The 242,240-nt window shown below is 44.4% G+C and overlaps 1 protein-coding gene across 3 annotated transcripts; it reads left to right on the top strand.

Annotated features, from left to right (window-relative positions):
* The first annotated feature begins 27,435 nt into the window (after positions 1 to 27,435).
* DOCK8 (dedicator of cytokinesis 8) lies at positions 27,436 to 232,941 on the top strand. Of its 3 annotated transcripts, none has more exons than XM_047699090.1 (48): positions 27,436 to 27,677; positions 74,813 to 74,915; positions 85,364 to 85,539; positions 88,063 to 88,134; positions 104,794 to 104,917; positions 110,267 to 110,479; positions 115,107 to 115,192; positions 119,232 to 119,298; positions 121,642 to 121,791; positions 123,622 to 123,702; positions 124,812 to 124,971; positions 127,120 to 127,256; positions 130,656 to 130,749; positions 131,637 to 131,799; positions 153,089 to 153,206; positions 154,820 to 154,890; positions 155,961 to 156,099; positions 156,694 to 156,795; positions 158,158 to 158,253; positions 158,915 to 159,149; positions 161,660 to 161,824; positions 163,458 to 163,603; positions 166,876 to 166,971; positions 170,049 to 170,144; positions 173,167 to 173,316; positions 175,292 to 175,405; positions 179,951 to 180,106; positions 182,143 to 182,282; positions 187,037 to 187,206; positions 190,845 to 190,990; positions 193,076 to 193,258; positions 193,630 to 193,762; positions 194,737 to 194,824; positions 199,123 to 199,219; positions 200,550 to 200,684; positions 201,709 to 201,861; positions 202,968 to 203,126; positions 203,830 to 203,930; positions 204,917 to 205,109; positions 209,931 to 210,074; positions 211,300 to 211,431; positions 211,898 to 212,032; positions 213,446 to 213,535; positions 216,771 to 217,007; positions 219,377 to 219,520; positions 221,229 to 221,335; positions 230,491 to 230,661; positions 231,141 to 232,941. In XM_047699090.1, exons 1-48 carry the CDS (start codon positions 27,625 to 27,627, stop codon positions 231,199 to 231,201), a joined length of 6,282 nt encoding a protein of 2,093 aa, XP_047555046.1. In that variant the 5' UTR covers positions 27,436 to 27,624; the 3' UTR covers positions 231,202 to 232,941. The 3 variants fall into 3 exon arrangements, with proteins under 3 accessions (XP_047555046.1, XP_047555045.1, XP_047555047.1); XM_047699089.1 differs by having other exon boundaries at positions 27,437 to 27,677; positions 163,458 to 163,627; XM_047699091.1 differs by lacking the exons at positions 27,436 to 27,677; positions 74,813 to 74,915 and adding an exon at positions 76,099 to 76,202 and having other exon boundaries at positions 163,458 to 163,627.
* The last annotated feature ends 9,299 nt before the right edge of the window (positions 232,942 to 242,240 follow it).

Raw genomic sequence — 242,240 nt, 5'->3', positions numbered from 1 at the left:
AGCCTGACCTCAACAGTCCCCGCAGAGAACAGACTCCATCAATCGGACATTTTTTTAGTGTCATTAAAAAACTTTTTTTAATTCATAGGGGGAAGAATGGGAAGCTGTAACACTACTATGTTAATTGTATTTTTTATCCCTGAAGGAATAACCAGCAAATTTTTTTTCTTTCTTATAACTGTATATTTTACATGTATATCCAAATTCTTACAATGTATATGAATTACTCTTATGTATTTCTCTTTCTCATTTATTCAGACTCAGGTAACCTGTGTTCATTTATCGTATTCTTTGGTTCATGATACTCTCATCCTTAATCCATGGAAAGCCCTCCTTTATATTTATATGTTTATAATGAACTCCTTTGACCTCATCCCTAGCCCAGAGACATTACCAATAAGCTATACCTATCTGTGTGGAGCCAGTACCCGTTTCAACCCTCTGCCTCTGCCTCTCTCCTAAGATAGTAACCATTATCCTGAATTGATTTCAGGTGACTGATCATTCACTCCTTTCTTTTTTTATTTTTTAAGATTTTATTTATTTATTTGACAGACAGAGATCACAAGTAGGCAGATAGCCAGGCAGACTGAGAGAGAGAGAGAGAGAGGAGGAGGAAGCAGGCTCCCCGCGGAGCAGAGAGCCCAATGCGGGGCTGGATCCCAGCACTCCGGGATTCCAGCTCCCCCCTCCCCTGCAAGGCAGAGGCTTTAACCCTCTGAGCCACCCAGGCGCCCCCGCTCCTTTTCTTTTTAGTGTTATCAAATATATATGTGAATAGACAACATGTTGTTTACTTTTGCTTGTCTTTGAGCTTCATAAAAAGAGTATCACACAGTATGTAATCTCCTGGGGTTATCTACATTTTCAGCTCCTCTGTTGTATTCTGTTCTGCTATGGGACTGTACAGCAATTTCTTCATTCATTTCCTGTCAATTATTTCCCAGTTTTGCTCTATGGACAGCATTCAGTGATCCTTCAGCACCGTATTACCGTCTGAGCAGAAGCTGTGACAGCCGGGACCACGTTCCCATACACAATTCTCAGACACATTGTTGCAGATTCCCTTACATGGCTCTGACAGAATGTTATATTAGCATCTTTTATCTCACTGAGAGCAACCTGTGCCCAAAAGGCCAGCTCAGTCAAGGTGACTGACAAATATTGCTATAACAGTATATAGCCTTGGTCAGAGCAAAAAGAGTGTTTACACACCGCAGTGGTCAAAAGTTAAAGGCACTCCAAACGTTCATCAACCAATGAAGGAATAAACAAAATGTAGCACATCCATACAATGAAAAATTATCTCAAAACAAACAGGAATGAAGTAGCTGCTGTAACATGACTGGCCCTCAAAAGCATTACAAAGTGAAAGGAGGCATTCACAAAACACCACACGTTGTATGATTCCATTTACGTGAAACACATGTTGTATGGCTCCTTTTACATGAAACACATGTTGTGTGGTTCCTTTTATGTGAAATGTGCACTGTAGGCAAATCCAATAAAATAGAAAGTAGATCAGTTGTCACCAGAGACTGGGCGTTGAGAGGATTGACTGATCACGTGTGCATTTTGGGGGTGATAAAAATATTCTAAAACTGATTGTGGTGATAGTAGTGCAACTGTGTGAAAATACAAAAAACCGGGGCACCTGGGTGGCTCAGTGGGTTGAGCCTCTGCCTTCGGCTCAGGTCATGATCTCAGGGTCCTGGGATCAAGCCCTGCATTGGGCTCTCTGCTCAGCAGGGAGCCTGCTTCCTCCTCTCTCTCTGCCTGCCTCTCTGCCTACTTGTGATCTCTGTCTGTCAAATAAATTAAAAAAAAGAAAAATCTTAAAAAAAAAGAAAATACAAAAAAACCACTGAAATGTATATTTTTTTAAAGATTTATTTATTTATCTGAGAGAAAGAGAGCATGGGGGAGGGGCAGAGGGAGAGAATCTTCAAGCAGACTCCTTGTTGAGTGCAGATGACACCCCCCCCTTTGCCAAGGAGGGCTCAATTTCATGGCCCATGAGATCATGACCTGAACTGAAACCAGGAGTCCGACACGCCAGGTCTTATTTATTTATTTATTTATTTGACAGAGACAGAGAGAGAGAGACAGTAAGACAGTGGGACAGTGAGAGAGGGAACACAAACAGGGGTAGTGGGAGAGGGAGAAGCGGGCTCCCCACCAAACAGAGAGCCTAACATGGGGCTCAATCCCAGGACCCTGAGATCATGGCCCGAGCCGAAGGCAGAAGCTTAACCCACTGAGCCACCCAGGTACCCTCGGAGCTGCTATTTTTTTTTAATTTAATTTTATTTTTTCAGTGTTCCAAGATTCATTGTTTATGCACCACACCCAGTCAGATCTGCTATTTTCAAAAGTGTTAAAGGTTGCGCTGTGTGTTAAAACGTGGGGGTGCCCATGTGCATCTACAGAGAAACACTGCCTTCAAGGTCTTCCCCCAGCCCTTTCAATCCCTGGCCTTCTGAGCAGGTAAGTCTGAACCTATCTGCAGTGATTCCTCAGCTCAGCCACACGTAGGCATGGCTACAAAGATTGCTGCTTCATAAATGTCTGTTGTCTATTTCTGTAAGATTCTTCAGCAATGTATCTATCCATGAATTCTGTGTTTTGCCATTTTCTTTTCTGACGTGTATTAACTTTTTTCCCCAAAATTTAGCATCCGTGTGTCTGAAGAGGAGAGGGTTTTGATATATTCAGATAAATGGCTTGCGATCTTGTCTCTTCCTACTTGTGTGACTGTTTTCACTTCTATCTTAACATAGGACTTACCACTTTTATCCATCCTATTTTGAGGAAGGTTTTGTTGTTGTTGTTTAATCCCAAATGTCATTTAAAATAAGTAAAAAGAATCATAATCATAGGGGCGCCTGGGTGGCTCAGTGGGTTAAAGCCTCTGCCTTCAGCTCAGGTCATGATCCTAGGGTCCTGGGATCGAGCCTTACATCGGGCTCTCTGCTCAGCAGGGAGCCTGCTTCCCCTCCTCTCTCTCTGCCTGCCTCTCTGTCTACTTGTGATCTCTGTCTGTCAAATAAATAAATAAAATCTTTAAAAAAAAAGAATCATAATCACATATTGCAGAATCTATTGCATTTTGTTTTTTTTAAAAGATTTTATTTATTTATTTGACAGAGATCACAAGTAGGCAGAGAGGCAGGCAGAGAGAGAGAGGAGGAAGCAGGCTCCCCACTGAGCAGAGAACACGATGCGGGGCTCGATCCCACGACACCAGGATCATGACCTGAGCCAAAGGCAGAGGCTTTAACCCACTGAGCCACCCAGGCGTCCCTCTATTGCGTTTTCTAAGGTAACTTTAAAATTCCCTCAGTTTTGCCATTTTGTTTAGTTTCAGTAGCTATTGATATTGATTATTGACAACAATAATGATAATGTGTGGACCCCTTGCCATCTGATAGGCCTTGTGTTAAGCACATCAAATGCATTATCTTATTGAACTTGGCAAGATAAATATTATTCATATGCCCATTTTATAGACAGAGAAATTAAGCCTTGAGAAGGTAAATAGCTTGCTCAAGGTCATACAGTTAGCAGATGGCAGCCCTGGGACTCATTCCAGATTTACCTGACAGGATCCCATGCTCTTTTCAACCAGGAATCTTTAAACTTTTCCTGGAGCACCTGGGTGGCTCAGTTGGTTAAGCGACTGCCTTCGGCTCAGGTCACGATCCCGGAACCCTGGGACTGAGTCCCACATCGGGCTCACAGCTCCATGAGGAGTCTGCTTCTCCCTCTGACCCTCTCCCCTGTCATTCTCTCTCTCACTCTCTATCAAATAAATAAATAAAATCTTAAAAAAAAAAACTTTTTCTGTAAAGGGTCAGGTAGTAAATTTTTTATGTTTCAGCCAAATTCAAGGATATTATGTAGGTACCTACAACCTAAGAGAGAACAAATTTCTGCAAATTTTGAAATTTGGATTTGATGTGATTTTCATCTGTCATGAAATATTGTTCTTTTCATTCTTAGCTTGCAGGCAGTAGAGGTGATAAGCCACAGCCCACAAGTTGCAGATCTAAGCTAACATGCTCTGCCTTGTGATGCTGTATTAAATGAAATTTTGCAAAAATAGATCATCTTTGCTATTTTTTTGTTTATTTACTACTATTATTTTTTTTTTCAATAGCATCCGTGCTATTTTAAGCTTAGTTTGTAAATCCTTCACCATTGCAACAACCCCTTGCCCTCCAAGGGTTAGGCACCACAGTTACCACCATATGAATATTCAGAGGAAGGTCTGAAGCTGAGAAGCTTAAGCTATTTCTTTTTTTTTTTTAATGTGATGTTAGTCACCATACAGTCCGTCATTCGTTATTGATGTAGTGTTCCATGATTCATTGTTTGCGTATATCACCCAGCGCTCCATGCAATACATGTCCTCCTTAATACCCATCACCAGGCTCACCCCAGCCCCCCAACCCCCTTCCCTCTGAGGCCCTCAGTTTGTTTCCCATAGTCCGTAGTCTTTCATGGTTTGTCTCCCCTTCTGATTCCCTCCCCTTCATTTCCCCCTTTTTTCTCTAAATGTCCTCCATGCTATTCCTTATGTTCCACATACAAGTGAAACTGTACGATAATTGACTCTCTCTGCCTGACTTATTTCACCCAGCATAATCTCCTCCAGTCCCACCCATGTCAATGCAGAAAGGATGAATACTTTCCGATGGACCCTCAACTCTATGGTCAACTAATCTTTGACAAAGCGGAAAAAATATCCAATGGAAAAAAGACAGTCTCTTCAAGAAATGGTGCTGGGAAAATTGGACAGCTATATACAGAAGAATGAAACTTGACCATTCGCTTACACCATACACAAAGATAAACTCTAAATGAATGAAGGACCTCAAAGGGAAACCGAAATCCATCAGAATCCTAGAGGAGAACATAGGCAGTAACCTCTTCGACATCAGCCACAGCAACTTCTTTCAAGACATGTCTCCAAAGCAAGGGAAACAAAAGCGAAAATGAACTTTTGGGACTTCATCAAGATAGAAAGCTTCTGCAGAGCAAAGGAAACAGCCAACTAAACTATTTCTCCAAGAACACTGATACCTGGTCCTCAAGGGACCCGATTTAGGCTGCACCTGAGTCTTCCTAATGGGAGGAGCCTCCCTGCACTGGAGCCCAGCAGAAAAGCGCTCTGGTTGTCTGGATTCCTGCAGCCCAGCTTCAAGACAACAATCTTGCCCTAAGTCCTTTGGCACAATTCCCTGCCTCCTCCCTTTGCCTCATTTTACTCCTTTGAACACATATGACGAGGGCTGCCAGGGGAGAAAGTAAGGACTGCAGCTATATTCAAATCGGAGGAAAGCTAAAGATAATGCCGGTTTGGTTTTGCTTTTTTTGTTTTAGTTTGTTTTTTCTTTTCTCATTTTGCAACTTCCTACAAAGGAAAGAACATATTAGTGGCCTGCAGTGGCTTCTGGTTTAGAGGAAAGGAAACTGAGGGTTTCAGAATTAACCCAGTTCCTCTTACCTAGCTGTGGTCAGTAAACAAAAAACAAACGCAGCATCTCTTAAACACTTGATATTTATCCATTTATTTGCTGTTTTTCACTAGGAGCCCATGAACTTAATAGGAACATCCCTGAAAGGTGGAAGCCAAAGGCTTTTTGTGACCACTTCCATCAGGATAGAATATCAATATTCAAATATCATATGCCCTCTGTTATGATGTAAAACCACTGTAAGGACATGAAATAATATTCTCCACCCCACTCCCCTGAATGCTGATGGTGGCTGGCAGGTGAAATAGGTACATTTCAGTGTTTTTGGAGAGTGTGACTTTCATTTCAAAGTCTCTAAGTAGTAGTATGCTAATTCCTTGTCTCGGGCTATTAAAGCATTCTGTTAATTAGGCTTAACTGACAGTGCAGTCACTCCTAGATCAGTTTCACCACCCCCCGACACACACACAACGGAAAACACCATTAAAAGTTTGTAAGTTGACCATTTGAGTGGTGCATTGTTGTCTCCAAAATATACGATCAGGCAAGGACTGGACATTGAGCAAAACTAAAAAAAAAAAGTTGTGCAATGATCTTGTTGTAATAGTTTAGGAGACTGTCTAAATAACATCCTCTTCTCTTGTCAGGGAACATTTAAAAGTGACATTTGTGGCTTTAAGTTTTACTTTCTAACTTTTATACTTTTAGAGAGGTGGCAAAATCCACGGGCACCTACACATGATTTCTTCAATGTAAGTAAAAGACACAGAAACAAAAATAAAATGCCTTCATTCTTCCTTCTTCTTCCTAGTCCTTCAAATTCTCTTGAAGAGTGTTTAGTTGCACTTAATTCAAAAATATCGTGTGATCAGGAAAACCAGGTCTTCGCAGTTTCAGGCGAGTGTCTTCTGAGCCCCGTAGCTCTGTCTCTCCGTGAGCACGATGGTTTCACTAGGAGGAAAGATTCATGAATCCTTTTCAGACTGATTTACTTTCCTCTTATGATTTTCCTGTGTCTGTTCTGGTCTGGGGTCCCAGAGTCGACTACTCCAAGTACATGGCAGCCCCTCTCCTCAAGCCACTGAGCCATTTCCATACCCACATCTTGACCACATAGTGGATCAGCATTTTCCAGTGCACTTAATACTTCTACAGTCTACCTGAATTTTAGTGACCCCTCCAAATTTATGTGTAGAATAATCTGAACTTCCCTGAATTAGGTATGTGTATTACCTAATACCCTCCCCATCCCCTGCTTTAATAATAGCAGGATCCAAAATTTTTAAAAGATTTTATTTATTTGACACAGAGAGAGAGCGCGCAAGCAGGGGGAGCAGCAGGCAGAGGGAGAAGCAGGCTCCTTGCTGAGGGGAGAGCCCGTTGCGGGGCTCAATTCCAGGCCCCTGGGATCATGACCTGAGCCGAAGACAGACGCTTTACAAACTGAGCCACCCAGGTGCCCCTCAAATAAAATATTTTAAACCTAAAATTGTGATTCTGCTTTACTTAATATAAAAGACAGGTTATGGGTCACAGTGATATTTCATGCAAAACTTGGCAAGGCAGAATCTTATCCACCCCAGAGTTTTTAGAAGTGAAAGTACTGCGCTGGTTATTATGTTGCTCAGTAAAGCTAATAAAGTGAATGTTTACATTCTGATGACCACAGAAGCCCAATGCAAAAGAGCATTGGTAGGGCAAAGGTCTGAGTATGCACTGTTGCTGTTATGATATATTTATCATACTTGTGCTCTGTTGCTGTTGTATTAATTTTTTCATCAATGTGTACCGGAAAAGAGCAAGTAGCTCTCCAGGTGAGTTGATTGTTAACTTGGAAGTTACTTAATCTCCTGGAATGTAACCTTTAACTTTAAAGCATGTCATTACCTCATCAACATGGTTTTTGAAGGAAATCCCAATTGTTTAATCTATGGGATAGTTAATCTATGGGATATGGGTATTACAGGGAATTCAATGTTTTCAATTAAGCTGCATATGAATTTACCCCACTTGTGATTAATAAAAAAAATCTACCATCATTTTAATGGAGTGTCTCTTATTAATCAGAATGCTCCTTTCACCCTTCTTTGTCCAACTTTTTCTTGGAGGCTATTCAAAATAAAGGTGCTTCTAGCAATTTAATATGTAAATAAAATGTAAAGCCTTACCCGACCATAGTATTCCAACATATGAATGGACCAAATTCATTTAGCCATACCCCTACGGGTGGATAGTTAGGGCATTTCCAACATCTTCCTTTTAGAACAATTGCTTTCAGTACAAATTCTAGGTCAAAAAGCATATGCTAAAAAAAAAAAAGGTATATGCAATTAATATATTTTTTAAAGAGTTTATTTATTTATTTGACAGAGAGAGACCACAAGTAGGCAGAGAGTCAGGGGGAAGCAGGCTCCCCGCCGAGCAGAGAGTGCAAAGCAGGGCTCCATCCCAGGACCCCAGATCATGACCCGAGCCGAAGGCAGCAGCTTAATCCACTGAGCCACCCAGACGCCTCTGCAATTAATATTTTGATCTATATTTAAAATTTATCTTTCATAAAAAGGTTGTTGATATGTATCTTATTTACTTTAAGAACTTTAACTTTTAGGGGCGCCTGGGTGGCTGACTTAGGCTCAGGTCATGATTTCGGGTTTTAAAGATTTTAAAATTTAAAAAAAAATGCTACTTTGACTAATGCAAGAGTCACTAAAAGGATATATTGTTAAACAGAAAAAAAATGCAGAATACTGTGTATAATAGTATGGCTCTCTAGGGAGGGGAAGAATAAGAAGGAAAGAATCGTTAATATAATATTTATTTTTAGTACTTCATTTAAAAACATCTCTGTATTGACTTATTTTCTTACTATTGCTTTCTTAGCATTAGAATTTGGTAGAATTTGGCTGATCACTTCACCATTCATTTCTTATCAATCCACTGCCATTTTCCAAGCTGAAAGGTAAAACTTCATTTTAACTTTTTAATATTTCATTTAAAACTATTTCTAAATAGCTTACAGAAGTTACAGAAATAGGGGTACCTGGGTGGCTCAGTTGGTTAAGCATCTGCCTTCAGCTCAGGTCCTGATCCCTGGGTCCCGGGATTAAGCCCTGCGTCAGGCTCCCTGCTCAGTGCAAGTCTGCTTTTCTCTAGCCCTCTGTCCCTCACCACTTCACGCATGTTCTCTTACGCTATCTCTCTCTCATATAAATAGATAAAGCTTTAAAAAAAGAGTTACAGAAATAACACAGAGATTCTTACATACTCTTCATTCTGCTTCCCCTAATTTTAATATCTCACACAATCATAGTGCAATTATCAAAAGCAGGAGATTAACATGAACACAATACTATTAACCAATCTGCAGACATTTTGCAAATTTTGCTGATTGTCCCACTAACATCCATTTTCTGGGCCAGGATCCAATATAGGATCTTACATTACACTTAGGTACCAAATCTCTTTAATCTATTTATTCTGGGGCATTGTTCAATCTCTTTCATACTTTGAAATAGTACTTGGTCAGTGATTTCGTGGAATGTCCCTCATCTCAGGTTTGTTCTATGCTTACTCAGGATTAAATTCAGGTTATGCATTTTGGAATTCACAAGTTGACGTCATATCTGTGCATCACTTCAGAGGGTGCGTGATGTCCATACATCCCTTTACTGGTGACATTACCTGTGATCACTTGGTTAAAATGGTTTCTGCTAGGTTTCTCCACATTAAGTCACTATTTTCCCCATTATAGAGTGTTTTTTTTAAGATTTTATTTATTTATGAGAGAGAGAGAGAGAGCATGAGAGGGGGAGGGTTAGAGGGAGAAGTAGATTCCTTGCCAAGCAGGGAGCCTGATCTGGGACTCGATTCTACGACCCAGGGATCATGACCTAAGCAGAAGGCAGATGCTTAAGTGACTGAGCCACCCAGGCAGCCTCCCCATTATAGTTAATAAATATCTAAGGAGGAGATAATCTGAGACTATGTAAATATCTTATTTCTTTTCACATTTTAGCCCACTAATTTTATCATCCATTATTCTTTTTTAAAAATTACAGTTGTGGTTCCTGGGTGGCTCTGTTGGTTAAGCATCTGCCTTATGCTCAGGTCATGATCCTGGGGTCCTGGGATCAAGTCCCACATAGGGCTCCCTGCTCAGTGGGGAGTCTGCTTCTCTCTCTCCCTCTGACCCTCCCCCAGCCAGTGATCTCTCTCTTTCTCTCTCCCTGAAATAAATAAATAAACTCTTAAAAAGAAATAAAAGTAAAGTTACAGCTTTATTAAAGTGTAATTGATCTAGCATAAAATTCACCAATTTTAAGTGTACAATTCAAGAGTTTTAATTCATTTACACAGTTGTGCAACAGTGATTACAATCTAATTTTCAAACACTTCCATCATCCCCCAAAACTGTCTGTGGACAATCAGTCTTCTCTCTACCCTGGGTCCCAGGCAAACATTGATCTACTTCCTATCTTTATTTATACAATCCTGTAATTTTTCTCATTTGTTTCCTTGACTTTTCACCCTTGTTCATGTGCACAATAAAAGACATAGACACTTCAGGAATGAGAAGACTTAAATCTAACACATTGTTTGCTATTTGACACAGGACACTGATAAGCCTGGAAGTCAAGAGAAATGTTGAGTCATTCAGACTTTGACCTCAGACTAAAAATGGACTTTGGATAATCTATATATTAGCAGGATCTCAGTGATTCTCTTGCTTTAGATCTTCAGTTAATTTGTAGAAGTTATCTCAATTAAATTCTCTCTCTGAATATGTGAAGTCAAAGGCATAATCTTTGATATTTTATAAGCATTAAGTAATTCCGATTTTATCACATCAGCACGCCTTAGAAAAATGTTCTGGTCCAGAGGTTTTTGTTTCTTTGTTTTGTTTTGCTCTGGCTTGTTAGTTTTATAGGTCCTTGCTCCTTGGTTTGCTGTTTAAAATTACTTTCATCTAGAGCCAACTTCACTAACCCAATGCAATATAATTTCAGAGATATTAGGTCTCTTCTACATCCAGGAGAGGATGAAAAAGCTTCATTGCTTTAACTGGTAGATTATGGGCCAACTCTCTCCCCCAGCTATGTTTTTTTCATAAAGCAATGGTTTAAAAATCAGGACATTTTTCATTTGTAAAAACTTACAGATTTGTCTTCTCTCAAAAAGTCCTTAAATTTTGTGATACATGTTTTTACAACTGGAGCTAAATAGGGACAGCCCACTTGAGGAACAGAGCACGTCTTCTTTGGTTTATTGTGTCCATACCGATACCCCTTCCCATCTTTTTTTTTTTTTAAGATTTTATTTATTTATTTGACAGATCACAAGCAGGCAGAGAGGCAGGCAGAGAGAGAGAGGGAAGCAGGCTCCCTGCTGAGCAGAGAACCCAATGTAGGGCTCGAGCCCAGGACCCTGAGCTCATGACCTAAGCGGAAGGCAGAGGCTTTAACCCACTGAGCCACCCAGGCGCCCCTCCCCATCCCATCTTATCAAGACTGCTTTACCTAGTCAAGCTCCTTGCCCAGCCCCACTGGGCATTTGTGTTTGTGATCCTAAGTTGAAACCTGAGCAATAGTTGGTGTTTTTTTATTCTAATTGAACCATAAACAATAGATAAAGCTTACCAATCTTAAGTGTGCAGATGAATGATTTTTTTTAATATAACCACAGATTTGTACATAGGAAAATGTAACTATCTCTCTCATTTCTCACCTACACATACACCCGGTACCTACCACTCTTTCTGTCTCCCCACACTCCCCATGTGTGTGTTTGTCTTGGTGATATTAATATTTATTTGAACATTATTGGTATTGTGAAAATTATATTTACACTTGAGCCTCATGGTGTCCTGCATTTGTTTCCTACTCAATTTTCATTTTCCCTGAAATTAATGTTTTTCTTGTTTTTGTGTTTCTAGTGTTGCTTACTTACTATTGTGTACTTATCACTAATTCACCTTAAACTCTTACACACTTGTCTGAAATGTCCTTTTCAAACATTCAAATGGGTTAGGTGTTCCTTTAGTTTTACATCCTCAAAAAAAAAAAAATTTCTATTCTGGGGTCTATCACACCTTGATCGTGAACTTCCAAGATGACGGATTTCTGTTATTTAAACCATGTACTCTGTGCTATTTTGTACACCAGCCCTAGCAAACAAATGCATAGTGTTTGGAAATTGCACAATGACGTGTCTTGGAGTGGGTCTAATTTCATTTAGTATCTGGACACTCAGTAGCTCTTCCAATCTGCAAACTCATGTCCTTTCCTTGAATTTTCTGGAATTATTTTGTTGGTGATTTCCTTCCTTTGGTTTTGTCTGTCTCTCTTTATGGAACTCCTCTTAGGCAGCTGTTAAACTTCTTATTGTGGTCCTCTAATTGTCTTTTCTTTTTTTTTTTTCAACTATTTTCCTTCTTTCTTTTTGATTTATTTTCTGGGAGATTTGCTCAACTCGATGATGTGCCCTTTCTCTGAATTTTTTATGCTGTTATCATATATCTTTTTAATTTCCCAAAGCCCCCCTTAATTCCTTGAATAGTCTTTTTAAAATTACATAATATTCTAATTTGTGGGTATAATATCACCTCTGATCCTTCTGTGCATATTAATAATAGTTTTCTGATACCATTATAGTTTTGCTTTCTTCCAAGTTGCTTTTTTTGTTTGTTTGGTGTCTACCTTTTGATAAGAGAGAGAGGAAAAAAAAAAACACCTCTCTAAAGGCCTGATATAAAAGGGAAGGCATTTTAGATTTCTTTCTGAGTTAGTAGGACTGTACATAAACTTGGTTTGAACCAAAAGCCTGGTCTAGGGCACTCCATGGTTACGTGGTAGGTCTGCCTTACAGAGGAGAAGCCTAGGGGAAAACCCATCTTGTTCTTAAGATATCAAGCAGTAATCCCTGTATTCCTTGATGTTAACACTTGTGATTCCTGCCTATAATCTTTTGAGCATTTTACAAAATGTAAAAACGTGTCTAACCCTGTAAAACCTTTCAATCTCATTCACTCTCGTACCACTTTCTTCCCTATGAAGAGCATGTTTCCGGGGCAGATGTCCTAACTTGGTCTCAAAACTTTGTTTCTTGTTAGAGATTCTAAAAGATTGGTTTGTTTTACATCAGCACTTTCATGTTGGTGCTTTTCCTTAAATGTCTGATAATTTGTGGTTATCTACTCGAGTTTAGGAGTGAAGTACTAAAAAAGCTTCTGGGAAATTCTAGTCCCACAGTGTGTGGGGGGGTGGCATTGGGAGTCTCATGAACTGATGGCTTCAGTTTCTGGTACTCTGGCTGGGCATTGAATTGAGACATTCTTTCTAAAAATTTTTTATTTTATTTAAATTCAACTAATTAACATATAGTGCATTATGAGTTTCAGAGATAAAGTTCGGTGATTCATTGTTGCATACAACACCCTGTTCTCATCACATTACATGCCCTCCTTAACGCCCATCACCCAGTTACCCCATCGCCCCTCCCACCTCCCCTCAGCAACCCTCAGTTTGTTTCCTATGGCTAAGAGCCTCTCATGGTTTATATCCCTCTCTGATTTCGTCTTATTTTATTTTTCCCTCTCTTCCCCTAGAAGAAAGAATTGGGGCACTCTTGATGTCAATATCTTTATGTCCTTCCTCTCCACTTGGTCAAATACCCCAGACATTCCAATCTCCAGGTCTGGAATCAGAATGGACGTAAAAGACCTTGGCTTTTATTTAGTTACAAATGTTTCTGTAAGTGTTCACGGAAACCACCTCCCTCCGTTCACTGCATTGAATCCCATCCCCAAATGTGCCAAGCGTTCCCCAGAACGTGATGCTCTCTATTTACCTTATCCAGTCTCTGCCAGGCTGGGAAAGGGCAGTAATCTGGCTCTATGTTAGCTAGGGCATCTAAAGAGACCTCACTGCTTCTTAAACAGACTTACGATACAATCTTCCTGTGTTTAGCCCCACTTGATCCCCATTTCCAGAAGTACTGACATTCCCACAACTTTAGGGAGGTCTGCGATGCAATCAGGCCTTCCCTAGCCTTCTGGAGGCAAGTTTTGGAATCATCTTTTTCAGATCTAATAAATAAGATGGCTTCTAATTTTCTAAAGTTTGTTTTATCTTCCCTCCTAATCTCATCTGCACTGTGGGTTTCTCCCTTAAAATAATAATTCCTTTACTATCATTACACTAGGTTTCAGAAGAAAACCGAAGTAAATGCAAATATCCAATCAATCACCCTACCCAGAAGTCCATTCTGCATTTTCACAAGGGAACTAAAAGCTAGCTCAGGAGTGTTTGAAAACAAACAGATCTGCTTTATAATTCTGCTGCTGGCCATCCCTACCCTCGGCATGTCCGGGAAAGAACTAGGTCCCCCGAACATAAATTATTACTCTGACTGGTTCTTTTATCTGAGCAACTACAAGTTCATTCACTTTTATGGTTCACTTGTCAATTGAAAAGGAAGCTAATTGCTAGTAGCTTTAACTCTAGCCAAAGGCATCTTGTAAAACTCTTTTTATCTTCCTGGATTTGTTTTTATTTTTAAGATTTATTTATTTATTTATGAGAGAGAGAGAGAGAGAGAGAGAGAGAGAATAAGAGAAAGAGCATGAGAAGGAGGAGGGTCAGAGGGAGAAGCAGACTCCCCTCTAACCAGGGAGCCCTACGTGGGACTCCATTCTGGGACTCCAGGATCATGACCTGAGCCGAAGGCAATCACTTACCTAACTGAGCCACCCAGGCGTCCCTGGCTTTGGTCTTTGAATACTCATCCTCCCCCCCATCCCTCACTCCTGATTTTCTTCCAAAATAACAAAGCCTCCGATTTTTGAGCTCTCAGTATGGGCTAGGCACTTTTATATGCATTATCCCACTGAATCTTCACTACAACCCTACAATGTCCACGTTGTTGTCCCCCTTTTACACAGTGGGGAAACTGAGGCTCTGAAAGTTAAAGTTAAAGGATCTGTTTAATCTCGCGCATCTGTCAGGTGGTGAAGCTAGGGTTTGAATCGAAGTTGGCTTAACTCCTGACCCACGTTTACTCTACTAAGCTGTCTTACAGATGATTTCTTTCTGAGCTTTTTGAGTCTTTATTTCTAGGTCCTCAGCTCATTTAATTATGTTCTCCTCTCCTTTTCCAATCCAACTTTTATACTATATGCCCTATGTCGGGTAATGGCATCCGGTTGCTTCAGCCTTTGTGAATGTCTACACCGCTCTCCTGCCTAACCTATATCCGGCCACCCACCTGAGGTATCACTTGCTTGGGGAAAGAGTCCATGGCCATCCTAGGATGCTTTTGGTGCCTTTTCTGTGCTCCTATAACATACGCAGAATCCTACAGCACATATAGAAGCAGTGATTATCCTATCTAGAAACTATCTCTTTACGTATTTATCTCTCAACTACGCTGAACTATAGGTTCCTGAGGACAACAACAATATTAACCAAATTCATGCGACATGTCTCTAGCCTAATGCAATGCCTGGTGCACAGTGGATGCTCCTCAAATATTTTGTTGAATGAATGAATAAACTAATTTATTTATATTTGAATATATTATATATTATAACATATATATGTATATATATATCTCTCAGTTTGAATGAAAAGATTTTTTTATTTCTTTTTTTTTAAAGATTTTATTTATTTATTTGACAGACAGAGCTCATAAGTAGGCAGAGAGGCAGGCAGAGAGAGAGGAGGAAGCAGGCTCCCCACAGAGCCGAGAGCCTGATGCAGGGCTCTATCCCAGGACCCTGGGATCATGACCTGAGTGGAAGGCAGAGGCTTTAACCCACTGAGCCACCCAGGCGCCCCATGAAAAGATTTTCTAATTTGAAATGGTGTTCTATGGGTGCCTAGGTGGCTCAGTTAGTTAAGCATCTGCCTTCAGTTCAGGTCACCATCCCGGGGTCCTGGGTTCGAGCCCCAAATCAGGCTCCCTGCTGAGTGGGGAATATTCTTCTCCGCTCCCTGCCCCCCACTTGCTTCTCTCTCTCTCTCTCTAATAATCTCAAAAAATCTTTAACATAATAAACTAAACTAAAATAAAATGATGTTCTAATGATACTCTAATGTTTGTTAAACAGAATTTCATGAAAACACAAGTCTTTAGTGCTTTTCACTTATTAATAAGAGTGTAGATCCTATTTTAACATCAACATTTTTAAACTGAGGTGTTGCTGTTAGTCTATAAAGTAAACTCAGATAAGTTTTCAAAACACGTATTGAATTTCACTGTGGAAATTTTAAAATGTGAATTGTTACTGAAATAAACTAAAAAGCCATCTTACTCTTGATAAAAATCTATCATGCCCTGAAGCCTTTCATTTTAATTAAAATAACGTCTACTACATAATTACAAAGTACAATGCAAGAAATATTCAGAGAAGTACTTCTGGTCTTCATTTGTTATTATGAATAGCCTGTTGCCGTTTTTCTTGGGGCTATGTGATAAAACTTCTTATCATAATTCCTGAGGAAATAGGAACTCATACTACTTATCAGAATTTATGCAAAATGTTTCCCAGGAGATGTGTTGCTCTTTTTTTCGGCTCAAACATTCTATGATTCTAAATAAGCCAAACTAAAAGAGCAGATTGATGGGATAAAATAAAAAGAATAGGGAGAAATAATAGACTTCTTCCTGAAGGAGCCTAACGTTGAACATAGTTTTTTTAAAATCGTGGGAGTTTAATTGCTCTTCCTGAAACCCAAGGCAGGTCATTAGAGTGACTTGAGAGTCCTTCTGTGAATTCAAGCTGGAATCAGAGAAGGTCAGGGGAGCCCAAGCCAAGTGTCCGCTACCCTTCACGAAGAGAGTTACTAATCAGATAGTAACTGTCCCGGTGTATTCGTACCTTGGGCACACACAAATGAGGTGAATCATCTCCCGCTAAGTGTGGAAATATGGATGACTCTCACAAGCGCCATGTTAACCAGACAGAAAGAAGTGTATCTATTATCACCTTCAAAAGCAGGGGAAAAGGGGCACCTGGGTGCCTCAGAGGGTTAAGCCTCTGTCTTCGGCTCAGGTCATGATCTCAGGGTCCTGGGATCGAACCCCGCTTTGGGCTCTCTGCTCAGCGAGGAGCCTGCTTCCCCCACCCCTGCCTACCTCTCTGCCTACTTGTGATCTCTGTCTGTTAAATAAATAAATAAAATCTTAAAAAAATCAGGGGGAAAATGGACCTATAGTGTTAATAGTCAGGATATTAATTACCCTGGGGAACCCAACAGAGAAAGGGTATCATGGGGACTTCTGGAAGTTGGTAATGTTCTCTGTCTTGATCTCAGTGCTTGTGACATGGGTGTGTTTACTTTGTTAAGTTCATCTAGCTGTACGTTCACTCATCTGATGAGATTGTATACTCATCTCTGTGTATATTTTATATGGCAGAATAATTTTTCACTAAAGTAAAGCATCAACTGTATCATTTTCTAGTAATCTATTCCTGTCTCCAAGAACTTCAAACCTAGGAAAAAGAATGCCCTGAAGTATGGCCTCCCTAAATGTGGCTTAATGGTATGGTAGCGTATCTAACACTACAATGATGTAAAATCAAAATGTAATTTTCACTAGGATAATCAAATACAACAAATATAGATATTTCAAAACTAGTTACACAGGCAGAATTTACCAAGGGAACTGAGAACTATTTCCATGACTCTTCAACCTCACAGGACTTTTGAAGAGATTTTTTTTGGAGAGGATATTCCCAAGGAGAGCTTCCATTTTGGGGAAAGGAGGTGGTAAATGAGGAAGGGCTACCACTTCCTTCCATGGCTTGCTGAACACCATTCCGAGAACTGGAAATGACAATTCTCCTGAGCCGGAAGATGCAAAGAGGTAGCCCGACTCCGGACCACGGATGTTCAAGCAGCCTGGGGCACCACGGTAGAGGCTGTGTTGGGATCAAGCAGGACTGTTCATGAGCATTTTCAGTGGGTCAGGACCACAGGGGTGAGATTCAACTAAGGGTCATTTGGGGTCTTGTCCAGGAGGATCCCTTAGAGAGAATAGGACCCTAGCTGCAGGAAACCGGAAGTAGCTGTAAAAGAATCAGTGAACACTATGAACACAGGTGCATGAGATAAGTGAAATAACCTACCAGAGAGAAATCTCCAGGAAAAGTCTTCCAAAAGACCTAAGAAACCCCAAGTAAGGACTCAGCTTTGCATATCTATTGGGCACAGAAAATTCGAAGCTAGCTCATAGCATTATCAGTTCTAGAGTTCTTTTTTCCCAAAAACTTTTTGGCATAGTTGACATACAATGTTATATTAATTTCAGGTGCACAGCATATGGATTTGGCAATTCTGTACGTTACTCAATCCTCACTGCCATCAGTGTAGTCACCGTCTGTCACCGTGCAACATTATTACCCTATTACTAACTGTGTTCCCTATGCTGTACTTTTCATCTCTGTGACTTAGTCATTTTTTAACTGGAAGTTTGTATCTCTTAATTCCCTTTATCTGTTTCTGCCATCCCCTATCTACCTTTCCTCTGGCTGCCATTGTTTAAGAGTCTACGTCTAAGAGTCTGTTTGTTTCTTTGTTCATTTGTTTTATTTTTTTTACATTCCACATATAAGTGAAATCAGGATATTTTTCTTTCTCTGTCTGACTTAATTCACTTAGCATTGTACATTCTAGGTCTATCCATGCTGTCACAAATGACAAGATCTCATTCTTTTTATGGTTGAGTAATATTCCATTGTACATGCGTCATACATACAGAGAGCTTATATCCTATCTTCTTGATCCATTCATCTCTGGATGGAAACTTGGTTTGCTTCTATATTTTTGTAAATAGTATTTGTAAATAATACTGCAGTAAACAAAAGGATATGTGTATCTTTTCAAGTTATGTTTTCGTTTTCTTTGGGTAAATACACAGTAGTAGAATTACTGGAGCTTTCTTATATCTCACCATTCATTCAACCCCAAGAGGTCAGAAACCGGCTAGCCAGTCGGAGTGGAAGAAGAAAAGAGGAGTGGCGCAAAGTGAAGGGAAGAGCCAGCCATGCATCCTTCCCCTTCTTTGCAGCTGCAGCCAGCTGGGGGAAAATCTGTCACTAAAGATAAGGTGGAGTTTTTTTCTGATCTCAGACCTCAAGCTATATTTGCAGCTAAATTGTACCCTAGAGTAAGAGAAAAGTCATGGGACCTGCCCACATTCGCATATGGGATTGTCAAGGATTGTCCCCACTGAATGCAGTGGGTACCCATAAGAAAAGATGTGTTTTGGTTCCATCAATCAATCATACATTCACGTTATGTGTTACATGGGTTTTACTTAAGTATACTGTTTTTTAAGCGGCTGATTAGTAGAGGCACCTGGGCGGCTCAGATGATAAGCATCTGCCTTCTGCTCGGGTCGTGATCCCAGGACCCTGGGATGGAGCCCCGTGTCGTTAGGCTCCTTATTTGGCTGGGAACCTGATTCTCCCTCTCCCTCTCCCTCTGCCTGCTGCTCCCCCTGTTTGTGCTTTCTCTCCCTCTCTCTTTGCCAAATGAATAAATAAAATTTTTAAAAAAGAAAAAGAAGCTGGTTGCTGAACCATGAGTTAGTCCTAGAAAGAGAATCATTTCAGGATCCTAAATTCCAAATACACCTGCCCATATAAATTTTCTACTTTATCTGTCATTGCTTCCAGCTGTCCCTCTCAATTCTTCATCTAAGCTAAACCTCCGACAGCTAAAAGTTTTTAACCTTATGCTTTTAGGAATAGTTTCATTTTATTTGGAAGCTCTCAATGGTTCTCTAACTATGATATGTAACAGAATCACTTGGAGAACTTGACCGATGTAGAGGGGTCTTTGCTTTCTCCATCCTACTTCATTGAGTCTGGGACTCTGTTTACTATTAGCTCTCTAGGTAGTTCCCACACTCGCAAAGTATGAGAACTTCTGTCTTAAAGACACAGATTGCTCCTGAATGGGACATAGGTTTGGAGACCTGGCAGTCATGTCACCTGGATCTAACATCCATATTCTATGTCTTAGTACCATGTAATTATGCTGTTTTAAGAACTGCAGTGATCATACATCAAATTGTGCCGTGATACTGCCTGCGACTTTGTGCAGGCAGTAGTGTGTAGGGCTCAAGAAACCTGAGTCAAGCAAATCTGTCCAAAGAACCACCACACAGCTTGCTTTTCCCTCTTCTGAAGATGTCCCAGTGCTTGTCATGGTACCTAAATGGTTATGGCAATATGGGATTTGGGAGGGGGGCACAGGGTAGAGTGAAATGACTGGGAGGATATTGGAGAATACTGACATGGGAGAAAAGCATTTCAAAAATTCATATAAACTTTGGTCTGATGCTGACACTCAGTATGGGCCACCAAAATTTCTAAAGATTCTTTAAACCTGTCTGGTTTCAGTCCTTCCCCAAATGGCTCAAGATATTTAGAAAGATCATAGTTATTTAAAGAGAAATACTCCACATTGTTAATATATTAGTTAAAGGGCAAATACAATTAATAAGAAAAATGCTAAGATTTTAATAGACAAGTGGGACAAAACATAAATGGACACATCCCCACAAACCACAACCATGTCCTAAGATAACATGGAAAAATACTCAGCTCATCTAACCAATACGCACCTAATTAAAACACTTCAAAATGTATTTTTAGGCTAGTAAACTGACAAAACTACAGATAAATGCTAGCATAAATGAGGGTAAAATGAAAGTCTTTTATTTTAAACATTGCTTAGAAATTGGCATGAGCCAGCAAAAGTCAAATTTAGGCTTTTCAATTTTATTTTTTATCTTTAACCTTATCTTTAGAAAAACTTTCAAATGTACAGAGCAAGAACCTTTACATAATCTTCAGCTAGGTTGGCCAACTGCTTTATTTGTGTTGTTTATCATCTTATTTTAATGTTATCAATATCATCGTTATCGTCATCATCAAGGGTGAGCATCTGAACATACGTTGCAGACGTTATACCTTTCTGCTGCTTTATCCTAAAAACTCGAGTATGTATCCCCTACGAATAAGGATAGTCTCTTATGCAACCACAGTATAAATATCAAATTTAGAAAATATAACTTTGAAATAATATATTATTATCAAGTATGTAGTCAAGATGCAGATTTCGCCAATTGCCCCAGTGACTTTTTTTCTGATTTTTAAAAAATTTTATTTTTTCAGTGTTCCAAGATTCATTGTTTATGCACCACACCCAGTGCTCCATCCAATACGAGCCCTCCTTAATACCCACCACCAGGCTCACCTAACCCCCCATCCACTTCCCCTCCAAAACCCTCAGTTTGTTTCTCAGAGTCCACAGGCTCTCATGATTTGTCTCCCCCTCCCCCAGTGATATTCTTTAGAGTAATTATTTTTCTTGATCTGAGGTCCAGTCTAGCATCATCCCTTATTGCCTTTACTTGCTCTGTCTCTGCAAACTCTCTCTCTCTCTCTTTTTTTAAGATTTATTTATTTATGGGAGGGGGTGGGGCCAAAGGGAGAGGGAGAGAATCTCAAGCCAACTCCCCACTGAGCCTGGGGCCCAACGTGCTGCTGGACGTGGGGCTCATTCTCACCACCCTGAGATCATGACCCGATGATCAAGAGCCCGATGCTTAACCGACTGTGCCACCCAGGTGCCCCTCTGTAGTCTCTTTTCATCTGAACCCGTTCCTCAGACTTTCCTTGTCTTTCATGACGCTGACATTTTTTAGAGACTGCCCTGTTAGTAGAATGTCCCGTAACTTAAGTTCTTCTACTATCTCCTTGTGATTAGATTTATGCATTTTTTGGCAGGGTCTATAATTTTTGACTCAATAAATTCCAGTTCCGGGAATCTGCAAGGAGAAAATAATAGTAAACATGTAAAAGACAGCTTATATGGCTTTCAAGGAGCACAAATGTTGAATAATAATAAAATCACAGCCCACATGCCCTGGGACGATAGCGCTGTCCAGCAGTATGCTCTGTCCTTCATGGGCATTATCTTACTCAAGTTCTCAACAGTGTGAGTGTGGTAGGTTGTCTTCACTGTCTACACCAACTACCCTCCCCTTTGTCCCTCTTCTGTTTCAGTAGCTCAGGAGAATGAGTCGGAGCTCTTCTAAGCCAACCACGATCACCCACTCCTGTCTCCAGGTATGATTTTTTCTTTAGGGAGAAGAAAATAGACTGATGGGGAAGTGGATCAGTGGGGGTGGCCTAAGGGAAGTCAGTGAGAGAGCTGAGGTCAGAAATGAGGCAATGACTGTACCCCAGTGAGGCACTCCAGTGAGAGGCCGAAGGAACCAGACCAGAGCACCACGCCTGACTTTCTGTCCACCATAAATCTTCCCTCTCTCCCTATCCGATGTGACTCTTGGAATCCTGCCTAAATCCTTCTGTAGAGAACTGTGTAGGTCTTCATTCGTGTCCAGTGCGTGTGTGCAGGGTGCAAAAGATGGGGATGGCAGTGCCAGATCTAGGAGGCCTGATCCTCACCACGCTGGGTCCGTCCTCTACTGGATGGTCCTCACCACGCTCCTCCAGGTAGCAAGAGGCATCAACCCCCAGGAGACGATGACCTAGATACAGAAACAGCAACCACCACCTGGTAGAAGAAAGTCTTAACTCTTCTACAGGATGGTCCTATTCAGGCCTCAACCACCTCCAAAGCTTCCTTTCTCTCCACTTGACTCTGTGCGGGGCAGCTGCCCTTTTACTTTTCATTCTTGGTATGGACCATGGTGGGTCTGAGCTCTCCGCTTTGGCACGCAGTGCTCCTTGTGCCTGTGACGTCCTGAACGCCCTTCTCTGCCCGGCGAATGCTTCCTTGTTGTTTAAGATCCAGTCCCCGTGTCACTGCGTGAGTTAAGTCACTCTTCCTCAGCATCCGTCCCTCTGCCAACACCCTTTCCACTAGAATAAATCACTTCCCCTCTGTGTTTCCGCACTCACCAGGGTTTTGGGAAACAAAACATCCCTGCCTTGTCACAGGAACCCAAGCTGCTTCTTTCCTTTGTAACGCATCGCGTTCCTAGACCCTGAGTTCTGCGGGAGCAAGTATTGTTCATTGTTTTGCCCTTAGTATCCTTTAGCACAAAGCCTGACACATGCATGTCACCACTCAGTAATGTCTGGGGAACAAAGACAAAGCATACAGATGATAATGAAATAGTGAGTTAATGAATTAATGAATTAATCCAAGGTCTTTCTAGTTATAAAATGCTATGGGACGAATATTACTATTGAAATAACATTGCACGTTGGAATATGGGCTAAATCCTAAATTTAAAAAAAATATATAAAAAGTGTACATATAAAAATATATACATTATTCTCATACATGTGTGTTTATCACCATGATCATTAAGGGAAAGTTTCTTATTCTATATTCTTTTCATACTTACAGATTTCTTGTGACAGTATAAGGAATAAAGTGGAGAAAAATAGGGATTCCAATTCTCATGGTTGAGTTATGGCTGGATTTAAATGCCAGCACGCAAATATCTCCGTATCTGTTGTCAATGACAAAACAATAATACAAATATATACTTTCTTGTAATAATCTACCTGCTGGTTTCGTTTCTTCACCCAAGAGAGAAATACAGAGATTTCAGACAAAGGCACAGCTGAAAAACTCAAGAGAATAAGAAAAGAGTCTTACTTTCTTCCGAAAGACACAGGAAACTCGATCACTCCCATCCAAGTTCACTTTAACAAATACTGAGTGTGTGGTCTGTGTTCAATACTGAGTCAAGTGTGCATTCATTTATGCAATGAGTTCTTGTCAAACACTTACTGTGCATCAAGCATTGTTCTAGGCAATAGAGGTAGAGCAGTGGATAAAACAAAATCCTCTGCACTTATGGAATCATATTCTAGAAGCATGAGGGATAATAAACATAAATTAATAAGTCTTAGAGTATGTCAGATAGTGAGAAAGTCCTATAGAGAAAAACAAAATTGGAGACGGAGTTAGAAGTGTTAGAGCTGAGGAGGGGGCATTCGAGTGTTAAACAGATGCTCTCAGAAGGTGACAGATGAACACAATCTTAAATGGCTCGGGGAATAAAGAAGGAGTTGTGCAAATGATCACACTTTGCTTTGCAGTCCTGTGGACCTTAAATTCCACTAGGTTGTGTTCTTTGGCGATAACCTACCCTTTCTAGCTAGTTCAAGGTGCTGTCACATTGAAAGACATACTCCTTCAGGTAGAGGTGGAGGGTATAAACTCCATTCAAACTTTGAAGGATCAGGAGAGACTGGCTAGGACTTCAGGTGAGGAAGGCAGGAAGAATGACACCAGCAAAGAAGGCCCAAGGCCAGAAGATCTTCTTCGCTTCTACAGAGAGGTGAGGTTCAGAATTAGCTACATAGGATGCGTCTATAAAAAAACCAGTTGCAGAGAACACACTTGGTTGTAGCGCTATGGGAAGTCACCAAAGTTAACTAAGCAGGGAAAGAAGATGATGAAACAAGTGTCTTAGCAAAATTCACACAACGGTAGAGTCTGATTCAATCAGAATTAAAAGAAGCGACAGGCAGGGAGGCCATTAAAAACTTTTCTTTGTGCTGTTACCCAGAGGTTGATTGCTGAGAGCTTGGCCCAAGGGGAAGGAGCGAGGACAAGGACACTAAGTAGGAGTGAGCTTTCTGAAGCATAAATACCAGGGCTTGGTGGACGATGAGACCCAAAGGGTAAAGAAGAGGAAGAAGTTAGAGCTGACGCGTTCAGAGTTCAGAGGGAGGCAAGCAGATGGCGTCAGCCTGAGGCAGAGGGCTGGGTCAGCCCAGCGGGGGGTGACTGGCTCTGGGTCACACGGTTTGTGAAAAGCTGGAGCCAGAATGCAGGTTTCCTGCTTTTCCCACCCTAGATGACTCCAAACTTCTCGAACTGGCAAATGGGGAAAGAGGGCCATCACCAGAAATGAGTGATCACAAAGGGACAGCCAGGTTACAAATAACCGGGTAGAGGGGATGGAGAGTGTTAGTTTTAGGATAGTTAAGTGGATGCATTTAGGATTGGAAATGACTCTGTCCCTTACTAGTTTGTAATCTTGGGCAAATCACTTAACCTCTCTGAGCTTCAGTTTTCCTGGTTGCAAAGTAGGCATAATGTTCTCACTTAATGCTTGTAATTAACTAATTAATATTTGTAAGGGCTCACAACAGGCTCTCGTACAAGGTAAGTGTTATTTGTTTGTTAAATAAAATATGCAAGATGCCTAAGAAAGAGGTTGGCTTTCCAGAGAGGTAAGAAGAGGACATAGGGAAAGCGAGAGGAGAATTTGCCATGATGGACATTACATCTGGTATAGAAGTCAAGGGAGGTAGATGCCTGGGTGGCTCAGTTGGTTAAGCATTCAGCTTTGGATTTCAGCTTAGGTCATGATCTCAGGGTCGTGAGATGGAGCCCTGAATCAGCTCTGTGCTGGGTGTGAGTCTGCTTAAGATTCTTTCTCTCCTTCTCCCTCTATGCCTTCCCTGACTTCCCCACCCAGAGCTTGCTCTTTCTCTCTTAAAAAAAAAAAAAAAAAGTCAAGGGAGGAATTTTATGAAGATGAAAACAAAATCGATGACATAGAGATGCAGAGGAAGAGGAAGGCCATGAGAGGTCCTTGGTGTGGAAAGAAGGAGGCTTTCTAGAGTGCATTTTAGACAGAGTGGGCGGCCAAGAGAGACACCCGACTACAGGGAACTAAAGAAATAGTGAGAAGCCAGGGCTTTAGTTGATGATCTGTGATCTGTGAATGTATCCCAGAGCAGATACATTTTAAAAATAGGCATCTAAATTAGTGGAAAACATACTCACAGTGAATTGTTAAAAGGCTATTGAGGAAATTTGGAGTCATTTCTAACCATCCGAGAATGGACAGCATGGAGTGTAATGCTGGCCTAACCTTTCTAATTAGGTATCCAACCCCAAGTTGTATGGAGCCTGAGAGGTGTAAGGTGGGAGAATTTATGGTTCCTTCCCCCTTACCTACCCACCCCCTCCAGAAAAAGTTTTCCTTGATTGCAAATTCTGAAAACTTGAGATACTCTCATTACATTTTATTTCTGTTTATGTGGAAACCAGAATATTTTGGCTGTGTAGGCATGCCTGTGTCACAAACATTTAGAAACTCTGAGAAACCATATGAAAGGCCGACCTGGTACACAGCAGACTCAAGATTCTGGTGTGAAGAATTGCCTACAAATCACCCATTTGCTCCCAGTTCGAGAAGTCACCACAGAATTGTTCTCTCAGCATCCCTAGATCTAAATGTTGGCTTACAGCTCCCAGTGCAGTAAAGAAACTCAGAATTTTTGAAAGCCAGAAACTCCACATTACAAAAAGCTTTCTTTTCTTTGGATCTTTTTTCATAGCCTATATAATCACGTTGGACGGAAGAACTTTGTCTTATGTGCTTAAAGGCATTGATTTAAAAAAAAATTTTTTTTTAAGATTTTATTTATTTGACAGAGAGAAGAGAGAGAGGGAGAGCAAAAGTAGGCAGAGTGTCAGGGAGAGGGAGAAGCAGGCTCTCCACTGAGCAGGGAGCCTGATGCACGGCTCCATCCCAGGACCCTGAGATCAGGACCCGATCCCAAGGCAGATGCTTACTTAACTGACTGAGTCACCCAGGTGCCCCACAGGCGTTGATACTTACAGGGAAATGTCACCTGAGCTGCTCTGAGGAATTATTAATCTAACAGAGCCAGCCAAACCCGGAGAAAAGGAAGGTGATCAAGAAGAGACTCAATTCAGTCCTCAGGTGTTTTACTAATACATTAGGTTGCCAAGGACAACCACACACATACGTGTGACTGTCATATGTGAGCTACCTGTGTAATTTAAACTTTCATTCACGCAAGCCACATTTTAAAGAAGGAAAAACAAACAGGTGAAAATAATTTTAATATTTTGTTTGCCTAATATCAAAACTATTATTTGAACATTCAATTAATGTAAAAAAAATCACTAACAGGATATTTTTGCATTATTTTTTCTACACTTCTTCAAAATCCGACGAGCATTTTACATAGCACACCTGAATTCAGACTAACCATCTGTTCCAATGGTCAGCAGTCACACTGGGCACCAGTGTAGCTCTGAACCAAAAATATCTTGCTTTAGTATTTTTTAAAGGGCAAGTTGCCAAACAGAGGCAGAATTTAGAGAGTGCTCTATTATAGCAAAACTCAGAGCAAACCAGTAACTTGAAATAAACATGTACTTTCCCACTGTGGTGAGCATTGGGACTTTTCTGATTTTTCTTGAGTTGGGTCTGGCCTCTTAGCAGACTTCTCAGTCTGAAAGCGAAATAAACAGGGCCGTAGCATATTCTTGAACCACAGGAAAGAGGCGTGCAGGGTTTTCCCAGAGAAAGGCATTTATCCTTCTGTTGGGAAAAAAAAAGAGAGAGAAAAGAAAAAAAAAAAAGAAAGAAGAAAGAAAAAAAAATTGAAGGGGATGTTAGGGAATGACTTACAATGTTTATTCCTTGGCTGGATTCATTATATTTACATCAAGTGCCCCAGGAAGGTTGCGGGACCCAACTTTTGGAGAAGTTGATTTGTAGGCTGGTTGGCTGGTTGGTTGGTTTTTGTTTTCAAATCTGCCTCTTCCCACCCCCCGCCCCCCAGGCTTGGAGCGGACCCTTCCGAAGGCCCAGCCCCGAGACGCGCCCGGCTGGCTTCCCGAGCCGGCAGCCGGGCCGAGGGCGCGGGGCGGGCGCCCCCCACGTTGCCCCTCGTGCCCACCCGCGCTGGCAGTCCGGCGGCTCCGGGCAGGTGGAGTTTCCGGCCTGGCCCGGGGTCGCGGGGCCCTCCGCCCGCGCTCGCTTCTGCCCGGAGGTCAGGGCCCCGGCCGGAGCGCGCCGTCGGTCGGAGCATCCGGAGGGCAGTTCCGCGGCGTGTCCACACCCTCTCGCCCGCCGCTCGTTGCGTGCGGGGCCGGGCGCCGGGGGGCTGGCCGGGCTCGCGGCCGCCGCTCCGAGGCCGGGCCCTCCCCCGCGGTGACCGCAGCGCCGAAGGTGGAAATGCGGAAGTTTCCAGCGCCGACTGACAGATGAGGCTCGCGTCCCGCTCGGCGTGCGCTGCAGCGGCTCCGCGGCGCGCCGGGCCCCCGCCGTCCGCGCCCCGCGCCCCTAGAGGCCGACCAGCCGCGCGCGGGCCATGGCCACGCTGCCGGGCGCAGAGCGGCGCGCGTTCGCGCTCAAGATCAACAGGTAAGACGCGCCCCGCTGCGCCGCCGCACCGCCCCGGCGGACCGAGCGGGGACCGAGTCCCGGGGACGCCAAGGTGGGGTGCACCTGAGACCCCCGGGGCGCCCCCTGCCCCCCGGCGAGGCGGCCGCGCTGGGGCCGCTGAGCGCGCGACAGTCTCCGCGCGCGACGTCCCCCGCCCGCGCGCCTCCCTGACGATTCCAGCCCTCCCGGGTGTCCCGGCCACCAGCGTCCCTTCCCTGAGCGAGCCCTCGGGGCTACCTCCCTCCCCGACCCCGCCTCGCACAGGTGGCCGCTCCAGGCAGGGTGAAGGGCGCGGGGTGAGCTGTTGCTGGGCTCGCCGCGGACTTCCTTCTCAACTGCGCCGGCCTTGGAGGCCGCTGTGAGACGGGGCAAGTGGAGAAGCGGTTGCAGTGAGAGTTGAGTTTCCAGGCAGCGGCTGGAGGACTTTGGCTGTTCTGAGTCGGGCTCTTCACCCCCCCCCCCCCCCCCAGAAGTTTGGCTCCTGTTGACGTCGCTATTTTTATTCCCTGGTCCAAAGGAGCCGTGAAGTGGAAAAAGTGATTTTAAAAAAATTCTCCACTTAAATAAACAAAAAGGAATGGCCTGTGGCTGGCATTTTTTGCATTTCCAGCGCTCCGGCGACGAGCAGAGGACAGTGAATCCACCTCCGCGTCCGAGGCATAATCCAAGTGGCACCACTCAATGCGAGCACGTTTGCAGCTCCAAGTTCTCGCCGAGGTGCCGCAGCTGCAGTCCCTCCTCTGAGAACTGCTGACAAGTATTGGGGGACCTTTTTGTCTTGCCCTGAGAAATTGAGACTGTCCGGTGAAAAGATAACATGAACCTGGGCCTGAAGGGTCAACTTATTATTGTACGGTGCCCTCGGGGCTCTAGGACGTGTTATTCCTCTTTTAGCTGAACCGGCGAGAGGGTCGTTGGCACAGTACGTGTGTAAGGAGTGCGGGTGGGGAGGTTGCAGCCACGGGGCATTAGACGCCCCCAATAGTCAGGCCGTAAGGACCTCCCCAGGGCCCACTCGGCTTCATTGCTGGTTGATGTCCACTTGCTGGGTAGCTGTGGGCAAAGCATTCTTGGTGCCTAACTATTTCTTCATCTTTAAGATGAATTTAATTATTAATGTGCCTTATGTATTAATGTTAGAGTACTAAAGGTACTAGTTAAGAGGCATGAAGTCCTCAGGAATCTCTGCCTATGGGGATGTTTGTTTGTTTTTGTTTTGGTTTGGTTTTGCATTACGGTTCATGGCTGTTGCAAACCAGGAAGGGCAATGAATTCATTTGGGGAGTATGGGAACCCAAGTGTAGTTAGTAATGGGTGTCTCACTTGCACTGCTACGGCTCCTCTGTCCTGTGAATTTTAGGTCAGGAGGCATGGCTGGGACAGAAAGATGTTGGAGACTGTGGGGTTTGGTAGAGTTGATCTGGGGGGAACAGCCTGCACTAATGCTATAGACACTCGAATGCAGCCATGGGGTTGGACATGGCCTCGGGGTTAAGAATAAAGGTCTCAGCTGGTCTCAGGCCTGCTTGCAGAGTCGCCCCCTGCTACACATGGTGTGACCCCGGGCCTGTTATTTAATGTCCCTAAACTTTGGTTTCTTTATACGTCAAAGGGGATAATCATAGGACCTACTTCTTATGACTGTTGGGAAGGTTGAGTGAAATAATGTCTACGCAGTGTCTGTAGTGCGTGGCTCAGAATACGTGTTAAGTGTCAGCTGTCCCCATTGACATTGCCATCAGCTTCATCACTGTCTCTAACACCGTCATTTTTGAGAGCCAAGGGGAGAAGGGTAGGAGAGGAAGCTGACACTGAAGAGCACTTTGGGCTGGGTCTGCTGTTGCCAGCGACAGGTTGGAGCTGCCGGGGTGGGTGTTCTCCCTCATATGACTTCCACCCCGGTGCTGAGCTCACCAGACACACCCAGTGGAACAGGGTGTGTGATACAATTTGAACAAGAAGAGCCCCATTCAAGTGAAGTAGAGAAGGTTCCCTAATCCTCAGGCAAGGAAAAGGATTCGATATTCCTTGGGGGGTGAGGAGGGTCTGCTTTCCCTTTTGAAGCATTTGTGTATCAGGTGAGCGTTATACGAAGGAGCTTAGCAGAAAGTATTGTGCAAAGGAGTGGATTGGTAAGGACATTCCTAGTATTAGTATCATATAAAAACTCACCCTTTCTTGATCCCTTCCTCTGTCCCAGACACTGTGATGTGCTTCAGGGCTTATACCACTAAATCCTTACAAGAATTCTGGGAGACTCGCATGAAAGCTCATATAAAAGGACCATGAAGCCTGGGGAGGAAGTGTGCAAAAGGCCATGTGATTGGGTCAAGGCCACGCAAGCAACAGTAGTAGAGATTACCGACTCCTCCAGAAACTGTGCTCTTAATTGGGCATATGAGCTATCTGGATGCATGAGCCATGATAATTCCCCATAAAAGCAAGCAGGGAATTACTTTTTTTAAAAAAACTGTCATCTCATTAGCAGCCCTGACAAACTCTTCTGCGCTCTCATTGGTTTTTTAAGCCACCAATGTGACATTTTGCAATTTTGCAGTTGGGAAAGAGAATGTTTTCCCTTGCATGCCTACTCAGTGTTGAAATATGGCCCTCACTACCTTTAGCATGGGTTCCTATTAGAAGTCCTTATTTTTTTACCTTTTGATTCAGCATGAGATGAACTATCCCTTGAAAAATGTTTATTGGGGAGGGGGGTAAAATCAGCATGCTTCCTGTTATGGAAATATTCAAATCTGATATATTAAAATTTTTATCTGTAAAGAGCTCAGTTCTGCCTGCACCAACCTCAGGAAAGAGTGAGCAGACTAACTCGCAGTGGGAAATGAGTGTCCCCCACTGTTCCCAAATTCTGTGGTTTCCTGTAAGCGACATTGCTCAGTTTAGGGGCAGGACCAAAGCAAAATAGGAACCTGGGAACGCCCACCAGTGCCCATCCCCCACGATTGCCATGGCTCTCCCAGGCTCTGATGAAGCCTAAATTCCCGTATTTTGGAAATCCACATGTTGGTAGAGAGTCCCATCCTATAGGTCTTTCTGTTTTGTTTTGAGCACAAAGTAAAATTGTATGATGCAATCGTATGACTCGTTACAGTTAAACATTTCTCTAGAACCCATGTCTCAGGGAGATACAGGGAAAAGATCTGAGCTGGAGAAGTAAAATTTAATTTTGTATAAGTGTCATGTACTCCTCTTCCTTTCTATGTAATTGTGGCTGAATTCCTGTGCCCAGAAGAAAGACTAGGTTGAGTTAAGAAATTCACGGTAATGTTTGCATTTGGGATTTCAAACACCGCTGCCTTAAATGTCATAATACAGTCCTTGTATGAGCAACAAGTCTTATCAACTACCCTTCTTCTTTCCTGGCATTTAGTGCTTCCATAGATTATAAAAATTATTATTAATATTTTGAAATTTCATTAAGTGGAATCTGGTTTTCTTTCACATACAGAAGAGATAATAGAATCTGGCACATATTAAAGTAAAATAAGGACTCTAGGTAAAGAGAGCAGAAGTCAAAGGCAGAAAAAACATAAAGGATCTTCTGGACACTCAGGATTGACAGGAATAAATAATTACAGCTTATACTTATGACATGGCTACTGTATGGCAGTTTAAATCTTGGCACGTTATGATTCATTTACCCCATGAATTATGAATAATTATTACCTCCATTTTACACATGGAGAAACTGAGTTCAGAGAAGTCCTAAAAATTGTCCAAAGTCACAAAATAGCTAATGAAGGGCAGAGCTAGGGTTCAAATGCAGGCAGCCTGGCTTCAAAATCCTCTCCTTTAATCTCTATCCCATGCTGTCATCTCAGTTTTGTTTTAAGATAATAATAAAATAAGTAATGTTTATTCACTGCTCGCTACGTGCCAAGCGTTGTGCTAAGAACTTTATCCATCTACATTGCACTGTTGTGGAAAAGGGACAAAATAATCACTATTATTTTATGGAAGATAAAAACAAGGAACCACGAAAACATTGCATTCAAGAATCCCAATGATTTTGGGCATAAGGACCGGAACAAAATGAAGGTATAGAGATCTCCCTGAGAAGTATATGTATGCTATTTTGTCTGTGAAGATAGCATAGGCGTAGAAATCTATGTTTAAATGCACATCAGCAGGGAAGCAGTGCTGTTCGTTAGTAGTGAGGACAGAGTGGGGTCTTGGTGTTTTCTGGAACTGCTTGATTTGTCAGACATGTTCTAGACCAATGGCCAACACACGAGGCTTTAGGCAATCAAACTCCGGATTTTGGTCTTCACTTTCCGAATTGCTTTCTTCAACGTTCTTGGGACAGCTCCTTGAACTTTGGGCGTCAAGTGCAAATGAAAGAACCTTCTGCCAGGGTGACATGTCCTTCCTTTGGAGTTCTCTTAGTTCTGACAGTTCACATGCATTTGCCGAGCGACAGTTCACTTCTCCATGGAACATAGATGTATAATTGCATCATGTGGTTACCTGGGGAAAGCAAATATAATTGCATCACCTGGGGGGAGAGGTGGAACTCCAGGGACCCGGGTCTCCCATCTCAGCTCCCCAGACAGAGCTAGTGGTGGAATGGGGTCATGTGACGAGCTCCCCATCTTCCCGTCCTCTTGTTTAACAGGGATTGTGAGGAGGCAGGGATGTGATGCTCAGACTTCTTGCCAAAGAAGGCTAAGAAATGGGAGCCCTTAGTTCTTTTCAGTGGCAAATGATCAGGAGCTTGTTATGTTTTGGTCAGTAGGAAAGGGTTAAAGCAACAGATGTACTTTGTCCGTTCCCACAAGTGTCTAGTCTAATTTATTAGCAACCAGCAGCCACGAGTGTTCTCTAGGGTCTAGGGAAATACACACGTTTATACAGTTGTGGCAAGTGTGGTCCTTCTGCTTCTGGAGTTTGCTCTGTAGTGGTACAGTTGGCTGTTTGGACAACTTGGGGACACACAGACTCAAAACAGGCTGAAATTTCTGAAAGTGCATATGAAGGCATCTGTACACCTGCGTTTGGTGAAATCAAACAAACTGATAAAGTTGGCATAGGATATTGTGTCTTATTGTATTCAGATCAGACGCAGGACCAGAAAAGCAGGATTAGTGGTGGCAGAAACAGAGCTTGCCCTGACTTCTGTTCTTTCCATCCATGTTCAACATCAGAAATAGGAAACAAGTAAGCAAAAATGTCGACCACCCATAAATCACAGCTGCTAACCTTTGCATGTATATCCTCCCATTTTTTATAAAAATAAGATCATATTGTGCATCTGCTTTTAGGGCTTTTTTTTTTTTTTAATTTTAAAATACCCTGAACAACTTTCTATGTCAGTCAGTGTAGATCTACGCTATCATTTGCATAAGGCCCTGAAAACTGCCCTGACTGCATAGACAATGATTTATTGGATTCATTTTCTGTTATTGTGCCTCAAGAGAGTTTCTAGTTTTTTCGCAGCAATAGAGGTTGATGGAATGTCTTAAACATACATCTTGATGTGTTAGTGCTACCTTAGAAATTCTGGGAGTGGCCTTGCCTTGTCAAAGGAAAGAAACTTTTTTTAAGCTGTTGATACACATGGACAAATTGTCTCCCAGAAAAGTTACAGTTACTTCTGCTTCCCCTAGCACCCTAGCCCGAAGACTGATCATTTCCTAACATTCACACCCCTGGTGGGTTTTATCATTCTTTTAAATCTTTATTTGCAAGCTTGACCCCTGCCCTTCAATGTCTCTTACTTCTTCCTGTTTAGCTTCTCTGCCAGATCCCTATGTGACCTCTGAAGTCCTGCTTCAGGGATTAAAATGGTCATACATTTCTCCTTCTTTTGCCTGATAGACAACTAAAGATGGTGGTAATCTCCATCTTCCTTGGTTTCTTCCTTTATTCATTGAATGGGTAGGTTAATGATAAAGGTAGATTGTTCTAGCAACTTAACTTTCTTCCTTCTCTTTTAGATTCTAGTTGTCACACTTTCACTCACTTTCTACCATCACAATCTAATCTAATCTACCTGTCCTTTGCATAAACTCTTGCTCTTTGAGGTGAAATGGCAGGTAGGGAATCAAAATCCCTTTCTATCACAAATAAGATCCAGATGACATCATTCACTGTGTTTTCTCTTGGATCCGGGTGTACATAGACTGACCTTCTTCCACACTTTTTTGGGTCCCTCTGGCTCTGGGATTGACTTTATGTTTATACAACATGTTAGTGTCGCTCTGCTCAGAAACCTGGAGAGGCTTCACAAGTGCTCTTATCATTCGAAGGATAAAATTTATTGTTCTTCCTATTGCAAGAGGTCAAAGATAAAAAAGAGGGAACAGGTTACCTAATGGTATTCAGGCTAGACTGGAACTAGATCAAGAAATGCAGAACTGTAATCAACTTCTTTCTTCCATCTGTTGACTTTCTGGTGCATGGATGAGTTGGAAGGCTTTGCAGATCCTAGGCTCATAAGTTTGAGGTCGTACTCATGAATGCACTCCAGCTAATGAGCCTTACTCTGTTCTAAGCAGGTCATGGAAGTCGTGGCCTTGCCTGCAAGGAACAAGGACACTGACCCAAGATTATGGACTGGGAAAGGAGGGAGACTTCCTTTGCCTCCTAGCCTTGCCCTTTGGGGCATTGTGCTTTTAAAGTGGTCATTTTGGCTTCGTGCTACTTATTCTCAGAATCCATCCAGAACATTCTTGGAGGTCCTTTAAGAATTGCTCTCAAAGTTTAGAGCACATTTATTCTAAAAAAAAATAAGCTCAGTGGCATGAAATCTTTTTCCCTTGATGGAGAAACTACTTTTTCCCTTACTTGGAAAGTTTCAAAAATGTAGCAAATTTAGAGAGATTGTAACATGGCAGGTACCCCAGGGCCTGCTGAACAGAATGAACAAATGTGAACTTTTGGTCACTTAAAAAAAAAAAAAAAGATTTTATTTATTTATTTGGCAGAGGGAGAGAGAGAGAGAGAGAGAACACAAGTAGGCAGAGAGGCAGGCAGAGAGGGAGTGGGAAACAGGCTCCCTGCTTAGCAGGGAGTCCGATGTGGGACTCGATCCCAGGACCCTGAGACCATGACTTGAGCCGAAGGCAGAGAGGCTTAACCCCCTGAGCCACCCAGGCGCCCCCACTTTTTTTTTTTTTTAAGTAAGCTCCATTCGGGGCTCTATCTCACGACCCTGAGATCTCGACCTGAGCTGAGTAAGACCAGGTGGCAGGCGCTTAACTGACTGAGCCACCCAGGTGTCCCAACATTTGTGACTTTTGTCTTAGATATCTCTAAATGGAAAAAAAAAAAAAAGGACATTACAGGTAAATCTGAAGGCCCTGTATTCTGCTCCCCCATCCTGTTCTTTCTTTTGCTCCTCCAGAAGCCAGCACTACCACCAAGTTGTACTTTTAGTGTGTGTATGTGTGTGCGCACGCATGGGCACACATCCATAAATGATATATTGTGTGGTTTCTGGCATGAGCCAAAGTCATTAGCATATGATCAGGTCTGTGAAATTAGATAATCTCAGTTTGAGTTAATGGAAAGATATGACTGTAGAATCATGGAGCTGGTTTTTAAAGGCCTCTTCGAGTAACTATGAAAGCAGTTGCCAAGAAGAACTCCGAAGATGAGTTCAGGAGGACCGCTCTATCAGAATAGACTGCACAGCCCTTCTTGGGTGACATTGTAAGAAACAACCAATGAGGGGCACCTGGGTGGCTCAGTGGGTTAAAGCCTCTGCCTTTGGCTCAGGTCATGATCTCAGGGTCCTGGGATCGAGCCCCGCATGGGGCTCTCTGTTCAGAGGGGAGCCTGCTGCCCCCACTCTCTCAGCCTGCTTGTGATCTCTGTCTGTCAAATAAATAAATAAAATCTTTTTTAAAAAAAGAAAAAAGAAACAACCAACAACAGGTATTTAGATGTGTACAGTCTGGTCATGCTTTTTTCAATCACTCCTTACATTATAGTCACATTATTCATTTCCTGGAAAAGCCAGGAAATTAAAAAATAATTTTTTTTCTCCATCTGATGATTTGCATTTGACCTGAGATAAGGAATTGAGTTGATAACATGTTTATTTTTAAATAATATGTCATTTTTTAAAGATCTTATTTTTAAAATTTATTTGAGAGACAGGGAGAGCATGAGCAGGGTTAGGGGCCAAGGGAGAGGGAGAGGGAGAAGCAGACTCCCCGCCGAGCAAAGCAGGAATCTGGACATGGGGCTCAATCCGAGGACCCCGGGATCATGACCTGAGCTGAAGGCAGACCCTTAGCCAACTGAGCCACCCAGGTGCCCCAGTAATATGGTTTTTAAAACATAGAATAAAGAGTCTGCCTCATTGCCTGGACTTTTGATTAGAAAAAGTAGGTAGATTAGCAAAAGAGGGTATGCTGTTTGCTAAGAAGCGTGTGGCTTCTCTGGCATGGGTAGGACCTGTTTGAACAGGGAGATGTGGTCCCCTGGGGCACCAGACCTCCCGTGAGAAAGAACGGCCACAGATAGCAGGTCTGTCCTCCAAATCACCACTTTGTTTTGCTGTGACAGGGCACAGGTCACAGGGCAGCAGTCTGCGCCCAGAAACCCCTTCTGTGGTAGAAGTGTTTGAGCTGTCTGCCTTGGGTTCTTGGTGCTGTCCTTGAGAACTCAAGAGAAGTTGAGCTCTCACCAAGATAATAGCCCCTCCCCCTGGGGTCCCGGGTCCCTGGGGAGGCCAACCAGAGCTGCCTACGGGGTGCTTATCACCGGGCAGGGATGTGCACCAGCATGAACGTCTGCTTTCCCTTCTGCTCACAGAAAACATCAGGCTCAAAGACCACTAAAAAAGTACCTTCTCCGGCGAGTTCACAGACATGTTTTAAGGCAGTGGTGGTCATCTGTTCTCTGCAGGAACAAGATTGTCGCCTCCCTGTTGAGGTCCTCACTGGGTTGCTTGACCTACTAGTATTGCCCTCTTTGTTCCACATCGCTGCCTGCTCTCACGCTATCCCTTTACAGGGCGTTTCCACTTTACCTGTTGTGTGTGTCTCTCTCGCCAATCACTTTGTTCAACTTACAAGAGTTCTTTTTTTTTTTTTTTGATTGTCTTTAACTTTCTCTAGGCAGCATGAGGAGGGAAAAAATAGCAACCAGTATCTGTTCCCCAGAATTCAACAGGAGTGAGCAGCTTGACTTAAGAGAACACAGGAGATGGAGTTCTTGTGGCTGGGTGGGGAGCAGGGCTGGAGTGTTGACAGAACCCTGGGCAGGATGGAGGGAATTCCACCAGCCCTGGAGGGGTTCAGCCAGGCCCAGAGGCATGGGGAAGGGAGGGACAGATGAAACTGGTGTAATGGGAAGATTAATTGGCCAACCAGGGGCAGAATGGGTAGGGTAGAGGGAGCTCAGTGAGATGGATCTGGAGGGAGCTGCAGTCATCCCCATGGTGAGGTGATGAGGTCTGAGATTAGGCTCTGGTCATGAGAAAGGACTGAGAGGGGACTGTGTCCCCAGATACTTCAAAGGAAATCTACTGGACTTGAGAAGCACCTAAATAATTACTCATTAGCTCGTGTCATGAACATTGACTATAGTCTGCTGTGTGCCTGGCAGTATTTTAAGGGTCAAGGATAGGGCCACGAGCAAGACAGACAAGGTTCTTGTTCTACAAGAAGTCATTTTCCAGGGGTGCCTGGGTGGCTCAGTTGGTACAGCGACCGACTCTTGGACTCTTGATTTTGGCCTGGGTTGTGATCTCAGGGTCAAGAGATCAAGCCTTGCATCAGTCCTGCGCTCAGCGTGGAGTCTGCTTGACATTCTCTTTCCCTCTCTTCTGCCCCACCCCCTCTCACACACTTGCTCTCTCTCTGAATAAAATAAATAAACCTTTAATTAAAAAAAATAAAAGAGGTTATTTTCCAGTGGGAAGATCATAAAGTAAAGCAGGAAAGAAATAAGGAAATACAGGTAAAATGAGTGCTATGCAGAGAATGCTCAAGAGCCGTGTGGAGAGTGTGGATGCCTCAAAAGAATGGACGAGGGAGGCCTCCCCGAGTGGGTCAGTGACGGGGACCGGGACTGGGCGGGGGAATCAGCAAGGGCCGTGACTGGAGTAAGAGTAAGTCTGGTGTGCTAGAAGGAAAGAAAGAGCCCGTGTGTCTGGAGTAGAGCAGGTGAAGGGAGAGTGGGAGAGATGAGGAAAAAAGTAGGCAGCAACCAAATCCTTCCAAGTCGTGGGGAGAGTTTAAGTATTACTCCCAGTGCAGTGGGAATGTTTCTGGAATAGAAGCGTGACTCAATTGACTTTTGTTTAAAAGTGCACTCTGGCTTGCCCACAGAGAAGCAAAGGGTAGGGACAAGGAGTCTGGTTCTAGGGGACCGGTGGTGGTGGCAGCTGGGTCTGCAGGGGAGAGGGCTGTCAGGTCAGAGATACAGGTTGGAGATTGAGCAGATGGGTTAGATGTGGTCCAGGAACAGTGGGAGAAAAAGACAAATCACCATGTCTCCGGGGTCAGAGTTCTGGGTGGACAGGGATGCTTTTTTTTTTTTTAAGATTTTATTTTTTATTTATTTGACAGAGATCACAAGGAGGCAGAGAGGCAGGCAGAGAGAGAGGAGGAAGCAGGCTCCCCGCTGAGCAGAGAGCCCAATGCGGGTCTCGATCCCAGGACCCTGGGATCATGACCTGAGCAGAAGGCAGAGGCTTTAACCCAGTGAGCCACGCAAGCGCCCCAGGACGTGGATGCTTTGCACAGAAATTGAAAAGACTGGGTGAGGAGCAGGCTTTCAGGGTGAATCAAGACTTTAGTTGGAGGCATATTACGTCTAAGATGCTTATGAACAATGCAAATGGAATTTTCTACTATGTAGGGAATATAGTAGTAGGAAATTTCCCATTATGCAGGTTTATTTAGAAATCTGAGACTCAGGAGAGCGGTCAGAGTGGGATACTTAAATTTGCAAGTCATTACCATGCTATTTTTCAAATGGAAGAAAAGAAAATATTGCAGTGATCTTGATAGATTTTGATAGCCACAGAGCTGTGTGTATGGTATGAAATCATTCTTATCGAAAAATAAATATATATATATATCTCCCTGTAGAGATAACAGATCAATGCATATGATAAGGAGACCAGAAGGACATATGTGGATGGGTTATCCGTGTTACACCTGGGGAGTTAGTTGTATGACTGATGATTTTTGTTTCCTGGCATGTGAAGCGTGTGTTTGCATGGTATGTATATTTTCCAAATTTTCCTACGAATTTTTGTAACTGGGAAAGGTGAGATTTCTAAAAGAGATAAAACCATGATTTCCATTCGGGGGAAACTGGATAAGGATGGTGGCAATGAGTCATTATGAAAACCTGGAATCTGAGTAAGTTTTGGGTGGCTGACTGGGTACTTCTCTCGTAGAGTTTTTGTTTAAGAGAACATAGGAGGCTGCGCACTGATGTATAGTTAGCCCTCCTGCCCTGCGAGAGGATTTTACTTTTCACCTTACTGAAGGTGATGTGGTCACTTGGAGGTGAAACTTCAGGAGCCCGGCTGGCCTTTGCCATGTCCTCTTTTCCCCGTTCTGCACCATCAGCAGTGTTCCAGATGGGTCCGCAGCCTATGCCCGGGAGTCAGGACAGTCAGGGGAGGCGGTGCTTGCTCTCTGGAGGTCTTTGTATTTATTTATTTATTTTTAAAGATTTTATTTATTTATTTGACAGAGATCACAAGTAGATAGAGAGAGAGAGGGAGGGGGAAGCAGGCTCACCGCTGAGCAGAGAGCCCGATGCGGGGCTCGATCCCAGGACCCTGAGATCATGACCTGAGCCAAAGGCAGAGGCTTTAACCCACTGAGCCACCCAGGTGCCCCTGGAGGTCTTTGTATTTATAAACCATGAAGATTTTTGGACTCTGTTACGACAGCATAACCAAGCCTACTCTGATCGATACAGAGAAGCATAAAATATACAACATATCTTATAGGGTAGCTCGAGATGCAGTCTTGGAGCTTGCATGAGAGGTCAGGATGCCACTTATTAATTAGGAAGTCATCAGTGAAGGTGGGAAGATGTAGTGGGAAAAGGAAAATAATGGGACAGGTTATGAGCCCCTGCCAGTTGGTATGAGAGGGAAAAGCTACAAAAAGAGAGGAAGAAGAATTGGGCTCAGACCTGGCAGACAGTGTAGTGCTAGAAAAGCAAGCTAGTAGGGCAATTCGAAAGGTCAGAGGACAAAGGAAGAGCCATTGGGTTTGCCTTGCTGGTGGTCAGCGTAAAGGTCTGAAACGGCAGTTTTAGTGAAGCTGTGGGGAAGGAAGTCAGATTTCAGAGGGTTGGAGGGGAGTCAGGACAGGGGAAATGGAGGAAGCTGGTAGCTTTAAAAAGTTCGGACGAGGCAGAAGAGAAAGTGGGACATCGGTAACCAGAAGTTTCCAACAGACCTTTGACTTTGGCGCAGATGTCACACGCATGCTAGACAGAGCATGCTCTGAACGGAGAGGGAAAGCGCATGTAGGTTTCATTCCCATAAAATGAGCCTTAACACGTGGATAAAGATAAGATTCGATACTGCCTGATAGATAAAAAAAATTTTGCTTTGTGCCACCGCTGAGACCCTTAACGATAAATACAATATTCTGTTTATCTGTTCTCTTGAGGGGAGATTCTGAAACTGTCTAGACACTGTCAGGTGTTATCTTTCAGAACTGAAAATCCTTTCTATTTTATTATCTTTATGTTTCTGTGCTTGAAGGACAAAAATTATAGGAAGGAGCATCAGGATCAGTTCCATTTTGCTACCTAACAAACCACCTGTTGTGGGTCAAATTGTGTCTCTCCCCAAAGATTCCTGAGCCCTGGTACCTGCGAATGCCATCTTGTTTTGGAAAGAGGGTCTCTGCCGATGTAAGTTAAGGTGAGGTCATACTGTATTAAAGGGGGCCCCACATCTAATTGGTGTCATCCTTATAAAAAGAGCCACAGAGCCATGGATACACACAAAGAGGCCACGTGAAGACCGAGGCAGAGACGGGAGTCACTCCTCCACAAGCCAGGGAATGCGAATCTGCCGACAACCCCCAGAAGACAGGGAGTCAAGGAAGGTTTCTTCCCTTGAGCATCAGAGCTGGAGTATGGTCCTGCTGACACCTTGATTTTGGACTTCCCCTTTCCGGAACAGTGAGGGAATAGATAGCACTGGGTTTGTGGCTATGTGTCATGGCAGCCTGGGAAACTAATACGTTACCCCAAAACTTATTGACTTAAAGCAACAGCAGTTTCTTGTTTCTCATGATTCTGTGGGTTGACATTTCGGGTTGGGCTCAGTGGGGCCATTCTGCTGGTCTTGCTGTGGTCATTGGTGTGGCTGCCATTATCTGATGGCTTGACTGAAATGGAATGTCTGTGATAGCCTCACTCACAAGTTTGGGGCCTTGGTGTTGCTGTCCCACGGTCCTTACCCTCCAGGAGTCCGGCTCGCTATTCCTTCTGGGGTCGAGGGAGCTTTCTAAGAGGAGGAGAGTGGAAGCCACAAGGCTCCTGGAGGCTGAATTTGGAGCTTATGCAACATTCCTCCCACCACATTGGTTGGTTCAAACAAGTTACAAGGCCACCGAGCTTTAACGGGTGGGGAGATAGACCCACTTTCTCAATGGGAGGAGGTGTAATGTGTTTGGCCATTTTAGTCTTTTACAGCACTGAAGAAAGCAAGCAATCATATTCCACTTTAAACTCCATGGATTTCAGCAGAAGGTCTTGTCATTCTCTGCTCACATCACAATACCCATTTTACTGGCTGGGAAACTGAGAACAGATTTAATGGACTCCTTCGAAGTTACCAGTGAGTCATGCTTTGTGAGAGACTTCTCTGGCCTATGGAAGTCAGCTCTGTGTCTGGAAGAGCTAATCACAGTCCTGCCTGGAGGCAGGTGAATGAACATAAATCCCATAATTACATCGATGGAGCCGAGATTGCAGAGCTGTCTGGTGCAGAGGCAAAGCAGCAGTGGGAGGATACTGAAGAGACAAGGAGCTTGGAAATTCCCAAGTGTCACTCCAAGGAGCAGGATTTGAGACTAATGACTAGAAATGGGGTCAGCAAGCTCTTTATTCTCAAGAGTTACCCTATGGGCTTAGAGATTCGGTGGTCCAGTGTGAGTCCTGGCTGGGAAGCATTAAGTTGAGTAGAAGAAGAGAACACACCAAGAAAGGCAGAAAGACCAGCCTGTCAGGATGGTACATGATGTGGGCTGTGTCCATAGGATCACAGCTAGGATTGCTTTTAGCTGCTGCAGGAGCAGACAACCCTACAAAACAGTGGCTTCAACAGATGAGGAGTTTATTTTTCTTACGTAACAAGAACTCCAGTGGTTGGCAATCCAGACTTGGTAGGGGAGCCCAAGATGCCACTGGAGACTTTGTGTCTTTTTGTCCCATCATCCTTAGTGTGTGGCTCTCATGCTTGTAGTTGTAAGGTGGCTCTTAAACTCTATGCACTGGAAAAATATTGAGGACAGGAAGAAGACAGAAGGCCAGAGAGGCATGTTGGCTAACATTGCTCCCCTTTAAGGAACTTTCCCAGAAACTGGAAACTGGACATTTGCTATCTATCACATTTGGTGAGATCCCTCTGTCTACAAGGGAGGTTGGGAAATACATTTTTTAGTGGCCCAGCACATTGCCACCTCCAACAAAACCTGGGTTGAATTAGAAAGAAGGGGATAATGGCTATTGATAGGTAATTAGCGGTCTCAGGCATAGTCCCCCTCCCCTCAAATTGCAGTGGGCATGAATTAGTGACAGGACTTCCATTGTAGCATCGTGCCACCTCCAACCCATTAATACTCATGTCAGATTCAGGCTCATCGAATTCCAAGATCCTAATGAGGAGGGATGATCCAGATCTAATGAGCTAGGCCTCATGAGGAGGGTTTTCTGGGCTTATAGGTCCAGTATGATCAGGGTAAAGGAGCTGTCATAACAAGTAATTCCAAAATCTCAGTGGAATCACCCAACAAACATTTCTTTTATATTTTGGTCACAGACTGACACAGGTTAGGTGGCTCTCCTCTAAGCAGTGGCTCTGAGACCCAGGCAGCTTCGATGTTATAGCTTGGCCATCTTGTAACTTTTAGATTACTCTGGTATCATTCAGCCAATGGCCAAGATGAAGAGACAGTGAAAGACTTTGTAGCTAATCATTAAATATCTCAACTTAAAAGTGGTACACATCTCTTCTGCTCACATTACATGGTGAGAACTACTTATAAGGCCTACTGATAGGCAAGGAGGGCTCGTGAATATGGTTCTTGTCTGGCAGTCACTTGCCAGCAACAGATCCTTCCCTGGGAATGGGGAACTTGAATCTTTGGGGGTCAACTAGCGAACTCTGTCACAGGGCCCCAGTCACAAATGAGGGACCGTTAACCAAATGTCAATGAACATACGGATAGGCCTGGTTTGCTGTGCTGTTGGCAGATAGATGAAGACCATGGGGTCTAAGTCACAGGGATATGGGTGCGGAGACAACCAGAGAAGCAATATCCAAACGTCTATAGCTAAGCACCTGAGATTCCAGATGGAACCACTCAGAATATAAGGCATACCCATCCTTTAAGGCAGGGTGGCTGACAGTAGGAAAAAGAAAAACAATTTAAAATCTCATTGAAATTGAGGACACTAGAAGTACCATGTGAAAGCGAATCTTTTCTAGAAACCCCACAGATTGGTAAGGAGCCAAGTTGCTCAGCACTTTTTTTTTTTTTTTCTGAGAACAAGCATTTAAAAAGCATTTGAGGAAAAACCAGAAGATTAAGATATTTTTAAAAGCTTTTGAGTGATTAAATGAGAATTTTTTATTTGACAGGAAATAAGATGTTATCTAAGAGAAAGAAGCATTCTAAAACATTCACTCCCACTTGAGGGGTAACCTTGTGATGGTCCCTGCTCCCCTCTGTGACAGAATTTTGATGAGAAGCTGAGTCACTTTGCTTTTTGTGATTGGCTTACTTTGGGTTTGAGGAATCCTCTTGTTTTATTTGCCTTTTAATCATTTTAGTAACCTGTGAAATCAGTCTTCTCATTCACGTTATCATTTGTAGTAATAAACAACTCAGAAAGCCCTCACTGCAGGGAGGAGAGAGCATAGACCTTCAAGTCAGAAACTTGGGGAGGCAAACAAATCTGATTCCTGTCCCCCTTCACTGATTCTCAGTGGGAGCATCTTGTGAAAGTTTTTTAATTTCCCTGAGTCTTTTTTTCACCTGTAAAACAGAATAATACCTATGTCATTGGGTCAAATGATATAATCTCTATGAAAATGGTACGTAAGTCAAAGAGCACAACACACATATTAATGACACATTAATAAAAGTGTGAATGAGTGCCGCGTTTCTGTGATTAGTCAACGTGTCCTGTGTGATATACCTGCAACCAGGTCTCCAGCTAGGAAGGTGCTCAGAAAAGAAAACTAAGAGTGAGCACAGACAAAGTGAAAAAAACAGCAAACACAAGGGGTAGAGAAATGTTAAAAACAGCTACCACCACAACATAAAGTCAAGTTTCAACCCATTTACAAAGCCTGTCCCCCAGAACACGCACGCACATGTGCGCATGCACACATGTACACACCACACACACATTGTAGCTCACTCAAATGGAAAGAGATGTAAAGGCCAAGGGGAAATTTGGACCTTAAATTTCCCCATGACCTCACATCTTCTGAAAACCGAAAGAGGTGGTAGACACACACTGTTGCCTTTTCCAAAAAGTAACTTCTGTGGAAAATCAGGGCAGTTCTGAAAGTCTGCAGAGGGAACAGTAGAGCCACTTAGATAAGGCTCATCCTGTGATCGCCAGGGATGTTTTATATGAAAGATGGGGAAGAAATATGGGAAGGCAGAGCCGTTCAGAGAAGATGTGGTTCATCCTGAAGATGACCTAGAAGATGACCTAGAAAAGCTAGAGTTACAGATTGGAGACTGCAGACTTGTTTCCTAGACTTTCCTTAAGTGAAAGATGGCTTCTTATGACTAAAGCTCTATGTGCGAATTATAGAAAAAGCAGGAATGCACATGAAGCAAATATTTTAAAAATATTTTTAAGAAGATTTTATTTATTTATTTGACCGACAGAGATCACAAGTAGGCAGAGAGGCAGGCAGAGAGAGAGGAAGGGAAGCAGACTCCCTGCTGAGCAGAGATCCTGATGTGGGGCTTGATCCCAGGACCCTGGGATCATGACCTGAGCCAAAGGCAGAGGCTTTAACCCACTGAGCCACCCAGTGCTCCATGAAGCAGATATTTTTAAAATATAAATTATTTCTAGGGGTTCCTGGGTGGCTTGGACAGTTAAGTGTCTGACTCTTGATTTTGGTTCAGGTCTTGATCTCAGGGTCATGAGATTCAACCCCTGCATCAGGCTCTGGGCTGAGAATGGAACCTGCTTAAGATTCTCTCTCTCCTTCTGCCCCTTCCTCCTCCCTGCTTGCTCTCTCTTTCTCTCTCTCAAATAAATAAACAAATAAATAAATAATTTCTAGTTCTTTGACCAAAAGTTTGTCACTTTTAATAGCTTGATATATATTTTTTTTCACACAATTACGTGCATATATTCTACAAAATTTGAAGCAGACTTATAGACTATTTTGTAACCTGCTTTTTAATTTAAAAATATATTATGAACTTTTCATGTCACTAAATATTCTTGCATGACATTTCTAAATGAATGCATAACATTTCATTGTGAAGGTAGATTGTTAATTTTTTTTTTCTTCTTGAATGATTCTTCAGGATAAATGCTGGAAATTGAACCACAGACTCAAAGGTTATTCAATGATTTATATAGCTGCCCAGTTGTCTTTCTGGAAGGTTTTGTGTGACATCTGTCTTTAGAAGGAAATTTAATTTAATTTAGGAAATTTTAAAAGATGGCATCCCTGAACTTTGCCTTAATTCTTAGGGGGAAGTACCAAAAGATGGTTAATGTCCAAATAGATACAAACAGGTAAGGTCAATTTTTTATAGATACCTTCAAGTAAAAAAATCAACCTCAAAAGATCGACCTGAAACCATTATTGTGATTGAGTCAATGAACCCAAAGATAAATTTGGTTTGGACAAACACTATTAATTCATGAAGTTTCCTTGTAGCCAGTTTTAAAATGAATGGTTTTCTGGATAATCTCAGTCCTATTTGAGGGTATCAGTATGCTGATATTAGTTACCAACATTTCCAGCTGTATCAAGAATCTATAAACTAGCCCTCTTGAGACAGTTAAATGCATATGTTCTTAAAGAGAATACGATTATATAAACGTATGAGATCACCTAGAAAAAATAGTTTATTATGTACACTTTCTTTTTTATTGCCAGAGTTATATGCTATTTACGTTTAAGTCTGACATTTGGGGGTACCTGGGTGACTCAGTTGGCTAAACATCTTGCCTTTGGCTCAAGTCATGATCATGGGATTGAGCCCCATGTCAGACTTCCTGCTCGTCAGGGAATCTGCTTCTCCTTCTCTTCCCCTCTGCCATCACTCAGTCTCCCTCTTCTCTCTCTCTCAAATAAATAAGTAAAATCTTTAAAGAAAAATCTGACATTTAATTCTCTATTATATCCCCTTACTAATTCATTAATTAACTCAACAACTTATTTATTCATTCCTCCATTTGTTCATGTGACAAATATTTACTTGAGCACGTACTATGTGTCAGGTACTGTTTTACCCTTGGAGGATATAGAAAGATCCTACCCTCATAGAACTTAGGTTCCAGTGAGGGAAATAGATAACAAACATACAGATCAACATATAATATAACATCGAGTGGTGTTAAGTTGCTGTGAAGAAAATCACACAGGGTGAGAGCTTTGGAGACACCAAGTCATTTTTGGAGCGAACACGAATATTTGACTCTCGACTGGGTTCCAGTGCCCATTTTACCGCTTCCTGATCAGCTTTGAGCAAGTCCTTTAGTTTCTCTGGGCCTCAATTTCCTTATCTATTCAAAGACATTCTTGTATTTCCTAGTGTTGTTAGGGAGATTAAATGCGATTATATAGAAATTGCTTATCATGTTGGTGTTTGAGAAATATTATTCCTCTTTCTTCCTGTCTTTTGGGAAAGGGAAAATGATTCGGTATAAATAATTGAATTCTCATGTGAGATGAAGAAACTAGCATATTCTTTATTCCATATTTAAGGAAGGGATAGGTAAAAATTTTTTAAAGTTGTTTTTTTTTTTTTTTTCTGAGCAAAATCAAATACCAGCTTCTTCTCAGGAGAGAAGGGCAGAGTGAGCCTTCGCATAATTAGACAATCTCTAATATCCCTTTCAGTGCTAACAGCATTTCGTCCTCCCCTACTCCATCCACTTGAAAGGGTGAGGGCCAGGCGCCAGACTCTCCTTGAGAAGAAATTTGGACCCCACGCTTATCAAAAATGATAGTAATGTGACTATGACTTTTTTTAAAAAATTCTGTTTGGCTGAGAAGTAGAAAGATCAATTGTATACTGTGTCTTCATTGACAGGGGGAGACTAATATAAACTGGGGAAACTGAGAAACTAGTGGTGTGTTTCATGCAGTGCCAGAAGGAAAGAGAGATACAATGTGGTCACTAATAATTATTTTAAAACATTAATTCTTGGGCCGTCTGGGTGGCTCGGTTGGTTAATAAGCATCTGCCTTAGGCTCAGGTCATGATTGCGGGGTCCTGGGATCGAGTCCCACATCAGGCTCCCTGCCCCTCCCCCTAGCTTATTCTCTCTCTCTCTCTCAAATAAATAAATACATAAAATCTTTAGCCACACTGTCCTTGGGGTGATCCGTGGTGGACGTTCTTAGGACAGCTGACCCGCTCTGGCCTGCCCTGGACCACCTCCTCTGGAAGACTGAGCTGGCCGTGTAGCCTTCTCAGGCCATGTTGGTCATGGTAACCATGACCAACAAGAATATTAATTCACCAGCTGCTCAGCTTAACAGATTCAAGAACAAGGGGAAAGACAGTGCAGAAATGAGGTGGTGCCGAATAGCTCCTTAGCTGAGGAAAGCTAAGAAGGTTGACCAGAGGCTGAAAGGGGGAAGCATAAGCTGATTTCCTGATGATGCTCCCTCAGCGCTGCAGGAAAACCACAATAACTAGGGCACTGTAAATTGGTCTGTTGATGACATTGTCAAAGGCATACATAGCAACAAATTGGAAAGCCAGCTCCAGGCTGCTCAGGTTGCTAGGAAACTGCTTTCTAGGGAAGAACGCCCCCCGCCCCATAGATGCCATAATCCGGGCTGGTTAGATTCCAAAATTTGTGTCCTTCTTGGGCAGAACTGACTGTAGTCCCACTCAGCTTGAATCTGCTCGAGCTCTCACTACCATTGCTTCCGGGACATCAGAACTGACCAAGGCTTCGGTAGGTGGAGGTGCTCTCCCAGCATTCATTCCTCCGTTGGCATCTTCCCATGCCCACATTGTGGAACAAGCTGTGGGGGCTCTAGGAAACACTGCCAGTGACGGTTTGGTTTTTCGAGACTTGGTTATCAAGCACGGTGCAATTGACCCGCTATTGGCTCTCCTTGCAGTTCCTGACATGTCATCTTTAGCCTACGGTTACGTACCTAACCTTACTTGGACACTTTCAAGACTTTGTGGTAACAAGAATCCTGCACCCCCGAGATGCTCTTCAGCTGATTCTTCCTACCTCACTTGGTCTCCCACATCACGATGATCCAGAAATACTAGCAGATCCCTGCTGGGCCATTTCCTACCTTCCTGATGGTCCAAATGAATGGTCTGAAATGGTTGTGAAAACAGGAGTTGTGCCCCAGTTTGGGAAGCTTCTAGGAGCTACTGAATTGCCCATTGTGACTCCTGCCTTAAGAACCATAGGAAATACTATCTGTGGGACAGATGAACACACCCAGGTGCAAATAGATGTGGGAGGGCTTGCTGCCTTTCCCAACCTGCTAACAAACTGTCAAGCCAATATTGAGAAGGAAACTACATGGACAGTGTCAAACACCACAGCTGGCCACGAGGCCCAGACACAGCAAGTTGTGAATCACGGGTTAGTCCCCTTCCTTGTTGGTGTTCTCTCTGAGGCAGATTTTAAGACTCAAAATGAAGCTGTATGGGCTGCTGAGAAACTAGGTGACATGGAGACAATATAATGATGGAAGAATGTGGAGGTTTGGACCAAATGGAAGCTCTGCAAAACCACAAAAATCAGTCAGTGTACAAAGCTTCCTTAACCTTGATTGAGAAGGATTTCTCTGTAGAGGAAGAGGGAGATCGGAAGGTTGTGCCAGAAACTGCCTCTGAAGGCTCTCCGTTCCAAGTTCAGGGTGGCACTCCTGGGACCTTTAACTTTTAGCTTGTACAGCTGAGGCGGAACGTGGTTTGTTGTGTGCTCTGTTTGGTAGGAGTTTGTCTTACGGTTTCTCCGCTAAGAACTCCTTTTCAATGTGGTTTGTTATTGAAGCACCTTTTACAACGAAGATCTACTTGACCGGTTCTAGACTGTACAAACTATACAGAGCTTCTCCTCTCAGTGGGTTTCTTATTCCTATGTTGAATCTTCTCTCTTGCAGTATTCTTAAATAGAGATTAAATTCTACCTTTTTAAAAAAAAATCTTTAAAAAAATCTTAAAAAAACCCAACATTAATTCTTGTACTTATGGACACCTGCTATGTCCTTCCCATGCATGTAATTATATGTATTATTATATATTCATATGCATATAATTATGTCTTCTAGTATTAAATTATGTTGTTATAATTCTATAGTTCTTGTAATAGGCTAACAGGTGAAGGGTGTTCTTCTGATCCCAAGGTGTGGATTTGGAAACAGAGGCTGGCTCAGGTTATGCAGTTGTGAGTGGTAAGGCAGTGGTGGCAACCCAGGTGTAGGAAACCCAGCTAAGGCCAGACCCGTGTGGTTAACCCCTTGCCTCTTGTCATCACCAGCCCTTGCTGCCAGCAGCTGGCTCGCATGCCCACATCAGTTCTCACTGTGGCCCGGCCGTGGAATTTGTTGAGATTGTTTTTTCCGTATGCCATGATATGTTTAGTTTTGCCTCAGATGGGTGAGCGGATTAGCTTTCAAGAGAGATGGACCGTCTCCACTCTAAACACAACTAGACGTGACTTTCCCACATCTGAAAACCCTGTGGTAGAATCCCTTCATCACCGCGCACATACCCTTTTATGGGGTTGGTTTTCTAATCTTCCTATTAGAGTGGTCAACACTGACTCAGTTTTCCTCTGGAATTAGCTATGAATAGAGATGCATTTTCAAACTTAAAAATTCTTTTTTTTTTTTAAGATTTTATTTATTTGTTTGACAGACAGAGATCACAAGCAGGTAGAGAGGCAGGCAGAGAGAGGGGGGAAACAGGCTCCCCGCCAAGCAGAGAGCCCGATGTGGGGCTTGATCCCATGACCCTGAGATCATGACCTGAGCTGAAGGCAGAGGCTTAACCCACTGAACCACCCAGGCGCCCCTCAAACTTAAAAATTCTAACTTCCCCTGCCCCCAAAAGCACTAAAACTAGGACAGATGTCCTAAAAACACTGCCCTGCCTTCAGAGACTTAATCAATTCAGTGATACAACGCACAAAACTTGATTTTCAGAAGGAAAGGAGGAGAATGTTTGGGATGATGGGAGATGACCTCTCTGTATTTTGGTATAACAAGTGGTGAACCACCTCATTTGAGATGTCTCTGCTGGGTTCCACCAACACTGAAGTGTTCTGTACATCCACACTCAGGCTCTACCTTGGGCTTGTGTCCCTGGAGCCCCAGAGGGACTCCTCAGTTGTTTGGTTATTTTTCCCTATACTCTCCTTGGTATGCATCTTTTTTTTTTTAATTTTAATTTTTTAAAGATTTTATTTATTTATGAGAGAGAGAGAGAGAGAAGGGACAAGCAGACCTCATGCTGAGCAGAGCCCAATGCAAGTCTCTGTCTCAGGAACCTGAGATCATGACCTGAGCCGAAATCAAGAGTCAGATTCTTAAGCGACTGAGCCATCTGGGTATGCACTTTTTTTTTTTTTAAAGATTTTAATTTATTTATTTGACAGAGAGTGATCACAAGCAGGCAGAGAGGCAGGCAGAGAGAGAGGAGGAAGCAGGCTCCCTGCTGAGCAGAGAGCCCGATTCGGGGCTCGATCCCAGGACCCTGAGATCATGACCCGAGCCGAAGGCAACGGCTTAACCCACTGAGCCACCCAGGCGCCCCTGGGTATGCATTTTTTAAAGAAACCATTAACATCGCCCTGTTCTTTGGTGTCCAACACTGAACTTTCTATCATCATATGGCCTGGTTCATTTACCAGATTTATTTGGTCAATATCACATTTCTTCCTTTCAAAGAAACACCATTCACCTATGTAAAGAGCTCTCTCTCTCTCTTTTTTTTTATCTGACTCAAATATCAGAGCCCGAAGAAAATCGGGATGTAAGTGAGGTTGCTTTTAGACCCCCTCCACCTTTCAGTTCCCTTCCCTCTTTGGCTCCACCCATTTCCAGAATGTTCTGGGGTTCTCATCCAGCCATGGTCTCCAAGGATTCTATCTGTACCTTTCTTTTCCCCCAACCACCTTCAGAACGGGCAGCCGGCTGATGCGTTCTTCAACATGAATTGGTTTGGGCTGGTATGGACTTGGGGCCTGATTAGCTACCTCAGCCTGGGTGCCAGAGTTGGGTACGGGCACCACATGTGGATTTACCAGAGAAGGATTACACAGAGCAGGGAGGAATGCGATGGCCCATCTTCTCTTTCCCTCTTGAAGCCTGGTTGTCTTTGTAACTGCTCTTTCTGCTGTAATTACCTTTCCTACCTGAGAGCTCCCAAGACAGGGTGAAGGCCCAGGCAAAGGACTATGGGGAAGATGCCCACGATCTTGGGCCGGGGCCAAGAATGGCAAGCCTTCAAGTCCAGAGCTAGCCCTATGGCATGACCTTTTGGGGACAGATCTTCCTTCACCAGAGTGTTCACATCATCCCAAATTTGCCATGGTGAATTATCTCCAACTGTAGGCTCTCTAAAGCAGCACAGAGACAAGCCTCCCCCCAACACGTAGCCTGCCTCTGACCACAGCTTGTCCCTTCCAAAGGTAAATGCAAGAGAAAAGTCAGTGATGTTTTAGATGGTTGTCAACTCCCATTGGACAGCCTCAGTACATTTTCCTTAAAAATGTTTAAAATACAATATCAAACCTTTCTTTTCCATGCCTGGTCAGTGAGAGTGTATCGAGTCTGCCATGTTAATTTTGGCCTTTCAGAGAACATGCTGTTACTTTTAATTATAGCATCGAGACAATTCTTAGCATCCTGAAAACTCCATGAAGTTACCGTTGGCCCAAAGTCCCTCTCCCTTATTTTATTTATTTTTAAATTTTTATTTATTTATTTGACAGATCACAAGTAGGCAGAGAGGCAGGAAGAGAGAGAGAGAGAGAGAAGAGAAGCAGGCTCCCCGCTGAGCAGAGAGCCCGATGCGGGGCTCGATCCCAGGACCCTGAGATCATGACCTGAGCTGAAGGCAGAAGCTTAACCCACTGAGCCACCCAGATGCCCCTCCCACCTGGTTGTGCTTATACAACCACAGGCTGTATAAGCAGGAAGCGCGTCTTGGGACCATCGTAACCTCTCAACAGGATTCCACACTCTAAGGATCTTTTAAGTTGTCCTGTGTCTTGGACAAGCATTTACTGTATCTTGAGGGGCACGTGGAGCTCCAGACGTGAGGGCAAGAGAGGGCTGAGTTGTTTATTATTAAACTGACAGGAAGCAGCCCAGGCTCATTTGCTGCTGCTTTCAGCTGGGCAAAAGAGGATAAATTAATTGCTTTATAGAAACTCCTTTCTGCATTCCTTAGGAAAAAAATTTTCCATGTAAGCTAAATGATCAAACTGAGCAGTTTTGGGCTCAACAACTTTGACATTGTCCCTTGAAAGAATGAAACAAAGCAACTGATTTCCTCGGAGAAAAGGCCAATTATAATAATATAGGTACTCTGCAGAAAATATTCACAGCAGACTCATCGCACGATCCTGTAATACCGTGTAATACTGGGTTTTTCCTTGCTGGGATTTCCCCACACCCCCCTGCCTTTTTTTTTTTTTTTCTTTAATGTTTTAGGCATACGATGTACTCACTGAGCGCACCTAGATGATCCTTTCCCTCTCATTTCCAGAGTTATCCCAGCACCACCATTTGGGAATAAACCATATTTAAAGGACCCAAAGGGGAAGAAAACCAATTTAAAAAAAATCGAGGACAGTTGGCTAAAAGAGTTGGCAGGATGTGTATAAATCCCAGGGAGGGGCTTCACGAAGAAGGAGAAGGTCACTAGTGTCTGATGCAGAGAAAGGTCAAGTTAGAACAGGACAGGAAAGAAATCACTGGTTGCCCAGGGAAAGGTCATCAGTGGCTAGATCAAGGATAGCTTCTGCAGAGGGGCGAGGGTGGGCGCCTCCTCAGGGCAGGGCAAGGGAGCAGAGAGGAAGTGGAGGCTTGGGGGTCAGGGCAAGGGGAGAGAGGAGCTTGACGATGAAGGTTTTCTTTCCAGATGGGACTGAATTGAGCCGGTTTCTAGGAAGAAGCAAGAAGTCATGGAAAGGAGGGTGCTGGCCAAGACAGGATATGATGCTGGTATCAAAACTGAAATAAAAATTTCTGTTCTGGGTGCCTTTTCTGCCTTCCCCATCCCACATCCCGGACAAATATTTGGTGCATGAACAGGTTTTGGACTTCGAAGAGCTCCATTTTATTGTGCTTGGGATTTGTTCCTTGGTGAAACGTAAAGGGACAAAACTGTACATACAAGAAGAAAATGGTATTTGGTGGAAACTCTCCCTTCCCTAATTGCTCTTAAATCATTTACCCGTTGCTCGTATGGGTATTTGAATGACGTTTGGAATATATTCCAAGGCTGCTTACCCCTGGAAGGATTCATGGAAGGACTCAGTTGGAGCTGAGTTCAAAGTCTCAAAAACAAGCCAAAGCCTGTTCCTTTCAGTAGTCAGGATAAAGTTTAATATCCTTCTTCGGAAAGCTTTCACGTGTTAAGTTTGCCACTGCTAAGCTTCTGGAAAGGGAAAATGCCAGAAGTTTAACTCCTATAGCAACTTTCTGGTGCAAGTTACATAACCGTTCTGGATTTGAAAAGCAGAGGTAATAATACCTACTTCTTGGGGTTGTTGTGAGGATTAAATGGGCCAATTAATACAGTCCCTGTCAGACAGTAAGCATGTACTAAGGGTGAGTAATATTGGTTACAGCAGCGGGCTTTTCTAGGTTGTAAGGGTTACAGACACTGTCAGGTTATCTCTGTTCATAGTGGATTATTTAAAGGATACACCACAAGGTAAGGAGAACAGGAGACTACTTACCCAGCACACTGAGTCTGCAAATCTAAGGGCAATTCTTTTTTTTCTCTCTCTCTCTCTCTCTCACTCTCTCTCTCTCCCGCCAGCATTTACAAACTGCAGGTTTCACACGAAAATCCAAATTTCCAGTAGCACTAGGCATATTCTGCAGCTCTGTCTGGAGCTCAACAGTCCCTCACATCTGCACACAGGTCTGGGATCTCAGGTTTGCCAAGATTAGTGCCAATCCCTGCCAAAAGTAGACATGGGCCCGAGGCCTCCATGTAAGGCCATGCAGGTTGCTCACTGTGCAAGGCACCCAGCTATGGGGCCAAATATGGGCTAAGTTCCTATAATCTGCAAAGGGCAGTTATTAAACCCTGACGGATTTGGGACTCAGGGTCTCCTTTTCTTCTTTTCTCTACCTGCTCTGCCTTCCTCATCTGCTCGCCCTGCTGACGTCTTTCCATTTCATGGCTTCCTCTCACTTGTAGCTTCTACTCCTTTACTCCTTCTGTCTACAGCCTCCTGTGTGTTTCCGCACCTGTGCCCACCCCACCATGCTTGACAAGATCAACTAACTGATTTGCCTAAGATTGTACAATTAGTACGTGATGAAGACGGATTTGAACCGAGCTTATCCCTTGTTGGAAAATGATTACTGTGTAAGTTAGCATGAAGACATTGAAGATAATTTCTTACTAGATTTGGTTATTAAAAGAAATTCTCATATAGATTTCCTTGTTAAATGAGGACAGGCTTTATTGTTAACTTTTATGCATAACCCACATGCATTTAAACTGACTTGTTATTTCCTGGTCTAAGGAAAACTCGGAAGGGGGCCAAGTTGATCCCAGGGCATTCAAAGGCGCTAAGTGCTTTGTTCTGTCCTTGGGACAAGGGTTTGATTCAAAGGTGTATTTGTCTGGGACTAGCCGTGAAAACCTGGTATTACCTTCTTTACTCTCTGTCTCTCCTGGCGAAGGACTGGACCTGCATTCTCATCATTGCACTTTGGAAATCATGATCTTCCTCAGCCCCCTAGGCCCCAGTGGGATGGTCTGGGCTTCATTTCCTCAGAGTTCCTGTACGCAGTTAGCGGAAGCAGGGTGACATGAACAGTGACCTGACACCACGGCCAATTTCGTTTCTGAGTTATTCTCTCAAGTGACTGACCATTCAGCCCAGTGAAACACTTCCTTTATGCTTTAGAGGGTTGGGAATTACGAGGATAGGTCAGGGATTCCCAACACCTTTAAATCATAATGCACGGATTTCTGCTTACTTAATGATTGTACTTAATGCAACTTTCTACAGGAGCAAAGACCGCCATGGACTTTCTTGGGCCTTAAGGGAACCGAATTCTCATCTCATCTTTGCTTGTTAGTTTAGGCAGTGGTTCAACCTCACGGAGTGTTTTCTGACTTGTCCCTTCCCCTCCCTGAGTGCTGTGCCCTTCCTTGTCTTGCTCACTTCCCAGGCAGTGAGGCTCTGGGCGGAGAAGGTGGGCCTTCGCAAGGTTCTAAATTTATGCCAAAATAAGATACTAGCAAAGCTGGGGACACGTTCCCCGCCGTCTTGTGGAGAAGACCTTGGGCTTGACCAAAATTGATGTGACGTAAAGAGTTGTGTGTGTCGGCTTTGCACCCCCCGATGTGCGATAGCTTCAGTTCAGAAATCCGTTTTAGGTTTTTCGTTTCTAAAATCTCATTCATGTTAATTACCGTGTATTAATGTCACCTCAGTGGGGTCAGTGCAAAGGCACCTGGTGCAAAGGGATTTGAACACCCTCAGGGATCATAACTCCACACTGAAGCATGAGAAAAGGGGGTGCGGCCAACATTTTGAATTGTGTTCAAATGCAAATTTTTGTAAAACATGGAGTATTCAGGAACTGGAGAAAGTTAAAGCTTTATGTTATTCCCTTGTGGATGGTGAGACGTAAAGCTATTTTCTTGTGTGTTTAATATTACGTTAACTGCATAGGAGTTTAGTTTAATAGGAACCACAAAATCAACAGTAAGATACATTCTTTTTTAAATAAGATTTTATTTGTTTATTTGAGAGAGAGTGAGAGAAAGAGAGAGAGAGCACAAAAGTGGGGAGCAGAGGGAAAGGGAGAAGCAGACTCCCTGATGAGCCAAGAGCCCGATGTGGGGCTCAATCCCAGGACTCTGGGATCACGACCTGAGCTGAAGGCAGACTCTTAACTATCTGGGCCACCCAGGTGCCCCACGTGACGAACGCTTTCGTAAGGGAGGAGCAAAGGAACTTATTTTTATAACTGGGTAGAGATGATATCAAGGATATCATCAGCATCAGGATTTTTATGGCCTGTAGTGGATGGAAAACAAGAACAAGGCTCTTTCTGAGACCAGCGGGAAGGACTATTTACAGAAAAGATAAAGGACATGGTGGCCTCCTGACAAATGTTGGCAGATGAGCGGGTGGGAATGCGCCCATCCAGCCCAGGGAGACCCCTGGGAGAGAACACGGGACTCCTTAGGTCAGAGGCTATGTAGGCCTCAGAACTGGCTTCAGGCCCTCAGGTCTTCTCTGCTTCCCTTCCCTTTTCTGGAAAATGGGGATATTACTTATCCCGTGGGAGAGCTGTGTGAGGACGAGTGTGGCTTTACAGAATGTGTATAATACTCAGAACATATTATAAGGATGTACATTTCAGAAGCCTCGGGGAGGTTTCCTTTGCTCTTAGCTGAATATGTTAGTTGAGGTGGGGTCTGGTCCCATTTTCTTTTTTGAATAATTCTCCCTCATTTTGGCCATCTCCTGCCTCCAGTGAAGGCACCAAAAGGTTCTCTTGCCTCAGATGCCTGCAGTCATGAAACAGCAGGACCCTGAGCTAAAAGCTCCCTGGCTAGTGTAATACTTGGTTCAGAATAAGGAAGCTTCTTACAAAATACAGAAGCCTGGGCATCAGGGCCCATTTGCATATATGCTTCTCTTAAGGGCAGGGGACCTTTGTCTGCTGTTCTCACTGTGGAACCTTGACAAGATGGCTGCTTAATAATTGTTGAAAGAAGAAACCAAGGTCAGACGTCTGGGCTTTGTCTCCCCTTTCCTTCCTAGTCTTCCTAAGAAATTCTCTTCATTCTACAACTTTCCTGATCTGCTCTCCAGAACATTGGCCCTTATGGACCGGTCTTCCTCCTCCCCCACTAAAGAGCTCTTTTTGTTTTCTTTTTCTTTTTTTTCTTTTTTTTGGAAAAACATTTTATTTATTTATTTGACACACAGAGAGAGAGAGAGAGAGAGAGACAGCGAGAGAGGGAACACAAGCAGGGGGAGTGGGAGAGGGAGAAGCCAACTCCCTGCTGAGCAGGGAGCCCGATGTTGGGCTCAATCCCAGGACCCTGGGATCATGGCCTGAGCCAAAGGCAGACGCTTAACGACTGAGCTACCCGGGCACCCCTAAAGAGCTCTTTCCTCAAGTAAGCAATAGTTAGCCATTAGTAGCTTCCTGACTTAGGAACAATGCGGTTTCTCTAGTGTAAGAAGCATGGTTCGCATCCCCCAATCTATAATAAATGTTGAGGGGCACCTGGGTGACTTGCTTAGTCAGGTAAGCATCTTACTCTTGGTTTCACTCAGGTCACAATCTCAGGGTCCTGGGATCAAGCCTCACATTGAGCTCCACACTCAGCGCAGAGTCTGCTTGAAGAGTCTCTCTCCTTCTCCTTCTGCCCCTCCCCCTGTATACCTGCTCGCTCTCTCTCTCTCTCTCTCAAATAAATAAATAAATAAAATCTTTAAAAATAGGTATGATTAAATAAATTTTGAGGGAAGAATGGAGGTAGTTTGGATTTGGGGATTTGGTTATTTTGGGGTGCATTTATTTGTATAAAATGGCATATTTTGGCTAAATCTGAGGAGGAAATATAAACGTTGGTCAATGAATGTCTGTTAGAATCTTGATTTTCAGATTAACTGGGTAGGCAGGGTTCATTAGGCTAAGGGAGGTGGTCAGATGGTGGAGTCCAAAGTCTGTGGGTGGGTGAGTAGAAGGCAAGGGCAGGATGGCAGGTGGAGCTACAGGTTCTTGGCTCACATCAGAGAAGCGGTTCTCAGGCTTGAGAGTACCTCAGACTCACTTGGAGGCCTTGTTAAAACACAGAAGGTTGTGCCCCCACCCCTGAGTTTAGGACTCAGTAGGTCTGGGGTGGGGCCCAAGCATTTGCCTTTCTAACAAATTACCGGGGGATGCTGATGTCGCTGGTCTGGGGACCACACTTTGAGAACAGTTGCAATATAGAAAGAATAGGAAGATACAGGCGATCTTACTGGCCTCTGCTTAGTACGTTTGTCCCCCTCAAGCTGAGGCTGGGTTCGAGAGCAAACAACATTTTTCTCAGTCATCCCAGTAAATTCCACAATTTAAGGAAGGGAAAACCGACAAGAAAGGAGGGGGTTAAAATCGTCCCGTTTCACCTCAGAGTAAAAGGCATTTTTGTACTTCACAGCTATAGTCACCTTGGGGGGTAGAGGCCACAAGTCTCTGGGGGTCTTACTGAAGGCACTTCACTAAGACACAGACAAGCTGCCAGTTCACTGCTTTGGCCATGTATTCGAAAACAAATAGCCTTATTCTACGGTCTTGGATGGAAAAAGAGCGTGTGACCTCTCAGCGGCCAAGGATCTGGCCAAGCCCAGGACCAATGATCTGGATAAATCGCAAGTCAGAATGGAGAAACGAGGTGCTTTGAATTAATGGCACCCAACAGTGTTTGTTGAGTTTAATGGAATTCAGGTGGATCAGGAGGGGGACATAAGGGCTCGAAGTCCGCTGAGAACACAGTTTTATTTAGGAATTCCAGGAGACGAAGGAACAAAATAATAAAAGAGCCCTCAAGAGACTCTTAAGATGTTCAGGCCCATTCCTATGTCTCAGCAGAAGAATTTATGTTATTTAGAAAGCTGACGACATTGTAGCTTAAAAATGTGTGTGTGTGTGTGTGTGTGTGTGTGTGTGTGTACACAGTTTCTGTCACAAAATTAGTGCAGCCACAGCACAAACTATATGGAAAAACAGAAGAGAATAGAAGAAAAGATTATTCTTGTCTCTCTAACATACCTGTGAACAGCATTTCCTGCTAGTGGTTTTCCTTCTCTGTAATTTTAAATTGTGTATTTAGATTTAAAAATATTTTTTTAAAAAAGCTTATATAATCATAGTGTCTAAGAGCCCAGTCTCTGGAGTCGGGTAGTGTTGGTTTCAAATCCTGACTCCAGACATTTCCTGCCCTGAGTTTTGTACTTGTCCAATGGGGGAAGACAAATTCCATTCACAGTGTTGCTGAGGAAATTCGGTGGAAAGGTCCACATCCCGTGGTCAGCGCAGAACCAGGCCTAGAGCAAGCACTCGATCCGTATTGGCATAATTTTCTGTTCTCACTAAGAAGCCATGCCAACGTTCCACAATCCTAATAATTGGGAACATTATCGACATCTAGAAACATGCCTATTTTTATTTCATGAGTCTGGTAAGATTTCATTCCACAAATTCTTCTGTGGTTCAGACTCTGCTTGGAAGAGGTTCTTCTTTGACCAGCTTACTGAGAGCTCTTATTCCTTCAGTTTTCCTCAGAAATTAGACTCGTCAAGGAGCAGTCCAAGCCAAAACATACCAATGACCATTGGGCTTGGAGAGTTTGGTTCATTTGCTCTCTAGCAAGGCTGCGTGACTTTCCTCCAAGACCACAGACTCTGCACCATTGCAGGCATCACTTACAGCCTTGTTGATGGTGGGTTGCTAGGGAGACAGGTGAGAAACCATGGGTGGAGAGAGGAAGATCTCTTACCTCTATTGGACAAACAGCTGTAAACTCAGGCTTAGCCAAATCTACATCTGCAACCTGGACCTATCATTTCTGCCCCAGACCTGCTTATCCTTTTGCCAACTTGACTCCCGCTGGGAGTCCTCTTGGGACCACAAACCCAGAATGTCTAAACCAAATCTTCAGGCTGACAGAAGGTAACCACACTGTCTGAGTTTTATAGTTGCCCTGTAAAGGAAGGGGTTAATTTTTAGATAGCGACTTCCTGCCCGTAAAGGGAAAAAAAGAGCTCGTCATTGAAGATAAGTTTTGTTTATCAGATAAACAGATCTTGACACTACAGGACAGTTATAGGTACAATAAGCAGAATAGCCAGCTGGTTCATGAACTCCTTAAATTTGATGCAAACATGTTGTTCATTCTCTTATACTGCCAAAGTGTTAATTGATAAAATACTATGAAGAACAAGTACGCAAATCCTTTGGCCCAGGAATTCCACTTCTAAAACCTTATTCCACAGCTATATTTATAAATGTGTGAATTAGCAAATGTGCAATTTACTGAACGTTATTTGTGCTGGCAAAAAGTTGGAGACAACATGGGAATGTGAACTGGTGCAGCCACTCTGGAAAAGAGTATGGAAATTCCTCAAAAAACTTAAAAAGTTTTGCCATTTGTGATAACAAGGATAGACCTTGAGGGCATTATACTAAGTGAAATAAGTCTGAGAAGGACAAATACTGTATAATCTCACTTATATGTAGAATCTAAAACAGAACCAAAAAACTGAGCTTGTATATGGGGAGAACAGACTGGTGGTTGCCAGAAGTCCTAGGTGGGGATGGGCAAGATGGGTGAAGGGGGTCAACACGTGCCGACTTCCAGTTATAAAATAGATAAGTCCCAGGGATGTAATGTATAACGTGGTGAGTATAGTTAATGATACTATGTTACAGGGATGCCTGGGTGGCTCAGTCAGTTAAGCCACTGCCTTTGGCTCAGGTCATGATCTCAGGGTCCTGAGATCGAGACCCATGTCAGGCTCCTTGCTCAGCGGGGAGCCTGCTTCTCTCTCTGCCTCTGCCTGCCACTCTGCCTACTTGTGTGTGATCTCTCTCTCTCTGACAAATAAATAAATACAATCTTAAAAAAATACTATGATACATATTTGAAAGTTGCTGAGAGAATAGATCTTAAAAGTTCTTATCACAAAATAATTTGTAACTGTATGGTGACAGGTGTTAAGTAGGCTTATTCTGGTGATCACTTTGCAATATTTACAAATATCATTATGTTTTATACCTGAAACTAATATAATTTTATGTCAGTTATACCTCGATAAAAAAATTGGAAAAAACAAAAATATGTAAAGGAGATTAGTTAAGAAAAGGTGCATCTATATAGTAGAATATGTATACAGCCATTATAAAAAAGGAGCTTTTCTATTAGGTGAAAAGAGCAAAATGCTCATCAGTGAATGGATAAATGGATTGTGGTAAATTCATACAATGTAATACTCCTTCATTAAAAAAAGGAACAACTATTATGTTCCCATTTGTGTACGGTATTGGGGAAAGAATATATATATATGTATTTGCATCTAGACTGCATACATACAGTAATATCCACAAGACACTATTATGTAGATTGTCTATGGGGAAGGAACTTGCATAACTGGAAGACAAAAGTGAGAGGGAGACATTTTATAATGTTCTTTTTTATATTTAAAAGTACAAAAAATATTACGTACTCAAAATAAAAATAGAATAGTTTACAACTATATCTAGATATTACATATAATTTTTCTTTTTTTCCTTTTTGGTTTATAACTAGTTTTTAAAAATTCATTTAATCAGCCTATGTGTATAAACACAAAGGAGAGGTTTAATATTATTCCATCTGCAAAAATTAGCAAATATTTAGAAAGCTAGTATGTTTTTTTTTTACTCTGAGTTTAATTCTACTGTGGTGTGTGACTACCTGTTCTATGTGATTTCTGAACTTTGAAATTTGTTGAGACTTGATTTTTGGTCCAGTATATGGTTACTTCTGAAAATGGCAGAGGAAGAATGTGTACTCTGTCATTAAGTGTAGATTTTCTGTATAAGTGAAATAGATCAAGTTTGTTTATCATCTTCAAATCTTACATATCTCTGATTTTTTGCTTTACATGTTCTATCACTTACCAAAAGAAGTATGCAAAATTCTTTCACTAAAATTATATATTTGATGTTTCTCCTCTTCTGTAGTTCTTGCTTTATATGTTTTGAGCCTTTATTACTTGGCACATACACATTTAAGATTGCTACATCTTTCTGCTGAACTGACTTTTGATCATTCAAAATGTCCTCTTTACCTTTTGTCACACTTGTTGCTTTAAAGTCCTTTTTGCCGGGCGCCTGGGTGGCTCAGTGGGTTGAGCCGCTGCCTTCGGCTCAGGTCGTGATCTCAGGGTCCTGGGATCGAGTCCCGCATCGGGCTCTCTGCTCGGCGGGGAGCCTGCTTCCCTCTCTCTCTCTCTCTCTGCCTGCCTCTCTGCCTACTTGTGATCTCTCTCTGTCAAATAAATAATAAATAAAATCTTAAAAAAAAAGTCATTTTTGCCATATTATTGTAGCTACACCAGATTTCTTTTGGCTATTTTTTGCCTGCCTTTTTTCCACCACTTTGTAAGGAGTTTATCTAGGCATTTACCCAAGACAAATAAAAGATGTCCCTAAAAAGACTTGCCCATGAATGTTAATAACAGCTTTATTTGTAATAGCTAAAAACTGGAGAAAACTCAAATGTCCATTAACAGGTGAACGGATAAACAAATGGTCATATATGCACGCAGTGGAAATAGTCTATAATGAAAGGAAATGAACTATGGAGAGATGCTACAACATAGACAGATCTCAAAATAGTTAGGCTTGCGAAAGAAGCCAGAAAAAAGGAGATCTATTGTAGGATTCTATTTATGTAAAATTCTAAAGAATACAAACTTATCCATAATGATAGAAGACAAATGAGTGGTTACCAGGGGAGCAATGGGTTGGGGGAAGGAGGGAGATCAAGAAGTGGCAGGAGAAAGTTTTGTGATTGCAGTGACGGTTTCATGGGCGTAGTTTGTGTCAAACTTATAAATTATCCACTCTAAATATATGCAGTATATTGCATGTTGGTTATGCTTCCATAAATCTGTTAAAAAAAGAAAAGTATATATGTCTCTTGTAAGTAGCATAAAGTTTTTTATGTAATCTGATGATCTTTGTCTTGTAATTGGTGAATTTACTATAACTACAGTTAATATAATCACTGACATGTTTGAGTTTGTTTTTTTCTCTGCACTCTTTCCTTCCAAAGACTGAGATAACTTATATCTCAAACATGATGCTAAACCATTCTACCGATTTCCCTGGGTCATTCTGAGGAATGAGATCATTATATGTAAAAGTCTCAGTGAGTTATACATCATTATAGTTTTCAGTTTCTTTCTTGGTTTTCAGAAATGAGCAAGATGAATCCTAGATAAAATTCTAAAGCAGATGCCCCTTTTCAACAGAAAGGTTTATATTTTGGCAGATTGCCTAGCCCTTTTTTTTCACCTTTTGAACCCCTTCATTCATCTCTCCCGTGCCTTTTGGCAACACTAATCTGTTGTCTGTATCTATGAGCTTGTTTCTGGTTTTGTTGTAGATTTCATATGTAAGAGATATCATGTAGTATTTCTTTCCCTGTCAGATTTATTTCACTTATCATAATGTCCTCGAGGTCTGTACATGTCTTTGTAAGAGGGAAGATGTCACTCTTTCTTTTTCTTTTTTTTAAATATTTTTTAAATTTATTTGGCGGGGGCAGGCAGAGGGAGAGAAAGAGAGAAAATCCCAAGCAGACTCTGTGCTGAGCACAGAGCCCCATGCGGGGCTCAGTCCACGACCCTGAGACCACAACCTGGGCCAAAATCAAGAGTCAGATGCCCATCTGACTGAGCTACCCAGGGCCCCAAGATTTTATTCTTTTTTATGGCTGAATAATACTCCATTGTGTATGTATATACAATTTATTTATCCATTCATCCATTGATGGACACTTAGGTTATCTCCATGTCTTGGCTTTTATAAAGAATCCTGCAGAGAACACGAGGGTGTCTGTATCTTTTCATGTTAGTGTTTTTGTATTCTTTGGATGAATACCCAGAAGCGGAATTGCTGGATCATATAGTAATTCTATTTTTACTTTTTTTGAGGAAGCTCCATACTGTTTTCCAAGTGGCTACACTAATCTACATTCCAACCTAATAGTTCCTGGGGGTTCCCTCTTCCCACATCCTCACCAACCCTTATTATTTCTTGCCTTTTGATGCTAGCCATTCAGACAGGTGTGAGGTGGTAGCTTCTTGTGCTTCTGATTTGTGTTTCCCTGATGATTAATGATTCTGAACATTTTTTTCATGTGCCTCCTTTGGAAAGGACATCTTCTTTGGAAAAATGTCTATCTTCTGTATATCTTCTTTGGAGAAATGTCATTTCAGGTCTTCTGCCCATTTTTAAATCAGATTGGCTTTTTGCTACTGAGTTGTATGAATTTTTTAATATATTTTTGATATTGGCCTCTTACCAGATACATGATTTGCAAATATTTTCTTCCACTCAGTGGATTGCCTTTTCATTTTCTTGATGGTTTCCTTTGCTGTGCAGAAAGTTCTTACTTTAATGTAGTCCTCTTTATTTGGTTTTGCTTTTGTTCCTTTGCTTTTGGTGTTAGATTTAAAAAATCATTGCCAAGACCTATTTCAAGGAGCTTACTGCCTATATTTTCTTCTGAAAGTTTTATGGTTTCAGGTCTTATGTTCATGTTTTTATTTGAGCTTAAATGTATATTTCTACTGTGTTTTCCCCTATTTTTCAACTTGTCTTTTGTTCCCAGAGAGATTAGAATACATACTTATTAGAATTCTATAATTCTATAAATTCGCAAATAATATAGGAACTTTAGAAGATATGAACTCCATGTACCCTTCCCACCTTTTGTGTTATCACTGACATGGATTTTGGTACTATGTATATCTTGGGTCTTAGTTTTTAAATTTCTTAAGATTTTTAATTTTTTTAAAATATTTTATTTATTTATTTGACAGACAGAGATTACAAGTAGACAGAGAAGCAGGCAGAGAGAGGAAGGGAAGCAGGCTCCTCGCTGAGCAGAGAGCCCAATGCGGGGCTCAATCCCAGGACCCCGGGATCATGACCTGAGCCGAAGGCAGAGGCTTTAACCCACTGAGCCACCCAGGCACCCCAAGATTTTTAATTTTTTAAAGTGATCTCTAGGGACGTCTGGTTGGCTCAGTCAGTTAAGCCTCTGCCTTCGGCTCTGGTTATGATCCCAGGGTCCTGGGACGGAACCCCCCATAGGGCTCCCTGCTCAGTGGGGAGTCTCCTTCTCCCTCTCCTGTTCCTCCTGCTTGTGCACATGCTTGCTCTCTCTCTCTCTCTATCCCTCTCTCTCTGTCAAATACATAAATAAAATCTTAAAAAAATAAAATGATCTCTGCACCCAACACGGGGTTTGAACTTACAACCCTGAGATCAAGAGTTGCAACTGAGCCAGCCATACAAATAGTGTATATTTTGAATCTACATTATGGTCATTACTTTGTACTGTCATTGCTGCTTGGATTTACTCACACATTTATCTTTTTGATGCACTTGATTGCTGTCAACACTTTTGTGCCTCCATCTGAAACACTTTTCTGCTTTCCTTCTGTCTAAAGAGCTCTTTACTCTTTCTTTTAGTCCAGCTATCCTGGTAATAAATTCTCTCAGTTTTTGTTCATCTGGTGAAGTCGTTATTTATCCTTCTTAATGAAGGATATTTTCACCAGGTAGAAAATTCTACAGATGGCATTGCATTCGTTTTGGGGTTTCACTTTTTCCCTTGAGAAGCCAGTGATCAGTCCTACTATTAGGACTATTAGTCCTACGCTTTGAAGGCGATGTGTCTTTTCCCCAGATTTTTTCAAGAACATTTAAAATTTCGCCTTGATTTTTGTCAGTTTTACTGTGAGGTGACTAGGTTTGATTTTCCCTGTATTGATTCTGACGGGAGTTTGTGGTGCGGTATGAATCTGGGTCTTTGGTGCCTCTGTCAACAATATTTCTTTAAATCTCACTTCTGCTCCTGTTTCGTCTCTCCTCCTCTTTTGGGACTTTAATTTACATATGTTAGATCTGTTTCTTTATGTGTCAGGACACTTTTTTGGAGGCATCTTTTTTTTTTCCCCCGCTTTAAACAAGTACAAATATGGGGCACCTGGGTGGCTCAGTCAGTTAAGCGTCTGCCTTCGGCTCAGGTCATGATCTCAGGGTCCTGGGATCGAGACCCTGCTCAGTGGGGTGGTGGGAGGAGATTGGCTTCTCCTCTGCCCCTCCCCCTACTCCTTCTCTCTCTCTCAAATAAATAAATCTTTAAAAAAATTAGTACTTATAGGTGTACTTTTATGTATTTATTTATTTTTAAAAGATTTTATTTATTTGAGAGAGAGAATGAGAGAGAGAGAAAGCACATGAGGGGGTGGAGGGGCAGGCAGAGGGAGAAGCAGACTCCCTGCTGAGCAGGGAGCCTGATGCTGGACTCATCCGGGACTCCAGGATCATGACCTGAGCTGAAGGCAGTAGCTTAACCAACTAAGCCACCCAGGCGCGCTATAGGTGTACTTTTATTTTTATTTTATTTTTTTTTAGATTTTATTTATTTATTTGACAGACGGAGGTCACAGGTAGGCAGAGAGGCAGACAGAGAGAGAGGGTGAAGCAGGCTCCCCACTGAGCAGAGAGCCTGATGTGGGGCTCGATCCCAGGACCCTGAGATCATGACCTGAGCCGAAGGCAGAGGCTTAACCCACTGAGCCACCCAGGCGCCCCTATAGGTGTACTTTTAGGTGGTTATTCTGCCTCACCAGTAGGACATGACTATGTCAGGAGAGTAACTTATGTCATGTTTTTCTGATAATATATACAGGCTGGGAGACAGTAATGCCTTAGGGAGACCCTGAAGACGTTGGCTCACCCTTCTCTAGGCTCCCTGCGGGAACACTCAAACACTTCAGTCATGGAATAAACATTCTTCCTATTCAGAGGAATTTTCCAAGTGAAAGGAATTTGGGACTCCCCGTGAGGAAGAAACATATAAGTCCCACAGCTTGTTAATAAGTGCAAACTTCTCTTTGTAGTCATGTTTCCACCTGTTGAATCATCTTTATAGAAGTTGTACACTGAGGGCATGTCTGTTTATGAGAAGAGACGGAAAGTATGAGCCAATCTGAAACCTGAAATATCTATTACGAAGCCCCAGGCTAACGAACTTCTGAGGAATTTGTTCCAGACTCCAGTGCTCAAAACGTGTGTGTATATGTAAGGATGGAGTTATGTATGTATATGACAATATATATAATAGACATAGAATATATATAATTTGCATCAGCTATTCATTTTGTAGCCTTTTCAATTTAAAGGTGCACTTTAGGGCCACCTGAGTTGGCAGAGCATGCAACTCTTGATCTTGGGGTCGTGAGTTCCAGTCCCATGTTGGGTATAGAGATTACTTAAAAAAAAATTTTTTTTTTAGATATAAAGGTGGGCTTTACTAAGAGTATCTGAGGATGCCTTTCAGAAAAAGCCTTAGATCATTTTTTAAAAAGATTTTATTTATTTGTTTGACAGAGAGAGACAGCGAGAGAGGGAATACAAGCAGGGGGAATGGGGGAGGGAGAAGCAGGCTTCCCGCTGAGCAGGAAGCACCCTGGGATCATGACCTGAGCTGAAGGCAGATACCCAATGACTGAGCCACCCAAGCAGCCCCTTAGATCATTTAAAAAAAAAAAAGATTTTATTTATTTATCTTGGGGATGTGGCAAGGAGCAGAAGGAGAAGGACAAGCAGACCCCAAGCCAAGTGGAGTGTGGATCCCAATTCAGGGCTGGATCCCACGATCCTCAGATTATGACCTGAGCTGAAATCGAGAGTCAGACACCAAACCAACTAACTGATCTACCCAGGCACCCCACCTTCCATCATTTCGATGTGGTCAGCTCCAGGAACTGCTCACTTGTAAGCCCCGCTCTGTGTTTTCAGACTTGACCCATGCCGTGCTCTGTGATCCAAGCTGGCTTATTTACATCATTCAGAGCTACTTTTTCTACATACATTTAAACATCTTTATTGTGGTTGTTACGCTATACTGCCCTAACCTTATAATTCAGGAAGTTTGGGAAATAACATTCTTTCTTTGCTTACTTGGTGCAAACCGTTGCTGGTCCTGAACAATGGTTATTTTGCAGGGTTTAATGATACCATGTGCCTGTGGTCACATACATGTGTGTGCCACCCACAAGTGTCTATAATTAGCATTTATTACTAGCTCCCTACTTTACCCTTGTATTTGTTGAGTGTTTTGTTAGTTACAAAGTCAGTTGTTAGTTACTAAGAGCAAATTACAATTTTGCTTTTCTCCATTTCATCCCTTTCACTATTGTTTAAAACATATCGCATTTGGGAAAACCCTAAGCGCCTTTGAATACTTACTTGGTTTTTTTCTTGAATCAGTTTTAAAATTCTTCCAACCATTGTGGCTGCTGGCCATCCAGCATGTAGTGAAAGAATTTTCTTTTAGGGATGAAAGCCAGCGAGAAGCCATCCGGGACGATGTAGTTTCCTAGCACAGCTGCTGGTGCAGATCATGGTGCTAAGTGTTCCACTTGGAGATTCTGGATCCTCTTTGCCAGTTCCAGCTGGAAAGGTGCCCAGGAGATCCGATAGCCCAGCCCCTTCATTCCACATGTAATGAAACTAAGACTCAGCCTGGTTGAGGAATCCACTTGAACTCCAACAGCTGGCAAATGGCTACATTTATTGTAAACAAATAGGACAGACTGATAGTTAAAATACTTGAAGTAGGAGTATGGAAACCTAATACTTAGATGTCATGAAATGGTAAAAGCAAACAAACAAACAAACTGCTTTTTTCCACCAGGTCTGGTCATACTTTTTTCCCCCCCCAAGTATGCCTCGAAAGTCCTCTTTTTGTTAGGGGGTCAGAAGGAGAGGGAGAAAGTGAGTCTTGGGGCTCTTGAACTCCCATGGACTCAATCTCACAACCCTGAAATCATGATCTGAACCGAAATCAACCTACTAAGCCACTGGGCACCTGGGCTCGACAGTCCTCTTTTTCCAGAAGCTTCCTAAGCGTTCCTAGGCTGAATTAATAACTCCCTGCTCTTTGCTCACAGGGCACGGTCATATTTTTTTATCGTGATACTCATCATGTTGTATTATAATTATTTATTCAGTTATCCGTCTGTCCTCCTCCCTCCCACCCACTGGGCTGAGCCTCCAGGAGCAGCTACAGGATCATCTTGGACTTTAATCCCTAGCACTTGGCAAAGAGCCTGGTACTTTTGTGCTCTCAATGTTTTATGAATGAATGAATGAACTAATACTCTCATAGTCTCGCACTATTAGGGAATCTTTACTGACATAAAATCACCTGAAGTTGCTGGCTAACCATGCAGTTTTCCAGGCCATGCCATAAGAGATGCTGTTTCTGGACGGGGATAGGGTCTAGGAATCTGCATTTTATTAAGCAGCTGATAATTTGAAGCCTATGGTCCATAGAATGCACTTGGCAAGCTCTGCTCCATCATTAGTTCCACTGGCCCTTAGTCCCAACTGTGTGTATCACAATTATCCATCCATCTGAATAAACACAGAGCTTTGCTACACATCCCCCTCTACCATTTTGACTCCTGAGTATGGGTACCAACATTTTTTTTTATAAGATTATTTATTTATTTATTTGACAGAGAGAGATCACAAGTAGGCAGAGAGACAGGCAGAGAGAGAGGAGGAAGCAGGCTCCCTGCTGAGCAGAGAGCCCGATGTGGGGCTCGATCCCAGGACCCTGGGATCATGACCTGAGCCGAAAGCAGAGGCTTTAACCCACTGAGCCACCCAGGTGCCCCGGGTACCAACATTTAAAACAAGTTCCAAATCTCCCTTCCAGTTTAATTTGTATAAATCAAGAAAATAATATTTTAAAGCATTTTGAATTATTAGAAGAAGAGTGTTTTAGCTCATCAAGGAAATATCATCATGATACATATAAATCTGGCATCAGGAAAATTATCTGAGACTTGTTGAATTTGGGCTGAAACTCAAGTACAGAAGAAATAAAACCCACATACCAGGACTACCTGCGTGGACACAAGTCTGGATGACTTCTTGCCTGGGCTGAATTCTCTTAGCTGTGTGGGCAGGCTTTCCCCTTCACTAGGGTCAATGTAGAGATGAGGAGGGTTGATTCTGATGCTGGGAGGCTAGGTGCTCTTCTGAGAATGAAGTTCCATATCTTGGAAATTAACAAAATTTTAAAAAAATTTTGAAATTTACAAAATTTTAAAAATTCCCAAGACTGCACCTGTGCCTGCCTGCCACTTTGTATGTACACACCTTTTTTCAAAATGCCGAACTTAAGCAGCTCTACATCACAGAGAGCTAAATGAGGTGGTTATTAAGCTACCTTTAGATAATTACCGAACGGATTTTTAATCCTTTTGTTGTATTTACACATACACCATTAGTCATTTCTATTCGGTTCCTCATTCTGGTTTTCACTTGTAACTTACTTGGTATGCGCCTTTCCGTGGGTGAACCTAATTCGCAGTTTTTTAAAAGATTTTATTTATTTATTGGACAGACAGAGATCACAAGTAGGCAGAGAGGCAGGCAGAGAGAGGAGGAAGCAGGTTCCCTGCTGAACAGAGAGCCCCATGCGGGGCTCGATCCCAGGACCCTGGGATCATGACCTGGGCCGAAGGCAGAGGCTTTAACCCACTGAGCCACCCAGGTGCCCCCTAATTCGCATTTTTATTTGAGGTGGTAAAAATCGACATTTCACCTATTTGCTGTTATTTACTTCGTGCTCTCCCTTGTGTTAGGTGTTTCGGTTACTTTCAGTTATTTACCGCCATGTGGAATTCTGATATTCATTTCTGCTCAAATTATATGTTTGTTTGAATCCCACGGTGTATACCCTCCAAAGTGAAGTGATTACATTGAAAGGTAACGACAGTTTTAGGGTTCTCGTTGTGTATCACAGTGTTACTTTCCAGAGGCACTGAACCTATATACAACCCTGGGGGCTTCCACCGAGGTGTGGGGCATGCCGATTTTCCCACGGTTTGACCAGCACGTGATTTTTGTCATTCTGGCTTATTTTTGTTGGTTTAGTATGTGCACAGGACCTCTCCAGAGAGATTTAGTTTAGAGATTTAGTAGTTTTAAACATTAGTTTAAACAATTAGTTTAAACAAAACATTAGTTTTGATGTTCTTTAAACGATGGACGTTCTTTTCCGTGTGGGGCAATTCACTATTTTCATTTTAAGGACCAACAATTCCTCTCCATGTTTGACAGTTTTGAAGGGACGGGTTTAATTGCCTTCTGTAGAATTGATCCTGTAGGGATGAGAAATGGGGTCAGGCTCGAGTGTCAGGGAAGAGGATCGGTTGTACGGCTCCGAGTTGGGAACCCGATGTGGAGAAGCGCAATGGAAACGCCCGCGGGTCCTCTTTAAGGAGAATTGAAGAGTGGGAACATTCTGATTTCGTGCTGAATTAAATCCTGGGGTTTTGGCATAGGGTGATAGATTTTGCTTCAAAATGGAAGCAAGAATGTGTCCCTGCTTCCTTTCTTTGACTCTCTGTTACACCACACCTTTCCTGATCCTTTTTAGAAGTTCCCATTTCAGGGGCGCCTGGGTGGCTCAGTGGGTTAAGCCACTGCCTTCAGCTCAGGTCGTGATCCTGGGGTCCTGGGATTGAGTCCCGCATCGGGCTCTCTGCTCAGCGGGGAGCCTGCTTCCCTCTCTTTCTCTCTGCCTGCCTCTCTGCCTACTGGTGCTCTCTGTCAAATAAATAAAAAAATCTTAAAAAAAAAAAAAAAAAAAAGAAAGAAATTCCCTTTTCAAGTAGACCCTGGTCTGGTAGTCTGGTCTACGGCGGGAAGAGCTTCTGAAGGACCAGGAGACAAAATCATGTTATTTGAGAGGTCCTATGGGGAGGCCCTGGGGGCAGTCTCAGGAGCAGTAAGTTCTATCTGTCGAAGGCCCCCAGGTCACAGCAAAGGGCCTTTGCTTGGTTGTCTCGTCCTTCTGTGTGTACGGTCATCTCCCCAAGTAAGCACATAATTGAACACCATGGTGGTTTGGGTTCCTTTGTAGTGCCAAATGCAAGATACAGGGTTGTTCATGCAAGATGGGCCTTTTGATATGGCCAGGGGTCTAATCTGTTGGTTTTTAAAAATTGGTGATGGTTCAGCTTGTAATGAAAATCAGCCTATTGAGTACTTGGAATCAAATTCTGAAGGTTTTCCTCCATTCTTGGCTCTTTCATTCAATTTGGTAATTTTTGCCTTCCCTCTTGTGTCTTTAGGACACTTATACACATCCATATCTATATCTGTATTTTTATCAGCTTTATTGGGAAATAATTCACACACCACTTAGTTTACCCATTTTTCATGCACAATTTGCTAATTCTTAACATATTCACAAAATTATGTTTCTGTCACCACAATCAATTTCATTTATTTATTTTTAAAAAAAATTAAAAGTCTATTTATTTATTTGAGAGTGAGTGAGAGAGAGCACAAAGTTGGTGCGGGGGGAGAAGGAGAGGGACAAGCAGACTCACTGCTGAGCAGGGAGCTTGGTGCAGTGCTCCATCTAAGGACCCTGAGATCATGACCCGGGCTGAAGGCAGACCCTTAACTGACTGAGCTACCCAGGCAGCCCACCACAATCAATTTTAAAACATTTTCATCACTCCAAACCTCGTTCCCATTAGCAGTCACTCCCCATTTGTCTCCAAAGCCCCAGCCCTATGCAACCACTCATCTCTTTCTATCTCTGTAGACTTTCTTGTTCTGGAAATTTCATATAAGGAATCATAAAATGCGTGGTCTTTGGGTTTAGCTTCTTTCACTTGACGTGATGTTTTCAAGGTACATCCATGTTGTCCTATATGGTAATGCTTCTTTCCTTTTTGTTGCTGAATAATATTCCTTTGCATGATAGACAGCATGTTGTTTATCCAAGCAACAGGTGATAGACGTTTGGGTTGTTTCCACTTTTCTATTATGAATAATGCTGCTGTGAGCATTCATGGCTAAATTTTTGTAGGAAATTATGCTCTCATTTCTCTTGGGTGTACTCCTAGGAGTGCAGTTGCTGGGATCTATATGGGAACACTATGTTTAACTTTTTGAGGACCTACCAGACGACTTTCTAAAGCACTCGCATGATTTTATATTCCCACCAATAACTCGCGATGCTCTGATTTCTCTGTACTCTCACCAACACCTGCCATCGCCTGTCTTTTTTTTTCTGAAATAGCCATCCTAGTGATTGTGAAATGGCAGCCCCTGTGGTTTTGGTTTGCGTTTCCCCAGCAGATCATAGAATACTTCTTATCCTCGTGTGTTCTTACACTTAAAAAAATTAAATAAGGACAAGATCTCAGGAAATTCAGGAATACAATGAGAATGAACTGCTTTCACTTCCTGTGGGAGGGGGTCTCACTTCATTGCTTCATTCTGTGGGGTCCCCTCTGCCATGAAGCTGCTCCGGCCATTTTCTTCTATCCTCGTCCCCACTCATCATCTGGAATCCTGGGAAGGAGAGATCATTGTCCTCTGTTGGGTTACGTGCCCACCCCTCTGTTTTGTAGTTATGCCTAGACAAAGTATAAGATGAGAGTGTGGATCCTGGAAGGACATTGAGGTGCTCTCGGATTGGGGGAATGAATGCCCCACATGGAACCAGAACAGGGTTTCTGCCTTTCTGGAAGTAACACGTTGCCACGTTGGAGGGCCAAGCAGACCAAGTCAGAAACCTTATCGTGCAGGGTAATTACCAATTATGCCTTAGCACACAGTGTAATGGAGAAAACATAATAAGCTTTATTTATAATATTCAAATATTATATTTTAAAGTCATCATTTAAAAAATTTATATAGCCCTTGGCTCCTAAACAGCATGTTTTAAACACACGATCTCACCCGATCCTCAGGAAACGTCTGTTCGTCTCTCCTTCTGTTATGTAGTTGTCTCACTGGGGTTTAAATACACTTCAGAGAACTAGCCCAGGAATCCACCCACCAACAAATGAGATCGGATGAGAAAGGTGATGTGAGAAAATGTATTCTGAGCTCCGAACAAACGACTAACACATGAGTGCCTCAAAGACAAGCTGTTTGCAAGCTGGGGTTTCCCTGGTCCACAGCTCGGGCCAGTAGGTGTGAGCAGACAATGGGGAACAACTTTCATGTACCTGGTTTCCAGCTACCAAGGATGTTGGCTGGGGACAACAGTGTTGGGCTATGAATGACTCAAAGGATCACTCTGCTAGGAGCAGTTTGGAAAGAGTGCAGTCCTTGGACTCCTACGTAGCACTCAGGGTACCTGGAGGAAGGTGGGATTGTTCATATCATAGGTCTCTAGAATGTTCTGTCATAGCAGGCAGCCGACCAGAAGGGTTCAACTGCTTAAAATGAGAATGGCCGGATCAGAATGGCAGCATGGGGTTTAAAGGACTCTAGTCTGACACCAGATGTCCTCATGCAGAGACAAGGGCCTGAATGGCTCGGGAAGAAAGATCCAAGCACTCTGGATCTTTCCTCTGGGCTCAAACTCTTCCCCTCCTTCATGCTCCCATCCTTTCAGTATTGGGCAGCAGCCATGATCGGCTGTGGGTGTCCTGGCCTTTGTGAACTTTTCGAGGCTGTATATGGTCAGACAAGAGCTACGCTGTCCACTCATAGGCCGCTGAGGACATGTTAGTTCCGCCAATTGCCCGGCCAACGCCTGGGTTTTATAACACGATACCAAAGATCGTATCTGTAATTGTGATATCTGTGAAAATAGCTTCTTCATTTGGATGTTTGTATTTTACCCAAGGTATTCTTCCGCGGAAATAAGGAAGCAGTTCACTCTCCCTCCGAACCTTGGCCACTACCATCGACAGAGCATCAGTACCTCTGGCTTCCCCTCTCTTCAACTAGTAAGTATGAATATGGGTTTGCTTAGAGAATGGTCACGTGCAGAAAGGCGCAGCGTGTCTTTTGCTTCCTGCTTCTCCTTTGCTCTTCTGCTGCTGCCTTACACCTCCAACTACCAGTTCCTACCTCCATGCCTGCTTCTTGACATCACACGGTTTCCCTCTCTCCTTCCATCTGCGGGAGTGGAGAGTGCGGTGTGGACCTCCAGGGGCCGTGCTTCTGAAGTCTCGGGTTTTAGTGGGCAAACAGGCTGCTTGATTTCCCCCAAATTATGATTCATATTTTGGGGAAGGGCGGAGTGGCCTGGAACCCAACTATCATTTGTAAACAGGCTTGTATTAGGAAAATAAATCCCGAAATCTGGAAAGCCAAGTTAGGAACCTTAATTTTTAAAAATGGTTTTCTTGGACGTATAATTTACACAACAATAAATTCACTCATTTTAGGTGTACGGTTTAATGAATTGGGCCAGTTTCTAGTCATTTAACCCTTACTCAATCAAGATATAGAACAGTCTCTTTACCCCAAGATACCCCTCATGCCCCTTTCCAGTGGGTCTCTTCTTCCAGCCCCCAGCCCAAGGCAATCACTGATCCACCCCTGTCACGATTTTGCCTTATCTGGAACTTCATATAATTGGAATCACAAAACAGACCTTAATTTTTTTTTAAGATTTTTATTTATTTATTTGTCAGAGAGAGAGAGAGAGAGATAGAAGAAGCATGAGGAGCAGCAGGCAGAGGGAGAAGCAGACTCCCTGCTGAGCAAGGAACCGGATGTGGGACTCAATCCCAGGACCCGGGGATCATGACCTGAGCTGCAGGCAGATGCTTAACCAACTGAGCCACCCAGGCGTGTCCAGACTTTCATTTTTGAAACACACTCCCCCTTTTAATTTGAAGGTTGCTTATATTTTTACATTAACACCTACTGTCGAGTGTGTATTATGTGTTACATTATTTGAGGGCTGAATGCCAGACATATGTCAGGTGGGCTGAACCTCACTTAAATGAGATGATTTGTAAAACCAGAAGTTGAGTATTCACTTCCTTTGTGTGAGGCTACAGCCCTCGCTGTGCTCACTTCCTCACACGCAGCACGGCGGCACCTTCTGGCTTCTAGTGGTTATCTTGAGGAGGTTAGGTTTTTTTTTTTTCATTTCTCACTTATTACTTCAAAACCACTTCTGCTCTTCGAAGTTTTGTAACCTTCCACTTGTTTCCGGTAGCTGCCATCTTGCCTCCTGTAACAATTACAAGACACGGCGTGTAACTCTGTGTCTTTTAAAGGTATGTTTGCTGCAGTGATGTGTGGTGATTTCAGTAGGATAATTTGTGTGTTGTATCATGGATGAAATGAGAGTAGCAAAAAGTGGATAGCACCTTTTACTGCAAGAGGTAATGACATTTCTCCAAAAAAATCTATTTATGACTTCGGTGGCTTGCTAACTGTCCTTTTTGTTTGTACTTTTCCTGTTTCAAAATTGCAGATTATAATAAAAGCACATTCAAGGCATGATGTCTGTGCTTTCAGATGGATTAGATAACCTTTAGACTAAAATATTAGCTATGGGGGTTTTTTATTTAATTTGATGCTAATCTATATTTCATTGAAAACCCTCCCCCATTTTTTTTTTAAATTTCTGCCTCACATTGTATTCCAAACTGTGCAGAATTCAGTTAAAAAGTGACCAGATACATGTTTATAGTTCAAACAAGGTAAGGAGGGAGGGTTTGGTACCTCGCTTGTTGGTTAATTAAGACTGTGGCTCTCTGCAGTGGCTGTCTTGAGAAACAGTGTGGACATCATCATAAAGAGGCTTTAAGGAAGTTGAGCTCACAAGCGTTAACCCCTTCTCTGCACACCAGCTTTGACGTTAATGCTGCTGTCTTAAGATTTTTATTTAAAGACAAAGAAAAAAAAAACTTGCTGAATGTCTACAGGTGTTCTTTTGGTAATTTTGCCTCTTTACCTGTAGGTTTTGACGAAAGTGAGTTTTGGTGAATTTCTTTGTTAGCTAGGTCGTCAATTACCATGCGGCTTAACTACCCATTTTCTAACAGAGGCTATCAAAGAAGTCGCAAAAAGTAGCAGCAACGTTTAACTACACAAGACTCATGCTGTTCCTGCCTGTCCTAATTTATTCCTGGTTCTATTTGCAAATAAATAGCCTTTAAAATAGCCATATATTTAAAATATATGGCTCTTTCAGGTGCCTCCTTAGCGCAGTAGGCAGCGTGTCAGTCTCATAAAATATATGGCTCTTAGCATTCCAGGTTAGCTCCTAGATATCTCTGCCCAGATCACAACTCCAATTTCAGCACTGGGTGCTGCCCCGGACCCTTCTTGTTAATCGCACGAGGAAGAGGAGAGGCATGAGGGAGCTAAGGGGACTTATTTTAATTCCCCTTTTTAAAAAAAAAATGCACAACCTGTTGAGGAAATCACCTTAACATTTACCTGCTGTCACTCTGTCATATCACCATGAAGTGGCCTTTCTTTTCCCTGAGTCATCTTCCCGAATGAAGGCTCCTCCAACAGAATTCATCAACCTAATGGTGATTTCCCTTTACCTTAAAAAAAAAAAAATCCAGTTCGTAGAAAGCTAATGGGACATTTCAGCAAGCTTCATTCCTGGCAAGGCAGAGAAGGAGCTTATCATCTAAAGACTCTGAGACTGAACTAGCTTTAAAAAACAATTTTCTTAAATGCAAAGCTATTGGCTGTTCATTGTACGACAATTGGAAAATAAGACCAAGTGCATTTTGACCTTTATTTATTTATTTATTTATTTATTTATTTTTAAAGATTTTATTTATCTGTTTGACAAAGAGAGATCACAAGTAGGCAGAGAGGCAGGCAGAGAGGGGGGAAATAGGCTCCCGCCAAGCAGAGAGCCCGATGCAGGCTTCGATCCCAGGACCCTGAGATCATGACCTAAGCCGAAGGCAGAGGCTTTACCCACTGAGCCACCTAGGTGCCCCACTTACCTTTATATAACTATCCATTTCAACAACCAATGGCTGTTTAATTTTTAGAAGTATTTAATGGTGCCAAGTTATTTAAAACCCGATCAGGGGGAGAGCGGGTGGCGCCTGGGTGGCTCAGTCACTGAAGCATCTGACTCTTGGTTTCTGCTCAGGTTATGGTCTCAGGGTCATGAGATTGAGCCCCACTTGGACTCTGAGCTCAGTGGAGAGTCTGCTTGAAGATTACCTGCCTCTGCCCCTCCCCGGACTCACCCATAGGCACTCTCTCTCTTTCTCAAACAAATAAGATCTTTAAAAAAAAAAAAAAATCAATGATTAATTTGTTGTTTTGCAAGCGGTCCGAACTTGGCCACAAGCCCAGGTGGACCCCGTTTTGCGTGAATATTCCTGCCTTCTATGAATTTGTGTATGTGACTAGAATTTTTGTGTTGCAAAAAGTTTCATTGCATCATGAAGTCGTATCATAAAATTTACTTTTCTTAGTAAATGAAACAAGATGGAATTGGGAGGGAGACAAACTATAAGTGACTCTTAATCTAACAAAACAAACTGAGGGTTGATGGGGGGAGGGGGTTGGGAAAGGGGGGTGGGATTATGGACACTGGGGAGGGTATGTGCTATGGTGAGTGCTGTGAAGTGTGTAGACCTGGCGATTCGCAGACCTGTACCCCTGGGGATAAAAATATATGTTTATAAAAAATAAAATTTAAAAAAAATTTACTTTTCTTTTAGACATAAATCATTAAAAATAACCATGAGGTTTTTTTTCTACAAAAACTCACGAGATGGATCTGGATGAGAAGCATTACTGCCACTGATGAGGTATCTAACCGGGAACAAGTTAACCTCTGTGAAGGCTTCAGCTTTTTTTATTTATGATGTTGGATGAGTGCTCCCTGCCCACCCCAGTCCTGCTCCCTTAGGGCTGATAGAACGGTGTCAGACGTTGTGTAAATATTGTATTGAAGACAGTGTGAGAGATTAACTGGTGGCCAGAGGTGGTTTCAGCTCTGAAAAGCCTTGTGAGGAAAGTTGATCCCGAGGACCTATACTGTCTTTTAGCGTGCTGGGTGTCCCAAAGGAGGTAAAAGCTTGCTGGCCGAGGCGGGGAAGACTTAAAGGAAGGTTCTCAGCCAGAGCTGCCCGTTAGAATCTTCTGGGACCTTTAGAAACACCTGCGGCCAGGCCCACCAGAGAACAATGAAATCATAATTTCTAAGGGCTGGAGCGTAAGTATGGAAAGGGTAAAGTTCCCTGGGATTTTGGCATGTGATCTGGACGGAGGATTCTTTAAAGAACCGACATTGGTGGAAGTGTTCCAAATAGGAGAAAACATAAAGATCGTTTCTTTTGTGGTCCTGGTTACTCTGGATTTCAGAAAATGTGGTAGGTAAAGACCACTTGCTAGCCCTGTGGATATATCCTTATATAAATAGAGATGCTCCTGTTGTAAATGGATCAATCCCATGAGAAAAAGGGTGTGTGTGTGTGTGTGTGGTTTTGTTGGATTTTTTTTTTTTAACTCTAATTATAAATGTCAGCTGTGATGTACGGGATATTTTTATAGTAGATAAAATATTTTTGAGTCTTGGATTCTGGAATATGAGGAAGATTGACCATTTCAAGCTGGCTTTTTAGGCCTCGTGATATGGTGATAGACCTGCCATGGGTCTCTTTGACACCCCTGTCTGAGTCATTTGTGACCAGTGCTGGGGAACATGGCCTTGTGCACAGACTCATCTGTGTGTAGCATTGCCCTCTGGCTTGGGAATCTTCCATTGCCACAGCCATTTGGACAGGTTGGCCAGACCCCCTCTCATGCTAACCATCCACACCAGCAAATGACTCTATAGCTGACGCCTTCTTTAAAATGAAATAGTAAAGGACTAAAGCCATATTCTGATCATTCAAAGTCAAAAGGAGAGTGAACTACAAGAAAAGGTTGGGATCGCTGTCCAAAGGTAGAAAGGAGGATTTGAGACGCTGTACATGGTTAATAACCTTAACCTACATTTTCATAGAGGGAAAAATACTATTTTTAGAAATGAGAATAGAAAAGATTTGAAGTGAAATGGAATGAATCATCTGGAATGTAATGGGTCTTGCTGAAGAAAAGGATATAAAAAGCCACATCCTAAACACTATGGTTACCTGACTTGTTTGTGTATAACATTTATGTAAAAAAAAAAAAAAAGTCTCATACCTTTGAAGGCGTTCATTTCTCTAGTGTGTTTAAGCTTCTGTGCAATAAAACAACCTTTTGCTTTTACTAGCAAGGATGACCTGAATGTTAGATCACTTGATAAATACGGTTCTTTTAAATTTTTCTGATACTGTTGTCCTTTTGTGGATGATCTGTCAAGGAGTCGGGCTGTCCTCAGGTTTCATTGATTTCCCTTGAGGGACATGATGGAAATGAAGATTTCAATACAGTTTTCACGCAGATTCACAATGGAACATAAAATGACAGAGTGACAGCCTGCGTGCAGAGCGGGAATTTCATTACCGTCTTTGAAAAGCAGGGACATCAAAGTATCTTGGTAAAAATAGATTGATGCCCATGATGGCCTATCAGCCGTCTTCCCCTCGGTGGAAGATTGCCATAGGTAGAAGTAGGGAATCATTGTTGGATCTAAGCCGTAAAGTTCCTTGAAATAATGAAGGAGAACTTTACTGTCTTCAGCTCTGTTTACCTACATATAGTAGAGAACTGAGAGGATTGTCTTAAGCCTGGCTTCCTTCCTTCCTTCCTCCCTTCTTCCCCTCCTCCCTTCCAGAAATATGTATTGGGTTTCGCTCTGTGCCAGGCACTGGTCTAGAAGCTGGGGATGTGCTAGTGGCTACAACAGAGAGTCTAGCGTCATGGAACCTATGTTCTAGAATGGGAGACATAGACAAACAAATGAATGCGGACTCTATCAAGGGGTATTCAGTGCTGGAAGAATGAAAGAGGGAAAGACGATAGAGAGTGATACAGAAGAGGAGTTATTTGGGTGTCTGTTGGAAAGGAGACACTTGGGAAGAATTCTGCATGAACTTGAGAAGTGTCTGAAGGAAAAGTTTTCTAGTCAGAAGGAACAGCAAGGGCAAAGTCCCCAAGACAAGAATATGTCTTCTCTTCCAGTGACAGCAAGGAAGTGGAGTATGAGCTGAGCAGAGCAGACAGGAGAGATGAGATCAAAGGGAAAGCAGGGCTGGGTCCTAGGCCTCAGAGACCACAGAAGAACTTCGGCTCTTACTCTGATTAAGAAGGGAAGTCTCTGGAAACATTGAGCCAGAGGCCAGGCATGATCTGACTTTTTATAAAGATGACTTACAGAGTTCCTCTTATAAGGATCACTGTGGTTGCTATGTGGAGAGTAGACTGGGGGTAGGGAGGGTATTAGGAAGTTGTCACAGTAACTATGGAGTAGGGCTGTAGTGAGTGATGCCAGTAGAGAAGGAGAGAAGGTTGGATGCTGAATATATTTCCAGAGGTAAAGTGGATGGGATTTTCTCATGGACAACGTGTAAGGCATAAGAGAAAGAGAGAAACCAACATAGACCCTGAAGTTTTTGCCCCAGGCAGCCGGCAGAATGGAATCACCAATCCCTGAGATGCCAAGACCTGGGAGATAAGGGAAGAAAAGATGGGCAGGAAAATTAAGAATTAGTTTTGAGTTTGTTGTGTTTGACAGTCCTGTTAGGCCACCAGATGGTGATGTCTGGGTGTAGCTGGAAAAGTCAACCTGGATTTCAGGGCAAACATATAAATTTGTAACATTAAAAAGTGATATTTAAAGCCATGGGATGGATGAGCTCCTCTGGGAGTGAATGGAGATTGAGAAGCAGAGACATTTAGGACTGAATCCTGGAGCACTGCATTGTAGGAGGAGAACCTGGAAACAGCGATATCCCAAAGGTAGTGACCGACCATTTCACCTTGTTCAGGACTGAGGGGTTTCATGGTACACGGACTTTCAGAGACTGCATCACCTTCCATCTGAATAAAGTATTGCAAGAAAGAGGGGGTGATTAACTGTGTCCTGTACTGTAGATAAACCAGGGCTGAGCAATGACCATTGAATTTGTTATTTTATTTTATTTTTAAAGATTTTATTATTTATTTGTCAGAGAGCAAGAGAGCACAAGCAGGGGGAACAACAGACAGAAGGAGAAGCAGGCTCCGCATTGAGCAAGGAGCCCGAGGCAGGACTGGATCCCAGGACCCTGGGGCCATGATCTGACCTGAAGGCAAACGCTTAACTGACAGAGCCACCCAGGCATCCACAGATTTGTTATTTTAATCTGGTATCCGTGTGCTCTTTGCACATACACTGTGCTAGGAGCTACACGGATTCATTTTAAACAGATACCGTTCTGGTGCTGTAGGAATTGTCAGTTTCAGAACAAACGGAATCCCATTCATGTCAGGAGAACTAGCTTTGATGTGCATTAGGGGGCAAGGGAAAGTACTTGGGGTCTCCACCTACTTGTCAAGGGCGAGAGTAGTTTGCGTCGCGTTAGGAATGGACAGCTTCCTCCCTTGTCCATTTCGGTGTAGAAAGAGAGGGGGAACTAGTCAAACGCCAGCTTGTCTGTTGTGCTGGAACCATCCTCAATGATCTCTAACACGGTTGATGTTTACAGTGTGCTCTGTCCTGAAATCTGTGCTGACCTCCAGGGTTTAACTCTATGATCAGTCCCGCATATCGATTACACTTGGCGCATGGCCCCGCAATTCGTGCTTGGTAAGGTTACCATGTCCTTATCATGGCTGCCTTCTTCAAAGAGAGCTTTATCTGCAAGAATGTGGCTGACTTCGCCTTCTCATGGCTGACCAGAGATCTGTGCAAAGATGCTGGAGAGGCGCTACCTGATTCTTCTGTATCCCCCGCCCCACTCCCCACCCCCTCAACCCCCAGGGGGTGGGTGCAGCAGATACTCAGCAAATCGTAGCTGAAGGAGGGAGTTATTTGTCCTTGTCACCCTGTCCTGTAGGTAACAAAGGCTGCTCTCAGCCACGTTTGTGTCACCATTCATAGCTTTGGATTTTAGGCTCATGACAAGTAGACTACATTGGCTGCACCGGAATTATCTTCCTTCTGATGATTTCGCACAAATGCCATTTCTCCGTGGAAGCTTCTACTCACCAGTGATGAATGCTAGTGTCACAGTGCTTCTGAGTGTGCTTCAAATATGATTTTTAAGTATATATTTAAAGGGCCTCGGCTTGAGGGATCGATATGCCTCAGCATAAATTTACATTTGTCATTACTTTAAGTAACTAATTAATTATGTCATTACTTTGAGCAGCTGGGCTCGTGAGAAACACAGAGTGGAACTTTTGGTCAGTGTGGTAAATGTAGTGATCACCCTCTTGCAAACACACTTACTCTAGCCCTGTGTTTTAAGTATTTCTGGAAGTACAAATTCCCTAAAATGCCTGCAAAAGAAAACACAGCTATCGTGGTTAAGAACATGAGCCTACCTAGGTTTGAATTCCAGGAAGTCTACCGACTTCCCAGCTGTGGAGCCATGGACAGATGATTAAATCTCTAGCCTTCAGTGTCCTCATCTGTAAAATGGGGTAAGAAGGGTGTGGAACTTACAGGCTTTAGTGAGGATGACGTGACATAATGTATAAAACGACTGAGCCAATTTCTTGGCACATAGTAAGTGCTCGATAGTTTCTGGCTTCATGGGTATCAACTTGGCAATAAGGAGATCGGGTATGCAAAAAATGCCGTTTCCTATTTCCGTTCCTGACTCTGAGTGCTGTGTACTGGGTTGTGGTAAGGGGTGGGAAAATCCAGTTTCTCCTTTGGGGTTGGTTGGTCTTAGGCAGGTCTGCAGAGAGAATGCCTGTCATTTCCTCTGGCAGAGGTCAGTAGCGGCCTTGACCAACTCTGTCCCCCCTGTCTTCCGCAGAGGCTGATCCCCGGCTCCCTCTGCTCCTCTGCTGGTCCCTGGACCTTCATGGTCTTTTCCTTAGCTGGCCTGCAGGTCCCCCAAAAAACTTCCTTGTCCCCTGTCACAGTACATGGGAGCCAGGCTGAGCTAGGGATGTCTCTGCTCTCCTCTACCAACGTATATCCTTTTGCTTCTCTTCCGCTCCAATTGTCCCTGCAGCACAGGACATTACGTAAGCCAGCCACCTTCCAGAATCTCAGAGAAGGAGGAGGGCCCGTGTTCCCCCCAGTTCTTTGCTTTGTCCTCCGTCCCCAGAACATCACTCAGGTCTCCACCACGAGGAGGTAGGAGGAGGAGGTGGGAGGAGGGAGGGCAAGCCGCATCCTCTCTGATGTTGCCCTTTCTCCTCTCCAGCGAGCTGCGCCTTGCTTCTCCTCTCTAACGTGGCGTCCTCACATCGAGTCTGGTGTGTGGTTTCAGGGTGATGAAAGACCGGTTTTGTTAGTATTTCCTTTGGATCTGGCTGTGTTTCCCATCACGCCAGTTCGAGTCAGAGTCTGGAGTGTTTGTTTCATCGGTCCCTGGTTGGGGGTGTAGAGAGCGGTTCCCTCCCCGGGCCGGTGATTCCAAATAGACCTTCGTAAGTCACCACCACGGAGCTGCTGGTCTCGTCACCCCTCTGGCTCTCGTCACCACTCGCTCTGGCTCTTTCACTTCCTTAAGACAGTGCTTCCCGTTTGGGGACGTCACAGACAGAAATAATAGTTGCTTAATCGCCAGCTCTTTATTTTATCAACTAGAGAATTGTCCATTTCAAATCACCATCTTCTTCTGTCACTTCTGTCCTCTCCCTCCCCCACTGCGCGTGGGTAGAGTCAGAGAGCAAAACAAGACAGTCCTGTAAAAGGGAGTACGTTGAGGCCTGTGCAAACACTCCCAGTTGCCCCCAGTTTACTCATTTAACTGTGGTCCCGGTGAAACCGTCCTCCTGCCCAGCACGAGTCAGTCCAGAAACATCTGGAAATCACTGCCACCAAGTCTGGCTCCCCGTGGGCTGCAATTATGTATGAAGTGTTTTCAAGAAGCAATGTATAGGATAAGGGAGGCCAGCGGAAACACGGGGCCTGAATAGTCCAACAGCAGGGGTGTAGCGTTCGCTGGGATTTAGGGAAAATTGCCTCCATGTGCGGCTTCACTGTATTTGGGTAGACATGGCCTCAGAGCGCTTTTGCAGGGGAAATTATAAAATTCAGCAAAGCCTCGTGATCTCATTTTGGATCTCCTCAGGATTCCTCATCAAGACGCAATTAAGCAGAGAAAAATTCTGCCTTGGGGTGTGATTTGGGTGCCTCACCGTGTTCTGACTTGACTTTCCGTGCTGTGTCTCTTTCCGTATCACTGCCTCTGGCTCCGACAGCCCCTCTGAGGACGGCGCCGCTGAGTTGTGCGCTAAGAGCCAAGTGCTTTGCCGAGTGGAAGGGGCAGGCCCAGGGCGCGCCGACTGTGGCCTTCGTGCTTTCCCTGGAAACCCCGTGGGAACCTCTTTCTCCTTCTCCTTATCTCTGCAGCCTCAGTTTTATGACCCGGTGGAGCCGGTGGACTTCGAGGGACTTCTGATGACACAGCTCAACAGCCTGGATGCGGAGCTCGCCCAGGAGCTGGGGGACTTCACGGAGGATGACTTGGATGTGGCGTTCACGCCAAAGGAATGTCGCACTCTGCAGCCCTCTTTGCCGGAGGAAGGGTAAATCGTTTCCCTAAACTGTAGCTGTCGGTGTGAAGTCGTGACTGTTACTGGTGTGGAGGGGAGACGCCTTAATTCTGGACTTCTTTTGGAACTCAGGGTACCCCGATCCATTAAGATGGACCGGATGCCAACTCGTTACTGTCACCTGTGATGGTTTTTAAATCGTTTCAACCAGAGGCTTTAAAAAGGCATGTGGGGGCTAAACCATTTAAGGGGATGCTCAAGGACAGGAGTAGGGGGCAGGTGGAGGCCTGGGTATCTGGACTGCCTGGGTGTCAGCTCAGCCACCTTGGGTGACTCACCTGAGCTCCCAAGAACCTCAGTGTCTCCATCCGTAAAAATGTCCAGCGTTTCAATAATAATCAGTGAAATGATTCAGAAGCATTTGAATTGTTTCCACCAAAGACCCTGGATCAAGTCACAGACACGTTCAACCCACATTTTTTGAGCATCTACTATGTGCTGGGCACCGGCATGCGTAGATGAGTAAGGCAGCGTTCCTTCCTTGGAAGAAAGTTTTGCCAAGTGGGGAGACAGTGGGGAAAGCTCTGTGGAGGGAATATGTGGAGATCTGGGTCAAACTTGAGTTTCCACGGTGGGTCAGTCAGTGTGTTTCTAGGCACGGGCATTAGCTCTAGGTAGCAAACAATGGAATTACATGCCAGTGAAACTCTTGTGACTTCCATGGTGGAAAAAACAGTGCCTCTTTAAAAGTATAGGTGAACTTTAATGTACATTAATTTTCAAAACAAAATCAAGATTCACGTCTCTCTTGGACATTTTCTACTTTGTCACCTTCCCCAAAAATAGTCCCCAGAAGGAGATCATGAAACACGGCCCCTGCCGCACTGCTGTGCATTACATTCTAGTTCTGTTTTGGATTTTCTTCCATCATAGTTTAAGGATGTGGGGTGACAGAGATACGGTATTATCGTGAGTCTTTGCTCTCCTGTTTTGATAGTTCTTATTCACGTAGGAAAGCTTGTCACGTGCTCAGCTCAGACTGTTTTAGAAATACTCCCTCCCCAGAAAACAAGCAGTGGGAAACACTTCCCCCATCGTCAGCCCATTTATTCAAGTGTGACTTTCCTGTAGGCAAACTTTGTTCTTTCACCATCGACAGAGAATCATTGCCTATCACTTCTTCGTCTGAAATTTATGGTTACTTATTTAATCATTTTCAAATGAGGTCAGAGTCTTGGAAAATCCTGTTTCAGGAGGTAGGACTTTTGAATTTTGATGAAAGAGGCAGGTTTTTCCCTTAGCATCCGTTATATAGTATAATATTGCCTTGTGGTCAGGATTTCTAGCTCACCCTGTCTGTCCGATGACTTTAAAACAACCTCTGTTATTTCAGTCATTGCCCAGAAGTCTTCCTACCAGGAAGGCCTTGGTAGCAACAGCAGCAGAGAAAACAGCAGCGGACCCCTGTGGCCCCAGAACTTCGTGGGGAGCTCTGGCAGTGTGGTGGCTGCCAGCCTACGCTGCACAGGTCTGGGTTTAAGTCCCTGCTCTTGCCCTGCTGGGTGACTTTCAGCCGGGTCCTTCTCATCTCATTTTTCTGCAAAATTCAGATAATAGTGCAAGCCTATGCCCTCGGGGGCTGGTTGAGAATTAGCTGGATTTTTTTTAAAAAGAGAGAAAACATGCATACAGTGCTTATCGCAGTATCTAGTGCATAAGCAATGGGTCGGAGGCATGAACTGTGGCCAGACACACTTCTAAAACCTCCCGTGCTGACTTAATCCTCATCCCAGCTCTCTGAAGGAGGCGCTCCTCTGTGAGTAGTGCTCTAAGAGGAGAACCCTGAGACAGAGAAGGATCGCCCCAGGCCACGTAATTAATAAGGGGTGGGGCCAGGGTTTGGGCCGTCAGTATTTAGCTTGTAGTATTTCGACCCATTCATCTCTAATATCGAAACACTTGGGAAAAGAGCCAAAAGCTTTGCTACTGTGTGGAACTGGTTATTCGAAGACTCTGATGCACCTGGAGAGGTCTCCCATGGCACACTCTCCTGCAGGTAGGACAACTGCCCAGATTAAGAATCACCAACGAAAGAAGCCAGGTTCCGGTCCTCAAAGCACAAGACAGACCTTCTTCATGGCTTTCCAAAAGGGAAACCTGCGTGTCCTAACAAGGTTACACATGAGCAAAAATTAGGCCCAATTGCCCTTGTGAGAAATTGGTATTTATGCTTATTTTTCTGGTTCTGTATGTGATTACAGCTAGTTCTACCTGTCTGGCGTTGGAATGCCTTTAAGGGATGGGTGTAGTTTAACAGGATTCTCTGTAATAAAGAAAACCCACAGAGCATCAAATGGCAGTATGTTTGTCTCATTGAAGTAGAAATGCTATCACCCGAGGAATGCTTCAGACACTTGATGGATGGGTAGGAATGCCCCTGGCATTCTCAGTTGATACGGGATTAAATCATGCTGCTCTCCTTGGTTATGATAAGGGATTGTTTTGTTGTCTTTATCAGGTACTAACATGATTTTATGTCATTTTCCACCTCATTAGGGTTGAACTGGACCCTCATGTCAGGGACTGTGTTCAGACTTACATTCGGGAATGGCTAATCGTGAACCAAAAGTAAGCTCCTTTTTCTTTTCTCTTTATATATATACGTATATTGTTAGCTTTTACAATTGCTTTTTTTTTTAAAGATTTTATTTATTTATTTGACAGAGATCACAAGTAGGCAGAGAGGCAGAAAGAGAGAGAGGAGGGGAAGCAGGCTCCCTGCTGAGCAGAGAGCCTGGTGTGGGGCTCGATCCTAGGATCCTGGCATCGTGACCTGAGCCCAAGGCAGAGGCTTTAACCCACTGAGCCACCCAGGCGCCCCTACAATTGCTTTTTAATGAAAAATTTCAAGGGCAGTTTTAGGTTTACAGGAAAACTGAATAGAGAGTACTGGGAGTTCTGGTATACCCCGTTTGAACAGTTCCCCTTGGTGTTAACGTTTTGCAGTTTGGGTGCTGTTAGTTTGTTTGGGTTTTGGTTTGGTTTTTGGTTTGGTTATTTCACACATGCCCACATGACTGTTCCAAAGAAACTTTAGCAAGGAGGGAAATTTGTAAGTACAAAATTCATGAATAATGAATGCGGATCGACTTTATCTTGTGCCCTATTCAGACACCTGCTGTAGGCTCTGTATTACCTCCTCTATCAAATATCAACTCTGCCTGCTTGCCTTTCAATGGTTTTAATAATCTGGTCCCACTGTATGTGGGCCAGATCCACTTCCTTTCTGCTGGGCCTGGAGCCTCTTTCTCCCTATTCGTCCTCATAACCCACTCAGTCCAACCTCCACACCTGGGCCCTTGCTGTACCCTTCTGGATGTGCCCTCCCCGCTTTCCCCTGTCCATCAGATCCTACCTATGCATTCAAGGCCAGGACACATTTCTTTCTTTCTTTCTTTCTTTCTTTCTTTCTTTCTTTCTTTCTTTCTTTCTTTTATTTATTTATTTATTTATTTATTTATTTGTCTTTATGCAGCCTCCTCTGGCTGATTCATTCTTTCTTGGATGGACCTTACTTAAGATACATGATACATTTGTTATCCCTGATAAGCCCATAGTGATATACTATTATTAACTAAAGCCCAGAGGTTACATTAGGGCTCATCTTTTGTATCCAAGGTCCTACAAGTTTGTCAATTACATAATGCCGTGTGTCTGCCATCCCAGTATCATACAGAATAGTTTCCCTGCCCTAAAAATCTCCTGTGCTTCCCCACGTTCATCTCTCCCTGGCAACCACTTACTTTTCTACTGATTACACAGTTTTGCCTTGTTCCTTCATGTGTCGTTGTGATCTAAGAGCTCATTTCTTTTTTTTACTGACCAACATTCCACTGTGCGGATTTATCACAGTTTGGTGCCATTCACCTATGGAAGGAGAAAGTTACATTTTAAATATAAAGAAGAGGGCCTTTTTGTTTTGTTCCCATTCTGACGAATTCTGAGGCGGGGAAAAATTAATGAAGTGAAACTTGGCCTCAGATTCAAAGGTAACATTTAAATTCGTGACCAAGAAATAGATAACTAAGCTTCCCGTCAAAAGGGCCCTTCTCTCCTGGGTTAGCCAAATGTTCTACCACATTGTCTTGGGGTTTGTGTCTCTACGTCAATAACCTGGACGGTACCATCCCATGAGAAACATGTAGACACACGAAAATCCTCAGCCTGTGTGTGCGAATGAGTTGGGCACCAGGGCGGGGAGTGTGTACGGACTGAGGACACATCCCAGTAGAAAAAACATCAGAGAGCCTCTGTCAAGACATAAATAGTGAAATTCTGCTCTCCTCACCTCTCCTGTACTGCTGGAAGAATTGGTGTTCTATGGGATAAAGAGTGAAAGACTGTGGGGGTTGGGTTTTATCCAGGTCCCGGAAGTGTGCCAATGAATTTGTGCTGTTGTTTTTTGGAGCAGTGTCAGTAAGCATACTATTTTCAACAGCCAAGCAAGAGAAAGCAGAGCTTGTAAACAGTGATTAAGAGAAAGTTAGGTGCTAATCCATCATGTGTTCTAATTTCCAACATGAATGGAAAACGAAGTTTGCCAGGTAGTCAAGGAAGATTATGCTTGGCCAGTAATAAATAAAAAATTTCAGAACAAGTTGTTCTCAAGCTTTTTAATGTTGTAATTAGAGATACTTTCTGCATATTAAAGTTCTAAAAAAAGTCTGAGAAGGAACAATAAATAGAAAAGTCTGTTTTACTACATTTGGTTTCTATTTGCTTCTTGGGACACTATTTTTTTTTTCATTACTCATGGCAATTCCCGTTGGAATATTCTTTTTTTTTCCCCTCTAGGTTGCAAAAACTTAAAAGAAAAAAGGACTCCTTTGGAATACTTATTTTAGAAATTTTAGAGTTTATAGGGAAACAAAAGGGGAAAAACCCACTCAGTTTCCTATAGACAGATAACTGCCATTAACATTTGATACATAGTCTTCACATCATATTTCATTTTATCTGTATTTGCATAAAAACTAAATCAGATTATGATACTATTTCGTAGCAGATGCTATTTTGGGTTTTTATAGTAACTGGTGATTATCTCTGTTTGCTATTAAACATTCTTCCTCAACCCAATTTTTAATGGTTGTATGATATATTTACATCAAAATTCATTTAACCAATTTTGCTATTTGCACGAGTCCCTGTTTTTCAGGATTATACTCCAAAATGGTAACATCCTTGGGCACAGCTATGATTTTTTCCCTTCAGAATAAATCCCTAGAAGAGGAATTTTTCTGTCTAGGGTTATGAACAAATTTAAGGATTTAGGAATAATATAACAGAAAAATTATCAACAATATGTGCATGAATCCTCAAAAATATTGGATGATATCTTTTAATAAATTGCCAATTTTTCTTGCAAAGAGACTGTCTCTTATTTGCATTTTTTGATTATGAAATTGGGGAATCCTTTGTCCATATATTAAGTTGGCCAACTTATAATTTTTCCTTCATGTCCTATTTATTCCTGAAATTTGTGTACCTCTATTAATGTATTTGTCTGGGCCTGTTTATCTCTAGGACTACCTTTATTTATTAGGGATATTAATTGTTTGTCTGACATATATTACACATTCCTTTTCCAGTATGTTCTTTATCTTTCAAAATTGCTCCTAACTTTTTAACATTCAGATTTATTTACGTAATCAAATCTGTATTCCTAATTTTCCTTGTGATTTCCATTTTTGCTGTCATGCTTTAAATGTAATTCACAAACCTGATATTATTTACTGGGAATTTTAAGTTAAAAATGTTGATCCATTAGTTACGTGATTGCTATTCTGTTCCCTTTTGAGTCTCTATTTGATTTTATCTCTTCTATAGCAACAATGATATTCGTATATTTATTTTATTCAAATTTTTGTGTCCTTTTTTTCCCCCCATGAAACAAAGTAGTATTTTATTTAACTTTATCTTTGGCAACATGCTGGGGCTGGGAGTTGTTGTTGGTCCTGTCCTCTGCACGCTTGTATAATGGGTCAGTTCCCTTCTGAGAAATTCGGTAGGAGTATGCAACTCTAAAACTCATTGTCAGTTTCTGGAAGCTTTTTTTTTTTTTTAAGATTTTTTTTTTTTTTTTAATTTGACAGACGGAGATCACAAGTAGGCAGAGAGGCAGGCAGAGACAGAGAGAGTGGGAAGCAGGCTCCCCGCTGGGCAGAGAGCCCGATCTGGGGCTCGATCCCAGGACCCTGGGATCATGACCTGAGCCAAAGGCAGAGGCTTTAACCCACTGAGCCACCCAGGTGCCCCAGTTTCTGGAAGCTTTGACTGCTGTTTTATTTTTTTATTTTTTTAAAGATTTTATTTATTTACTTGACAGATCACAAGTAGGCAGAGAGGCAGGCAGAGAGAGAGAAGGAAGCAGGCTCCCTGCTGAGCAGAGAGCCCAATGTGGGGCTTGATCCCAGGACCCTGGGACCATGACCCGAGCCCAAGGCAGAGGCTTTAACCCACTGAGCCACCCAGGTGCCTCTGACTGGTGTTTTAGAAAGGAAGCACCTTTTTCTGCTCCACTGTTTGATCCTTTGAATTGGTACTCTGAATTTGGTACTCCAAACATGAAAATACATTCCTAGCACACATTCTGCCTCATATGTACCTGTAATATTTTATTTGTGGGGAGGATACAACGTACTATGATACACTATTGCCAGACATCTCCCAACCCTGCATACATTTTCAGCTCAATTGTTTCCTATGGGTTATTTCTTTTTTTTTTTTTCTTTTAAGATTATTTATTTATTTATTTATTTGCCAGAGAGAGAGAGAGAGAGAGAGAGAGAGAGCACACAAGCAGAGGGAGCAGCAGGCAGAGGGGGAAGTAGGTTTCCCGCTGAGCAGAGAGCCCGATGCGGAACTCGATCCCAGGACCCTGGGATCATGACCTGAGCCGGAGGCAGACGCTTAACAGACTGAGACACACAGGCGTCCCCCTGTGGGTTGTTTCTTAGTCCTTGCTGAATGATGGTAGAAAGAGAAAGGCAAGGCAGGTGGGGTTTCTGGTGGCAAAAAAGGGGTGCAACCAGGGGGAGTCTGGCCCTGGCTCCATCCATAAGCCACCACCATGAAGAAGGAGCATTCAGATTTCTGGCTCATATAGACCTTGACTGCTCTGGGCCTGGCAGGAAGGACAGTATGAAGTGTCATGTGTTCCCCTTTGTGGGGACAAGGAATGGGACATCATTCTGCCAGCTCCATCTGATCCACAGAGATTCTGTCCAGATTCAGGTGTTAATTTGTCTGCTCATTTGGGTGAGTTTCCATTTGTCCTGGGTCTTCTTGAGCAGGGTACTGGGAAGTTGGAGGAGGACACTGTGGGCATGCTGGCCAGTTGCTACTTAGTGATTAATTAATTGGCTCTCCTTTGAATCTGTCATTTTATGTGTCAAATAATACATGCTCATTTTGAAAGAAATCAAGTCACGTGGAAGTGTATTAAGTAAAAGGCGGTCTCTACCTCACTCCTTGCTCACTCCCTGCCCTTCCTTCAACCCACTCTTAATGCACGGATGTTGTTGCTATACAGGCTTCCAGAGATTATCATACCCTCACCAACATATAGATGGATATTGGTATTTTACATAAATATTATGTATGTAAGTACACATTTATAAATATGTATGTATGTTATATATATACACAAAATACCATTTTTTCAGTAATATCATTTTTTAAAGATTTGATTTATTTTTTTTAAAGATTTATTTATTTATTTATTTATTTATTTGACAGACAGAGATCACAAGTAGGCAGAGAGGCAGGCAGGGAGAAAGGGAGAAGCAGAGTCCCCGCTGAGCAGAGAGCCCTATGTGGGGCTTGATCCCAGGACCCTGGGATCATGAGCTGAGCCGAAGGCAGAGGCTTTAGCCCTCTAAGCCACCCAGATGCCCCTAAGATTTGATTTATTTATTTGGCACAGAGAGAGAGAGTGAGAGAGAGACTACAAGCAGGAGTGAGAGAGGGAGAAGCAGGCCTCCTGCTGAGCAGGGAGCCCAATTCGGGACTCGATCCTAGGACCCTGGGATTATGACCTGTGCCAAAGGCAGACTTTCAACAACTAAGCCACCCAGGTGCCCCTCAGTAATGTCTTTGACATTCCTTCCATGTCAGAGATCTATCCCCCGTGCCTGGTATTCTAGGGGTGAGGTAAAGGAATGTATCATTAAGTTACCAAATCTTTCTCTATTGATGGACATTGAAATTGTCTCCAATTTTCACAGTCATAAATAATATCAAAATAGACATCTAGACACACTTGCCCTGACACATGCATGTCAGGATTTCCGAGGGTAGATATGAAGTCCGGGCACATGACACGTACTCCTAAGGACTGCCAGATTTTTCTCCAGGAAAGCTATACCGATTGACTCCATTACCATCTGGGCATGAAACTGCCCTGTCCCCCATATCCTTGCCAGTGCTGGACATGATTGGTCAAAATAAAATATGAATTCCTGAACTTGTATTCTAGTTCTTGTAACTGGATGCTACTATATTTACTTTCTGAATATTTTTTCTGTCATTGAGTTTTCTTCCCTTATCTTCCCTAAAGTCCCAGTTCAATATACGCTTATCATACCACCTGACTTCCTACTCCTAGGTATTTACCCAAGTGAACTGAGGACCTCTGTTCCTATAAACATCTATATGCAAATATTTATAGCACTTTTATTTGTGTCTGCCAAAAATCAGAAACTGCCCAAATCATATGCAATGGGGTAATGGATAGCCAGACTCTAGTACATCCATACAGCACAATGCTACTCTGCAGTAAAATGGAACAAATTCCTCATGCATGTGGCAATACAGATCACTCTCAGTCACATCACACAATGAGAAAAAAGCCAGACAAAGGAACATAATGCATGATTCCATCCGTATGCTGTTCTGGAAAAGGCGGAGCTGTAGGGACAGAAAGGAGATCAGCAGTTGCTGGAGCCTACAGGTGGTGAAAGGAAGGGACTGCAAAAGGTCATGAGAGACTTTTGAGGTGTTGGAACGGTTCTAAATCTTGACTGTAGTGGTGGTTACACAACTCTGTGCATTTGTCACAACTCACTGAAGTGTCATCTAAAAAGGATAAATTGTAATTGGGCCCTAAAATCAATGGGTAGGAATCTAAGATAGTTCCTGACATTGATTAATTACTCACTAAATGGAAGACCTATTACTTTGCTATGGTTTTATTTTATTATTTCTCAGAATGATGATTTCTCTGGAGCAGGAGTAAATGGTTTCAAGTCCAGGCTCCCCCACTTACCTGCTGTGTGACCTAAGACAAGCTATTTTTTTTGTGTGTGCCTCTCATTTCCTAATTGGGAAAACAGGAATTAGAACAGTGTCTACCACACAAGTTATATTATATGCAATAAATAAAGTAACATATGCAAAGTGCTTAGATATCTTGGCCTATGGTAATAGATTAGCTACCACTTATGATATTGTAAAAATAGTACTACAGAATATGGCTCACTTGTCCCTGCCCAGTTGACAGAGAACTTCAATTAGATGTTAGTAAGATTATATGCAAAGGAAAAAAACAAGGGACAACTCAGTGTTATTGAAGATTTCTTTTCAATTAATGATTCTGGGTAGATTTCCCCTCAAAAGCACTATAATTTCCATATTCTTGAAATACAGATAAAGTTTGGAAAGTCAGAAGGCTTTAGGGTTTATCTAGTTCCAATTCAACCCATCCAAAATATTCCTTTCAAGTGAAATAAGATCTGAAAACATCAGATAAAGCACTTACATTAGCCTGTCAAAGGAATGAACCAAAAATTCTATCCGTATATTTTAATGCACTGTGGGGGGGGACTGCTTTCCTCTGGAAGACCATACTTAATGAAGCCATTTCACCTTCTGTGGACATGTCTCTGTCATCCATAACCACGCAGTCAAACACTGATTTAGTTAGCTCTTTTATTCCTCAATTATCTCCTTGCTGATATTACATTTCTCTGTAATATCTAAGGATAGTCTTTTATGTCCTTGCTATCTGTGATAATGGCTTTGAATCCCACTTAGGGGGCAGGGGAGTGGAGCAATGGCCACTTGTGTTCCCTCCCACGCTCATAATTCTATAGAGCATTTGCCACTCAAGTTCTATAATTGAGACTTTTAAATCAGACAAAGAATGCTGCCTATGAAGGAAAGAGGAAAGTTCTAGAATTTCTTTTTCACTTAATAAGAAAGATTCGACTACACAGAAACACAAACTACGTGATCTCCTTTTTGAAATATGTTTTCCTACTTGAGATGTTTGTGGTACTTATAATGGAAGATGCCTTGAATGGGTTCCATTCCATCCTTCATGTCTAGAAACATAAACACCATAAAAATGTGGAGTCATTGCTCTAAAAATGATAGTGTTTTTCTCTACATGACTTTTGGAAATGTTTCCTTGATCTAACAAATAGAATGGGGCCATGGTTGCATATTCATCTCATCTCATTTCCATTTATTTGATAATTTTGCTTGGACTGATGTTTGCAGGCATCTTTGGGGTCACATTAAATACTTAAGCATTATTTCCTCTGCCATTTTCTCTGCATGAACTAAAGAGTGATTCACTTATGTTGTGTTGTGGTGTCTTAGAGGAAAGTCGAGCTCTTAAGTAATTAAACTTGTTCACATGTTATTTATTCTTGGTGTATTATCCACAGCGACAGTGAAACATTTCATGAGTGTTATGAGCAACATCGTAAAAGCCCTTAGACTTTGTCTTTCATCCTGGGTGATTAAAGTAATTCTGAAGGAAGGTCGTGCTCAAGGAGAGCTGGGACATCAAGGAATGGGGTATCATCTGTTTTATTACTCCATATTTTACTCCCAGTGAACTGGTAAACAATTAAAATTCAAACACATCAGTGCATATAATTCAGTTACTCCCAAAACACCATAAAAATGTCTCCCTGATCAATAATTGCTTATTATGACATGCATTTGTTGTGCTGGCTGCCCAGGTATTCAGCTATTTGCTTTCTAAAAGTATAGAAAGCAAGCAAGGCTCGTCAGCCTGTGCAGTTACAAAGAGCGATCCAGCTGTGGAAATCACTGAGCCACTTCTGAGCTGTGACACACACCCTCCCATCCCCATGAACCCACACCCCGCTGAAGCCCCAAGACCAGGGCTTTCACGAAGCCTACCCTGACCTGGCTGGAGGAAGTGGCTCCCTTCTGTGAATTTTCAAAGCCTGCTGTTTGTATTTCTCTTGGAACTCTTGTCATACTCTACACTGCGCTCTTTTTTTTTTTTTTAAGATTTTATTTATTCAAGAGAGAGAGCATGTGAGTGAGAGAAAGCAAGGGCAGGGGGCAGAGGCAGAGGGAGAAGCAGGGTCCCCACCGAGCAGGGAACCCAATGTGGGGCTTGGTCCCAGGACCCTGAGATCATGACCTGAGCCAAAGACAGATGCTTAACCGACTGAGCCACCTGGGTAGCCCTCTTGTAGAGGGCCTCTTGCATTCTGATGACTTTTCTGAATGTTTCTCTCCCCTATTAAATATGTATTTCTCACTAGATTATGACTTCACGGAGGACAGGGACTCCCTTAAAGCTAGGACTTTTGTGCATTCGTCTTTGGTGCCTTATTCTCAGGAGATAGTTTATAGACACATGTTGAATGGGAGAATGAATGAAATGTTAGCAAACATCCATATCCTGTTCCTTAAGACAAGTTGTTCTTGGATCTATCAGACCCAACAGCATCTTTCTGTGTAATGAATATTTTATAATACCATCTTTGTCACCCATGAAGTTTCTCATTTTTAAAAGTTAATAAAATGTCCCAACTGTTACATAAAGGAGAACTATAAGAAGCATAATACATTAAATAGCATGTATGTAAATATGCAAGTTCTTGGACACAACTCCATCAGAGAACATGATCAAGCAGCTCTTTGTAGCTGCGGGAACCATCACTGCGAGTATCACACTTACAAAAGCAGACAACAGGTGTGTTGTGTGGGTGACTCAAAGACCACAGGCAGCATTGCTGTTAGTAATGTGATTTTCCAAAAGGGGGGAAAGCTCTTGGTAGAGATCGAATCATCACAGAGTTTAATTCCCCCTACATTTATATGGTAGTTGTTTTGCTGGAAAATTCGGTGCAAAAATACTGGGGGCCTGGCTCACATATTTACAGGCTGGTTTTTCACCTCCATGAAAGACAGGATATTTGATAGTTGTGTTGGATGCTGATAGATGTGTTGGGATCATTCTTCGTTGTGTGGGATGCCCCAGGCATTTCAGGATGTGAAATATAGTAGTACCTCCCGGTCATTGAGACAATAAAAAATGGAAGCATTAATTACCCTCATTGAGAATCATTGGTACTAAGCCATCAGAAAACTGAAGTCCCCAAATCCAATCCAAACCACAGTTTTAGCTGCATGACTGGGAAAGGTAATCCACTAAGAATTCCTAAAAGGGATAGAGTGGAATGGAACAAGTTTAATGAGGACAGTAACCTCACTTGGGTGTTAATTGGTCTTTTGGGAGAATTCTACAAGTGAAATCCTAAAGTGAGTGCTTCTCCAAGTTCTACTTTTGCTTTTGGTAAGAAAGTAAATTTCCCATATAAAAATGATATTATTCACAAATGAAGATGTTAGAAGACTTTAAATTCAGCATCTCCATAATATATGGTCATCTAGATGGTAACACTTGCATTGGGGCTGCATCTAATGGTATTGTCATTGCTACTACTAATAATAACTATTATTCATTGAGCTGGTAGGTGATTGTCTTAGTTGAGATGGTCTAGAAGCTGAGCCTGAGGTAGGGATTCAGGTGCACATGATTTTTGAGAGTGTCCTCTTTAGGAAAAGCCTGTAAGGGAATGAGGGAAGCAAGATAGAGAAGCAGAAGGAGTCAACTCAGGATAAGACTGCAGATAAATTCTTGGCCAACATACAGGGTGCCCCGGAGGGACCACAGTACAAAGTTTTCTCACTGTCCAGCTTTGAGGGAAGGTGTGGGAATATTGTACCCCTTATCAGTCAGTCATTGCTCATAGCCACTGAGCCAACGTGGGAAGTTAGAGGGCTGGCAGGTAGAGGGAATCACTCTAGATGTCTAGATGTCTCTGGACATGAGGGCTCCTATGTTCACAGCAGCTACAGTAATGGATGCACAGCCTGGTAAATAGGACCCACTAACAGAATTATTACAACGCCAGACAATCTATTCTTCTCCTTTTGTTTTGAAACAATCTCAAATACCCAGAAAACTTGCAAGTATAACACAAAGATCTTTTTCCCCTCCCCCAAACCATCTGAGGGTAGGTTGCCAACCTAATTCTCCATTACCCCCGAATACTTTAGCGTGTAATCTCTACAAACAAGGACATTCTCCACCATAATTAGCATATGGCCATCCCATTCAGGAAATTCACATTGATACATTATTACCATTTAATTCTCAAACCCTATTCAGCTTTCACCAAATGTCCCAAGAGTGCCCTTTAGAGCAAGACAATCTAGTTGAAAGGCATGCATTGCACTTAGATGTCACATGCTTTTAGTATTATTTACTCTGGAACAGTTCCTGGATCTTTTTTTTTTTAAAGATTCTATTTATTTATTTGACAGAGAGAGATCACAAGTAGGCAGAGAGGCAGGCAGAGAGAGAGGGAGGAGGAAGCAGGCTCCCTGCGGAGCAGAGAGCCCGAGGCGGGGCTCCATCCCAGGACCCTAGGATCATGACCTGAGCCGAAGGCAGAGGCTTTAACCCACTGAGCCACCCAGGTCCCCCCAGTTCCTGGATCTTTCTTTGACTTTTATGACCTTGAGATCACGGGGCAATTATTTTTTTAGACATAATAATCCTTCCATCTGGATTTGATGATTATAAAATGCCCAGTTCCTCACCAAACTTTCAGTTTATTTGTATCAATATTGAATCATAGTTTCCTATTTTATTCAGTAGGTTTGAATCTAGTTCTGTAGTTTATTTTGATGCTCATATTGTCCTCACTTTGACCAGTGTGAATCCCTCCAACTGGTCCTTTTGTCTTTTTCACATGCCCTCAAACAGCCATTGATCCCATCCTTGCTTTTGGTTACAAGATATTCCAAGCTGATCTTACAGTTTCCTTTCCTCACCCCTGGATTCAGCCATTTCTCCAAATAGGTCTGACTCCTTTTAAGTGGAAAGTGGTACTTAGAAGCCAAGCTGCAGGTGTTGAGTGTGCTCATTGCTATTAAAGTGTCACTCCTCCCATGTCTTCGCAGTGAACAGTGGTAGGGTGTGTGTGTGTGTGTGTGTGTGTGTGCGCGCGCGCACGTGCACATGCACATGTGTTCTGAAAACCATGAATTCATGTTGATACATGTAATTCCAACACGACAACAGAGTATTCGTTCTAATTTTCTTCCTTTCCATATTTTTATCCCTTCTCAGGTAGTGGAAAACATGACTTTTATTGTCCTTATGATGTTTATTTGATTAATCCTCTGATATGCAACCACTTTCAACACCACTCCCCATCCCCATACAGTCACCCTCCTCCTAATATGCTGGCTCTGACACTAACACCCTGTGACAGGTACCGTGGATGGGTACCATCCACACTGTGTGGCTTGCCCTGCACTGATACCAAGTGCCAGGCCACCCCTCCATAGAAACACACTTGGCAGGCTGCCCCTCCAGGTTCATGCCCTCTTTGTTCTATGCAGAATGTCTACTCTGTTACCACATGCCAGGCTCCTCCAGGTGTGGGCACCCCCCTCAGCCCAGGTGGGTTCTGATTCTCCATGCCAGGCAGCCCTTTTCTATGCATGTTATCCTCCCCCTGTTTGGCCTTCAACTTCCCGTTTTGGGCTTCCTCACCTACTCCCCATCCTGAGGCATGGAGGATTGCCATGTTCTTTGGTTTTCGTGCCAAATTGTATGGGAGAGATAGGAAAGAAAGGGAAGGGAAGGAAGGAGAAAAAGATGTATGTGTATTTGTTTCCAGTCATCACACAGGCTTTCAAAATGAGCAGTGTTACTCCGCATTTCACCCTTGAGGAAACTGTGACTCAGAGCGATGAAGTCACTTGCCTACGGTCTCATGGCCACTATGTAAGGAGGCAGCATCTGAACCCTGATCCCAGCCTCTAGAGCCAAATTCTGTCCACTCAATACTTTCTCTCAAGACTTTGGTCTTTAAAATCTGTTTGGTCTTAGGGTCCCTGGGTGGCTCAGTTGGTTAAGCATCCAACTTTTCATTTCGGCTCAGGTCACCATCTCAGGGTCCTGGGATCAAGCCCCATGTCAGGCTTCTCGTTTGGCGGAAGTCTTCTTCTCTCCTTCTCCCTCTGTCCCTCCCCAAGCTTGCACTCTCTCTCTCTCTTTCTCTGTCTAAAATTAACAAATCTTTTCAAAAAATAAATAAAATATGTTTGGTCTTTGTGTGGTTCCCAAATATACAACAGTAGTGTTTGGAGAAAAGGAATACAGTTCTCTTCAGAAGCAGTAGGTTTGTTCATTTTAAAAATAGATTTCCTACCACTTGGCCCACTTCCCTCTCTGTCTCTTGTCTGCAGAGAGGTTCAGCAGGAGCAGGACTTTATTTGGCTCAGTTGCCCACGTTGGGTAGTGAGGCTGTGGTTTCTGGTGGCCAGTGTCACTCAGCAAGCAGCCTCACTACCTCCCAGGTGGTGGTTTCTGCCTTCCATGGCTGGCAGTTTTAAAATGAGTCATCTTTACATCCTTGCCACCCCTTATCCTCTCCCCTAGCCAGCTCTACCCCTGCTGCCACAAGAGAGCTTTGTGACTTTCTGAGACTTCAAAATGGGGAAGTAGATGCTAAGTCTGGAACGAGGAAGGGGAGAAACATTTGCTCTGGTTTCAAACACACAACCATGAAAAACTTCAGTCTTAATGCTTTCCATCCCCCAAATGCTGAGGGCTGGTGCATATAGAAAGTTAGCATATATCTATGTTGTGAACTTTTAACACTATTCTGTGACTCATTTTCTTAATGCCTATTTGTCAGTGTCTCTGGGGTTCATTTAAGTAACTCCAGAAAATGTTCAAACAAGGGAAGACCAAAAAAGAAAGAAAGCATTTATTTGCATAAAATAGCAAAAGAGCAAGAGCCAAATAAATTTGACTTCTCCCAGATCTAATTTCTTTGGAAGAAAATTGGTTTGAATGCTTCCAGATATAGTGTATGAACTTTTTCCTCATAAAATCTTAAAGTTGGGCAAATATCCTAGAATTCACCTCGTGTTTATATGTCATTGATGAAGAAACAGAGGCACTGAGGAAAGTGACTGAGGGTGATGGGAGCAAGTGCAGAGCTGTAATCGTGTGTGTATGTGTGTGTGTGTTGTTCACTTGTCAGTAAATACTTGGAAATAGGTATACTTTATAAGATAAGAAATAAAGCTAAGGCAGATATGGTTCTGGTTGTCAAGACACACACGGTCTTAAGTTAGGCTGTTTCCTGACTTTTATTTCTGTGGCCTGAGCAGGTGGCCTTGTGAGGAGACATGTGACATTGAACCTTTGGCATCAATACCCTTTGGAGTGTACAAGCCCGAAGGAAGGCCAAGGGCAGATACCAAAGTGTGAAAACCATGTTTTAATTCACTGTTTACATTCGATTTTAGAATTAATTCATTAATCAGTTTTTAAAGGTGGGGAGGGGCAGAGGGAGAGGGGGGAGGAGAAGTTTAAGCAGGCTCCCCAGGCACGCCCAGTGAGGAGTCCGAGACGGGGCTTGATCTCACAACCTCGAGATCATGACCTGAGCAAAATCAGGAGTTGGACGTTAACCCACTGAGCCAGGCGGCCCTAGAATTAATTTATAGTATTTAATTCCTTTGGGAAGTTTCCCCTTAAAACTGGATCCTTCAAGAAAAACAGGCACGGATTCAGTGTATTTTAATGACGAGAGTGATCTTAGGACACAGCTCGCTATTAACCACTACTTTGAGCTGGGCACTTTTTCCCCAAGACATTATATTCCATGTAGCCTTTTCTTTGAACTCTTGGAGAGAGTCCCCAAAGGCCATTTTATCCACTAGCAAAGCCATCCATCCAGCGCACACATGCGTGTTGCTGGGGAAGTTTATGTGGATGAGAATCACTTTTAAAAAGCTAACACGTTCGGGACGCCTGGGTGGCTCAGTTGGTTAAGCAGCTGCCTTCGGCTCAGGTCATGATCCCAGCGTCCTGGGATCGAGTCCCACATTGGGCTCCTTGCTTGGCGGGGAGCCTGCTTCTCCCTCTGCCTCTGCCTGCCATTCTGTCCGCCTGTGCTCGCTCTCTCTCCCTCTCTCTCTGACAAATAAATAAAAAAAAAATCTTAAAAAAAAAAAAAAAAAAGCTAACACGTTCAAAAAAAAAAAAAAAGCTAGCAGGTTTATGAAATCCCATGTGGGGCTCTCTCTCAAAGGTCTCTGCTCTTAGAAAATATTATAGTAGAAAATAAATTTCAAAAAAAAAAAGACATTTTGCTCACACGTATATCTCTTCTTCTTAACTGCCATTTGCACACTTAAAGCAACTGGAACCAACATAATTTTCTTAAATATTTTAAGTGTTTAATTACATCTGGGGAATTGTTTGAAGGGGTCCCCCAAAATACTTTTAGCTAATTGATGTTTATGAACAAGATGATATATTACATTTTATTTATTTGGTTGGGGTTTAGGAATTCTAAGCCTGAGATTATGCTGCATATTTCTCTTGAAATCTTTTCTCAATGCTCACTCTTTTTTCCTTACTTGGAGTGTACCTTACTCATTTACTTACTTTCTTCAGTTCCCCAATTGGCGTGCTGTACCCCCAGCCCCGTGAATACAGGTTTGGGCTTAGGGCAGTACAAGCAGCCAGGAGACCCCGAAGATGACCATTTATAGCAGACAGTGACTCGGATTAGTCAGCAAGCCCATCTTGCCCCTCTTTTGGGGGCCATTTCTTGTCTCCTTTTCTTCAAATTGCTTGTATTGAGAGCACAATAAAATCTAAGGACAGAGCTGGTTCTCCCTGTAGACAACACTGGGACATCTCCTTTTTTTTTCCCCCCTTTAATTAACTTAATCAGTGACAATTGATTGGATGCCAAGTCTGTGCACAACCCAACACTTCGCCCTCCCAAAGAGTTATAAACTCCGTGTGTGGATCATTGAGAGTAACGCTCCCACATCTCCTGCTCCATCTGTCTCCTGCTTGATCTGCCTAATAAATCCTTACTCATTTCATATCCTTTACCCACTCGCTCAGGAGTTTTTCTTTTTTTTCTTTTAAGAATTTATTTATTTATTTGACAGATGGAGATCACAAGCAGGCAGAGAAGCAGGCAGAGAGAGAGAGGAGGAAGCAGGCTCCCCGCTGAGCAGAGAGCCCAATGCGGGGCTCCATCCCAGGACCCTGGGATCATGACCTGAGCTGAAGGCAGAGGCTTTAACCCACTGAGCCACCCAGGTGCCCCGAGCTCAGGAGTTTTTCTAATAGCAGGAGAAATCAAGCCACATGGGTGCGTGGCTGTGCGGTTGACTTTGCAGCCTCTTTTCCAAGAAGACCTTGAGTCATAAAAACGGGGAATAGGCACGTAGGTTTCTCCAGTTGGTACCTGACGGCCTCTATCTGTTGCCTTTTTCACGATGGTCTAATTTCTTTCTCCAGTGACAGGGCTGGCCATTATCTTTGAAACCCTTTTCATAGCTACACAGTTTTGAAACCCCACTTTGATGGCATGCACGGGGTGGGGATTGAGACTGTTTGCGGAGATTTTCGGCCTGTCCATCATTTATTTCTATTTTTTTCTTAACCATGTCCCGCCTTTCTAATTCACTGTGAAGCACGCTGATGGGGACATTCAAAGTTTTCCTCTATTTTTAATCTTCAAACGATCTTTATTTGCTGCTCTGCACATTGCTAGATTTATTTCAGCCTCTTAACACTAGGGTCATAGTTAAGCGTCAGCTTGGAGCCAAATAGCCCGCAGCTGAAATGACCACACCTCCAAAGTGGCATTTTCCCAGACTGTTCCTGCCTTTAATAACGAGCCAGCCAGGAGGCGAGTCTGTATCTCATTACAGCAGAGCCTTGTATTAGGCCTGGTGCATAATTAGATGTGAGGAGTCACAATCGGTCCTCTCTTTGCAAGATTTCTCAGAGCTGCATCTGCTCCCAGCCATTACTTTTATTTTTAATCTAACGCGTTTGAACCTCTCTCTCTTTCTCTCTCTCCAAATTACGTAACAACAACAACAACAACAAAGAAACCAAGGCAGTCCGGAGATTGGTGGCTTTAAAAAGTCTGGGTCCCGAAGAGATTTTCACAAGACGCTGCAGAAACAGACATTTGAGTCAGAGTCCTTGGAGGGCCGTGAACCAAGCACACAGGTATTTTCTAGCAACAAACATGGTTACCAGGTTACTGGGCTGTTCTGCCCAGGGCATGATGTTGGTGTTTGAACTAGAGAAAGGGTTAGACTCAGAGAATGTCAGAGGAGGAAGAATGCTACTGGCTGACTCAGTGGGTTTCTTTTTTTTTTTTCTTAAACCTGTTTGTAGCTGTAGAAGTTGGTGTTCAAAGGAGAACCCGCAAGTTCAATAATGAAAATAGGTAGAATTGGAGGGGGATGCTCTCCCCCCATAACAAGTCCTGAGGAGACACAGTGGGGCCTCTAAGACAGGCTGAGGACTGAGTGAAAATCCACACTGTGGCCAGTCTGCCGGGTTTCTCTTCATGATTTTGCCACATATTAACTCTGTCACCCCAGGCAGGATAATTAACCTTTCTGGGCTTCCTTCCCTGGAAGACAAGGATGATAATAAAGCCATCTCGTTTTATTTTAACTTTTATTTTTAGTTCATCATTCCATTAAATTTTTTTGAGTTCATTTAAAAAATATATGTATGTAAGTGAGTTGTATCATCTGTACATGACCTTTCAGGAGGGGAAAGGAGGAATTAGGAAATATTTACATGAAAAAGGAGTGTTGGGTATGGAGACAGCTGGTGTAAAGAGAGTAGCGCCTTAGGAGAGCTGCTTGGCCGCCATCGTGGTCAACCGTTGTTTGATCTTGGGGAAGTCACTTTACCATCTGAGTCCGCTCAGTGGGAAATAATGGGCTGCAGTGGTTCTCTTCCAATTTTGAATCTCAGCTCTCTGACTTTGACATTAGTTTGGTTTGAGAAGATTTAAACCCTTTGGGAAAAAATGGAAACAGCTGAGCTAACGAGGCAAAGTAGTGTTTTGAATCTGATACACTATGTTGGATGTATTTGAGTGATTGCTCTCGAAGAGGACAGCCATGGTTAACTGGAAAGTTTGAGAACTCAGGCAGAGGTTCTGTGGAGGAGTAGTTGAGCATATATACTGTGTGCGTCTGTTAAAACCACACAGCCACTGAAACCTTAGAAGAGAATGTTGAAACTATGGGAAATACTAATATGTTAACCCAAAATCAAGAATCCAACTCTTGAATTTGGTAGGAAAGATATGCCTACAGAAATATAGAGGGCAGTATCTTTGGGTACTAGGACTCTTGTGTCTTCTTAAAAAGTATCCTTTTCTCAATTTTATACAGTTTCTATAGCAAGTACTTTTTAATTATTCAGGGGAAGCTTTCTTTAAAGCATTTTTTGACTTATTTTAGAGAGAGAGAGAGTGAGAGAGAGAGCGAGAGTGAGAGCATGTTCATGTGAGGGAGGGAGCAGCCGAGGGGAGAGGGAGAGGAAGAGAATCTCAAGCAGACTCCCCACTGAATGTGGGTCCTCACTTGGGGCTTGATCTCATGACCCTGAGATCATGACTAGAGCTGAAACCAAGAGTCAGATGCTTAACCTACTAGCCACCCAGGCACCCGAAGGGAAGTGAACTGTCTTAGTCAACTTGGGCTGAATAATAGAGGACAATAGACTGGGGTTGCTAAAACACCAGACATTTATTTCTCATAGTTCAGAGGTGGGAAGTTCCAAGATCAAGGTGTCAGCTGATTTCATTTCTGGTAAGAGTCCTCTTGCTGGTTTGCAGACACCTTGTTGTATCACCACACAGTGGAGACTGAAAGAGAACAAACTTTCTCATATCTCTTATACGGGCACTAATTCCATTCATGAAGGCCCCATCTTCATGACCTGATCACTTCCCAAAGGCCCTACCTCCCATTAGCCCGGTAGGCAGTAGGATTTCAACACACGAATATTTCAGGGACACAAATGTTCAAGTCCATAACACTAGTCACAATGACACCAAATAGTAACTGACACATGGGGTTGTTTGAGTATTAAATGAGTTAATATGTGTAAAGCATTTAGGTCAATGCCTGCTCACTCTTAGTGCCCATACCTTCTAAGTAAAATAAACCAGTCATGAAAGAACAGAAATTATACAGTTCCACTTATGTGAGGTCCCTAAAGTTGTCAGATTCCTAGAGAGCGAACATAGACTGGTCGTTGTCAGGGATTGTCAGGAGTGGGAGGAATGGAGATTATCTTGTAATGGGTACAGACTGTAGTACAGATGGGTACCAACGAAAAGAATTGTGGATGGTGGTTTGCACAACAGTGTGAATGCACTTCACCCTCCTGAGCGGTACTCTAAAAAAGGATGAAGATGGTAAATTTTACATTCTGTATATTTTACCACAATTAAAAAAATTTTTTTAAGAAAGCCAGGGCTCTATTCCAACTTGTCCATTTTATAAATAGGAAAAATAAAACAAAGGGGAAGAAATTTGTTCAAGTTTTATAGAGCATCTTCTGAAATTTAAAACACCTATGGAGTTTAAGCTTTCAGGCTCTCCCATTATAAGCATCTTACCACGCTGAATGGTTAATGACTAGAGAGTTTTAATACCTATTTTTCCAACAATGTGATCTTTACCGCCCGGCTGACTACTTAATCTGAGCCCTGCAGAGGAATCAGCCATCAGTTCCAGGGCTGAATATGGTGGGCTTCCTGAAACATGGGACATCTGAACTCTGTAGGAGATTTTTAAGGGATTTTTCATTGGGAATTTTGACTAAATTCAGTTTTTTAAATTTTTTAATTTTTTTTAAAAGATTTTATTTAGTTGTTTGACAGACAGAGATCACAAGTAGGCAGAGAGGCAGGCAGAGAGAGAGAGGAAGGGAAGCAGGCTCTCTGCTGAGCAGAGAGCCTGATGTGGGACTCGATCCCAGGACCCTAAGACTATGACATGAGCTGAAGGCAGAGGCTTAACCCTCTGAGCCACCCAGGCGCCCCCAGTTTTTATTTTATATCATGAGCAACTGAATTTTTCCTTGTCTTCGTCAGACAGAAGCCACACCAGGTATCTCAACAAAGGAAATATAATATAGGGAATTGGCTAACCAATGTGGGAAGACTGAGAGAACTAAATGGGAGAATTCAGGTCGTACAGAAATAAGAGCTGGAAACAGCAGGCCATCCTGCTGCTGGGGCCCCAGCAGAGGCTCTAAATCTGGATCTTTATTGCAATCCCCCGGAGGGCTTGCTTGAACCCACAGGGCCATGCCCCACCCCAGAATTTCTCATTCAGTTGGTCGTGGTGGTGCTTGATAATATGCACTTCTAATTAGCGTTTCCCAGGAGATGCTGAGGCTACTGGTCCCAAGACCACACTCGGGAACCACGGGTCTGGTGGGAAGAGTTTGGAGTTAGCAGAACCTAGAAGCTCCAAAGATCCTTAGAGCGAGGATTCCAGTCTCTGAGGGGAGGGCCGGACCTAGCTAGAGGCGGTGTCTTGGGAATCTCAAAGGAAATACCCCACGGTGTCTGGGAGTCTGGACTTGGACCTCTTAGAAGGGTCTGACTGGCTGGTGCTCATACCTCCAAGGAGGTAAGATGAGGATGGTTCTGGAAGCGTCCAAACTCACTGGAGGCCAGAGCCCACTGCCACGACCAAGGTTCCAGGAGCTGCAAGTCCCTTCTCCCTCTTCCGGCCATCCAGGCTCCCTCTAGCGCCCCCTACTGGCAGAACCCAAAAGGCGTGGTGGCAAAGCAGAAACGTGGCTTGCTGAGGGCCAGGCCCAGCATTACAGAGCTGAGTATAAACTTTGGAACAGAGAGACAGTGGGTAAATGACCATCACCCCATGAAGCACCCTCATTTGGCATGCTAACAGCACTCCATTAAGTCATCAGCTAGGTTGTAGAGCCAAGTAACACAAACATGGTTTGTGTTTAAGTGTTATACTAATACTCATTGTGCAGAGATGCTCAGACAGTGAGACAACCGGCAACACCTTCCATGTCGCTCCCATTCTTGGCACCTTCTGAGTGGAACGGGGAGGCCAAGTTCCTGAATGTATGGAAGTTCAATACGTGTATGGTGCAACTCCGTGGTACACACATAGTCCATAAAAATTAGAGGATATTATGGATAATACTGAATACCTTGCCTTTTCATATTAACAATACAGTGTGCTGTGATCACCTTTCTTGTCCAGGGATACATGTTTACTTGGGTTTTCTGCAGATGGCTGCATAACGTCCCATTAGATGAAAGTTCCCAAATCTTTGAATGCTACTTCTTTTGGGAGATATTTAGATAGTTTCTATTATTTTGTTACTACGATGTTCCAGAGATGCTCTTGTCCTCACAATCCTTGCTCACTTGTCCCTCATATCCTTGGTATGAATTCTGGAGATGATCTATATTGACATCCTTTCAAAGAAGCTTGGTAAATTCAATTTATTTTCCCAAGGCCCTCATCAATTCTAAGCCAAAAAAAAAAGTATCAGTAATTCAAGTACAAATATTGATTATTGCTAGCACATTCAGTTAGGTAAAATTTATCATCTAGCAGAGTAACACTTTTATAAGGTAGATGGATGTCCCAGGAAGGATGTTTTATAGAGAAATTGTGTAGTGACACATCCGTTTAGTAGAACTTGAAAACATTTTACCATTAGTTTTATAGTTATTTATAACAGTTCATCTATATTCTTATGATATATCACTGATTGTGGTTATATAGTCTTTGCCAAGTCTTTGCTTGGGTTTGCCATTCCCCATTACTGGAATATTCCTAATGGAATAAAGCATCCGCTTTGTGAAAGCTTTCAGACTCTTTTTTTCAAACACACTGCAGCTAAAAGAGGACGTCCTTTGAATAGCAAAGGGCTTTTCTGCTTTTTGTTCTGGTGCTTTTTCCTACAACTGCTGTGAAAGTCCTGCAGAAGAATATTCCCAGCCCAACATCCCTGTCTTCAGAAGCATAATATTCAGTCTGAGAATTTCTGGAAGATTTCTTTGGGAAAGCTCCTCTCGGGTCATCTTATTTTCTAGTTTCAACAACCAGCTTCTGAAGTTGAGATTAGGATGAGGTCCCTGCACACCCCAGTCCAGGCTCCTCTCTGTTCAGCCTCTTCCAGTTGTGTCCTGCCTGAGCGTGGGACAGGAGCGACGTGCCCCAGAGATTCAACTCCCCACCTCCGGAAGACAGCATGCCCCAAACGGATAGGAGCACAGTGCTGTTTCTCAGGCCTCTCCTCAAGGACTGGTTTATCCACATCCGAGGAGTAATTACCTGCTTGCAGGTGGGAAGGAGACATTTAATTTTAGGATATTCAGGCCAGGAAGCAAAGCTGTGATTTTTCTCAGAACCCCTGGTTTGCTCAGAAGCCGCTTGAGGCCTGATCCTGCAGTCCTACGTGGGTGCAGGGGTGAGACCTGCCGGGTTCTCGCGTTCTCATTTTGGCCCACCGTCTCCCTCTCACAAGATGGGTCTCTTCCCGCAGGCACGTCCCCGCCACTTAAACGTGCTGTGTGATGTGACTGGCAAAGGGCCCCTCACCGCCTGTGGCTTCGACCTCCGCAGCCTGCCGCCTGACCCGCGGCTGGAGAACCTCCTGCAGCAGGTGAGCGCCGAGGACTTCGAGAAGCAGAATGAAGAGGCCCGGAGGACCAACCGGCAGGCCGAGCTCTTTGCCCTGTACCCGTCGGTGGACGAGGTGGGTGCAACCCTCCCCATGCTGGAGAGTTTCAGGGAGGAAGCAGAGTCTCCAGGAGGATATTATCTGATCGTGACCGGATAGCCCTGTCCAGATGCTTCATTGTATGATTTCTGGGCCGTTCTTTTCCCTAGGACAGGCCTGTGGGATAGCCTTCAGTTACTAATCAGTCCTGCCAAGAGATTCCAGTTATAACAACCAGGATTTTCATTGCTCTCTACAAAACACTTTCACTGACTTTTGTCTCCTTTCATCCTCCCAACATTTCAAGGGTCTGCAGGTAGTGACCTCACTCGGTGAGTCAAACCATTTAGTTATTTGGGGGTCTGTTTTGGGGTTAACCCAGCGAGACGTGCGTTACTTGAACTTTGATATTCTCAAGTGTTAAGATTTTTGTAAAAAATAATCTCTGTGGGGGCGCCTGGGTGGCTCAGTGGGTTAAGCCGCTGCCTTCGGCTCAGGTCATGATCTCAGAGACCTGGGATCGAGCCCCGCATCGGGTTCTCTGCTCAGCAGGGAGCCTGCTTCCTCCTCTCTCTCTCTCTGCCTGCCTCTCTGCCTGCCTCTCTGCCTGCTTGTGATCTCTCTGTCAAATAAATAAATAAAATCTTTAAAAAAAAAAAAATCTCTGTGAACAACCTGAAGGGAATTGCTTTGAAAACATTCCAGCCTAAAATGAACATACCTGTGTAGAGGCTCTGTGCCTTTCCTCTGTCTGTCAGAATGTCTGTACTTCTGATTCTTACCAAAACTGGTGACCGCAGCAGCTCTGCTGTCCAAATTTTATTGAAAGCTCAGTTGCAGGATCCACAATTTGGGGGCATTTTTGCCCAAGGGATAGACCATCATCCCTGCCTCTAAATGTTAGAAATTTAATTTTCGGGATCCAACAGGAAGACCATTAGGGAGCAGGCTTCTTAAACCTTGCAAAGCCCCTACCCCTGGGCGTTGTGTTTGCTGACTTGCCCTGGAATGAGCTTACTGTTGGTCAAAAAAAAGCCTAGTAAGGGAGGCAGCAGTCACGAGATGGGACGTGATGTCCACTGTGCAAATATTATCGAGGACACAGACCTCCTCCTCATCCAGCACCTGCTTCATTGAGGATGCAGAGAGAAATTGTCTCTCAAGCCTACGGACAGAGAATTTGCATCCACTGGGGAAGCAGAACACTTAGACTGTGCACATCTTCTCCTCAAGTCTTTACTTCAGGTCAAATTTCTGTTTGCAGCTACTAAATCTAGTGGCTTACTTATTGGAATTTACTTCTCCTTTGTTCCTTCCTTCCTTCCTTCTCCTTATATTCCAGCCACCTTGGTTTTCTGACCTACTTATTTCATTTGCAGTGGCCTCAAATCCTTTTCTGAATGAGGCAGGTTAAAAATAAACATGAATAATTTGGGCAGTGTTATCACCGCCATTCTTCAGATTGCAGAGTAAGAGTCAGGAAGGTTAAGTAACTTGTTCAAGATTCAACAGGCAAATTAAAATACAGAATGGGCATCCCAGCCCCTTAACCCCTGTTTATGTATCTACATGGGACTGCCTTGTGTGTGAGCCCACCTAATTGAAATCCAAAGATGATATAAGCAACCACATTGTATATCATACCTTTTCAGTTTCCATAGAAAATTGATTTTTTTTTTACCAGCTTTGTCAAGAAGTAGTAACCTGATAGGTTTGATTTCCACTTACATTCCTTTTCCTCCCAGTTCTATGGTAGAGGTGCCCATAGGTAAGAAACTGTCCCCACGTGGATGCCAGGAGAGAGAAAACAATTAAGGGGTGAGAAGGACATGTCCAGTGGGATGTCAGCTCACTGAAGTCCCCATCAGAGGACTAAATGAGAGGGTGTCCAGTCTTGCACTGATTACAAAAAGAATCACGGACTCTGAGGAAGAAACTTTGTTTTATGGTCTCCAGAACAATGCAGAAACTTGATTAGAACTAAAAGTTATAGTCTAGAAGAGGTCCGAATAGGTATGCTTTATTGAGTGGAGAGGAATGCTTTGTAATTATTGTACCAATTATTTGTAAATTGCTATGTCTAAAATGCTGGAGGGCCCCTCTACCAGCCTTTCATATTCTGAAGCTCATACACACAGAAATTGCATTTGTCCTTGTGATTTGAACTTCCTCCAAAGGTGGTCCTGTGGAAGAAAGGAAAATTTCAGGCTACCCTGAAGTGATCACCCCCACTGATTTTTTTTTTTTTTTGGAAACACATTAATGAAACTATTTAATATTACCATGACTTTATTTCCTGGCAAGGAGAATGAGAAGAGAGGTGAACTATTATATCCAAATTATGACTGAGCCTACAGGAGAGGTAAAAGTAGAACATAACCATAACCACCAAGCCTCTGTGAGGTGACTTCTTTCCCTGATTCACTCTCAGTTCTGTGAAAGGCATCGTGTGTATTGGTCCCTACAAAGATGCCCCTGTCCTCCAGATCACAGAAGAGTTTGCATTCAGTCTCCCTAGGCTGCAAATAACAGAACCCAACTAAAAATCAATTATGAAAAAAAATGGTGGTGGGGGATGGGATTTATCCATTCACATAATGCCATCACAGGTGGGCAGATAGAGTGTTGGCCTCAGGATCTCCTGCATCAACTGATAGAAGGACATCTCTCCTACTGTCTTTGTCTTTCTCTCTCACTATCTCCCTCCCTTTCTGTCTCTGCCTCTCTCTCTCTCTCTCTCTCTCTCTATATATATATATATATATATATGTACACACACACACACACACACACACACACACTCAGGAAAATGGAACTACAGACATCCACTTAAAAGTTCATATTTGTTCTTCTCCTTCTCTGGAAACTAGTTCCAACTTCAGATAACTATAAAGGCTCAAGAAACATATAGATTAGAAGAGACTTAGGAAATGCATCAATATGTAGACCTTGTTTGGATCATGATTTAACAAACTAACTGCAAAAAAAAAAAATGGAGATAGTTGGGGAAATTTGGAACTATTTAGTAACAATAAGAAATTACTGTTAATTTTTTAAGAATCATCATGATATTACAGCTGTGCCTTTTTAGAAGTCTATCTTTTAGAGATTTACAGGTGAAGTTATATGATATCTGGGGCTTGGCTGCCAAGTAATCCACTACCGAGTGGGGAGAGGTAGTAAGTGGGAGTAGAGGTGAAACCAGGTTGCCCACGACTTGAACGCGTTGAAACTTACATGATGGGTAAAGGTGGTTCATTACATTTTTCTCTCCAATTATATGTGTGTTTACATTTCCCAATGAAGAGCTTTTAACCACGGATCCCCAAGATTCAAATCCAGACCAGAGAGAGAGGTAGCCTTAGACACCCATGAATGTATGTTCAGTTTCTTCTCCAATGGCGGGGGGGCTTCTCGTTTTCGATGTGTCTGCTCTGATCACCCTACAAGTGATCTGAGCTTGTTCGGAAGGAGCCGAGCTCCGTGTGGGCGTCGGGCAGTGCCTCCTTGGAAACAAGCCCAGCCCTTCCACCGGACAGGATGGCCAGCAGGATTGGGCCTTGGAGAATAGAGGTTAGAGTAGGTGTGACTTAACCACTTTGTGTCACCAAACCTGGTGTAGAGTTATCGGGAAGGCAATTCTGTTGCTATTTCTAAAAATGTTACCATTGCTCTCGGGTATCTGGGAGGAGCTCCAATGCTTTATAGCCCAGGAAAATATAATTAGACCCGACTCTATTCTTTGGAGCCTTGTGAGCTGCAGACCACCAGTGTTGGGATACTCTATGACAAGGGCAGGAATTCAAGTTTACAGGACTTGGCATTGTTACCTTTGCATGCATGAAAATAATTAAGATCCTGTGATAGTTCAGGTTTGAATGTGAAAAGTTTCCTTAGGGATGTGGTGTTTCTCTTTAAGTCTTGAGTCCCAGTACAGTAAAACAGAGTCCCAGATGTGGTTAGTGAAAAAAAAAGAAAGGTGCATTTGCCATTACTAAGTCGTTACTTATGTGTCATTACTAAGTTTCCTGTACTTAGAACTTCAGCAAGCTCTACCTGGATATGCATGTGTAGAACCTATATGTTTAGCCTCAAATCTGTTTAAGAAAATGGTCAACTGAGAAAGACACTCTATTATGAGTATTGGTGGTTTACATACAGCCTGCTGTGAGCTGTTCTGACTCAGGGTTCAAGTCTGAAACTCACTATTTAGTAGAAAAACCTGGCAGGAGAAAATTTCTGAACGGGGACTTAGAGCAGCCAAAAAAAAAAAAAAAAAAAAAAAAGTAAGAAAGAAAGGGAAAAAAAGAGAGAGAGAGAGAAGCCAACCATACCAACAATAGGTGTAATATTTTGCGATACCATCTGGTGGATGTTACTCAGTCCTATTCGTGTTCCCATTTCCTTCCTTCCTCCCTCTGTCTCTTTGTCTCAAATGCCTTGCCTTCCTAAAGGAGAAATTGTTTGCGGTCAGCGTTGACTTCGAAGCTCGGGATTGAATAACAAACCCTCTTACAAAAGGCAAAGTGTTATCTGTTTGTTAGAAATAAGGCCAATGCAGGTTGAGCGCTGGGCAGCAGCGCTTCCCTTCCCTGGACTCACTCTGGCCTGAACCCCTCATGGAAATTCACTCATGATTTCTTCGCCATGTGATTCATAACAGGAGGATGCTGTGGAAATACGTCCGGTGCCAGAATGTCCAAAGGAACATCTGGGCAACAGAATACTGGTCAAGGTGCTGACCCTGAAGTAAGTCTCAGCAAACATACTAACCACTGCACGGAGCTGATCTTGCCTTTTACATATAAGCTGCGTCTGTAGGGACGGAGCTCGAATGGGGAGGGCCGTCCCGCGCCCTTGTAACCGTGTGCGGCTGTGACACGATGGGAGGAGCAGCGTTTGGAGTCAGCTAGACCCAGATTCTAATTCTCCCAAGCCTTGAACGGTCCCCTCCTGTGTCACAGGGAAGGCACACCCTGAAGGGAGTCATGGAAGGGAACTGAGAGAAACAGAAGGAACAGGGAAAGCTGGGCAGGGAAAGAAAAGAAAAAACCTGAAAAGGAGTAAATGGTGTACTTGAGTCCACTCTGACTAATTCATGAGTGCCGGCGGTGCGTTTCTCTTCCCAGCTCTGTGTCTAGTGACTTCACGTCAGTCCGTCACTTGAAATTGGCCGTGGTAGGATATTTGCAACATAGAAATGAGAAAATGCTACAAATCAGAGGTTTTTTTTCTCCCCCCACAGAGACTTGTTTGTTGACTATTGAAACAGCGTTAAATGCTACTAAAACCCAGTCTCCACGCCGGGGACCCCAGAGGACCAGAGAGCAGTGTGGACTCCAGCAAACCATTTTCGGGGAGTCCCCACTGCTAGCAAGGGCCAGTTCTTACCATCTAAGGACACGGGCCCATTGTGGCCAGCTGTCTGTTCTGTCTTTGGCTTTGCTTTTTCAAAAGAAGCAGGAAATTCAGATTTTTCTGCATGATTTCCTGACTTCTTACATACCTTCTCATTTCCTTTTTAAATATCCTACGACCGCATGTCTGCCATCTGGATTCACCTGGTGGGCCAACTCTTTGCCACATCTACTTTACAGCAATTACCTCTAATTTTTTTTTTTTTTGATGGTTGACTTTTAGAGTAGGAGAAATTCTGCTGTCCTCTGTCGATGTGTATTAATTTGATACGTGCAGATCAAAATATTACATACATTATTGAATACACATAAATGAGAAATTGAAATGTATGAACTAGTAAATCACAATAAATCCAGCACACAAACAGATTGTTGCATATCTAGTTGGAAGTGTTTGCATGCCTCTCTTGCAGACGTCTACTTTGGAGAATTCTTCCAAGTTCAAATCACAGACTCTCAAAAATATTCAGTTGTAAAATGCTCTATCTAGGCAACAGTACATAAGCATATTTTATTTTCATACCCCATTAGGAGGGTCATTCATCTGCTGAAGTCACTTCATGGACCCCTCAAACAGCATCTGGTTTGCAATTAGGGCACCTGGATCCTGGATTCAAGGCTGTATTTCAACCCTGGGAGCTTCTCTGGGTGTTTTAGCTCTTAGGCAGTCTTGAAGTTCCTATCTACCCTAAACTTCTGTGATTCTAATGAACAGTTTCCCCAGATCCTCTCCTGAGAACACAAACAGGCAGAGCTGCTCGCCCAGTTGTGGGGGCTCCCTTGATGTGGTAACTCCTCCCCCCAGCCAGCTCTACCAGCAGGGGGAGGGGAGTGAGGGCCTTTTGTCTTATACAGGGAGATGAGCAGCTCATAAAACAGCTCTCTGGCAAGTCTGGGCTACAAAAGGCAGCCTCTAGCCCTTGCAGGCCAACCCAGAAGTGGGAGTCTGCTGGTCCTTGAGCATGGGGACTGAGTGGAAGTGACCACTGGTCTCCTCAGCGTTGCTCAGGAAGTCCCCCTATTGTCCGAGGCACTCACCCACCCCCACAGGATGCACATCAGGCCCCTGGTAGGTGCAGTAACTATGCTCTTCAGGATTGGAGGAATTCTCCCTCCTGATGTCACTTTGCCACCGAGCCTTCCAGATCCTTCCAATAAATAAGGAGCCGCAGTTCTCACAGGTGGGAAAACATGGCCACTAAGACAGACACGTATTATGAAAACAAAACAAAAAAACAACAACAAATAGAGCCATTTGGATTTCTCTTAATGATAATTGTCAGTTTTCTGGCACTGTTTTTCCCCATTGTCAAAGCAGGAATCAGGTAGACTTGAGGTGTTTTCCCAGTGCACTTGGCCCACTCAAGTGTCTTAAATAGTGTCCGTATCAACATACATCTGCAAGAGGAGCAATGGACCAAAGAGACTGTCCCAGTTATAACTACTCCAAGTAAACCGGATTAAAAAAAAAAAAAAAAAGGCAAGTTCTTATAAGTAAACCGACAGTGTCAAAATTATGAATAGTAAAAATGTCATGGTGGTGTTAAAGACCCCCATTTCCCCATTGACACGGACATGCAGTATTCTATTTTGACCACTACAGATTTTATCAGCTTGGGAATTTTTCAGAATCTGTTGAGATCTCTAACGGTCACTGTTTTGCTTTCGAGAAACATGTAAAGCCTCAAGCATATAGAAAGAATCAGGCTGATGTGGAATCTGCAGATGGTTGTAGCACCTGGAAAAAAAAAGAGGATGGCAACAAAGTATTTTTCTCTTTTGCATTTAATGTGCAGAAATCTTTAATAAAAGATTTAATGCTATCTTATGTGCAGTAACCTCAGTTCAAGGAGTCTCCTTGCTGGGGAAACTGAGTGCATCATTAAGTTTACTCAGATAGATTGACTGAATGATTGATTTAAAATTTATTTATTTATTTGAGAGAAAAAATAAGCAGGGAGAACGGAGGGAGGGAGGGAGAAAGAGAAGCAGACTTCCGGCTGAGCAAGAAGCCTGATGCAGGCTCCCCAAGACCTGGAGATCATGACCTGAGCTGCCCAGGTGCCCCCCCCAACCCCCGGGCGTGTTTTAAATGCAGATTTTGGGAGACCTTTCACCATCCTTCCCTCTAAGAGATTTTGGTTCACTGGACCTCAAGGGGGACAAAGAAACCTACATTTTGATAAACTCCTCATTTGCCTCAAAATTTAAGTTTCTGGGGACTACCCTTGGAGATACACCTGTAGGAAGAAAAACCTCAGGTTCTGTGATCAGAAAAGGCTGGGCTCTTCTTAGGGATGCCTGGATGGCACAGTTGGTTGAGCGTTCAATTCTTGGTGTGGGCTCAGTTCATAATCTCGGAGTCATGAGATCGAGCCCCGTCATGGGCTCTGGGCTCAGCATGGAGTCTGCTTGAGTCTCTCTCTCCCTCTGCCTCTCCCACTCATTCTCTCTCTCAAATAAATAAATCTTAAAAAAAAAAAAGTCTTCTTTTTAGACAAGGTTACCCAGCAATAAGGCCATCCTCTCACACATGCCTTGAAACAAAATTTGGCCTAATTTCCATGGCTTCTGACATAGTGGTGGTCCAGGGCCTGGTTCCTCGTGCGCTCAGCTAGCAGAATCCTAAATCACGGGTTGTTAGCCTGAGAAGCTTGGAATGTGTTCATCTGTGCTTCATGTGTCTTCCGCAACACATGTAAGGATTATGCTCTGGGGATGCAGTCTCCTCAAACCCACCATTTCAAGGGGAATGGGCAGTTAGGGCTGACATGTTTCTAGCTCTCACTGGGTCCCCACAGCTCAGTGTTTATCAGCACTGCTCTGCTCCTTGCCCCAGCAACTCAGCAGCTCCCCAGGCAGAGAAATTAGGAAAGACCAGACATTCGCCCACACGAATGGTCCCACTATAAATTTATGCAGAAGCAGCAGAACTTTATTTAACTCTCTGAAATGCCTTGTCCCTTAGAATTGAATAATAGAGATTCTTATCCTAGTAGTAAAGGGTAAACTAGGAATAAAACCTTTGACTAAGACAGAGGCTTTACCATTAGAAAACACAGCACCTACAATGGTAAGTAGGGCCATATTGGATCCCACTGTGGCGCCATTCTGCCCTCCATCCCTTGCATTGCCCCCGACAAGTACTTTTTAGGAGAAGGTGCCATCCAGCCCAGTCTCCAATGACTGGGCATTTTCCACCAACCTCCCATCTTTCTCCACTAATATCCCAGTATGAGTCTCATCTGTGTGGAGTTACCCAAATATTTTGGGGGAATGGCGTACATTTTTAACCAGTTTATAGAGCTCAGCACTTTCAGCAAATTCAAAATCTTCTAAGTTAAAATGCTATTTTTTTCTTTCTCTGACAGGTTTGAGATTGAAATTGAGCCTCTGTTTGCCAGCATTGCCCTCTACGATGTTAAAGAAAGGAAAAAAGTATGGAAGCAAAGAACACCCCATCCTGGGGGGCACACTTATTGCTCATGATTTGGGGGGTTCATGTTTTCCAGATCTTACTCCTCTGCAGCAAAAACACATCAGATTTGAAAGTAGATGACCTTTGACACATCTGGTCCTACTGCCCTGGCAGTTTTTACAGGATTGATCTGGCAATATTAGTCATTTATGTTCTTCAAAGAATCTTGAAGGGAAAGCCTGCTGGTGGTAGTGGCCTGTTTAGGATCGAGAGACCAAAGAAATAGCATCATACGGGATGACACATAAACAAGGCAATTTAAATACATTTTTGAAGAGTTCGGATATATATGTAATGTCACCTCTGTTTGGGAGTTTTTGCACTGTGAGATAATCTCGTCACGGATGGTGAGGACCATGAGGTGAAGACCTCACTGAATGCGATGTCCTTTTAATGAAAGAGATTTTGAGTACCTCAGCCTCTTCTCCAGGGGAGTTTTACTGTTTAGTCACTTTGTGAACCCCGGAGGAGGACAAGAACAACACAGCCACAAAGGACACTGTTGCCCCTTTGACCTGTAACCTCTAGTATTTAAGGAAGTGTGTATCTCTTGGATAAATGTTCGCAACAGCTGAGATTTACATCAGCTAGGGTAGGTTTACTACTAAAACTGCTAACTCCTAAATTCCAAAGTGAAGGTAGTACTTGTCCCACCTGAGCGGGTGTCAGAGATCCCCTAGAGGACTTTGTCATCCCAGATGCTGGGCTCCCCTCAGAGCGTTGGACTCCAGAGGTCCAGGGCGGGGGGTGGGGCTGAGAATCTGCATTTCTAACAGCTTCCCTGGTGATGCCGAAGCTGCTGGGCAGGGGACCACATTTGGAGAACTTCTGGTTTAAAAAAGAAGTTTCTGTCTTGGTTTCTTAGCAATCGAGGGTGGCTTGGGGTGGGGTGGGGTGCTAGCTCAGCAGAGGTCTGCTGCCCTGTCGTTCTAGAACCCCTGCTGGCAGAGCTCTACCATCTTCGGTATGCACCCTCCCTAAGCCACTCTTGTCCCTGCCACTGTACTCCCCGAAAAAAGGAAAAGATGGGTGGGGGAGGGCTGGAAGTGTTTCATTTGTTGGTTTGTTGAAGTGCAGGGGGCATACACTCTTATACTAGTTTTGAGTATACGACGCAGGGATTTGACAGTTCTATACATACAACAACACTCACCCCCCTACCTGTCCTTGCCAGCTGGGTGACACAGCCCCTGTGCTCACAGCTCATTGGAAAGAACCTAGTCACATGCTCACTCCACCTGCAAAGGATGCTGGTAAATGTAGTTTCTGCTGAGCAGCCAGTTCTCAGCTATGACTCTTAGCGATGAAAGGGAGACCCGACTACCCAGCGGCTCTTAACTAACGCGGCACTGGTGAGCCCAGCAGCACGTGGCCTGTCCTGCTCTTGCTCAGAATCTCGAATGGGGCCTCGCCACCTGCGACATGAGAAACACTCTTGAACTTCCATGCCTGGCTTCCTTCCTGGGTTAGCCAATGAGAGTCAAGCTAGTGTCCTCGCTGTGAGCGACCCTCGCTCCTGGCTCTGCACGCTCTGAGACCTTTCTTAGGTTTCTCTGTGCAGGGCTCTCTCCCCAGTGAACCGTCATCTTCCAGCTCTGCCCATCTGTCCCTATCCAGGGACCCTCCGTGTCACATGCCTCCTGACTGCCATCCCCCCACTGGATGTGACCTCCCACCCTCTGGAGCTTCCCCTCTGCTCTTCTGTATGAGTGCGGTCCCTTATCTCTAGCTCCTACTGGTTAGTGGCACAATTACCTTTTTCCTCATTCTTTTTTTCTTTTTTTTTAAGATTTTATTTATTTATTTGACAGAGAGACAGAGATCACAAGTAGGCAAAGAGGCAGGCAGAGAGAGAGGAGAAAGCAGGCTTCCTGCTGAGCAGAGAGCCCGATGCAGGGCTTGATCCCAGGACCCTGAGATCAACACCTGAGCCGAAGGCAGAGGCTTAACCCACTGAGCCACCCAGGCGCCCCGCCTTTTTTCTCATTCTTGACTGTAAACTGACTGGGGAGGGCAGAGACAATTTCTTGTGTTTCTTTGCCGCAGTGCCCAACACATCATTAGTATTCAGGAAATACTGATGGGATAATAAAAATGCAAATGTTTTGAGGAACATCTTTCAAACAGCTCCAAGACATCTAGAAATTGCGACAAAATGCGTATCAGATTTTTCCACGACCCCTGGTCATAAAGACCCTTATTCCTTTGGCAACATTTCTTCATGGATTCCTTACCCTTTAAACACAGGTAGACCAGGAGAACAGCAGGGGTGACTTCTTTTTTGCCTTGCTCCTTGTTTACAGATCTCAGAAAATTTTCACTGTGACCTGAACTCTGACCAGTTCAAAGGCTTCCTGCGTGCTTACACGCCCTCCGTAGCTCCCTCAAGTCAGGCAAGATCAGCGGTCTTCTCGGTCACCTACCCATCCTCTGACATCTACCTGGTAGTCAAGGTAATTGAACACAGGCTGGCTTGCACATTCTGCATTCGGAAGCTCTCCTCGATGCCTTATTCCCAGAGCATGTTTGATGTGCAAGAGAGGTCAGAACGGGGCCACATGTTCTCCAAGAGAGTCACTTTGTTCACTTTGTTTCATGTTCAACTGGCCCCTTTTCCTTTCCAAGCAAATCCTGTATCCAAAGCTAGCACAACTCTGGGTTTGGGAGTCATACACTCTTGGTTTTGAATCCCGGCTTTGAAACTTTGTAGCTATAGGATGTCGGGTGATTATCTAACCTTGCCGAGACTTCGTTTCCTTATGTGTAAAGTGGAGGTTATAATACCGGCCTCAGTGGGCAGTTGCGATTGCGGAAGAAAGCCGGGCCCATTACAGGCTTTATTCCTGACCAACTGTTCCTCCCACCCTCAGTGGCCCTGTTCTGGGAGGCTACTGTGGAGGAAATCTTGCAGAGAGTTCCCTAATACTGTTCGTGTTCTTCTAGACACCTGTAGAGATATGTTCCCAAGTCCAGGCTTTGACAATTTAAGGTGTGGCCTGTGGTTTCCAAATTTCACTCTCCCTTTGTATCACTGCGGTACAACTCAAAATGTGTGGGACAATTCCAGGTAGAAGACTTTGCATTCTCGGCTGTACTCTTTGCTGATGTAAGAAAACCAGAGGCTTCCTCTGCACACCAGAATGACTGGTTAGAGGTTAACAATGAACATTGGGTATTTTATTTAGCTTAAGCCAAATATTTAATTTTATTAACTGTTTACCCCAAAATTGTAAATAATAATAATAATAATAATTATATTAATTTAGGTTTTTTACTTCATATCCACACAGAGTTCCAGGCTTGGAACATTTTCTAGTTAGCAAACACTGTTAGTAAAACAGTGTTTTACTTCCAGGATCGCAATGATTACCCCATGATCCCGAGAGAGCAACCTAGAGATTCCAAGATATTAAATGACTTACTGATGTCTAATCTCAACAAAGGCTAATGGGACTAACGCCACTTGTTTTTCTCTTCAACCTCCAAGTAAAGCTACATTTCCTTGGAACAGAGTGTTGGCAAATTTCAGATCTCTCCTTTTCTTTCTCCCAAACATCGTGGTCACATTTCTGGCCGGTCAGATCCTTCACCTGAACCCAAATGGAAGAAGGTACTCGACAGGCTGACATTCATTCATATTTCCAGCCAGTTAGCCAAGTGAAAAGCTGCCCTATTCCATGCCTTTCAGTTTCTTTCCATGTCTGTTAAATCCAGAGAAGCAGCCCTAATAGGAAATACAAGCGAGACAATTACAGATAATTTATTCTGTTCATTTATTCATTTTGTGGAAGGTTTTGGTCCCCAACCTGACTTTTACAGAGGCCATATCTCTTTTTTACATTGTAAGTAATAATAAAGAAAATGAGCTTTTCACTTCTTACATATGTCTTGTGGGTTCTGTTTTATAAAATAACTTTTATTGCATTTTTTATTGTAGGCATAATGCATGTTTATGGTTTAAAAATAGAAAATACACATAAACATTAGGAAGAAGATAAAAATAGCACATAATCTCACCACACAAAGATAACTACTGTTAACATTTGCTGTGTATCTACTATCATCCTTTAGCTCAGCCTTTATGATTTTTTCTTTTTTTTACAAAACTGTGTAGTACTCTTCATGCTAATTTTTTTCACCCTAATTTTTTATTAAAAAATAGACAGCACGAGCATCTTCCCCTGTCATCAAGTACTGTGACGAAACCTCATTTTGATGGTTGCATTGATGCCATTATATGGGTGTAATTCATGAGTTTTGTTTTAATATTTTTTTGTTGGTAGATTGAAAAAGTCCTTCAGCAGGGAGAGATTGGAGACTGTGCCGAACCGTACATGGTTATCAAAGAAGGTGATGGTGGAAAGGTATGACACTTCGGCTGTTACTAAATGGTGGTATCTTAGAATTAGCAGCTATTTTTTGGAAATTCCACAAAATACTTAAGTCCATAATATGTCCGTAATATGTCCCCATATGAGACACTGATAAATTGTGTCTTAAAAAAGAAGAAAGGAAAGCTGGTCATTGATAACTTTTTAAAGAAATAAATTTTTGAATTCAACAAATGACATATACACTAGTGTCTAAAAAGAACTTGGCTAGGACAAAAGCCACATCCTGCTGTCTTGGTTCCAAGGCCCTGACCCAGGTTGGGAAGGCCACAGAGACCTCACGAAACTAAACGGTGTCAGAGCTCCACTGGGCTTTCTCAACAGTCCCAGCCCATTTCCAAATATCTTTTTTGGTGTGGTTATTTGGAAATAGGCTGAGACTTCTGTACGTGATAAATTCGCTGGGGCAGCACAGGTACTGAGCCTGTGAAAAGGACATCTTTTCTCCGCACCCTTTTGCAAAGGTTTCCAATGTGACTCTTAAAACATGTCCTTTCTGGAAAAAGGCTTGGCTAATCAGCATCCTTCTCCAGACTCATAAATTTCAAATACGATTTCTTGAACTCAAGGCATTTATTTTTTAAAAACTACCTTCTCTTTTGAACTCAGAAAGAACACCTTGGACATGTTACCAACCTAATAAGGACGTGGTTAACCATTATTGATTTTTCTAGATTTTCCCAAGGCAACTTTTGAAAAATAGGCTCTCTTGACAGCTTGGTATTTAATTTGTAAAATGTTTCATTCCAGAATTTTGTTGTGCAGATCCAAGTCTTAGAGCTAGCCCCTAAAAGCACTTGTTGGTTAGCTGGGATAATGAGACTTGGACTTTTTTTTTTTTTAAGCTGAAGGTATATTTAATAATTGAATGTTGACTTTCTTTGAACTCTTCGATTTCTGATCTGTATTCTCTTGTCAGCAAGAATCCTAGCCTGAGTCGTATCATTCTCCTGCCCATTCACTCTTTTTAATTAGTAGGGTAGGGACTTTGAAAATGGCCGTCATATCCATGGCAGAGACCATTGACTTGGTGCTGGCGCCATATTGTTTGTTTCTGCTTGTGTCTTTCCACTTTCCTCTAGAGTAAAGAAAAGATTGAAAAACTAAAACTTCAAGCGGAAGCCTTCTGCCAGCGTTTGGGGAAATACCGGATGCCTTTTGCCTGGGCTCCCATAAGCTTAACAAGTTTCTTCAATGTCTCCACCCTGGACAGGGAGGTAACCGATGTGGAGTCCATGGTTGGTAAGATTTTTCAACTGCAGTGGGAAGGGGAGGGGTCCCCAGTGCACTGACTCTGAGGTCAGGGGCTTAGGAATGGGGGCTCAGAGTGCAGTAAGGTGTGGAGAGTAGGAACAAAGAAGGTAAATAGAATGAAACATGTCATGACTGACTTACAAATGCTTGATTGGTTGGTGATCCCCAAAACAATTACCATGAACATTTGTGGAATTTAAATATACTCTTAGAGTAAGACTTTTGGTTGGAATTTTCTGGATACTTTGACACTATAAAAAGTTAATTTTCAGTAGCTGCCTCCCTTTCAAAGTAAAAAATTTTGAAATAACAAAGTATAGTAACTATCTCTAGTGGCTTAAACAGTGCCACCATGGTTGGCTCTTACAGGCTTCAAAAAATAAAACTCAGGTTTCTCAGCAAAATTTCCAGTCTCTTCAAAAAAAAATTTTTTTCCCTAGTGTAATGAAAACGTAGATGCCAAAAGGACATTTCTGTTACTGTTCCAACTTATTTAGTGTATTTCTCCTTTTCATCACCTCTCCCTGGGTCTGAGTCATTAACTTCCCGAACAGTTTGGGTATGGAAGTGTCCAGGAGGGTTCAGAGTTCTCGAGCTGACCCACCCAGCCTGTGGCGGAGTGTCTTTTGTCCTGAGTGTCTTTGTATTCAGCAAATATGTGAGGCTGTTCACTTTCCTCTTGTGTTCTCACGCCCTGCCTTTTCCCAAATGCCGCCCTTAATGGGGGACCGGAGGGAAAGGTATTTTATCATCGCTGCTGCTTCTCTGGAATTATTGCTGTGAATTACCAGTCAGAACTGCGGGGTTATTTCTGATTTACCAACAACAAACCTCATTCAAGTGCATCCTGACCTTCACACCACAATAAGTGGGTTTTTTTTTTTTCATGCCAACTTCTATGTAGACCCAGGTAGCCTCGTTTGAAAAGAATTACACACAGACTTTAGAGGGGACCATAAACTGGGTAATTTAGCCATAGGGTAATGTCCAGGTCATGGATAAATTAACCTGACTATAGAGGCTGCTTCTTAAGAAGCAACCGGAAAATGCAGTGTTTAATCCTGGGGCAGTATGGCAAGTTTAGGCGGGCAGTGGAAGCAAGAAGTTCCTGTTCAGGGGTACCTGGGTGTCTCAGTTAGTCAAGCATCTCCCTTCCGCTCATGTCATGTTCCCAGGGTCCTGGGATTGAGCCCCACATTGGGCTCCTTGCTCAGCGGAGAGTCTGTTTCTCCCTCTCCCTCTGCCCCTCTGCCTTCTCTCTCTCTCTCTCTCTCTCTCTCTCAAATAAATAGATAATGTCCTAAATACAAAAATAAAACTTCCCATTCAGCATCCCAGCAAGAATTAAGGATAAGAGAATATTCACAGAGTGGGCTTGGCGACATTAGAGTTCGCGGCAATTTGACCGTTCACAGTGGAACCCCTTAATTTTGCCGTATAGAAGCCACAAGGTGCCCACCTCAATCCCAAAAGGGGATAACAGATAACTACGCAGAGTATCGGGGTCCCAGCCCAGGTGTGGGTGTGACTCAGGGTTCTAACCCCTATTGGACAGGTCAGCCAAGGAACCCCCTTCTGCTGCCTGGTGCCCACAGGGAGAGCAGAAGAACGCTCAGATTCAGAACGCACACAGGCTAACCCCGGCACCTTTGGGTCACAGTCCCAAACGCCTTCAGGGGCATTCGACCTCAGGCCTCTCCCAGTAGGATGCAAATGTAAAAATAAAACAAAAGCAAATAGTGTTGGCTCAATAAAGCTTCCCTGCTGACCCAGTTCTGGCAGCAGTGCCGGGTCCTGCTGGGTGGCCTACCCTGATCTCCATGTGGGAGGGGACTGCGGCTATGCATGGCTTCTCCAGTCTGGTCAGAAGAAGACGAGGGGTTCCAACAGGGGGACAGAGGAAGGTGAGGCCAGTGGAGGGAAATTTTCATCCAAAACAAGGATGGCCACTTGCCATGTTCTCGTTTCATGACTTTAAACTTATCTTTCATGTACACTGAAATGAAGAAAACATTGGTGTCAACTATGCTTCAATAATACATTTTTTAAAACCTGTCTTTTATATGATAAAGGTCATGACTGCTGTGTATTCACACAGAAAGGCATGTTTTCAAATGACGATTGTCTTCCTTACAGGGAGAGGCTCCGTGGGTGAGCGGAGAACTCTGTCCCAGACTAGAAGGCTTTCTGAAAGAGCCCTCTCCTTGGAGGAAAATGGGGTCGGATCCAACTACAAGACCACCACCATGACCGTCAACAGCTTTTTCAAGCAGGTATCTCTTCCCGTTCCATTGGGTCTGAACTTTTCCCCTGAGTGGTATGGGTGTTGGAGCCCAAAGGGGAAGTATATGTAATGATTAAGGGAGCAGGTTAGTTAACCTCATCAATCCTTAGTGTCATGATCTGCAAAACAGGAACAAGGGTGCTTGCTCCGTGGGGCAGGTGGGAGTGTTAGATGGCCTGAAGTGTGTAAAGCTCTTCTCAGAGAGCCTGGGATGTAGCAGGGGCTAAATGAGTGTTGGCTCATTTCATTGACAGAAGGTTTTGTTCCCACTAAGGCAAACCCTCCTCTTTGAACAATCATAGTCAAGTTCGTAATCAAATCAGTTCATTTATTGGACTATTAAGAGCATCTTAATAACATCCCTTTCCCCTTGGTCTTGGGCTTTCCCAGCCCAGCTGTTGTCCCTATCACCCCTATTCCATCTGCAGGCTTTCCACATTTCTGCCACATTTATTTCCTCATAGAGGGTGACCATCGCAGATCTTTCTCTTTATTAGTTCGATAGATAATCAAGGTTATTTAAAAATCAGAGAACTTCTGAGAGTAACCACATTCATAGAGACAGAAAGTAGACTGGTGGGTGCCAGAGGCAAGAGGAAGAGGAGAATGGGGAGTTGTTGTTTAATAGATACAGAGCTTCAGTTTTGGGAGATGGAAGAGTTCCAGAGATCGGTTATACAACACCGTGCATGCACTTGGCCCTCATCACTGTGCGTTCCGAAAGGGATACGATGGTGCTGTTCTTATTAGGTCTATTTTACTACAAACATATTTGACTTAGACCTGCTTTGACTCTGACTTGGAAGAGTTTCCAAAGCTCAAGCAGTCTTCACAAAGCAGTTCAGGGGTCTCTCAACAACCCCAAATGCAAAAGGGATGCTGGGGGTGGGAGGTGTGCTGCATGCCCATAGCAGTAGCATGGGACTGAAGAGTTTCTATTTGGGATCTAGCCCTTTCTCTTGTCCTTGTGGGGACAGGGAGCAAAAGTACTTAATTGACTTTTCTTGTCTGTACTTGGGAATAAGACATACCTACTTACTTATCTACCTTTGCTACCTAGCTACATACCTTCCTGGGCTATTGTTTTAGAGCTCTTGCCCTTGAATCCTTGGCAGAGTACCTGGCCCATATAGGTGCCTGGAGAGTAGTGTTTCTTGTTCGAGACAAATCTGAAGAAAAGGAGGATAGGAAAAATATGGAAAGATGCTTTCTCTTTCTTTAAATGTTTGAAGAAGGAAGTAATCTTATTCCGCATTGTCTTAGAGGGTAAAACAAGTATTAGTGGATTTAAGTTACCCGGAAGAAACGTTTGGCCTAGATTTGTATAGGTCAAGCAGGCTTCCTTAGAATGTAGTAGAAGGATTTTTGTTGAGAAGGATTTTTGTTGAGACCGTAAGTTGGGAGTGGTACAGAAGGAACGTATTTTCCTTGTAAAAGGTACCTTTATTTATTATACTTATCTTTCATTCAGTCATCTCATGTAATTGCATTTCTTGTTTCTTGTCCCTGCAACGTCCCTAAAAGCAAGTTTTAATTGTCTGGCTTAGCCTGTGACAGACCAAATGAACAAATCAACCCGTAGAGTAGTAGCATTTATCAAACACTCCGACCCAGAAGCACTCTTCTGAATGCTCTTGGTTAAGTACCCTGGTGTGTTCCTCTAAGTAGTCTTTTGAGGTGGGGTCTATTACTGTCCTGTTTTGCCAACAAACCAAGAAGCATAGGGAATGAAAGTCAGGATACAGAAGCATTACATAACATAACTGATGAGGCATATCAAGTTGATGCCCTGAAATCCCAATCCTGAAAAGAATGGGTGCTCCTTCTTTTCAAGTATCCATGGAGCAGTCTTTATCTTTATTTTATTTTATTTTGCTTTCTTTTGTTTTACTTTATTTTGCTTTATTTTATTTATTTGCTTTCCTCACAACAAGTGTACTACTTAATCCCCATCAACCATTTTCCCCATCCCCCCCACCCACTTCCCCTCTGGGAGCCATCGTTTGTTCTCTATAGTCAAGAGTCTGTTCCTTGGGTTGCCTCTTTTCTTCCCCTTGTATTTATTTGTCTTGTTTCTTAAATTCCACATACAAGTGAAATCATAGGGTCTTTGTCTTTCTCTGACTGACTGACTTTGCTTAGCAGGATACTCTCTGGCCCCATCCACGTTGCTGCAAATGTCAAGATTTCATTCTTTCTTATGGCTGTGTAATATTCCACTGTGTGTATATACCCATATTCTTTATCCATGCATCTTTTGATAGATACTTGAACTGCTTCCCTAATTTAGATACTGTAAATTATGCTGTTATAAGTATAGGAGTACATGTATCCCTTTAAATTAGTTTTTATATTCTTCGGGTAAATACCCAGTAGTTCAAATACTGGATCATAGGGAAGTTCTATTTTTAACATATTTGAGGAAGCATCATAGTCTTTTTTGCAGTGGCTGCACCAGTTTGCATTCCCACCAACAGTGCACGAGGGTTCCTTTTTCTCCACATCCTTGCCAACATTTTTTTTTCTTGTGTTTTTGATTTTAGACACTCCGACCGGTGTGAGGTGATACCCCATTGTGGTTTTGATTTACATTTCTCTGATGATGAGTGATGTCGAGCATCTTTTCATGTGTCCATTGGCCATCTGGTTGTCTTCTTTGGAAAAACGTCTCTTTCTGTCTTCTGCCCATTTTTTAATTAGACTGTTTGTTTTTTGGGTGTTGAGTTTTATAAATTCTTTATCCTGGATACTAACCCTTTATCAGATATGTCATTTGCAAAGAGCTCCCATTCAGTATAGACTGTCTTTTAGTTTTGTTGATTGCTCCCTTCACTGTGTAGAAGGTTTTCATTTTGATGTGGTCCGGATAGCTGGTTTTTGTTCCCCTTGCCTCAAGAGCATATCTAGAAAGATGTTGCTACAGCCGATATCAGTGAAATTACTGCCTGTGCATTCTTCAAAGATTTTTATGGTTTCAGGTCTCACATTTAGGTCTTTAATCCATTTTGAGTTTATTTTTGTGTGTGGTGTAAGGGAATGGTCCAGTTTCATTCTTCTGCATGTGGCCTTCCAATTTTCCCAACACCATTTGTTGAAGAGACTGTCTTTTTCCCATTAGACATTCATTCTTCTTTTGCTGAAGGTTTATTGACCATATAATTGTGGGTTTATTCCTGGGCTTTCTGTTCTGTTCCATTGATACGTGTATCTGGGAAGGAATATTTGACAAGAGGTTGAACTAAATTATTTCAGCAGTGGCTATAGTTGTTGTTCCTATGAAAACCATGTCAGAATGAAACTTAAGGATCAAGGTCTTCCTGGAAATCACTGACCCTCACCCCAGGAGCCAGTGATGTCTCTGCACTAACCCTGAGTTCTCTTTTTGCAGGAGGGGGATCGCCTCAGTGACGAAGACTTATTCAAGTTTCTGGCTGACTACAAGAGATCTTCGTCCTTACAGAGAAGAGTCAAGTCAATTCCAGGTGTGGATGGCTTGTCTTTTCCTCTCTAACTCTCCCAAAGCCATGGATGAGTAGACACACTTTTGGTCTAATGCTACAGTTTATAAAATAATGTTTGCGGGGCGCCTGGGAGGCTCAGTTAAAGCCTCTGCTCAGGTCATGATCCCAGGGTCCTGGGATCGAGCCCCGTTTTGGGCTCTCTGCTCAGCAGGGAGCCTGCTTCCTCCTCTCTCTCTGCCTGCCTCTCTGCCTACTTGTGATCTCTCTCTGTCACATAAATAAAATCCTTTAAAAAATAATAATAATAATGTTTGCTAAGTGAAATGTGGGATTTTGCTTCAGGAGGGAAGAGTCTGAATTGGTCTGAATTGGTTTTTGGTAAATCTGTTAGTATTTCTATTCATATTAAAGGAGCATTATGCTTTAGATCTGGCTTTTCAGATAATCAGATAATAGTTTGAACAGAGCAGCATCTTTTATCAAATAAAATATTATATGAAACTCTTAGTGCAAAAAGAAAAGTGAGAGTGAGGTGCATTGGTAGAAGCTGAGAACATCTTCCTTTTTATCAGCTTAATAGGTCCTGAGGCACCAGGGAACCCAGTTTGAAAACCACCAATTGTTAACTATGTGCTATTATAATGTGGTATTTTTAGAAGGAAGCTTAAAGATCCATTTTTTCTCATTGTACAATTCCTTGCTCTTTAATTTCTAGAAACTAAATCTCAAAAGTTATCGAAACATGATTTTTTTCCCAAACTAGAGGAAATTAGCTAGGAATTCCAAAACTCTTACACTTCCCCAACTCATCCTTTCTTTCATAAAAGAAATACGGCACAACAGTCTTTCTTGATTCCTGTGTCACATGACTGCATTTTTACTGAAATAGTCCTGTTTGCCCTCTTTAGGCTTGCTCAGACTGGAAATTTCCCCAGCTCCAGAGATCATCAGTGGCTCTCTCACTCCTGAAATGCTGCCAGTGAAACCTTTTCCTGAAAACCGGACACGTCCACACAAAGAAATTTTGGAATTCCCAATCCGGGAAGTCTACGTCCCTCATACTGTGTACAGGTAAGAAACTTAGGCTCGTGGGAAACCGTGGAACCCACATGTAGAGTTGTGCTTGGAGACTCCTCTCCCTATCCTTCAACCGATCTTCTTACTTCCTAAATTTTGGGGAAAATGAAATACGATGTTTACATAACTGTGGATAATGGTGAGATCAATTTCTAAAAATGGTTTATCTAATTTTATTTAACCCAGAACATGTTACTTGAGTCAAAGTTGGAATGTGGGATTACTTTGGACATATTCCTTCCAGAAATGAAATAACGTTCCTAGTCATTACCTTGGTTTCCCTTTGTGTAGAAGGATGTATTAGGGAAAGAGCAATGTGAACAAAAATGTTCTCATTGTCTAAAAGAAAGATTTTTTAGCTCAAGACCAAGTCTGTCCTATAACATTTACAGCAATGGTAGACACCCTCATTAGGTGTGTTTCCCGATACAACAGCCACTCACCACCTGTGGCTGTTCAGCATTTGAATTGTGGCTAGAGTAACGGAGGAATGGAGATTTTTATTTTATTTGATCTTTCTTGATTAGACTTTAAATCCAGATGCAAGTGGCCGGTGGCTACCATATTGTGCAGAGCAGAGCTGGACAGTAAAGGCCCAAGAGGTTAGGCTGCCTTGGTTTCTTGGTGGCCCTTCACGGAAGGCTGGGAGGGAGCTGGTTCTCACTTATTTTGTCAAAGACATTGCTGCTCATATATTTTAGTTTTTATTTTGAGAAGACTTTTTATTTTTTTAAAAGATTTTATTTATATATTTAAGGGAGATGATGAGCATGAGATGGGTAGAGGGGGAGGGGGAGAAGCAGACTTCCCACTGAGTAGGGAACCCGACGTGGGGCTCGATCCCAGGACCCTGGGATCATGACCTGAGCAGAAGGCAGATGTTCAGCTGACTGAGCCACCCAGGCACCCCTTGAAAAGATTTTTTATTTTATTTTATTTTTAAAATATTATTTATTTATTTATTTGACAGAGAGAGAGAGAGAGAGAGAGAGATCACAAGTAGGCAGAGAGGCAGACAGAGGGGACAGGGAAGCAGATTCCCCGCTGAGCAGAGAGCCCGATGCGGGGCTCGGTCCCAGGACCCTGAGATCATGACCCGAGCCAAAGGCAGAGGCTTAACCCACTGAGCCACCCAGGTGCCCCTGAGAAGATTTTTTAAATTGCAGAGAGGAATGTTATAACCAGTACCTTTTCGCCACCATCCAGAAATGACGTTTGTTTTCGTGCATTTTATACACATACACACGTACATTCTTACTGGCTATGTGGAAGTCTCCTTTATCCCCCGTCTCCAGACACAGGCTTCTACCTTGCCTCCCACACACCACAGTTATTATGAAGTTGGATGGTTCCTTTCTTCTGTTTTCTCTGGTTATAACACTCACACACACAACACACAACACACATGAACCCTGAATGGTCTTATTTTTATATCCATTTAAAATGTACGTAAATAGCTTTACACTCTGTGTTACACTGTACTTTTCAATACAACAGTATAATTTTTCTTCTTTGGTTATTATTGTGGCTTCGTGAATCCTATTATTTCAATGGGTTATACTCAGTTATGATCATTATCCTACATAATTACTCCGATTTTCACAAATTTGACCAAGTTCTTAACAGCTTGTTTTGGAAATATTACTATAGATGCAGATAGCGCTTAGTTGTGCCTTCAACTAGTATATAGTATTTTGTATGAAGAGGCCCTACTATATTTCTCCATTTCTTATTTTTCTATTGATGGACGCTTATTTTTTTACCAATTCGGGGCTCTTCGAAACACTGCAGCGAGGGTTTTTGTCCTTGTTACTCTTTGCACATGTGTGACTGTCTCTCTAAGCAGCGTGCCTAAAAGTGACACTGCTGGGTCACAAGGAATCCGCATTTTCAGTTTTATTCATACCGCCCCCTTTTCCAAAACCGTACCGTTTGCAGTCCTCCCAGCATGGAAGTGAGCTCATTCCCCCACATCCCCACTCACTCTTCCCAGTATGAAGTGTGTATATGCAGACCCGACATGCAAAGAATTTCAGAACTGACGTCCCCACCCCCACATCTCCAGATGCGCAAAACTGAGACCCAGGGTGGGGAAGTGAGTGGTTTTTTGAGGTCAAAAATTACAGAGAAAAGTACGAACAAACATCTGTTCAGTTAGAAATGGACCTTTTCCTTCAGTACCAAAGTCCCTTCCAATTATTCCCTGTTCTGAAGCAGCTTTTCATTGTCCTTGCTCATTCCTCAAACACAGACTCCGCCCCCATCCCTTTCCATCAATGAATAAGTATTTCTGGCTTAGTGGTTTCAGCTCCCCATTCCCAAGAGGGAGATGAAGGCATGAAAAGGTTTGCTTGTGGAGGCTGTATTTGTATCTTTTTAGAAACCCTGTCCTATAATTGGAAAAAGAAATGCTTCTGGCATTGGAATAAACTTGCATCAAATGAATTCTGTGGTTACTCAACTTCTCCTCAGTATTTAATCACCCCGGGGAGGCATTTACTCCTTGCTGCAAACATTATCCCTTAATTACATCACAGTGGGACTCAGAGTGCATTTGTGCGATGTGGGATTCAGGAATTCTAACGAGGACAAGTCCGGACAGATTCCTCTGAACCTGACTTGGCATCATGAGAAACGGACCCACAGGGACACAGTGCATATTCTTCAGCTCTACTGGACGCTCTAGACACGCCAAGGCCGGCCCACTAGGAACCCGGTCTTCAGTTTCCCTTCGGCACCGTAAATGGGCTCCTAGGCCACCATATATTATAGCTTCTGTGAGGAAGGAGAGTCACAGTGAACTTGGCTCAGAACCTCACTACCGGGAAAACGTCAAGGAATTCGGAGAGCATCTTGTCTACCTCTCTTGTGCTCTTGTTAAATGTTTAATATTTTTGCAACAGTCCCCACATGCTTTTTTGTGGTTTTGATTAGGTTGGTCTTAAGAGCAGCCCAGCCGTGGGTGAATCTTCCCCTCCCCACACCTCCAGCTCCATTTCAGACAATAGAAGTGGAAGGCTTGGGTCAGATCTGAACCGTGGGTCAGATCGGTGAGCTGACTGTGGGCCTTTGCTGACCTAGTCTGCTCATCTCTGCCCAAATCCACCCCTCTTTTGTGCCTTCTCATCTCCTTATACCTCCAGAAACCTGTAACCTTGTGGCTTTTCTATCCCTTTCCCCTCTGATCAAAGTTTTTTTTTAAGCAAAGATTTCCAAACCTTCTTATATTGTGGTATCAAGAGTGGGTATGCCCTAAAGTCTTCTCTGTCTCACAGGTTTTATCATTTCAGCAGGAGTAGTAGTTCCTTTCTCTTTTAAAAAAATTTTTCCTTCGACCTCACTGAATTCTGGACAGCATGCTAAGGGTTTGGCCTGTCGGTAACTGTCCCTATTGACATTGCTGTTTCCGTGTCTCTGAGCCCGTCCTAGCTGCATCCCTTTAACAAAATCAAGAGAATGAAAATTAAGATTTACAGAGTTGGTGAGTTAGTTTTATAGAGGGCCCACCTCAGGAATCTGAAATATAGCTTGACTTACAGAAATTCGATTTGCCTGGAACTTGTGGGGAACGCATCTCTTGGGCCAAGCACGGATTGCCTGCAGTGACAAACCCAGGATTTGAATTTGGGAAATTTTCACCTGAACCGTTGAGCTCCCTTGGTGCAGAGAACTCTTAAGTGGATCCAGTGGGAAGTGTTTTCTTTAAAAAAAAAAAAATCATTTATTTATTTGACACAGAGAGAGAGACAGTGAGAGAGGGACTACAGGCAGGGAGAGTGGGAGAGGGAGAAAGCTGCTAAGCGGGGAGCCTGATGCGGGGCTTGATCCCAGGACCCTGGGATCATGACCTGAGCTGAAGGCAGACGCTTAACCACTGAGCCATGCAGGTGCCCCAGGAGGTGTTTTCTGGGCCTGAAGGTGAGGGGTGGCCAGAGTCACGCATGATCAGAATCTAAGTATGGGTGAGGCTTCGATTTACCACGGTGTGAGTAGAACTCAAGAGAACTATTTTTTAGTCTCTTGGAGGAGCATCTGTCCAAGAGCCTCAAATACAATGGGGCTAGGATAAGCTGACATTGACTTCCTGTTCTCAGTTCCCCTCATCCCTCCGACCTCTTCAGGAGCCTTCTGTCAGCCACCAGCTTGTACCCAAAGGAGCTCCATCCACACTGTCTTCTCTGTGGAGTCCTCCTTGGTGCCTCTGCCTTACTCAGAGTGATTTATGAAATAATCTAGACCAGTTACAGGAGCCCTGCACCCGGCTCCAGAAGCATCCACGTGAGCCACCATGGGGCGGTCACTTGTGAAACAGACCCACTCTCTGAGGGAAGAGGTGAACTTCTAGAGCCAGAAATGCTATTCGCAGGAATGGCCGGCCTCTCCCGAACCAGGGGCTTTGGGACTTTGTCTCCCGGGACAGGGGCATGGGGTGGGACGAGCAGTCCCTGACACAGACCCAGCCCAGCCCTGTTGCGAAATCACGGGCAGGACAGCTGGGAAAATGAGGCTGATAAACAGGCTTATCCACGTCTGACTTCGGCACCCCTTTCTCCACGGCCAGATGCAGATGTTAGCCTGGCCACATGTTTGCGCCCACTCCTGGCTTATGTCCCAGGGGCCCAGCAGCTGGTGAGGGGGACGCCAGCTGCTGCCTTCCGTGGGGGTGGGGATGGGGGAACAGCGGGGCTGGCGCCGAGGCCCAGCCTGACCTCTCTGGGCACCTGGTCCTGCGGCTGCCATGGGGGTGTGTGCGGAGATCACAGGAGCTGAGCTTGTAATGAGCTTGTTAACCTCCTGGCTGTCCCTTTAGCGGGTGATTAGATCAGAGAAAGCCCCATGAAGTACGTTTTCATCTCCTATCCCAGCCTCCCAAAGGCTCTGAAGCCTTTTTATCCAATTAGCAGACTTGCTGTGGAGGACTGAGCTTGCCGAGAGCAAGTATATCTGTTGGAACACGATTTCTTGGATGGATAATGAGCTGGTTTCAGGCCTCCCCTTTTTTAGCAGAATGTTCTCAGACCAGCAGTCCGCATGCCCAAAGTTCGCCTGAGGCCTTGTTGATCAGGGAGGTGTCTCCCCTATCATAGGGGGGAGCGGGAGGTTGAAAACCCATCAGACCAGCATCCTACAGAGGTAGGGAGAAGGGTGTAAGATAAATGTACAAGCTAATCCTGAACGGATGTCTGAAAGTCAAAATTTCGTGGAAGGAAAGGAATAGAAATAATTCTGGACGGGTGGGTCAGAGGGAGCCGGGGCACACAGAGTAGAAGGTGACCTTGAGACAGACTTCTCTTTGGTCCATGGCAATGGACTCCCAGTCTGAGCTCCACCGGCTGTACGTCCAGACTGGATCTTTTCCGCGCTGTGTGTTGGGGCCACAGCGGATCCTGCTGCTGGAGTATCAGGTCAGGAGAATTGGGAACGACCAAGTGTTGGAGCAGGAAATCGCTCCCCAGGAGGACGGTGTTTTTTATAACACGATAGGCTAAGATGCTGTGAGTACTCCAGCATGACTGCTAATTAACAGTCCGTGGCTTCCGATAAGATTGCCTGGGTGTAAATCACCATCGAACAATACCTTCCTTAAATGGTTATCAAAATAATAACTCCCCGTTCTTACGTATTTCTTATGTTCCTTGAATTTTATGTCTCTTGGAACACACAGCCTACTCTGGCAGTTCAAAATTATTGAAGTACAAAAATGCAGAGTAAATTCTGTCTCCCACTGCTGACTTCTAGTCATCCAACCCCTTCCTTGGGGAGAGCCTTTTAAATATGTGTACATATACATCTATTTGATTTTATCTGCATATTTATTCCACAAATACTGAGTGCCTACAGTGTGCCAGGCCCTTTTCTAGACAATAGAGAAATTCTAGTGAACAAAATAGATGAAAATCCCGTAAATTCCACAGTTCTGTTTCTGACCCTTGGAAATAACCATTTTTTATCAATGTGTGTCCTTCTAGAGATGGATGATGTCTGTACAAGCCAATATAGCTCTGGTATTTTTCCTTTCGCAATGCAAGGATAGCGAAATCTCTACACTGTTCTGCGTCTTGAGTTCTCATCAAATACTGGGTTTTGGAGAGCCCTTCTGATGAGTACATAGAATTACGTCTCTTATAGCTGCACTGAATCTCATTGAGATACATTATGATTTACTTAACCCATGATAACAAGCATCTAAGATGCTGCCAATCTTTTGTAACAAATGATGTTACAGTGGAAAAAAAAAACTTATATAACTTTTCACACCTGAGCAAATTATTAGATCCACTTCTCCTTTTCGCCTTTAAAGGGATGTTGAAAGAACTCTGCCTTATAAGACAATCCTAAAACCCAGTCCTTGGTTTTACTAGCCTCAGCAAGTAGTTGCTTGAAGAAAATAAACCCTATTATAAACAAACATTTTATTTAGAACAGCAGTGCAACACAGGCAAAAACGAAATGAATTCCTACTGCGTGAACTGTCCTGGTACTTAAGTCCTTGTACGTGATTTCGCTGTGGCAAGTTGGGCTTAATAATAATTGGGGAACACGATCCCACTTTCCTGATGCCTTGCTCCAAAATTCAGTTGTCTTCCTTCTTTTCAGAATGAAAGAGATCAGAAGGGAGGCAGTGACCTGGCATGACTTCCCCACAAACGCAGGCTTTGCCAGGCCAGCCCGCAGTACATCCTTCTGCCACTTGAGGGCACAATTTGCTCACTTTCTAGGTGCCGACCCACCTGTTTTGGTTTTTTTTTTTTCCCCCCATTACAAAGCAGAGGGAGTCGTGATTTATTAAAGGAAAACACACATTTTATTGATTGATTGATTGCCTTTGAAGCGCAGGACCGGGGAGAACTGAAAAGTATTGCAGTGCCCTGAGAGATTACTATTGTCTTTTTTGGGGGGGTGAGGGGCAAAGTCATGAATCCTAACTGGTCCCCTTCTGCCTTCTTTCATTAAGTAAGTCATGACCTTAGAAAGCGGGCACTTTTCAAAGCTCTGCGTTGTCCATCTGAAACTAATGTAATGTTCCGTGGCAACTGTACCGAAATTAAGAATTTGTTAAAACGTGAGGCAGTAATGAATCCACGTGGAGATCGCGTGTGCGCGGTAGTGTCCCTTGTTCCTCAAGTCCCCGCCCCACGTTCATCAGAAGTTTAAGACTCATTCCCTGGGAGGGCACCATGATGAATGTGACTGCCCTCCTGAGAGACCCTGCCCTGTCCCCTGGAGGGTGGTGTCCTTCTCCTCCCTGCAGATCCTTTATCCGGCCCTCCGCAGGCCGGTTCGTGCCGCCTCCTGTTTGGGCCTGGGCGCGAGCATAAAGTTGATGAGGCAGCGGCAGCAGGGAGACATTGATGCAAATAAAGCAGACCAGGGTATGCATTTAATTATGATGATGAACAGTCGGCCTGGCCTAGGAGGAGCCCCCTAAAATTCAGAAAGCCTTCTTTGATTTTGAGACTTTTTTTTTTTATATTAAAATCGGTTCTTTGAAGTGTCTTTCTCCTGATGAGACATCCTTCAGGGAATTATTTCCTCTTACTCCCAAGACGAGCAGGTGCAGGGGGAAACAGCTTCTCTCCTTTTGAGCTTTTTCATGCTCGGATCTGACTTTCTCCTGTGCTTTGTAGACGATCCAGGGGTGAGTGGTCACCCACACTCTTCCTGTGACGTGCCTGACCCCCGCTAACATAGAGGTGTTTTAATAGCTCTCACTCGTGATGGACGTCCTGTGGTTTCAAGGTGTCGGACCCCGTGCCCTTGACCCTTCTCAGCAGAAGTCACAATACCCTGGGGCCAGAAGTTAGAGGCTGTGTCAGAGTCTTCCCAAGGGACAAAGTGGGTACGGGTTGGGGCAGGACAGGTGGGCCCCACAGCATAGAGTGAAATAGACTTTACTGTTTTAAATGTTGCTGCATTAAATTCAACTATTTATTGATAGTTAAGTACTAGGGAAAGACTGAGTTTTGCAGGGTCATAAGGTAATTTTTAAAAATGCTCATCAACCAGATTTTGTGTATCTTTTATAACTAAAAAATGAATTTCATTTATCTGCAAGCCTAAAAACCAGATAGGTTATAGAACTTAAAATGTGCCAGTTTCACCTCATGTGTTCTATGTTATTTGTCTGACGACCTTCGAAATGTATGTTGGGGGTTGGGCGCACCTGGTGGCTCAGTCAGTTAAGCCTCAGGCTTCCTGGGATCAAGTCCCTCAGCAGGATCCTTGCTCAGCAGGGAGCCTGCTTCCCCCTCTGCCTGCTGCTCCCCCTGCTTGTGCTCTCTCTCTCTCTGACAGATAAATAAAATCTTAAAAAGAAAAAAAAGAAAGGTCAACTGGGATCCGTGCAACCATGTAGAAATAGAAATATTATAGGTTAATAAGAATAATAGTAGAGGAATTCAACTTACTGGCTCCTTTGAGCAATTTTAAAGAGATTTCCATGCCTACGGCTAAAAATCCCACACTTAGCAGTAAGAACCTCTCAAAGCTCATTTCTCAACTTTTCCTAGAGTTTCAGGCTTTAAAACTGCACCTGTGGTTCCTTTGGCCCCTCCCCACTTTCTTCATTGGGGGAGACATGGGTGGTGTTTTCTCTCCTATCAGAGCCCCTAGACCAGTGCCACAGCTTCTCTGAGGTCCCTTCTTTGGTTTATAGATAGGAAGTGGACCAGTTTCTCCATATTATTAATAAATTTGCACTACCAGCTCGTGCCCGCCAGGGTGACACACAGAGATACACCCTCTACTTCTTTCCCCTTTGAGAAAATCGAAAACAACAACAACAAAAAAAAAAGAGGCAAATGCAGAAACCTCAGCTCCTCCCAAGCTCAGAGTTCTGTTCTGTCTTGCCCTCCTTGCATCACTGACCTTAACATATCTCGGTGGCAAAACTTTGTACCCCACCATCGTTGAGCTGAGTCCCACCAAAGTCCACACTGTCCAGGACTCTTGGATGATACTGTAATTCTCCCATAACATCAATGAGATCTTCCCAGTGAGGAGAGGGAAAAGGAAGGAGGTGACTCATTTTCCCCAGATGGGCTTTCTCTCGCTGTCCTCACCGGCCAGCCCCCACGTGAAGGGGTAGCTGGGTGGCTCCTTTTTCTTTTGTAAAGAACAAACCTCAGCTTAGTGGTCTGTCCTTACTTGATGAAAAAGCAAACTGAGAGCACTTAGCAGTGCAACCCCCACCCCCAATAGTATTTTGAAACCAGTGAAATTTTGCTGAGACCAGACATAAAGAACAGCTTTAATGGGGACAAAGGGAGGAGATATTTTTACCAAACAGAAACATTCAGCCTGAAGGGAAGCTGCTCTACTGCCCAGAATGGTACCCAAGATCAGAGTCAAGAGACTGAGTCTCAGTTTCTTCATCTGTAAAATGGAGTAACTCCAAGATACTTGGGGAGATTAATAAAGACTTCACGTGTGAACATGCTTTGCGAAATGTAAAATGCTCTATGGTACACGTGCTAACGGTTGCTGTTTGTGGTACATCGCATCAGTAACTGCTCTCGGTATTGGCATGTAGCAGGGGAAGAAGCAGGTTGAATTTAAGCTGACTTGCTGGTGTTTTGCTCTGGTGGGGGTCTGGTGGGACCATGGCGCCAGCTGCACCCCTTATGTCTCTAGTATCCTGCTGGGTGGGTTTTCTCCTCTGCAAGGCTCGGGCAGAGCCAGGGTGACTGCCCCAATTTGCCTTATATGGTCCGTCTCTGAGTGAGAGTAAACTGTAAGCAGGTGCCTGGGGAGGGCATTATTCTCATACAAAGGTTTGATGTGATCTTGTCATTGGGGATCGGGTTGGACCTGGAGCAATCCGTCGTTCTGTAGTCTTCTTTCAGAAGTGTAGCCCTGGTCTTCTGCAGCTCAGGAGGACAGATGTCATAGTCCATGACCACCTTCCATGCCATCACGGCTGGAGAGAGGCCCTCTTTCCCTCATGCCCTGGAGCACGCAGCTTTCTCACAAATCATCAAAAATAGAAGATGATTATCTGCTGTACTTTTATTTATTTATTTATTTATTTATTTATTTTTAAAAAATTTTTTTAATTTATTTGACAGACAGAAATCACAAGTAGGCAGAGAGGCAGGCAGAGAGAGAGGAAGGAAAGTAGGCTCCCTGCTGAGCAGAGAGCCCAACGCGCGGCTCTATCCCGCGACCCCAGGATCATGACCTGAGCTGAAGACAGACGCCTCACCGACTGAGCCACCCAGGTGTCTCTGCAGCTCTTTTAAATGCCACAAAGCTGTCCTTGAAACTTCCCATTGGTACATGATGTAGAATTTTTTGGAGTGTCACATTATTTTCTTCCCTGTTTCCTTTCCCTGGTCCTGGAGTTCAGGCCAGGCTCCATCTGACGAGTTAGCTATCGTGTGGACGAAGCAGACCTTGTGAGGGTATACGAAGAGCCACATTTCCTGAACTGGTGTGGACAGGGTGGAATGGACAGGGAGCTTGTGAAGGGTAGAAAGTTCTCGTTACGTCCGCAGTCTGTTTACTCATCGGGACGGGATGGTGGCGATGATTTCCAGTAGACACTGGCCAGCTCGTGTCAGGCAAACCCTACGTTTCTGGCACTGTGCCCATGGAGAACTTGCCCTCTGCGGCTCAGGATTTGTACCTAATATGTGATTCGATGGACATGTCCGCACCTCGTGGAAGCTTCTATGCTTCTTTGGTGGATATTGGGTGTGTGATCATTTGCACAAGCACATGGAGGAAGACACCTGCTGCGGGGGTGATACTTGATGTTACCAATGTGAACCCCAGTGCAGGGCCCGACCAGAGGCTGCAGGGTGACTCCAGACACACAGCTCGAAGGTGGCATCTCCAAGGTTGCCGAGACCCTGGGCGATAGGCCAGACGGTCTGAGGGCTCCCCAGGGTAGTCAATGTTTCCAAGAACTGTGGGACATGATGTGAGCCCATAATCACTGCAATGCTGAGCACAAAGCCACCATGACGGCCGTATGGGGAGCAGGACATAGGGGCTGCTTCCTTCAACAGAGTTCTAATGTCCTCTCCCAGAGTCGCATTGAAATGAACCCAAACCTTGGCACGAGAATCCAGACAGCAACATGCCAACTCCATGTGTCTCTAGGGCAAGGAGAAGCAGAGCCTGTGACAATGACTGTGACTCCGCCCTCCCAAGGGGTCTGGGGATCAGCACAGCTTCCAAGGACTTGTCACACCGGTGTGAGCGTGGGGAGTGAGAACTCATCCCTGTCCTCCCCCCTCACCCTCTGTCATGGATCACCATACCTGTCCTTTGAAAACCTTGCACACCTAGCAGTGCTCACGCCCTTTGAATAATGTTCATGCATCCACCTGCCGGTGTCCAGGGACGCTACCGCATGCCAGGCATTATGCTTGGCATTGAAAGAGACCAGGAGGGACTCATCTCTTTAGAGGCACAGCCCAGCCTCTTAAGAGACACCAGAACCACTTGCAAGTGTGCCGATCTGCTGAAAGACGCATGTGAACTTTTGTCCTATAACCACCTTGAGAGTTTGCAAGTTCTTCTGCCTCCAAAATCCAGACAAGCCTTCTCTCTCCGCGCGTCCCCAAAGCAGGCAATGTTTATAGAGGGAGTTGGGGGCATCAATTTCTGTCTTAGTAGACTTGTTCTTTCTCTCAACTCCAATACTTAATTCCCAACCCAAACTGAGACATCTTGACAATAGTAAAACCATCAAGAATGATGCAGCATTTTAATGAAAGCTATTGGCTTATTTGTTGGCTGTTTTTTGTATGTTTTTTGTTTGTTTGTTTGTTTGTTTGTTTGTTTTGAGTGGGTGGGGGACTAATATGGTCTCTGCCCCAAAGGAGAAAAAGAATCAGTTTCAGCAGTGGCAGAGATTGGAAATTTTCTGGTATGTGTATCTATTTTTGTCATCTGGCAGATTTGTTTTAGGAAACGATTTGGAAAGCCTGGAAAAAATGTACTCTGTCTGTTCCTTAAAAGGGCGAACGGGTTGGTTCCCTCATCCACGTGATCATTCTGTCTGGTTGTCTTTTTTTTTTTTTTAATTTTATTTATTTGATAGATAGAGATCACAAGTAGGCAGAGAGGCAGGTAGAGAGAGAGGAAGGGAAGCAGGCTCCCTGCTCCGCAGAGAGCCTGATGTGGGGCTCGATCCCAGGACCCTGGGATCATGTCCTGAGCTGAAGGCAGAGGCTTTAACCCACTGAGCCACCCAGGTGCCCCATGTCTGATAGTCTTAAAAAATGCAGCCCAGTCCCAGTCTGGCATTGGAAGAATGTCTTTAATTTGAAATTTAGGACTTTTACAAAGCCAAATATTACTGAAATTCTTGTTCTGTTTTTACGTGGGGAAGCGATCCTTAAAATTTTGCTGCTTTAAGGGAGAAGAAAGGTTTGTGGCTGGTACTTCTTAGCATTCTTCTTAGCTCTTATCTGACTGGTCGCAACCTCTCAAAGAGACATTAATTAGTTCAGTTCAGAGCTAGAACCAAAGAAAAATTACTTATGTTTTTAGTAATTCTCAAGTTTTATACTTAGTTGGAGATTGGATGGATGCCAAAGAGGCTCTATCAGTACTAAGAACATTATCATCATTATATTATAATGTAATGGGTCGTCATTATATTATATTTCTTAGGCCAGGAGAATAGTTCTGAGATCCAGTTACGAGGCAGAAATTTTACAGGTAAAGCACTTTCTAAAGGAATCCCATGTTTAAATGTCAGTGAATAGTTCACCGATGATGTTTTAAAAACATACACGCATGTGTTATCTATTGCTATGTAACAAGACTTTACAGCATAAAACAACACACAGTTGTTATCTCCCAATCCGTGTGGTTTATCCAGGTGTGGCTTAGCTGGATGCCATGAACTCAGGGCTCTCAAAGGCCACAGTTCAATGGTAGCCATGGCTGTGATCACCACAGGGGCCAACCAGGAGAGGATTCACTTCCAAGCTCACACCTGTGGTTGTTGACAGGATTCAGTTCCTCTTGGATTACAGGGGCTTTCGTTCATCACTAGCTGTTGGCAGGAGCCCTCCAGAGATTTTTGTTATATTTGTCTCTCCATAGGGCAGCTCCCAACATGGCAACTGACTTCCTCAGAATGATGAGCAAGAGGGTGTATGCGTAAGCAAGATAGAAACCAGAGTCTTTTTTTTTTTCGTAAGATTTTATTTATTTATTTATTTGACAGAGATCACAAGTAGGCAGAGAGGCAGGCAGAGAGCGGAGATTGGGGTGGAGGGAGCAGGCCCCCTGCTGAGCAGAGAGCCTGATGCAGGGCTCGATCCCAGGACCCTGAGATCATGACCTGAGCCAAAGGCAGAAGAAGCCACAGTCTTTATGTAAACCTTCAGAGTGACATCCTGTCACTTCTGCTGTATTCTGTTGGTTAGAAACGAGCCACTGGGTCCAGCCTGCAAGCAAGGGGAAGAGGTTTCACAGAGCAGGAATCCCAGGAGGCAGGGTTACTGGGAGCCATGTTGGAAGCTGCTACCACAGTTCTAACCAAGCTACGAAAGTTGGGGTGGAAGACGTAGCTGGGAAGGGTGAGTTTGGCAGGATGTCTGAAATGTATACTGCTAAACGGGTCTGTTCTAATCCTGCCCATGTAGGTAAAATATATACTTATTAAATGCTTTCTAGTCACCATGGAAGGAAGAAAGAAAGACAGGCAGACACTAGTGATAATAGAGTTCTAATACCCCGACTGGGAGCTTGATCTATTCAACAAATTTCTGAGCCCTCTCTATGTGGGAATCACAAAGAACATCTAAACAACAGACCTTAAAAACCACACCATAGGTTTCATGCATGTAGCGGGGAGTTAGGAGAGATGTGGCTAGCCACTGAATGTTTTGACTCTTTTGTTAGGGCCAAGTTTAAGAATGTTTTAGGGGGAAAAAATGTGGAATAAAAAAATTTGGATTTGAGACCTTCCCACATTTCCATGTTTTGTCACTTTCCTTGATGAGTTACATATCCAGATCTTCCCAAGAGCAGTGCCTCATGATTAAAAATTACCCCATCTTCCTGTCTGTCTCCTTTCTCCATTCACACCAACAGTCCAAATCCAACCTCTTTGTAAGGAGGAAAGGAACCAAGAAAACTAATTCATACTAAGGTGGTTGTGGATGATATTTAAACCTCTTAATACTTGAAAACTCCTAAGTGGTGTTTCAAAAAAATATTTGGTAAGAGGGATGTCTTAATTGGTAAAATTTCAATGAGCACAATGAAGTATGGTCTAAAAAAGTTTCAAGTGGGATTGGAGAGAGATTTACTCTTTTCTAAAGCAGTTGGGTTTTCCCCAGCAGGTCTCAAATGCTTATGTATTTATGATTCTTTTCAATGGGAATCTGATTCAGACAAGATGTAAGATTGTGAACATCCCAACTTTCCTTTTGGGTCATTCTTGTCTGTGTTTGGGGAAAATGAGATTGTACTCAATCCTATGCATGCACGCTGGGCCCGCACGGACAAAATCCCTCGGCCAGAAACAGTCTCATCCTGCTTATGGGCTACCTTCTCGAAAGTCATTAGATGACATAATTCTTGGATTTTTCTCTAGCTAACATGAGGCGTGTACCTTATCACATATAAAACATAGAACCCATTCATCAGTGTCTTGGTAATCTTACCTGGTTTAGGTTCTCCAGATTACTGAGCATGTGGGTAGATCTTCCCTCCCAAGAAATAACATTCTTATTTTCGTGGACCCATTTTCTCTCAAAGTGTGCCCATTTAACAAAACACATCAGGTAACATTGATGCAGTAAGAAACATAATGATCCGTGGGAGATTCACCTTCCTAAAAAAAAAAATGTTTAGGTAAAGCCATTTAATCTCCCTGGAGTCAAGTTCTAGGTTTGCAAAAAGGGATGTTGAGCTAAATTTTCTGGAAGTTTCCTTTTAGCTGTGTGTCCTGTAGAAAGTGCATTCAGTATGGGGCAGGGAACTGAGTGCCCATGGTGATGAGGTTTGAAGACAGGGGTTGAACATTACTGTGGAACAATGTGCAAAGTTGTGGACCGGTGTTGGGGGGACAGGTGAGTCAGATTGGCGGTGCCCCTGTACTGGGACATGGGAGAAGGGTGTGGGGACAGCTCATTTGCTTATCCATTGTGATTTACACGGAGCCTTTGATCCAGCTCCTTGAAAATGTTTTTACAAACCCTGGCTCATTATTTCTTCAAGCCCAGAATAACAGAAGGTGGGTTGGTGTTTTTTTTTCTGTGGATTCAAAAATGAAGAAATGAACTCTGCAGAATGAAAGAGATTTTTCCAAAAATACACCACATCACAGAGGGGCAAGATAGATAAAGTGTACATCACAGCTTCATAACTGAGAAAGAGGAAATAACCTGGATGCTTATTCTTGGACACTGGTGTATGTGATGGCATCGTCATCCCATGGAATTATCATGTAGCCATTAACATCACGTTCATTGGGAAAACGGTCGTAACTGAACAACACTAAATGATACAAAACCAAGATAAAGCTTCATCTACACTGTGGGATAAAACTGTTCAACATACAGAGGAAATAAAGACAGAAGGAAATAAGCTTGTCTGAACAACGATTTTCCTCAATGCAGTAGGATATCGGGTAGTTGAGATTTCATTCTTTATACTTTCCTGTACTTTTCAGCTATTCAAGATTGAAAAATGGATTCATATTATTGTCATAATCCTTGTGCTTTCATAATCATGATTATAAAAGAGTTTGTGTAGGAGAGAGAGTGGAGTGGACCAACTCTAGAGGGTGATAGGAAAGATCTCTTTGATGATGGGACATGTGAGCCAAAGCCCAAGAGATGAGAAGGGACCAGTCATTTAGAGAACTGGGAGAAGCTCTTACTATTTCCTATCAGCTTCCTATTTCCTATCCTATCAGATTCCTATTTCCTATCAGCTCTTCCTGATTTTCCTATCCAGGTGAGGGGAACAGCAGGTACAAAAGTCCTGTCATAAGAATCAGTTTAGAATGGTCTAGGCCTTGGGGAAAAAACCAAAAAACCAAAAAACCAAAAAAACGAAAACAAAAACCAAAAAACCAGTGCAGGAAAGTAATGAGCAATAGGGTGGAAGAAATTGCCAAAAGCTAGATCATATAGGGCTCATGATAAGAAATTTGGGATACCCTTGTAGGGGTCTGCCATAATCTGTTTCACACTTTTGGAAAAGTCCTCCTGACAGATATATAAGAAGTAAATTATAAGGGGCAAGTGTAGAAGTCCAGAGGTGAATTGAAAGCATTGCACTGGTCCAGGAGAGATGGATGGTGATTTGGAGTGGAGCGTGTAGGCTGTGGTGTGTGTCTGACCTTGCTGTGTGCAGGAAATCATCGTCATCATGATAACTGTCCATAATAAGTTCTTGTTCATTGATACACACCACGGCCCTGCAAGGTCCATGTGACTGTTAACCCCACTGGGGCTTTGGAAAGCCTAAAGAACTTGCCCAAGGCCAGTTGTCTGGCTCCAAAGCCAACACCCTTACCCACTCTCAACACGACCACTGGGAAACATTGGCTCTACAGATGGGAGCTGCAAAGATGCGCAGGCGTGAGCAGAGAGGGATCTGTACCCCCAGCCACGTGCCCACACCCAACTTTGGACTGCCTGCTGCCCGCCTTACTACATCCACGTCCATTCCCAACAGCCTCACAGTTGGGCTCCCTCCGTTTGACAGAACAAGATCTGGACGGTTCCACGGACACAGCCACGGGCTAGGTACAGAGAGGACACACTGTCCCTTTACCTTCCAGGGCCTTCGTTTTCTCATTTTCAAAGATTGGGGCTTGGCGTTGGTGTCTCCCAACTCTCACTCCCCGGAATTCTGTGCTCATCCTTTCACTCTCTCCCAACCTGCCATCTCCTCTTTGGAGGAAGTGGTCAAGACTTTACTGACTTTTGAACCTTATTGAGTATTATGCCCGTTCTCGAAATTTAATTAATTTCCTGGTGATGACTCTCTTGCCTTGCATCTATGTTGTTTTCCACTTAAGGTGCAGGATGCAGTCAATGTACTTGACCATTCATGCCTACTCTTGATCCTGAGATCACAAGAGATCACCAAGAGGACAGGAGGATAGCTAGAAAGAGCTGGAAACAGAGGCCAGGAGGCAGGGACAGTGTGTGCCCCAGTTGGTACAATGCCAGGCATCAGTGCCCGAAGCAGAGTGGCCTAGAGAGGTCCCAAGATAGAGCAGTTCAGATCTGTCCCCAGCACTCTGTCACCCCCATCCTGCCTCCAGCGAGTCTGGGGGAAACAAAGACATAGGAATGTTACTTATTTGCATCCTTGGCCTTTGAACTTGCACAAGCAAACTGACAGCTGCTGGGTGTTCTTGGTAATTCCAAGTAGCATTTTCTCTCCTTGAATACCTGTGAGTCTTCACTCATTATCCTGCAAAACCATTACAGCAGAGAATCCACCTGCATTTTTCCTCCCTTGATGTGGGATGTTCCTGTGTCCCCGGAGAAGTTTATTTCAATGTTTTCCCAAGTGATTTCTCAGCACATTACACATGGGAAATATACCATGAAAGAAAAGATTAACGAAATGAGTTCTGAGGTCAAAACATTTAGGGAAAGGAGGTGCCTCTTTCCCCCTTGAAGCAGCTCAGGAAGCACATTACCTCCATCTCCCACCTCTCCTGCTTCCCCACGCATTTGTTCATGTTTTGCCCAGGGCTGCGGTTCTGCAGAAGAGCGCAGGCAGTGCCGGTTTTGCTGGGTTTTCCGTGAGCAGCGGGCTAATGGGATTCGCCTGGCCTGATAACTGGCGTCCGACTAGAGGTTGTGTGACACTCAGGGAAATAAGCATCTTTGCTTTTAACAATGATAAGTCACATGAACTGTATGACTCTGAAATTTTCTTGTGAAAGTGGGATTCTAAGTATCGATGCATCCATTCCTGGCCGTTCAGGAAGCTCTCCCTTGAACATGACCTCTGCCACGTGGCTCTCTATTTACATGTCTGGTGCCAAATCATTGACTGGGGGCTGTGAGCCCGGTCCATCAGGAGTGGGTTCACTCAACCCCTGCACTTGGTCTTGTCTGAGGTGGTGGTTATGAGTCTTGTCCCTGCTGATACTGTCATACCAAGGAAGAGCCATGGGGTAAATCCAGACGTTTATGTGGAGGTAGGTCCGCAATGACCATTGTCACCCGCACGCGATGGCAGGATCAATCTGCCTATATAACTAAGGGGTTAGAGTTGCAAGAATGGAGTCAAGGCCAGCTTCGTCCTTCCCTTTTGATTTTCCTATTAGAGATTTCATAAACCAAACAGGTACAGATTTTTCATCTTCAGCCTTATACTTGAACACTGACTTCACCCTTTTCCAGTGGGACATCCTTTACATTTGAATATGGACCCAGTGAGTGGCAGCGACTATGTCTTCAAGATGGGTAATCAGTCGGGGATGGAGGCACAAATCTTTCCTGTGCAAATTCACATGTGTAAATAAGTGGTTCTCAAACCGGGGTGATTTGGAAGCCTTTGGAACAAGAATATTTCTCTCTGGGGTGAATATGCTGTCTAGGATTTGGAACAGTGGACCAAGTGGGAAGAGGACAAGACATTTGCCTGAAGTAGGGGACATTAAGTAATTGAGTCAGTCCTTGTGTCCTGTTGGTAAGACCCAGAAAGTTAGGCAGACTTGTCACTGAGAGATGTCATGAGTGACCCAATATGGCAAGGTCATTCTTGTCATTTCAGTGGGGGTCTGATGAGAGGGAACACAGCTCTAGAGCCAGACTTCCTGACTTTAATTCCCGACTGACATTTCCTACCTATGTGATTTGGGGCAAGTTGTGTAACATATCTGCGTCTCATTTTTTAAATTTATGACATGGGGATGATGTCATGAACACAGTACCTAGCTATAGGATAATTATGAGAATTTAAGTTTAAATTAATAAATAAGAAGTATTTGAGGGTGTCTGTGTGACTCAGATGATTAAGGGTCTGCCTTCGGCTAAGGTCATGATCCCTGGGTCCTGGATTGAATGAACCTTGTGTTGGGCTCCCTGAGTGGGGAGTCTGCTTCTCCCTCTCCTTCTGCCTTTCCCCACCATTCATGCTTTTTCTCTCAAATCAATAAAAATCTTTAAGGAAAAGAAAAAGAAGTACTTGGGAATATTGCCTGACACAGGGTAAGGAAGTGCTGTAATATTGTTTCTTTGAGTCAGGAATATGATTCATCAAAAAAATACACATTTGTTCTTCTATTCTACAAATATTTATTTAGCACCTACTATGTTGCAGGCACTAGTCCAGCTGCTAGTGACTCATCAGTGGATCAAACATCAGATAAAAATCTCTGTCTTCCCAGAGCTTTCCTTTTAGTGGAATATACTAGTAAAAATGCAAAGGGAAAGAAAAAAAATAAAAATTATAGTTAGCCTAGTACCTGTTCCATAGCTGTTAGATAAATGGATATATTTTTCGTATTGTTATTGTGTTATTGTCCTATAACTTTATTGAGCTGGAGGTTTGAACTCTCATCTTAGATAGGAGAAGAAAGCTAAACCTATCCAGAATGCCGTGGTAAGAAGAAACTGAAACTACTCCATACAGACTAGAAAGGGAAAAAGAGAAAGAAAAGAAATGAAGTTAGGCCCATCCCCTGTGGTCACAGATTGTGTGTAAAACAAGCTGAGGGGCACCTCACTGGCTCAGCCGGGGAGCCTATGGCTCTTGAGCTCAGGATTGTGAGTTCGAGCCCCACGTTGGGTGTAGAGATTACTTAAAAATAAAATCTTTCAAATAAATAAATGATATGATTAATGAATAAGAAAATAAAATAAGCTGAGCCTTTTGTTGCTTTCTTATCCCTGTATCAGACATTCCACCTCTAGATTTCCATGTTGGAAGGCAGTAAGACATTCTGAGCAGCGGACCCATCTCGCTACGTAGCAAAGCAGAGAACAGTGTTGGTTCTTATCAGCTGGCTGCAGCTGAAGAGAAGAATCCATAAGACCTCATTCCTCCAAAAATAATTCACTTCTGAAAGGAGACACTTCTTTGTGATAGTGACCTCCTGAGCACAGGGTTTTGCGTTGAGGGAAGAACTTGGCACGAATAAACTCCAGACTTTATTCACTAGTTCTTTTTTTTTTTTTTAAGATTTTATTTATTTATTTGACAGAGAGAGATCACAAGTAGGCAGAGAGGCAGGCAGAGAGAGAGAGGGGAAGCAGGCTCCCTGCTGAGCAGAGAGCCCAAAGTGGGAGTCGATCCCAGGACCCTGAGATCATGACCTGAGCTGAAGGCAGAGGCTTAACCCACTGAGCCTCCCACGGGCCCTCTTTTTTTTTTTTTTTTTTAAACAACATATAATGTATTATTTGCCCCAGGGGTACAGGTACAGGTCTGTGAATCATCAGGCTTACACATTACACATTTCCTGAGATTAAGAATCTCTTATGGTGGGGTGCCTGGGTGGCTCAGTGGGTTAAGCTGCTGCCTTCGGCTCAGGTCATGATCTCAGAGTCCTGGGATCGAGTCCCGCATCGGGCTCTCTGCTCAGCAGGGAGCCTGCTTCCTCCTCTCTCTCTGCCTGACTCTCTGCCTGCTTGTGATCTCTCTGTCAAATAAATAAATAAAATCTTTAAAAAAAAAAAAAAAGAATCTCTTATGGTTTGTCTCCCTCCCCAGTCCCATCTTGTTTCATTTTTCCCTCCCTTCCTCCCACGGCTACCCGCCCTGCCTCTCAAATTTCTCATATCAGGGAGATCATATGATAATTGTCTTTCTCTGACTGACTTATTCCACTAAGCATGATGCCCTCTAGTTCCATCCACGTCATTGCAAATGGCAAGATTTCGGTTTTTTGATGGCTGCATAGTATTCCATCGTATATATATACCACCTCTTCTCTATCTATTCACTTGTTGATGGACATCTAGGTTCTTTCCATAGTTTGGCTATTGTAGACATTTTTGCTATAAACATTCGGGTGCACGTGCCCCTTCAGACCACTACATTTGTATCTTTAGGGCAAATACCCAGTAGTGCAATTGCTGGGTCGTAGGTAGCTCTATTTGCAACATTTTGAGGAACCTCCATGCTGTTTTCCAGAGTGGCTGCACCAGCTTGCATTCCCACCAACAGTGTAGGAGGATTCCCCTTTCTCCACATCCTCGCCAGCATCTGTTGTTTCCTGACTGGTTAATTTTAGCCGTTCTGCCTGGGGTGAGGTAGGATCTCACTGTGGTTTTGATTTGTATTTCCCTGATGCCAGCTATTCACTGGTTCTTTGTCTTTTCTTTTCCAGGAATCTTCTCTACGTCTACCCGCAGAGGCTAAACTTCGCTAACAAACTGGCTTCGGCGCGGAATATCACTATAAAGATCCAGTTTATGTGTGGAGAGGATGCTAGCAGCGCGATGCCGGTAAAGACGGACAAACGTGTGCCTTCCACCAGGGCACCGGTGGTCCCCCCCAACCCGGTCGGTCCAGGCAGACAAAATGCAGGGCTCGTCCGCGTGCAGAGTCCGTCCAGTCAAGCCTGCATGTCAACACCTGCTAAGGCCTTTGGGGCTACTCCAGTATGGGTCCCAGGGTGCTGAAGGGGAAACAGGGTCATTCTAAGCTGAAAGTCTCTTCCCCGACTTACTCGGTAGTGATCTGTGACATTTGGAAGAGCAGATCGTTTTAGAGCATTGAAAAACGTTACGAAATCTTTCCACATCACCCTCCTGGCGGAAGAGCTGGTGAGGCGGGCCCGCTGTGTCGGCCACGTTTGCACTCACCCAAGCCCCAGGCTGCCTCTGGAGGTAAATGTGAAATATTGCCTAATAACAATAACACCCACGCCGTCTCAGCACCCTTCAGGAGTGGGTCTTCAGCCTGAGACAAAATATAAATCAAATTATAAGATATACTACCGCACTCTCGAAGGCACCCAAAAGGCCAGAATTTGTATTATTTTATGTTTCTGCCACTAAATGAGATGGGCAGTTATCCCATCCCTAAGCCCTAGAATTCCGGTCCTATACCTTTCTACTGAAGGAAATTTTTTCCAGTGTTTCTATTCTTCAGATACCTACTTTTTTTTTTTTTTTTCTTTAAAAAATCATCCTTCTCTTGACACATGCACCTTCCCAAGGCAAGGTCTCTTTTTGTGACAGTGATGTGAAAACAGTCCTCAAGGAGGGCTCCCGTGGTTCCCTGCTTTAGCCCTTAGCAAGGCTCCCAGGGCTGTCTGGTACAGCTGTGCAGAAGCTTCTGGGAGGGGACACGTGAGGGCCAGTCCCAGCCTGTTCTCCACTCCCCAAGCCCTGGGACCTTGTCATGACTGTTGCTGCAAATAGGAGAAGACTCTTGTTTTCTTTGCCCAAAGGTGAGTCAAATCATATACCTTCAGGGCTGAGTCAGGCCACAGGAGGTGTCTTTTTTTTTTTGAAGATTTCATTTATTTATTTGACAGAGCACAAGCAGACAGAGCAACAGACAGAGGGAGAGGGAGAGGGAGAAGCAGGGTTGCCGCTGAGCAGGGAGCCCGACACGGCTCGATCCAAGGACCCTGGGATGTGACCTGAGCCGAAAGCAGACGTTTAACTGAATGTGCCACCCAGGCGCCCCTAGTGTATTTTTCTAAATAACAGGAGCACATTGACAAGCCAGGGAACGTCCTGATCACACAAGAGACCAGGTCCATGTCTTTGGAGGAGAAAGAACCTGGATCAGAGTCACTGGGGACAAAACCATGTGGCTTTGCCTAGAGTATGGACCTCTAGACAGCGAGGCCAAGTGGAGAGGGCACTGGTTTTCTAGTCTCACACCCATCTGGCTCTCGGTCACTAATACAGCTCCTTGGGGCCTCAGTTTACCCTTCACAGCTGGTTCTTCTACATTGGTGTGCAGTTGGGTCAGTTGTAAACCCAGCACACTTAATTTACAAAATGTAGCTTTGCCAGACTCAAACATCCACGGGGCTGATGACAGTTGCTTTGGTTTGCCCAAAACCCCCTGCTAATCTGGTCCTTTCTCTATTGGCGCGCAGGTCATCTTTGGAAAATCCACTGGCCCTGAATTTCTGCAGGAAGTATACACAGCTGTTACGTACCATAATAAGTGAGTACATTTCCGCATCTCAGATATATGCCATGGTTGTGTCAGTATCTCCTGGCTTTTCTGAATCCCCTTTTGGTGATTCCTCCCAAAAGTTTTTATAACTCAGGGACTATGGGGCAAAGGAAATATGTCGGTTCTATGATTCTGTACTGCAGATTCATACTTTTTGTCATTAACTAAGACAGAGAAGAACATGTCTTTAAGAAATGAATATTGTTTTGACTTTTCGGGAGCCTTCTGATGTAGCATGACTCAGAAAGTTTTATGGTATTAAATAAAGTAAGACATTTCCTAACTAGCTGGAGATACTGCAGGGGGTCAGAAGCAAAGTCCAACTCTCCTTTCCCTGTCTCCTTGTCTTCTAAATAATACTCCACATCTGTGCTACTATCTACTTTAAGAACATGGAAATTGGCCAAAAGAGAAATGGGTGGGTACACTGTGGGTACACTGAGTCACAGATTAATGTCTCAAGTCATCATTGACATTTCACAGGTTGGGGAGGGAGCGTCAGATGGACTCAGGTTTGATCCTGGCTTGATAACCTTGGCCTATTGAAGTATTTCTCTGAACCCTCTTTCCTACCTTGGGACAGGTTGAGATGAGTAACATACTTGAAGCCCTTAGTCAAGTATCTGGGTCTTTGTAATTCAGTGAATCAGGTTCCCTTTCCTTCCTGTCGGCATTCATTTGCTAATCTAGGTTCCTCTGATGAAGGCCAGAGATGGGGCCGTCTCTGTTCTTGGGGGTGGAGATAGAAAAGGAGGCCATAGCAAGACCGAGTCTTCTTTTGGAAATAAGTTGAACTTTCCCATTATGTGTGGAGTTTGTTTGTTTGTTTTCCTGACAACGCCTTAAGTTTGTGAGGAGTCCTTTGTAAACAAAGCAGGTCTGGGGGTATAAAGGTTGGTCTCAAGGATCTTCGGCGTGGGAGCAGAATGATGTAAAATGAGAAGCACACCAAGCAGGCAAATTCTGAGGTGCAAAGGGCCTGTGGCATTAGAAGGGATCGTTGGAGAAAGCATCATTCTTGCTTAAGCTTTCTCATGTACAATGTGCTTTTGAAACAGGTCTCCTGACTTCTATGAAGAAGTGAAAATCAAGCTCCCGGCTAAGCTCACCGTAAATCACCACCTCCTGTTCACCTTCTATCATATCAGCTGTCAGCAGAAGCAGGGGGCCTCCGTGGAAAGTCTCCTGGGGTACTCAGTAAGTCGTTTCCAACTTACCGATTCACACTTCGGTGGTTGGACTCCAAGGTCCCTGCAGACAAACAATTCAGTTCAGCTCATTTGCTTTTTTCCCATGAGAATTCGCAAAATGTGCCAAACCAGATTCTAGCAAAGACCAGAAATGACGTGACTTGGCACATGACAAATTTCTGCAATGGCAAGCTAGCGGGTGGTAGATATTGGAAGAATACGCATTTATAAAATAGCATCGCAACATCCATTATTTCTAGATCCCATATATATGCTCCACTTCCCCCAGGGGAAGAAAGTTACTTCTTTAAGAAATATAACGGGTAAAATAAACGTTGATGTTGTCTAGACACTCACAAACATGGGCCATAAAGAAAAATGCTACTACTTTGGCTCTGAAAGCAGTAAATCACTGATACCCCTATCTCAGGAGCTCTCAGGGAATTTAAAATGCAAAGAATTTGACAGAAATTACTGCTCGCAAGAGGCCTGGTCAATATCTAATCATCATTCAGTTGCATTTGATTATTGTGAGCTAGATAAATGGCCAGCATGATATGCTGTAATAATTCCGCTTTATTCTTTACATCATCTGTTTCAGTGGCTGCCAATTCTCCTAAATGAACGTCTTCAGACTGGATCCTACTGTCTCCCTGTTGCCTTGGAAAAGCTGCCCCCCAATTACTCCATGCATTCAGCAGAGGTAAGCAGCCAGCTAGCCACTCCCGTGCCTTCCTATCTTCCAGTTCTCCAAGGAAGTTAGAAAAGCAAGCTTTGGGGGCACGTGGATGGCCGGCTCAGTTGGTTGAGCGCCCGGCTCTTGATTTTGGCTCAGGTCATGATCTCAGGGTCGTGAGATCTAGCCCTGAGTTGGGCTCCCTGCTCAGGGTGGAGTCTGCTTATTCTCTCTCTCCCTCTGCCCCTCTCCCTACTTGGTCCCTCGCTCTCTCTTTCTCTCTCAAATAAATAAAAAAAGTCTTAAACCAAAACAACAACAAAAAAGGAAAACAAGCTTTCATGTGAAATTTCTTGACTTTCAAATGTTGGCAGCTAGTTCAAAATGTTTCCAGCCCTGGGCCACACAGAACTGTCTGGAGGCTGGATCCAGCATTGGGCCCCAGTCTGTGACTCTGTCTTGGAGAGTTCCAGAAGTCCACACGCCAGGCACTCTTCCCACTCCTGCGAGGACAGCATGCTTCCTTCTGCTAGCATGCAGGAGGTGCCCACACTCCCGTGGCTGGGTCAGGCTAGGCCGTTCTCTCGCAGGGCTGTATGATGGTGTCTCTAGAGGATGACTATTCTGGTGGGGAATTAAGGCCAGAAATGGTCCCCAAGGACTGCAGAACCACCAACTTATAAATGGTATAAAAGAGTCATTTTGAGTAATGAATGCAGAAGCCTTTGGGACTACTCTCTGGAAACCTTTTGTTAAAAGGGAAAGTGACTGCAGGCTCTCCAAGGCATTAAAGTTTCATGTCTTGTAAGATATTCTACACTTTGTCTCGATGTTCCTGATTAATGGGGAAATCACTGCAATATGACTTTTTTTTTTAAGATTTTATTTATTTATTTGACAGAGATCACAAGTAGGGAGAGAGGCAGGCAGAGAGAGAGGGGGAAGCAGGCTCCCCACTGAGCAGAGAGCCTGATGCAGGACTCGATCCCAGGACCCAGAGATCATGACCTGAGCTGAAGGCAGAGGCTTAACCCACGGAGCCACCCAGGCGTCCCCAGTGCAATATGACTTTATTCCCATCCCTAGAATCCAGGGTCATCAATGCTGGATGGGAGCTTACAATCCTCACTCACTTCAGACCCCTCCCATCCATATAAGAAAATGAGAGTTAATTTGACTCGTCAAAGTAACAACAACTCATTCTGTGAAGAACTGAACCCAAGTGCGGGACTCCTGACTCCTCGGCTAGTTCTCTCAGGCTTCCAGGGAGGGACACACCTGCGTAACCCTGACATTCACACTCACGCTGCCTTGCTCTGCTAGTCTGTAACCAGAAAAGGGGATTGGATTGCTAATTGGTTTTTTTTTTTTCTTTTCCCTTTAACACAGAAAGTCCCTTCACAGAATCCTCCCATTAAATGGGCTGAAGGACACAAGGGGGTATTTAATATTGAAGTGCAGGCTGTTTCTTCTGTCCACACCCAGGTAAGGAATGTATCAGCGTCCTCTTCAAATCAGAGGCAGAGGGCTCACAAGAAGAAGGGGGTGCAGCAGAGAACCGTCTGTGGACAGGCCAGTAGAGGACCAGTGACAGAGTTCATGCATGGATACAACAAGAAACCACCTTCACTGCATCCTGGAGGCTTACAGGCCTGTTCAGGTTTTACTGGTCATTTAAAGGGAGAGACCTCCTAACACTGTCGAGTGCCTAGATGAAGGAATGCAGTATCTGCCCTTTGGGCTAAGACACCATGCAAGGGACACCATGAACAACCTTTTCCTGCTGCTGTCTCACTCCCCTTTGTCATTCCGCCATTTTCCCCAGCTTTTTTTTTTTTTTTTTTTCCCCAGTTCTCCATTCCTCCCTTTTCTTGCCCCTGTCTGCACTTTCCATCTGTTCAGACCCCATTTTGGCTGTGTGTTTAACCAAGTGTGCTCGCCTCTGCCCACAACCAGATCAGATCCGAGGCCAAATTCTATTTTCTTCAGTTACTAGTCATCAACAGATTCTGTTCTGTGCCCGCCGCTCTTCTGAGGTGGCCATAGCCTCGGTCTGAAACCGGCAGGTCCTAGAGCTTCGGGTCATGAGCCCCCCTCGGAGCGTGGACGGGGTCCGCCCCAGGACGCCTGCTGTCTGTCTTCCCAGGACAACCACCTGGAGAAGTTCTTCACCCTCTGCCACTCCCTGGAGAACCAGGTGACCTTCCCCATCCGAGTGCTGGACCAGAAGATCAGCGAGACGGCGCTGGAGCACGAGCTGAAGCTCAGCCTCATCTGCTTGAACTCCTCCCGCCTGGAGCCGCTGGTGCTCTTCCTGCACCTGGTGCTGGACAAGCTCTTCCAGCTGTCCGTGCAGCCCATGGTCATCGCCGGCCAGACAGGTGGGGCCCGCGGGGCTGGGGCGGGGCCGGACGGGCAGGCAGCGCCTTGCGTGACACGTGACTTTCCAGAAATCCTGAGAACAGGGACAATGGGATCTTCCTTTCTATCGATGATGTGAATCCAAGGGAAGCCAAAACCAGGGATAATTTTTTTTTTGAGACTTCCTGGACATTGAATAAAAAACAGATTAATATAGGATGCTTAAAATGATAGTTTTCAAAAATAGGTGTATTGAATGATTAGAGGTGATCGTTCAAAGTCCATTCCTGGTAATTGATGGATTCATTTGAACACTGGGGTATTTTTATTTTCTTGACCGACAAGGAAATACGATGTTTTAAGGAAGTAAGACAGCTCGCATTAAACGGTAGCAAAGGAACTCTCCAAATGGGGCTCAGTGGGATCACTTCTTTAATTGAGCCATAAAACACATACCCTAAAATCCACCAAAGTGTACAATTCGTTGGCTTTTAGCACATCTCATGGCTGTGCAACTGTCACTGGTCTCCAGTTCCAGGAGATTTTCATTAGCCCGAACTGAAACCCATGCCCCTTGGCAGTTGCTCCCCATTCACCCTTCCCCTCAGCCCCTGACAACCACTCATCCACTTTCCAATAGTATGTTTTAAATGCTTACTTGGCACAAATTAACACTATTTAAATACAAGGTGTAAGACTTCTCTTGGAGACAATGTCACGTAAGACCTGGGTCCAGTGGTCCTCCCGACTCCTGCAGGAGAAGGATGGCCAGGTGGTGGGGCGCCTTTATTGGACGCCGTTTTCAGCTGGGCTGATGTCATTTTGAGCCCCCAGACTCGCAGATGTCTTTCGGACATTGCTCGTGCTCCCAGGGCTCTGCTAAGTCTTGTGGGCTTGGCAGTAACAGTTGAGAGCATGTGGGACCTCAGAGAACTTAAAACTGAGCAAAGAGCATCAGCGCAGGACCGTCCTCTAAAGGACACAGCTAAATATTGGGGGAGGTGAGAACCTCAGTCTGGGAAGACGAAGGAGGGCCCCAGGAGGAAGACAGCGGTATTGAGATAGCTTTGAAGGATGGGTGGGGGGCAAGGGGCCCACATGGAGATAGTCAGATGTGCAGGGCAAGCGCAGAAACCAGGAGTGTCTGGTTCAGAACAGAAGGGGTTCCGAAAATGGTATCAAAAGACACCTTCCTGGGACTGTCAGAAGAGAAGTGACTGGCACAATGGGGCTATGGCACGGGAGTGAGTGGGTGGGGAGGGAGGGAGTGGGTGGGGAGGGAGTGAGGCACTCAGAGCCTGGCATACGCTGGGCAGCCTTCAGAGCCAGGGAAGAAGAGAACCTCCGAATCCCCCGCTCACGCCGTGTCCTGGGATGCATCTCTCGTGGTGCCACAGTTAAGGTATCCTGTGTTGCAGACCAGCGTTTCCTCACTGTAGCCGTTGTCTCTCCAGCTGGATCCCTGCTGAGTGGCTAGCTCCACCGTCCCCAGATTCCTTCCGTCCCGAGATTTGCACTCGCACACAGACCTGTGCAGTAGACAAACCATTCATTCCTAGGTTTTAAGCTGCTTCTTTGTAGCAAGTTGCCACCCGTCCTGGGGCGACAGCCACCGACTAGGTGGAGGCACTTAACATAGAAGCATTTATTCAGAATATGTCAAGTGCTCTGGTCATCACAGGGGTGGAGACGAGAAGAAGGGAGAAATACGCTTCTCCCGAGAAGGCTGGAAGCCTGCTCACGGAGACAGAGGTGACCACCGGGAGCAGCCAAAGAACTTTGAGTCTTGGCGTCCCTGAAGCCCTGTACCGAGTCATGTCCGAGGCTTCATGGAGGAGGCAGATGGGGGCCAGCGGTGAAGAATTGGTGGGATTTTGCTGGCGGGAGCACAGAGGGCTTTCTAGCTGAGAACAACAACATGCGAAAAATTGCAGAGCTGAGACAGAGCAGACACGTGATGGGGACAGGACAATTGCCTCATTTTAAAGGAAGTTGAATTGGAGCAGGAAAGAAGGGTAACAAGTTTGGGTAACGAGGGTGAAGCCAAACTGTGGAGGGCTGGGAGCTCCTGAACAAGACCGTGCACGGTAAATCAGTAGTTTTGTGCAGGCCCATGTGGAGGAGAGCATGACACAGCTACTTTTCTAGATTAATCTGTATGCCAAGAAACTGCATGGTGCAAGGACACATCTCAGACGGGAGGGCGTGTGAGAATCACCAGGGCATCTTTTGATCACGGCTCGGTGGCAGGGGGAGGATGCCTCGACGGTCTCCTGTCTTTGCGGTGAAGACCCGCAGTGCTGGCCAGAGGAGGCTGAGGAAGGGGGAGAGGTGACGTGGTTTGCAGTCAGCAGAGCTGGGATGGAGGAGTTTTCCCCACAACCACTCGCCCTGCCCTGGCCGCCATCTCGCCCAGCCTGGTTCAGCAGGTCCACTGTGAGGACTCCTTGACGCTGCCCCAGAGAACATTCTAGCTCGGGTTCCTTCGGGACCAATTGTGAGGCCGCCTGTTTTTCTCTTGGTTCCTCAGCCAACTTCTCCCAGTTTGCATTTGAGTCCGTGGTGGCCATAGCCAACAGTCTGCACAATAGCAACGACCTGGCCAAGGACCAGCACGGGAGGAACTGCCTACTGGCCTCCTACGTGCACTACGTCTTCCGCCTGCCGGAGCTGCCGAGGGACCCACCCAAGTCAGGTAGGGTTGACCCCCCAATCCCCACCCCGGCCATGGGTGCCTGGTGGGTGGGACCCTGCGCCTGGCCTGCTACCCTGTAATTCAAAATATCATAAAAAGCCCAAAGTTAAATTGTATATTTGATTTTTTGTTGTTGTTAAAATTGATTTTACTAATTTTTTAATTTATTTTTGTATTGGTGATACCAAACTTATTTGAATGCTGAAATTAGAAAATTTGTTTCTAGTTTTTTTTTTTCTGACTCGCTTTCTTGCTGCCTCCCTCCTGCCCCCGCCTTTTTAAGATTGATTTATTTATTTTAGAGGGACAGAGTTCATGAGCACGGGAAGGGGCAGAGGGAGAGAGAAAGAGGTTCAAGCAGGCTCCCTACTGAGCACGGAGCCCAACACCCAGAGCTCCATCCCAGGATCCTGTGATCATGACCTGAGCAGGAATCTAGAGTTGGACGCTTAACTGAGCCACCCAGGCACCCCTCCCTCCCTCTTTTTATACCCAAAGCACTTGGTTTTTTTCTTTCTCTGTTGATAACCCAGTGGATAATTTGATTTGGGTGAGGATCTTTATTTTCAAAAATGGAGACAACAGGTGTCTAGGATGCTAGGATAAGAATGACGAAGGAAAACAAATATCCCAGAGTAGCGGTGAGCACCGGTTCCTCAAGTTTTCGTTATGAAAAGCTAACTCCCTTTCCTCATTTCCCCCAAACTAAACTTCTGAAATAATAACAGTGCATCTCTCCATCCTTCCCAGTTATGTACAGAGGTAGTCATCACCTGACACTTCCAGTCAGCAGGATGTAAAAAATAGCATCAGCAAGTTTACAAAATTCGAGGTTCTAATGCAGAAACTTGCCCTTTTTATTAGTCCGTGCAACCTCATTACAAGTAAACCTGTAATTTTTTTTTTAAAGATTTTGTTTATCTGGGAGAGAGCAAGAGTGGAGAGAGAGAGAGAGAGAGAGGGTGCAGAGGGAAAAGGAGAAGCAGACTCCCCGCTGAGCAGGGAGCCCGACTCCGAGCTCAATCCCAAGACCCCGGGATCATGACCTGAGCCAAAGGCAGATGCTTAACCGACTGAGCCACCCAGACACCCCAGAAAACCTATAATTTCAATTGATTTTTTTAAAGAACTCGCATAATCACTTTGGAAGACATACACATACTGAAAAGTGAGAAACAATGTGTGAGATGTACTTATCCTTGGATTCTCTTATCTCAGAAAATCTTGCATGACTTATAAAGTTGTCTTAATTTAAATATTAATAAATTTAGAAGTCCCCATTTCCAGCTTGTCTGGAGCAAGCTACAGCTCAGGCCACCCTGGGGGCTGTTTCCCTGTGGCCCTAAGGGGGTGAAGCTCTGTAGCCGCCCCTGCCTTCAGATGAGGCAGGTGTTTCCCAGCTACCACAGTCCTCACCCCCTCCCTGGGGCCTCACCCCCTATCTACTTACCCCCAAAGCCATGCTCCTCTGACCTCTGCTAGGCCTTTGATGATAAGACCCTAATTCTGAGATCTGCTCAAGTGGGTTTTCGTTCCACTCTCCACCGTGTCCCTCTTCAGTTCCGTCCCCAGCATGGTTCAGTGACATGGATCCCCTCTTTCTGTTGACATGTCTGGGCCTGATGGGGTGCAGGTGGGACCGCCGCCCTCCCTGACCCGCGCTACCACACGTATGGACGCACGTCCGCGGCCGCCGTGAGTTCGAAGCTGCTGCAGGCCCGGGTGATGAGCAGCAGTAACCCGGACCTCGCGGGGACACATTGCGCGGCCGACGAGGAGGTAAAGCACATCATGACTGCGAAGGTACGGGAGATGCCAGAGCCTGGAGCGTGACACGAGCTTTTTTAGTTTTATTTATTTTATTTTTTTATAGATTTTATTTATTTATTTGACACAGAGAGAGAGAGAGAGAGAGAGAGTGCACACAAGCAGGGGGAGAGGCAGAGGGCCACCCAGGCACCCAAGCTTTTTTAGTTTTAGCGAAAACTTAGAGAAACAACACAAAATGGACCACAACCAGGTCCACGGATCTGCTGGTCACGTGTTCTCGTGCTTCAGCTGTTGAAGTGATCGAGACCGTTCTGGAAAGAGGCAGGGGCAAGACTGGCATTTGATCTGCTCCGTTAGTCTCAGTGGTTGGGAAGTTTTTAGAGCGCCCCTGATTGAGCCACTTGGGGTCTGTTTTCAAGGTAAACAATGTAGCTTTAACTTTTTTTTTTTTTTTGATGCCTTAGAACAGTTGTTTTTTATTTCGTTTTATTAATTTTTTAATACCTGCCCTTTACATTCGTTAACATCCATAGATTAATTATATCATATAGTAATTCCCCAGAGCAAAGCCAGGTTTGTTTTTTTTTTAAAGATTTTATATATTTATTTGACAGAGATCAAAAGTAGGCAGAGAGAGAGAGAGGAGGAAGCAGGCTCCCCGCTGAGCAGAGAGCCAGATGAGGGGCTCGATCCCAGGACGCTGGCATCATGACCTGAGCAGAAGGCAGAGGCTTAACCCACTGAGCCACCCAGGTGCCCCGCAAAGCCAGGTTTTATAAACAAAAACAGATCGGATCGGAGACGGTTGAAGACTTGTGCTATACTGTTTTCCTCCCATGAATTCTTTGCTTTTTCTTGATAAATATTCTTTTTATTTTAAAACAGTTGCAGATTTATGGAATTATTGGGAATAGAGTACAGAAAGCTTGTGTATCCATCATGCCTAGTCTCTCTGTTATTACCCTTTTACATTAGAATGGTACATTTGTTCCAATTCATGAACTAATATTGGTCTGTGATCATTATTAACCCAAGTTCATATTTTATTCAGATTTCCTCCATTTTACCCTCATGTCCTTTTTCAGTTTCTGGATCCCAGCCAAGATACCACATTACATTTTGTAGTCCTGTCTCCTTAGTTTCCGCTTGGTGGTGACAATTTCATAGACTTCCCTTGTTTTTGATGACCTTGCCACTTTTGAGGGGTCCTGGTCAGATTTTGGTAGAGTGTGTCTCATTTGAAAATTTATTTCGAGCTTGTGATATAACCACACACTATAAAATTGACCCATCACAAAGCTACCGTGAATTCTTCATCTGAATTTTCTTTCCAGTTATCTGTGGCCCCTGTGACTAAACTTCTAGAGTAATATCATTTCCCCTGAGTATGATAAATCATACTCTCTAGGTTTTGACATAATTTCTCTTACAAAATCCTCCCACTTGAGATGGTACATTGTGAGAAAAAGGAATTTGGAGACCGGGGTTGGGTCAGGACTCTACCACCCCTCAACTGTGTGATCGTGGGCGAGTCCGCTCCTGCTCTGGGACTCTTGTTGCTCTTCTCCATAGAGTTTCTGAACGCTGGATGGATTTAAGGATCATCTATGGATCCACTACTGGAGATTCTGACAATCTAGAGTGTGCATGCACCTTACGACATTGTTCCTACGCCGGTGTTTTTGACTTACAGAATCAACCCACGGCTGGGCTGGAGCTGGCTCCTACCAGTTTCTGAGAGCCGGTCACTTAAATTTTCTGGAATTTTCTGAGCCGGTTGTTAGACGCTATTAAAAAATGAAATTATATAAAATACCAAGTTTTATTAAGTTTAAAATAATCTAAATGCACTGTGGTATCTTGGACTGTATCTTGAAGCTGAAACTGGACCTCAGTGGAAACCTAGTAAAATCTACATCGGTGGTTTAGTTGCTAGTGAGGAGCCAATGTTAATTTCTTAATTTTGACAAAGGTACCAGAGTGATGTCAGATGTTAACATCAAGAGGAACTGGGGAAAAGAAGCCGTGCGAGAACTCTCGATCACCTTTGCAACTTGTCCATAAATCCCAAATTACTCCGCTTTAGAAAGGCAGTACTCAGACACTATCCCTTCCTTGCTAGTTTGCTACATTTTACTCTTTATCTGTGTTCTTGAAGGTTTTTTGTGTCTCTTGTATCTGTATGGTGGAAATACTCTATAATGATTTGCTGGTGCACATTTCTTCCCAACACTGTGTCCGGTGACATCATCTGAACTTGCAATCTGTCGTGATGAAAGCATTTAAGGTACAGAAATAAATATTGCAAATCAGGTCCTCCCCCCAAGAGCTGTTTGCCAAACGTTTGCCAGCGCACCACAGTACGCCTCATACGTAAGGTCCCTGTAAGCAATACCATTTCCTGATTTCCCAGGACACGTGGCCTATTATTCACAGCCTTGATCATTCTGGTTTCCTTTAAGAAAATTGAAAATACTAAATTTCTATGTGAATGGAGTTAAGAATTATCTAACTATTTTGTAGAAAGGGGAGAGCATTTGTCCACAGTGGTTTTTGACAATTTTTTAAATGCAGTGTTTGGGAGCCCAGGAGAGTACCATCGTAGCCCACAGAGAGGTGCTGTTCCCACACTTTGTTTTATGTTCCCCACCTCCCCCCAAAAGTCAGAATATACAAGAGACTTCAGCACCCCCTGTCCCTAAGTAGGTTTTTTTTTTTTAATTAACATATAATGTATTATTTGTTTCAGGAGTACAGGCCTGTGCTTCCTCGGTCTTCTATAATACCAGTGCTCATTGCAACACTTACCCTGCCCAGGGTCCATCCCCAGCCACCCTATCCCTCCCCCACCCTCCCCTCCAGCAACCCTCAAATTTGTTTCCTGAGATTCTAAGTCTCTTACGCGTGTCTCCCTCTCCGGTTTCCTCTTGTTTCATTTTCCCCTCCCTTCCCTGATGATCCTCTGTCTTCTTTCTCAAATTCCTCCTATCAGCGAGACCATAGGATAATCCTGACCAGGTTTGCAACTATGTGTTGTTCTACACACGAAACCACTAACAGGGATTATGTCAGGAGCAAGTAGAATGCGCTGTGACTTTATATCCTTTGCTTTGTTTTGTATTCATTTGTGATCAGTGTTTTACCTTCGTAACCAGAAAAAAACAAAAAAAGTAAGAAATAGGTTATAAGTGAACATTGAGGGTGTGAGTTCCAGGCCACGGGCTCAGCTTCTAAGGGGACCTCTGTCGACCGGCGGATGAGTCATGGGTTGTGTATTTCAGAATTCAGATCGCAGCTGCAATCGGATGTCCTACTATTGTTCAGCCAATAACGACGTCCCAGGCTCCACCACAGCCCCGAGGCCGGCCAGCAAAAAGGTACTGAGTGTGAGGACAATTTGCTTGTTGTTCTCATTGTGATTGATAGCAGACACCATCAGAGGGCTCTTCTGCCTCCTTTCCCCGCCCCACCGACACACACACACACACACACTCACACACACACACTTCAGTAGCTCTGTTCCTTGTCGTCCATTTTGTTGACCAAGTGATTCCTATTCCGGAAGGGTGGTCCAACATACCATGCATCCAAAGTCCCTGGAGGACTCATTAAAACCCATGGCTGGACCCTGCCCTCCGAGTTTCTGATGCCATAGCTCTGAAGCTGGGCCTGAGATTTTGCATTTGTAACAAGTTCCCAGGGGATGCTGGTCCAGCGATCAGTCTGAGAACGCCTGCCTTCCTTTCTTCTTCAGTCGACGGTGGGCTGGGAGCAGTTCATCCTTAGCAAAAGCGAAAGGCAGTGACTGGGCCTCATTTATTTCAGTCCTCCATCAGGTGACCTGACAGGCTTTCCTCCACATTCATTCTAATCTGCTTTACTTAGGAGCTGGGAGACGTTACAAGCTGCTCACCAGAACATCTGATAATAGCAGAATTCTCCAGTCATCACCACGGCCTGTGTGGTCTGAGGGCCCGGGGGTGTCTCGCTTCAGTTTTTTCTCTGCCAGACACCCGAGGATTGCTCCCTGAGAGCAGTGACTGAAGTTAAGGTCTCCAGAGTCTTTCCAGATCCTTATTAAAATGTAAATATGCTGATTGGAAGGATAATACGGGAAGCCATTTGCAACAGCTGGTGCCACAGGGAATGTTTATTAAACATGTCAGGGGGGGAGCGAGCCTCAGCTCAGCTCGCTGTGCACCAAGTGAGGGAAAGATCAGGCATAGGGGGGTTCCTGCCAGGGCCTGAGGGTGCAGTCTTCTCAGTGATCCCGGCACAGGGCACCCAATGTCTGGGGAAAGGTACAGGGAATTAATTTTTTGAAAAGTGAAAGATCGGGCGAGGTGCTGAAGATATTTCACTTACCCTCAAACTCGACCTTGGGCTTGGCAGGGACTGGTTCCACGAACCATTCGACCTTCTTTGAAAGCAACAGTTTGCCTACAGCCTTGCCTCCTGCAACGAACAGTCACACTTGGCTTTCCCGTTGCCTTGTTTTGAGTTTGTTCTCAATGACTAGAAGAGAATCATTTCATCTCAGAGGGAAGTTTAGACTGCGTTTCTTCACTAGCTCAGCAAAAAGGATTTTAGCTGCTTGGCTTTCCTCTCTACCCTCCCGAGCAAGGTGTTCTTGTAATAATGTTGCCTGGTAAGCAACATAAATTACTTTAAGAAGCAGCTTATCCTCCTCTAATCTCTAAGACTCTGGCAGTCAAACTGACCTATTTCCCAGAGGTTACCTTTGAAGGTGGTGGAGTGAGGCTTTCCTACACGGGGCAAGATCCCCACGTAGCTGACTTACGTCACCAGCACACGCAGACCACATGCTGGGTTGACAATCCGCCTCCCACTGCTTCCAGGCTGGTGAGCTTCATGGACGGCTCTGGACAAATTTGACGCAGACAAATGCGTTTCTGTGTCTTAAGGTTATAAAGGTTTGACTCAGCTGGCAGAAGGTCTGCGAACCTTCTGACATGCTGAAACACTTTAGCATTTTGGATTCATCACCCTTAAACGGCTGAAGCTCAAAAAGTTAGAACACCCAGAGATCGGCACGTAGAGTTTCCATTTGTGTCCTTTTAGCACGGCTTAGTAACTCTCCAATTATAATGTGCATAAGACAGTGAAATGAGCTGCAGACACGCTGTACAGGGCAGACACCATCAAGGCATATTAAGGACAGTCTTTGCTGTCATCAGTTTTTGTTTTAGGGGTTGAGTTTAAAACTTAACTGCTGTATATACCTGTAGCTTAGGGTGTGGTATGGGGATGTTCAAATAGTTTTAGTTCTTTTACCCACAGAACAATAAATAAATTAGTTCATCTATATTTATTCTAGATTTTACGGTCAGCAGATTAATGAAATCCACAAACACCCAGGCATCATTTTTGCCTTTAGTTAAGGTGATCACCCATCCCTGTTTGCCCAGGACCAAAGGCTCACTGGGATGCAGGACTTTTCTGTTTTCAGAATGAGACAGTCCCAGGCAAACTGAGAGGATCTGGCGGCCCTACCTTCAGTCTTGAGCTTCTTCCCCAACAAAGCTGTTGTCAAGAGTATACGTAGCCAGATAAACCAGGGAACGGGAAATGTACCAAAGATGCAAAAGTCACCACCTGCTATGTTTGCTCTCAAGCAGTTGGATAACTTGAAGGGAAGTGTAGGCGTAAAGCAGAGCTGAGTAAGCTTCCAGAATCTGACCCTGGGACAGAAGGGGTTGAGAAGTTGGGAATTCAGGCTGCTACCACTGTAATGGAAAGGATCTGCCCATCAGCCCATCATGTTCCCCACAGTGCTACAGTGGGATTAAAAACCAAGAACTGTCCTATCCGGGAGGCAGTTTGGAAATCACCGAGACATCGATTCTCTAACGGAGGTCCCTGCACCAATGGTGGCACCAACACCTGGGAACTCGCTAGAAATGTGAATTCTTAGGCTCTGCCCGAGATCTTCCAAATCCAAATCCGAACCTCTGAGGGCAGACCCAGCAGTCTGAGTGTCTTCACAGTCCCCTTAGGGGATCCGGATGCACTGTCCGTTTTGACCACCATTGCTACCACATTACTACCACATTGAAACCACTAGATTTCACAGATGAGAAAGTGGAGGGCTGAGAGAGGAATGGCTTCCAGGGGTCACGCAGAGGGTTTGCAGCAGGGCCTAGGGGAAAGGAAGAGGCCCAATTCTGACTGCTTCCCCAGAATGCAGAGTCTCTCCCAGGCTGAGGCCATCCCTTCAGACCAACTCTCTTACCTGATGCCGCCACCGACCTTCTGCCACCCATTTGGAAGGTCCTACCCCTCAGTTAACCTCTGGCATTGACTTTGCCATCCACCTGGGGTCTGGGACAGGGGGGATGCCCATGTCAGGAACTAACTGTTGGTACAAAACAGAGGGCATGAGGGTATAGATAGCCCCTGCCTTCTCGGACTGGTTTTTGTCCTTGTTGCCCAGCACTTCCATGAAGAACTCGCCCTGCAGATGGTGGTCAGCACCGGGATGGTGAGAGAAACCGTCTTCAAGTACGCCTGGTTCTTCTTTGAGCTTCTGGTGAGGTTCTTCCCCGTTTCTGTCTACGCTCAGCAAGGCACGAGGCCCATGGCCCAAAGGCCGCGAAGTTGCCCTCCCTTCCCCCACCCCTTAGGAACTGACGTTTTATCTGCAGAGTTGCTCCCGCTAAGAACCTGGGATTGTTCCTTAAAACCCAGCTCTGCTTCACTTCTCTGCCAGATTCCACTCGCTCTTGTGGCTGCTGCCTTGAAAACACCTCATGCCCGTCGCTTCTCCTTATCTTGCCCACTCCCCACCTGGCCGGCCTGCCATCCTCTCTTGGAGGCTTCTCGAAATCACTTCCTCTTTTGCCCACCTGCCTTTCTTTTTGTTCCGGCCCATCCGTTCTGCCCCAGCTGCTGATTCTCACCACAGGTCATGACAGTCTCCTTTGGAAAACCGTCCATGATTTCCGGTGTACTGGAAATCACAAATTTTATCATGGCCTGCAAAGCCTTTGCAGAGCAGTGGAGAAGAGCATAACTGGGATTTAGAGAAAGTTGAGGCAGAGCAGAGGGTCCCCCCTGATAGGAGCCAGAGTCCTACAGAATGTCATCCCTGCCAGAAGCCTGCCGCAGCCCAGATGAGGACAGCGGAGTGGACATCTACCTCGGCCTCATCTACATCTATCCTCAACCCTCACTCATTCCCGGCCGGTGCCTCCCTTGGTCAACTTCAAGCGGAAGCCCAAGGGCAAGGAGGCCTGAGAGGTGTTGTCCATAGAGATCAGCTTCCAAGGGCCAGAGATTGACACAAAACACCATTTTTAAACACAAAACACCCAAAACTGGATCTCAGCACCGGGGCAGAGGCAGATGGAAAGTCTTAGCCCCAGCCAGAACTTTGCGCAGGAAACCTACCCCAGACTCAGACACGGTGCACGGTTCTCTATGCATTGTTTGTGCATTTGCCTTATGGATGCTCAGGAAGTTATTTAAAAACAAAAATAGGGGTTTTTTTCCCCCCAAGAAGCCTGACAAGAAAGAAGAGACACCCTCCTTAGACTCAGCCAACAACCTGGGCCCTTTAACACCCTTCAGTTGTACTAATGCCTGAGCGCTGATGGACAGCTACTTGGCCTCAGAGCTGTTGGACACAGGCCTCAGGCCAGTTTCACACTCGCTAATGAATAAATGCTTGTGCTTCTAGAAAGTGCTGAGGCAGACGTTGGGGACCCACAGGTAAATATGTGACCTAGTTTACTCAGAACATGAAGTTTTTCACCAAGGGGTTCATAAGAGGTACCCCCGCTGTGACGGGTCACAGAGGCCAGTAGGGGGGAAAGAATTTTCCTGCCTCACCCCACCTACAAATAGTAGACCAAGGATCCACAGTATTTATTTCTACTGGATGTTCTTCTCTGAAGAGCCGAAGGACACGTAGCTGGCAAGTGACTTTAGAGTCTGGAAAGAGGCCATCAGTTGGAAGTACGGGGTTGTGAGAATTATTTCTTTGGCTGTAGGATGGCCAAGCTCAGCAGGAAGGAGCCGGATAAAACAGTGAGTTCTAGAAGTCTGGTGCTAGGGCGAGTTCGCCAGAAGAAAAATCAGGATGGGGACAGCTCGAAACAAAGAGGCCTTGTCTTCTGTAGGTCCTTTGATAGGAACCTAGCGAGAGAGACACGTTTGTCAGACAAAACTGGAACCCAGTCCCCATCCCTCCTCCTAATACTCCCTCCCACCAAGTATGTGAGACTCTGTGAGATACAGACTCCTCTGTGTGTCCGGAACCAGGCAGGACCCTACACAGTGAAGAGAATCCATTGGTCCTTTCGCTGGGCTTAGAATCTTACATTCTTGGGTCTCCTCTGAGCTGGCCATGGTATCATCTGAAAACATAAAACACATAAAGCCTGTCTGTTATCCTCTTCTTGTTTTACCTTCTCTTTGTTTTTTATCTCTGCTTGTCTCAATGCTAATGAAAATTGTTGGCCCTGGATTCTTGGAACCAGAAATCTGCTGGTCGTGCATGGAAGTTCTCCCATCTAGTGACTTCAGCTCTCATCATAGGAGTGGAGAGCATTTTTCCCATTTAACTGGCTTTGTCCCCTCTTCCAGCCTTGGCCTAGGGGGTCATCTTCAGGCAAAAGTGGGCAGTTAACTCCTAAGGCCATTTCTTTTTGCCGTGACTCTCTAACTAGCCTAGGGACATTCATGAACATGGCCTCAGACATTAGGCATCCAAGGGTAAGAACTCCTAGTCTTGCCCATCAGAGTGTTCCTGAGGAGACATGACCTCAGATGGTGTCAAAGGGGCTTGTATTACCCACAGATCTCCTGGCCTCAAGAAGGTGTCCAAAATCAAAACATGATCTTGATTTTAAATGTGCTATATTATTGTATATTGTATATTGTTGTATATTTTTAATACATTTCCTTTAAATAAATAAATAGATACTTTAAGTGGATACATAAAGCAAGGTAGTCTTATTGAATTCAAAACATAACTTCTCCTAGAGACAATGTTGCAAATAGTGGTGAAGTTTCCAGGTAGCTTAACAAAGAATTGTTTTGGAAAACTGTGCTCCCTGTTTCAACTTGAAACTCGAGAAGTATTTGTCCCCTCTTCTCCTTATTGTGGTTTTGGGGACAGAAGTGACTTCAGTTCACATGAGCAACAGTACCATAAACAGTTCCTTCTGTGTCACATGTTGGTGCCATCACCAAGCAGGGCCCGGAAGGGGACAGGATCCCCATCTAGCTTCGCCTTCCCATGGGCGGTTGAGGGAAGGGGAGTCTTCCTACACTGTAGCTAAAGAATGAAGCTCCCCAGCTTTGTGAGCAGCAAGAAGGAAGCCCCCTGACTTGGGGTCAAGAGGAGGACATCCTTCCCAACTCCTGCCACCATGGTAACCCTCTGTGTCACAAGAGCATTTCTTGTCCAGAGTCTTCTTGGGCAACCACCCGGGCAGATAAAGCATTAGGAAGTCCATAGTTCATGAGCTTTCCTTCACGTCTTTGCCCCTTCTCCCCGCTCTACCAGCAGCTCACCAATTTCTGTGTTTCCCACGCCACCTCTGTAGGTGAAAAGCATGGCGCAGTACGTGCATAACATGGACAAACAGGACAATTTTCGGAGGACTCGTTTTTCTGACCGGTTCAAAGATGACATAACTACTATTGTTAATGTGGTCACCTCAGAGACGGCAGCCCTTTTAGTGAAACCTCAGAAGGTAACGGGGCCTTTATTTATTTTCTAAATCTTTGCCCTTGCGCGTCTGTTATTTCTGTAAGCGGAGAAAAAGAAGCATCCTCTTAAGACAGTGATTTAAATATCAGCAAATAAACACGACACCTAAGTGTGGTTATTACACCGGCTGGGGTGGGGCTGGGGGATTGTCCATGCAGATCCCAGAAGGAATGTTCTGGTTCTTAGAAAATCCATCTTGAAGTGTTAGGTATGAGGTCATGGGCGTGATTTTTGCAGCCTAATCTAAGGGTCAATGATTCTGGACAAAAAAAAAAAAAAACAATTATATACAGAGAGAGCAGGATAATATGATGTAGTGATAATAGTAATAGTATAATAATAGTAATAGTAGATGATATGATGATAATATAATAACATGATGTAGCCGAATATGAAATATTAATAAATCGGGTCAAAGGACACACAGGAGTTCTTTACATTCTTCTTGCACCTTTTCTGTCTTTGAAATTATGTCACAATAGGAAGTTGCAAAGTGAATAAAATGAAGTAGAACCATTTTAGAAGGTGACTGTAAAATGTGAGGCGGCGGTGGTCATTATTAACACCTTTATTGTTATTAAGAATGTGTTGAGTACCCAATGCTCAGGAGATTTCCGCGTGGTTATTTCTCGTGGCAAAACGTCTCAGGGCAGCAGGGCTGTCTGCATTTTGGCAGGCGTGGAAAAGGAGGTGCAGGGAGGTTGATGGAGTTTCCAAAATCCACGTGGCTAGCAGCAAAGCCAGGACTGAAGAAGACTCCAAGCCCAGAATATTCAGACAGTTACGTAAGCTGCCCGGGAGTGGTCCCTCCGAGGGACCCTGGGGCAGGCAGACTTGCCACAGAGATACGGTGGAAACTTCTCTGTCAGGTCCCGCTCCATCCCAGGGGCTGTGCAGCTTGGCCTGAATTTGCAAACAGCCCATCAGAACAAAAGGACAATATTCTGAAATCGTATTTTCAATAGAGGCAGAGAAAAATGATTTATCCTTCTGAGAGTGAAGGACATAAACATGGAACAGGGACTCCCCAGGGGCTCTGAAGTCCTGTAGAAAACTGCAGTCATTGCCGTCGGTGCAAGGATTTGCTCTAGCGTGTGCGACTCTGACCTTTCCTGGGCGGGAACGCTGCCTCAGTGGAGGGGAAAGAACTCCTTTCGTCAAAACCAGTTCCTGTATCCTGATGAGATTGTCTCAACTGTAAAGCCTCTGTCTCACTGAAGATAGCGGGTGCATTTCACGTAAGTTTTGCCAAAGCAATAGTTACCAGAATCAAACAAGTTCCCGTAGAAGCGTGTGAAAAAATATGAGACTGCCATTAAAAACAGGTTTTGAGGGACGCCTGGGTGGCTCAGTTGGTTAAGTGGCTGCCTTTGGCTCAGGTCATGATCCCGGCGTCCTGGGATCGAGTTCCACATCGGGCTCCTTGCTTGGCAGCGAGCCTGCTTCTCCCTCTGCCTCTGCCTGCCACTCTGTCTGCCTGTGCTCACTCTCGCTTCTCTCTCTATGACAAATAAATAAATAAAATCTTTAAAAAAAAAAAAACAGGTTTTGAAGAAATGCTAAACGTGTGGGAAGGTGTCCTTAGTATAATGCTGAATGAAAAGATGCGAGGCCCAACATCGTGTACGCAGAACGAGCCTAATTCTGTACATGTCAACATGCATGTAGGGGAAAAAAGACAGAAAAAAGGTACCTAAATACTAACCGTAAATGAAGAAATGTTTGATTCAACCTCACACGCATGGCACCTGCTAAGGGCTGACTGGAATTTTCAGGGTCACCAGCTTCATCCCGTGTCTCCCCCAGGGACAGTGGCCAAAATAATAGTGAATCTTTCCCACCACGGACCTGGTTGTTTGTGATCAGGGTTTCCCGCAAAATGACTCAGGTGTTGGTTTGGGGTTTTTTTTGGTTGTTGTTGTTTTTATTTATGCATTTATTTATGGTTTGTTTTTAAGGAAAATGAACAGGCAGAAAAGATGAACATCAGCCTGGCGTTCTTTCTGTATGACCTTCTCTCACTCATGGATCGAGGCTTCGTGTTTAACCTCATCAAACATTACTGTAACCAGGTGAGCGTCCCACAGACGTAGCTGTGTTGTCCCTGGTTCCTTTTCTTCCAATGTCATCCTCATTGCCAAGTTAGCTTAACTCCTGTATGTTCTGGGTTTCGTGATCCTTTTATGTCATTTGTCTTCTGCCGTGGACATCCCTAGACACACTGGGCCGCAGGGATTCCTGGAGAATTTGCCAACCCAGCACAGAAGGGTCAACAAGTTAAATGTGGGAGAACTGGGAGGTGTTAGTGCTCTGATTGTCTTCACTGGAGCAGTTAATAGAAATCACGTGATGGTCACATTCGGTCTCAGACCAGGTCTAGAATTCAATGTATGAGGTCTCTTTTCACATATTAGGGCCGTTAATTAAAATGTGCTTGTGGATTTGGACTTTAAAAAACGCTGATAAAATCAGCCAAATAGACCAAACCTCACTGAGCACAAAGCAGATATTTACAACCCAAGAGCGTCTTAGCAGTGCCCACATCTCAGATTTTAAAGTAGAATTCTTCTGTTGTTCGCCATTCCCCTTAAATTGCCCCAACAGTAGTCACATAAATAGTGGTTGGCTGGTGTGGTTGCTTCTTTCCTTCCTTATTCCTGCTCTAGCCACCCCCCCCCCCCGCACTATCACTGCCATGTCACCACAACCCACCAGCACCATCACCACCTCCGACTCCCACTGTCAACCCCCAACTCCCTGAACTGTCACCAACCCTGTCACCATGGCTGGGTTCTTCTTGCAAACCAGGTACTGGGCTGAATGTTTTCTAGAAATAGTATCTTTAATCCCCCAAGGTATCTTCTACCTTTTGCAAATGATAAAGTCAAGGTTTAGAAGAGTCATGTAATTTCCCCAGGTTGGGAAGAGCCACGTCTACTTAACTGTAATTACCCTCTCCCATCAGGCCTGGTTCTCCGTGGTTAATCTCTTGGTGACCCTAAGTAATTCATTCAAATTCTCTGGGTCTCATTTCCTCATTTGTAATAGAAAAGGTTCTCCCCATTCCTCCCCACAAAAGACCATGACTTTTCCAAAGGAACTACTGATAAGGAAACTGACCTGTAAAAGGAGAATCCTAGGGAAACCTCGGGATCCCCAAAACACCAACATCTTGAGGGCCCCGACCTTCTGACCCGGTGTGGGTCTTCTGTTTCGGATTCCACCAGAATGGAGGGATGGAAGACGATGCCTTTCCTCTGTGCCCTCCGTCTTAGCTATTGAGGACTGTAGGTCATCAGATGGATTGCAAATATAAGTGTATATGTTTTTCAAAACAGGTCATTGGATGAATTACAAATATAAATTAATCCGTTTTTCAAAACTTAAAGTTGGATATAGAGAAAGGAGATACTGAACATCACGGTAGGAGAGCCGCTTTTAAGAAAAATTGAATCATGACACTTAGTAAACAGTAAGGCAGACTTTTATTCAGGACCATCGAGATAAGTGTGGGGACCGTTGCAATGGGATTTCACCTTACCGGACACTGGACTACAAAGACAAGGAAAAGTGGGAACTTGGACCCAGGGAACAGGGTGGGGGGATTCGTGGATTAAAAATTCGTAAGCAGAAGCCTCAGAAGTGAGGAGGATTCTGGCTGAACCACCCTAAGAGGATTCTTGGTGAAAGCAGACCAGGGTGACCAGAAACCATCTGGGGGCTGGTGAGGGATGAGGGATGGGGGATCGGTCAGACGTTGAGGCTGGGGGGTCGGGGAGACTTCGGCTAAACTGACAAAGTAGGATCCTTGCTAAAATCGAGCTCTCGGGCATGTGCCCAAGGGTGGGCCTATTCGGAAAACAACTCAGAGTTGTCTGGCTCGCGTTTAGTGAAGGAGAGACTCTACCACATGTGGACACTTTTCATCACCAAAAAACCAACAAGGTATCCAGAGGAGAGGCCGGCTGCCCTGTCCAGGCCCTTCATACTTTCTGTCTTGCTTTCCTTTCTTCTCTCTTTCTCTCTCTCTGTTTTCTTTTTTTTTTTTTTAAGATTTTTTTTTTTTTATTTGACAGATCATGAGTAGGCAGAGAGGCAGGCAGAGAAAGAGAGGAGGAGGAGGCAGGCTCCCTGCTGTGAGCAGAGAGCCCGATGTGGGGCTCGATCCCAGGACCCTGAGATCATGACCTGAGCTGAAGGCAGAGGCTTTAACCACTGAGCCACCCAGGTGCCGCTCTCTCTCTGTTTTCAATCTTCTCCTTTTCTTCTACGTTAGGGTTGCTTCTCATTTCCCCTCTCTTTCTTCCTCTTTTGTGTCTCAGCCTCCAGAGAGCCTCAGACTTGGAATCTGGAGACCTGTGTTCTAATTCCCGTGATGCCGTTCTACGCTTCTGTGATTTGGGCAGCCTTACGTTGGCCTCCGTAGCTCCCTCATCTGCCAAAAGCCAGAGTTGAGGGGCCCCTGGGTGGCTCAGCGGGTTACACATCTGCCTTTGGCTCAGGTCATGCTCTTGGAGTCCGGGGATCGAGCCCCGCATCGGGCTCCCTGCTCGGCAGGGAGTCTGCTTCTCCCTCTGACCGTCCCCCCTCTCTTGTTCTCTTTCTCTCTCAAGTAAATAAATAAAATCTTTAAAAAAAACAAAAAGCCAAAATTGGGTTAGATTTGTTCAGGCTTTTTCGTTTTGATTCTGTGCTCTGTTTGCCAGTGACGTCTGTGGGTACTGCTGGCATAAATCGCGTAGTACTCAGATTTGCAGTGATCAGTGCCTGGAGTTAAGGGCGATTGAGCCCAGCTGTGTAGGTGGAGTATGAGCATCCTTCCTGAGGCAAGTTATATTCTTCCAAAGTCCTCTGATTTTATCATTTTGCGTACCATCACCCGAACATTCTGTCATGTTTTCTGCCATTCATAGACCATGTGACCATGGGTATGATCTCAGCCTTTTTTAAATAGTCACTAACAATACACAGATCTAAGCTTTTCAGTTGCTTGAGGTCCCCTTCAGCCTGCCCCTAAGGGAACACCCATCCCTTGGGGAGTGCCACCATGGGTCCTGACCTTGGGGGAGGATGTTTCCAGAACTGTATCTTATTCTCTTCTCAACATCACCAAAAATATTTTTGAAATTTCCATCTTTAATGAAGTCTCAAGGGACCTATTAAAGATACCTATACTGTGACCTTCTTTCAAGGACAAATATCTTACGCTTTCATGTTCTGACTGGTTTGACCCAGCAGCTCCTGGTGAGGGACTATTTGGTGAGGGGCATGCGATCCAGTTCTGATCAGTTGAGTTTGCTGGTGGCTCCACTGGTCCAAAGTCAGCCAGCAAGACACACTGACAAAGAGCATAGGTTCTGGTAACTTTGTTGCACAAAAGCCACATTTTATTTTTTATGTAACACATAATGGTATTCATTTGTTTCAAGTAAAAGTCTAACTACAGACTCACGGATCTTATAGGCAAAGTGACCCACAGTACAACGGCTTCTTCTAAGATGGCTGAAAATATGTTGCTCATTTCAATTATGTCATTTATAAAACCACTCTCAGAGTCCACAAAGAGGAGGCATGTCTGTTCACAAGGATGAGAAGCTTGGTTTCCCTTGCTGGGGCGCAAGGTTGCTGATGATGAACTGAGAGGCTCACGGTCCCACATGGCCCCCCTTTCCCTGCTTTGCCTTAAAAGAAGCTGCCTTCAGAGTCTGGGTCTTCAGTTGTCACCTCACCTGAGGGAAACAAATGTTCTCTTCCATTTTGTCACTGTTGTCAGCTTTCCATTGCTTATTGCATGGTTGGCTTCTGTTTTAATTTTTTTAATTGAAGTCAAATTAACAGCAGAATCTTACATTAGTTTCAGGTATGCAACATCGTGATCCAACAGTTCTATACATTACACAGTGCTCACGACGACAAGTGTGGTCCCCACTGTCACCGTACAGTGTTCCTACAATGTGGTTGACTGTCCTCCCTATGCTGTACTTCTCATAGTTTCCTTGTTGAAGGAAAGACTCTCCCAGCTGTCTCTTGCTTTCTCTTCCACTCCCTCCCCTCTTACTTTGGGGCAAACTCCAATCTTTTTGCTGGGACCACATACTTTCCTCAGTAATGTGATGCCTTTACCTAGGGAACTGGTCTGAGAACTCCCCATCGGGGACTTTAATTAGCAACTACAAAAGAACAGTTGTGATGTGAGAGTCACCCAGTCTCATTCCGTTAATTTTGTGTGGCCCCACGTGGGGTCAACTCCTTTCATTTAGCCCCTCAGACACAGTGACATTAATTGTGACATTAATGACATTATGTGACCCCGAAGACATACCTCCAGCTTATTTGCCGCCCAGGTTGGCCACAGCACTGTAGATGTGACAAGGGTGGGCGTCGGGTCAAGGAGCCAGGCTAGAGTTGGGCTAGAGTTATTAAGGGGAACAGTAATGCGTGACCACTCATTGGGCCTCCCCGGAATATAGAACTTTCCATCTGTTGCACTGTCCCATTCATTTTTATTAAATCGATTGTCTTAATCTGGGGAGAAAGGAGATTTTTGTATCTGTCAGCTTGGACTCCATTTGCCTCATAATAAACACTTCTTTTCCTGTTTTCATTCTTCTTCCCAGCTGTCGGCCAAGCTCACCAACCTTCCGACGCTCATTTCCATGAGGCTGGAGTTTCTGAGAATTCTGTGCAGCCACGAGCACTACCTGAATCTGAACCTCTTCTTTATGAATGTCGATGCTGCTCCGGCGTCCCCCTGCCCCTCCATCTCTTCCCAGGTGATCAGCTCCAGAATTCCTCAAACTCTGATTTGATTAGTTGAGCCGTTTATTACTGTAAAGGTTGGTCTTATTCATTAAGAGGAAAATCAAGCTGTTCGCGCTGGATCGGTTGATCCAGATGCGCACAAATACGGTACCCAATGTTGTGCATCTAACTGGCCCCTTACACGGTACGTGACTGGTTTCTTCCTAAGCTCAGGTGTCCCTGCTGAAGCCAGGAAGAGCACAGAATCCACACGCATGATGAAAATTTAGAAATTCATAGATAAGCCACGTAGCTTCCTCTCTCTGGCATTAATCATCTTTCCACATGGGGGCACCATCTTCTTTGCTCACTTTCCTTTTCCTGCACCCCAGAGTCATAAAATTCATGAAATTGCCTATGCCTTTATGTTTATTCCGAAATGATCTACTAGTGGTTTTTAACACTGGTATTATATCTTTGAGCTATTCTAGAACTTTCTGTTGGTACTGTTATAAAATGCAGTTGGGTGCAAGATGAGTCCATCTTGAATTATACTCCAGATTATTTAGTTCTTGAAACACTGAAAAGACCTTGTCATAAATGAATCCGACAGTCTCTTTTATAGAGAATGTATTTCTAATGAGTCTTGTTCTTTAACTACCACACACACAAAAAATAACACTTGTATAATATTTAGAGACAAGGCTTTGACTGACGTGGCCGATTCTTTTTTGGTAACAGTTTCTCACAGGTTAGGTTCAGCGGGGGCCCCAGATTCTAGAGGTATTATGCAAATACAGAATTCAAGAGTCAAATAAGTTTTGGAAACCCTGTTTTGTTAACCTGTGTTAACAGGTCTGTTTGTAGCAGACCACCCAAGAATCTCTAGCTTGTTAGTGTAAATTGTAAATACCCAAGGGGTGGAAGAGAAAAGTGTTTAATAAGCACTGATTCCCAAAGTGATTTCGCTATTGAAAACCTTTTTTAACACTGAAAAGAAAAAAAAAAAAAGCTGCAAATAAGATAAAATAAAATGTTAAAAAAAAAAAAACAAAACAGAAAACCTTTTTTATTCCCCCCCATAGATTTCTCAAGGGACTCGTGCCCTCTAGAAGAACTTTAAGGAAATGCTGTTTTACAATCCCATTCCATTTATAGGTGACAAACCAGTAGCTCAGGACAGCAAGCAAGTTTTCTCCATGTTAGGTTCTATTTTTGTTGCATATTCCTTGAGACTAATATCAAGGTGAAGGTTTGTCTTACTAATTAAAAGGAAAAAAATGTAGCCATTTATGCCAATGGCAGGAGCTAGTTGTCAGCCACATGACCATCTCCGCGTGCCTTGGGGAGGATCAGACTTACAGCGGCAACTCCAAATGGGCTAACTTTGCCCTGAGTCTTCTACCCCATTTCCCTTCTGACTACCCCAGGAAGTTAGCAACCCTGGGGCCCGCAGGGTGAGGTCCAGCCCCACCCAGCTGTAAGGATTTCCAGAGACGCTCTGACATTTCCCCTGCCCGACTCCCCTGCTAGCCCCGGGCAGCAGAATTCGGGCTGTGTGCAGAAGCCAGACTGAGAAGTGCCGCGGAGGAAACAGGGACCTCAAATCAAGGAGGCAGCTTGTAGGAGAAGCATTGCCTGCTCAAAGCCACAGCATGGGACACAGTGCCTGTTTCCCTGGGTTTCCCGATCCACGGATACAAGGATATGATACAAGAGGAAGCTTTCATCTTTGCTTCTGATCTGGGGTGGGGAAGGGAGTAGGAGTCCTTTTGTGAGAGACCCTGGGGGCTCTGTTTTCATCTTTCCCAACTGACAGTTCTCTGCCTGCAGGGATGGGAACACAAAGTGACCACGAGGTACAGCTCCCACCTGGGGACTGTCTCTGGGAAGTGCTTACAATGTACCCCTCCAGCCACCCAGGCTCCTTAAATACTGGCCATTGTGATTTTAATTCCTGTTCCTGTTCCTTATGGAACTGCTCTTTGCATTTCTTTTTTTCTTTTTTTTAACAAGCATCTTGGTTTATTTATTTATTTTTTTTATTTAAATCCTTGCATTTTTATAGAACTCGAGCTCCTGCTCCAGTTTCCAGGACCAGAAGATTGCCAGCATGTTCGATCTGACCCCAGAGTACCGCCAGCAACACTTCCTCACGGGTCTTCTCTTTACGGAACTGTCTGCTGCTCTGGACGCCGAAGGAGAAGGGTATGCTGCGGATGTGTTAATTGTGATACAAAGCAAAAACAAAAGCAACAAAAATCAAAAACCAAAACCAAAAGCTCTTTCCTAGAGTTTGTAGTCCAACCTCTTCTACTTGGCAAAAAACTCTACCATTCACCAGCTCTGAGGAGTGGAAGCATTCATGTGCTGAGGAAAAGGTGTTCATAGGAACGTGGAAAGGCATGAGGGACTGAGGGAAACCCTCATAAAGTGGCTTTTTCCAGCCACTTAATCACTGAGTTTCCCGTTTCTACTAAGCAGGCTTCCCAGGGATGCTTTTGATTAGTGAACTCAGGAACAAAGCTGTTTATAAGACATGCCCCGGGGGATCTATGTACACAGACAGCAGCAAGGTGCCCCTTGGCTTCATGTTGACAAAGGAAGTGGCCGCTGACTGGAAGTCAGTCACCCAGTGTCCAGATTAGGTTTCTTGTAGAGACACCTTCCCAGGTTAAAAGAGATGCCCAAGGTCTAAGGCTTATAAATCCTTTCACCTTTTATAAGTCTGATCACCCAGGGGCTATGGCAGGATCTACTCTTGAAGTCAGTGGACAGGGATGGAGATCGACCTCCCCTTCTTCTTTCCTTCTCTCCCTGTGCTCCCTGAGCCATAGGATTAGAAAACCCCCATCTGTCCAGTTGGATGGAAGGAGACAGTGCCTTCCAAATAGTATACATTCCATTCAACACTCACCAAATGCTTATAGTCTGGAGTATATCAGAGGTGCATCAGTGCACAAAAGAGACAAAATTCCCTGCCCCCGTAGAACTTGCCATTCAGGGGCTCAGATCTAGAGATCGTTGGCATTGATAGATAATTCAAGCTCAGCCCTTTTGTTGTTCAGGTTAGGCACGAAGAGTAGAAGGAACTTGCCCAATGTTATGTAGCAGAACCCACCCAGAGCTTTGGTCTCCTGAGTCCTAAATCTCCTTTAACAAGGTACACCCTTACACAGCCCACCACTGCTCTCCCTGGACAACCTCTACCTATGATTCCTCCACTCTTCCTTGCTGTGCTAAAGAAGTTTCTGGAATAAATTATGCTCAGTAGTGGCAGCATTGCTGTATGTTTACAGATTTTCTTCTAATTGGAAGTTTTCCAATTTTCTTTAAGCGCTTATAATTTAGAGAAGGAAACAATGATAGAAGAACCTTCAGCTTATGTTAACTGCAATCAGGAAAGTACCATAAGTGCTTTGCCCGTGGTGTTCGCCGAGTGAACATCTGTCTCTGCTACCAGGAGGCCAGTGTGGGAAATGGAATGTTCTTCTCTCTAAAGTTTGCCTCTTTCTAGAAATTCAGGTCCCCAGTGCCTCCATAGAGAGCTTCGATCTCATCTTCTCTCAATCCTAACTACACTCCTCTCAGGTTTCCCAGTAGAACTTTCTACCATATGACTAGCATAAATTTCCACAGCAACACAGAGTACCCTGACCCATAAGGCGTTGAGAATGAGGTTGGAGCGTAAAGAAAATCGCCTTCACGTATAGGACACATGTGCACGTGCACACACACACACACACACACACACACACACACACACACGCATTCCTTAATGTCTTTGCTAGCACTGATCCATGTGATATCGGAAAGTACTCTTTAGGATTTAATTAGCAGAAGTCTCTAATTTCCGTTTCCCTTCCACCGAGATGTCAAGGGAAACAGCCCTGACATCTATTTTGATTCGTAATAAAATTGTTGCTGTAATTTCACTAGCAACAGAGTAAGCCTATGTTCAGAGGACATCATGGAATTTTCAGTAATTTATTTTGTCACGTTCTTCAGACACACACACACACACACCACACACGGGACCTTTTCTACCCCCCAGAGGGTAGCTGATTAAGAGTGTCTCTCCTTTGGCAACACAATAATTCCCGATTTCTGGGTTGTCAGTTACTCCCCAGGAAAGTCATTAGAAATAACTGTCACATACTTATTAGTGAGTTTACCATGTGGGCTAAAGCCTCAGAAAAATCCCCTTGAACAATCCTTCCTCTTTATCAGTACTTCCTTTCGCTGCCAAGACAATGACTAGACTCACCAATACCTGCCCATCTGAAGGGCAAGGGCCAGTGAGACACGTCTCAGTGTCTGGACTTGTGCAAGAGCCATAGCTTCAGTTTCTAAGTCTCCCTAGAACCCCTTACCTGGGGCTGCCTACAAATGTCTACATGTCTTAAATCCCTAGTGTTTTTCAAGCATGCAGAAATTATCTAGCAGCTCTGATTGAAGACTTAATTCCAATCCTTCACATGCTCTTCCAGAAAATAGGAGGGAGAGATCACTTTCCAACTCATTCCATGAAGCTGGCGTTACCCTGATACCAAAATCAGACAAAAGACATCACGAGAAAACTGAATGCCAAAATATGACTTTAGATACAAATATCCTCAACAAAATACTGGAACACTGAATTCAACAGCACATAAGAAGGGTTATACACTGCAGCTTAGTAGGATTTATCTTAGGAATGCAAGATGCCAACGCAACACTGGGAAAATCAATTGATATGATACACTCAATGCATAGAATAAAAGATGAAACCCATTCAATCATCTCAAGAGATGAAGAAAAAGCATTTGACAAAATCTAATACCCTTCTTGAAAAAACACTCAACAAATCCTACAGAGGTAGAAAAGTACTTTTTCAACCCCAGAAAGGGCATCTATGAAAAACCCAAAGCTAACATTATACTTATCAGTGAAAGGCTGATTGCTTTTCTTCTAAGACCAGGAACTAGATAAGATTATCCATTCTTACTACTTCTATTTTACTTGTCATTGTACTGGAAGCCTTACCCAGAGCAAGGAGGCAAGAATATGAAATAAAGGCACCCATGTTGGGAAGAAAGAAGTAAAACTATCTCTGTTCCCAGATGACATGATTTGTTTTTGGAAAGTCCTATGGAACCCACTAAAAACCTATTAAAGATAATAAATGTGTTCAGCAAGGTGGCAAGGTACAAGATCAATATGCAAAAATCAGTTATATTTCCATATCCTTGTGGTGAACAATGTGGAATGAAATTTAGAAAACTCCATTTAGAATAGCATCAAAAAATAATAAAAATCATAGGACTACATTTTTTAACAAAAGAAATATAAGATTTGTACACCAAAAACTATAAAACACTTCAGAAATAAAAAGATCGAAACAAGTGGAGACTCATGATGTATTCATGGGTCAGAAGACTTAATTCTGTTAAGTTGGTGATACTCCCCAAATTTATCTATAAGTTCAGTGCAACTCCTCTCAGAATTCAAGCTAGATTCTTTGCAGATACTGACAAGCTGACCCTAAGATTCATATGAAAATTCAAGGGAACCAATATAGCCAAAACAATCTTAAAAAAGAACACCATCAGAGGGCTCACATTTCCTGATTTCAAAACCTACTACAAAGCAATAGTAGTTCTGCCATAAAGATAGACCTATCGATCAATGCAACTGAATTAAGAGTCCAGAAATAAATCTTCACATTTAGAGTCAATTGACTTTTGGCAAGGGTGCCAACACAATTCAAGGGGAGAGAGTAGTGTTTTCAACAGATGGTGCTGTTGTAATTGAGTATCCACATGGAAAAGAATGAAGTTGTGTCCCCATCTCATACCATGTGCAGAACTTAACTCAAAATAATCAAAGACTTCAATGTAAGGATTGAAACTACAAAACACTTAGATGAATCATAGGGATAATCTTCATTATCCCTATGAAGAGGGATCAGGCAATGGCTGCTTAGATCTGACACCAAAACTAGGCACAACAAAAGAAAAAAAAAATAGGTGAGTTAGATTTCTTAAAAGGGAGAACTTCTGTGGTATATAGGACATCATCAAGAAAATGAAAAGACGATGCACAGAATAGGAGAAAATATCTGCAAATTGTAGACTTAGTAAGGGATTTGTGTGCATTATTTCATTTTTTAAAAATATTTATTTTTTCATTTTAGAGAGAGCACACATGCATGAGAAGGAAAGGGCAGAGGGAGAGGGAGCCCCACATTGGGCTCTCTGCTCTGCGGGGAGCCTGCTTCCTCCTCTCTCTCTGCCTGCCTCTCTGCCTACTTGTGATCTCTATCTGTCAAATAAATAAAATCTTTAAAAAAATCCCGTAATTCTACCCCAAGGTATGAAGTAAACTTGATATCCAAGAGAAGTAAACTTACATCCATACAAAAACTTATACACAAATATTACAGCAACATTAATAATTTATAATAGCAAAAAAGTGGAAATAATCCAAACGTCCATCCGTTGATGAATGGGGTATTAAAATGTGATCTGGGGCTCCTTGATGACTCAGTGTGTTAGGCATCTGACTTTTGATTTTGGCTCAGGTCATGATCCCAGTGTTGTGAGATTGAGCCCTGTGTCAGGCTCTGCACTGGTCATGGAGCATGCTTGGGAGTTTCTCTCACCCTCTCCCTCTGCCCCTCTCCCCCACTTCACAGCCCACCCCTCTCTCTCAAAATGTGTTCTGTCCACACCATGGAATATTACTCAACAATAAAAAGGAATGGATTACCAGATGCTACAATATGGTGGACTTTGAAACATCAAGCCCAGGGATAGAACTCAGGCAGTCTCTTTCTGGATTCTAGACACTTCTCCCTCCTTTTCCTTGGTTTTCACATGTCGCCCCAATGATCCAGGAGTGTTCTGATCCCTCCTTGTTGTTTAAGAGCGTTTTGGCCGATCTCCTTTCACCATAACCTCTAGCTTTCTGTGTTGTGTCAGGATCAGCAAAGTGCAAAGGAAAGCGGTCAGTGCCATCCACAGCCTTCTGAGCTCTCACGACCTGGACCCGCGCTGCGTCAAACCGGAAGTGAAGGTCAAAATCGCTGCTCTCTACCTGCCTTTGGTTGGGATCATCTTGGATGCTTTGCCGCAACTTTATGACTTTACAGGTGATAATGCCTCCGTGTCTTTCAGGGACTGAATGAAGGGGGCCCCTGCCAGGTGCCCCACTGGAATGAAGTTTCCGCTCTTAGTTCTAGTGCTGATGTGTTTGTGTGAGCAGTTTCCCATACCAGTGCTCTCAGAACTTTTTCACATGAGTCCCAATAAGTTTTGGGGGTTTTGGGGGGTCTGGGTTTTCTTTTCTTTCTTTCTTTCTTCTTTTTTTTTTTTTTTGGTTCCAATAAGTTTTCTGTTTGTTTATTTTGTAAAAAACCATAGTCCTGTGTGGTGTTTCTTTTCAACATTTTCAAAATTTAAATTCAGTTAATTAACAGATAATGTATTACTGGTTTCAGAGGTACAGGTCCTGTGGTTCATCAGTGTTATATAATAACACCCAGTACTCATTGCATCACGTGCCCTCCTGAATGTCCATCCCCCAGTGACCTCATCCCCCCATCCACCTCCCCTCCTGCGACCCTCAGTTTGTTTCCTATGATTAAGAGTCTCTTACAGTTTTTCATTTAGAAATCATTTTTTCACTCATTCACCCATCTGCTGGTATATGATGAACTTTATAGACCATCCATCACAAAGGATGAAATACTAACTGAATTATTCCCTTGGGAGATCACCATTCTAAGGCATTGAAATAGGTGTTCCTGGTCTTTTAAGAATGGCTTAGGAAAGAAGCAGACTCAAGCGTCCTTAAACGATTGTTCCATATCATGGTGTCAGGGCATCTGGGAGGTTCAGTTGGTTAAGCATCCAACTCCTGATTTTGGCTCAGGTCAGGTCACGATTTTAGGGTCATGAGATTGTGGCCCGTGTTGGGCTCTGTGCTGAGTGTGAAGCCTGCTTGGGATTCTCTCTCTCTTCTCCTCTGCCTTTCCCAACTCTAACTCTGTCTTGAAAAAAAAAAAAAAAATCATGGTAATCATTGTGTCTTCCATATTAGGAAATTCTGCCATGGCAGAGGAATTTTGCCTTTGGTCCTAAAAGGCTGATTCTGGAGTTGGAAGTCAGTATCTCTCATTTTTCAGCAAAAGGAAAGGATAAATTGTCCTAAAGGAGTTTGTGTACCTCCTGAGTTTATTTACATATTACAGTGTGGGTTAGGGAACAAAGACGAATCAGAAATGGGCAAGGGATGTACGAAAGCAAGCTTGGCCCAGCGGGTAAACATTCTCTGATAGGGCCTGACTGGAGTCCAGACTGAGCCCAGAGGTGTCTTCAAGATATAAGGATATAATCCAGAGCGCAGCCAGTGACCTGCAGACCATTTCCAGAATTTTGCTGAAAGTTTCTAGAAAGTTCCATTTAAAGACCTATGACTCATTTGTTCCCAAAGCAGGAAACTGCTTTAGCACACATTCTCCTGTGTGTCCATGTTGATGAGAATTTCCCAAATCAGTCCCTTTGGATCAGAGCTTTTCAGCGCTTGGCCCCCGAGCTTTTAAATCTCAGTGGTTTCTTGATGTATGGGTTTGACCTTTATAGTCATGATGTAGCTGACAAGTGGGAAAACAGTGAAAGTATTCTATTATTAGAACTAATATAGCTTACCTATTACATATGGAATCTGTAGATTGATAACACTAAGAAGGATATAGTTTTTTTAAAAGATACAGCTGAATTCAAACTCTAGCCCATTTATGGCTACACCTGACCTTTGAAAAATTCCTCAGCCTTTCAGAGCCTTCTCTCGCCTTTCCTCAACTGTAAAAATGTGGTAACAATGTCTACATCTTAGGGTTGTGATAAGGATGAAATGAGAGACCATAAAACGCTATGAAAGCAAATGTCCTTCTTTCTGTCTTTTATAACCATGACCCTGTGGGTATTTGGGGGAAGTAAGAATGCATCCTCAAATCTGATAATGTTATCAGATCTTACATAAAGGCCACAGGCTATTCATTTTACCATTTGTTTAAGAACTCGGCTACCTTTAACCCCAAATAATAAGCTATTATTTTAAAACACTGAGTTCTAAAAATATTTGAGTTCTGTTTTCAGAATTTTAGCAGAAGGATATACTGTTTGCAATCTAATTTTCCTGAAAAATCGAAGATCCAAATACTTACAATGTTGACAAGCATAACAAAATGTGAGTTTTAACGAATCAATGAGTTGCAAGTGTTTTAATACACTTTTCTAAAAACTGCTTAAGCAAAAACTTTGTGTGTCATTGGTAGTAAAAAACCAGCCTTTCAAGTGGTGGGACCTTTTTTTGTTCACAGACATCTAGACCTACATATAAACATAGGTATATCTATATTACATACAGATAATAAATTAACATTTCAGACATTTGAAATTTAATACATTATTGCCAAATTTGTGACATTAGCTTGTTATTTTATAAAGAACAGATTAGTTCTGTAATTATGGGTTCCTTTCTATTTGGTCATTATTTAAAACATATGAATAGAATAAAAAATGTTATATTACACACCTGAAGCATTACACCATGTTACACTATTACACTAACTGGAATTTAAATAAAAACTTAGAAAAAAATTGTAAAATATTATATTACAGGAAAGTGTTATGAAAGTTTTGAAAATTTTCATTTTTACAGTTTGAAAAATTAATTTCCAGCTGAATCTTTTGCTGAGCATTTTGTCTCTTTTATTTGCCTGCTTTTTCCTAGAGACAGTAGCAGTTTAGCAGTACAATTAATAACAAGGATTTTTTTTTCAGATTTATTTACTTATTTTAGAGAGAAAAAGAGTGCACCTGTCAGGGGGAGGGGCAGAGGGAGAGGGAGAGAGAGAGAATCTCAAGCAGACTCCCCACTGAGCGAGGAGCCTGATGAGTGGATCAGTCTCATAACCCTGAGATCATGATCTGAGCTGAAATCAGGGGTCAGACACTTAATCAACAGAACCACTCAGGTGCCCCACTTGACATCAGGTTTGTAATTACTGTGCAGACTTTAGTGACTAATAAGTATCAGTCCCTCTGTGGGCATTGGGTAGGAGACATAAGGAAATACTGATTTTTGGCTTCTCATCAGCAAAGATTTTTTAAAGACTTTTAAAGAGCAGCTTTAGGTTCACAGCAAAATTGAACAGAAAGTATCGAGACTTCCTGTATGCCGCCCACACCCTACCCCCTATATACACAGCCTCTCCTGTTGTCAGCATCAGCCCAGTGTACCAAGTAGTACATTGGTTACCACTGATGAACCAATAGAAATAGACCATAATTACCCAAAGTCCATGATTACATTAGAGTTCGCTCTTGGGGTTGTAAATTCTGTGGGTTTGGACAAATATATAATGATATGTATCCATGATTATGATATCAACCAGACTCGTTTCTCTACCCTAAAATTCCTCTGTGCTCTCCCCGATCATTCCTCTCTCCCCCAGGCCCTGGCAGTCACTGAAGCTTCCTCCATGCCTTTTCATGGCTTGATAGCTCATTTCTTTCTAGAGCTGAATAATACTCCGTTGTCTGAACATACTACGGTTTGTTTTTCCATTCATCTACTGAAGGATAGCTTGCTTGCTTGAAGGATAGCTTGCCCACTAGAAATGTGCAGATTTTTATGTGGGCATAAATTTCCAGCTCCTTGCCTAAATACCAAGAAGCACAATTGTTGGATGGTATGGTAAGGCCACTGATGTTTTCATTACAGCTGCAGATGCCCGTAGTGGAAAAAGTCGTGCCAATGGCTCTGATGAAGACCAAGAAGGAACCAGTGCAATTAACCAGAACGTGGCGCTGGCCATCGCCGGAAACAATTTTAATTCGAAGACAAGTGGAACCATACTTTCTTCCTTGGTATGTTGGTGCACCTTTCTCCAGTTTATTTTTTGTCCTGTGTCCCATCTTCCGATGGGCTTATTCTTATATTTACCTACTGGGACCCAGAGTCGAGCAGGCTGCGAGATTCCTGCCTCTTTGTTCAGCCCTGAAAGGCATCAGCATGGAGCCTGGGCATCAGCGTGAAATGGCTCAGATGAGGCAGTGTAGTCCCAGATGGTCCTGGATGCAGCAGTAGGTCCACGAATCAAATCCAGGCAGTCGCAATGGTGCCTGAGTTCAAGGTTCAGACACCAGAAAGAGGCGAACTTGGGCTATCTGGGGTCAGCACAAAGAAGATCAAACCAAGCCTCCCTCGGGTGGGAGGCTAAGCGATATTTATTTTATATTTATCATTTACACTGTGTTTGCCTCCAAAAAAATGATTGAAGGGGCCAGTTGCTTGGGGGTGAGTACTTCTTTGGCAAAAGACTTCAGCTTTTCTGGGTCACCAGGGAACCCAAACAGAGTTGGATAGCTCTAGGCTTTTGCACAGACTCTGGCCTTAAAGAGCAGCACCTCCAGGAACACAGGGTCTGATTTCCTTGAGCTGGCAACTCTGTTCCTTCGGGAGCCCTGACTCTTCCTTTGGGAAATAGTGACAGTGCCTCACCATCCAGCTTAATTTAACTTTGCATCTCAGCATAGGGTGTACATCTGCAGAGAACTCCCTTCGTTCTCTCCTGGGAAGGCAGCATCTAGACCTCAGTATTCTTCTCTGCTGGATGGCTTTCCTCTTTTCCCTCCAGCACTAAGCAAACCCCTAACCCCCACCAGGACACCCCCAGGAGGGCTGGAAGGCAGGGATGTAAGAAAGAGAAAAGACATTTGAGAGTTGACCTCCCTCATCATCCTGCCGTTGGAGAAATGCTGTGTTTCATGACCTCCTTCACCTTAGTAATGTGCGTCGTACCCAAGTTAGTGGCCCAAGGGAGTCGGTGCCTTTTACATTGTTATTTGGCTTGAAGGGGACATCCTCAGATGCCCAGAATTCACAGCTAGAAGATCTTCCCTGGGAAGTTACCACTAAGGTTTTCTGTTTTTTGTTTTTTTTTTTAAGATTTTATTTATTTATTTATTTGACAGAGAGATCCCAAGTAGGCAGAGAGGCAGGCAGGAGCAGGCTTCCCACTGAGCAGAAAGCGGGATGCGGGGCTCGATTCCAGGACCCTGGGATCATGACCTGAGCCCAAGGCAGAAGCTTTAACCCAATGAGCCACCACCCAGGTGCCCCCTATCACTAAGGTTTTCATAGCTTCTTGTCACCATACTCAGGAAAACTCAGCTAATTTCAGAAGCTCTACCATTCGCATCCCAAACCAACATTTCTCACACATACTCGGAAACAGGGGAGTTCACATTCCATTGGGTGTCAGTACACTGCCTTGTGAACCAAAGATACGGTACACTGGTCTTTGTCTTGATTGGATGAGTAAGGAAAGCGCACTCGGGACTCAAAATCGAACCCTTGGGACTGGGGTCTTCAAGCAAATAGCCTGAGCCCCCACCCTCCAACCTCCAGGACAACATAAATTGTCCCGGAAGTCCCAGCACCGAGGACTGCACTAAATTAGGGATTTGATTTCTTTGCCGAGCACCTTGTGACCCTCGTATTATCCTCCGGACTCCGACAAAGAAGTTAATTCCTACACAGTTAGGAGGTTTCTGGATCCTGGCTAGTCTTGTTCTCTTCCCTAAGTTCAGCCCTCCGGTGTCCAGCTGGAAGGAGAAATACTTGGAATCTTAGCAGTTTGGAGGCCTCCTTTGTATCATTGAGACTGGGGGGCCCTGGTCAAGGCAGGACAGACCACCAGACCACGCTGCTCCGGAGATGGAGGGAGCCCACGGGATGGGCCCGAAAGCCTGGCTCAGACACCGCTGAGCCCCTCAGCTCAGGGAAGGCTGCTTCATAGCCCAGGAAGGGCCGGGTTCCTAGAAACAGTTCCTCAGCCAGGAGCAAAGGGCAATGCCTGTGTTCAAAGAGCGTAGCATTCCCGAAGGCTTTGGGGTTCCCGTCACTCTACTCCTCCCCCCGCATCCACCTCAGCCTCTGCCTCCCTGCAGCCCTACAGGCAGTACAACATGCTGAACGCCGACACGACCCGCAACCTCATGATCTGTTTCCTCTGGATCATGAAGAACGCCGACCAGAGCCTCATCAGGAAGTGGATCGCCGACCTGCCGTCCATGCAGCTCAACAGGATCCTGGATCTCCTTTTCATCTGCGTCTCGTGTTTCGAGTACAAGGTGAGCGTGAGGTGGCTCAGCCTTACAGCAGCTCTTAGCTCCCACGTTCAGGTCAATGTCGTTACTACGGTTCCCCTTGGCTGCGGGACAACGGGAGCATCATCTATTGGTCTCACTTCTGTACTAAAACCCATAACCTCTTTGCATTCTAGGTACGGCCATTTCCCAGGGGAAGGATCTCTGCCTTCTGCAGAGAGAACCCCATTCTCATTTGCAGGATTTGAGCCACGGGACCCCCTGAGCAGCCTCTCCTTGGGGGCATGTGTCCAAACTGGCAGCCGTTCACCACAGAGTATGTTGTGTTTTGAGGATTCTCCCCATGGACAGAGATCTCACCACACTAAACATCCTTCTGCCTCTGTCCTGTCCAGGGAAAACAGAGTTCTGACAAAGTCAGTACCCAAGTCCTGCAGAAGTCAAGGGACGTCAAGGCCAGGCTGGAAGAGGCTTTGCTCCGCGGGGAAGGGGCCCGCGGGGAGATGATGCGGCGCTGCCGCGCTCCCGGTACGTTGGCCTTGCCCTTCCCTGCTTCCCATCAGCGGGTTTTACACCCTTGGTGAAGGGAAGCATCCTTAAACGCAAGTAGACCTACTCACTTTCCTAAGATGTCAGGGTAACGAAGGCAAACCGGTTCCCAGATTCTGTGCCTGCTCTGTGCTTGCAAGGGAAGGCTGCTATCCTGAGGTCACAGGAACCCTGGAAATGTCCCCAAATGCATCTTCTGTTTAAGACTTGTCCGTGGTACAGGTCACCTCCAAGGACATGAGTCACAGGATAGATGGAATGTGGTCGCCCTCAAGGTCAAAGCCTCTCCCGGGGCATTTGACTCATCTTTGTGAAGCATGGTCAAGACACTGGATAATACTGATTCCAAAATTGTCTCCCCAGATCATTCAGGGCATTTCTAGAACACAACCGACACCCCCCCCCCAGCCACAGGGGTGTCTGAGTGTTCCAGGCCCACCAGGAATGATCTCATCAAGGCTGACCTCGCTGCTATATGGTAGAGAGAGGTGCTCAGGCATGCTCCGTCTTAGTCACCGTGCTCCAAGCTACACAGGGTGACAGCTTGTTCCATGTGATGGGACACAGTGGCCAGGAACTTGGGAGAAGCTCAGCTCTTATAGTGCTGGGGAGGGGGCACCCTCCCCACACTCTCCTCTTCAGTAATTCACTGAGAACCCCAATTTCACTGGGACCCTCTGTTCAGGGCACATATGCTCACCCCCTCTCCAGAAAGGCAAGGGTTCTAAAACGGTAGGCTGTCCATCAAAGTGCAAGCAGCGGGGTCCCAGGCAGCCCTGTCTCCCTGCCCTGCCGCCACCGCCCCCCACCCAGCGTCCAACATGGGCTCTAATTAGCCAGAGGCACGGTGCTGCGGTGCTGAGTCCTCTCCACCGAGCGGGTTACGGAACTTCTGGTTATCTTGGAGGGTTTCATGCTAATCACATTCCTCTCATGCATTTCTTAACTCCTAGGGAATGACCGATTTCCAGGCCTCAGTGAAAATTTGAGATGGAGGAAGGAGCAGACACATTGGCGGCAAGCTAATGAGAAACAAGATAAGTGCGTCACTCAGCAGCTTTGTGCTACTTTTACCTAAAATCTAAAACCCTTTTTCCCAGGCTACTTGTATTACTAAAACAACTGTATCCTTCCAAGGGTAAGGAAAGGAAACAGAGTTACCTGTGTAAATTCGCTCTGTCCGGGCACCCAGGAAGATCTAAGGTATAAGGAGCTATGATTCACAGCTCCGAAAACTTGACGGCACTGCTAAGCAGTTAAAGAAAACGAGTGTTTAGCAATGTCAGATAGCCTGACCGGAGCTGCTGGAGGGGACAGGACAGGGGACCCGAGACCACATAGTTTGAATTCATAGTGTGCAAAATGTGCGGTCACACATATTTACATCAGTATCGCTCAATATTTTAAAAATGGAAACATTCTAAATGCTCGAGAATAGGGAACTTTGTAGAGAAATATTAGGTTGGTATTAAAATTGCATGACATACATGGACGGGACTGGAAGAGATGATGCTGAGTGAAATAAGTCAAGCAGAGAGAGTCAATTATCATATGGTTTCACTTATTTGTGGAGCATAACAAATAGCATGGAGGACAAGGGGAGATGGAAAGGAGAAGGGAGTTGAGGGAAATTGGAAGGGGAGGTGAACCATGAGAGACTATGGACTCTGAAAAACGATCTGAGAATTTTGAAGGGGTGGGGGGTGGGAGGTTGGGGGCACCAGGTGGTGGGTATTGTAGAGGGCACGGATTGCATGGAGCACTGGGTGTGGTGCAAAAATAATGAATACTGTTATGCTGAAAAAATAAAAAAATTAAAAAAAAAATTGCATGACATAGGACATGCTTATGATGAAGGTTGGAAGAGTAGGACAGACACTTGATTTTGGAATAGAATCTTAAATCTCCAGCTGCTTAGGGTAAATACTTATTTAAGACTGGCAGGAAATTTACCAAAATATTAACAGCGGTTTTCCTTGGGTCCTTCTCTTTGGACCTTAAGGTTATCGATGTTTTCTTCTTTATACTTTGCTGTATCTCCTACAATGGGTGTGTGTATGGTTCTCTCTCTATACACACACATACACTATATATAACATATACATAAGATAATGTATGCTATTATCAGCAAAAAATATAAAAAACGAAAGAAATCCTGCTGCTTGGATTGCAGTGTCTGAGATAAACGTGTAAGAATTTGAATATATAAGACGTGCCACTATGTATGTTGAAGAGAGCTCACCTGTGCTGTTCCTCTTTGCAGCAGGTAGCCGGATGAATCTCGGGGTTCACTGAGCAGAACATTACATGGTTCAAGGCCCCACCCCACACGCTTGACACACAAAGGATAGGTAGCACATCTCCACAGGGTACGAAGCCCCCATCACGGGGTGTGGGGTTGGAGCCCGACTTGAATAACAGTGCTGTTTCATCAGTAAATATGGTTACTCTTTGTTGTCATCACAAGAATGGATAATTCTAGTCCGCTTCTGGGACTTTTGAGAGTCAAGGTTATTTTAAAACGTGAAGGAGATAAACACGTGTCTATCGCAGACGTTGCTGAGAAGGCCCCTTTGTTGCTCTGGTTATTAATATCCATTTGCTGTGGTATTTTATTGTTGGCGCACAGAACTCCGCGTGCATTTCTCTTGTTTTGTTTTTTGGGGGAATATAGGGGCCTTGTTGCCTCAACTGATTTTTAAGATGCTCGGTTCTGAGAATCTATATGTTCTAGTTCAGATCATGCACCCCCTCTTTCATCCCCCAAAAACAAAATGAAAGAAATGCATGTGGAGTTCTGTGCTATAGAACCACTTAGGGGGTTGGGCCGTTTACTTGCTGAGATTAGGAGAGGAGCCTAACAAGACATGTTTGACCCGGGCTGCATAAACTGAGGTTTGGGGAAACTTTTCCCTTTTGCTTGCAGAAATAACACCACACAGGGGCGCCTGGGTGGCTCAGTGGGTTAAAGCCTCTGCCTTCAGCTCAGGTCATGATCCCAGGGTCCTTGGATCAGGCTCTCTGCTCCGCAGGGAGCCTGCTTCCTCCTCTCTCTCTCTCTCTCTCTGCCTGCCTCTCTGCCTACTTGTGATCTCTGTCTGTCAAATAAAGAAATAAAAAAAATAATAATAAAAAAAGAAAGAACACCACACTGAGCCTTTCCGTGCAGTACCTCCCAGCACTCCCCAGTCAGGGTGATGTGGGTTTTTGGGTTTTTTTTTGTTTTTGTTTTTGTTTTCTTTTCTTTTTCGAGAGAAACCATAGTGAGAGTTAGCTATTTGAAAAACTTTTCGTAATTATAATAGTGGGGTCTTTCACCTTTTTCTTTCAGATCATTTTTCAATTATTTTGGGTCTGTTTCTTCTAGAGCAGTCATTTTCAACAGGACTATAGGTTAGCATCACCAAGAGAGATTTTAAAGCTGCCCAGGTCCAGATGGACCCCAGAACAATGTATTCAGAACCTCCCACAGTAGGACCCAGAAGTCAGTGTTCGGTAAAACTCTCTAGGTAATTCTTCTGTCCAGTCCAGTTTTAGAGCCAGCGTCTTAAAGGACTGGGTGGTAGGCTTTCTAAAAGCTAAATATGTGGCAATGAGAGTTGCAAGAAAATACAAATGTGCTTAATACCACTGAACAGTACACTTAAAAATGGTTCAAATGGGAAATTTTATGTTATGTGTATTTTACCACGATTGAAAAACTTTGACAACAAAAATGAAAACCAGATCTAGGTCTGCTTTGTCCCATAGAGTAGCCTCATTAGTGCTATAAGTAAAACATACAGGCAAGATTTTGATGATTTAGCACCAGTGAAGAACTGGAAAAGGTATCATTAGTAATTTTCATAGTGATTACACATGGACAGTTCTTTTTCTGTATTGGGTCAAAAAAATATTTTCTGTTACTTTCACCTGTTTCTTTTTGCTTTCTTTAGTGTGGCTACGGCAAAATGGAGAATGACATTTGTTTCTTCATTACATTTCTGTCACATCGCCCTGCTCAAAACCTAAATCTACCAATACATTTTTTAAAAATAGCTTCTGTATTTCACTTTTCTTATGCAAATATTATCACTTGCAGAATGAAAAACAACGTAGAACCCCTTGGGACCCAAGACCCTGTCCTAAGCTTGAAAATTTTAAAGATGTTATTTGTTTATTTGTCAGAGAAAGAGAGAGAGCACAAGCAGGCAGAGAGGGAGAAGCAGGCTCCCCGCCAAGCAGGGAGCCCGATGCGGGACTCTATCCCAGGACCCTGAGATCATGCTCTGAGCCAAAGGCAGACGCTCAACCAACCGAGCCCCCAAGGCGCCCTGGCTTGAAAACATTTAAAACACAAGGAAATATTTATTCTGAGCCCTCAGCAGGGAATAAGCAGTGGCAGAGCTCCCACAGTTGGGTGAAGGGGACTCAGGAACAACGAGGTGCTGGTCCTGGTCAAGACTTGTGGGCTCACATCCTGACGCCCCAACCCCTGGGGTGACATTTTAGCCTCTGGGGCATCTTGGGGAAATGACATCTTCACACTTCCCTTTTCTGGCCACTAAATTTAGATGTTACAAGATATCCCTTTCCAGCATCACTTAGATTTTATAGGAATATATAGTGCCTGAATAGTGCACTGAAATGTTCTGGTTCCTCAAGACGGAAACCTCGCGGAGAAGCAGCGCCAGGCAATTTCCTGTTCCCTACCATTCCCTCGTGGGTGGTAACACCCACCGGGATGTCAGATGAACCTGCTGTCCCGCAGGAGTACCACCTTGCTGCCCACTGGGGAAAAAACAAAAGGTCCGCACTTGACCAAGCAACCGCCCAAGGTGGTCTTTGGGACGTCAAGAGCCTGACTCTTGCCTGCCCCAGTTCAGAAGCACCAGCTTTCTTCATCCAGCTCCCTTGCTGTCTGCGGAGCTCAGATCACACCCTGCCCCACTCCCTCTGGCCTGTGCCACAGGCTTCTCTTGACTCCCATCTAGAGCTGATTCTCATGCAAGAAACCCAGGAATGGCCCGAGGCTTCACCAGCTTCGGATTGACTCACCTGGTGGCTAGTAGCCACCAGTAATTGCTTTTCTCCCCATTTTGCTATTTCTCTAACTGTCATCATTATTCATAGTAGTAGGGCTGCAGATAACCTGGAGACTTGACCTAAAAAATGGTTTTTACCAGGCACTGATCTCAGAAAGCGCCTTGCACTCTCTGGTGCCCTGTGGCTGCCTCCTCTGTTTTCATTTCACGATGGACTATTCAGCATATTTCTTTACGCCTTGGTGCACAGATTGCCATCACTGGACCTCAGCCGGCTTTGATAGGCTCTTTAATTTTACCTTTTTTTTTTCTTAGAACAAAGGCAGAGTTAGATCAAGAAGCCCTGATCAGTGGCAATCTGGCTACAGAAGCAAACTTAATCATCCTGGATATGCAGGAGAACATTATCCAGGTGAGGACAACACACACCTGATCTGTTGGACATGTTTACTGGAATTTAATAAGGAACTCTTTATAGGTAACTGGGAAAGAAATGTGATCCCCAAATGCCTTTTTTTTTTTTAACCATTTACGATACTGTTCACCTTACAAATTCCAGAGATAATCAACATTCTTCTGGCTTCTTTGACTCGCTGCTCCCTTGGGTGTTGACAAGGTGATCCTGTAGTTAAATATGCCAAGTGTGTATCAAGCGTATAACACAGATGGGGGCTTGTAGCTGATGATCTAGAATAGGGATGAGAGCTAAGGTGGTTTGTTTGTTTTTGTTTTTTGATGGGACAACCCCAGTTGAATTAAGATTGACATCTCGTATGGGAGCTAAGATTATGACTGGACCAGTGGCAGAGGTGCTGGGTCTGAATAATGAGGTCTACTTTGGACCCCAATTGGGGAAGGAAAATCACTTGTACCATGAATTTGCCATCCCCACTGCAGAAAAGCATAGTGCCACTATGAACGTTGCAACAAGACAATTTTATATGCTAAGTGAGTGTTTCCAAAAATTCCCAAGAAGTCTAGGAGATAATGGGGTTTTGGTGAACTTGAGAAATGAGTCCCACCATGTTTCCAGTGAGAAATCATTTATTCAGGTAGATCCAGTGATGCTTTTGGGAACTAGAAAAAGAAATATTGTTGAAACCCAGGGAAACCTTAGTTATCCTACTTTTAAGTGGTCTAAAATCAAAGTAATTGTTAAAGAAACAGAAAGACAAAAAGTATGTGGTGTCTTTAATATCTTAAACACTTGGCCTCATATTGATTATATCTCTATCCATCACTGCTCTGATTGCTATACACTTACCAGTCCTCACAGTGATTTTTTTTTTCCCAAAGAAATGGCACTTATCTGTCATTATCTTCAGTGGGATTAGTCTCGCTGTTCTATTTGGAAACACTGCTGCCATCAAGCAGCCCCTTTTGTACTGGGAAGCCCACAGTTGTGCTTTGAAGCCCACAAGGAAAGCTTTGCCTTCTATATAAAGGAAGAACATTCCAAGAGCTTTTGTCTGGGATGGAGGGGAGGTGTGCCTCATAACGTAGTGTAGCAGGCCTGACCTGGGCATAACTACCAAATCATTTGGGAGTTTTAGAGTAAAGTCATTTGGATATAGGTCTTCAGCTGTAATGGTAATGGATGATGTGTGTGGTGGCCAAACCCTGAAGATCTTAGACTAAGAGATGGGATGTCAGCATCGCTGTGCTAATTGTCAAGAGGGCCCACTTGTGTCTACACCCGTCCGCTCAGGGATTCAGTGATGCTGTTCTTCTGTTCCCCTCAGGCAAGCTCGGCTCTGGACTGTAAAGACAGCCTGCTGGGAGGTGTTCTCAGGGTGCTGGTGAATTCTCTGAGCTGCGATCAGAGCACCACCTACCTGACTCACTGCTTTGCGACACTCCGGGCTCTCATTGCCAAGGTAAACACGGGATGCTTGTTTTCTTATTCCTAATTAAGAGCTGAGCGTTTCATCTGATTTCACACATTCTCCTCTCAGGTGTCCCCAAACCCACACAGCATGGTATTAAGTGACATCAAGGTAAAGGTTTTAAGCCTCTCTAAGAATAAAGCGAATGCCCTGATTTTTTGAGAAGTCACCAGGAGAGAGTCAGTGGGTCTCCCGCTTAAAATGTGGGCAGAACTATAGGCATTTGACATGGCCACTCACTGGAGACAGGAGAGCAAATGCAACCTCACACCCTTACCTTTCACCCTTTCCAGTACCGCATCTGGGTGAGATTACCGTCCTAAACGAGAACGCCATCAGTAAGTCTTCTAGAGTGTCTTGTCGTAAAATGAGAGAAGATTTAGAAGTAAATTTTTCATAGCCTGAAGAATATAGATTTTCCTGACATCAAGTGGTCTAATGCAGTTTACTTTCTCCCCCTGGATTGGAAAACTCCCAGTTGGTACCTGCTTAATGGGATCTTTTACATTTTGTTTTAAGTTTATTTATTTATTTAAGTGATCTCTACACCCAGCAGGGGCTCAAACTCATGACCCTGAGATTAAGAGTAGCATGCTTTTCCAACTGAGCCAGCCAGGAACCCCGGGATCAGTTACATTTAGAAAGTAGGATTCTTCTGCTCTCCCTTCTCAGGATGATTTTCTTTTTCTTAGTCACCAGTCCTTTCCCGGGGGCTCAGGAAACATAGGTCATTCTGTATAGAGGTGACTTTGCTGGTACATGTAGCCTGGATAACATTGCAGTGAATTACACAGCCCTGATCTTAGTTGTGTGGTTCATAATTAAATCTTAGGTGGACTCTGTGGCTTGCATTCTTCTTCGGACTCAAGGAGCTCATTTTCTTTATGGAACAATGCATGAATTCTTCTAGCCTCTCTGCTTGTCCCAGCAGACATTGCCTATTTCAGCAGACATCCAGTCCAGACAAAATACGAAGGGGCCAAGGGCTGCCTCATGGCCTCTGTGTCTCTCCTAGTTCGGGGATTTGCTGTTTGAGGAAGAGGTGGAACAGTGTGCGGACCTGTGCCAGCGAGTCTTACACCACTGCAGCAGCAGCATGGACGTCACCCGGAACCAAGCCTGTGCCACCCTCTACCTGCTCATGAGGTTCAGCTTTGGAGCCACCAGTGTAAGAGCTCCCACCAGTGGGGGGGACCCACAATCAGTGCAAGTGGCCCAAAGTCAGTGCAAACATTGGTTGAGGGAAAGTTTGTGGGATCACCATTTCCTTCGGTTGCATATGACGGGGAGACGGTTGACGACGTAGATGGATAGCAGCTTTTGAGTTTGCAACCAGAAGTGAAGATGGAGACTGGTGAAGGCAGTGATTTCCATCTGTGTGTTTCAAGGATAGCCGAGTGAATATAGGTAGATTAAAAGTTGTCCTCTGTGGGGAAAAATACACCAGGCAGGCTAAGAATTCCACAGCATTTCTCTTATTTCCAAAATCGGATGGCACGGGACCAGTGTGACCTGTGGGTGAGAATTTGAATGTTCAGCGTCATCTGCCCCCTGAGTTTTAACTGAAGCTTTGCAGCCTTTGGATTTATGCTTTATTGCAGAAGTGTTAACCTTTGCTTTAGTTTTTCTAGATCTTCGTTTATTTAGATTTATCTAGATTTTAGTTTATCTAGATTATTTACATTTGTGGTCATGTTAATGAGCATCCCCAAGAGATCTTAAAAGATAAATTGGCCCATGGGAAAAAGATAGGATCCTCATCATGTGTGAGACATAATTATTGAAAATATTTAGGACATTTTCTTGGGGTCTGCAGGATAACCATATTTTTCTATAGGGCTAGAAGGGAAGGAGAAACAGAAACTCACTGCCTGTCCAGGGTCCAGAATCTCAGAAAATGTGACCATGGAGATACTGTTCCTTTTTCCGGTTTAAGTCATGTCCCAAGAAGAGGAATCTTGGTACAAAAGGGTCCATTTTTGAGACCCAACTTTGCAGCAACCTCCCAGCCTTGCAGCATGGAGGCCATCCAGTCCTCCATGAAAATTTAAAGGCTGCTGACGGATTTATGTCAGAGCAATATCCATTTAAACCATTTAAACAATGATATGAATCTCGTGCAAAGCAGAGCTCACATTTCATTGAGAGAAAAGGAAACGGTGGAGACGGAGCAAAAAAACGTTGGGGAGTCCCGGGTGTCTGGCGCACCTGCCTTCCCTTATCTGCAGGCCAAGTGCCTCTTATTGGTTCCTTCTTCTCCTCTTCCTGATGCAGAACTTTGCAAGAGTAAAGATGCAGGTAACCATGTCTCTGGCATCTTTGGTGGGCAAAGCACCAGACTTTAATGAGGAGTACCTGAGAAGATCCTTGAGGACGATCTTGGCCTACGCAGAAGAGGACACGGCCATGCAGGCCACTCCTTTCCCGACCCAGGTAAGCTGAAGAGCGCGCCTTATCTCACACACAGGTTTGGGATCAGCCATATAAACTTGAGTATATATGTGTGTGTGTGTATACTGTGAATTTACGTAACACATATAATATGTAATTATGTAACAGGTTATACATAAAATATACAACTATTATGTATACACATGTATTTAATATATAGCACACTCTCTTGTATTTAATATATACCACACTATATTATATATCATGTATATCACATCATATATATTACTGTATCATATATTATCATATATTATTGTATTATATTACATATACACACACACACACACACACACACACACACACACATATAGTGTAAGCAGAAGCCCTAAGCTGCCTCCTATTGGTGTAAAGACCCCTGATGTTCCAGAGTACAGCTGGAGGCTCTTTTAGGTGGCAAATAACCGAAACTAGCTCAAGTTACTTTAAACAAAAAGAGGGAAGATAGTATAAGGATTCAGGGCTAAATCATGGATCCAAGGGCCAACTCACATCTGGGCCTCTGAAGCACAGGGACCTACAAAAGTGAAGGCCACGGACGACCCCTCCCGGCTCCCCTCCACCTGCGAGTTCTGCTTCCACTGAGAAGCCCGCCCATGGCTGGCCGGTGCCCTTCCAACGCAGCCCCAGCTTGTCACCATGGGTGACAAAGCCAGGACTATTTAGAGCCGTTCACTTCTTTTTGCAGGTGGAGGAACTTCTGTGCAATTTGAACAGCATCTTATACGACACGGTGAAAATGAGGGAGTTCCAGGAAGATCCCGAGATGCTGATGGATCTCATGTACAGGTACACTTTTCTGACCAAATCAAGGCCGTCAGCTGAGGGCCTAGGGTTTGTCACTTGGAGGTCTTGTTAGTGTGATTATTATAAGCTGTGTGGGTACAGTGATTTGGATGACATCCAAAAGCATAAAGAGAAATTAGTAGAAAGTAATCATTCACGGTGGGTTGATTCATGTACACCTTTTTAGAAATATCCCCCTGGGGTGCCTGGGTGGCTCAGTTGGTTAAGCGACTGCCTTCGGCTCAGGTCATGATCCTGGAGTCCCAGGATCGAGTCCTGCATTGGGCTCCCTGCTTGGCAGGGAGTCTGCTTCTCCCTCTGACCCTCCCCCTTCTCATGGTCACTCTCTCTCTCTCTCTCATTCTCTCTCTCTCTCAAATAAATAAATAAAACCTTAAAAAATTATAATTTTAGAAATATCCCCCTAATGTCAACTGAGGTATCTTTTACAATACTATCCTCTGCTTATCGTAGAATGAGAGAAAAGAACTATCTGTTATGTAAATTATTTCCTATATTTTTTCCAGTTATATTCAAATATACATGTACCATTTAAGTAGAATTCATATTTTACTTAATAGTTTGAAACTTTATCTTTATGCTCCGCGTTCAGGAGAAACTACTTAGAGAAATAAATTGATTCTGATGTGATGTCATAGATGGGTTGTACTTTTGTTATTATTCTGAGAGAAAGGAAAGAAAAGGAAGAAAATTGGTAGAGATCCATTAAGACAGACCTCATTTGATTGGGCCTTTTTCTTCCCCATGAAACTTGAAGTAAATGCTATTTCTCGAGGTCCAGCACATCCTACCTGTGGACGGAAAAACAACTGGACTGACAAATGTTTGCTTTTTCTCTCATTTTCTGAACAGGTGGGGAAAGGGCAGATGTGGGGAGGGATTCTTGGCGGGGAGGAAAGTGGCCATCCACAGCAGAAAAACAGTGTCATGAACCAGCTGTCCTTGAAACGTTCTCAATCTCTCCTCAGAATTGCCAAGAGTTACCAGACATCTCCTGATCTGCGGCTGACCTGGCTCCAGAACATGGCAGAGAAACACACCAAGAAGAAATGCTACACGGAGGCCGCCATGTGCCTGGTGCACGCGGCTGCCTTGGTGGCCGAGTACCTGAGCATGCTGGAGGACCACAGCTACCTGCCCGTGGGCAGTGTCAGCTTTCAGGTGGGGGGCAGACACAGCTTTTCTTGGAGGGCGGTGACTCTCAACAGAGGGGCAGGCTTGCGTCCCACCCCAGAAGGCATTAGATGATCTCCGGAGACATTTCTGGGTTGTTACAGCTCAGGGTGGGGTGGGGGAGTGGGACACTGACCCCTGACACATATAATCCCGAGACCCCGCCGAACATTCTGCAATGCGTATCAGCAACCACCACCAAGAATTATCTGGCCTCAAATTTCAGGACTGCCAAGGTTGAAAGAAATCTCCTTTAGTGTATTATATTTGCCTCTTCTAATTGCTTTACTATCCTGGGTTTTTTAAAAAAATTATTTACAATACATGTAGAGTTGATAGGCACTCTAGGCATTCCCAAACACTCAGATCCATGATTTCATTTGACTTTCTGTCTTCAGGCAGATAGGCAAGGTACTATGACTCCTACTTTATGAATAACACAACTGAGAGAGCAATTTTTCTAAGGTCACTTAAACTCCTTCCCAAAGACTTGGAGTTGGCACAGGACACTGACACCTGGGAAAGTATTTTCCAGACACTAGAGAAATTATTTCCCGGATGACCCATTCCTTTGATCATATACCCCAACTCTGTAGCGTCCCACATTTCATCATCCCAAAGCAAGGAAGAACCACAATGACCTGGGAAGGGCAAAAAGGATCTGAACCAGCACTTTCTTAGGATAAGTTGAATATTGCCCACAGTTAGCAAAGGGAAGTGGTCTACCAGGTCTGAAAATGGACTCTGGCCAGGATGCTTGGTGACCACTTTGACAGCTTTTGCTGAGTAGTTTAATATGGTCTTTAGAGAAAATAAAAGTTTTATGAGTCCTTTTGTGAGAGAGACAGAATCTGTACCAATGACTCTCCTTGAAACCATGAACAGTCCAGTCCAGAAATAGAGCCTTTTTCAAGCCAGACTCCCAGTCACGTGTAAGTGCTTGTATTATCCTTCTTTGAATCTATATGACTGATTTTATCAAAGGCTTTTTTTCAGTCTTGTTCTTCAACACAATTTTGTGATGGCTATGTGAACCAGAGGGAGAAGACAGTTCAGAGCAGCTTCCCCAGGCTTTGGGAAGAAATTACCGGAACTGGTGCCCCGGGGATTGGGCGGGGGCGGGTGGATAGAACTCTGTTCACCTGTGCACCTGTTTGCTTCTTATTATTAATCCTCCCTTTCTTACGGCTTTCAGTAACAATAATATTTATTCTAACATTTCATCCTCAGCAAATCACTTCTCTTCTCAATTCGAAAGTATGTGTTTCAAAGGCTAAAAGTGAAATTCTTATCCAAAAGGCATAAAAATATCACATCTGATTTTCATTTGCGTAAAAGTGAAGAAAGTTACAAAAGTTATTTTAGATGTATCTGCTTCTTTTATCACATTTATTTTGGCCCTTTGATACTACCAATGATTAATATTTTAAGTGCTACTCTTCAATTCCCAGAAAAATCTTTTTTTTTACTTAATGTTGAATCATACCCTTCTCTTTCCATGCTTCATTAACTGAACTATTTCTTATCACTCTTTTATGCCTTTTTCACAGTTACTGTATTCTATTTGATATTTATCATTTGAGTATTAATGGCATTTCCTTGTTGACTCTCATGTTTGTAAGCTTGAGAATTCTCATTCTGTGTAGAATTCATTTGATTTGCTCATAAGCCATGCCAAGGTGAGATAAGATAGTTCTTCTTTTTTTTTTTTTTTTAAGATTTTATTTATTTGACAGGCAGATCACAAGTAGGCAGAGGCAGGCAGAGAGAGAGAGGAGGAAGCAGGATCCCTGCTGAGCAGAAAGCCCGATGCAGGACTTCATCCCAGGACCCTGGGATCATGACCTGAGCCAAAGGCAGAGGCTTTAGCCCACTGGCCACCTGGGCACCCCTAGGATAGTTATTCTAAAACCAATAGAAAAACTCTACATTGTCCCTACGGAGAGCCTTTAGCTCTATTTTTCATATATCTGTCTCCTTCATTTATTCTTCCGGACTATATTTATTGAGCACGTATTGTGTCCTCGTGACCTTTACCTTCTAGCCACGGAGAGCGACATCCTCTAAGTACTCTATTCCTTATTCGATTACAATGATGATAAATGCTGTTAAGAAAGAGGTACGAGTGTTTATAATCTGACCTAACCTGGGGTCGTGGGAAGCTCAGGAGGACCAGGAAGGTGAAGGGGGAGGCAGAAGGAGCTGAGAAGTGTGAGGTCACCGTGATGCACAGAACATGGTGAGGTCGGTGTTCTCGGCTACCTAAGAGAAGCCAAATTATGCTGTTGCCCCTGAGGTGAGCCATTTCTCTCAGATGAGACATGCCAGACCTTTTGGGAAATGGAGGCTCGCAGGTGACAGAATCCCAAACCTCGACTGCCTTAGCGGGGAAACGGAATTAACCGCTTGCAGGAGGGAGGCGAGCCTGGAGCCACCCCTGCCACACTGGAAGGGGGGGCCAGACCACGTCCTCAGATCTGTGTTACCGCCACTTCCTGTCTCAGCTTTCCCTGACGCCGACCTTGTCCTGCACTGGCGTCCCGTGCTCCCTGAGACGTATGTAGGTGGATGCCTCCCCAGGTTGGGGACCAGGAGAATGGAGGGATGGCTCGTTTCTGGCAGTTGCTGGGGACAGGTCCGCACCTGGGCTCGCCGAGGGGCCCCCTGGAGGCCGGATTCCGCAAGGGGACGGCGGACTTCGGGGCAGCGTTAGCAGCAGATGTCCAGAGTTTATTTCTTAAGTCCGTGCGCTCCAGTTTTCAACCCCATTCTGCTCCAGTAAAATTGAATTTTTGGAAAAGAATTAGAAACTGGAGATAAATAAATCTGTACAAGGAAAATAACTTCGAGGCCACTGAATTCCAAGGCAGTGAGATCGTCGAAATTCGATGCCCTGGGCTGCAGTGTTTATCCCGCAAATGTAGATACCGATACATTCTTAGGTACTGCTGACATTTTCCTCCCTGATTCTGAGGCCAGGAAAGTCTGCCGGAATCCTTTCCCTCTGGTTACAGCTAATAAAGCTACATTGCTTCAGATCTGTTCCTCTACCGGTAGAAAACTGCATACAGTTCTCCTAGTACTCGTTTCTTGAGTTATTAGATTCTTTCAGCTGAATCCCTTGGACTTTCTATTATTTTCAATTTGGAAACATCATAAGAGAAAGGCCATGTTTGGAAAAAAGACTGGCCCCAAGACCTTCTGAGAGCCTCCTGTAGTCCTAAAACTACGTTAGAGTCTTGGATGTGAAGATAGAGGACTGTGATAGCTTTTACTTGATTACTAAGGTTGATTCCCTGGATCTTGCTAGCCAGGCGTGGGGGCAGGTGATTTTACTTCACAAGCCAACTGTGGTCAGTTGACAGTGGCTGACTGCAGTGCTATGCTGAGAAGACTTTTGAGAACACAATTAACCTTTGAACAGGGACATACCCTCCCTACATAGTCAAAAATCCACAGATAACTTTAATTTCTTCTGAAACTTAACTACTAATAGCCTACTGTTGAACAGAGGTAACGTTAACAGTTGATTTTATTGTATTTTGTGTTCTAAATGTATAATATATTCTTAAAATAACTTTTAAGTTATTTAAGGAAAATTAAGTTATGTAAGGAAAAAAACTTTTCCTTAATATCTTCAGTATTTCTAAAATACATGATTTATGAGTTTTTTCAAATCATTGCAAATCTCAAAAAATCTTTCCAATATATTTTAAAATTTGATTTTATTTAAATTCAATTAAATAACATATAGTATATCCTTAGTTTCAGAGTCCAGTATATTTTTGAAAATGTGTATAATTGGACCTGTGCGATTCAAACCTGTGTTGTTCAGGGATCTACTGTATATCCAAACTTGAAGGGAAATGGTGCTATAATTGATTAGTTATGCCTGTTAAGAGTGTAGGAATAGGAAGGAGTGGCCTGTGTGCTACCAGTTTGCAATCTCTAAGCTGGGAAGATGTGCCATTGCTTTTATGCTCTCTGTGCATTTCTGCCACAGCTGTAAGACGGGTTGAAGAAAACAGACTCTTAACATATCAAGAGTATGAAAGTCACTGCAAGGGCCAGAGCTGGGGTGAGGCAAGAGGTGCCTAAGGGGCAGAATATAAGGAAGCGCTCACTCCTAGGGTCAGGCAAGTTCAGAGTCATCACTTACTGAGATGGATGGACCCTGAGATTGAATGCCTCTCTAAAGATTGTGCCCTCAGTTTCTCACTAGGTTCACCCTAGTCCGGGCCCTGGTTACTTCACTCTCTGCTAGAGACTATAAACTCTATGGTTTGTGTAAAGGAAAGGCTTGAAAGAAAGAACAAAATGAGAGACAACAACAGTAATTACCATATTGCTATCAACATGGTCCCCAAGAGGACATTCTCGCTGGCTATTATCATATAATATGGCTGTTCACCTGAAAGTCAAGTTAGGAGCAACGCGCCTCCAGGGTTCACTGGGCTATGAAACAAGGAGTCTTGTTAGCTGATAGTTGGTCTTCACCTCTTAAAAACCAGGACTCCAGCTGGGGTTGTTTCATGACTGTAACTCAACTGTTGTTACTTCGTCCTTTATGTATGTCCTCAAGGTCAAAAAGAAAATTCTAAGTTTTGAAGACCAGTTGCTCAGTGTATCAGTTCAAAAATAAATGGCAGCCAGGATGTCTGGTGGGTGGAACTAGAGACATTCTATAACCACAGGCTCTATGAGGATCTTTGAACGTGGGCTGGCTCAGTGCCCCACCTTGGGTTCCTCTGGTACCTTTTGTTAGTCCGGTTCCCCTGTTCCCTGGGCTTATACTGGGATCTCTTTCAGAACATTTCTTCCAACGTGCTGGAGGAGTCCGCGGTCTCTGACGACACCTTGTCACCTGATGAAGACGGCGTGTGCTCGGGCCGGTACTTCACCGAGAGCGGCCTGGTGGGCCTCCTGGAGCACGCAGCTGAGCTCTTCAGCACGGTCAGTGTTCACAAGGGTCCCGGGGCCTCCACTTGGGCTGAACTCCTAGCACTGTGAACGCCAGTCTTCACCCCGAGCCAGGAGCGGCTCCTGCTGGGCTGTACTGGGCAGGGGGTGGCCCCAGATGACTTTGATGTATGCAAATTGCATCAGTTCTGGAGGGAGCTGAGAAAGCCTTTCATCACTGCAATATTCTGGTTTCTGGCAGGCTCTTTGGCTGGAGAGCAGCAAACACTGTATTATTCCCATTTAATAAGGTGGAAATTAGGCCACAGAGAGGTGAAATGGCTTGCCCAGGGTTATACTACATATGAAGAGACATGTTCTCACTCCCTCATTTTCCCTCTGGTGGAGAAAAATATTGGGGCGGAGCCACTGGGAGGGGAGGGAGGGAACCGATGGACCATCTGCATTTCTGACAACTGGGTGGCCATCAGGATTGGTGCAACCCAGCAACAGCTCAGAGAACGGTGGGAGGGCCAACCGCTGAGACTCCCCTCACTAGCCTAGTCTGGGTCTACACACTCCTGGTAAGAGAAAAAAATAGGTAGATTAAGTCAGGGAGATTCGGGGCAGTGGAGAAAGTCTCTTGCCCATTTTCATATTAATAAGCCCACTCCTTCCCCCAGTTTTAAGTCAAGTAAATATCAAGTACTTCGCTATATTTAGCTAATCCAATTTTATGTTCATCCTTATGGTTTTCTTTCTTTCCTACCTTTCATTTCCAAGTTCCCTACCCTACAATCTCTATGTGTTTTTTTCATTTTAACTATCTTTTCTTTTTTCTGCTTTCCATTTCAGGATTCAGAGAAAGGGCAGCATACTTCCATTTTTCCTAAAATTCAAGAAATTGAATTAGTTAGAATCTGACCAACTCCTTTTGGGCCATGCATTGAACATCTGGCTTAGGGTGACCCTGATGACATTTAATGAGGCTGAGGCTGTCTTCCTCAGTAGTTCCTAGTCCCTGCTGCCAATCTATCTGTTGTTATTACCTGGAAACCCGTTAGCCCACTTAACATCATCACATTTTTAGGACCATTTAGTGTGTGTCTAATTCCATTTGCATGCTCCAGCCATCCCAGAGAAGCCCAGACATCACTCCTGCTCTGTAAAGTATTGTGGTGCCCATGACTAATCCATTCTCCAGCACGTAACGAACACTGGATGCTCTTCTTAACTTTCCACTGCATTAAATCCTTGTTGATTTTCTTCTCTCTCCAAGGGAGGTTTGTATGAGACGGTCAATGAGGTCTACAAGCTGGTCATTCCCATCCTGGAAGCACACAGAGATTTCCGGAAGCTGACCTCCACCCACGACAAGCTACAGAAGGCTTTTGACTGCATCATTAGCAAGGTAACTGGGGGGCATCTTGCCAGCAGGTCCTGCTAACTGGCAGCAGTGACCCTGTCCCAGAGACCCTTAGCCCTGCTTCCTCTCTATAGCGAGAGATTTGCCTTGAGCACAGCATTGCCGTAGTTCTCACCTACCCGATGGACAGGGGCTGGGAATAGGCAGAGCACAAGAGTTCAGACATTTCAGACTGAAAGAAGGCACCTTGAATGACTACAACCAGGAAATGTGAGAATTTTTAAAGTTCATCTCAAAGAAGTCCTAGAAATCTTTCATGGTATTTTTTTTAAAATTATTTCCAAAGTTTCTTCCATAAACATTACATTTTTTAAAGACTTGATTTTGGTTGATATTAGCCATGGGAATAAATGCTTTGTAACACAATATTAAAAGAATCCTGCCCTTTGCAAGCTGGTAGATCCTCATGAGTGACCTAACTAAAGAGAGATTTTCTTATTTCCCTCACTAGGGTCACAAGAGAATGTTTGGGACCTACTTCCGAGTTGGTTTCTATGGATCCAAATTTGGGGATTTGGATGAACAGGAATTTGTTTACAAAGAGCCTGCTATTACCAAGCTTCCTGAGATCTCTCACCGACTAGAGGTAAGGAAAGTGCTCAACACCATATACTTCACAAAAGCAAGTAAGAATGGGTCGTTGCCAAAAAGAAGTTGTGCATTTGTCATTGATCTGTATAAAAATTTGTCCACATTGCATTTATAATGTGAAGGTATTAGGTGAGATCACAAGGTAAAGCAGGATTTCAAGAGTTTTCTGTTTATGCTTGTCAAAGTTTATAAATGTATAGGGTGGGTCTTTATTTTCAAGACTTCCAAAAGTCAGTCGATGTCAGGTGCTTTCCTATCACTCTTGAAATTTTAGTAATAGTTTCTCAGCCTTAAGAGTAGTATTACCTTGACTTTGAATCTGGCCAATCTACTGAGTTATCCCAAAAAGTGCTATGGCCATCCTTCTGGTCTCATTGGAGAGCACATCCCACTTCTGACACAGAGATGCTCACAGTAGCCACACCATGAGCTGCAACATGGTGAGCTCTTCCTGCTGGAAGAGCTGGCCCAAGGAGCCCTTCTGTGCGGATTATCAGAGTCAGTGTCCCTTCTCCTAGGCTAGAAGCCCCAACTCCAGACTGCTGTCTACATTTGATCCATATTGTCACAGAAAAAGGCAGCATGTTCCTAGAGCAAATGATGGAAAAACAGGAAAACAGCCTAGAAAAAAGTGAGAAAAGCAGACATGGAAAGGGCCAAGCCCTAAGAACTCGGGAGGAAAGTCAAGGGGTGCCCTCCAAGCAAAACCTCCTCGGGCTGAGTATCTGGGTTTCCCCAAAGTGCTGACACTTAACTCAAGATTCACTCCTTATGCCTGCTTGCTGTTGCTTCGAATTTATGCTTTTTCATAGCTGTAAAACTTAGAACACTTTAGTTGCCAAATTGCTCCTTATGCTGTTCATCCCTGGAAAATAAGAGACTTTAATTCTTACCGGACTCAAAGAAGCCATGGCCCAGAGTGGTTGCGTAACTTGTCCAAAGTCATGCAGCTCATGAGAAGGAAAACCAGCAACTGACCCTGGGCCACTTGTTCCCTAAATATTTCTCCAACGCAGGACTAGAAGCATATGTTTTGTCTTCTTGTAAAGTGTGGTTCATCACATTCTGGGAAGCCTAGTGACCTCCAAGTTCCTAGGGTACAAAAGGCAAGATGTAAATAGTGCCATTCCCCTGGAGCTGCTTCCAGAAAGATGAAGACATTGGTTGAATTAGAGGTCAAGCAACACTTATTTTAGGGAAGCATCCATCAGTCTGCAATTCTGCACTTCCTTATATTTTTATTTTTGTCTCCGGATATGCCAACTTGCCTCCTTAGCTCAGAAAGACTTCCAATAATCAATGTGCAAATTCTTCCTTATGCTTGTTCCAAACTTACACCACTTCTGAGACCCAAAGAGTTGCATTTTAATAAAATAACCTTTGTAATCCGTCAATTCTCCTTGCCTAGGGATTTTATGGCCAGTGTTTCGGGGAGGAATTTGTGGAAGTGATTAAAGACTCTGCTCCTGTGGACAAAACCAAGTTGGATCCTAACAAGGTACTGGGAAATTTGCAAAAAGTCACCCTTTGGCTCCAATTCCCTTTGTTCTACCCCCGAAAACATAAAATGTCCTCCTCTGTCTGGGCTCTCAAAGTCACTTAAATGTAGCTAAAATTTTGTCGAGGATTCAACTAGTAAATGGTTAGATCTAAAAGAAACAATATTCTGAGGCAAGAGCCATTAGAGCTACCATTTATTAAACACCAACTGTATGCCTTGGCACTGCCCCAGGCCCTTTGTGTACATCATTTCATTTCATCCTCCAAGAGCGCTTTGAAGTAGGTGTGGTTATTCCTATTTCACAGATGAGAAAACTAAGGTGCAAAATTGTCAAGCAGCTTTCTGGGACCGTGCAAGTGTCAAAGCCAGGACCCAAGCTCAGGGTCTGTCCTCCTCAAACCCATACTCTTGATCACTACTTTTTATTGCCTTTCTACGCAAAGTTTACACTCAACTTCACATATTGAAAAGATGCAAATTTCTCACTGCCAGCCCTTAGACACCCTGCTTTAGGCTGTAGGAATTTCTAACAACCACGTGCAGGGCCCCCGTGACGTTGGGAGAATGATGGAAGGGCTTGGACCTCAGTACCCTCCCTTGTCACAGGAGGGCGTATTCGGTCCTGTCCCCAGCTGGGTGTGCCACATCCCGTTGGACACTCCCCACCCTGAGCCTGCAGCACGGGCTCAGACCCTCGCAGCCCTGCCCTGTCTTCTGACACCAGCCTCAGGCCATCCCCACATCTGACCAAATGGTTACTAATTTGGCAGTTCCCGCAGCAGCCCTCAAGTTAGGAAATTCACTAGAGTGACTCACATACCTCAGGAAAGTGCCTTATGACAATGACAGTTTTATGATAGAGGGTACACTGAAAGCAAGGTCTGGGAAGGACCCGGGTAATTCCATGACCCCTCCTTGTGGAATTGGGGCATGTCCCCCAAAACCCCCCCTTGCCTGGCAGGCCTATACATTCACCTGTCAGGAAGTTCCACCCAGTCCTGGTGTCCAGTTTTAATGTCCAGGCATGACTGATGAATTCCTGAGCCATATTACTGAACTCAAGTCTCCAGGCCCCCCCCAACCCATTGAGGTCAAAGTCAGCCCAGACTCCCAACCCTCTCATCACATGATTGGTCTTTTGGGTGACCAGCCCGCATCCTGGGATCCACCAAGCTTGGGTCACCTCAGGAAAATAACAGAGATACTCCTATCCCCTTAGGACATTCCAAGGGTTTTGGAAGTAGCTGAGCCAGCAAATGCAAAGACTAGATATATTCCTTAGCATATCACAGGGGACTGTCCCCCTGCTCAGCCCTCCTCATAGACAGATGTGTGTGTGAGGCTATCTCAGCTGCTGGGAATAATGCGAGTTCCAGGTTTTTTTGGAACGTTGGGGGCCAGAGGAGCGTTGGCCATCTGGCAGGCCTGGCCAGTGAAGAGTCCAGACTGTTCCCTCAGGTCCGACCTCCAGGATATTAAGGAGATGATGCAAGTAGGGAGGAATGGACCAAAGGCAGGAGTTTGTTTTTCTCCAGATTCCAGAAGACTTGCCCACTCCAGACACCTTTCCTAGTCCAGGCCTGAGGTGGTAAGTGTGGTAAGAGCTGAGCTAGGCTTCGACAGAGGGGTCGGAGGTCCTGGGAAGACAGGCACGCACAGCACACGCCACGGAGAGAGCGGACAGTGTCATCACTGACATCTCTGACACGCGGTGCACTTGTCCCCTCTTCTAAAATGTCCAGGGCAGGTGCTGAGAGTTTTAAATGAGAAGCTGAACCCAGAACGACAGCCAGATTTCATCACACTAAATAGTGATATACGGGCTGAGGTCAGTGACGTCCCCCACCCTTTCCACTGGGTGGGTATTACCGAGACTGTGGTCACGTGGTCATAGTCATTGTTTTTTGTTTTTTGTTTTTTTTTAGAGGCCTTCTTTCTTAATAAGGGCCCTTTGTCAGTGCATGTGTGTGTGTGTGTTTGTGTGTGTGTGTGTGTGCATGTGGGCACATTTCTAAATGAGGTACAAGCAGTGAAAATCACCTTTCTGATGTTGGGTTCTATGAGTTTGGACAAACACATGTCACCGCCATCAGGAAGAGTTTCATCACCCCCAAATATGTCCCTATGCCTCTTCCTTCTGCTCTGAGCCCCTGACTGTCACTGACCTGTCATCTGTTTCTGTAGATTTTTTTTTAAAAGATTTTATTTATTATTTGACAGAGAGAGACACAGCAAGAGAGTGAACACAAGCAGGGGGAGTGGGAGAGGGAGAAGCAGGCCTCCTGCCAAGCAGAGAGCCCGACGCGGGGCCCAGTCCCAGGACCCTGGGATCATGACCAGAGCTGAAGGGAGACACCCAATGTCTGAGCCACCCAGGCACCCCTGTTTCTGTAGTTTTGCCTTTTCCAGAAAGTCACATAAATGGAACCCTAGAACAATAGGCACAAGCCCACAGCCCTTTGATCTGGCTGCTGTCACTGCACAGAAAGCGTCTGAGATCTCTCCCTGTGGTAGTCGTCTGTTCCTTTGTCCTGCGGAGTCGTCTTCTGCCATGTGGCTGTACCACCCTCTGTTTACTCATTCCCCGCTGGAGGGATGTTTGGCTTGATTCTAGTTTTTGTCTGTTATGAATTCTAAAGCTGTAGACATCATGTGCAGGTTTTTGTGTGAAGGTGCGTTTTCATTTCTATTGGATGCATACATCAGAGCCGGATTTGGGGATCAGATGGCCAGTGTCACCTACCTGTGTAAGAAATGGCTAGCCTACTTTAGAAGGGGCTGTCCGCTTTGCATTCCTATCATCGGTGTACGGAAAGTCCAGCGCCCCTCCGTCCCTGGCCGTGATCAGGATTGTCACTCACTTTCAGTCTGGCCATCCTCCTCAGTGGGTAGTGGTCACGGTGGCTCCAAAACATGAAAGCTCATCCGTTCTGAATAGCAGTTGGAGAACTTCCATAGCAAGTTTCAGTTGGACCCATGAGGTCAGCTTGGAGACCTGATGTCCTACGGGCACGCTGCCCTGTCCTCCTCGCCCACAGCCCTTGGTCTCCTTGGGGGTGCAGAGCAGGGAGGGGCTGACGTCTGGCCCCATGTGCTCAGCTTCTGTGGCTTTGGGGCGCGCACAGGGGCGGAGCAGGGGCGCCGTGTCCCAGCCTGCCTCCCCAGTGCTTCCCGGGGGGGGGGCGGCTTGCGGACGAGCTCATCTCCTCCTTCCCCCACCTCTTCCCCTCAGGCCTATATACAGATCACGTTTGTGGAGCCCTACTTTGATGAGTACGAGATGAAAGACAGGGTAACGTACTTCGAGAAGAATTTCAATCTGCGGAGGTTCATGTATACCACCCCCTTCACCCTGGAGGGCCGGCCCCGGGGGGAGCTGCACGAGCAGTACCGGCGGAACACCGTGCTGACCACCGGGCACGCCTTCCCCTACGTCAAGACCAGGATCAGCGTCATCCAGAAAGAAGAGGTAATGGCCCCCGGAGCCAACAGGCTTGGGACCAAGGTCACCACGGAATGCCTGGGTCTCCCTCCCAGGACAACATGCACCCCTCCCCCCATGCTCCCTCTCGGCAGACTGGAGAGAAAACCAAAGAAGGGGACACCCTGGAAATATCCTCGTGGTGGTGATCCCCTGACTGTCATGGCACCAGGAAATCCCAGTTAGGCAGCTATGCATTTCATAGCATTACTTAATATTTAAATATTTTATACTTTGAGGTTCTATCTTGAACCTCAGTAGAATGACAAAATTACAGTATTTAACGTGTATATTTTTATGATACATGTATATGAAATAGGCATTTAACATTTAAGTAGTTTATATTGAATTTTTATATATTTGGAAGCTTAGAGGTGGTTCAGACAGAGTTGTGTTACTAGTGGTTAGAGACCAGGAACAGCACGCGGGTATCCCCAGGAGTGGGTGATGAGCTGGAAGGAGGGCCCTGTGCGAGACGGGCAAGGAGACCCACGGACTTCGAGTCCCAGGTTCTTCCTGTGACATTGCCCAAGACACTGACCTTCACCCAGCTTCCTCACCGCCACACTGACAGCAAGGACCCCTTTCTCATCTCTGGTTCATTGGAAGCGTCCATTGGAAGAGGGCTGATCCACAAAGTGTCTCAAACCTAGACACAGCACAAACGTTTCATTTTACTTTAAAATACACCCGCGGACTTTATTTTTCGTTCAGTTTACAGAGGGCCTCCGCCTCCCCTGCGATCTGCCGTTGCTGGATCACAATTGGGCTTTGTCTTCCCGTATAAGCCCCACCCTTAACACGCTGACCATAGTTTCCAGCTTTCGTTTCTATAAAGCAGACAAGGAGTTGAATAATGTGAGGGCAGGTCCTTCTGGATGCTGATGACTCCTTGCCCCAGCCTTTTACGGTTGTCTCGCGCACACCTAACAGGGCAGGAATCTTGACAGCGACTCACTTTCATGCTGTCCTGCCCCGGCATTCAGCTTGGTGTTCCATAGAAACAGTTCTGTTTCGTTCCACACCCACGGTTCATCTGTTGGTACGTTATTTAACGAGATGAGGTCATGAAAATAACAAGCATAACAGGCATCGTCAGGTTGGTGAACGCACAGAGCTGGGCTGTGGTGAACGGAGGCCTCGTGGGGCGGGAGCCGAGGTGACTGAGCTCACCGCCCGCCGGCGAGGGTGTTCTGCAACCGCATCAGAGAGCGAGCCTCACGGCGGTGAGAGAAGTACTGAACGAGTGACTCGGTTAAGAGGAGGTTGGTGTAGAAGGCATCTATTACGTTTCTTATTGTTTTGGACTTTTAAACACTAGGTAGGCATAGCACAGAAGTAAGCTCGTGGTCCCAGCAAGAAGCCCCACAGCTTTTCTTGGCCATGTTGCCCTTCCCTGAGAACCTCAGTGTGTTAGGTCACTAGGACTGTTGTGACAAAAGACCATGGGCCACATGGCTGAAAGGCAAAAAATGTATGGTCTCCCAGTTCTGAAGGTCTGGGACCAAAGAAAGATGTTGGCAAGGTTGTGGGGGATGGGTATGTTCTGGGCCTCCCTCCCTGCGTCTTCACATTCACTCCCTCCACGTGTGTCTCTGTGTCCAAATTTCCTCTTTTTATAGGGACTCCTATTGTATAGGGCCCATCCTAAGGACTTCTCTTTGATTTGATTACCTCTATAAAGTCCCTATCTCAAGTAAGGTCACATTCTGAGGTACTGGGAATTAGGAGTTGAGCATAGGAAGTGGGGGGGAGGGGCATAACTCCACCTACAACATTCAAGAAGGACCTACCCCAACCCGCAGAACTTGGCAACCAGCAGATTGACCCTTAACAGAATTCTGTTAGCCAGGAATTCACCTTCAGGGTGAGTTAGAGAAGGTACACGTGATGCCGAAGTCGTGTGTTATGGCGGAGACAAAAACCTTGAGTGCTGTGCTCCTGATACCTTCCAATTATAAGTCAAGTTCAAGTAACTTGTTCAATAATTGGAGAGGAAACTGAACAGAGTAGAAAGAACTCAGATTTTGAATGTAGACATCATTATGATCAAATTCTAAGCTCCCTATGTCATTTTGTGGCACTTTCTGAACCTTACAAATCCCTCTTGGGCTGTAAGATGGGGAGAATACAGAGAAATGGAGAGAATACAAGAGAAATGTCTGCAGCGTTCCCCGAGCACATAAGTGTTCATGAAATGTTAGGTCTTTCATTCCTCTTAACCTATCCAGAGTATTTTAAGTACTCTGGAAGTCCCCTTACCTACTTCTTCAAATCCACGTCTGTCATGGCCCCAGGTTTGTCCATGGCGTTCAAAACCGGGCAATGACTTCCCCATGCTTCTGTCTTGTGTTCAGTTTGTTTTGACCCCCATCGAAGTTGCCATTGAAGATATGAAGAAGAAGACGCTGCAGTTAGCGGTGGCCGTTAACCAAGAGCCTCCCGATGCCAAGATGCTTCAGATGGTGCTGCAGGGTTCCGTCGGAGCTACCGTCAATCAGGTGAGCCGGACCGGCTGCCGGCACCGCCCCTGGGCCTTGTTCCCTGGGTTTTCATTATCTGTCTACACCCTCCTTCCTTGAGGTTGATGTGGAAGACGGCTCCATCCACACGTAAACAGTATCCCTGCACTTAGACCCAACACCTGTAAGGTGTAGAAGAGACACCTCTTGCCGTGGTAGCAATGAGGCAGGAACACTTGGGCGGCTCAGTCAGTTAAGTGTCTGCCTTGGGATCAGGTCCTGATCTCAGGGTGCTGGGATCGAGCCCCACATTGGGCTCCTTGCTCAGCGGGGAGTCTGCTTCTCCTTTCTGCCCTTACTTCACTTGTGCACTCTCTCTCACTCGCTTTCTCTCTCACATAAATATATAAAATCTTAAGGGAAAAAAGAAAGAAAGAAAAGCCATCCCAGACATGAGTGGACAGTGGGTAAGGAGTACCATTTCCACAGAGAGATCTTCACTGTGAGGCCAGTCCTGGCAGCGTGCTCCAGATCTGGGGTCCTGTTGCAGAAGGCTTGGTCATGCCCAGTGTAGGCATAGTTGTTGCAGAGTGTGAGGTCAGTCTAAGATCATCTGGTAAGGGAGAGGGGAAAGGGTCTAGAACTTGCAGCCCCTGGGTCAGTCACCAGACAAATCCAGCCTTGCCAACCAGGAGTGACCAGAGATCAGGCTTCAGACCCAGCTGGGCATTCTCAAACCCCTTAGAATCCTTACCCCCAAACTAAACCAGTCTCAGATACAGGGAGGGCTGGCCCCACAGTTTCTCTCCAGTGGGCCTCCTTAACTACAGATCCAGATCTGCTCTTGTCTACACCTTCACTCCAAAACCCAGTGAGTGTCATGACCTTTTCCTCACTCAGCACAGCTGGACTTCCCTACAGAAATTGGGTCCAGATAATATCAAGGGAGCAGAAATAGCACAGAGGGGAAATGACTGTTAAATTTCCCAGATCAGGAAATATTAGGAAGTTTTTGCTTTACGTCCCAATCCTTTAATGAAAATGGAAGACTTTATGAGCCCATAACTATGTACTGTGTGTATCTCTGATGGAAGCCAGCAATTACACAAAATGTAGGGCCACTTAACAAGTGAATGTGAAGGATGAATCAAGACAGTCCTCAGTTTTAGAAAAGCCACTCAAAGCACATATCCTAGGATGTAGTAGTATTGCCTTTACCTACAAAGAAGAGCCTATTATTAGTAGAGCATTTAATTAAGAAAATACATCTGGGGACACCTGGATGGCTCAGTCGGTTAAGCATATGCCTTCATCTCAGGTCATGATCTCCGGGTCCTGGGATCAAGCCCTGAGTCGGGCTCCCTGCTCAGAGGGGAGTCTGTCCCTCTCCCTCACTTTCGGCCCCTCCTCCTCCCACTCCTACTCTCTCTCTCTCTCTCACTCTCAAATAAATAAACAAATAAATCCTTTAAAAAAAAAAAAGAAATACATTTATACTTCTGAGTATTCTCCTAAATCTCTAGACTCCTAAGAAATCAAAGTTTCCTGAGAAGTTCAGTACCTACCTTTGATTTTTTAAAAATTTTTTTAAAATTAAAAAAAAAAAGTTTTTTCCTTCCTTGATTTTTTATTGTGGTCATGCTACTTACAGAATTAAATGTCCAAACTAGGAAGTCAATCCAAGATTTTCTCCCAAGTAATTTATTTTTTCCCCAATGTCCTATTGTTCTGTTCCTTTTTCCATCAGGGACCACTGGAAGTAGCCCAAGTGTTCTTGGCCGAAATTCCAGCTGACCCAAGACTGTATCGACATCACAACAAGCTGAGATTATGCTTTAAGGAATTCATAATGCGGTAAGATGGACTAGGGCTGGGAAGGCAGCCGAGCAGCAGTTCTCAGAGTAGGGTCCCCAGAGCAGCAGCTAGGGCATCCCTGAGAACTTGCTAGACCTATGGAATCAAAACCTCCAGAAGTGTGGACCAGTGGTTTGGGTTTTAACCAGCCCTCTGGGGATTCTGATGCAGACTCACTAGAAATCATTGCAGTAGATCAACCTCCTGTGATTAAGTAACAGACATTGAAACTCTGTAGTGTTTTCACATTTACCGTCTTGCGTGCGCCTCCCACATCAAACCGGTATTACCACCAGCCTCATTTTGCCAAAAGGGGAAACAGAGGTTTGGAGATGGGAAATGGTTTTGCCTGAGGTCATGCAGCTAGTTAGTAGGATAGCTGAGTTCAAATCCAGATCTTCTGAGCTGCATAGCCCACACTCGTGTGCTGACCGCCCACAAGGCTTTCAAGTCCAAGAGGGTGTTTTAGTATCATGCAATAACTTGTTTTTGGAATCTTAAGAATAGGACCTGCTTCCAGTTTGGTGAAAGCAATTCTAACACTGGGCTTTTTCAAAAGTATCATCTCTCGGGCGGTTCCCACTGTCAGACAAGCCTCTGTGGTCTGGCATCAGGAGCAGCCCGTTCAGGCTGCATAAGAGTAGGTCTTCGAGCAAGGTCTTGCAAACTATCACAGTATAGACAGGTACAGCTGGGTCTCCTGTGGCCCTGAAATGAATGATTATGAAGGTTGGGATGACCTTTCACCCACAAGAGGGAACAACATCAGGAAAATGTGTACCAATATTTCTTTTCAACCTTAGAGCAGCATATCAAGTATAGGAATAAACTTACTTGGCAGATGGGGACTAAAGGAGACTAAAAGTGAAAGTTTGCTAAATTCACTGGAAACTCATCGGCGTGCCGGTGTTGAGTAAGACGAGAGATCCCTCCTCCACAGGCATCGGTGAGAGGTTTGCAAACGTGCTGTGTATGGAGACACACTCGTTCTGTGTGCACACACCCACACACACATATGGCCTATACACAGAGATTATATTTATTAATATTTTGGGATTTGAATTGCTTCCTGTATCTGATAGCAATTCTGACATTGCACAAAAGCTGCATTTTCTTTAGTAAATAGTGCCTTTTTACAGAACAAAAAAACTAGAAAAATACTGCAGGAATTTTTAAAGATCTCTTTCCTTCCCACTTATCTTCATTTAAAGTTAGTTATGCGGGGACACCTGGTTGGCTCATTGGTTAGGTGCCTGGCTCTTGATTTTTGCTTGGGTCATGATCTCGGGGTCCTGGGATGGAGACCCATGTGGGGCCCCATGCTCAGTGGGGAGTTTGCTCAGTGGGAGTTTCTCTCTCTCTTCCTCTGCTCCTTCCTGTGGCTTGCAGTCTCTCTCTCTCTCTGAAATAAATTTTAAAAATCTTTTAAAAATAGATAAAATGAAATAAAATAAGTTATGGTTGAAGGCCCCTGAAGTTGGCAGTGGCCCAGGCCTGTCTGGCCCTCTGGAAGGACTTCAGAAATGTTTAATGAGACAGAGTATGGTCCGGGTTCGATATCAGTTGTGGGAAGACAGGAGCTGAGTGTCCCTCTAGTCCCGACAGGACCCCATGTCCATGACCGAATGCCAGCCCAGGGCAGCTCACTAGCCCCTGCTGAAGAGCACAGGAAATACAGGGCTTTGGAGCTCAGAAAGGGATGGTCTGTGACAGGCTGGAGTCTGGGGAAGCCTTCACTTAACCTTCGTCTGGAATATTTACATAGAACAAAGGAGATGGTCAGATGTGGGAGCCATGCCTGGTAAAGCAACAGACCACAGAACTTCGGGGATGCCTCTGGGACCCTCTGAGTCAGCCAGAGTGGTGTGTTCTGGAAGCCTGTGAGGACCAGACGAGAGACCAAAGACAGCCGTACTGGCAGATAGGGCTCGGACAGAGTGGAAGTGTAAAAGCAGCCTCGTGAAGAGCGGACGGATTCGGCGCCCTAGTCTGTGGCTCATACCCTCAAGGCAGCGGGAGGCGAGGAGACCTTCCTTTCCCCTCGCCCCAGTTGCTTAATTGCTTCTCAAGTCCCCTCCGCAAGTTCCAGGCTCTTAACCAGAGTCAATTTCTGTCACATTATTTGCACCCGGGTACTTCCCCCTGACTCTCTGCTTCTGACGGCCAGACGAGGTGACGCAAGACTGGAAGATTCTGGGGCTGGAACAGCTCCCGGGTTTTCCCGTGGAGGACCTCCCACTCCTCGGCAGACCCGAGCAGTGGGTTGATAGCCCAGATTTCCGCGGTGAACGCTGTGAGCCCTCTGACGCCTCTTTGCTGAGCGCGGAAACGCAGGCCTGCCGGGTGCCAGGCAGTGGGCAGTGAGGGCCCGGCCCTGGGCGTGGCCTTGGACTCGGCTGTGGCAGCGGCACCGGACTGGCCACAGAGGACGTGGCAGGTGATGCTGCTCATGGAGCCGGTCCCAGAGCTCCTCAGCCTGTTGCCAGGTCAGGACCTTGATCCCCTCCTGCCTTTTCCTGTAGTAAGAAGAAAAAAAAAAATCCCAACACCTCAGGGTTTCAGAAGCCAAGATGGTGACATACACCATCTGTTTCCTTCCTCTGCTCCCCGAAGTACTCAAGCTGTTTCAGACAATGCGACCAGAGCCAATCTGGGTGTTTAAAATTTATTCTTCCATTTCTGCCTTAGCTCAGCCGGTGTCACCAAATACCATGGACCGAGTGGCCAGATCAACAGACTTTCATTGCTCACAGCGTTGAAGGCTGGGGAGGCTGAGATGGAAGGTGCTGGCGGGCCAGGCTCCGAGGCAAGCCCTCGTGCTGGCCCGGCCCCCTCACGGGGTGGAGAGAGGAAGAGGAAGAAAGCTCTCTGACAAGGGCACTAACCTGACCCCGTGGGTCCCCTCCCCACGGTAATTCACACCAGAACTCCTCTGAAAGGCCTTTCCTCCAAATACCATCACGCGGGGTGTTAGGGCTCCAACATCGGAATTTGGGGGGGCAGAGAGCACAAACCTTCAGTCCATGTTATCTGAACGCTCCCAGCCTTACAAGGACTAAGTGATCCTTCCATTTATTTTTATGTTGCAATAAAAGACCACGCCCTTCACGGCACCCTCACAAGTGGTCTTTAGGGGAAGTAGTTCCTGCCACACCCAGACGGGCTCCTCCCGCACCCATGGTCCCAGAGTCAGGACCCGGCCCACAGAGCAGTGGTCACACAGCAAGTAAGTGGCAGGACCAGGACTGAAATTCTTACCGAAGACAGGCTGCCCTTGGGGTCTGGGGTCTGGTCAAGGCCCCCCAGGGAGGGAGGAGGGGAAGGGGCTGAGTTGGAGAAGACCACTGGGGAGAGGTGCCTGGTGGAGCCATGGCCCTCTCACACCCGATGATAGGCGACCACCTCAGCTCCTGGTGTCCTGCCCCCACATGATCCTTCCTCGCCTTAAAGGGCCTGGAACCCAGTCCCGGAGGGCGGGAGGGAATGCAGTCCCCCACCTCTCCAGTATTGCTGCCAGACCCCCACCATTCCAGCAGTTCCATTTCTTTCCTGGGCCACTCCAGGAAAGAGGGACAGGGAAGAAGCTGAGAAAGGCAGAGGATGACAAACTGGGGCTCCAGACAGAATACTTCCAACTTGAGACTGAGGCCATATGCCTGGATTCTAGCTGGAAAGGCCAGCGACTTCCCAGGTAGAGTACACGGTGTCCCAGTTAGCAGTGTGAGTTCCTGAACCAGGCTGCCGGGGTTCACAGACCCACTGGGTCTTAACTAGCCATGTGACCTTGGGCATGGTGCTGGCCTCACTTTCTCCAACTTTAAAATGGGAATTGTATGTATTCATAACTATCTCTTAGACCTAGTGCCAAGATCTGCTGAGTCAACACACAGAGCTTAGGACAGGGCTGGGCACATACTACGTGACCGACCAATGGAACATCATTTGGTAGGGCAGAGAGCAGATCAGTCTGAGGAGGAAGCAGAAACTTACCCATCTGATTTAAATATAGATGTCCACCCATGACTCAGGGGCCTCAAGTTTGTACCGTAGACACAGTGGGGCTGAGGACACATGAGTGGGGGAGTGCCAGGTCTCTGGATTTCCGCGTGACTCTGCCGTTCCTGAAGGTGTGGGACTCGGGAAAGGCCATTCCATCTTTGCATCCTTCATTAACTGTGAAAAACAAGGGACAGGAGTGGAAACGCTCTACTACTTCCATCATCCTCCTATGGGACAAATCATTTCTTTGCCCAGACTGTGTCCGTCTGTCAGGAATCATAACCATAACAATAAGTGTTCTTACTCCAACATTCTAAGCACTTTGTATGTTTTCACTGATTTAATCCTTACAAGCATGACCAGATTAGCTATTATTATCGCATCTGTAGCACAGGTAAAGAAACTGAGGTATAAGTGCCCAGCCTCGTGTCACAAAGCTGATACGCCACAAAGCAGGATTCAGAGTCTATACCGGTAACGACTATGCTGTGCTATTCTCTTTAGGAACTGTGTTCAGTTGCTCATAACAGAGAACTGAAGGAAGATGGCTTAAATAACATAGGAACTTATTTTTTTTTCTCATATAAAGTAAGATCAGAGATAGTCGTCCCAGAACTATGTCATCCTGGCTCTCTCCATTCTTTTGCTCCACCATCCTGATTGTAGTGCATCCGTCCTCACAGACACAAGATGGCTGCTAGGGCTCTAGCCATCATGACCACATCCTCAGAAAATATCAAGAGCAGAAATGAGGAAAGAGCGAAAGGGCTGTGCCCCTTTAAAGAGCTTTCCTGGTGACTTCATTTTGTATCTCATCAGCCATCCCTATCTGTTAAGGGAGGCTAGGACCTGTAACTTCCCAGGGAGACTCACCAGATGGAGTTCTGTTATTAGAAAAGAGAGAGAATGGATTGGGGAAGGAACTAGCAATTGTTGGCCATCCCAAGGGACTGATGTGAGGACTGTGCTAGAGGAGCATCCTAGAGGAGGGAGGCCAACAGATGCAGAGATGGAGGGCTACCTGATGACCCTCTCTGTAGGAAAGACACCTACCTCCTTATGGAGAGGGCACCAGAGGTGACTGTCTACAAAAGCCAGGAATCATGTTCTGGAGATAAAATTTCCTTCCTCTCAGTCTGGTTTCTGTAGGATTCTGAGTTCTGGAAACCCCCAGGCACCTCTGCTATAAGAAAATGCTTGTGTTCAGTGACCTGATCAACAGAGGGGACAACCAAAGAGCTGGGATGGTGGTGTCACTGAGTGAGAGCGGCACAGTCTGTGTCCTTAGACCATATGACAGATAAGGTCACTTGAGCAATCATCCCCATCGTAGATCTATGATGTTGTGTAGATTTCCAAAGAGAAATAGCTCTTCTGGAGGAGGTAGATTTTGTGCATGGCTCTCTCGTTAGTTTATGGATTTAAATCAACATGATGGTGGAGTGTCTGCTGGCTCAGTCGGTTAAGCGTCTGACTCTTGATTTTGGCTCAGGTTTATGATCTCAGGGTGGTGAGATCGAGTCCGGTGTCAGGCTCGGTGCTGAATGTGGAGCCTGCTGAAGATTCTCTCTCCCTGTCTCTGTCCTCTGCCCACCCCATCAGTTAAGCATCCAACTCTTGATTTCAGCTCAGGTCATGATCTCAGGGTTGTGGGATCGGGCCCCCTCATTGGACTCTGTGCTCACCTTGGAGTCTGCCTGTCTTCTCCCTCTGTTCCTCCCCACCACTCCCTCCCTCTCTCTCTCTCTCAAATCAATAAAAATAAAATCTTTAAAAAAAAAATCTAGAGTATAGAATCCAAATGGGGGAAAGGAAGAAATACAGAAAATGTGTCTGAAACAATTCATAAACTATAAAATTTGATAAAATATAACTTGATGTTACTATGACAACATCTGAAAAATTTTTACCCCACCTATGAATATATTCATCTTTGTAAAGCGCTGTGTTCATCTGTCGCTCTACAACGAGTTACCTCCAGACTTAGTGGGTGAAAACAACAACATTTAATTATTGTGCTTGGGGTTCTAGGGGCTGGTGGGCTCAGCTAGGTGGTTTTTGCCTAGTCTCTCGGTGGCCCCCAGGCCGCGGCTGTGGCCTGAATTGCCTGAGGTCTTCCTCACTCACATGTCTGGTGTCTGGGCTGAAAAATGCTCAAAGAGCAGGTGGTTCGGGACTCCAGAGGCACGTGTCCCAAGAGACAGAGCCAGGTAGAAGACACACTGACTTCTTCACCCCGTCACAGAGGCCTTAAAGCATCCAGCCAGGTCCAGGACACATGGCCCACCTTCAGAATCTGCCAGCTGCCTCTTACTACTTTGGACCACAAAGACTAGAGGGAGTTTAGTTCATTCCCCCCAAGTTTTCAGAGACGCTCCCAAGGATGCGGTCAGCCCCCGCACGCCCCTACAGTCTGCCGATGTTACAAACCTGGACCTTGAAGTCATCCTGAAACTGATTGGATTTTGCACACTGATTTTACAGTGGCTTTTACAGATTGGATTTTACACACATCCTAAAACTCATCAGGTTTTATTGCTTTTTAGTTCAGAAACAATAAAAACATAGGGCCTGGTGGTGATTTCTCAGGATTCAGAGGTTCTGTACCGTCCCTTCCCAGCCCTACCTGGAAGCTTCGATATGCAACCTTAGACATCCTACAGTTTGCTGCAGTTAACATCAAACTTGAAAGACTGGTGAAGGTCCAGTTAGGGGAGTTCTGGCTTCAGGCTGAGTTAAATCGGGGCTAATTGTGTGGGAAAGCTGTGGTCACGGGTTTATTTTTGCCAAGGCCAGATAGCTTCCCCCCGTCCTGTGGCCACCTTCCACCCTGTTTGCCTTCGGCTGTCACCCTGAGAATGTGTTCAGTGGTAATACAAAGGCTTGGGGTCACAAGGTCTGGGTATCCCCATGACTCATCCCAGGTTTAACCCTGCAATTAGGAAAACAGTTTAAACCACATTGATCACCAGGGTCCCATTCATCTGCAGGGCAATAAAGAATTATTACTAATTTTTGCATGTCAGCTGGGTTTCAACCATTATGATGTCCCTTCTAGGTCTGTAGATTTATAAGTTTCCTGAGGTAGCACAGCATAAAATAAAAGGCAAGACTCTATCATGTTTAAATAATACGGTTTTCTTCTTTGGTATGTAGTGTACTCTGTGGGAGACCGTGGAAACACTAGGCTTAGCTGTTTACAAGTTAGGTCAACACAGTGAGCTTTCATGATTTTCTCTCTGATGCTTTGCAGTTTCACCATGTGGAGCTCCGTAGGGATCTGTTTCTGTCAATGAGAGGATTTATGTCTGTTGGCAATTCTGAAAAATTATCAGCTGTTATCTCTTTTAAATGTTGCCTCTTAATTTTCATTCCCATAGGGAGTCACTTAGATGTGGGCTGGGCATCTCCATTCTATCTCCAGGTTCTTTTTTTTTTTTTAAGATTTTATTTATTTATCTGAGAAAGAGAGAGAAAGCTTGGGTTGGGGGGAGGGGCAGAGGGAAAAAGAAAAGCAGGTTCCCCGCTGAGCAGGGAGCCCAACAGAGGGCTCAGTCCCAGGACCTGATACCAGGACCTGAGCTAAAGACAGACACACTTAACCAACTGAGCCACCCAGGTACCCCTCTATCTCCAGGTTCTTAGCCATTTTTAAATATTTTTGACTAAAAAAAATTTCTTTGGTGATTTCCTTAGATCTGTGCTATAGTCTGTGTGGTCTCCCATTTGTGTCTGGTTTATTCTCTACCCCGTCCATTGGGATCTCTCTCTTTATCTTAGTGCCTATATTTTTATTTATAGAAGTTCCATTGGTTTTTTTCTGAGGTTTCCCTGATCTCTTTTTTCATAGTCTCCGATTATTTTCGTCATGAATTTTGTACCTTTTTTTTTTTTTTTAATTACGTCTCTGTATTAACCTTTGGTCTTTTATATTGTTCTATCATCTCGAATCCTTTTGGGGATGTTTCTCCTGCTTGTTCCTGTGGGTCTTCTCCTGTGATGATTGTATCGTGAGCTCATCTTTGGCAGGGGTCACTTTTCTGTGGGTGGCCCAGGAGCCCTGATGCAGAAAGCATTTCTCCAGAGAAATACACACTCATTTCCGTCCGAGCCCTGGGGGTTCCAGTTTCCTCGGTTGCTTTTTAAGTTAATTTCTCACCTTGGAGCACACACCACACAGGAGTATAAATTTGTAACCCACACCCACGTGTGGTGCAAACCTAGAATTTCAGTTCTTGGACTTGCTTTCCCAGTGATGGCCCCAGACTGTTGGCAAGCTTTCATTCCACCTCTCTGGACCCCTGCGGTAGCAGCTTTTCAAGCCCCCGGACTAGATGCAAGTGGCATATTCAGAGCCCCACTTTGCCCTTGGCCGAGGCTGCTCTCCTGTCTTGTGTGGGCTCCCAGCACGCCACACCACGCACCCTCCCCAAGCCTCTAGGACCCCTGTGCAGTCTTGAAACTCTAATGGGCACATCTTGGGACAGCTGCCGTGACATCAGCTCCTGCTGTCACTCTGATTTGGATTTTTCTCCTCCTCTCCGGCACCTGGGGCTCCCCTTCGTCCTATGACAAATGTTTGCTGTACGTTCCAGCATTTCTATGTGTATGCAGCGGGGGGCCGGCGGGGGGGGGCGGAGGTGGTAGGCTGAGCGCATTGGCTCTGTCTACCACGTCGCCATAAGTCACCGTGAGTTCCTTGTGAGCACAGCAATGACCCTGAGTTTGAATCCCGGACTCACTGCTTCCTCACAGCGTTACCTCGGGCAAGTGACTGAACTCTTCTGAGCTTCAAGACAAAAATGAAGACAAATATAGGCTTTCTGGGTTTGTTGGGAGAATTAACCAGACAATGTACGGAAAACTCCTCGTATAGTGCCTGGCTTGGGGCAACTCGAAGGATCATGATCTCTGGGTCGCTTTTCAAAGACATTGATTCCTTGGTGTTCCTCCTTTGGTGTTCTGATTCCTGAACTCTGAGGTTAAGGTCCAGAAGTCCGAACTTTTGAAAGGCTCCACAGGGGATCCTGACAGGCCATCGAGTTTGTAGGCACTCTTGGAGGGGGTCAAGAAGTGTTGGATAATCTCCAAGCACCTCAGACTCCTACAAAATGCCATCTCATTCCACCCCCCCAACCCCTGTGTTCCCATCTCAGGTGCGGTGAGGCTGTGGAGAAAAACAAGCGTCTCATCACGGCAGACCAGAGGGAGTATCAGCAGGAACTCAAAAAGAACTACCACAAGCTGAAAGAGAACCTCAGGCCAATGATCGAGCGGAAAATTCCAGAACTCTACAAGCCGATATTCAGAGTTGAGAGTCACAAGAGGTGAGTTCAGGGCAGAGGAGGCCTCTTGCTGGGGGATGAAGGACAGGGCTTGGGGCCCAATGGGTCGTGGCACACTCTGCTATACTCAGGAGCCGCACAAGCTCCGGGGACTGGGAGTGCACCTGCAGTCAGAGAATCCACCAGAACCTGATCCATCCGGCCTCTATTCTGAGTGCCTTCCACTCCCTCTACCTTCTCCTTGACCGCCCTGGGACCCCTTCATGCTGGTCTTCTGCCTGTGGTCTTCCCCAGAACCCATTTCCTCCGGTGTTTTCTCTGATGCTGGCATGAAGGGATCTCAGGACCTTTGCACATTCACTAACTTAGTGAGTTGCCCATAATCCCTGCCTTTTCTGGTGGGTGGTTTCCCCCTCCTCCTTAAAAATTAATTGATCTTTCTTACCTCTGTTTTTGTGTTTTTGTTTTGTTTTGTTTTCCCTCTTTCTCTCTCTCTCTCTCTCTCTCCTTTGTAATTTCAGAGACTCCTTCCACAGATCTAGTTTCAGGAAATGTGAAACCCAGTCATCACAGGGCAGCTAGGAAAAGCTGTCCTCACGCATGGAGACCAAGGCTCTGTGACCCTGGAGAAGTACTCGCTGGTACTTAAAGCACAGGACATTTGCTGCATAGGATGGACTGCACTCTCCTTGACGGGACAGTGCCCTGGAAGCCTTAGGATCCCAGGGACCATGGGAATTACACCCAAATGGGGTCTGACCAGATTTTGGCCATCCATACTGCAGGATGGGGAGAGTGGAGGGTGGTCAACCAGGGGAGGCTGTGTATTTATCAAAGCATGGTTTTCCACAATATCGTACAAAACAAGGCATAAACAGTACCTCCTGCTGAGTGGTCGGTCACTGTTTACCGGAGAGATGACTTCCTCTGGCCATATGGGATTTACAGGATAAACCAGCACTGCCCATGGGAAAATGAAAACATAGTCCACTGTCCCATTCGGGGTGAACCTCCTGTATCCCCTGTTTATGGGAGAGGAGGGTGAGCTGGCAGGAATGCAAAAACGTGTTCAATAAATCCGTGATGGGAGACCGCACTGGAAATCCATCATCATGATGATGGTTGGAAACCTGGATCTAGGTGAATTATTTGTGAATTTGGAACCTTTTTGGTAACGGTGGGCTAGTTGTTGTGTAGTTATTTTTGCCTAATTGTTACTGTATGTTAAGTTAATTGAACAAGCGTTTATAGAAGAGGAGCCTGGACTTACTGAGTTAAGAGACACCCGGTACTTGGCCGTTTTCACTTCCATTCACAGGCTTCTCCCGCAACACCTTGCATTTTTTTTTCCTGTTCCTTCTCGCACCCTCTTTTTCTCCTCCGGCCTGGGACCAAGTTTATTTTTGTAAAAGGATAATAGTTCTGCTTTCATTTCAGAATGCCAAGCCGTCTGTCCACATGTATATATATCGGCTACAGAGACGACTGAGCTTGGACGACTTCAGACAATGTACTGTAGGACACAGATGAACGCCATTATGGCTCGAGGATTAAACCGTATATTTTTCATATGCCTGATGCCCTTGACTGGTACTAAAAATGTAATAAGAATGGCAAGCGAAACGTTTTCCTTCGCAACTCGTGTTTCTTATTTCGACAACTCGCAGCTCTCGCAAAGCACTTTGGAGAAAAGGAAAGTTGCAGTAGGCGTGGTCCTCCCGACAGGGCTGTCCTGGGCCGCGCCTCTCTGGCAACATTTAATCTGGAGTTTCTAAGAGAGAGAAGTGCATTTGGGTAATCCAGAACTGCTGAGACATGAATTTATATTCTGAAAGTGATTTTTTTTTTTTAATCATAAAAGCTTACTAGTTCACATGGCAAACTCTTTGGTGTTTAGGCATTTGGGGGAAGAACTCTTTCTAAAGGATATTATACCTTTCATTGCTTTCCTAAATGAGTACATAGGAGACACTTTAATTCCATATGCTGTTTGGCGTCTTCTGTGTGGGAGGTTCTGGGTGAGATTCAGGTCACATAACATTGTCCCTGTCCTCCAAAGCCTGCCGCCTTAGAGAGGAGGGAGCACCTCTGTGCACATAGCCACCACAGAGTTTCTAGAACAGGCAACAGGCCCTACAGAACCGAACCTTTCATGAGTGACTCAAGGCTACCAATGTCAGTCCTACCAACATCTATTCTATTTTGCCCTCAAATAGTAAGTGGTAGTTGCTAAGCTACCTACAGCTGTCTTTTAACTCCAAGAGTCCTAATAGTCCCAATGAACTAAGATACTCTTGATTAAAAGTCCCCTGTGTTTAGCTACCTGTTGTCACTTGTTGTTGTTTGTTTTTTGTTTTTGTTTTTAGTCTTTCTTGTACCACAGTGGGTGCAGCTTGCTTCCCAAGTTCAGGGACTGTGTTAACTTCTGCCTTCTACCTTCTACCCCAGGGCTGAATTTACAGAAGACAGTAAGTGTTCACTGGACGGCTAAGTCCACAAGTGTGTGTGAGTAGACTTCTGGAATAGCTCTGTCCACTAGAAATGCGATATAACCCACAGGTCTAATTTTAAATTTTCTAGTAGCCACTTGAAAAATAATCATGAAAAGAAACAGGTGGCATTAATTTTAGCAATGTATTTTAGTTAACCTGATATATAAAAAACATTATCGTTTCAACATATTATCAATACAAAAACTATTAATGAGGTATTCTACGTTCTTTCTGATGCTGGCTGCAATGTCTGTCTGTCTGTATTTGACATATTCAGATTTTATACTTGCAGATTTAATCTCAGTTAAAACCAGCCGCATTTCTGGTGCTCAGTAAGCCACATGAGGCTGGTGGTCACTCTCTTGGACACTGCAATTCTAGAAGCTTCCAGCTTTTATAACTTGATGCCCTGGATGTATGGGCTCTGAATAGGGGGTTGGGTCTGGAGAGAGAATGACAGAATTCTGATTGAGAGCCTGTGGGCTTCCCTAGAGGTGAAGCTGGTGGAGTTGGGGTTTGGACTGGCCAACCTTGGTTTTGGTTTTCCTACTCTTTATGCGTTAACCCTGGCTCTTTTCTCAGTTCCAGAGAATTTAGTCTTTCCTCGGGTAACAGTTATAAATACAGTGGAGGCATTACTGCACTTACATAAATTAATAGCAGAAACAAAGAAATTGGACACAGTCCTCTTAACCTTTAAACATGAGGTTAAGAAAAGCATTTTAAACATTCCTTAAAAAAGCAAAACCAAAAAAACCCAAAAAGCCTTCCTAAGAGTAAAGCACATTAGGGGCGCCTGGGTGTCTCAGTCAGTTGCACATCTGCCTTCAGCTCAGGTCATGATCCTGGGGTCCGGGGATCTGCCAGATATTGGTCTCCCTGCTCAGCAGGAAGCCTGCTTCTCCATCTCCCTCTGCCTCTTCCCAGCTTGTGCTTGCTCTCTCTCTCAAATAAAATCTAAAAAAAAAAAGAGTTAAACAAATCAGGCCTTTTGGTTTTCTAAAAATTAGACAAACCTGATATACCACGATAGCATTTTGATTTTACTTTGGAAAACCCTTCTGTGCAAGTTTTTTGGAGGCATCCACTGGTCAGCTTCATGCTGCCTCTCCTTTGGCAAGGTCAAGGGCGCAATTGTCCCTGTCTCCTAGGGATCTCCAGGAAGGGGCACTTGGCTGGGTCATTTGACGGAGCATGGGACTCTCGATCTCAGGGTTGTGGGTGCGAGCCCCTCTCCCACGCTGGGTGTAGAGATTGCTTAATACTAACATCTTTTTTAGAAAAATAGAATCTGCAGGGAAATGGGACATATGCTGTACAGGTCTGATTGCATTGTCACACCTTGCACTGTCTTGAACTCTAATTCTATTCCCTAAGGAGTTCTTTCCATGACAATAGGTTTGTTTTAAAATGAAAAACTTTAGAGCTGTCATTGCTAATTGTGGTTGCAAGTATGTTTCCAGAGACAGGGAGCCTTTGTTTTGCCTTGAATGTATTTTTTAAGTGCTTGTGATCTCAAATGTTGTAAAGCTGCTATTAAGTATCATTTTGCAAACCAAACAAAACTCCCCAAAGGTTCTAATACATCCCAGAGTGCTAGGTGTGTCCACTGTATCCAGTGCATATATTTTTTGTTTTTTTCTTTTTTGTGGGTTTTTTTGTTTTGTTTTTGTTTTTGTTTTTGTTTTTGTTTTTGTTTTTTACTGAAATCAGTACTTCCTAATCTTTTTCACACCATGGACTTAAATGTGATCTATTGAGGCATAACAAAAAGCCCCCAAACTCGTTAGCTTGAAAACAGCAATCAACAGTATCTCACCCAGTCACTGCGCGGTTGAAATTCTGGAGTAGCTTACCTGGACTGTCTTATTTGAGGTATCCCATGAGGTTGTGGTCAAGCTATTGGCCAGAGCTGCCATCATCTGAAGGCCTGACTGAAGCTGGTGGATTCGGTTCTAAGGTGCTCATTCCTAATGTTGGAAATTGGTGCTGGTCTTTGATGGGAGGCCTTAGTTCTTTGCGGACTTCTCTCCAGGTGCATGAGTGCCCTCCCGACATGGCTGCTGACTCCCCCTAGAGGGCGTGATATAAGAGAAGTAAAGCCAATGTGGCCGGCCATGTCCTTCATGAGCTAGTCTGCGAAGTCAGACTCCCTCACCTCTGCCATCTTCTGTGTTTTAGAAGTAGGCCACCAGGGTTGGGCCCCATTTGGGGGGAGAATTATTAGGCTCCATGTTTTCAGTGGAGAAGTGTTAAATAATTTTTTTTTAAGATTTTATGTATTTATTTGACAGACAGAGATCACAAGTAGGCAGAGAGGCAGGCAGAGAGAGAAGGGGGAAGCAGGCTCCCCGTCGAGCAGAGAGCCCGATGCGGGGCTCGATCCCAGGACTCTGGGATCATGACCTGAGCCGAAGGCAGAGGCTTTAACCCACTGAGCCACCCAGGTGCCCCTGTTAAATAATTTTTTGAATGTATTTTAAGATCACCATAATGGGGTATGTTAAGATTCTGTATTTGCTGTCGCACTGGGACCTATGGACAAAGCTACTTGCTGCTAGAGATTTCCAGCCCTGGAGTCCCTCCCAGCAGGCTGGGCCCATCAACCTCAAGTAATAACTATAACCCAGTTCCTGGGTGCACCATGGCACACCACTTGGGAAACTCTCTCTAGCTAAAGAGTAATAGTTGGCCATCTTTTGTAAGGGACAGAAAACCAAACTCAGTTTAGTGTTTTCAAAGGGGGTGGTGGAGTTTACAGGACATAACAGGACAACCCAGAGGAATTGTTGGGTCAGATTCAGCTTGATTCAGGACCCACATAGCACGTCCTGGGTCCATTTTTAATCTCTGCTTCCTCCTGGCTGGCTCCATTCTCGGACTTTCAGTAGTGGCCCCTGGAAATTCTAGCTCATCCCTCGGGATGGCAGTCTATCAGGCAGTCCTGAACCTTACAACCTCATCTGTTCCAGAATTCTCAGGGAAATCTTTTGGGTTCATTCTAAGTGGAGTGGCTTGTGCTAACCAAAGTTCTCCCCTCACACTAGAAGTGGAGTCAAACCACATGACTAGTGATGAAGGGACCAGTAGTTCCTCAGAACACAGGGAAGAAAGGGGGAAAGGAAGCAGAGCAAACCACGAGAGGCTCATTACCAAACATTTCGCTTTACAGTATTCAGAAGCAGGAGATTGTATGGACATCAGGATAACAATATCTTTCCTACCATGTTCACAACCACTGACTCAGCAGGACCCTCCCCAGGAGGGGAGCTGAAGGGGATATGCAGTATAGGAAGCAGGACTTAGGGCTTATCGTAGACGGAAGGAAAGTGGGGACTGGAGAGATGGGAGTGGGATATGTCACTGTATCAGTCTTTCGTCCTCTGGAGTGTCTTGCCAAACATTGTGCACATGATCAGGAATCAGAACTATAGAGCTGAAGGTGGGGAGGGGCACTGGTAGGAGAATGAGGCACAGGGAAATGGAATAACAGTAGATTTGACTGGGTTAAGTCAAACATCAGAATTGTGCCTTTCACTCATCATTGCATTCCCAGGGCCTGGCCCATAATGGACACTCAGTGGGTGTTTATAAACAACCAAAATGATGGATGAAGGTGGCCACCAGTGATGATTTCTTCCAGACTGTTCCTTTCCTGTAGCTCTGAGCTAAAAGCAGTACCTAAAGGAGGACAGTCCATTTGGGTCCATTGGCCCCAGAGGAATGCCTTTCCATTCATTCTTGACTCTCTCCTGTCAGTGCATGGGCAAGACTTAGAAGATTTCCTCCCCTTTCTGGCACCATCCCTTGACTCATCCTAAACTTTATCCTTAATAACCTTAAACCTAACCAAACAGAGTCTGATTAAGAACCCAAATCTCCAATGGTCACGAAGTTTGCAGTCATAGAATTCCTGAAGGAAATGCAACATGGCCTCAGTTGAAAGTGATTTGGAGAGATGTCCCGGTCCCTGACCCCGTGGGGGTGTGGAGGTGTGGGGTGGGGCACTGCTCTCTCTGGAATGATGCTACTGAATCCAGCCCAGCTCCTAGTCTGACAGTGATGCCTGTGGCATTTGCCTGGCAGCTAAAATGGCTTTCACTTTTACTAATTTCCTCACGCCCTGGAAGACGGCAGTCACCAGCAGCAAGGATAAGGGAGTGACTTTCCAGGTGGTATAGCTCCAAAGGATACAGTGGAAAAATCAGCTTTTGTCCCTTATCAGTTCCTTTATGCAGTGAGAGAACAGGACATAGATGAATACATTCTGTACGGATAACAAGTTCTGTTAGCCAACAGGATTGTCAGGATTATCAGCGAGATGATATAATAACAAATTATTATTATTATTATATAGAAGACCACGTGACTGCCCAAAGCCTCTGGACCAGGGATCAGAAGCCCTGGTTTCTCACTCCTTCGCTCTCTAGTGCGGCAACTCTGGCCAAGTCACTATTCTGCTCAGCTTCAGGGTTTGTTTTTTTAACTGTAAAATATAGACAAACGTTGCTCTTCTTCTTCCTACCTGCTGAGGAGATCCGGTGAGATAATGAAGGCATGGGACTTGTTTTGGAAACTCCGGAGGGCTTGCCCCCAATATAAGGAAGCACTGTTTGCACCCCACACCTTCGGAAAGTTTGGCCAGCCCCCCACAGGCTGCACACCCCTCCCCAACCCCCTGGTGATGGCATTCATCAAAAGGAGGCCAAAGGTGGCCACAGGACAGGGGCCTGATTTCCCAGTAAATCAACGCCTGGTCTATTCAGCTTGAAGTGCCCGTTGATGCCGGCTGGCAGGGGCCAACAGCGAGGGCCTGCAGGGGAGCGGAGAGCAAGTGTCTCAGTGGAATGGAGAGGGTGCACAGGGGCGCCTGGAAACCCAATCCGACCTGGCTTCCCTTCCTTCTCAAGCGCAGTGTGTTTCCAGGGCATTCCTCTGGAAGGTAAATACACGGGCTCCAACAGCTCCCCTGTGTCCACCCCCCCCCCCCGCAACCCCCACCCTCAGGTGCTCCTCCAGGGTATCACAGCACACCGACTCCCCCTGGAAACAAAGCTACCCCAGTTTGCCCGGAGCCCTAAGGAACAACAACAACAACAAAAAGACAAGGCCGGATCAGGGACACACAGTCACTGAGCTGACAGGCTCCTTCAGAGGCCCGGCCTTCACCCGTGGCCTCGCCCGCCCCGCTCCATCCGCTCCAACTTGGCCGCCAAGCCTCCCAAGTCTCTAGATGCATAGGAAGCCAAAGGTTTCACAAAAGGATGGTGTAGGGCCCGGCAACGGAATAAGAAACTCAGTGGCCCAGATCCACGGAGAACTGAGCCCACGGCAGCCCAGCCGCAATTTCAGTGGGGCTGGCAAATCCCGCAAGCCTTGGGGTTTTAGTGCGCCTGCGCTTGGGGGGGCGAGGGACGCTGGGGGGGGGGGTGTGTGCGTGGGTTTTTGGTGTGTTTTGTTGTTGTTTTTGGTTTTTTGTTTTTGCTGTTGTTGTTGGTTGGTTTTGTTTGTTTTGCTTCAGGAGCAGAAAACTGCTTCAGCCTGTCATTCATGGTGATTAGCTGTACTGGAGAAAGGAAGGCTATGGGCAGGCTCCGGGGCCTTTTTTCCTCAGGAGCTGTGAAGCTGCAGGAAAAGGAGTCCAAGTGGGAGCCAAGTAAGGTCGTATCATGAGACTTGGGCACAATCCTAGAATCTTCCCCGCCCCCCTCCAACTAGAGGAGCCCGGATAGGGGCAGCTCATGGTGCAGTTGGAATGAAAGGGTAAAAAAAAAAAAAAAAAAAAAAGTGGAGGGAGCAGGGGCGTTGTCCAGTGGAGTACCCCCTGAGCAGAACCCCCACCCGTACCAAGCTTGGTGTTCACCTGTCTGAGTTCTGGTTCTTATGGCAAACCCACAGCGTTGGGAGGCCAAGGGGGGCAGCATTTCCTGCAGATGTGAAATAAAACCCAGTCTCTGCCCTGAGAGAGCACCCCCATCCAGGGGGCACACGCGTGTGTGCACACAGCTGGAATGAAGGATTGGAAGTGTGCCCCTCCATTACCCCAGAGCTCCAGCAGGAACTCACCCCCAACTGTGCACTTGCTTCTTGAAACTTTCTTCCCTTTCCCACCCATCCCTCACTGACTTCTCCCGCTCTAGTTTCATCTGAGTATAAGACTGTCCAAGTCCCTCCCCTAACACACACATGCTCCCTACCTCCAACTTGTTTGGACGTTCTGTGCAGCAGGGAGCTCTCCCTCTTCTTGACTGCTAAGAGATTAAAGATCTGGAAGCTCTTATCCAAGTGGACACAAGCCATCCTGGGTAGTGAAGACGGTCCTATTCAGAGTCCCCATGGGCATTCTTTCCATGTAAACCAGATACTGGAGAAATTAAATTCTCCTTCAACTAAACAATGCCAAGGTTATCATTTTGCAAAGAGCTGCTCAAAGTCATGTTAATAGAGGGCATAACATTTCTTCAAATAACAGGAGACGCTTGTGGCTGGGTGATATTGAAGCCTACTCAGTTGAAGTTGGTTGTTCTTTATGTAATGAATGAAAAACAACTACCGCTGGAAGGAACCTGCCCAGGCATCTGATCACCCACCAAGGTCTCCTCCACTTCCTGGGCTAACCACATTCTCCTCCAAAGCTGGGCACAGGAAAGCCCACAGCACCAGAAGAGGCCATACATGTTGGAGTTTGCCAGAAGGTAACAAGAAAATATCAAGGAAGGACACTCAGACACCAGACCAAGGGTGGGAAGAAGGTAGGATGGAGAGAGGGGTGGGGGGGGCACGCTGAAGACAGAGGTCATGAGATGGCCTACCCTTGTGGGTATGCCTCCTTGAGAGAGCCTAAGTCTGCCATCTTCCCTGGAGTGGGACAGGATCAAGTAAGATAAAGTCACTTTCTGGTCCTCCTTCACACAGCTATTCTATGAGGTTAGTCATATTTTAGGAAAAGAATGCATTCTCTAAATCTCCATTGTAGCTGGTGTTGTCACATGAGGACATTTGCTCCAGCCAGCAAGGAACAAGACCCACTCCCTGTGTACAAGGAACAGTAAGAAGAAATCTGCTCCCCATACCCTCCTCCCCTTCTGCTTCAATCAGAGGTAGCAAGAAATGCCCTTATGTGACTAAAAGAAGGGGCCCTTCTCCTCAGGGCCAGCTTATATCCCCAGAGACCCAGGCATGGTATTGTACCTCACAAATAGCTCATAAATAGAAAAGCATTTCTGTCAGGTTATAGGGTCCACCTCATCCACAGCCCCTTGCCGAGAGCCTGCCTGCCCACAGTCTCTGGAAGGGGCAGTTGTCTCTTCCGAAAGACAGGGGCCTGCTGCTCCTTGCAACTATGGCTGACTGTTCAAGGAAACCAGCATGATCCTGAGAGCCAAACATTGCCTCAGGCCCTGAGTGTTTCTCCTTTCCACTTTCTTGAGGTGTAGTCACCTTCATTTCTGGGAGGTTTCTGACTCTTGACCATAGAACCCTTTTTTTTATGAGCTGGCTTGAGTGGGTTTCTGCTTCTGAGCACCAAACAAACTCTCTCAGGACCTGATTGCTTATGGGAATGCTAAATGTACACAAGATTTTCCTCTTTCTCTCCTTGGATCGGGATAGCCTTTGGTCCCCAGAATACAGTGAGGTGATATGGTGTGAGTTCTGGCCTCGATCTTAAGAAGCTTGCAAGCTGGGGCGCCTGGGTGGCTCAGTGGGTTAAAGTCTCTGCCTTTAGCTCCGGTCATGATCCCAGGGTCCTGGGATCGAGCCCCGCATGGGGCTCTCTGCTCAGCAGGGAGCCTGCTTCCTCCTCTCTCTCTGCCTGCCTCTCTGCCTACTTGTGGTCTCTGTCTGTCAAATAAATACATAAAATAAAAAAAAAAAAGAAGCTTGCAAGCTCCTTTTTTCATCCTCGTGGAGTTCTGATCCATTGTAAAAAGAAGCTATGTAATGTGCAGGACTGAGTCTAAAAGGAAAATGCAAGGTCCCTTCTTTAAAAAATTATTAAGAATTCTGAGATAGTGGCAATAGGGTGTTAATCCCATCAGGGACCCCTTTGGGTGTGGGAAGCTGTGGGTCTGTTGCATCCCTATGAAGCCAGCCTTGCTGGCTGCCCTGGTGATGGGATCTCATGAAAAGACAGAGATTCCTGGCCTTGTTCCCGCTGTTCCAGCCATCCCAGCCAAGGTGTCTGACGCAGGAGGGAAGCCATCTTGGATTTCCAGCCCCAGTTGTGCCTCCTCGTGGGGAGGTGTGAGTGCACGGGTAACTCCAGGTAAGACCAGCAGAAGAACCACCTAGCTGAGCCCAAGCCAGACTGCAGAACCGTGGGCAGAGAGATGCGTTGTTCTTCATGGAAAGCTCACTAAAGCTCTTGGGGAAGGTGGCACAGACCCAAGGGCTGCTTGCTTGGGTTCTCTGTGTGCGCCAGCTCACTTGACCCCCACAACGACCTGCCTGTCTCTCCTGTTTGCAGGAGAGGTAGTAGCATTTCCATGTGGGAGAGACTGCCCTCCCACCCCCGTTCCACCATCAGTAAGTGGCAGTGGCCAAATTTGAACCTGAGTCTGACTGATCCCAAGACCTTATGATGTTCCTACAATAGAACAAAGAAGGATCCAGAGAAGGTATGTGGACCTTGGAGATGGTTGGGTCGGGATCTGGTTCGTTGTTCCCATGTTTCCTCATGGATCCCAGAGTTGAAATATCAGCCAGGGAAGTGATTCCTGATGGGGCACCTTCCATCACTGCTCAGTCTGCTTCTACCGTAATACCTGTGCTCTCGGTCGCAGGCTAGAGTGAGGCTTGCTCTGCGTTCCTGATGGAGGTGATACTAAGGACATTACATGGGATTAGCTAGGGCTAGTCACCGCTGGATTTATATGCCTATTATCCCCCAACAAACCTCAGACACCTGTGGTCAGCTGGGAATGACGTGGGAATGTGTCCAGGCACACATTCTGGGATCTCGTACCCAGAAAGCACAAGAATTAACTTCAACAATAGATGAAGCCAGAGTTCATTAAGCTGAAACAGCTGTCCCTATGCGATGGCATCCAAAAAAAAAAAAAAAAAAAAGACTTTCTATTTATGTTACTCACAGTTTTGAATTTTCTTTCCCGAGCCTTCTTGAGTGTC

The sequence above is a fragment of the Lutra lutra genome, chromosome 13 (assembly GCF_902655055.1).
Source record: "Lutra lutra chromosome 13, mLutLut1.2, whole genome shotgun sequence".
Lineage (NCBI taxonomy): Eukaryota > Metazoa > Chordata > Mammalia > Carnivora > Mustelidae > Lutra > Lutra lutra.
This window is presented reverse-complemented; position numbering and strand designations above follow the sequence as displayed.

Bases quoted from the DNA above. Each gene is read 5' to 3' on its own strand.
- DOCK8 (XM_047699089.1), top strand. From the start codon at position 27,625: ATGGCCACGCTGCCGGGCGCAGAGCGGCGCGCGTTCGCGCTCAAGATC. The intron at 115,193-119,231 runs GTAAGTCTCAGC...TTTCTCTGACAG, and splicing joins GTCAAGGTGCTGACCCTGAA to GTTTGAGATTGAAATTGAGC. The intron at 219,521-221,228 runs GTGAGCCGGACC...TTTTTCCATCAG, and splicing joins TCGGAGCTACCGTCAATCAG to GGACCACTGGAAGTAGCCCA.